This window comes from Rhinolophus sinicus, chromosome 14 (assembly GCF_057876585.1).
Source record: "Rhinolophus sinicus isolate RSI-liver-muscle chromosome 14, RSI-T2T, whole genome shotgun sequence".
Classification (NCBI taxonomy): domain Eukaryota; kingdom Metazoa; phylum Chordata; class Mammalia; order Chiroptera; family Rhinolophidae; genus Rhinolophus; species Rhinolophus sinicus.
In genome coordinates, this window is record NC_142514.1 from 6,357,419 (window position 1) to 6,627,382 (window position 269,964).

A 269,964-nucleotide genomic window follows, 5' to 3' on the forward strand; every position below is an offset into this window, starting at 1 on the left:
ATTTTTACAAATTTATTTTTCAATTACATTTTAACTATTTTTTTGTATGCATTTTTACTCTAATAAATTTCCCCACTTCCACTTGTTTCCCAAGTCATCATTAGAAATACCCCGCCAGCTACATACAACTTTTTTGAAAGTAGTATCTTTTTTAAGGTATCAACATAGCACTTGATGGCAACTTCAAAGCTTTCAACCTGTAACCAGTTCAGACTCAGCTCAAGTTGTACCAGAGGCTCTGGTTGGAAGCAGCCTTAGAGATCAGAAGACCCATTTTACAGATGAGGACTCTGAGGCACCGCCTGTCCCCATGGTAACACAGAACAGCAGTGGGGACCTCAGCATACCACTCTGGATTCCATATCGTAAACTTGGCTGCTTTTTAAATCCGTGGTTTTCGGGCTTTTATGTGCACAGGACTCCTTAGCAGTCTGAACCTTAGGTCTGGGGAGGGACGCATGGATTGCATTTGCAGCATGCCCCTGGGGGGTGTGGGGCTCTGGTCTGCTCTGAAGCCAGTGCTCGCAGCCTGTTACCGGGAAGGGGACTCTGAGCCTTTCCAGGAGGCAGCACCTGCTCCCACCCCCTTGCCCCACCCCAATCTTCCTTCTGATCCCCGGCTGGTATTTGGAACCCTCTGCCTGTAGCAGGGCTGGCTAAGATCACCCAAGCAATGCCCATGGAACTGGCCTGCCTCATTAACGCATGGCTCTAAAATTCTGAGTCCACATCACTGGTTCTCGGCCTTGGCAGGATATTGAAATCCCTCAGGAACTTGAAAAAAATATACTGGCGCTGGTTCCCATCCCCAGAGGTCCTGATGGGTCAATTCAGCTGGGGGAGGAGAAATATATGGAAATGAGAGATACAAAACAGTAGTGCTGGGCTAGAGATCCAAGCAGAGCACTTTTGGGAATCCAGAGGAAGGAGAAATAACTAAGTACAATAGTCTACATGAAGATGCCCAGCATATATATAGTAGGGGCTCAAAAAAAGTTTGATTCCTTAAACTATTAAGCTTCTCATAGGCTTAGAGACCTTTAGCACAGTCCACACTTGTCTCCCGCCATTGCGGCAGGACCAAAACCTAGACACGACTTAAATGTCCATCCACAGTGGAATGGGTGAATAAATTACAATAAATGTAGACATTTACACATGTAGTGTAGACCTCTACATGGCAATGAAATAAACAGACTTTTGCTATATCCAGCAGCACGGATGAATTCACAACATAATATGGAATGAAAGAAGCCAGACACAAATGAATGCATAAATATTTATATAAAAAGTTCAAAATCAGACAAAAATAATCTATAGGGTTAGAATCACAATAGTGGTTACTCTTTGGGGGATGGGAAGTGCTTGGAAAGGGATCTTTGGGGGGGTGCTCTGGGTGCTGGTTATGTTTTATGTCTTGATTTGAGTCCTGTTGATACAGTTTGTGAAAACTTACCAAGCTGCACACTTAGGATTTGTGTGCTTTCCTGTATGGATGACGTTATGGACCAATTTGTGTTCCCACAAAATCCGTATGCTGAAGCCCGAACCCCCATGTGATTGTATTTGGAGATGGGCCCTTTAAGGAGGTAATTAAGGTGACACGAAGTCATAAGGGTAGAATCTTAATTCAATAGGACTGATGTCCTTATAAGAAGAGAGATAGCAGGGATATGCACACACAGAGAAAAGGCCATGCGAGGGAGGACTCAGCGAGAAGGTGGCGTCTGCAACCCAAGGAGAGAGACCTCAGGAGAAATCGAACTTACCAGGACTTTCAGTCTCCAGAACTGTGAGAAAATAAATTTCTGTTTAAGCCACCCAGTTGGTGTGGTGTTCTGTTAGGGCAGCAATAGCAAACTAATACAGATGACATGTTTCAATATAGTGTTAAAATTTTTTAAATTCCCCCAGTTATTCTAATGTAGACCCAAGACTGAGAATCACTACATTAGCCCAAACACTATCAAATTGAGACCCTGCCTTTATTTATAGTCAGATGCAGAGAACATTCCTTCTCCAGAAATGGGCTGAGGAGGGTCACTGCAGGGTTGTTTATGATATTGAGAAATTGGAAGCAACCTGTATGTCCATTGTCAGGGGACTGATTAAATAAATATGGCACATCTCCATTCAGTGTCGCGTTGGGCAGCTACTGACAGGAAGGAGAGAGACCTGGAAAGCACCCATAATCTCCAGTCTATGTATCAGGTAGAACCAGGTAGAGGTTAGGTGGGCAGTCTCCAAACCAAACCACCTGTCTTCTAATCCTCCATCCGCCACTCACACTGTGGCCTTGGACAAGCCGCTGTGCCTCTCTGTGCCTCAGTTCCCTCATCTGTATAACAAGGATAATGCTAGTTTATCCTCTGTCCTGTAATACTACGTGATAGCACTGAAGATGAGATAAGTCTGCAAAGATGAGATAAGCCTGGTACCCAGTGCCGTCATGCTTCATGAATGAAAAAAGCGAGTTGCAGAATAACTTGTACGGTTGGGTTGCCTTTTTGAAAATATTTAAAGGCCTGTACATATACATACATGACTTTTTTTGTTTTAAGATTTTATTGGGGAAGGGGAACAGGACTTTATTAGGGAACAGTGTGTACTTCCAGGCCTTTTTTCCAAGTCACGTTGTTGTCCTTTCAATCTTAGTTGTGGAGGGTGCCGTTCAGCTTCAAGTTGTTGTCCTTTCAGTCTTAGTTGTGGAGGGCGCAGCTCAGCTCCAGGTCCAGTTGCCGTTGCTAGTTGCAGGGGCCACAGCCCGTCATCCCTTGCGGGAGTTGAGGAATGGAACTGGCAACCTTGTGGTTAAGAGCCCACTGGCCCATGTGGGAATCGAACCGTCAACCTTCAGAGTTAGGAGCACGGAGCTCCAACCACCTGAGCCACCGGGCCGGCCCTCATGACTGGTTTTAAGAAGCAAAGCAGGAAGCAGGGCTCCTGGGCAGCAGAACCCTTCCCCCACCCTCACCCCCTCACTCCCTTCACCCCCGGGTTCTGGAAGGCCCCATGCTCTAGTTGATCTGATGCTGGGCGGCTGTCACCATCTTGAAATTCTTAATACTTTTTGAACAAGGAGGCCCACGTTTTCATCTTACACCAGGACCCTCAGTTATGTAGCCCATCCGGCCACGAAAAAACCCATACTGGACTGTTAGCAATAATTACCCCTGGGAAATAGGACTGGGAAGGAGTGAAAGCAGCAAGGATTTCTTGTATCCTGTATACGGAATTCTACCAGTTAGTTACTGACCCACTCACCTTGGATAAATTAATCACTCTGCTGAGACTGGAAAAAACTGGAACCTGTTTTCTACCGCTTAGGGCTGCTGTCAGATGAAAGGAGTGGATGGTGTCTAGGTGCTTGGTGTGAAACACCTGTAACCTGCTTGCTGTATAGTAACTATGGGAGTGGGGGGGGGGGGGCAGAGAGCACAGACGTTGACAGCGCAAACTGATTTAAATCCCAGCTCAGCCGCTTCCCACGTAAAGTTGGACCGTTTATTTAGTCCTCCTGTGCCTCGGTTTTGTCATCTATTAACGGGACAGGATGGATTCGCAGTCCCTTACTGTCAAGGCCGAAGCCCCAGAGCTCTGAAAATAGAAAGAGTTTAGGTTTGGCACAGAGTCACTTGGCACAATCTCTGATGTGCCCTGACGAGAGGCTACAATCCCACTTGGCAAGAAAGTCACAGTTTGCTGCTCATGATTTGATTCTGGCTGTGATGTGGGGAATGAGTCTGTCAGCTTTATAAACCCTGAACGCTCCAAATTCCAAAACCCATCAGGCTGAAAGGGTTGGACTGAGGGATGGGGGATCTGTGGTCCCTCCAGGGCTGTGGCGAGGTTTAGACGTGACACTGGTCAGGTACTGGCGTAGTGCTGGGTCCACGGGATGAACCTATGAGTACAGGTGGTTGCTGTTGTAACTTGGTGTCAACACCTGAAGCTGGCCCCACCACCGAGCACCTGATCCCATCCGCTCTCCTCCTCAAGGACCTCATGGGGGGGGGGACCTCCCCGCCCTTCCTCAGCTTTCAGCCAGGCTGTTTTCCTCCCATCTTAAGATGTCTTTAGAGCCCCCCACAACTATTTCAGCTTTCTAAAACTTTTCAAAATATCAAGTTGAGGGGCTTCTTTCTCTCCCTCTCCCCCTTCCATCCTTACTCTTTCCTTCATTACCAATTCAGTCCAAAAGGCATTGTGTGTGTGGGGGGGGGGGGGACAGGCCATGTAGCAGCTGCCCTGGGTGGCTAGGTGTGGGTGTTGGATCCCCAGGAGGTGATGAGGGAATCCACGCGGGAGGGCACCTGGTGGGAGGTATCAGAGCAGGGATGGGGAGTGAGGGGGACGGGGAGGGGTCCTTGCATGGGGTCAGTAGCCCAGAGGGAGGCAAGGGAAGGGTGAGGGCAGCAGCCACCTGATATGGGGTGTGGGCCCCCCACTCTGTTTTCTTCTTCTCCTTAGCACATACTGCCATGCAAGGTATTATGAATGGAGTTGTTTGTTTCTTGTTTGTTTCTGTGTCATCTGCTCCCCTGCTCTGCCCCCCCCCCACTAGAATATACTGGGGGTAGAGACGTTGGTCACTGCTGTATCCTCAGGGCTTAGGACCGTGTCTGGTGGCATTTGACAGCATGTATTGAATGAATGAATGAAATCTGTACACACACACACACACACAAACACACCCTTGCCTGTCACATAGACAGCGAGGCTTGGCGACACCTGCTTGTGGTGGTGGAGAAAGGAGAAGTGAACCGTGAGCGGGTGTTTCAACTTGGGCCACCGGCAAGAGGACCACTTTCACTGAAGTCGGAAGTGCGGGAAAGGGCAGGATAGGAGGGACTGACGCAGGGGGCACATTCCGCTGGAGGGGACTGCCAGTGCCCAGGCGCAGGGGCCGCGGGGCTGCCGCAGGGCGCGCAGGGGAGCTGGGGGGAGAGCCAGGAGGGAGGTGCAGCCAGCGCCCGGGCGGGAGCTGAGCCCGCGAGAAGAGGGGCAGGGAAGAAGGTAAGAGCTGGTCACAGCTGCCCAGCACCAAGCTAAGCGGGGAAAGCGGCTCCGCAATAATCCGCCTTTTGCGTGCAGGATTTAAGAAAGGAATAAGAAGTCTGGGGGAACCAGCAACACTAGGGTTTACGCTCATTTCCGCATCCCTGGAGGAAGCGGGACAGGACCGAAAGTGAATTCCGTGTTCTGTACATCGCTAGTTTGGCGGAATCACCGCCCACCTTAGCCAAACAGGCAGCAGAGAGCGTTCGCATAGCATCGTGATGCGCGGCCGGGAGAGTGGCGGCGTTTACCCTCCATTGCCACCAGGTGGCGCCCCTGCTTCCCTGGAGCCCCACGAGAAGGCCCCTGAGGTTGGGGTAGAGGGAACCCGGAGGGAGGTGGTGGCTGAATGGCGGGAAGACTCCGCCCCCGGACTCCGCCTCTTTGTCCTGGTGCAGCTTCACATCCCAAGCAGTCCTGTAGGATGTGAGAGCAGCACCGGTGTGTGTGTGTGTGTGTGTGTGTGTGTGTGTGTACACACATCCAAAGCTGGCCCCAAAACCAGAGGAAATCATGCCCCGTGGCAGACAGCATAAGCTTCCAACAGATAGGTTCAAATCCCTGTTCAGCCTCTAATTTTGTATAAAGGAAGGCATGTGGCTTCACAGCTTTCCGCCTCAGTTTTCTCACCTGTAAAATGGAGTCATATTACTGACCTCACAGAGTTGTAAGCATTAAGTTAGATGATGATGATAAAAATGTATTGAGCCCCCACTATAGGTCAGGCCTTGTTCTAAGCACGTTACCGATATTAACTCATTTTTATGGTTCCCTTTCACAAGAGAGTGGCCTGGATCAGAAGCTGAGTCTCTTCCATAAAGGAAAGGAGGCCATGCCTCCTGAATAGCGTCCACCTTCCTGCTGGTCCCTGGGTGCTCAGTGCTGAGGGCAGAGGCAGGAGGGCACGACTTAGATGCTGAAGGCCAAGAGCTTCTTTTGTTTCTAGTCATGCAGCCCAGCAGCCCACTAGGAGAGAGCAGAGCAGAGCCCACCTACCACTCAGAGCAGCAGAGGAACCCGTGAGGCTGACGGGGCCTCCTGTCCTGTCCCCTCCTGGCTTCTGCTGTGGTGTGACAATCCCCAGAGGCTTCTAGGACAGCTGTCCGGTGGTGGAGGGAGGATGGTATGGTGGTGGGAGCTGAGTGAGTCAAAGCCATAGCATGACACCGTGGTTTCAACCTCAGGGACCATGTGAGCAACAATGCCTTTGCCAGGGCTGGTGCAGGTCCTGGGAGCTCGGCTGAGAGCTCTGAGGAATGTTGGAGGGATGCCCAGAGGTACCTGGAGGTAGAGGTGGTGGTCAGGAAGTAGGTATGGGTGGCAAAGGGGAGCTGAAGCACCGGGGGAGACCCTGTGCGTCAAGGCCTGAGAGAAACCTGGATGTGGGGACAGAGCCAGCAGTGCAGTTTCCAGGCTCTTGCCCTCACTTGGAAAGGCGCTGGCTCGGGTAGTAAACGGCCATCAACTGTGATTGCATGGCCATCAGCTGTGGCTAGTTGGCCGTCAGTTGTAAGCAATGAGCCATTGGTCACTAATATAACTGCCATGGCTACGCCAGCAGCAAATGGGAGTTAGCAAGGAGCTGGTGGCTGAGCTAGCAAGCGCGGATTGCAGAGAGGCGTGGATTGTGGATTGCAGTTAGCAAGTGAGGTTGTGGCAGAGAAGTGGACAGCAGGTTGCGGATCGTGTGGCTCCTGCTTCCTGTGTCTCCAACCCAGCCGCCAGCGAGACTGTAGTGGTGTGACTCCCCTATCTATGGCTCCGTGGGTGTTTTTGGCCTCACCATATCCTGCGTTCTTATGTGGGGAGCGGGACCAGAGATCCGGCTTGACACCCTGCATGACACTGGGCAATAAGGGTGACCCCCCCAACCACCCTGCCAAAAGGCCTCAGATCTCCCGGAGCCCTGGGCAGGGAAAGGCTTAGAGTGGAACTCTGTGGGGAGGGTCACCAAAAACCTCTGTTTACCTGCTGCGATGGGGTCTGGGGCAAGCAGGGTAAGCCAGGGGTGAGGGAGAGCTGGGGTCCAGGGAGTACTTGGGCCTGGGTGGGAGTGGCCTTCAGGGGTCTCATTCTGATGATGCCTCAGGCATAAAGCTATAGGATGAGGGCTCCCCAGAGTCCCAGGCCTGGGAGAGAAAAGGTTCTGGACTCACCTGAAGTTCTAAGTCCCTTGGCCTGTCAGCCAGTTGAGGTCATAAATGCCTGATTTGTACTGGGGGATCAGTGCCAGCTGGGTGAATTACCCGCCTGGTTCCCCTTGCCTCTTCTCTAACACATGGACCAGGGTACTTGGTCCTTCCAGCTCCCATTCCAGGAACCAGAACCTCCAGGGATGGGCGCTCAGCTGTGGGCCCTGATCCCTTCTCACCACCAGCTTAGATGTGCTGAGATGAAGGAGCCAGAAACAGCACACCCCATCCCACCCTCCCCCCACCCACTGTGCGCTCACAGGCCCAGAACAAAAACACACCACAAATAGAAATCAAAGTCTGAGAAAGAATCGAGGAGCCATGACCCAGCCGTGGGAAAGACTGTGTGGCCTCAGCCTAGTCACTTAACGTCTCTGAGTCTATTTGCTCATCTGTACAATGGGGTCACCGTACTCACCTTGAGGTATTGTTGTGAAAAGGTTAAGATAGAAAATGCAGGATGCAGGTGTGGTGTTTGGTCTAAAAATAAAGCCCTTCATGGCCAAAGGGTCCCATGCTGGACTCTCCCGTGACTGTCCCCCACGCCCCCGCAGCTCGGGCTGGGGCTGCCCCCTCACCACTTTCCTGTAAGGCTGCGGGTGTAGGGGCTGCCACAGTCTCCGCCTGGGCAGCACTTCTGCAGGCATGCTCTCAGGCGCCACTTCCTGTTTTTCTCCCCAACGAATTTTGCACCACGGTCTTTCATCACAGTGAGCTGGGGGGTGGTGAGGCGAAGGCAAGGCCTGCCTGGGGAGGGAACCTGGGGACCAGGGGGACCTGGGGTGGGGTGGTCATCACAAAGTTGGGGAGAGGCCTGTGCTGGACGTGCTGCCAGGCTCTGGACTCTGTGGCCTCCAGCTCAGAGCAGGCGATGCTGCGGGCAGAGGCTGGCAGGAGGCCTGACGGGAGACGTAGAGAAGAGCCTTGTTCCCATCTCAGTCTGGAAACACCGTTTTTGTCTTAGGCTTGGGGTGGGACCGAGGGTTGGACTGAGCCAGGCTGAACACACATCTCTGGTGATGTGAGGGATGGAGGGGCCGCTCTGAAAGTGAGCCCGGGCTCTCTGCTTCCCTGAGGCTGGCAGGCCTCTGAGCATCCAGCTCCAGAGTCTCTGGGTATCCGCATCCTCCTGGGAGGAAATGAAGGCGCTGTCCCCACACTGGCTGGGCCCAGGACCCCTGTCCTTCCTCTGCCTGGGCTAACCCTGACTTGTGTAGCCATGACTGCACTACTCACTTCGCTCAGTTAGTATTCCTATAGGCTCATTAACACTCTGGGTGCCGACACGCAGCTCCAGCCAGTGAGGCAGCCCAGATCCGGGCAAGATCCCTGCTCCTGCACAGCCCCACACGAGGCAGTCACAGCTGGGCAGACAGAGTGCTGCAGTGGTAATGGCACAGCCCAGAGAAAAGACCCCTCTCAGCAGGGAGCCAGGTGGGGAACATCTGTGCTGAGTAGTCAGGCAAATAAAGTGGTGTGGGGCCGAAGGGAGAGTTGGGAAGGGTATTCCCGGCAAAGAGAACAGCATGAGCGAAGGCCCAGAATCAGAGAGAGAGCCTGGGGTGTCCTGGGGCTACAGCATAGGGTGTCGCAGCTCATGGTGCAGTGGGGAGGGCAGAGTGGGGAAGGGTGGGAGGTAACCCTGGGGGCTAGCTGGGCCGGCTCCCTCGTAATCGGATGTGTACCTTGTTCTCAAGATGCAGCCTCACCCGATACCCCAGTCCAGGTCTCTGGGCCAGTGTACAAGTGGTTCTGGGGATGGGAAATCAGCCTTGCTAGCTAAAGCAAGAAGGGGGATTTCATCGCAAGGGTGCAGGGTGCACCCGTGGAACCCAGAGATGCAGCCCAGCTTTGGGGTGCTGGAACCAAACAGCCCTGGGCACTTTTTCAGCATCACTTACCTATCCACATTTGGCCCCCTGCATCACACCAGCCAGGCTGATGTATTCTGGATCCCTTCACCCAAAGAGCACTATGTCCAGGCCCATCTTCCTGGAAAGGCGTTGACTGTCTTGTGTTGGATCAGGGCCTCCCCTCAGCCCAGTCAGCTATGGCTGGTGGTCAGGTCTGTATGCTGACGGCCTGTCTCATGACCACGTGAGGGAGGGTTACCAGACCGCTCAACAGCCTACAAGGTAAGTGTCCACTGCAGTCCGTTCTGTTCGTCCCTGCCAAGGCACTGTCCCAGAGCTGCCACATCCAGATGCCACCCACCTGCTTCTGCTGACTCTCCTCTAAGGTGTCTCCTTAGGGTCCCCCTCAACTGATAGATGAAGTGATCAAGTTACCCTCTTGCCTTACTTGCTCTGTGGGAAAGGGAAGCACCATACAGAGCACACGCCATGGTCTTCTAGAATAAATTAAACAGTAGGAACACGCTATCGCATGGGCTTTGTACTGCTGGTTTCCTCCCTTGGCTCCTTTGTTGGCAGATGTGGTGCCCCCGGCTCTGCCCACTGGGAAGGACTCTCTGTCTGAAGTCTTTCAGGCCCACCCTCGGGAGGTTCTCGGGAAGGACTTTTCTGGAAGAGGATGCAGGTGGCCCTGCAGCCTGCTTCTCGTTGGTGCCAGTATGTGGGCCTAGGAGTCGCCCGGAGGGTGAGACATCACACATCCCAATTTCCAGGTTTTAGGGTTTCCTGGAGTTTCAATCCCCATAAAACCCAAGTTGGATGCCTGTTGATGTTATTTTGGGTCATGTCATTCCCCAATAACCAATTGCATGAAATCCTGTCCAGTTCAATATATAGCCTTACACTTGGCCATGGCCCCGGGCTCAGGATTTCTTCTTTCAGCCTAAGGGTGAGAAGAAGAAATCATCACCTGACTTGGGGTGGAAGGAAGTCTTTTTCTCCAGTTTCTCTTGGAATGCTACCCCCACCTGACTTCATGCCACTCAACAGGAGGCTTTAGAAAGACCAGAGGTTCAGGGTTTGCACCCCTGTGGCTCGTCCCAGACAGCCCATTCCAGTTGCGAAGCTCACAGACTTGTCTATGCAGTGTGCCAACCTTAGTGTTACAAACAGGTGAGTCAGAGAATGTACCTGCTGTTGTGTAGCAAGTGCCTGGTTACCTGACGTGTGGCAGTCACAGGCTATCGGAAAAAAGAATTTCCCGTAACAGAGTTTTTGCCCTGCTTCTTCCTTATTTGGGGCCGAATTGAACTGAAGTTTGTTTTCCAGCACTTTCTAAAGGCTCCTAGAAGTAACTCACTTACCGATATCCTGGACATTTTGCTACCAAGTTTCCTAAAACTTCAGGCTTGGCCGGCACGTTTTGAGTCCCATGAGACCACTGGAAATAGTTGAACTGATCTCTTGCCACGTAGCAAGAACTGCGGGTGTTCCATCTAAGAATAAGGAGCCCTTGTTGCCCTTCCCTCTGCCTCAAGATGTCTAACTTCAATACTTTCTTTGAAAAACAATTTCTTCCAACATCCCAGTTCTGATACCAATGTATAGATTGATTGGGATTTTTGTGTTTGTTTCAAAAAAACATAAACCGTCTCAAGAGAGGTTGTTCTGGGTTGAATATTGTCTCCCCAAAACTCATGCCCAGCCAGACTCTTAGAATGTGATCTTAATTGGAAATAGGGCCTTTGTAGCTCTCATTAGTTAAGAGGAGGTCCCACTGGATTAGGGGGTCCTTATAAGAAGAGGGAAATTTGGACAAAAATGCACACAGAGAGAATCCCGTTTGAAGATGGAGGTGGAGATCAGAGTAATGATGCATGTAGAAGTCATTAAATGCCAAGGATTGCAGGCAGCCACCAAAAGATAAAAGAGAGAGGCATGCAACTGATTTGCCCTCAGAGCCTCTGGAAGGAACCCTCCCTGCCAACGCCTTGAATTCGGAATTCTTGCCTCTGGAACTGTGAAAATAAATTTCTGTTGTTTTAAGCCAACGTGTCACAGTAGCCCTAGGAAACTGACACATATTTTAAGCAGAATACAGGAGTAAGTTACAGAGCGTGGGGGATTTTCAGAACCCTAGGACAAGGAAGCAGTGGGTCCTCAAACGATACAAGGACCAGGAAGGAGCTGAAAAGTTGCCCGAAACCTTATCTCACATCTATGACCCTGTCTTCCTCTCTGCATCTGCTTACACGTCAGCTGCCCTGCATACAGGTTACAGCGGCCAAGCTCCAGGTGCCTGAGAGTCACTATTCTCTTGGTTCTGATCCCATATTCCTGGGGAAATCACTGATTGTCTCTCCTGGGGCCAGTTGATGACTGCTGGTCCAATCAATGTGGGCAGACGCAAAGGCAAGCATGCGTGAGCAGACGGCTTGCTGGGATAGGCGCAGGGATGCACTGGGAGCATTGCTAGAGAACAAACTGGGTCCACACCCCAAGAGTCCCCAGGAGTGCTGTGCTCTCATCACCTGGCACTTCCCTGGCTGAGGCCCTGCTATTTACTGACGGGCTTTCCAATGCCACCTGTATTCCCAAAGGGGTTCTTCTCCTGGGTTCTCATCCCTGCAGAGTCACCCCTGTTACAAATGGACGAGGCAGGCATCTTGCATCTGGCTGCAGTGCACTGACTGGAGCTGTGGGGACAGAGCCAGGAGTGCAGTTTCCAGGCTCTCGGCCTCACGGGGAAAGGTGCTGGCTCGGGTAGTAAATGGCCATCAACTGAGATTGGATGGCCATCAGCTGTGGCTAGTTGGCCATCAGCTGTAACCAGTGAGCCACTGGCCACTAATATAACTGCCGTGGCTATGCTAGCAGTGGATGGTGGATGGCACGGGTGGATTGCAGAGAGGCGCGGATTGCAGTTAGCGAGTGGGGTTGGTTGGCAGAGAGAAGTGGACGGCAGAAGCGGATCATGTGGCTCCTGCTTCCTGTGTCTCCAACCCAGCCGCCAGCGAGAATATAGTGGTATGACTCCCCATCTATGGCTCTGTTGGTGTCCCTTTTTGGCCTCTCTATATCCTGCACTCTTGTGTGGGGAGTGGGAGGAGAGACCCCATATGACACCCCGTGTGACAGGAGCCCAGGCAAAGTGGGACCACTGGTCATCCCAGGGACTGCTGTGAACTACAGTATGAGAGGTTAGCATTCTCGAACTTGGGGAGAGGAAATAAAGGTTTACATTTTTGCATTTTTATTACATGTTTGGCAAAATGTGAACAGAAAGGAAAAAATGGAAAGAAAAACATCTGTAACCGTCCTCCCACACAGCTTTCACTGTTTTAACTCCTCACTGACTACGTCCATGTGCACATGTAACACACATGCAGAGGCAATTCAGCTCAGAGCCTTTTCACTGATGACATGACTATTTCCCATGATGCTACAGGTCTCCAGATTCGCCATTTTCCCTGGCTGCATCCTTTTCCATTATGTGGATGTACCATGCCTTTCTCTGGACAGTTCTGGCCCAGGGGAGAAGGGCCAGAACTGTCACCTCTGCAATGTTGAGGTGACACATTTTCTTCCTCTCATGTTTGGTGCATGAGCCAATTTACTGCTATTGTTTGTCCACTAGACCCCACAGCCCTCTTGTCACCTAACTATAGGCTCATAGGAAGGCCACCAACTAGTGGTGAAGCAGGCAACTCAGGGCTTAGGGGATGGGGCGTGGGAACCCCCTCCTGTCACTGGCTCTTTTTAATCTCACAACCTCCCTGAAGTTGGAGTAACTAATCCCATTTTATAAAGGAGGGGGGACAGGGGCCGGCCCGGTGGCTCAGGCGGTTGGAGCTCCATGCTCCTAACTCCGGTGGCTGTCGGTTCGATTCCCACATGGGCCAGTGGGCTCTCAGCCGTTAGGTTGTCAGTTCATCCCTCGAGTCCCACAAGGGATGGTGGGCAGCGCCCCCTGCAACTAAGATTGAACACGGCACCTTGAGCTGGGCTGCCTCCCGGATGGCAGCTCCTCTCAACCACAAGGTTGCTGGTTCGACTCCCACAAGGGATAGTGGGCTGCGCCCCCTGCAGCTAGTAATGGCAACTAGACCTGGAGCTGAGCTGTGCCCTCCACAACTACGACTGAAGGGGTGACAGCTTGAGGATGAATGGCATCCTCCATGGCTGGGATTGAGGGGACAACAGCTTGACTTGGAGAAAGGTCCTGGAAGTACACACTGTTCCCCAATAAAGTCCTGTTCCCCTTCCCCAATAAAAAAATCTCTAAAAATAAATAAATAAATAAATAAATAAATAAATAAATAAATAAATAAATAAATAAATAAATAAAGGAGGGGACAGACTGGATATAGAGATGGGTCTCAGGTCCCCAGAGATGAAGGCTCAAAAATACTGTCACGCCATCAGAGTCCAAGAGCAGACTCTCCAGGGCGGGAGAATCGGCCTGGCCTTCTCACTTTCTGCACCTCCCCACTCTGTGACTCTGTTCCCCCCACCACAAAAAAAAAACCCATTGTATTCCCGGCTTTTAATAGTATGGCCCTGCTTTCTGTACATCCTTCCTGGCTCTGAAATTGGCCTGGTTCTCCCTCCCTCCCCACCCCAACCATTCTAATATTTTTTTCTTTAAATAAACTTCCAATTTTAGAATAGTTTTAAATTTACAGAGAAGTTGCAAAGATAGTATAGAGCGTTCTCGTACCCCACCCCCCACCTGGTTTCTCACCCTGCCAACCTCCTAATGACTGGGGCACATTTGTCACAACTAATGAGCCAATATTGACACGTGATTATTAAGTGAAGTCCATGCCTCATTCAGATTCCCTTAGCTTTTACCTAACGTCCTTTTTCTCTCCCAGGAGCCCACCCAGGACACCACATAACACTTGGTTGTCACGTCCCCTTAGGCTCCTCTGGGCTGTGACAGTTCCTAGATGTTCCTTGTCTTTGATGACCTTGACAGTTTTGAGGCGTTCTGGTTAGGGATTTTTGAAGACCATCCCTCATTTCGGGTTTGTGGTGTGTGTGTTCTCTCATGACTGGGCTTATGGATTTATGTTTATGGGTTCTTGAGAGGAGGGCCACAGAGGCAGAACGTCATTCTCATCCCATCATGAGTTATCACTGGCGATGTTTGCCTGGCTGAGGTGGTGTTTGCCCGGTGCCTCCACTAGAAAGTTCCTTTTTGTCCCATTTCATACTGTTCTCTTTAGGAGGGAGTCACCAGGTGCCTCCCACACTTACGCAGTGGGTAGCTGAGCTCCTCTTCCTAGGGGGCAGGCAAGGTACCTACAGACTTATCTGGAATTGTTCTGCACAGGAGACTTATCTAGTCCCTCATTTATTTATTTATTTATTCTATCATTTAGATCAGTCTGGACTCAGGGATATTTATCTTATACCTTGGATTCTAATCCAATACTACTTTATTTTGTTGCTCAAGTTGTCCCAGATTTGGCCATTGGAAACTTGTTCATGTCCCCACGATGTCCGTCTTTATTTTTATTGTTGTCGTGGGGCACTTCTTGACATTCTGGCACTCTAAGATGCTCTGGGCTCATCTTCTCTATTTCCTGCCCCCATCCTAAAATCAGCCATTTCTCCAAGGAGACCTGGTTCCTTTGAGGAGAATGGGATTAGAAACCTAGAGCTAGGGGATGGCTGGTTGGCTCAGTTGGTTAGGTGCGGTGCTCATAACACCCAGGTCGTCGGTTCAATTCCCACACGGGCCAGTGAGTTGCACCCTCCACAACTAGATTGCAACAACAACAAAACAACAACAACAACAACAAGACGGGAGCTGACGGGTCCTGGAAAAACGTACTGTTCCCCAATAAAAATGAAAAACGAAAAACAAAACCCTAGGTCTAGGTGCTGGGTGTGTGCTCAGTGCTACTTGGGTGTTACTGTTTCTAGGGTTGTAGCGTTGACAGAGCAAGGAGATATATGTATGTGTGTCTGTTGTCCACTTTTTAATATGTAAATCACAGCCCAACACTTCCTCTCTCAGGTGAGAACCCTCTTTCTTCTTCTCATCACTCTTTCAGCCAAATCCCAAATCCCAGCTGCCTCGTCCCTAGAACTTCCTCCTTGCTCTTTCCACCCCACCCCACCCCGCCCTCAGCCTCCCTCCATGGTCTCTGTGCTGGGCCTCTGACATGCTGCTACTCAGCGCCTTTGCACTGGCTGTTCCCTCTGCCTGTGGTGCTCTTCCCTCAGACACGGGCAGGATTCCTCCCTCACCTCATTCAGAGCGTCACTCTGCTCAAATGTCTTGACCTCAGAGAGGCCGTCCCTTCCCCCATCTCTCTCTCCCCTTCTAACCTGCCTTCTGTTTCTTTGCTGTATTTACTATTTCATGACACTGTATCTTGTTTTCATTCTTCATAGTTTCTCTTCCCAAGGGAGTGTAAGCTCCAGGAGGGCAGGTCTTTGGTTGGTAGGATGCTGTATCCCCGAGTCCAGAACTGTAGCAGGCACAGCTTGCCAAATGAGTCAGTGTTGCGAAGCCTGGGTCATCCCTGGTGTATAGAGGCTTGAGGTTGGAACCAACCTCATGACACCAAACCCCGCTGCTCCCCCGCCCCAAGCCCCACCGCTCCCCACCATCTCTCCTCCACTATTCCCCTCCACCCTGGACCAGGAAAATCATCAGAGGATTTGTTTAAAGGTCAGCTGCTGTTTCTTGGACAGGGACTTTGTGTCCTCACAAGTCAGACTTTTCCAGTAATTTCTAACATCCATGCCACCCTTGCACTGTTACCTCCATTATCTTATCCAGGGCAGCAGCTTTCTACTTGTGTGGACTGGGACCTACAGTAAGAAACGCATTTTATGTCTGGACTTAACACACCCTCACACATACCTAGAAATAGGACAAAAACCTCAGGGAGTTATACCCACTCTTGCCACACAGAATATAATTGGATATTTTCTATTGTGTTCCATTTTTATAAACTTAACCTCCTGAATGGATTTCCAGTACACTGATGTGTTAATATGTCACAACCTGCTGTTGCTGCTATTGAAAAACACTGTTCTAGAGCAGAAGCATCCAGTCCTGCAAAGCACAAAAGACTGTTCTAGAATAATAACTGAGTAACTAACATTTTCTGGGGGTTCACTTGGTGTCAGCTACTGCTACAAGCATTTTACATGTGTTCATTAGTTTAATCCTAGAAACAATTCTACAAGTTGAGGGCCATTATTGGTGTCCCTGTTTTTCAGATGGAGAAATGGAGGCGCAGAGAGGTTAAGTCACACGCCTGAGGTCACACAGCCCCACAGTGGCAATGCCCTGCAGTTTGGCTCCAGAAAATGTACTCTTAACTGCTAAGCTTCACTACACATTTTCTGGGCAAGGCAAAAGGACAAGGGTTTGAGCTGGATAATTTTTGTCCTGCCTGGAAGGAAATGACCCGCAGCAGAGTGGGCAGGGCATGAAGGCAGGTGTCTGGCGCCCTTTGTGGAGGGGCTGAGGAAGTGGGCTCCTCACCCCTGCACCCCTGTGCCGGGTTCTCAGCTCGGCTCTGGCTGCCCTGAGATAACCCTGTTTGTGGGCCTGCGTGGGCGTCGGTGGTGAAGTCGCTCAAGGTCGAACAGAGCAGAGAGGCTTACTGCATTTGTGAGAAACTCTGGAGGCTTTTGGAAGGGGAAGTTCTGCAGGAGAGAGTGGCAGACATAGAAGGAAGTGCCTGGAGGGCTGTGCGTGCTCTTCTGAGAGGCCTGCAGCCTGCCTTCTGTCCATGGGAGCCTGTTCTCCACCAACCAACTTCCCCCTTTAATAACCGAGACCTCCTTTCCTTCCATGAAATGGGGCCAAAGGATTCCCCAGTCAGGAGCTCACGTGAGTAACACGCAGGGACTCCTGACAGCTGAGGTGCCACTTTTCTTCAAGGATTGCTGGAACTTCTTTCCACCATTACTGGTCCATTTCATTGACAGTTCAAAGGGAACTTCAAGTAGCTTCCTCCATAACACACATGACAACAGTTAAAAATAAAGTGAGAGAGAAGGCAGAGGCACATAGATGAAGGCAGAGGCACATCTATCAGGAACTTGGGGGCGCATGATGACTGTACTTGACATTACAGTTAGCCTGAATTTCCTGGTTCCCCCAGGCCAATGAGGGGGCTGTCCTCCAGTGTGGTTTCAAAAAGGAAGTGCAGCAAGTGTTCAGGAAAGTGAAACTTTCAAAGGAGCGAGGATCTGGAAGCAGAGAGACACTTACTGTGTATCCCACTCCCCAAAAGGATTCAACCTTTCTGACCTTCAGTTTTCTTATCCGTAAAGTGGGGATGATAAGATTTACCTTGTTGAGCTGCTGCCTGTTACAAAGTGTGATTTGAATGGCAGTCAGCAAATACATGCTCCATGAAGAGTTCTTTTGGATGATACAAAAGCATTTTCTTCATCTGACTGTTTCTTACAATGAACTCTGAAAACCAGGGGCTAGTGTTTAAATGGCAACCTAGCAAAACAGGGTTAGGACAGGTGTTAGGAAACCCCAGAGGAGGACGGGACTTACCCTGCTGTGAGATTTTCTCTCTGACATGTCCATTTCTCTTCTGGCTTTTACAGGATCTCCCTGGAGAGAGCTGGAGACCTCTGCGGAGGACCAGTGATCCAGGTCTGGGGTCAGGGTAAGGTTGCTAGTCTCAGATGTGCTTTGGGAAGGATGTTAGGGTACATTCCCAGTGACAGACCCAACATTCTTCCCCAAGGGACCTGTTGACTCCTCCGCAGGTGGCCAGTTGAGAGTCTAGAGCCAGCAGCCTAGATTTTAGAAACTGGGACCAGTTAGAGACCCACTCACCTTGCCCAAGTTGTCTCCCTTTCCTGGCAGAGGAGTCTCTGCTCCTCCCCTTGCTGCAGCCAGTGCAGGCCCAAGTGGGTCCTGGGAGGCCAGTTTTGGGTAGAAAGAGCCTCTCTCCAAGCTTCAGTCTCCTCATCCATCAGAGGGAACAAAACCGCAGCTTTACCTCCCAGACCTGGCTGGGGAGGGTCCGTTAAACCGTTGTTTGACTTGTGGACAAAAAAAAAAAAAAAAAAAAAAAAGTGGGGGGAGGAGTTTCTATGGAAAGTAACCTCCCGGGGCCAAACGATAATAAATTCCAAACTGGGCAGGTCTTGGTGGGTAGTCACACCCCAGGCATATAAATTATTTACTAAAAGGTTTATCTTTGTCTTAACAAGCCCTGTCCATTGTTTCTGTGTCTCTAGGTTAACACACCTTTGAAATGCCCCCTTTCAACACCCTTCCTTCTAATACCTGACCACCCTAAAGAAAGCACGAAAGCTGAACTCGCCTGCAATCCCATCCCAGGCTTGCTCTCTCTCACCTTCATGCCATCTTCCTTACGTTTCCTCCTTAATCTCAAATGCATAAAAGAAACCGCAAAATTTGTTGTCCGGAGCATTTGAGATCTTGCTCCCCAGCATATGTCTTCGGTTTGGCTCAAACTCTTATAAAATATTATGTACAGGTTTAGACGTTTCTTGCATTCTGAGTAAGCAATTGACTGGCTCATCCTCCACCATATCCTAGAGGAATTTGAAGTCACTATGGTAATCTTGGGGGGTGGCTAGCCCCCCACGCCCATGCTCTTGACTCACCAAAGCTGGGAGACCACCGCTGTCCCCCAGGGTTGAGCCTGTTGGGAATTGGAGCACTTAGCCCGCTCCCCGCTCCCGGCCTCTCTCACCCTCCCTTACACCCATTCACCCCGGGCTTTTCTCTCGCCACTGTTGACGTGTTTTTTTGGGTGTGTGACTGTGGAAGGCCTGGGGGCGTTATGGGCTCCTAGGATCTTTATTTGGTTGCTTTCCTTTGTATAAAAAGAAAACTTGTTTTGAAGAAAGGCAGGGTGCAGCATCCAGAGGCACCTGGGGCGATGCTCCTCCAGCCGCAGGCGGTGGGGGTTTGGGGAGGAGGGCGGGGGAGCGGGTGAGAGGGCTGGAGGGCCTGTTGTTTTTCCTGTCGCAAGTAAAAAGGAAACAAAGTGGGAAGTGGAGTGTGCGGGCTGTCAGCAGGCGGGGCGCGGTAGGGGCGCCCCGCCTCCCAACCTCGAGGCTCACTCGCACCCAGCGCCTTCGCTCCAGGCGCCAGCGGGGCCAGGCGAGCCCAGCCCCTGCCAGCCGCGCCAAGACCGGTAAGTGCTCGCCTCTGGCTGCGTCTGGGGAAGTGGGGGAGAGGACCAAGGCCAGGGGTTTCGGAGGGGCCTCGCGGAGCCGTGGGGCCAGCTCTCAGGGGTCTCCCAGCGCGCACCACGGGTGAGCCCTGACACTGTGCGCCTTCCCGCGTCTAGAGAGCCCGGCAAGGGGCGTCCCCGGGGCGGGCCGTCGGGACTTGATCCGAGGCTGAGCTCGGGCGCCGGGGACGCCCCCGGTGCGCCCTCCGAGAAGGGCGCGAACAGCTCCCCCGCGCCTGTACTGAGTAACCTGCGGAGCCAGATGAGGGAGCTCCTCGACCCGGTGGCGGAGCCCGGGCTGTGCTCTCAGCAGAGGGGCGGCCTCGCGTGTACCCTCAGAGGCGCTGGAGGTGGGGAGCGCTCAGCCAGCCGAGCGCGCCCTGCCGCCAGAGCAGGCGAGCGGGACGTGGGGTGCCCCGGCCGCGCGGCAGGGTGCCGGCTGCATTCCTACTACGAGCGGTGCCGCCCTGCGGGCTTCCTCTGGGCGCGGGAAGAGAGGTGCGCACGCTATCCCGGCGCCACGCCCTCCCTCACCCTGGCGAACCCGAACATGTGCTGGACAGGGGCCGGGGTCGAGGTGTGCCGGGCGCTCGCTCCCGGCGCGTGGACGAGCGACCGAGTCCCTTTCCTACCCGCCCCGCAGGGACTCGGGGCGCCGGCGCTGCTCGCCGCGTGTTTACTGACAGCCGCGCCGAGATCAGCCCCCGTATCTGCGGCGGATCCCTGGTGACCGCGGCAAAACCGCCTCCAGCTTTGCATTTCCGGACTCTTTCTTCTTTTCAATACTCTTACCCGGAATTCAGCCTGAATGAGGCCTTAAAAAAAAAAATCGAGTTTCCTGTTTTTATTTAGGCTTTCCCCTCTGCATCTCCTTCTTTGAAATCGAGGAGAGGGGACCAGGGAACCCTTTCGTGAGGACCAGGGTGGGGGTCCGTGCGTCCCGGCTGCGCTCTGCCCTAGTGGGGCGACCGAGGTCCGCGTTGCTGAGAAAGGACTGCTGGGAGGCTTTGGAAAGGCGCTCTCCTGCAGGGGAAGAGGGTGGGGACGGGATTTCCGGGGTCGAGGGTGGGTCCTGGCGCAGCACCCTAGGGATATGTCCAGCTTTCGGATGGAGAGCTCGGGAGCCTCGGATGAGTAAGCAGCATTCACTTCGTTCATGTGTCCCCTGGAAGGAGGAACCTGTGGGTCTCCAGCCCCACTATTCTCTCAAGTGGGTCTTCTTCACGTGGGCTTCTGCAGAAGCCCCACTGGGCCCCACCCTCAGAGGTCCCGCACAATCACAATCGCGCCTGTATGTGGGGCTGGTGTGTCTTTCTGGGCGCGCGCGGGGAGGGGGTGGTCCTCTCTCTGGAGTCTCTAAGGGGAAGGTTCACTGCTCACTTTCAGAAGAGCTGGACCCCGCTGGGGTGCCTGACAGTGCCTTGGGGTTCTTGTCAAGTGACTGGTGCCATAGGGACTCTCCTCTCCCAAAGAGTTGATAGCTTTTACATATGTGTTCTCAAACAACCGTAGGAGATAAATGATGTGGTCTCCAGTTTCCATTGGAGAACACTAGGGCACAGAAAAGTGAACTAATTTGTTCACCCACACAAGCAGCTCTCCAGAATCCCAGCTGGTTCAGAGGCCAAGGTGTTGATCACCTAGCAGGTCTTGTTGCCCACAGATTAAGGAGAATATTTCCTAACAGTTCTCTGTGTGGGGGCATGGGGAGCCTTGGGGTGTCCTTTCAGAGATGCAGCCTCTAATGCACCCACCTTGATGCTCCTGTGTAAACCCGTCACTACCATTAGCCCCCAGGTTTGATGGATGTGCTAAGTGAGGATAAAGATTCTTCTGATTTAGGAAGCTGGTACCAAACACAAGGAGACAGAAACAGACCTTTCTCCTCTGCCCTCTCTACAGCAGAAATTGCCAACCCCTTAGCATTTCCGATTCCTGCTGTGGTTTGATTTCTCGAGTTCAGGGTTCCATCCCCTGGCTCCGGAGAGCCCTGCCTAGAGCATCCGGAGGTTGATTCCCTTTTGGTGCTTTCATAAACTTCTCCAAGTAATGAAAGATGCTCTGGGGGCAGGGGAAGGGTACTGTGAAAACCTGGTTGGCAGTTACTTCCTTCTGAGTCCCACTCCCCCTGCCTCCTACGCCCGCATTTAGAAACAACACTGGCCACTCTGAGAATACAGATGTTTCTGGAAGTAGAGCGAGTGCCTCAGAGGTGCTCCTGGGCATGCTGATCTTCCTGGGGGACAGCTGCGTTTCTACAGTCTCGTCCATGCCCAGGACCGGCGCATATAGCATGTCTTTGCAGGACGCTGTGGGCTCCATCTTTTCTCTTGCTTTACTATGTTTAGCAAGTGTTTACTGAGACCCTGCTGGGAGCCAGGGGTTGTGCTGAAAACATGGCTGGCAGACTGGGGGTGTACCAGCCCCTGGGGGTCTTACAGGACACAGATAATCCACACATAATTAGAGACCAACCTCAGACTCGGTTAGCATCTGTGCCCACACTGTTGTGTGGAGGGAGTTTGTGGGGGTGTGAATGGGGGGTGAGGGGTCAGTTCCTGCTTTACCTTGTTTTTCTTCAATTGCACAGTTAAAGGGAGAAGTGAATGTGCAACTTATGAAGCAATTCCCCTTTGGCTGGCTTATTTTTCAAAACCATCTTTGTTTAGAGAGCAGTTGCCTCCCTCCCAGAGGCCAGCTGCTTCTGTGGGTCTGATGGTAGTGCTCGGGGCCCCACCAAATGCTTCCTTACCGTGCGTGGTTCCTTAGAAAAGCTCTCTTGGCCACTCCCCAGGGGACAAACAGGTTTCCCAGCAAGGCTGCTGGAAGGGCAGGTCCAGAGGGAAGTGCTCCTGGAGTGTGGAGAGTGCCATTCTGTTCCTGTCCCGTGATGGAGGGACTTGTGTGGTCATTGACCTCCAGCTGGAGAATGGCAGGACCCGGACTTGTTTGCGAGGGAAACATTCTCCTCTGTGTGCCAGGGCCAGGGTTTCATAAATGACAAAGATTGCGAAACTCCTCTCTTCTTGCAGTTAATGTGAAAACGTAATTTTCTTTAATTTGGTTGGTGGAAATCCCCCGCAATCATATCAGAAATGCTGCCAGTTTCAAGATGGAAAAAAATCATTTAAAACCCAGGAACCTCCCTCCTCACTCCTTGCAGACAAACACTGACTTTCTGTGGGTCGTCCTAAACTCCGGCCACTCTCCCCTCCCTGAGGTTGGGCTGTGCAAGTTCCCCCTCCAGCTGCAGTGGCTGGATGAGTATGAGAACCCCCCATTGCCTCCCCAGAAATGATAACTTCACCCCTCACGTAAGGTCAGCACTTCTCCTAGAAATGGGTGCTTTCCAAGGCTGCCTACTCTCTGAGCCCAGAGGGAGAGTGATTGGAGTAATGGGTGTGGTGTTTTTCAAGTAGTATTTCAGTCAGCTTCTGTTTCACTCACATTGGGAGAAATTGCTTTCCACTCAGATGAAATGCCAGGAGAGTGACAGTGGCAGGAGGGGGAGGCGGGGAGGGGGGAAGCTGCAGAAAGCAAGCAAGCTGCCTGAGTTGGGACTTTCTATCTTGGAGGAATGCTGTCTTCCTTTCTTGTGGCTGCTGTAACTAATTGCTACAAATTTTGTGTCTTAAAACAACAGAAATGTAATGTCATAATTCTGGAGGCCAGAAGTGCAAAATTAAGGTGTGAGCAGGGCCCTGTGCCTTCCAGCAGGTTAGGGAAGGATCCCACCTGGCCTCTTCCAGCCACTGGTGGCTCCAGGTGTCCCTTGACCTGTGGCAGTACCACCCCAGTCACACGGCCTTCCCCTCTGTGTCTGTCATCTTCTGTCTCTTGTGAGGACACTTGTCATTGGATTTAGGGTCCACCTGGACAATCCAGGATGGACTCATCTCAAGATCCTTAACTTAATTATATCTGCAAAGGCCTTTTCCCACTTGTTATTTTTCCAAACAATCCACAGGTTCTGGGGGTGAAGACACGGACATATCTTTTTGGGAGCCACCATTCAGCCCACTACAGATGGACATTTTCTTTTGGTATTTTCTGGGGAAGGTGTTTGGCACAGTTCTTTTTTCTGGGATCCAAATGTTCCCTGCCTTTGTTCCCTGTGTGCTGCTTGCCCTAGGTGACCTTAGGCAAGAATTTCAGACTCCCCGGAAGCCTTTAACCTCCCTCTCCCCTTTCTGCTTCCTGTCCCCCAAATTGGTGAACTGGCTACCACCTTAGTTAGTAGTCAGCTCCCCTCATAGCAGCTTCCCAGTGTCCCAGTAGCAGAAAGGACAATTTCTGGGCCTTGGAAGTAACCCAAGTAACTGCCCGGGGAATACATTCTTCACCTGCGGAGAACTATTCAGCCCCTCTTCTTTGTCTCTCTCCTTTCCTGACCCCTCCCTCTTTCTCTTCGAGTACCGCTTCTTCTCTGCTCAGAACCCCTCCCACCCAGGCTCCCCTGCTCTGTCTGGGGCCACCCAGCCCCTCACATTTTGGAGTTTCGTCTGTTGAGCTGTTCCTGGGAGAGGTGGAAGCAGGGTTCCGTTTTGCTGCCGAGTCCCCATGTCCTCCTCCAGGGACCATAGTTGTGGGAAGGGACTGGTGGGATGGGGCTGGTGGTGCTGGATGGGATTTGGGGTGTTCCCCCAGTTATTGGAGCTTATAGGAAGTGGAGGATGAGAATGGCGATGTGCAATGGGGGGTGCTCCATGGATACATGGAGGGGCAGGGCCACTCTCCTGCCCACTCTGTCTCCCGGGGAGGGGCATTGCTTTTTCTTTTCTTTTTTTTGTTTTGTTTTGGCTTTCCTATGAACGCTGGGAGAAGTGCTTTCTTTTCAATAGGAAAACAAGATCATAGCCCTACTATTGAAACTTTGAAAAGTCATTTATGTATAGGTCGGGCTGGGCGGGGTGGGGTACAGAATTGGAGCTGGGTGGATTGCCACATGGAAGAAAAAGTATTATCTTTGGAGTCAGCCAGACTGGGTTTGAATCTCAACTACTTTTTTATCTGCTGGGTGCCCTTTGGCAAATAAATCGCTTCACCCTTTTGAGCCTGAGAATCCTCCGCTATAACGCTGGAGTGGGAATAGCTGTCAAGTGCCAGGCACCCAGCTTTACACACAATGTCTATAAGAGAGCTGGGATGTAGTGGGTGGTCCGTAAGTAATTTATTATTATCCCACTATCCCAACATAGCCACTGCCAATTTAGGTATCTGTTCCATTTTGTAATGTTTTTATTCATTTTGAATTTACTTGTAATTAGTAGGCATGCACTTTTTTATCTTAAATTTTGTGTTTCAATTGTGGTGAAATATATATAACAAAATCAATGATTTTTAAGTATATAGTTCTGTGGCATTTATTTATTCACCTTGTGTGCAACCATCACCACCATCCATCTTTAGAACTTTTTCATTGCGCAATATTGAAACTCTTAACCCATTAAATACTAACTCTCCACTCCCCTCTCCCCGCAGCCCCTGGCAACCACCATTCTACTTTCTGAGCCTATGAATTTTACTCTCTGTACTTTATGTAAGTGGAATAGTGGAATTATACAGTAGTTGTCCTTTTGTGACTGGTTTATTTCATTTAGCTAATAATATCTTCAAGGTTCTTCCATGTTATAGCAGGTGTCAGAATTTCCTTCCTTTTTAAGGCTGAGTAATACTCCATTGTATGGATGGCCCACATTTTGTCCATTCCTCCATCAATGGACACTTGGGTGGTTTCCTCTTTTTGTCTATTGTGAATATTGCTGCTAGGAACGTGGGTGTAGAGATTATCTATTTATGTCTTTGCTTTGAGTTCTTTTGCATACATGCCCAGAAGTGGGATTGCTGAATTATATGGTAGTTCTATGTGTAATTTTTTGAAGAGCAAGTCATATGCTTTTGTAATTTGCTTTTTTTTCATTTATTTTTAAAGTATAGTTGACATACAATATTAAATTAGTTTCAGGTGTCCAACTGTGATTAGACAGTTCTATAACTTACAAAATGAACATGATAAGTCTAGAACCCATCTGGCACCATACACGGTCATTAAGGTATTATTGATGGTATTGGTCTGTTGCTGTACTTTACATCCCCGGGACTGTTTTTATAACTAGCAGTTTGTACTTCTTAGTCCCCTTCACGTAATTTGCTTTTTTTCATTTAACATTGGCTTGTTAACATTTTTCCACATTGTTTCATAACCTAGCCATCCTTTTTAGTGGCAGTATAAGTGTCCTGAAACAGGACACCATCATCTTCTTAAGCATCCTCAATGGTAGGACGTTTAATTTACACACACACACACACACACACACACACACACACACTCCACTGTAATTGACATTTTCAGGCATATGACTTTTTTCATACTCAAGAAGGATTGCATCAAAGGCATTAAACATATTTATAGCTCTTAGAGCTAAATGGTTTTCTGAGAGATTGGACCAATTCATCCCAGTGGTATATAATAGTTCACAACACCCTTGCCAACACTGACTAATATTGGGAAAAAAAAGATTTGCTAATAGGTCTAAAAGGTAATCATCTTAAGTATGTTTCTTTTATTGCTAATGAAGTTAAATTGCTTTTTTTTTTTTTTTTTGGTTGCTGTTATGGATAGCGTGAGGTTTGCTGCAGTGTAATGCAGCAGTTAAACCCTTGAACTCTGGAATTGGATGGATTCTGATTCGAACCGTAGCTTCCTCACTTCCCAGCTGTGTGACCTTGAGTTTCAGAAACCTTACCTTCTCTGATCCTCGGTTTCCTGTTCTGTAAAATGAAGCTAATGGGACCTATTCCTAGGGTAATCTTAAGAATTAAATGCGGGAAACTAGATAATGAATATCACCTAGCACATAGTTAATACTCAGTAAACATTAGCTGTTATTGCTAATATCATAATTCAGTTGAACAAAATCTCCATTCATCCCCAGGATTTATCTTGTTCCAGCAAGGAGACATGGTTTACACTTAAGCCAAAGGGATTTAGGTTAAGCACGGGGATTGAGTTTTCTGCTATAAATTAGGTAGATGATCTTAGAAAGAGCTGGCAGTACCTCTCTGATGAAATGGACCCTGTCCTTGGCTGTCTGACTGGAACTGGGTGTGAGTCTCCCTGGGACAAGCAGATGAGCCTTGTGTTGGGTGATGCTTCCTCACTGACGGATGAACAGAGGCTGAGGTGGGCTGCAGGGAATCTCGAGGTCCTGAGAGGGCTGTTTCTCCAGGACCCTGTCCCCCTGTGGTCCTGCAGCCTCTGTAGCACAGAAATGGGACTTACTAATGGTCGAGTCTGGAATTCATCTTAGTAACTATTCCACTGTTGACATGCAAATACTCCTTCATGCAGTTTGGGAAACTGAGGCAGGTGCTGGGGGGGGGGGGAGTCAGGACCCCGGGGGCTTTGGCACCAGCTTGGGTTCCTGCCCATGGAGCCTGCTTTTGCAGCCCCTTAGAGTAAAGTGGCCTCTACTTCCCTCTTAGGGAGAACCTAAGTCAAGCACACAGTGTGTTTATCTGTGCTCAGTGTATGTATTTTCCTCTTTGCTGTGTCCAAGGGAGCAGTTAATAAGAGCAGGATCTTGGTCTCAAATAAACTGCTTCACAAGAAATTTCTTTGGTGTTGCAGGGGAAACACCAAAACCTTTTCCCCTCACCCGTCCCTCTCAAAAAACTCCATTAAAAATGTTTCTTGTGTTCAGAACCAATGAAAAAATGAGCGAGACCACACCTCCTATCATGAATCTTTTCTCCCTGTTGTGTGGTGTGAGGAATATTTGAATAATACAGCCCATCTGCTGTCATTTGGAAACCAGTGATGAAGTGTGGCCTATTTTTAAATTAGGTGCAGTGGCACATCTAATATGTGGTACTTTCTTAAGATCTGCGTGGCTTCATATTTCCCAGCCGGAAGCACAGTGCAAGGCAGTGTTTCGAGAAGGAATAGACAGAAAGCCTAACGTTCATGTCAAAAGCAAGAGCTTTAGAATTAAATGGGAGCTCAGATCTTGGCTTTGACACTTAATGCATAGGTGATCGTGACCAGTTGCCTTACTTCCCCAAGCCTCCAGGTTTTCCTCTGAAAATTGGGATAATAGTACCTCTTTACTGGATTGTCATGAAGATTAGCAATAAGGAAAAGCCTGTAGTAAGTAATGGGCCTGGTACGGTAAGAGTTAGTCATTCGTTATCTTATTTGACCCTCCATGAATGATCTGTATGGAATGCGTGAAGCATGTGTCAATAAATAACCCCGTTTTACAGGTAAAGATTGGAATTGCTTTGTCCTTTGTTAACTGCCTGTTCCTGTCTGATATGTCAAAGCCAGAGGTTTAGTTTTTTGGCTTTTTGTAATCCTTCAAGCTCTGCGGGAGCTTGGGAGATAAGAGCTGAGGACTGTGGAGGTGAGATCTTTTCCAGGCTGTTTCCTTCCTTCCCCTGCTGGGAGGCAGGAGCTACCCCTGGACTAGCTCACCTGGCCTGGACTAGCAGATAAGGCAGCTCGCTAGTAAAGTTGTTGATCAAGTGATCTTGACCATGGCAGTGGATTCTGGCTTGGTTCTGTCCCCTCTGAGCTGCAGCAGTGTGACGGGGTCCCGAGTGGGTGGGCTGCTCCAGAGGCAACCACCTCAGGAGCCCTTGTGCGTGGGTTTATGGGAAAGTGGTTGGGACATGGCCGGGTGGCTGGCAGTGACCTTGACCTTCATGCACTGTGCTTCTCCAACTTTCCCACCCACTTCTCCAGCCAGAGGCTGGGATGTGCAACTCTAGCCTGCAGCAGCCCACCCCAGCCATGACCTTGCTTTGAAGTTTCAAGTTTTATTTTTAACACTAACAATAATTTTACATTCTATTCTCTGATAAATCCATGTTTATTTTACTATGAGGAATAGTTCCCCCTCACTTTTGAGTTAAATGGATGCTCTGGGAAGATGTTTATGTTTCGGTGGCTTCCGCTCCTTTTAGCACAGTGTCTCCAACCATAGTTGGAAAAACATAGATTAGGGCAAAATAGTATGAAGAATGATTCAACGAAATTCAGTGAAATTTTGGCTTAGGTAGAGAATATTAAAATGCCACACCTCGAATCTAAACATTTTATTTTAACTTAAAACGTATAAATAAATGTATATTGGTCCACTGGTCTATTGATGGAAGGCCAAGGGCTTTTGTTAGAATACACTCTTCATTCCTACGTAAGGTGCTTTGCAATTCAGAGTCCTCCTAAATTTTTATAATTCTCCCTAGTTTTTTACAGTTGCCATGCCCCATCTGATTGAACAGAAAGTTTGTTTTGGTGACTTGCCCTTGTTGAGTTTCGAAAGCATTCTGCTTCATTTTCGTGAAAACAGCTCTTTATTTTCACACCCATATTTCATCCACTTAGCCACTTACCATGTTGTGTGATTGCAAAGGTGAACACCGAGTGTGGGCCTATTTGGGAATAAGCACAGCCAGCTCTTGTTAGCCTGCAGAGCCTGGGGCCTGGCATGCTGGCACCCCAAGGAGTAGCCTGATGGCGAGTGGTCAGCATGCTGAGGCCATCGGTCAGGGTGGGCTGAAGAGGGGATGAGGGCACAATTCACCTCTCATTCGGCTGGTTAGAGGTCGGATATGATGCAGGAATCACAGAGCTTGGGCCCGAGGTGGCCTTCGACGTAGAGCTCCCACCTAAACTACAGCAGCCCCTCACTCTGAGAGGAAGCACAGCAAGCTCAAGAAGGGAGGCTCTTCACACCATCTCCTTTTTCTGCAGCTCTGGTCAGCACATTTGTACTTCCGCGCTTTGCTATCCAGCCACCTCAGAATTGCGGCCTCCGTTAACCTAGCTTGCTGTTTCTTTGTCTAAGGATGACAACAGCAAACACTTTTGTAGCATCCACTCTGTAGGAGGCAATGTTCAGGTACTTCAGAAATACAGATTTACTCAACATTTGTGATAAGTCCTATTGCGATCCCCATTTTACAGAAGGGGAAACCGAGGCACAGAAAGACTTAATAACTTACCTAGGTATGACCCAGCTAGGAAGTGGCAGAGCCTGCTCCCAACCCCTGTCCTGTGCTATCTCCAAATGTGGCCACTCCTTTCCTAGGAGGAAGTGTGTCATTGGGGCAGGGAATCTGGATCCCAGGTAGGAGGAGTGAGTCAGTCAGCTGTGCATAGGGGCTTCCCAGCCTCCTTCTCACCTGTGCCCTCTGTTCCCAGGATATCTTCCCTGTTCTTGCTGGTCCTTGGTCTCTGTTTGAATCTTCTGTGCCCCGCCTAGTCCCAGTCTGTCCAGGGTGGTGCCCACTGTCTCCCTCTGTCCAGAGGAAGTAGGGCCTGGCTTCTGAAATCTCAATTGCTTCCTTGCCCAACTCTTGAAACTTTTACGGGAAGTCGACGTAAGGGTCCTTGAGCTGGTGGGTGACATAATCAGGGCCATAGGACTGCGGTGTCTTCTTGGCCAGTGGCCCAAATCTGGTCTCTTTTCAGTGACCCAGGAGAGGCAGTGTGGTGCTGTGGTCAGAGCAGGGCTCAGGAGTCATCGGTTCAAGCCTGCCTCTCCCACTCACTGGCTGTGTGCCTGGAACCTCCGCGAGCCCCACTTTCCCCCTTGTAAACAGAAGGCCTGCCTTCGGGGTTTGTGATGATTACGTGAGAAAATGGATAGAGTCGCTTAGACAGTGCTGGCTTGTGGCAGGTGCTCAGTGATATCTGCCATTACCCCAAAGACAGGCCTGATAAATGCTACAGAGGCTCTGCTAGAACAGAGCCTCAACTTATCCCAAAGGCTCACAGGGGTAGATGCGGCCTGGAGACCTGTTTTGGGAGTGGCAGGAGGTGGCATAGGGGCACCTGCCAAGGACAGACTGACCAGTGATGGGGGACAGAATGAGTCCCCCAATGCTCACAGTTTGTCTACAGATGAGAACAGGAAAGGAAGAGGACATGTAAGCCCCTGACCCAGTGGGGAAGAGGGTCAGGGGCTGAGTGCCTGGGTGTGCGGCCAGCTGCAGAGCGGACCCCAAGAAAACGGAGTAAACTGCCAAGTAGCTAAGACCCTTTGAGGGGGACCCATCTCCATTACCACTCTGAGTGAGTGTGTGTGTGTGTGTGTGTGTGTGTGTGTGTGTGTGTGTGTGTGAGTCTTGTAGAACTGAACCCTTAACCTGTGGAACATGATGCTGTCTCTGGATAGACAGTGTCAAAATTGAACTGAATTCTTGGACACCCTGCTGGTGTCTGAGAATTGCTTGTTGGTGTGAGGGAACCTTCCCCCCATGTTGAAATTGGGCCTGGGAACCCCATTTATCCACTTACCCTAGAACCCACCGCCCAGTGGTTCCTAAGCTTTTTCAGATTTTAAGTCCTTTTGAAAAGCTGCTGAAAATCATGGCCCCTCTCCCCAAGAAAAGACTCCTGTATACAAGAACATTCTAACATAATCCCATGGGGTTCCTGGGTGTCCCCCACGTTCATCCCAGACTCTCTTAGGGTACACTGAAGGGTTGTAGGAGTCCGATCGCTGTCTTCTCTGCATTGAAATTCTAACTCCAAAACCAACCTTGAAGGCCAGAGAGGGACCCTAGATTCAGACCCCCTGAGGCCTCTGGAAGATACCTCGCCCAACGATAAAAGTCTGTTCAAAGTTTGCTTTGAAGCTGCTTCTGTGTTCAGTCTTGACCACCTCTTAAGTACCTGTGTGCAAGTTTACTCTGTGCCATTTAAATCCCTTTCTTTCTCCTAAATTCACTGAGGGGCATTCAGCAAGGACTGATTTCGTTGCATCATTTGATGCCTCTCCACTATAGGATGGCTCATTGACAAGGCCAGCTGTCCTTGGGGGCAGTTGCAGCCTGTGGTTTTGTGGCTCCCCCTTCTGTGTGAAGAGCCTCGGCTTGGGCTGCTAGGAAACCCACCTGTGCGAGCTGCTGTAAGTCATGGGTGGGTGGCGTTGTCTATGGAGGATGGGAAGTCAGGCCCGCATCCAGGCTGTACATACGTGTTGGGCTCCAGGTGGCTTTAGAGCAGGCAGGGTCTCCTGAGGGATTAGCATGCGAGCCCCCTTTTGCTGAGTGAATGGGGTTAGTGCTGAGCACCCCACACCACGGTGTTCTCTGCCCCAGGCATCCCGTCCACTTCAAGTACCACAAAGCCTTTCCCAGCCCTGCGGGTGCCAGCCTCCCAGGGTGCCACTCCCACTCAGGACCGGTGACCTTGCCTGAACTCCTGCTCCTCTTAATATAATAAGCTTTATTGAGATAGAAGTCATATACCATAAAATTCATTGAATGTGCACAATTCAGTGGGTTTTGGTCTGTTCACAGAGTTGTGTAACCATCACCATCATCGATTTTAGAACATTTCATCACCTCCAAAAGAAACCTCATACCCCTTAGCAGCCACTCTCCATTTCTCCCCAACCTCCCAGCCCCTGGCAACCACTAATCTACTTTCTGTCTCCATGAACTTGCCCATTCTGGACATTTCACATAAATGGAATCATACAGGATGTGGTCTTTGGGGGCTGGCTTCTTACACTTAGCCTGTGGTCTCTTAGGAACATATCTGTCTGACTCATACAACTACAGTGGAGGGGTGGTTTGTACTGCCATTTGTTCAATCACAATGATTAATGGAGCTTCTGCTATACTAGGCCTGGCACAGGTACTGGGCCACACAGCAGCCATGGTGGTGTATTAGCTATCGATTGCTGTGTAACAAATTACCCCAGACTTAACAGCTTCAACAACAAACACTTATCATCTTACAGTTTCTGTGGGTCAGGCATCTGGGAGCAGCTGAGGAAGCAGGGTTTTGTTGGCAGGCCTCAGTGACTCGCCTCCTGATGGCCAGGTATCTCAGAAACTTGCCATGTGGGCTTCATGGGGCAGCTTGAGTGTCCTTACAACATGGCGGCTGGCTTACCTCCAAGTGAGAGATGAGAGAGAAAAAAAGAGGCAAAGAGTGCCCAAGCCTGAAGTCCCACAGCCTTTTATAACCTAATCTTAAAGGCAACCTGCCATGGCGCCCACCATATTTTGGTCGCACAAACCCATCCTGCTGTAATGTGGCTGGGGACTGCACAAAGGTGTGAATACCCAGCAAGTGCCTGTATATCGTTTTATGTTGAGAGTATCCCTTGTGATGGCACCCAGCCGGCTCGTTCATGAGGGACCACAGTGCAGTGTCTCGGTCAGCTGTGACTTCTCTGGGTTCCATGCTCTATTTAGGCCTCTTCTATCTTTCTCCACTCTGTATTTGTAATTAGAGAATTTAGCATGTAATTACAGACAGCCTTGCACTTGGTTCCACCAGATTTATCCACTTCTGACAGAATAATTTTTACAGATGATTGCTAGCCATATGGATAGCTCTAGGACCCGGGGTCAGCTGGGAAGACTCTCAAAGGGCTGCCAATAACTTGAACATCTAGGGGCTGGAAACATCTGGAGGTGTCCTCATTCATGTCTAGTTGCCTGAGAGGCTCAGATGGGACTGTCTGGCTTCTCCTTCTGGCTGGGGCTCCTCCACAGTGTGGCAGCTTCAGGAAGTCACACTTCCTTCTCGATGCATTCCCCAAGAGCTTGGTTCCAAACCAAGGCGGAAGCTGCATGGCCTTTTATGACCTAACCTCTCAAGTCACTTAGCATCGCTCCTGCTATACTCTCTTGGTCAAGGAAGTCACAGCCTACCCAGATTGAAGGGGAGGGACGTACGTGGCACCTCTCAATGGGAGGAGCCCTAAAGAATTTGCCACAGTGTTTTAAAACTTCCACAATAAATGGAAAGCATTTAGCACGATGACTGCCATGTCATATAGGCCAGAAAATATCCGCTGCTGCTTCCTCTGCTGCTGATGTCCATACTGCTGTTAGTTTTAGTATCTCTCCAGTACTGATACTTAGCACCCGGAAACGGACTGCTGTGTATCTAACTCTGTGACCCAGGCAAGCCCCCTGCCCCCTGTCTTAACTAAATGACCTTTGAGGAGCAGCTCTGGGAGGATGTTCAGTCTAATGTTGCCAGATTCATTCTTTTTACCTTCTTCAAATGTAGACCCAACTTAAAAAAATTTCCCAGCCCTTAGTTTAATTTTCTTGCCCTGAGTGGCTTCTCCCGCACATTGAGGGGTTTCACAAGGAGATTCTAGATCAGTGTTGTGAGTCCCCAGGGGCCTTGTTCAGGAGCCTGGATGTCTGATTCATACAACGCTTGTGGCTCCAGGCTTTCTATTTCTCCCTTATGCTAATTTTCCCCCAATAAGTATTCACAATTGATTTTTTCCCACAAACAGAGGAATATCTCTTCTATAAAAGTTAAAAAGACGCCTAAGACATGGTGTCCTTCCAGGAGATTCCAATTCTAGTAAGAGACCTGACACACAGGAAGCAGTGATGAAATGCCGCGTGTAACTAGGTGCTCTGCTTGGGGGTCCCGGTGAGACGCCCCCTGCCGGTGCTGTCTGATTGCCCCTCCCCTCCACTGCCCGCGGTAGGCAGGCGCTGTGTGCTGGCATCGCTTACACAGGAAACAGTTCTGGGGTGATTAGGAACTCATCCGAGTGTAGCTCCAACGCCAGGGCTCCACCCTTCTGCTGGGCGAGCCCCTGCAACCATGGAATGCTTTGGGGTTGACGCTTGGAAGAAAGAGCATTGCAAACATGGCCATCATTTTTTTTCCTCTGCTCCCTCCCAGGTCACAAACTCTAGAAGCCTCAATTAAGGCAGACTTTGGGTCTAAGCTAGGGGAATTGGCGAAAAACAGAGGCTCCGGATTCTAATTAACTGTGCTTTTTAACTACAGATGAGCCAATTTTTGAGTTAACTGGGGGTGAGAGTCTCAAAGATTAATGAAAATATGTAAAGATGGTAAGAGAACAGGGGCCAGACACTCTTGTAATGAGGCTCCCTTATTCTTGTGCCTTGAGAATAAAAAGATCAAGGGAACAAAGGGATGGGGGCGGGGGGATTATGTGAATAACTATGGAAACTGTCTCTCCCCTTTGAGGAGGATTATTTTCCAGAATCCTTTTTTTCCCCTAAAATTACAAACATTTACTGCTCTTGTTGTTAGTTGCATCTTTTTAAAAAAAACTGTAGCTGTCCTAGTCTTGTCCCCACTCAGCGTCTTATCTGACCACATCTAAAAATGCTGTAAGGGAAAAACAATACTTTTCCCTCTACCCTCCTGGGTTCTTGGCAGAGACCCTCCTCTACAAAATCAGAATAACAGGAGAAAAACAAATTTAATCATGTACAAAATCTCCACAAACATGTGAGACTCAAAGAAGTGACCAGAGCAGGAAGCTTTTATACCTTTTGGACAAAGAAATAGTAAATGTGTGAAGGATTGGCAAGATAAAGGGGTGTGGGCTGGCGATGGTCAAATGGTGAAAAAGTAACAAGGTTTGTTTATGCAGCTTCTTGGCCCTAGATTCCCTGTCTGTGGTGATAAGGGTACCTTCTTCCCTCCTGGTACAGGGAGGTACCTTCACATGGGAGATTTCAGTGGGGCAAAGGAGGCTCAGAGCTGCCCTTGCACTAGTTTTCTCAGCTACCTTTAATTCAAAATAATATGCCGAAGTGACATATTTTGGAATGACATATTCTGACTCCTTACCATGCTGAGTGCCAAATTTGAATAGGAAGAGCCAACCAGAATTCCAGGACGGTTGGTGGTTGGGATATCGGTGGGCAGCTGGGAAAGGCTGACATTTCATCACAGTGAGGTTACCTGGAAGTGGCAGGAGAGGCAGAAAGAAGGAGCAGTGACTAGTAAAGAAAATAAACTTCCCTCTTACAGGGCTTGTTGAATGTAGCCAGGCCTCTCATGGCTGGGAGCAGCGAGCTCTGGTTTCCTGCTTCATGCTTGGGAACTTACAAAGACGATCTGCTTCTTTTGACAGTAGCAAGTGGAGGGGTGGGAATCTAAATTTTCTGTTTACTCTGATTTTCTAAAAGTGGTGAAACGCATTTATTTATCCAGTAAACTACAGTAGTTTTCCCCCCCACCCCCACTGACCTTATCCACAGTTTCACTTGCTGCGGTTTTGATTACCCACGGTCAACCTCTGTCTGAAAATATTAAATGGAAAACTTCCAGAAGTAAACAACTCCTAAGTGTTAAATTGTATGCCCTTCTGGGTAGCATGATGAAATCTCGTGCTGCCTGGGACGTGAATCATCCCTTTGCCCACGGTATCCACACTGGTTCTGGGTACTCTCCTCTTGGCATCCCTGCCACAAGCATTTTTGCTGCATTTTCGCCACATAACTTTGGCCATAAGGCAGTCTTGCCATAAAAAAGAAAAAATAAACTGGTTGACAGTTTCTTTTTTTTTTGTATTTGGTTTCATTTCTTCATTGACAAATCAATCAACCGCCGTAAAAAAGCTAAAATAAACTGATTGACAGTTTGGGTTTTTTGTTTGTTTGTTTGGTTTCATTTCTCCATTGATGAAGTTCTTGCAGTTCTTCCCCTGTCTGTATTATATGTAAATCTTAGCTAACCCTCATTATGAGCTCTGCAGTGACAAGTAGAAGTGCTGGTGGTCTTAAAATAGCATTTCTTCCAGATGATGGTGATTTGCCCCAAGAGTTGGTTTCTTATTTTGAAACACTTGACTTCATGAGGAGAAATAGAGTCTGAGGGCCTTCTTTGAAGGTGTAGTTAGTTGAACCCACATTTTCCATAGAATAAAGACAAGTGCTTAAGTGCAATCCACAAGATAAAATCAGTTACTTGCACAGTACTGCCACGAATCGACACACATTTGAAATGAAGTCTTAGTAGCCACTTAGTAGCCACCTAGGTTATTAGATCGACTGTTGCGTTATCGCAGTGCTTTGTGTTCAAGTCACCTTTATTTTGTGTAATAATGTCTCATTCACGTCACTTCATCTCATCAAGTAGGCTATTATCTCACATCATCACGAGAAGGGAGAGTCCAATACAGTAAGATATTTTGAGAGAGAGAGAAAGAGACCACATTCACATTAGTTTTATTACAATATATTGTTATAATTGTTCTATTTTATTATTTGTTATCGTTGTTAATCTCTTACTGTGGCTAATTTACAAATCAAACATTACCATAGGCACGTATGTATAGGAAAAAACATAGTATATATAGGGTTTGGTACTATCTGCAGTTTCAGGCATCCACTGGGGGTTCTTGGAACGTATGCCCGGCAGGTAAATGGGGGGAATACTGTAATTTATTCATACCTTCGCCTGTTTTTAACAGAGGACTTAATATATTCCTGAGCCTGGAATGAGGAATCAGTTGCCTGGTTTTTCTTCTATCTCTGCCACTAACTAGCTGTGTGATGTTAAGACATATGATCTCTTTGTGTCTGTTGCCCATCTGGGAGAGCAAAGACTTAACGGGGCATCTGCTCTGTGTACCAGGCACTAAAGACTTTCCATGGATCTGTATTAATTCACTTAATTCTCTCCCACACACTTTATGTGATGTGTCTTTCTGGAATTGGTCAGTGCAGTTCTATTAGTACAATTTTGTAATACCAGGATGACTTTTTATGGCTTTTGCCGTTTCAAAGAGTCTTGGCTTTTTCTCCAGGCTCCAGAGGAACCAGTACCTGAGACCCTCAATTTGAACCCCAAGCTAGATCATTGGATTCCATTGCTGATGAGGACCTTGTGTTTGAGCTTGGCTTTCATTCAGACCCACTCTGCAGAAGAAGTCTGCAGGACTGGGCCCCTGGGGAGGAAGGTACCCAGGGCTGAGATAGGGGGAGTGGAACCACCGAAGCCTGTCTGTCCCTTGGAAAATCTTTTTGGTGGCCTGGGCCTGTCAGTCATGATCCTTTTCTGGTTGGGGGTTGTTAGGGATACCAGGATGGGTGTCAGAGAACTCTCAGCTTCTGCCTGCCCATTGAAGGTCCAGCTGTGACTTCCAGCGCTTATTTCTTATCCTGGGTAACCCCCCTCCCACACACACTCCACGTGGCTAGGGTAGGCCTAGCCAGAGCCCGGAGTTGGACCTTGCCTCGGGCTGGGCTGTATCCACTCAGTGGCCCAGGCTCCGCCTTCTCCAGAGATTATCTTCCACGTGCGCATGCCTGCTCCACTGTGTGGGTGGGCGAGTGAGTTTCAGCGTGTGGATGTGCATGAGTATGTGTGTGTGTGACATTGTGCGTGTCAGTGTACATGATTGTGCTTGTATGTGAGTGAGTGTATGCGATTGTGACTGAGTGTGTCTGTGTACGACATCTGATGGGATACCGAGGGGGTATTGCTTCCTGTCGCCCAGATCAACCTTTTCTCTTGTGAGATGCCCTGGGGCGCCGGCCTTGACAGCGTGGCTGCGTGGCTGTGCTGGGGGCGGCGACACAGATAACTGAGGGTCGCGGAGACCCCCTACTACTCTGCTGCCTGGGCCTCTCCTCCCACGCTTCTGGCTGAGTTTTGCGCCTTGCCCTCCTCGCATGCTCTCAGCGACTCTGGGGTGCAGGGAGACTCTTAGGGGCTCGGAGGGGCGGGCCCTGCCTTGGGTGCCTCATTTGGAACACCTGAAGGTGGCGCAGACGGAGACGCGCGGAGCAATTGGACCACCAAGGACTGTTCCTCCAACCACTTTCCTCCTCTAATGTCTGCCCCGCCCTGTGGGACACCGCTGGGGTGATTCTAAACCTCTCCTCCCCTCCTCTTCTCACATTCTACTGTAGCAAAGGTTTAAGTCCAGGGCTGTGGACCCGAAAGCACATTCTAGGGGACATGGGACACTGCAGGGCAAGAAGCGAATGGGTCCAGTACCACACCAAAGCAGTTCCAATGCTCTGCCGCTGAGATGCGGTAGGAATGTGTGCGGCGGGCGTGTATGCGTGTGTGCGGGGGTGGGGGGCAGGGGTGCAGGCTAACTTTCTTGCCCTCTGAACCTTGGTTTTCTCATTTACAACCCAAGGGAGAATAATACCCACCTTACAGTGTGATAAAAACTGCAGCGCCTGTAAAGTACAGAGGGTGACTGCATTATTGCACCGGCGCTCGGCCAGCACACAGTTTATTGTAACGAAGAGATGCATTAGTGAAAGTCCCGGGTAAACCCATTTATTTTCTAAATCCGACTTGTAAGGGGAACCCCGATGGGAAGGAATGCCCGGAGGCTGAGGAACAGCTCGCACACTGGATTTGAGCCCAGAGCTCGGGATGGCCTGTTACTCGGGTGACCCCGGCTCGGGATCTGCGACAGGGTCCAGTGCCCCGCCCTTTCTGGTGATTCCCTGGGAACCCGGGAGCGGAAAGCGGTTTGGCAGACGACCAGCCCTCGCTTACTTTGCAAATGGCACTTTCTAGCCTTTGGTTACAAGGCAAGAAGGAAGCCAGGGCCAGCGTGCGCACGCCGCCCGGGATTCGGCAGCGGCGCGCGGGCTTGGGGATCTAACCCCGCAGGCCAGGCGGGTGCAAGCTGGGGTCGGGAAGGATTTGCCGCCGCGGCCACTCGGAGCTCGGCTACCTCTGGCGCTCCAGTGCTTCGCCTGGCTGGGGCTATGAGAATTTGGCGACAGTGCCCGCGCGGCGTCTGGCCCTGGCCCCGCCCCGGCCCCGGGGACGCCCCGCCTCTGACAGGCGCCCCGCCCAGGGCCGCGCCCCTCCGCCGATGCCCCACTCGCCGGCTCCGCGCCGCGGGCCTGCCTTCAGGCCCCCGCGGGCTCCGCGCCGCCGCTCGGAGGCTCGCACCCTCCCGCCGCTCGGGGACCAGCCTGCCGCGTCCCCTGGGCAACTATCTCCAGGGAGACCGGGCCCCGCCCCCGGCACCGACACCCGGTACGGAGCCCACCTGTGCGCTAGCCTGCGGGGTCCCAGTGCCCCCCCGCCGCACGCCCCTCCCGGCGCCGGGCTTTGTCCTCCTGGGGCGACCCGGGATCCAGGGGCATGGGGGCTGGGGGAGGTGGGAGCGTTCCCGGGCGGACCAGACTCCGCTGGGAAGGCCGAGGCAGGGGGTTGCGCTCCGGTGTGGGCTGCTTGATGCTCTCCTCTCCTGACCTCCTTGCATCCCTTTTGTGCCTCCGGGGGGCCGCGGATCCGGGTGCCCTGCTGTCGCCCTTGATGAGATGAGCGGGGGCCCTTAGCCGTACAGGACAAGCTGTTTACTTGTCAGGGACCCAGCAGTTGCTGCGCGCGTCCTCCCCTCCCCCTGCCCCCGATTCGGGACGGAGCATCCTGTGTTCGGTCCATTCCTAGCGTTGCCTCCCAAGCTTTGCCCTTGAACCCAGAGGACTAGAGGGCGGCAAACCCAGGTCCTGTGAGATCCTGGCCAGCGTTAGGGCCCGAGCAGAAGACCCACCTTTCCTCCGGGGAAGAGCCTCCTCCCTGGCCGCCCTCTTGTGAATTCTGTCCCAGCTCCATATTTCCTGACCCTAATTCCCGAGGACGAATTACTTCCTTGCCTTTTCTAATTCTTCCTTCTCTCGACTCCATCATGCTTTCTGCTTTGTCTTTCTGCGTTTTGAAAGTGCTTTCTCTACAATCATGTCTCATTTTCCTGAGGCTGAGCTGCTATTTTCTCGTGCTCGCGTTAATTCCATTGGTCATCAATGGAAGTGATTTGTTCCTTAGCTCTTGATACTGACCTCCCGTTTCTGTGGTGGCAGTGCCTTGGGAAGTCCTTGCCATCCTTCCTTGGATGCTGAATGAAAGGACCATGCAAGCCCAAGTTCAAGCAGCAGGATCCGTGGGGGTGTATATCCTTCCAGCGATTAGGCTGACAGCAGGGAGAATTCCAGCTTGATCCCTGGGAAATGTGTTCTTGGAATGGATCCCTTTTCCAACAGCTTCCTAGTACTGGACTTTCTGTCTTACGGAGAAGCCAGTGGTTTAGGTTTCCTGCTCCTCAGGAGGCCTCCCCAGCTGCACCTAGTGGATTCCAGGCAGGAGTCCACTGCAGAGGTAGCTGTGCCCAGGGTCTGGGGTTAGGTGAAGGGGTGGGTCCTACTGTCTCTCCTGGCTACATTATTTACAGGCCCACTGATGCAGTGAGTGGGCGGCCCCCTCCCCATACTCCCTTTCTTTTCGTCTCCAGGAGCTAGGATGGATCTTCCTTTATAATGCAATTTGGACCTTGAATGGGAACCTCAAGTTCACGAACCTGCTTTTTGTAGCCATTGAATGGAACTCGAAGCCAGGCTTGGCTCAGATCACTTACTTTGCTTTCAAAGACCAAACAAAACCAACCAACAACTCTAAACATGATCTGAGTCATCTGTATGTGTATCCTCGTATATTCCTGCTTCAGGCACTGGAAATGCTCCTGTGGTTTGCTTCAGTACCACCAAAAGGAGCTGGGGGTGGCATTGCCACAGATGGTGAAAAAGGCCCAGCAAGCAGAATGTGATTGGTTTGCAAAAAGGGAGCCTGGATACAACAGTCGCTTTTGAGCTAAAGTTCTGTAAGAGAATGCACAGAAGGTTTCTGAGACCCTTTTAATTTTTTCTTTTCTTTTCTTTTTTTCGGACAGAGAAGGAGCTCAGTGTCAAGCAAGGGCGGAATGACACTCAGATTCCAAAGCATCTTTAATCTGCCGGGCAGAGGGGCCTTTGCTGCTGGTCTTTCTCGGACCATTCCAGAGAGGTAGGTTGGGCAAAGGAGACAAGTGGGGCGCTGCGAGAAGAGATGTGATTTCGTAGCTAGGTTAGACTTTGAATGTAATCTTCTGCCCTCCCTGACCACACAGCCACAGGAGAACCTATCTGTAGGACTGGAGCCGAAAGGAAGAGAATGACCCATATTTGTGCTGGGAGCCGAAAAAGGGAGTGTGGGGAAGTGTGGGAGACCCTAGCCAGCTGCCCAAGAGGGAGGCTGCTGCCTGGGAAAGGAAGAAACAATTTTGCTCTGAGGAGCCCTGGAGCCAGTTATTAAGCTGCAACATTTGGTATTTGACTTGGCTCCGGTCATGGTAGAGTTGGGCTGGCCTATTTGAGGAGAGAAAAAGTAAAACGTTCTTCCAGAGGAAGTGGATTGAATTTTTATAACTCGGTATTGCTACTGAAGGAGACCTTACTGGGGACATTCTGTTTCTCCAGAGAGTTGGCAGTAACTGTATCAGTAATAGGATGCTCCTTGGAGTTTCTAGAACACTAGCTTGGAAGATGAATGCAGTCCTTTCATTGTGCAAATGAAGAAACTGAGTCGAGAGACTGACATGGTGTCCGGGGGTAGCTGGGTATGGTTAACGAGCTCCTGGGTTGGTAGGCCAGCAGCCCCCTTTGGAAGCTCTGTGGGTAGATATACTGTGAGCACACAGCACGTTTCTCCTTATCCAGACACTAGAACAGCTACTGTCATTTCAGGATGGAAAGGGGTGACGGGTTATAGCTTGGTGTCATTGTTGGAGGTCCCCCCCCACACACCTTAACCTCATTTATCTAGATCTTCACTGGTACTTTCCAACCTTCTTTGGTCGTGTAAATCGCTTTTAAGAGATCAAAATATTAAGCAGAATTTTAACCCATAACACAGGTAAAAACAGAGCCACTACTGTGGGATGTGACTGGCCCAGAACGCCTGCCACTTAGTACCTGTCTCACCCCCACCACCCTCTGGAGGCCTCAGGTGTTTCTGTGGGATCCCAGGCCTCCCTGGAACATAAGCGAAAACCATGGATCGTGTAGACCTGTGTTGTGATTAGAGTTTCTTCCGCACACCTGTTTACCCTATCTTGTTTCAGAAGATGACTTTTAATAATTTTTAACCCTCATGCTTTTTTATTTATAAAAATGCCTATTTATTAGGTTGGTGCAAAAATAATTGTGGTTTTTGCAGTTGTTTTTAACCTTTTAAACCGCAATTACCTGTGCACCAACCTAATACTATTAAAAATTTACAACATACAAAAGAAAATTTTGCAAGCATAACCCTGTTGCCCTCCTGTAATCGTCCCTGTTGCCCCAGAGAACCATTGTTTCTTTGTGGGACTGTCCTCCCCCCATCCCCTGGACTGTCTTCTGTGTGTGTACCTTTGGAAACATGATTTTTATTTATTGTTAAGTATTACTGTGTTTCCCTGAAAATAAGACCTAGCCGGACCATCAGCTCTAATGCGTCTTTTGGAGCAAAAATTAATATGACTGGGTCTTATATAAGACCTGGTACCATATTATATTATATTATATTATATTATATTATATTATATTATATTATATTATATTTATTATATTATATAAGGCCCTATATTATATTATATTATATTATATTATATTATACCCGGTATTATGTTATATTATGTTATACCCGGTCTTACATTAAAATAAGACCAGGTCTTATATTAATTTTTGCTCCAAAAGACACATTAGAGCTGATGGTCTGGCCAGGTCTTATTTTCAGGGAAACACGGTATTATGGACTTCCACATAAACGTAACTGATTGAATGTATATGTTTATTTCTGCTCTGTTTCAAAAAACCCCACTAAAATGACAGTAAAGGTATAAATCCTTAAAACAAACAAACAAACAAACAAACAGAAAAGTAGATGATAGAGCAGGAGGGATGTGAGCAAAACTTTTGAAAGATAGAAAACAGGTCGGTGAAAGAGAAGCCAAACAAAGAATTAAATGTCCCAAGCTATGGAGGAAGCTAGCTGAGGTGTCCCCAGGACCCACCCAAGGCTCAAGAACGGGGCTACAAAAGTGTTCCCGATGGCGGGGTAGGAGGTGGCTGGAAAGCAGAAAGATTGGTTGAAAGTGTGTGGTAGACCAACAGACGCCTTGCTCAGCCCCACCCCAGCACAGGATGCCCAGTTTTCTGAAGGTCAGTGTTAAACCAGAGCAGCTCAGGGCCAGCCTTGGGTGGAAGGAGGCTGTGAGGACAGCAGCTGAGGGCAGGAGGGGGCTGTGAGGAGGCACTGTATTGGGAACAGGAGGTTTCAATGAAAGTTTGCATACTGAATAGCAAGACTCTCTCTTTGTTGGCTCCCAGAATATGGCAGCCTGGCTGATATCCACTCTCAAGGCAGGGCCTTGAAGAACTTCTTTCTGAGGAAACTGACCTCACGATAAAAATGACCCTTAGATACAGACATTGTGGGGGATCCGATTGAAAAGCTACATTGCTACTTTGTCACTTCACAGTGATACCTACCAGGCAACTAGCCCTACAGGGCTAGCTGTGCACAAACAGCTTTTAGTGCTTCTCTCTTAAATATGAATGGGTAGCCATGGGTCATGTCATCTAGAACGAGGCCTCTAGCATGATAGATGAGACCCAAACTCACAGAGAAAAAGGGTTCAGAAATCATAAACATGGTTGTTTAAAACAAGGGAATAAATATAAAACAATAAGCTCTTGGATATTAAAACTCGATAGTAAAAATAAAAATTTCAATCGAATACAGCTGGAAGATTGAAAAATAAATTTCTAGAAAGTAGAGCAAAACGACTTGAGAGAAGGAAAATAGGAAAGAAAAGATAAGAAAGTCAGAGAATCAGTTTGGGAGGCCCAATATCCACCTCATTGGAGCTCAAAAAAAAGAGGGGAGAGAAATGGAGACGGGGAAGTTATTAAAGAATCTAGTTCTTCATTTAGTCTCTAAGTAGTACTCAGCACAATGAATAACACATAAAATGCTACGTAAAAGTGAGAGATGTACTATGGGACATCATCATGAACTTTCAAAACTCCAGAGATAGAGAAAAGTTACAAAAAGCCAACAAAGAGAAAAGAGGCCCCATATAGAAGATCAGAGAACAGAATGGCATGGCACTTTACAAAAGCTCCGGTACCTGGAGCTACAGGACAAAGGAGCCCCTCTTTCAAATTTCCACGAGAAATTAATTCCTGACCCAGACTTCTGTAGTTGTCATTCAAGCAAAATAATGGAATAAAGATTCTCTCCTCTCACCCCCCTTTCTTCTGAGCGACCTGGTGGCTCAGGTGGTTGGAGCACGGTGCTCCTAACTCCTAAGCCCCGTTGGATTCCCACATGGGCCAGTGAGCTGCGCCCTCTACAGCTGAGATTGTGTACAACAGCTCTTCCTGGAGCTGGGCTGCCGTGAGCAGCTGGAGGTCGGTGTGAGCTGCCCTGGGCTGCTGTGTGCCCGCTGCTGTGTGCTAACGTGGGCTGCTGTGAGCGGCCGGGGGCCACGCTGGCTGGCAGTTGGTGTGAGTGGCTGGCAGTCATCGTGAGTGGCCGGCAGTTATCGTGAGTGGCCGGCAGCCGATGAGAGCTGCTGTGAGCAGCTGACTGACGTGGGGGGTGACCAACTGCCTGGGGCGCGGAGCGGGGCCGCAAGGCTCATAATACCAGCATGGGCCAGGGAGCTGTGCCCTACAACTAGACAGAAACAATGGCTTTTAAAAAAACAAAACAGGGCCAGCCCGGTGGCTCAGGCGGTTAGAGCTCCATGCTCCTAACTCCAAAGGCTGCCGGTTCGATTCCCACATGGGCCAGTGGGCTCTCAACCACAAGGTTGCCAGTTCAATTCCTCGAGTCCCGCAAGGGATGGTGGGCTCTGCCCCCTGCAACTAAGATTGAACACAGCACCTTGAGCTGAGCTGCCTCCCCCGATGGCTCAGTTGTTGGTTGGAGCGTGTCCTCTCAACCACAAGTTTGCCGGTTCGACTCCCGCAAGGGATGGTGGGCTGTGCCCCCTGCAACTAGCAACGGCAAATGGACCTGGAGCTGAGCTGCGCCCTCCACAACTAAGACTGAAAGAACAACAACTTGAAGCTGAACAGAACCCTCCACAACTAAGATTGAAAGGACAACAACTTGACTTGGAGAAAAGTCCTGAAAGTGCACACTGTTCCCCAATAAAAAGTCCTATTCCCCTTCCCCAATAAAATATTTAAAAAAAAAAGGGGGGGTGGGAAGGGGCAAAAAAAAAATTTTTTTTTGACATGAATTTTAAAAAGCTTTACCCCCTTCTCCTTTGCATCCCTTTTTGAGGAAGATACTGGAGGATGTGCTCCACTAAAATGAGAAAGTAAACCAAGAAAGGGGAACAAGTGGTACAATGTGCAATTGTTTTTTTGCCTTCTTCCGCCTCCCCCCTCTCACTCCAGTTCAAGCCGTTGTTTCTCAGTCTAGTTGTGTAGGACACAGCTCCCTGGCCCATGGAGGTATTATGAGCCTTGTGTCCCCCGACTGCCGGTCGCCAGTCGGCCGCTCACAGCCGCAGCCTAGCTCCAGGGAGAGCTGTTGTTCACAATCATGGCTGGAGAGAGCACTGCTCACTATGTGGGAATCGAACCAGCTGCCTTCGCTTTAGGAGCACGGCTCTCCAACCGCCTGAACCACCGGGCCAGCAGGTGCAATTGTTTCTTGTTCTCGTTTGGCTCAGCTGCCAGATGGCTTTTATATTTCAGCTATTATCTCACTTTGAGTCTTGGGAGTAGGGAGAAAAAGGAAACAAAAACCTACCCCACCATGGGAACTCAAAAGTATTCACTTCGAAGCCTCCCCTGTAACCAGGACCTGTGACCTGGGCTCCATCAACGAGATGCACCATTGACACAGAAGAGGGGGATGATGCATGCACTGTACCCATGTCTAAGGTGGTGGCGGCAGTGCTGGGCTGCAAAGTTAAGTTTTTGGCACAGAAATGGCAGGGGTACAAGCTGACACCCAGTACTCTTGGCAGTAACAGCAGTTTTATCACCAACGTGCATGGCAGAGTCCAGCTAGTATACTACTACAATTATATTTCTTTTCTTGTCCAACTTTTTCCTGGAGTTGATAGTTGCCTTATCTTTTTATTTGCTTTGTTTTCAATGTACTGACCACTAGTCCTTAAACTCTCCAACAGAACTATGAAACTCCTCACAGTGCAGCAAATGTGTCCTAATCTGTCAGGTCCTTCTCTGCTTAAATCAGTGGGAGTCGGCTTCTGTACTTGCAACCAGGTACCTTTGCCTGGTGGGGATAGTGGTGAAGGGAATTCTATCTGATGGTGAAGAGAAGTCCCAGTACAACAGCTGTGTAACTGGTCTAGAGAGCAGCCAGCCCAGTTTGGAGCAGGATGGCTGAGGGCCCCAGGGGGGAATATCTCCAGGAAAAAACAAAAAAAAATGGAGCTGGTGGATTCTTTGACATATTTGTTGTGTTATGAGGAGAGTTTGGGAAGGAATTACACATTTGTACATAGGAAACATAGAAAATTAAAAATGAGGCAACTATAATATAAGTACTGAAGTTTGATTAACAAAAAATTACCCCATAGCTATATTTAGAAAATGGAGGAGTGGGTATGTGCGTGTTCATATGTGTAGGAAAACATAAAATTATCTTCAAGGTAGTTGAAAGTTGAAACTAAGAGGTTCAAAGTTGAAAATCAAAAAATATCAGCATAAACCTATTATTTAGAAATGTAGAGATAAATACTCAAAGAAACACTGAAACTGGGTTGATGTATTTGGATATGGAAGTCAGCAGACTGCTATTTCCTGTTTTTCGTTTGTTTGTTTTTTGCTGCAAGCATATTAGTTGTAAGTAATTTTAAAAATCACCTGCTTACATATCTTTCATATATATTAACATTTAAAAGTCATTATTATTACACCCGTATTAACCCATAATATAGCTGTTTTCATTTCTCTATGATTTCTGAAATGTTTTGTCCACAAACATATGCTGCCATGATAAATGTGTGTTTAATTTGGTGTCATTTAATGTGGGGAATGTTTGCAATGCTGTGAGTGTGCACAGATGTCCTAATGACTGTATTCACTCGTATTAAGTTAATATATGATAACTTACTTAGCCATTTCCATATTATTTTTGATTTAACATTTACACAAACAATACCACAATGAAAATCTTTGTGCATAGAGCTTTTTAAAAAACTTTTGAATTGCTTCTTCAGGCCAATTCCCAAATTCCCAAAGTTACCAAATCTGCGACCATGGGTTTTTCTGTTGAATTTGATTTGTAGTGTCTGGGGCTCCACTTGGGTGCAGGTCCCCGCACCCGTACCCCCTGGGTGGGCCATGAACTGAACATTATAAGAGATGGCATTTTGTGCAGGGTAGTTGGCTTACTTTTTCGGATGGCAGCGAGAGTCAGAAGTCTTTCTTTCTTTTTTTCCCCCTCCCATATAGAACAGAATTTCCAGAGACCCACACCTCTTACCTTTGATGTCTGTCTTGGTTTTCCCCATTGGGGATTTTGGTTTTTTTTACTTTTTAAATATTCAAATTAAAAGTTACTGTCCTATTGAAAATTATGGCCTCAAGGGAGACACATTTAAAATGGGAGAGAGTAAAAATTGAAAAAAGAAGAAATTTAAAAATAACCGAGGGATGCGGAAGTGGGTAGACAAGGAAACCAGAGAGTGAGGCAGTTCATGTCCTCAGTTTACCTTCCAGGCAGACACTGGGGTGCCTTCTGCATGGTTTCACAGTACTTCATTTCATCCATTCTCATCCTTCACTCCTCCGACCCCCTTTTCTCCTGTGGCAGGAGCTCGGGGTATCAGGCAACCCTCCAGACAAGCCCTTCCTTCCTAGTCCTGGGTGTGGTCTTTGGGATGTCCTACTTGCCTGGCTTGTGGAGATTTCCTTCCCATTCCTTTTTGGACACATGTTCCTCACCCACAGCTCATCACCGTTAGACAGTAGCTTTACGTTGGATGACAGCAGATGTGCTGCCTGCATTTAATTTGCAAGGCCTCTTGCTGTGGCTCACAGCTATGGTGGGGACACTCTTTCTGCCCTAAAGACTGTGGTGGTTACCAGGGAAGGAGGAAGCTGTCAGACAGGGGCCACCCAGCAACACACGACTGAGGTGCTTCCCGTGGAAAGTGCTGTATTTTGGAAGAATGGCAAATCTATCCTAAAACTATACATAACTGGGGACCCTGGACCATTCACTTTTCCTTCTGGTCTTCACTTCTTTGTCAAGAAGGTTCTTAAGGACAGAAAGCTCCAAGGTTGGGGTGCTGGAATGCCTGCTCTCCAATAAAAACAGAGGATTTGGGCATTTTGTGGGATATAGAGTCCAGCACATTCCCTGATGCTCAAATCAATTATTTGCTGAATGAATGAATGACCAGGCCCTGGGGTCTACAGACTTCTGGGACAAAGAGTGGCCCTATAGGTTCTTTTTTCCGAGGGTCACCAGGAGGATATGGCGATTGAAGGATCTCGGCTTTTCCTGGCAGCCAGAGCAGGGGCGGTTTCTAGAAAGCTCTTTTAAGGCGAACATACAGAAGCTCCATTGGGACGTGGGTGCCCTGGGTAAAGCACCTGTGATTCCACTTCTGAAGTGCCCACTTGTACTCGCTTTCCACATAAGTTGGGCAACAGGATAAGTATCCATTTCATTCTCTCTGGGAGAGTGGTTGGAAAACAAAACACTTGATTGGAAGGACTTTTTGAGGCTGAGAAGTACCTAAAAATAAACCTAGGTCAAAAGGCCCAACGCAGACTCTGTTCTGTTCAGCATGGACGGATGACCAGTCCATGTGGTCCCCTGTCCCTTGTCATGATGGTTGCTGGTCTATATCCTCCCAGCCTGGCTTGATGGCAGGTACTTGGACTATGTGTAAAACCACCTTCGAAGGCTCTTTCTCTTGGGCTTTTTGGGTTGTAACTTTCAGCTCTGAAATCTAAGCATTAGACAAATGTTTTGTCCCAGGGTTAATGAGCATGTCTCTCCACAGACAGATCCGTAGGAATGATCCGGAGTGTGGGAGCGGGGACCTTTACACTCTTGCCCTAGAGTAACTTCTGGAGGTACATGGCATGTTTTGCCCAGGGCACCCGCAGGGAGGAGGAGGTTTATCGCTTAGATAAGCAGGACACACTTCTCTTTTCCCTGCTGCCTGTCCTTTGCACAGAGTCTGCTGAGGATGACTCATGTGTTCCCTTGGGAAGCTAATCCCCAGGACATGTGACTGTAGCACCAAAAAGCCTGTCTTTACATTGACAAAGGCTGGAACATAAGCCACATGTGTGATGGCCACCGGAAAGATGTGGAAGTCTGACAGACTCAGGAGACGCCAGCTCAGAGCCCCAGTTCAGTGGAGTTTCAAAAGGAACAAAAGGGGATTCTTCAGAAGTCCTGAGCATGGGACAGGTCACCAGGCAGCAGGTCCACCAGCCGAGGGGGCTGTGAAATGGGCTGCAACCTCATTCCTAGTCTGGGGGAGCGTTTGTGGCTCTGGGATGCTACATCCTTGGCTTGCCGTCCTTCTCAGAAGTAAATTAAGGGTCCCAAAGCTGTCTGGGCTGGAGGATGGTGGCATAAGTACTTGCACTGAAATCTTTGGAGAACCTCCTCTGTTGGCTGCCCAGGACTCAGCGGTCAGACCCGGCAGACGTTCTCAGCTGGAGAAACTGTCTAACTGAGAACGCCTAAGAACAACTTGTGAGGGGATAGTGCGGTCACATGACCCACAGCTGGGATGGCTCTGCTGTCTGTCATGGCTGTTTCGGTGGATTATGCTGGCCTGAAGTGGGAAGGTGAACGGAATCCAGCTCTTTCCTGCCCAGTTTTCTTTGATATTTTATGAGTGATGCAGATGTGGACATACAGAAGACTGCCTCAAGACTCTGGATGACTCAGAGTGAAGAAGGGCTACTCATCTTTGCTTGATCTCACTCTAGTGTCTTAAGGCTGGTCCTGGCCCTTTCTTACCCCAAAGGCCATCACACCTGTCCCTATGGCTCCACATCTGTGTGTCACCTACTGACCCCAAATTATATCTCTGTGACCTCGAAGACCTCTCCTGTGAGCTACAAAGTGGGGACTTCACCCTTTGGCTGTCTTCAGTGGGACACAGTAAGCAGCTCGGATTCAGGATGTCTGAAACACAGCTCTTGCTGTTTTATTGCCCCTGAGGTGTGTTTCTCCCTTCTGCTTCCTTATCTTGGTAAATTTCCACCACCTGTCCAGTCGCCCAAGCCCAAACCTGGCTGTCTCGCTTACCTCTTCCCTCACTGTCCCCCATCTGATCCACCTGAGCTCCTAAATCTGATTTATTCTCTCTCTCCAGCTCCATCTCCTCCTCCTGGATCGAGCCACTTCATCGGTGGCACAACCCTCCCCACACTCTCCGACTTGCATGCTTTCTTCTGTCCAGCTCTGCCACACCGTAGCCCGCAGCATGGTTCAGACACAAATCAGACCCCGTGTCTCCCTTGCCTAAAACTTACTTCCATGGTTGCCCATCACTCTTAGAGTGAAACCCAGGTGCCTCCCCTATTCCAAAGGCCCTACAGGACTTGGTCCCTCCTGACCTTGTTCTCTATGCAGTTGAAATCATGAGCATGTAGTCTCTGTGCCTGACTGCTTTCACTCAGCTTTATGTTTGTGTGATTCGTTTATATTGCTGTGTGTATTTGTAGGTCATTCATTCTCATTGCCAGGTAACATTCCATTGGGAGAGGCTACCATGATTTATTTTTCCAGCCTACTGATGATGTGCATTTGGGAAGTTTCCAGCTTGAGGATCTTATGAATAGCGATGCTACAGACACTGTTGGACTCATCTTTTGCACATGAATTCACATTTCTATTGGGTGTATACCTGGGAGTGGAATCACTAGGTCATAGGACATCTGTGCGTTCAGCTTTAGTAGATACTGCCAAACAGTTTTCCGAAGTGGTTGTACCAATTTGCACTTTTCGAGCAGTTCTGAAGTCCCTGGATTAGCTAGCATCTGTGTGCCACTCACACTGCAGAGCAATGAGTCCAGGCTTCACAGCGAGTTGGGACTTGTTAGCAGCTGCACCCTAGGTCCTGGGCCCACAAAGAGGGAAAGGATTTCCGCTTTCTCCTGTGCCATCTCTGGCATTTGAGTATGTCCTGCCTACGCCATCTGGAGTCTTCCTCTTTTAGGAGTGAGTTTTTTACGTCCAAGTATTTCCCCACATCCCATATGTATGTGTGTAGTTGAAAGCTTTGTTTCCATGGTGCTGAGGGCCAAGGGAGTGTGGGGTGCATTTGTCTTGGAGCCCTGTCTGTCCCTTTGGCTAGAGTCCTGGGGAAGCTCATGCCTCATGTGCTCATCTCAGCCTCAGGGTTCAATGGCCCAAGATGCCCCTGACTTTCCCAGCTCAGCCAAAGCACATGCAGTAAGTGGATTCTCCAGGATTCCTGACTAGTCCCAATATTTTGAATCCAAAAGAAAGCCTTTGGCCTGGCCAATCTCAGAAAGAGGAACCCAGAGTAGGATGTGGTTTTAACAATCAGAGGAAATGGATCTCAGCAGTGGTAACATGGGGGTGCCGGGCGATGTACACGTCCTGTTCAAGCAGCTTCTGCTTCTGTCAATGGTGAGGCCTGGGCTCACCCGGCAGAGCCACTAGGGCGTCTCGTCTCTTCCAACTAAATGCTTCTTTTCAACTATTTTAAAAAGTCATTTAAATCTAGGAGGATGTGACTTTAGGTTAGGGAAGTATTTTTCTAAAGAATAAGAATCACAAAACATGAAGGAAAAGGGTGATAAGTTTGGCTGCATCAACATTAAAAACTTCTACTCATCATCAAAAATGTCACCACAAACAAGATGAAAAGATGACTCGGACTAGATGATATTTCCAACTCTTTTAATCAGCAAAGAAATTCAATCTAGAGTATAAAAAGAAACCCTACAAACTAAGAAAAAGACAACCCCACAGAATAATGGGCACAGTCTGTAAGCAGGCTATTTGGAGAAGATAAATGTTGCATAAGAAAAATCAGAGAAATGCAAGTTAAAAGAACAAGAGCATCGCATGCCCATCAGATTGGCAGAAGTGAGGAAGTCTGACAATACCGAGTGCTGGCGAAGATACTGAGAAGACACCAGAGATGCCATTGGTAATGGATGCCACCACTTACTTTGGTAAAGTTAATGATGTGGTTAGATCTGTCATGGGTTATACCTATGATCTGACAATTCCGCTCTCAGTCTATACCCTAAACTTGCACTATCCAGTCTGGTCGCTGCCAGCCACCTGAGCTGTGGAGAATGTGATCGAGGAATGGAATTTTTAAACAGTTTATTTAATTTTAATTCATTTAAATATACAAATTGACACTTGATTCATTTACTCGAAAACTTAAAAGTATATTTGGAACAACATGAGTCTGTGAACCACTTTTTCATCTGTCAATTGTATGAAATCTACACACAGATGAAGATTTCTGATGACAATCAAGGGTCCGAATTGCTGTGTACTCTAAGTGTAAAATACATACCAGATATCAAAGACTTAATACCAAAAAAGAATGTAAAATATCTCCTTAGTAATTTTTCCATATTGATAACATATTGAAATGACCACATTTTGGATCTATTGGGTTAAATGAACTATATTACTAAACTTAATTTTATCTGTGTCCTTTTACTTTTTTTTTTTTAAATGTGGCTATTGGTAACTTTGGCATTATACTATTGTGGTGTTGTTTGTAATAACCAAAAGGTGTAGAAGTGCTGAAACAAACCTTGAGGTTCATCAACAAGAGAAGGGATAAATTGTGTTTTATTTACATTGTGAAATACCACACAAGAGTTAAAATGAATGAGCTACAGTTACATGTATCAGCATGGATAAACCTAAAGAACATAGGCACTTGCAGAAGGCTCACTATTCACAAAGTTTTAAAGCATGCAGAAAGTTTAAGAATTGTTTGTGGGTACATATTAGTATAATAGTATAAAAACATGAGCTCCAGGATGGCTCAGTTGGTTGGATCGGGGGCTCTCAACCACAGGGTTGCTGGTTCGACTCCCTCAAGGGATGGTGGGCTGCGCCCCCTGCAACTAACAACAGCGACTGGACCTGGAGCTGAGCTGTGCCCTCCACAACTAAGACTGAAAGGACAACAACTTGACTTGGATGGAGCTGATGAATCCTGGGAAAAACACACTACTGTTCCCCAATAAAAAGTCCTGGAAATACAACACACTGTTCCTCAATAAAGTCCTGTTCCCCTCCCCCAATAGAATCTTTAAAAAAAAATAATAAAGATACAGATTATTTTTAAAAAAACTATGAAACATGCATGAAAATTATAAACAACCAGAAGCCAGGTGGTGTGGTAACCTGAAGTGGGGCAGCTACTGGGAGACCTTTAATTGTGTCTGTACCATCTTGTTGCTTACCAGGGGGTAGGGTATGACTGGGGGGTTTGGTATTACTGAGACATTTCTTTTTCTTAATTAAAGTTTATTGGGGTTTCAATTATTGGTAAAGTGACATAGATTTCAGGTGTACAGTTCTGTAATACATCATCTATATATATCACATTGTGTGTTCACCAACCAGTAAGAGCCACAAGCCACCCTCGGCAGGATGAGGCAGGGAGGGAGGCAAGCTTTGGGTGCCCGTGGGCTAGGACTCCATCCGGAACCGCCCGCCGTCAAAGGTTCTAACATCCTGTTTTCCAAAGTGTCCTTTCAAAGGACTCACCTAGCACCCCTGTAGGGGCTCATTTTGCCTTTGCTTCTTTTTCAGAACAACTGGTGTCTGAGAAGTAAAAAAAAGCAGGATGCCCCCAGGGGTGGACTGCCCCATGGAATTCTGGACTAAGGAGGAGAATCAGACCGTGGCGGTTGACTTCCTGCTGCCCACGGGGGTCTATCTGAACTTCTCTGTGTCCCGAAATGCCAACCTCAGCACCATCAAGAAGGTACGATCTTGACCTTAAAACTAGTCCTCCGAGCTTGGACTTCAGAGAGAAAGACAGATAGCTTCACACTTCACCTGCATAGTTTCTTAGATTTGAGATCTCGGATATGAACTTTAAAAGATAGTAATAATATGCAAGAATTGTTTAAAAACTTGCATTTAGAGTCCACCTACCATTCCAAATTCAGCTTCCCCCATATCAGTGCAAATCTCACACTGGATTCCAGTGAGAGCTTCGGGGTGTGGTTCCCATGTGACCTGCCATGCGTTCATGACTGTGCCCTCATGTTTTGGAATTTTACCGGTATTTCGTCTTTATAGAGCTGCGTCTTAGTAATCTTCATCTTTGAAAATAGTTTTTGGTTTTGTTGAATAATTTTCAGGGCATTTGTCGAGACTACCAACTCTGCCTTGGAGGGCAAAGGCAGCCTTAGACAATATGTAAACAAGTGGGCGTGGCTGTCTTCAGGCAACCCGCTGTTTGCGCCATCCTGGTCTATATATTAGTATGTTTATTATTGTTTTTACAAAATGGGCTTGAAGTACATGAGCTGTTGTACAGCTTAGGGTTTCCCCCACTTAATGAGGTATCTTGGAGCGCTTTGTCCACAGGTATTCCTGGTCTCTGGGTCCTGCCCTTGTGCTACCTCTTTGCGTTGTTGATGGGTCTTCATGACCCATCCCCCATTTGCGTTTTCTTTCCTTTGCGTTTTCACTGTGACTCAGCTGTGAACACTTTTGCACTAAAGCTTGACTGTTAGGTGGCTCTCCAGCGATCCCTGGGACACCTCACCCTGGGGGGTGGGGGCACACAGCCCACAGAGAGTTTTATGGCCCCGTCAGTGTGTTCAACTTTTCTGAATTGGTTGCCAACATTTACAAATCAGGGTGATGAACCCTAGAATGATTAGCGGGGGGTGCGGGAGGTCATGTCCAGCTGGCCATCTCTCAGGGGAACCTACGGGGGAGACTGTAGGGACCCACTGCTCAGTTCCAGATTTGAGGGCATACCTGGCACCCTTCACAGAACGGTGGTGACAGGGATTCCCGGTGACTCATGTGGTCAGTGCTCCAGGGGTCTGGAGAGGGTGGCAGGCTTGGGATCTTGCCATTGCCTTCTTGTCAGGGTCACGCAGGGTGGGACCCCCAGACTGAGGCTAGCTTCTACCCACCTCCCTGCTCCCTGGGACCACGCCTGCCTTGATGGGAGGGGCTGACCTGCGACTGTCCCTTGCAGGTATTGTGGCACCGAGCCCAGTATGAGCCGTTCTTCCACATGCTCAGTGACCCCGAAGCCTATGTGTTTACCTGCGTCAACCAGACCGCGGAGCAGCAGGAGCTGGAGGACGAGCAGCGAAGGCTGTGTGACATCCAGCCCTTCCTGCCGGTCCTGCGCCTGGTGGCCCGGGAGGGCGACAGGGTGAAGAAGCTCATCAACTCTCAGATCAGCCTCCTCATTGGCAAAGGTACCCCAGCCAGGGTGCGGCTCATGGTCACCTGCCCGCTGAGGGCCTGCCACCTGACCCCCCACACTGACCAGGCCCCTCCCTGCCTCTCAGGCCTTCATGAGTTTGACTCGTTGCGTGACCCGGAAGTGAATGACTTTCGAACTAAGATGCGCCAGTTCTGCGAGGAGGCGGCTGCCCGCCGGCAGCAGCTGAGCTGGGAAGCCTGGCTACAGTACAGCTTCCCTCTGCAGCTGGAGCCCTCGGCACGGAGCTGGGGGCCTGGCACCCTGCGGGTCCCCAACCGGGCCCTCCTGGTCAATGTCAAGTTCGAGGGTAGTGAGGTGAGCCATGGCTACTACTGGGGCTGCATCCAGGCCACTGTGTCCATGGGGAACGCTGCCCCTGTGAGACTCGCCAATCACCCACCAGCCCCCTAAATTCACTCTCCCTCCCAGTAGCATCAGATGCTATTTGTGGGGTATCCATGCATGCGGGGGGGGGGGGGGGGGCTTGGCCAAACATCCCAGCAGGCAAGTTCTGACAAGGCGGAATGACCAGATGGCCTTGATCATTGGCCTGTTCATTCATTCAACAAATATTTCCTGGGTGTCAGCCATGTTTCTTCATCAGACCCTGCTGAAGAGTCTGAAGGAGCTCACATTCAGGGGGTAGGAGGGGCCAATGCAGGCAAATAGACAACCCCACCCCCTACACCCCAGAAGCCCTGGGCCCTCCACAGGGCGGAGGGCTGACCGTCCCTTTCCCCCCAGGAGAGCTTCACCTTCCAGGTGTCCACTAAGGATGTGCCTCTGGCACTGATGGCCTGCGCCCTCCGGAAGAAGGCCACGGTGTTCCGGCAGCCCCTGGTGGAGCAGCCCGAGGACTACACACTGCAGGTGAACGGGAAGCACGAGTACCTGTATGGCAGCTACCCCCTCTGCCAGTTCCAGGTGAGGGCTGGGGGGTCCTGGGCTCCCGGGTTCCCCACAGCCTGGGCCCGGGCCTGGGTGGGGGTTGGGGAGCTGGTTCTTTGTCCCTTCTTGAGCCCGATGAGCCAGGCCTTTGGGGATCACAGTGAGCGTGTCCCCTCGCTGGGCTGTACCTCCCTGTGAACACAAGGAAGGCTCCATCTTTAGGTGGGCAGGGTCAGGAAGAGCCAGCAGGAGAGGCCCGGAAGGCCTGGGATAGGCAGTGGTCAGCATGGGGGAGTCCCCGGGTGGCCAGTTGTCCAGGGAATGGTTGGGACCGGCCGTTGGCCACTCACTCTGGCCCCCATCTCAGTATATCTGCAGCTGCCTGCACAGCGGGCTGACCCCACACCTGACCATGGTACATTCCTCCTCCATCCTTGCCATGCGGGACGAGCAGAGCAACCCTGCCCCCCAAGTCCAAAAACCGCGCACCAAACCGCCCCCCATTCCCATGAAGAAGGTGAGCTGGCACCTTCCATTTACCCTCTCCTCCACCCTTCCTCCCACCTGTTGTCCAACCCTAGAGCCTATTGGGCAAGGCCTCAGGCCAGCGGTGGGTCCAGGGGCCCCTCGTCGCGTGCCCCTTGGTTTGTCGATGTTGAGAGTTGGGGCTTTGAGCTTGGGCAGCCAACACCACTGACCACTGGTATGCTGGGGTGGGGGCCTGTCTGAACTTCCCAGGGCAGCCTCCAGGCCTGGCTCTCAGCTGGCCTCCTCACCCTCCTCCTGCTCTATGAACTGGAGGCAGAACTCTGTGCCCTGCAGAGCTCAGGTGCTGGAGCCCCTGGCTACCTGCATGGCAGGTTTTCTGGTAAAGGATGGAGTTGGGAGCAGGTACCTGAGCCTTGCCACAAACCTGCCACACTCTCACCCAACCCTCAAGAGCCACCGAGCCTCTGTATCGGCTCTAACAGCCCTGTTTCTCCCCCCGCCGCCCAGCCCTCCTCTATGTCTCTCTGGTCCCTGGAACAGCCCTTCTGCATCGAGCTGATCCAGGGCAGCAAAGTAAATGCCGACGAGCGGATGAAGGTAGGAGCTCCTGGGCCTGGGAAGCGGGTGTTTTTTGCACAAACAAGGTGGCTGTGGCCTGGAGGGGCAGCAGAGGAAGAAGGGAGGGTCACATGAAAGCCACCTGACCACATTACCCAGCATCCCTGCCTGGGGTGGTTATGAGCTGCTTCAAAACAGGAAGGGGGGAGGGGAGCAGGCCGGCGGCCAGAGAGGCCGATTCGTAGAAACTGGGCCCAGTGAGTTCTGGGTACTAGACTTTGGTGGAAGTTGTGGGCCAGGCCCAGCTCAGGCAGCTCAGGGATGTGGAAACCGCAGGCAGGGAGGTGACAGGTGTTGGAAGAGGAGCCGCTCCAGCTGGGCCGGGGGCTTGGGGCTCCCAGGGTTGGTGGGGGCTGGGGAGGTGGGGGCAGCACCTGCTGGACCCCCAGGGGCCCAGGCCATTTCTGGGCCAGTCAGTCACACACCCCATCTCCTCAGTCCCGTGACAGCCTGCGAGGTGCAGGTTTCACTGTCCCATTTGTAGGACGTGAAGCCCATGGAGTTTGGGACTCTTTGGGGAGCACTTTTGTTGGGGTGATTCCACAAACAGGCAGGTCTGAGTTGCCCTGGCAGAATCGCAGAGGATTGGATGGAGGCAGCTTTCTGGCTGGGCCATGAGGGCTGTCACGGCAGAGTTGGAGGAGGCATTCAGTCCTTCCCCAACCACAGGGCGCTCATAGGATTCTGACAGTGGTGGGAGCCCTATCGTGTCAGAGCTCGAAGGGCCCCTGGAGTTCCTGAGCCCCGATGGGGAAACTGAGGCCAGGGCAGGAAGCGACATGCCCTGGGGTCACATGGAGTCGGTGGGGAGCTGAGTCCTGTTGCCCATGCACAGCCCAACACACCCTTCCCTGTACCCCTGCTCCCCGCTCCCATGGCCCGCAGCCCACTCAGGCAGCCAGCCCTCCCCCTCTGTATCTCTGTCTTCCACCTGGGAAACGAGATTCAGACCCATGTGGAATGAGAACATTTCAGGAGGAGATTCTGGCCTTAAGCGGGTGGAGAACTTGGGAGGGGAGAAGGGGCCAGACCTCGGCCACCTGTCACTTGTGCCCACACCTTCCCCAGCTGGTGGTACAGGCCGGGCTTTTCCATGGCAACGAGACGCTGTGCAAGACGGTGTCCAGCTCCGAGGTGAGCGTGTGCTCAGAGCCCGTGTGGAAGCAGCGCCTGGAGTTTGACATCAATGTGTGCGACCTGCCGCGCATGGCCCGGCTCTGCTTTGCGCTGTACGCCGTGATCGAAAAGGCCAAGAAGGCTCGCTCTACCAAGAAGAAGTCCAAGAAGGCGGTGGGTGGGGCCGGCTGGGAGGCTAGGACCTGGCCCAGTCCAGTCCTGCAGACCTGTGACCACTTAGTCCTGGGAGGGCCTTCGGACCCCAGCCCCCAACCCACCCACCCTGGACACTGCCCCTATGGTGTGACAGATCTGGGTTCCCGGGTTGTGAGCAGGGTGACTCAGAATATCTGGGCCCCAGCCTTTGGTCCTTGCAGGAACCTGGAGGTAGCTGACTGGGGTGGAAGGGCAGACACACTGTCCTCACAGGGAGCAGGGTGGCCTGAGTCAGCAGCTAGCCGGGAAAGGAGTGGTGGTTGGGCACTGAGTCACGAGGCCCAGGATGTGACTGGACACTGAGCCATGCTGACTCGCCCATGGCTGAGCTGGGCCAGCTTTCTGGGGCCCATGTAATTTGTTTGGGGGTTCTTCCAGAAGCTGGGAGTGGGGATACATCTGGGAGCAGAAGGGAGCCGAGAGGTGGCGACCTTGCTGGCTTTCTCACGGGGAGTCTCGGAATGGGCAGGGAAGCTGGCCGAGAGGCTGGGCCTATCCCGCAGATGTGCAATGGGGGTCTCAGCACTGGCCCTGACCCCCACGTTCTCTACCAGGACTGCCCCATCGCCTGGGCTAACCTCACCCTGTTTGACTACAAGGACCAGCTCAAGACCGGTGAATGCCGCCTCTACATGTGGCCCTCGGTCCCAGGTTGGCCCAGGCCAAGCGGGGAGACATGTGGGCGGGCAGGGGGATGGGGGTCAGACATGGGGGCATCTGTCATGCAACTCCATTTGTCCCTGTGTCCAGATGAGAAAGGGGAGCTGCTGAACCCCACAGGAACCGTGCGTAGCAACCCCAACACCGAGAGTGCCGCCGCCCTGATCATCTGCCTCCCTGAGGTGGCCGCCTACCCTGTGTACTACCCTGCCCTGGACAAGGTCAGTGAGAGCCCCTCACCACCCTGGCCCAGGGGCCACCCTGCTCACAGGCTATGGGGCTAAAGGAGAATTTTCCTGACCCCGACTCTGGGGTTCCCCAGAGCATGGTCACTGCACCCTATGAGTTGCCCAGAGTCGGGGCTGGGTCACCACACACACTGGGGGCTTCCTCAACTCTCTGGAATCCTCTCGTGTCTTAGAGCAGTGGTTCTCAACCAGGGGCCGCTTTGCCCCCAGGGGACCTCAGGCAACGTCCAATGACATTTTTGGTTGTCACAACTAGTGGGAGAGATGCTCCTGGCTTCTAATGGGTGGAGGTCAGGGATGCCAAGCACCTACAGTGTGCGGGACTGAGTCACTGGCCTGTAAGGGCAGCAGTGCTGCCACCTGCCTGGGACCCTGCGGGCTGGCGCAGGCCCTGGGGGCGCCGCTGAGAGTAGGCCTACTCGTTTCAGATCCTGGAGCTGGGGCGGCACGGGGAGCACGGCCGCTTCACGGAGGAGGAGGTAAGCGGGGGCGTGGGTGGCAGGCAGGCGAAGAGGGAGCCGGAGGGCGTGGAGAGGACTGCAGCCCTCACAGGCCCTCACACCCGGTGCCCCTCAGCAGCTGCAGCTGCGGGAAATCCTGGAGCGGCGAGGGTCCGGGGAGCTGTACGAGCACGAAAAAGACCTGGTATGGAAGATGCGGCACGAGGTCCAAGAGCACTTCCCCGAGGCGCTGGCCCGGTTGCTGCTGGTCACCAAGTGGAACAAGCACGAGGATGTGGCCCAGGTGGGCTTCGGGGGAGGGCCCAGGGCAGGGGGCAGCCTGGAGTCAGGCCCAGCCTCCGCGTGCCCCACACCCTGACCACCAGCTCCCCCAGATGCTCTACCTGCTGTGCTCTTGGCCGGAGCTGCCAGTCCTGAGTGCCCTGGAGCTGCTGGACTCCAGCTTCCCCGACCGCCACGTGGGCTCCTTCGCCATCAAGTCCCTGAGGAAACTGACGTGAGTCACCCTGGCTCCGGCTCCTTGGGAGGTTGGCTTTGCCCCAACTGCCTGGCAGCAGGCGCCAGGTGGGGACCGAACCTTCGCTGGGGGACCTGCTCGCGAGAAGCCGTCCTCTCGCCCCAGCCCCCTCGCCCCAGCCCCCTCGCCCCGGCCCCCCTGCCCCGCCCCTCGCCCCTGCCCTCCGCCCTGCCCCGCCCCCTCGTCCTTGCCCCTGCCCCGCCCCTCGCCCCGCCCCCTCGCCTCTCGCCCCACCCCTACTTCGCCTGTCGCCAGCTGCAAACCCCTGTCCCTAACCACAGAGCTCCAGATCCCAGCTGCCTTTGTTCTCCACAGGGACGATGAGGTTTTCCAGTACCTTCTGCAGCTGGTGCAGGTGCTCAAGTACGAATCCTACCTCGACTGCGAGCTGACCAAATTCCTGCTGGACCGGGCCTTGGCTAACCGCAAGATTGGCCATTTCCTCTTCTGGCACCTCCGGTACCTGGACTCCCCTGGCCCTTGCATCTCCCTGGAAGGCCAAGGGGAGGAGAGGCGTCTTGCATGCTGGTCCCATGTTTCCCGCTGGCCTGGGTGTCCTGACGGGGCTGGGAGAGGCTGTGTGGCCCTGCCGGGCCAGGCTCAGTCCCTTCTTCCTCCTTCCAGCTCCGAGATGCACGTGCCGTCGGTGGCCCTGCGCTTCGGCCTCATCATGGAGGCCTACTGCAGGGGCAGTACCCACCACATGAAGGTGCTGATGAAGCAGGTGAGGCTCGGGGCCCGGGGCCTCCACCCTGGGCTGGGCTCCACTCCTGGGCAGGGCTAGCCTGAGGCTGGGAGCCAGCCCATCCTGGCCTTCCCACACTGCCCTCCCATTCTCCTGGCCAGGGGGAAGCTCTCAGCAAGCTGAAGGCCCTGAACGACTTTGTCAAAGTGAGCTCCCAGAAGAACCCCAAGCCCCAGACCAAGGAGATGATGCACCTGTGCATGCGCCAGGAGACCTACCTGGAGGCTCTCTCCCACCTGCAGTCCCCGCTCGACCCCAGCACCCTGCTGGCTGAAGTCTGGTGAGCCCCAGCTCGGGCCTCCTCGCACCCCCCAAAAGCCTTCGGAGGGGCCCCTGCTGACCGCCCTGTGCCCGGCAGTGTGGAGCAGTGTACCTTCATGGACTCCAAAATGAAGCCGCTGTGGGTCATGTACAACAACGAGGAGGCGGGCAGCGACGGCAGCGTGGGCATCATCTTTAAGAACGGGGATGGTGAGCGGGCTGGGCCCCGGGAGGGACCTGCTGAGGTCTTGGCCTCCCCACACCGAGCCACAGTGCCCTCAGGGGACCCTGGGGAGTGACATCTGGAGGGCGAGCCTAGCGATGGCTGGGAGCGGAGAACCCACTGGAAACTCGTGCTTTTCCTTCCGGGGGCTGGCGGCACAGACCTCCGTCAGGACATGCTCACTCTGCAGATGATCCAGCTCATGGACGTTCTATGGAAGCAGGAGGGGTTGGACCTGAGGTGAGGGGCCCTCCTGTCATCCATTTGTGCCTGCGCCAGGCCTAGGACCCTGTCCCCTTGGAAGGGTCCCCTGCCAAAGCTGATAGTACCACCCCAGGAAAAATGGCTGTTCTAGGAAGAGCGGGGACCAGTTTACAAAAGTAGGGCCAAGGCAGGTGATAGGGCCACATGATGAGGGTGGAGAAGGCCAGCCTGGGCGCTTAGCATCTGTCTCACCATGGCTTCCTTTGCCCCAAGCATCTCTGGCTTCCTGCCCCATCTTCTTCTAAACCATGTGGATTTGCAAACAAGCTCAGCTGAGGTGCTGACCTTTTTTCTCTGCACCTGGGGTGCTGGTGCCGACCTCTGCAAGGAGCCTTCCCCAGGGGTCCCAGGAGGCAAGCACTCCTTCCCAGCTGCTGGTGGTTCTCCTCCTTTTCACAAACTTGAGTAGCATCTCCTGTGCCTATTTTGGGTGTCTTGAGCTCCTCAGGGGTCGAGCAGCTCCAGGGACAGCCCTTGACCACTGCCTGCCCCTCCTCCCACCTGGCTAGGATGACCCCCTATGGCTGCCTCTCCACTGGGGACCGCACAGGCCTCATTGAGGTGGTGCTTCACTCCGACACCATTGCCAACATCCAGCTGAACAAGAGCAACATGGCAGCTACGGCCGCTTTCAACAAGGATGCCCTGCTCAACTGGCTCAAGTCTAAGAACCCTGGGTAGGTTTCAGGCCTTGGGGACAGATGCCCTTCTCCTTTCCAAGAAATGTGGTTTGGGAGTCAAAGGTGAGGGGAAGGGTCTGTGACAGTCTCCATGGCTTCTTGGCTCAGCCGGGGACCAGCCATGTCTGTGTTGGGGTGCAGGTGGGTCTCCGTTCCCCCATCTAGCAGCCACCTATTGCCGTGTAACAACCACCCTTAACTTAGGGACGTAAAACAACCACTATTTAGTATTGGCTCAGAAATGTTCAGCTTGAGCTGGCTCAGCTGGTGGTCCATCACTCATGCAATTGCTGTCATCTGGTAGCATGGCTGGGCCTGGAGGGTGGTGTGTCCAGGGCCTTGGCGCCGGCTATCAGCCACGCCTCGCTCTGTGTGGCCACTGTTTGAAGCCTCAGCTCTGGAGCTGCGAGGTGTCTAAGGCATGGTTCCCAATGGCCCCCTACCCCCACCCAGGGAGGCCTTGGATCGAGCCATCGAGGAGTTCACCCTTTCCTGCGCTGGCTACTGTGTGGCCACATACGTGCTGGGCATCGGTGATCGGCACAGCGACAACATCATGATCCGAGAGAACGGGCAGGTAGGTAGGGGCAGCGTGGGGCCACTGCGTGGGCAATGCCTGCCTTCCGGCCCCTGCCCTCGGCCTTTGTGCTCTGCACTCGGCTCAAGGCAGAGCCCCCTCCAAGCCCCTTTGGGCCCCTCGCCCTCCTTTCTGGTTCCTTTTCAGTCTTTGCCCTTCCCTTCCCTTAGCTGTTCCACATTGATTTTGGCCACTTTCTGGGGAATTTCAAGACCAAGTTTGGAATCAACCGGGAGCGAGTCCCATTCATCCTCACCTATGACTTTGTCCATGTGATTCAGCAGGGGAAGACTAATAACAGTGAGAAATTTGAAAGGTGAGGGTGCCTCAGACCCCCTAAGTACCCCTCGTGCCTGGGAGCCCCAGGCAGGGTGCAAGGAGGGGACTCAGCTCTTAGCCCACCCCTGGAGGGTCCCTGGGTCCTGCAGGAGGAGGCAGGCTGGGGGTGCAGGGTCAGCAAGAGGAAGTGGGGCTTTGCTTACAAGACAGTTTCCTGGCTCAGGGTGGGAGTGGTTGGGAGGACCCAGCGCCTGCCTCCCCTGCAGGTTCCGCGGCTACTGTGAAAGAGCCTACACCATCCTGCGCCGCCATGGGCTGCTGTTCCTCCACCTCTTTGCCCTGATGCGGGCAGCAGGCCTGCCTGAGCTCAGCTGCTCCAAGGACATCCAGTATCTCAAGGTAAAGGCCAGGGCGGGGTCCCAGCAGCCAGGGGACCGTGGAGCCCCCGACTTCCCAAGGCCTGTCTCCTGGTAGTATGACCTCGGCTGGGGTGGGGGTGGGGCACTCCTGACTCACGTGTTCCTTACGCCAGCCGAGGGTCTGGTGGAAGCGGCCAGAGGTAGCCCCAGTTCTGTTAAAAGTGGGATCGTATTTTGAGGGTACATCAGGGGGCCTGTCTTAGTTTGGGATCAGAATAATGAGCTCTTCCCAAGGGAGATGTTGGTGGCTGTCTCCTCACTTGCACACAATTCTTCTAGGAGGGAACTTAACATTCCCAGAGAGACGTACAGGGAGGCAGGTGGGGTTACCATACGGGGCAGGGACCAGGCCCCCCTCACTGCTCCTGTGATTCTGCCTCAGGACTCTCTGGCGTTGGGGAAAACGGAGGAGGAGGCGCTAAAGCACTTCCGAGTGAAGTTTAATGAAGCCCTCCGGGAGAGCTGGAAAACCAAAGTGAACTGGCTGGCCCACAACGTGTCCAAAGATAACAGGCAGTAGCAGCTCGTCCCAGCAGACACTGACCCCACCGAGGCAAACCATCAGTCTTGGCCATCCTCGGGGCCTAAAAGCCTGAATGGTGCCCAATGGGGAAGAACCTACTCAACTGCCTTTTGTTTACACTGGTTATTTATTTATGACTTGAAATGTTTAAGGAACTCAACAGCCATAAACTGAAATGCGTCCTTTGTGCAGCGGCGGGGCGCTGTCCTCAGCCTCCCCAGCCGGAGCCCTGGGCTTTGATCAGGAGACACTGAGTTGGGCACCTGAAGGCAGCCTCATGTGGGGGATTGTAACCCCAAGTCTTCCAGCCTGTGGATCTGGGCAGCAGAAACTTCTTCCCACCAGGGAGCCTGCCTTCATCCCAGGCTCCCACCGGACTGCACAGGTCCTGGTGCCTGGCAGGCAGTTACCTCGTGCCTGCTGTCCAGACAGGCGCCCACACCTCTGTTCAGCCCTCCACCTTCATGGTCTCTGTTGACTGAGTTCTGGGCAGCTCCCAGAGGAAGCCTGGTACCCTCTATATTCAGGGATGCTTGCTGTCCACTTTTAAAGTGACTCTTGGGTACGGGAATTCTCTCATCTCTCTGCTGTAAAGCGATTTCATTTGCGGGTAAGAGAAAAAGAGCCAAACTATTTACTGAACCTCCATGGCTCAGGGGAATGGCCTCAGTTCCCATAAAGTATAATATATGCTGGTCCTCAAGACATATTAAAAAGATTTGAGCTTCATTTAGCTCATTGTGGTCTTGGATCAAGGTGAAAGCAGGTCAGAGAACTTTGTGCAATTATCTGTAAGCTGCCTATTCAGCAGGTTTTAAAGAAGGACCGAGAATGCTCACCTTTGAGAACCTGCTGTGAGCAGTCAGGTACCAGAGGTGCGAGTCGGGGGTGTGGTGGGAACTCTCTCTGACAGTACTTAGTTTGACAAGATTCAAGCTTAGCCTTGGGCAGATCTGGGGAGCTCTAGAAATGCAGGTTCCTGGGCCTCTCCTAGCCTTCTGACACCAGCTCTGGAGACGGGGCCAGGAACCTGGGACTTTAGAAGCCCACAGGCATCCTGGTGTGTTAGCAGCCAACTTGGGACCCCCCAGGCTACACTGCTACCTGCCAAAGGCCTTCAGGGCTCAGCAGAGCCAGCGGTGGTGCCCTCTCAAAGCCCTGTGTTGGTGAACAGCAGCCGTAAGCAGTCAGCATCACTCACGGGGCACCCCGACACACTCGCTCCCAAGCGCTGAAGTCCTTAGACCCACCTTGCCCGTTTGGAAATAGGAAAGGCCGAGTGTGTGCCCACCTGTTATTTATTTAAGCTAGTCTGTGCTCCCTGGCGTGTGGCACGCTTTGCACACATACACAGCAAATTCCGAGTTGAGTGCACGGCCTGTGTGGTGAGAAGAAGATTATTATTATTTCTTTTTTAAATCATTTAATGTTTCTGTATGGGGCAGGTGAGTTCAACATAACTGATGTAGGCTGAAGACCAGCACCCTGTGAAACCTTGAAATGAGGGGTGAAAGTAGATTAAAATGAAATAAAAGCCTTTTTATGTTATGTTCTTGGCTCCTAAAAGCAACTGGGATTAAAAACAAGACAAAAACTCCCAGTGGAGTTAGAACCAGAACTTTATTGTAGTGGAGACACTTTCTGACCTGTCATCAATATACACAATGGAAAGGTGGGACCACGGCGGCTACAGACAGTGCGAGAACGTCTGGTCTGCGCATTAGCTAACACATCTACCTGCAGCTACGGCGACAATACACGGGGGGGGGGATGACCACACACAACACAGAGACAGCGGGCAGTGTCCTCGAAACTAGCAGTTATGATCACAGAACAGTATTCAAAATTATTTCCCCCCCGTTTTAGAAATCTAAAATTTTACATGTAAATTAAAAACAAAGTGCTTTAGGGGTTTTAGCTCATGACTCCTCTCCACCAAGCACAGCCAGCCGCAGGTGCCTACCTCACCCCCAGGGAGTGGCTTTTACCCCGGGGATGGGGGGGGGCACAGGAGAGCTCAGGTGTTTGGGGGAAATCTAGCTCTTTGCCTTGGGCCCCTGGGTGTCCCTTCAGGGAATCTGTTCCCAGACCTGAGTATGGGGTCACTCAGGTGTTCTGCCTCCAAATGGTTTGCACCACTGTCCGTATCATCTATATGTCCTTTCACCAGCAAGGAAATGTACATCTAAGTGTGGCCCCCCAAGACTGCGGACAAGGAGTCCGGGTGCCTGCACAAGGAGCTGTGTGCCCAAGAGGCCAGGGACCCCAGCCCCCCACCCCTCGACCACAGGAGAAACGAGCAGAGTCCCAAAGACAAGACCTGGCTGTGGCCAGCCTCCTGAGAGGGTCCCGGATACAGTCCCCTCCCACGAAGCAGCGCATAAACCCTGCCCTTCGACTGCTGGGGCCACACGCCAGAGGACGCCGGAGGCTGAGCGTCCAGGCTGAGTGGCGGTGTGCGAGTGGGGCAGGCCCCTTTCTCCTTGTCAGGGAGGGGACAGGAGGGGACAGGGCAGCAGGAGCCCGCGGGCCCCCCTGCGCTCCGTGTTTCGCATTTCACTTTGCATTCCAGTCCTGCATTACGCTAGTACAAAGGACACAAGGAATCCCAATTTATTTACAAAATATTAAAAAGTCAGTTCATCTACATATTAAGCCCCATTCTGCATTTTATACATGCACTAGTTCGGAAAAAATAAAAACTTAAAAAAAAAAGAAAGAAAGCAAGAAAGAAAGGGATTACCAGGTAGGAACGAGCAACTTGAACCTTTTGTCGACGAGTCCAGTCACTGCGGCTTTTCTGGAGGCGCGAGGGGGCCACGCAGAGCAAGGTGACGAGAGAGCAAGAGTCCGCTCCTCACATAACTTAAGAGATCCAGGCGGGGAGGGCGGGAGCCTAGGGCCCTACACCAAGCAGACGGTGGGCAGGGGGCGGGTCTGCAGACCTACTGGCCAGAATGACTTTGTACATCGAGGACCCTTGGGGCTGGGGCAACGGGCGGGCGACAGCAGAGTCTTCTGAAGCAGAACGGGAGGAGGGAGCGCCGCGGCTCAGTAGCTGAGGGTGGAGTCGTCCCACTCCAGCTGCTGCTGCTGCCTGTTCGCGGTCTGCGGGTCCCCGTGCTCCCCACCCTCCTCCTCGCTGCTCTCCGACTCGGCACTGGTGATGTCGTCCTCCTCTCCGTCCTCACTCTCTTCCTCCTCCTCTTCTTCCTCCTCCTCGCTGCTGTGTTGGTCCTCATACGTCTGACAAAGGGATGGCCACGTGAGTCCAGCCCCTGCCCCAGCTCTCCACCCCATCACCTAATGCTGGCTCACTTCCCGAGGGCCCCCCAGGAAGGGACGCCCCGTGTCACACTCCACAGCAAGGGGGTTGGACGGCGTTGGAAGTGGCCTCATCAAAGACTAAAGGGAAAACAAAGCTCTGTCACCACCCATAGGGTCAGTGGCACGACCTCATATCTAGGTCTCGCTGGGTCTCTGTTTACTCCCCTGAAACACGGGGACACCTGCACCTCCCGGAGGCGTCACACGATCACACGACACAAAGCCTGTGAAGGGTAAGGGGCAGGTGCCGTGGCCGCGTCGCCCCTCTGAGGCGAGCCTAGTTTTGCCCCGGCCTGCGCAGTTCTCGGGTGTGGGGGTCGCCGTCTGCGCCTACCTCCATGGGGTTCACAGTGATGGTCAGGGCCGAGTCGTCCCAATCCATCTCATTCTCCTTGCCGGTGTCCTGGTCCCGCACGGCCCGCTGATGGGCAGCCCGGATCCGGAACACCCCCAGGATAATCATGAAAACCAAGAAGCTGACACACACCACAATCACCACGGTGGCCGTGCTGGGGACAACTGCAACGAGATTGAGACACACGGGGTGGTGACAACAGACTCTAAGCCAGAGGGCCATCGTGCCCCCGACACACGTTGAAAGTGGCATCTAAGCCCTGGAGGACAGGAGGAAACCAGAAAAGCTCAGCTCAGGCTTCAGATCTGGGTCCGGCCACTTACTGCCCTGCGGCTATGGGTGCCTCTGCCGCCGGTGCTTTAATTTCCTTGTGTGATGCTGACTGGCAGAGCCCAACTGGCTGCTGGCTGCTCTGAGCAGGGGCCGCTCTCTCGGCAGGAAGGGGTGAGAGGCGTCCACCCATCCCTCCTTGAGGCCGGGGCTTCGCCCCACAGTCCTACCTGCGAACGGGTGAGGGTTGGCCAGGTTGTGACCCGAGAGATCAACGAAGGCGCGATGCTCGGGGTGAACGAACTGGGGCTGGGCGGCCATGTGGCTGGCGTGTTCCATGGGGTTGGCTGTGTGGATCACATTCACCTGCAGCAGAGACAGAAAGGCAGCCTGAGTGTGCCTGAGACAGACGCGCGGTACAGGGCCAGACGTGACCAGCGCCACCCAAGGCGCTCCCTGGACCGGAGCTGCTGAGCCGACGAGAAAAGGGCAGGGAAAAACCAATGGTAATAAGCACTTGGAGACTGCTGTAACGGTCTGACATGGTCACACGTGCAAGAAACATTGCTGCTCTAATAATTCATTTTTATTGTATTTCATAAAAGGACCCACCCACCAGAGACTGGGAAAAACCCAAATAACACCACTGGTCCTTCACCACAGTTCGTCTGAGAAGCACCGATATAGACCATTTATTTCCCCTCTTTTCCCCAAAACCACCGCCATATGAAAGAGAGCACAATTCTAACCAATTATTTCCTTTCAAATTGTTACCCTTCGGCTCAAACAAAACACTCATTGGTTTTTTCACTCTCTGAGTTTAACCTCCTGTTGCCAGAAGGTCACAGTGGGGACGAGGTTGATTGCTGAGAGTAACTGGGTCCATTTGTCCAGGCCACAGATGCCCTGAGTGATAAAGGAGCTGCTGTGGAGCCCCTTGTAGATCTCAGAGAAGGCTGGGTGCCCTCTGGCCACCATGGCCTGGGCCACCACTGGCAGGCGGGCCGGACGGCAGGCCTGCCCGGAGTGGGGCCTGCGCCAGCGTCCCTCCCCTGGGCCAAGGATTTGTTCACAGCAGGGCTGGCCGTCCACACCTACCAAGAACCACAGAGTCCCTGGGTGCCGCTCCTTCCGAAGCAGTGTCCAACCTCGGCACACGCCCTTGTCCCCACCCCAAGGCAGTAACTGCCACTTGCTCTTGACCACCTCCCTCCAAAGGCCCCTCAGGTTCTCGGATGGAGGCAGCCTGTGAAAGGGGAGCCCCACACTGAACCCCAGCTCGCCCCACGTATCACCTGCCTCCCCAAACCTGCGCAGATCTAACCTGCAGCAGCCACCAGGCTGGAAAGGGCTCCACCCTGGGACAGAGCCAACTAGGTGCCACCACAAATGCTCTAAAAATCAGTGTTTGCAAATCTGAGGGCCACGCAGGGGGCTCTCCTCCATGGAAGCCCTGCACTCACCTCCACCTGAAATTCGTTGCTGACATAGCGTCCATTCAGTTCAGAGCAGATGAGCTTGAACTTCCGGTCAAGCAAGGACCTGGAGTGCCAGTTTCGATAGCGCAGGAGGTGCAAAACCTCCTCATAGCTGGCCATGGTGTCCACGCCTGTGGGGGAGAAGGTGACAGGATTGCAGGTGGCTGAAGCTGGGCACATGGGCAGGGCCCGGGTCACAGGCAGACAGGCACCTGGGTCGGCTGAGCCAGCCCGTTACACATGTGGCTTTCTATCTGCAGAAGCAAATGCAAAGTGTGCGAGGACATCTGCCCTCTTGAAGGGACGTGTCACCGTGCGCCTGACTTCTACCCCCTTGGAAGGACACGACGTCAGGCACTGCCTGCACATCTGTGTCCTGCGTCCTGCCTGGGGGAACGTGCGTAGCCACCGTGACGTCACCCCGGTGAGCACGCCCCTTTCCCACCTCCTCCAGGACGCTAAGTGCCGAGATGGCAGGGGGCGGGGCTGACGCACTCCAGCCGCTCACCTGTGAAGATCACGCCCAGGTCGGAGCTGCTCACTTCAATGCCCCTGTGCTGCAGGCGGGCCAGGTCCACCTCCAAACCCTCCTGCTCCGGGTTCAGCTCGTCTCCCTCCACCGTGACCTCGCAGGTATCCAGGTCGTGCACGATCTCCTCAGACACCAGGGACTCTTGAACTGCAAGAATGGCCCAACCAGAAATAGCAGAGGCTGTGGGGCCCAGGGAGGCTGCTCACACCTGATGGCCTGCCGGCTCATGCTCAAACTCAGAGTCCTTTTAAGGACCCGTGGCAGAGGTACAAGAGAGTCCCTTTCAAGACAGTGGGGTACTTTAGGTACCCAGGAGGACTGGCCCCTGGGAAGGCGCAAGCATGGGGGACCCTATCCTCCTGGGAGCTGACCAGCCAGCAGGGGCACAGCTCCAGGCTCAGGACAGTGACAGCGTCCCCTGCAACAGTGTCAGTCCTCACAAGCTCCTCCGTGTCCAGTTTGGATTCTGACGTGAAGCCAGAAAAATGAAAGGACCCTCCAGGTGCGTCCCCGAAGAGCAGAACGAGCTCTGTCGCTGGGTCAGATTCCAGAAGCAGACCCAAGAACAGCATCAAAATGCCCAAACCTCCCAACGTCCCAGAGAAAAGGGCCCAGCAAGTCAGCAGTGGGGGCTCAGCCACCCAGTGTCAAGCCGAGGGCGACCGTCCCCGGCAGAGGCGCTGTTTGTTACCTGTGGGGTCCTCGTCCCTTTCCCCGTCGGGCTCCACTTCTCTCGTGATGGTGCTGATGATCCGAAGCTCCGGGAAAAGGAAAACCCCCTCCGAGCTTTCAAATTCCGAAGCCGCGCGAGCAAAATGGTGGACGCCACTGAGGCTGATCTTGGGCTCCTCCGGCTGCAGAACCATCACGTAGCCATCTACCGGGGGCACTGAGATGCAGGCGGCCTCGTTCAAACACCTGCCAGCAGGGAAGGGAGGGAAGGGAAGGTCAGGGCTTTGGGGGGCACGCGGAGGCGGTACCCACGGGCTGCCACAAATGCAGACGACAGCGGCCACTCCCGGAATGTGCTTCCAAACATTATCAACAAGCATCACTCGAACTTTCTGGTAACGAGTGACGGCTCACATTTCCTTACAGAAGGGAGGCTAGGTTGTCTTAAAAACCCAAGGACAACATATTTTCTTCTCAAGGGTCAGTGAGCAAAGACAGGTTTACGGTTAGGTCAGCGCGTACTTGACTGTGCTGCTGAGTTTGAGCCTCCGGATCCCAGGCGTGGGGAACTGCCGGGAGTTCAGGTAGGCGACGTGCTGCAGGGCCTTCTCCAGCACCCCCACATCCTCTCCCTCCAAGGTCAACATCGACTGGCTGGGGTTGGCTTCGATCTGAAATTGTGCCAAACAGAGAGAGGAGAAGCATAAGGTTCTGATTGCAAGAAGCTAGTCGGGACCGCTTTGGCTAAGAGGATTAGCCGAGGATTGATTTGCGCTGGTGACCTAGAGAAGAAAAGCTCATGTAACCCTGACCGAGACCCTCTTCTATGATGGTAACTATCTAAGGTGCAAACTATCTAAGGTGCAAACGTACATTTGCTCTTTGTCCCTGGTTTCTGGCACAGAGCTCCTAAAATCCCAGGAATGTCCTTAGTGACAGGAGTCTTTCATAATCTGTAAGCCCCTTCCAACCACCCCGGAGTTTGCATTAATGAAGTGACCCTTGGCAATTTCAGGATGGGGATTGGTTGCCAGAGAAACCAACCATGTGATGAGCAGGTTGGGAATTTCACACCACCCCCTGAACTATAGGGACAGGAGAGGGGCTGGAGACTGAGTCAGTCACCACTGGCCAATGACTTCATCACTCGTGCCATGTGCTGGGACCTCCACAAACACCCTGCACAACAGGGTCTGGGGGCTTGGTGAACACAGGCGGTTCTGGAAGGGTGCCGCTCCTGGAGCGGGCGTGGAAGCTCCAGTCACCGCCCTCATTACTTGCCCGTCCATCTCGTCTGTTTCATTGTTTGAGTTACATCCTTGATCATAAGCTGGTAATAGTAAGTACAGTGTTTTCTGAATAGTTCCAGCAAATGGCTGAACCTAACAAGGGGGAAAGGCATGGAGACAGAGTGGGGTGCCACTCTGTAGCCAAGTTGAAGAGAAGTGAAGGTAGCCTCAGGGCCCGATTCTTGCAACTGGAACCTGAAAGGGGGGGCGGGGGGAGGAGCAGTCCTGTGGAACTGAGCCCTCGACCTGGGGGGTCTGATGCTAAATCCGGGTAGTGTCAGAACAGAATTAAATTGTAGAACACCCGGAGAGTTGGGAATTGGTTGGTGTGAAGAAGAAAACCCGCCCGTTTTGTGTCAGAGGTGCTATGAGTAGAACAGCTCAGGGTCAGTCACACATCAATCCTTATGCCAACAGCCTCCACTCCTGTGGTCTGGAAGTCTGGCAATGACGCACGGGGGGAGGGATGCCAGTGTTACCACCTTCACGCCTCTGCCGTTTTCTTCAGGGATTTGCAGGTCCAGCCCCTCTTTGCAGGTATACAGGCAGTCGATCACCTTCTTGTCTGCCAGCTTCCCAGAGCGGATCGTCAGGCCAGCCAGATCCCCGCGGAAAAACTGGGTCATGTGCAGGTCTCCACCTTTGGAACACGGGGGAAAAGGCAGGCAGTTACGCGTGCAGCCCAGAGCCTCCGGCTTCGTTTCTCAAGGTGGTGTTACCGGTGGTGGCAGCTCGATGGATGGACATGCGGGTTAGTTCAGACCCAATCCTGTTAGCCTTGCCATCTACATGGAAGCGCAATGAAGAAATTAAGTCGTTTATGATCATGCATGTGGCCTGGGGAAAAGAGGAGTTGGGGGTCTCTCACCCGAAGCCAGGAAGCCAAGCAGTCCCTTGAGTCCCTACACCTCTGGTCACTCGCTGGTAAGGGGGGCCTAGCCCACACCTGTCGCCATGGTGCACAAGTGACATTTCCTACTAGCGCCAGCCTCTTCAACCACTGTCTTGAAAACCAGCTGGTTCATGCTCTGGGATGCTTTTTCTAACTGAGCTTTTCCTAACTCGGGGACACACACACACTTGGGGGTGACCCTACACAGAGAAAGATAAGGGGGAGGTTTAAATCCCACCCTGCATCTAGGAACCTCATATCCAGCCTTGTCAGATGGCTACTTCGGTTGCGGCCCATCATGCTTCTCTCCGACTCCTGAGGAAAACTGGGAAGTGAAGACGTCACAGGGAAAACAAAACCCCAGAAAAGGGTCCTTGACAGACGGAACGAAGAGCCCAGTGCAGCTGAAACTAAAGCTCGTTCTTACACTGAACAAGGGAGATGAGACCAACTGTCAGTTCTCTCTCATTCCTGATAAGGGCACTAGACACTGGACATCACTGCTGGGACCGAGATTTCTAAGAAGCATGTAGTTAAAATTTAGTATCGGGACAGGATATCTAGAAACGGATCTTTGTCTGTCTCGTGGTTAAGCCACATGAGAAACAGGAGGTGCCCCCCCAAACCTGGCCTGAGATTTCAGCAGGGAGTCTTGTGCAGTGGGCTCAGGGTAAAAGCTGATGGGAAAAATAAAATCCCATCAGGGCATTGCTTTCATGAGTCATTTGCCTTCACTTCAACTGGGATCAGAATGGGCACAAAAGGGAACTCCCATGAAGCAATGGGGTGGGGTGGGGGGGTGCACAACGCAAACCAGCATCTCAAATGGTATCTGGGACCAAAATGCAATTCAGGCACTTCATGCAAAATGTGGAATGAATGAATGTTTCGTGTTTAAATGAAACATAATCGTGAACCGTAGGGAGGAAAATCCAGCAACCTGCAGAGGCCACAGGCACAGGCTCAGTTTCATTGTCATTTTCAACTCCTGAATACTCTGTAGAAAAGCAAGACAAAGACAACAGAAAAGGACCGCAAGGTTAGGCTCTTCAAACTGGACCTTGAAAGTCAGTTTTGAAAAGCTAGCAAATACAAAACACAGAGAAAAAACCCTCCTCCTCGTGTTCCCCTTGGGGGCACACCCCGCCTGGAAGCAAGCCGGTCCTTGATCACCTTTTCCCAGAAGCAGTATTTACCACCCACACTCTCCTTCATGTTCTTCTTTCATTCCACCTTCCCTCATCGTCCTTGCCAAAGTGTAGGTCAGATTCGAAATAAGACGAATGAAAGCACGTAACTGAATTCACTCATCTCCTCAACCCGTGCTGCTTGGTGGGGGGACATCACGAGGCGTTACACCGACTGAAGTACCACACTCAGGTAACACCAAGCGCCGGACCCACAGCACTTTCCTTCCTAACAGGGCAGACGTTTGTGCAGACAAAATGGGATAGCACGTGGCAGCGTCCAAAGGCTTGTGTGTGGTGAACTCGTAAAAGTATGTCTTTTTGGAAAGCTCAAAACAAGTTCACGTTGGTCCAGACTTGAACCTCCAAGTGACGGAGAAAAGAAGGCATTTCCAACCACTTTTTCTGAACAGGAAGGGAGAGTCAGAGGTTAAGGAACTCACCCAAAGAAACAGATAATCACCAGGGGTGGGGCTCTGACCATCCACGGTGCCTGGAGGTTTCCATCCAGTGTTCTGAGTACAATGGCAGGCTGGAGAGGACGCCCAGGCACTGAGCGTAGAATTTCCATGTTCCAGGTCATGTTGTGGGAGCACTACTTCTGTTCTCACAGCCCCCAGCACAGGCTCTACACCTTTTGTGTTGCAGCATGGGGACACACTGGGGGCAAGGCCAGGTGGGGGCAGGTGAGCCCTGGAGCACACACGGACCCTATAGCCCCTCTGTAACACACAATCAGCCCGGGGTCTCCACAGTGAATTTGTCAGGAAAGTGGTTTCAGATCCACAGAAAGGAAGAATGGAGCTCTTCCTCCCCGTTAACTGCATTTTTAAAAGTTGGTGTTTGGTTTGGGAATTTTGGCAGATTTTTCTGGCTGAGGATCCTGAAAGGGCTGAGGGAGAAAGAGGTGAAACAAGGTGAGGAGTAACTGCCATTCAATGGCAGAGAACAGAAACCAAGGAAGGCGGGGCAGGACGTGGAGCTTTATTGTAACCCAAACGACAAAGCTCCCAGAATATAAAATAACATTTAGGGCTGCATGTGTATTTTTACTCTTATTTTTAAAATAATTACTCAGAAATTGTTGTTGAATTTGGGAAGCAACTTTGAATTGAAATTTTAAGAGCAGCAGCTAAAAAATTCCTATATTCCTAATAATTTATTCTTCATTCTTTGGTCTCATGTTCCACTTCCTCATGGGTGAACGGTCACTAAAATTAAATCCAGGAATTTGCTGAAGAGGTTCACTCTAAAATACTGTCTTACTCCTTTTCACTTGAAAGGATCTGCAAGAAAATTATGAAATTCAAATTCTCCCACAAAAAGCAAAGCTCTCCTGGGAATTAGGCTCTTTCACAAATTTCTAACCTAATTCACGGTACAATGTTTTTCCAGAGGGATAAAAGGTCTATTTAGCAGGACGTGTAGTGATGGTGACACCTTTAAGTGACACACACAGGTGCAAGGGCTAATGTGGGGCCTATGAAGCTTGAGTGCATACTGAGGGGGGTCCCTGAACTTGGATGGGAAAAATTACATGCTTATTTTCACTAACTTCTGATATCCGGTTTTTCCTTTGGTTATAAAGAGTCAGCCACAAGCCACAGTATAATAGCAGAAACTGCGACTCTCACCAATAGAAATTGCTGGTATTTCCCTATCATGTCACATCACTGCAGCTATCACAGAATAGTCACAAAGCTGCTTGTTACACTGAAATTATGACAGTTATTGGACCTACTGCTAACGCCTGCTCTTCGTTTGGTAATAATGTAACCCAGGTATTACTAATCGACAAACTTAGTCTGTTAGTACTTGGATAAATGTATTTCAATTTATCTGATTACTTTTGAAATCTATTTATTTTATTTTATAGCTTATTAAGTTGGTGCAAAAGTAATTGTGGTTTTTGCCATTGTTTTTAACCTTTTAAACCACAATTAATTTTGCACCAACCCAATAACAAGAAATTATCCTGAGGAGGGATCCATAGGCTTCACTAGACCACCAAAGGGCTCCACGGCACAGAAAAGGTTAAAACCCCTGGTCCCCTGGGCCCTGGAGCTTCTGGGTTCAAATCCTAGTGCCAGGATCAGCCAGCTGGGTAACACGGGCTCGCTATTTCTCTGAGCCTGAGTTTCCCCAGCTACAAAATAGAGCTACAAAGAGCATCTACCCCACAGACTTATTATAAGAGAATTATGTAAAGAAACTGGCACACAGCCTGCCACTGAGAAAGCACAAAGCAGCAGCACTATTGGCCCGGTGGCCGTCATCACAGGCCGTCCCTGGTGTTGCAGCAGAGACGTCCACGAATCCTCTCAGACATAGTACTTCTGAAAGCTGTTCCCACCAGGGTATCAAGAGCTAAACGCTCTGGAAGAGTCCTGGGGGCTGAAGCACATTTACATTTCTGTGACTGACTGTTGCTTCCTTGTTTTCATAAACTTCTCAACAAACAGATTAATTGGTAAAATAGTTCCTCAATTACACTCTCCCTTCATGCAACGCTCTCTCCCAGGTTCCCAGGAAAGGTGTCAGTGCATTTCAGTCCGTTAACACAACTTTAGTGAGTGCCCATCAACACAGCTACCCTAGAGGGTGGCCTCAGCCATGTCCCCCGAGAGACTCTGCTTGGGCAAAGGAATGAAAAGGAGAAGGGAAGGAGGGTAAAGTGCTGAGAAGAGCCTGTCTACACCAACAGAGCAGAGATATTCTTTAATTCCAGAGACCTGCGGGGAAAGGTGCCAACGACCGTTACCTTGCCAGCAAGCACCGACCACGAGCTGAGTCTCAATCCTGGATGGATGAAGCGGGTAATCTTCAGTCACGGAGAAGGGCTCGTGAGAAATACCGTCCACATAGAGAGTCGCCCTTGGGATTTCCACGTTGAGGACGTAGTGGTGCCATTCCTCATCGCAGACCTACGAGAGGCCAGGGGAAGGGCCAGAGCGTGACTCGCCATGTGCCCTGTCATCTAAAGACATAGCAATGGCAGCAGAACCACCTGATATGGAGAGCAAGCCACCCATAAGGAACACCTATTTTCCCAGAAGGAAAAGATTTGGATTTAAAATACATAACAACAACATACATTTCACCCAAATACATGTCACCCAAAAGGGCCAGGGCAATGCTGTCGTCTCCAGGACATTTCAGACCAGGGGGCACGGCTCACTTTTCACATAACCGGGCCCCCAAATAGGGAGCTGCCCAACTCTCTTCTGCCAAGAGCGTGACACCAAGAGAGTCTTGTATCGGCAGGACGCACCCACTGAGCTGGCAGAGCCTGCCAACTGGCCATTCCTTTTCCGGATCAAGATGAAAAGGCCCTCCAATCTCAGAACAAGGCACACTGCAGTATATGAGCTTTCTTTTCCAACTCAAAGTCGACGATCTACATAAATCTGAATGTCCAGCTCAGATGGCAGGCCAAATGAAATTGAGTTTCTTTCCCATCATGAATGCGCATCTCCTGGGCATCTATCTCACCAGCTGTCATGTAAGGGTGCTTGGTCTGCAGGCTCCACGGCCCTGACCTTTCAGGCCTGGCATTCCCTGAAGAGATGCTGAGATGAAATTTGAAAAAATGTATTTCTAAAAACCTTGCCCAATGTACACTGAAATTCTATGAAACTGAACCAATGAGAAATCGAGGGCTAAAGCAGACCAGAAATGTCAAAATAAGTGAAGTTACCAAAGAATACCAAAGAAAAGCAGCTGCTCCTGATAAATTAGAGAAAAAATTCAAACCTCTAAATTGCATATATGTTTATTACATATACACACTATATAAGTACATACGTATGTATATTACATGAAATATTTCTAAATAAAGGAATTGCACAGTAATTCATCTCTGAGACAGATACAATCTTACTTTTTGTTTAAGTCTCTATCTAAACAAGTTTGGTAATTAATAAGCTCCTTCAGAAAGCAACTTGTATTACACCCCCAGTTTTTAAAGTATTGCAGGTTTCTAGGGGATTAGAATAATATTGCATTTAAATATTGGTAATATTTGGTCAAAATCCATGAACGTATTCTGAGAAGATAGTAACATTAGTATAATTTTCTAATTTCCCTGAAAACAGGGTGAGTACGACAGGAAAACCCAAAGCTGCAGACAGTGTCCACAACAATTCTCGGTGACAAGGTGACCACAAGAACGGACAAGAGAGTAGGTGGAGAAAGGCCACAGGGCTTCTGATCCGGAGATGTCAGAGGGTGTGAGGACGGGCATTTTTAACGCTATGATAACAACAGAAGGGGAGGTAGACCCCTAATGCCAGAAAAATAGTCATGCTGACCAATGCTGCCTTTTGAAAGTATTGGAAAACTAATTTCATGTAAAAATGAGATGGGGAAAGGATCACAACTCAATCCCATACAAAGTTTTTAAAGGAAAAAAAAGAGAATTAAGGGGAATAACATCTCTTCAGACAACGAAAGCATACCTGGAAGGTATGCCTACCAAGGAGATGAAACAATCTAGTCAAAGTACGCGGAAAGACATTAGGAAAATGGCACAAAATATAAAGGAATGTAGTTCATAATTAAAGAAACTCAGAAATGAGGTGACAGAACACAAGAATAAATTAAAGAGAAAATGACAGGTACAGAAAACAGATAAAGAATATCACCAAGAGGTAAGAAAAAACCCAAAGCGATGGAAGACAATAATGGTGACAACAACAATCACAAAAATTCTCCCGAAATACCAGTACATTTCAAATTATAAAAAAGCATACCACATATCTGGGAAAACAGACCCAAAACAACTAAGATACAGTCATACAATTAACTGACTTGAAAAGAAAAGGAAAACAGCCTTTGGTCATCAAAACAAAAAGACCGAGTGTTTTATGAGGGAAAGAAAAGCAGGCTGCCATTAGATTTTAATAGCAACATTTCATGTCAGAAGACAATGGAGAGATAAATTTTCTATTCTTGGAAATCTTAAATACGAGTCAGAGATTTCATATTCAGCCAAACAACATGGAAGAACTCAGGAATTATTGCTCCCATGAGCATTTCCTGGGAACAGACGTCCTACAACCCAAATGACCAGAGAGAGTGCCACAAAGCTGGTGGCACTGAGCATCAATGGCACTTAAATTACAGAAAAGGAAACAACCAGACACAGAGCTTAAACGGATCAGGAACATATAAACCCGAATCTGATCAAGCCGTTAGATCCGTCACCTTACAGGATATCAAGATAGAGAAGCAAATTAAATGACACCCCAGGGATGCAATCAGCCAAATCGAAACTATTGGAAACTATGGGACAAAAAGCCTGATTTTGTCACCAAATAAATTCCAAGAGAGAAAAGAAAAACCGTCTATAAATTAAAATAAACTCAAAGGTTTATTAACCAATCACTGTGCACGGCCCTTTATTTGAATCCTGATTCAAACAAACTGTAAAACAGAATACCACTTACACGATAATTTTGAATTTGCCCACTAACTCCACGAGGCAAATACAATTAAGCTGAGGCCAAAGGTTTCCTTCTTGTCCCAACCTCAAATCAAGAGAAGAAATGATCTACTGTGATTTAAATAAAAAGGCTTTCTCAGTTTACAGCACCCCCATTTCCTGTAACAAATCAATTTTTTTTCACATGATACTTGCTTTTTATCAAGGCAACTGTTAGGAAAGCTGCTTTGCAAAGACATGACATTGTCAAAAGGAATGTAATGTGATCTAACCTCAAAACTGCAAATTCCCTCAAGCTAAGTAGTTCATGCGATATCTGCAAGATGTCATGATTGCGGGTTCCTTGAAAATTTTAAATATCCTGTGGTGGTCTGAATTTGGAAAGTTCAATGGACTTAATTTGCTATATCCTATTATCCACAGCTACAGAAATCATAAAATCGTCACTACACACTCCCCAGAAACAGCCTGTCCTGTGCGAGGCTGCCATTCCTCGTTAATCTCTGAAAAGATCACAATCGGTGTGTTCCTGTCACTCACCTGATTCAACTTCCAGTGGAATTCGGCGGGTTTGTATTTCTTCTCTCCTGAAGGATCCTGACGGAGGAGGAAAATCAACCGACAGCCGTGCACAAAGAGTGAATAATGGTGCCGGTTCATATCTGCAGAGAGAATGACGACTGGTAAATTGCCAACTTAAGACCCAAAGGAGAAATAAAAGCTATGTCTTTAATGGATTTTTGAAGACAGTTTTATCAGCATCAATGAACTCTCCAGTTGGGCCAAGACAGGGTTCGGAAACAAATACATGTGGGTTTTGACTGAGAAGCGTGGTCCAATCCACTGAATACAACTAACAGACGCCCAAACACCAGGGCGGTACGTTGAGGACGCAGCACCCCAGTGCTAAACACAGAACAATGTATGTAAACCAACCAACCTATGGGGAGCTTTTGGGGGACGAATAAGGTGCCGCCTCCAGTGGCCACTGCAGCGGACACTGAAGCACGACACCTTCCCAGCAACGCCAACCTACCTGTTTTGTCTGAACTGCAAAGAATCGTCTCCTTCTTCCTGCCGAAGGGCCCATGCCTCATCCATACAGAGATCGTAAAAGGCTCTTTTGGATTGACAGAAACGACGCCATCGGGGATCCTGACTGCTTGAGTGCCATTGAACTCGAAGACCTGGTCGCTGTCATGGCCGTTGTCGGTGGGGAGGCCGACGGTCCAGTTCAAGGAGCTGCTTGGGGAAGGGAGCAGCTCGGCAGTGCCAGACACAGCACCTGGGGCATACATACGATGACACTCAGTGAACTTTATGTGAAGGACTTAAAAGACACAGTGTCCCAGAATGATGCGGATGTACTGTCCTTCTCTTATGGTTATACCAGGGGCTACTTCCAGATGGCTTCTTCTCAAAAATAAGGCTTTTTGTTACGAGGAAAATCCATAAATAATAACCATGGATTTTTTTTAAAAAAAGATAGGAAGAAAAGAAGAAGCACTATCTATAATCTCACGCAAATATATCCACAATTAACATTTGTATGTGGGCACTTCCAGGCCTTCCTTTATGAATATACACATATTATAAAAACAGTGTAATATGGATGAATATATATGCATTATAAAAATGGAGTCCTATGTACATAATATATATATATATATATATATATATATATATAGCGCCATTCATACTCTTCTATAGCATAATTTAAAATGTCTGAATAGCATTTCATCGCACTGATATATCATAATCTATTTAACTGTTCTCCTTGGTGGACTGAGATTGTCCCCAAACTTTTTCTATGATAAATTGTGCCTTGATGAGGACCTTTGTGTTGTCACACAGCAGCCTAGCTGACAGTCCCCCCGTGTCTTTCCTTGAGGAAAGAAAAGTCTGTGAGACTGTGCCTTTTTGGGACTTTGCTTATCTCAATGTTTTACACCTTATGTCTCTCTGTCTGGTCCCCAAAAGATGGTTTGCAGCCAAAGACGGGTAAGATATCTCACGTGAGATACAACCTAAGCCAGGCGGAACCGAGTGGGGACCCCCAATGAGCTGCCTTAGAAAATCCGGGAAGGAGCCTTGCCTCCTCTTCCCCCCTGCCTGGGAAAAGCCATTGCTGACTCTGGGTTTCCGCTCTCACCTGCTTGTGAGAGAAGTCATGAGGGCAATAAAGGTCAGCTCTCTCCACTTATCTCAATGGAACTGTTCCAACATGAGAGACTTGTCCCCCAGGGAGGTGCATACCTCACCTAAGTCATCACAAGACTTTCCGCTCTGGCTGCTTGAGGACAAAGATAATTGGTTTGATTCACTTTTGTGATATGATGGATGAGTCTCAGACCGTGTAAAAAACAATGCCACTTCCTTGCATGATTATCAATAAAAGCCACCAGTCGGCCCGATTCGGGGCTCCAGTCTGTGGTGACTGCGAGACCCCCTGGCCTTCTGAGCTCTAACTGCATTAAGTCTCTGTTTCTTTCTTTCTTAGAACCTACCCCAACGCCGCCCCTTCTCGCACCCTCACTGCCCGTGTTGCGCTGGACGCGACACCTTTGTATGTCTCTGTGGTTATTTCCTTAGAATAAATTCCTAGAAATAGAACTACTAAGCCAAAAAACATGAAACATTTTTACAACTGTTGTTAAGTATTGCTAAGTTCAATTTTTTAAAAACATTTGTCTCCAGAAGAAGACTTTGTAAGCTCTGCCTGTCGCTTGGTCCTTGAATCCTCTCGTCCTAGGAACAGCATGACTTGGCAGGAACAGCCTGGCCTCTCAAGTGACGTACGACCTCAGTCCAAATCCCAGCTCTGCCATTTCCTACAAGTGTGACTTTGGGCAACAGACTTATCCTCGCTCAGTCTCAATTAATTCCTCTGTAAAAAACGAGGCCAATACCGTCTCCTCTCCTGTCCCATCATCTAATCTGATGGGGAGATTAAATCAAACAACACATGGGGAAGCACCTAGCATAGAGTAAGCACTCATACACGACATTCTTTCTATTCCTCCTACCTTTAAACTGTTCAGCTGAGGAAATGTTCATTTAATACCATAAAAAATGGCATTACGAGACAGTAAGCTTCATGCATTACACTACATATATATACATACACTTACGTGTATCACTTAAAACAGAGCATCCCTGATCGCTTACATCACACAGATTTAGGTGCATGATTATGACTATTTGGACTGAGAATCACAAAGCACCTGAGCATCTTCACCCCCGGGATGAGCCAGCAGAGAACCTACTTCTCCTCTCTTGCTCATGCGCATAGAACAATCACCGGTTATGTCAGAAAACCTAAATGTGCCTGAATCTAACCGTCATTATCAGGCTCGTGAAAAGACAGATGGGTATCAGACAAGCTCCTCGCAAAGCTGACACTGAGCAGCCCTTGAAACACAAAAGACCTTCTGATTATAAAGAGGCCATTGAAGTCGCTGGCACCTTATCACTGACCAAGGGAAACATTCTTCCTCAATAGTTGCCACTAGAGGCATCCATACCTCACCTTTCACGTCATTTAGATAAACCAGAAAAATTTCCACTGACAGTGAAGACAGAGAACTAGCCTTCTGGTCAGATTTGCCGTCCTGCGATCCATTAGATGTGGGCATCTTTAGTTTTCATTTTCTGTATCTCGTTTGCCAAAAACTATTGCGTTACTTATAGTTTTTTCTTCAGTCCTAAAATGTGTCTAAAACTCACTCCACGTATATAATCCTTATTTTGGTGATTCTCAATGTATGTCAGAGAAATACTTTCTTCACATCAGTGGTTCTTAAAATGCACATACCCGTAACATTTTGAACAGACTTTTAGGGGGTTATGTACTCCCCGAAGCCCAGCCAGTGTGAAAACTGGCCAGTAAAGGCAGCCAACAGCCATGTCAGAAGTTAGACTCTGTGTCAGTCCATGACCATGAACACACACACACACACACACACACACACACACACACACGCAGCTCCATGCAGAAGGGACTCTGTCCCTTCATTGAAGACCACCAGGCCTCCTTACCACAGAGCCGGTGAAGGGACTTCTCGGAGTAGGTGTCACGGTCACAGCCTTTCCCTATGTGGCTGGTCTCCAGCTCCACCGTCGCCCGCACCGATGCCACGGACTCATCACACGTCTCCAGGTGGACGTTTGGGAAGAGGGCCAAGGCGCCCGTACCAGGCTCATACTCCACCCTATTCTTGTTCCATCCTGTGTTGGCCCACAGGGAGGGGGTGGGGGACAGGGAGGGGAGGAAAACCCACACGTTAGGTTTCTGCGGCACACGGATTTTAAGAACAGGTGTGAGAGCAGACACGAGAACGGAGCTCACCTTGCCACCCAGGGGTGCAGGTGGGCTTAATGCTGACCTTGACCAAAACATCTTCTGTGGCTCTTTTCTTCCCGCAGTCGTAGGCCGTGACGGTCAGTTTATACTGGTGCTCCTTCCCGTAGTTCAGCTTCTCCGTGTTTTTGATATAACCTTCCAGAGGAAGAAAACGACAGTGAGGACCTGAACCCGTGCTGGTTTTTTACTTCCAGTGTCCTCTGCTGAAACACAAAACGCACGCACACGCTTTCGGCCCTGTAAATACTGACAGGGAGGTAACTTACGCTTGAGATAATTAACATTCACCCTGGCTTTCCTGAGCTTAATCACACACTAATTCCATCTCTAAGCGTTGTTGAAGCAGGAGGAAGGAGTCCACACAATTCAACTCCATTTATTCCTACAGGCTTCCTTCCTTCCTTCCTTCCTTCCTTCCTTCCTTCCTTCCTTCCTTCCTTCCTTCCTTCCCTCCCTCCCTCCCTCCCTCCCTCCCTCCCTCCCTCCCTCCCTCCCTCCCTCCCTTTCCTTTTTTTTCATTTAAGATTTAATAGTTGGCATATAAGAAAGTAAAAAAGACAAAATAATTCAAATACTTCAAATATTAAATACAAGATCAAGCTGCATTAAATACTTCTTGCTAAAAGGTTTACTTTAGTAGCGAGAAAGAGAGAGAGAGAGAGAGAGAGAGAGAGAGAGAGTTTCCTACCCCCACCCACTAGAGCAAAAGCCTGATTTGAACCTGAGTACAGATGTCTGCAAACTGTTTGCAATGTCCATAATTGCACCGAAGATTCTGGACTGTGCAGTAACAACAGAGACACTATGTCATCATCAAGAAGCCATAATCTAATGAAGAGGATGGGCTCTAGAACGAGCTAATTCTGTTCAATTACCAAGGACAGAGGGGTCTGGCAGTAAGGCATAAGCCGTCGTGTGCAAGATGAGGCAGAAGAGTCAAACCTACTGGAGAACAGAAGACAGGACTAACGACAGGTCAGTCCTGCTCAGATGCACGCTGACTGAACGGTGACAAGATAAAAAATAAAAACACGTTCAGCAGGGGGTTTTATTAGACTTTGGTGAGAAAGCACAAAGAAGCACGTCCCCCAGGAGAACACAAGACTTTCAGGGGACAGAAAAGAGGCTTTCGGGGCACAGAGTGAGAAAACATGAAACAGACATGCCATGGTAGGTCTCTGCTGTGGACTGAGCGTCCCTGTGCTCCGAGTTCACGAGCTGAGGTCCTAACCCTCAGTGTGACATTAGGAGGCGGGGCCTTTGGGAAGAGCCCAGGTTTAGGTGAGGTCATGAGGGTGGAGCCCCATACTGGGACTGGTGCCCTTATAAGAAGAGGAAGAGACCAAAGTGCTCTGTCTGTCCCACCACGGAGGACACAGCGAGAAGCAGGCCATCTGTCAGCCAGGAAGGAGCCCCTCATGGGACCCTGAATGGGCCGGCTCCTTGCCCCTGGACTTCCCAGCCTCCAGAACTGAGACATAAATGTCTGTTGTTTAAGCCGCCCGGCCTCTGGCATTTTGTCACAGCAGCCCGAATGGACTAAGACAGTCTCTGATCTGTGAGTTTCACTGAAGGGCCAAGTTTGGGTTTGAAACTGACTGGCTTAGCATGGCTAGCCTGCTCAGACTGTCCCCTTGGTAGGGAAAGCCCGCTCCTCTGTTCTCACCATCTTTGTCGACTGTGAATGGAACATCTGGAGTGACGATTTCATAGCTGCAAATCTGGCTGAACTGAGGGGAGCAGTCTGCATCCACAGCCTGCACCCTCACGATGCTGTCGTACTGTTTCCCCTCGACGACCGTCGCTTTGTACGACTTCTCCTTGAATACAGGTGCATATTCATTCACATCGTTCACCTGAATGTGGACAGTTGCTCTGGAAGAAGAGGAAAAAAAGCTGTGTGCTTTGTTTGGCTTTTTACCCCCCACCCCAAATTCTGCCCGACTTTTAAATTTCCTTTTTCTGACATCTTGTTTTATTAAATTTTCTGCTGAAGATAAAAATCAAACTATTCATTGTTTTTAATTTAGTACGGAGACAACAGCAAGTTAAAAAGGGAAATTTGGGTGGGTTCTTCCAGGTCCTAGGAATAAGGCAGCTGGTGAGAAGGCAGTGACATAAAATAAAAAGACTTGGGATTTTCTTGACAATATGGGACGGGCCTGCAGAAGGGAGATAAACTACATTAGATTATCTGTCAGCTCTCTAACACAAAATCAAAAATATTTTGCTGCAAAAATCAGAAAAAAATACAGCCAAAGGAAGAAGGAAGAAGAAACAGGGAAGATGGGAAATTACGAGCATTGAAACAAGTTCTGCTCTGCTTCTAAGGCACAGGGACCATTGTAACCCATGGCTGGGGCGCGACCCATTGCTGATCCAACAAATGAGGGACCTCAGTGTGACCTCAGAGTTGCCCTTCCTGGGAACCCCCTGCTGCCACACTCCATCTCCCCAGCTCGGAGATGAGAAAATGAAAACATCGTCAGGCCAGGTTACGAAGAGAGGAAACTGTTGGTCTCCAGGGCTATTGACTAGGGCATGTTTCTGAATCGGACATGGTCTCTGATTGAAATAAGATCTCTTTCAAGGAAAACAGTAATATCTCACTGTGTAAAAGGACCAGGAGTGATTCATGGGCACTCAGCACCCCCACTGTTGACCAAGACATTCCACACCCCAGCACCAATCTTCCTTCCTTTCTCCCTGCCTTCCTCCCTTCCTTCCCACTCTCCATCTACCCATTCATGCACGCTACCCACCATCCATCCACACATCATTGATCCACCAACCATCGATCCATCTGTCTGTGCATCCGTCCGTCTGTCCGTCCATCCATCCATCCATCCATCCTCTACTGTCCATTCACTATCATTCATCTGTCCATCCATAATCCATTTATCCATCCATCCATCATCTGTTGTCCATTCACCACATGTCATTCATCTGTCCACAAATCATCCGTCCACCTTGACCCTCACGATGGTTACGTGGCATCATCTCACCCACATACTCCTCTTAGTCCACGTATGAGTAAGTAGAAACTGAGACTTAACAAAATTAAATATGCCTAATGACGAAAGGCTCGGAAGTAGCTGTGGAGGAAAGACTAGAATCCTGAGTCCGTCCTGTCCAGAGCCTTCTCCATTACACCAGTGGTTCCCGACTGGCAGGAAGGACGTGAACACACCCAGGACGGGGCACAGAAGTCGGCTTTCTTCTACCAGCTCAAATGAATTTCATGCCCTTAAAATTTACAGACAAAAGATAATCATAACTACAAAATACCCTCTAAGGGAAAAAGCAGGCTTTCCGTATTTTCAATATAGGTCCTTGGTTTCCTTACTAGAGTATTTGGTGGGATAAAATTACTCATTTGTTTATTCGACACCTACTATGTGCCAGGCTCTTGCTGGGAGCCGCATACAAGGGTCTCTGAGCAAACTGCTTACAACTTCACTGTGGACAATTGAGAACTGCCTTGCGCCTTATATTTTAAAACCATGCGAAGTCTTGGGAACAGGGCATGATGGTCACTACTATTTTTCTTGAGCGCACGCGCGCGCGCACACACACACACACACACACACACACAATGTCTGAGCACTTACTTATGAGACTTCTTCACGTTGGCCCCGTCGGGCCCCTTCCCACAGTCGTAGGCCTGGATGGTGAATGTGTAGTCTTTCTGCAGTTCACAGTCCAGTTTCTCTTTGGAGCGAATGATTCCCTCGCCAGTGGATTTATCCACCACCACTGCCTCAAAGGGGACATTCTGCCCGTGAATTTTAAATCCACAGATCTCACCTGGGGAGTCAAAGCAGCACAGGTGAGAATTTCTGCCACACACACCGCCAGCACAGTCCCCTCCTCCCCAAAGAAAACGAACGGCAACAATTCCGCAGCCAGGGGTTTTAGAGGGTCTGTGGACAAAGCAGGGGCGCTGTGCTTTGACAGGGTAAGTTCTGGGACTTTAGTAAAAAGAAGCATATTCTGGCTTTCCAAGCAACTTGTTTAACTTTGCATCCATTCATGCAGGAATACAAAAGAGAGAAAGAGAAAATATAGACAGGCATTTCACAGGAGTACTTAGGATAGCTCCAGGGTAAAGTGGTCTCATTAGCCATCAGCCAAGGCCTGATAACACCGAGAAACTGCCCCCGCCACTGGGGAGAGCCAGGCAGCTATTTTGATTTGGACCAGAGGGAAGGCTTAACCACACAGTTAAGTGTTGAGAGAGGAAGAAGCGTGAGGTATAGGTTCAGCACCGTAATTACAGAAAGTCTGTCAAAAAAAAAAAAAAAATCAGAAGAAACAAGTCTTCCTGTGCAATGAGCCTGGCTAAAATTAGGGAATCAAAACAAACTACTGAACGAGAAAGGTAGAAATACCAACTTTTCAGGCATCCATTTCAACAGCTAGTGTCACTATTAAGATGCAGTGTCCACTGTGGGGGAGATTTGCTAGACTTTTCCTTTGTTTTGGTCTTTATCCTATCAGACCTAAAAGGGAATCCTGCCTGAGAACTTAAGTACATCTAAGTCGGCTTACAAGCTTAATTAGGGGTCAAAATCTAGGTTTCTAGTCTTGCCCACCGGAGAACAAATGTAAATGTTTTGAAGCATATATAAAACTTCACAAAAAGTGTTTCATGTAAAAATAAGATTGAACTCTTCCAAAATTACAACAAATAGAAAAGGATTACAAAGTGAATCTCTTAAGTTCAATGAAGAAAAACAACATACAGTATTATCCAAATAGTTCAAATGGATGTCTGATTTCCAGATATTTCTAACCAAGGGTTTGGTTACATACAATTTCCATCAATGTATTTAAAAATAGAAACAAAGTAGGAGAATAAATAGGGGTAAAAGAGCATGACAGCTTCTTCTGTTTAAGGGCTGATTCCCAATTTTATAAACAAAGTTAGTGGGTTAATATTCATAAGAGAGATAGAAAGAACCCTTTATCACCTTCTTTGGTGACTGTCACCTCAAAACTCTCTAAAGGGAGAAAAGATAAACCCATGTCAGTAATACAGGAAAGAATGAAGATGGAACAATAAGGAAAAAAAGTCAAAGATGCACATATTACATAGAAAAAAAGCTTGACATAATTTAACAAAAAGCTCAGTAGCCACTTGTTAGAATTGCTGTAGCAAAACTGGACCTTCGGTAACAAAATGTCTCTTTGAATCCTACTTACCATGAACCACTGTGTAATTTTAAAATTACACTAACTATGGAGGAAGTGCTGCTATAAAGTTTCATAACTCTCAGGTATGTTAGGACTTATCTTTTAATGAACACTTTGATGATAATAGTTTAGATATAAACCTATTTGTTCTTTTACAGTTTTCAGATTGCCATTTTCAAACCAAGTTCTTGCAATTAGAGTCTGGTAACACTCAGCTCATCATTAGATTTAATGGAACAAACAGTTGGAACAATGGGTTTTACTTTAACCCTTAGCTCTTAAGCTGAATAAATAACAATGATTTCTAATCTACTCTTGGTTCTAATCCACCAAGGTAACAAATATAAAAACCTCTTCAAATGGGAACATCTGCTTAAAAGTGAAGTAAAATGAGACTCAGTACTAACTGCAGTGATGGATGCTACAATGGTCATCCTTCTTATTACATGAAAACACTAGTCGACGAAGCCAAGATGTGAGCCCTGCCGACCTGGCCCCAGGTAAGCACACAAAGAGGTCAGGAGCCCCACTGCCTCCCCCACTCAGTGTGGCCTCGCTGGGGGCACCTTTTCTCCCCCAAAGGAACACAGCCTGAATTCCCTTGCCCTTTCTTTTTTTTTTTTTTAAGTGGTTTTACCATATACTTGTATATCCCCGAATAGCGTTGTTGCGTTTTGCTTGTTTGCAGGTTTGAAAATGGTATCGTACACTATAGAATTTTTGTGTCTTGCCTTTTTACTCAACTTTGTGTGTCTAAGATCCATTCGTCCTTGACAACACACGCAGCTACAGTGCAATCATTTCCACTACTACATACAGTGAGCATGCAATGAGGGAAAACAGGTCAAGTGCTGACAACACTGCTTGGCATAAAGAAAAGCACTCAACAGACGTTCGCTGTTAGTATGACAATCATTTTTCTTCGTGTGACTGACTCTACCACCATGGCCACTTTTTGCTGTTTATGAATAATGCGTATTTCTGTCCATGCTTCTGGCTGTACGTACACACACAACGTCTCTAGGTCTGTGCTGGCCAGTGAGGTAGCCGCTAGCCACAAGGGGCTGTTTCAATTAGAATTCACGTTAAATAACATTAAATAACAGTGAAAACTCAGTTCCCCAGTGGTGCTGGCCGCATTTCAAGTGCTCAGTAGCCTCACGTGCCCAGGAACTACTGAACGGAGGACGCAGGCGCCGAACATTCACTTTATCACATCAGGGTCTACCGGACAGCACTGGCCTGGAGCCCGGGCCGGCCACCCCTGGCCTGCGGACCTAATCCACTCTGAACAACCTGAGTGCTAAAAACAGTTTTTATCTTCTGAAATATTGTTTGGTGGTACAAGAAAATTACATGAAATTCACGTTTCAGCGTCCATAAGTAAAGTTTCACTGGAGCACAGAAATGCTCCTTCGTTTATGTATCGTCAATGGCGGCTTTCCCACTACGGTGGCAAAGGAAGGTCATTGCAAGAGAGACCCTCTGGGCTGCAAAGCCCGAAGCATTTACCATCTGGTCCGCTACAGAAAAAGTTTGCTCATCACTGCTCTAGAGACACACCTGTGAGCACAACTGTTGGGCACGGATACCTCAAACTGTTTTCCAGAACATGCTCATTCACTATATTATGTTTATATTTTGGGAGTGTCTTTTAGATTGCATGATACATTTTAAAATAAGTCAAGCTGCCCAACTTTAATTCAGAGAAAACTTCTCAGTTTTGACTCGGCGTTTACTGTTCTAAAGAGAAAACGGTGAGGCCGTTCACATTATCTGGGTGGACAGAGCCGATGGGGCTGCATGTGCTTTCTGGAAAAGGCCTCTGCGTGGGATGTACACGCTGAAGACTCTGGGTTAAGTATGTGAGCGGGGCAAGGCGTCTACATGGCACCTTGTTAGGGGGTTAACAACACTCATCATTCCAGCAATGCCCTTGAGATGGTTTCCGGAAGGAGAGGAACTGTTTGCCAATAGATTCAATGCCCTAAATCTCTCCTTTGGGATTTCATGTTGGGAGGAGGGGGAGGGAAAATGGAGAGTGTGGGAGGCACTGGAGTGTTTCCGTTTTAAACGTCAGATGTGGGGGAAGGCTTCACTAATAAGATACCGTCTGAGTAGAAACCAGAAGAAAGGGAAGAACTTCAGATAGAGGGAACAGCAAGTGCAAAGGCCCTGAGGCAGACCGGGGTGGCCTAGCTCAGAACAAGGAGGCCTGCGCTGCTGCAGGAGTTGAGCAAAGGGGAGGATAGTAGATGACGTCTGACAAAGACAGGCAACCGGAGCTACACTGGCTACTGTCCTCGAAGTGAGAAGGAAATGACTGGAGAGTCTTGAGCAGAGAAATAAAGGTATTTCTTACGTTCTGAAAGATGCCATCTGGCTGCTGTGCTGAAAATAAGCCCAAAAGAGTACAAAGATGGTAACGGGGGGTGATCCAAGCATGAGATGCTGAAGGCCAGAACCAGGGGGCCGATGGGTGGTGCGAAGTGGTCAGATTCGCGGTGAGTTCTGAAAGCGAGGCCGAAGCTGTGGGGTTATGAGTGAGAAACCGAAGAAGGGAGGTTAGGAGGGAGGGACGGGAACTTGCGCTGGAGCTTTGGACACGCATCTGTGTTACACTTTTTGAAGGAACAGCATCTCAAAGATGTGATTATTAAATATGAGGATACAAATTACTTTGAAACTCATTATGTGTTTCCGGGCTGTTCTCTAAAAGACTGGACATAATGAGAACAGCAGAAAGGTACAGTGTATCTTTTCCATGTCCCCACCGATTATATTTAAGTCGGCTACTTGAATCGGCTGCACCAACAGACTGGGACCTCCAGTCCACGGTACTTACTAAATTGCTGGTCAGCCTGGGCGCTTCTGCCTACAATGATGTAACAGCCATCTCGCCAGGAGCAGCGTGGGCTTCACACTCTGATAGACCTGGGTTTGCTGGACCAGCTGGGTGACCCTACGTGTCACTGCGGAGGCTGCAGACAGGGGGTGCACCCACTTCAAGGGTCCGTCGACTCTTTCCAGCTAGGACCACATTTGAATGAGGAAGATGGATCCAGTGCAGCAAGGTGAGGGGCAAGTGGACAAGACAAGATCTGACGAGGGCCAAACTGAGGCAGTTTCCGTAGGAAAGACTTACGGAGTTTTAGGAGGATAAGACTTCATGACCAAGTAGATGGGGAGACTGAAAGAGTCTGGAGTAAGTCCCTGGTTTTTGGCTGCCGGTGCCATAAAGGGAACGGAGGCACAGAGAAAGAGAAAGGGTTGGGAGAAAGGTGATTTGTTCCTGTTTCATTCATCCCGGCCAACTTCTTGCTTCTGGAGTATTTTAAAGCCAGACATTAAACTGTTCCATCCATAAAAAATTCACTAGATATCTCTGGCAGATAAAGACGTTTTCTTTAACAGAACCACTACATCACAGAGCCAACAAAATTAACAATAATTCCTTAGATCTTTTCACAGTGACATCCGACCTCTCAAACTACACTCAATTTACGATCTCCCTCCCCCAAAGCAGGGACCAATTGGTCAGTAGCATCCAATTCGCCTAGGAGCGGGCTTTTTAAACTTTAAGGTTGTCATTGACTCATTCTTTTTCTCTGTCCTCCATCCATGTATGTGCAGTTCTGTTAGGTACACGCAGGACAATTACATACATGTAGTGACACAGTAGTTCTAGGCACTACATGGAGTCACATCATGGTGACAACAGGTAAAGGTGCATCTCTACCTTTTTGCATTCTCAGTCTGCTGTCCTACGTGCAACCTTCTCTCCATCTTTGCCAGGAAGGACCTCTCGTATTCTCTTTTCTTTCTGCCCAGCCCCTTCCAACCCAATTCAACCGTGTGCCACTGCTCTGCTAGGTAAAAACCTACAACCCTGCTCTTGTCGTGTTTCCCAGGTGACCTCTCTAGCTATGCTAGCCTCGGAATGGACCACACCTTTCCCTCTCTCTCTCCCCCTTCTTTCCCCTTAGATCACCTAAAATAGCCAAAAGGAACTTTATTAAGGCATTTTTTTTAAAGCAAAACATAAAAATATAACAATGGGTGAGCCCAACATGGTATAGATGTGACTTCTATCCAAAGTCATGTCCACATTCCTCGGCAGACAGCGGTTAGCTCTCACTTTCCTCCCGGTCCCTCTGAGAGACCTCAGCTTCCGGCAGGCCCTGCATTCTTTCTAAGTCTTCTTCCAAATCTGAGCATGGCCTCAAACGGCACTGCTCTCCCCAAAGGAGAGGGGCGTCTCAAAGGCCTACCCGGTCGTCTCCCCCACTCTCAGGCCGTCCTGCCGTTACAGGGCACTCCTCATGGAGGGAGGTCATTCGTGCTGGCTCCAGCAGTTTGGTTCTCCAGTTGAAAGCAACAGAAATGCATTCTAGCTAACTCAGGCAAAAAGGACTCCATTGAAAAGCCATGGAGTTCACTGCAGGCCCGAGAAAGGGACTTGGAAACCACGGTCACTCGAGAGACCAGAAGCTAGGAGCCACAAGAGTCCCCGAGCGAACAGGCCCAGACAGATAGAGGCAACCCCACGGGTGCCAGCTCCTCTGCCCCTCTACCCAGAACCCACATCGCCAAGAGAGAGCGTCTGGCCAGCCCAACGTGGGTTGTTGGTGCATTCGTCTGGGAAGGCGGGGTCACGGTTATAGACCCACCAAACTGGACCCAGTGGGAAAGAGACTGGGAAGAAGGGAAAATGGACACCTGCTGAGCAGCAAGCGTCCACTACGAAGTCGCCACTAATCCAACTCTCGTTCCTGACCCACTTCTCTCTACTCGGCCCGGCATCCACCAGGCAGGCTGGCGCTGATCTTTGGTGACTGGTCCAGGCTGGTGTCTGAGACAAGCTCATGGGTGTCTCTCATCAGTACAGTTTCTCAAGCTCCCTTAAACACACAGTAACAAAAACCACACACCCAAGGGTCATGCCCTCACAGCCCCAGCATAACCACCCCAGGGCTACGCCCTCCACTTTCAGTGTGCCCAGAACTGCCAGGGGAGCCTGTTAGAAACGGTGTGCCAAGCCCCATCGGGCCCAGCAATTCCAACTCAGCGCTCTCGGGAGCCCAGTAACCTGTGTTAACCAGGGCCGCCAGCGGGCTCGGTGCATCCAGGCTGCAATGTGTGCTTGGAGAAACTGGCCCATGAGTGGTTTCCAAACCTCGCTGGCTGGGCACAGATTCCTTAGGCTCCACCCTGAGGTACAGGCTCAGGCCGCTGAGAATGGAGCAGGAATCTGTTCTCCACGTTCGGCCGCGGAGGTCTGGATGCCGTTACATGTGTGCAGCCACACCCCAGCGGATGCCCCATGGCCCAAGCTGACTCCCCACCTCTGCTCCTATCCCCGGCACCCCCTTCACTGCCAACGTCACTTCCACCGTGCCTTCTGTAAGCCCGCCTCACCTGGCCGTTTACGGCCTGCAGTGCTGCCTCTCTCACTTGGCACCGAATCATAAGCCTCCCGGTATCCAGGGCCAACTCTTAATGCTGGCTTTGCCCTCCCGCCCGGCTGATCGGTGCCTGGAGAACAGGGGCCAGCTTTTCTGCTTCTTCGTATCCTCCGGAAGACCTAGCATCGTCACCTAATGTCTCATGATTACGGATCCCAAACCTTTCCTGGAGGCGACTGTATTCAAAATGAGTTCACGCGAGTCGCTCACTGTTAGTGTGTAGTTTCATCCCAACGTCCAGATCCTTACTTAAAACTGCCTTCCATTAATTAGGTGAACCACATGGAATTTCCAACATCCCATTTTTTTCATATATTTTGATAGTCTTAACATGCAAAAACGGCAATTTCCTGCGGCTTAACCTAACACATCCAACTCACTGCCAAAAACTCAATGTTTTGATTTCCTAAAGTACTTGACAAATACCCGTTGCATATGCTAAAAAGGCAAAATTGGGGGGTAATGTACAGCAGTTAACCCCACTGGCCATCCTGGGAGCTGCGTCATTTTAATTTCCCAAAGTACCTAACAAATACCAAGACTTCATTCTCTTAGTTTCACCCCAAGAAAGAAACCTGGGCTGGACCCTGTGTGTTCAACTCCAACGTCTGATTAGGGACAATTTACAACGGACTTGGGTGACTGAGCCCCCAACATCACGTGAGGACTTACTTTGGAACTTTGACAAGTCAATCTCCGGTGTTACCCACACACATTCCTGTGATGGGGTAAGACTGCGAACCAGAATGTTTACAATGTTTTAAGATAACGTCATGAGAGCCGACACGGCGCACCTATGAATCAGCCGGGGTCAGGCCACCTGGCACGAACACAGCTCCATCACTCGCGGGCTGCGTGATCCTGGGCAAACTCATTCGTTCCCTCTGCAACAGTGATGGAGCGTCAACTAGTCCCGGGTGCTGGTCGAGGCACAGACCACAGGACCGTATACCGCTGACACTTCCCGGGGTAAAGAGAAGCTTGAGGGAGTAAACACAGAACTCCTGACTGCAATCACTTCTTAAAATGCAGGAAATGTCAGAAATGTTCACATCCACTCAAAAACATGAGCTAGGTAATCCAATGGAAGTTATTTACGCAGCACGGACCATCACTGTATATAATAACTACATATGGAAGGCATGGGATGTGTGGTATGTAAGTATACATACACACACTCAAAAATCTGGTTAGTTACAGAGGAAACCAATATGTAATGCTAGGAATGATTTTAAATTGGGGAGGGGGGAGGGGGAAACAAAGAAACAAAAATCATCTCTGCTACTAGACAAATACTATGTGTGTATTCATAGCATAGAATGCTTCCTCTGTCCATTTAATTGGGTTCCTCTCTAAAAACCAATAAACAAGTAAAACTACTGAAAGCTCTGTCTCCACCGCGGATTCAAATGGCACGCGCTGATTCTCAGGTTACTTTCCTGAAAACAGGAGGTGGCATTGAAGAGAATGAAAAACAAATTCATTTTTTAAAGAGCTCTTCAGAAACACGTTCACTTCCCTCCATTTACACGTAGTAAAGTTAAGGCATGACATGCTCTATACGAGTTAACTGAATTGTTCTCTGTCCCGAGGCAAACAGCACACACTAATATTAGGAATTTTGTCCTAGAAAAATATCATGCAACAACTACCCTCTAAAAATTAACTTCGCAGTGTTGGTTTTGTGATGAAAGGGTGAAGTAGCACATTGCTCCACAAGCTGAGGAAGTTACTATGGACATGATGCAAAGCAAGGAGAACTGTTCCGATGTGGAAAGTGCTAGTAAATGTCAGCCAAGGAGCAGGTCTCCAAAGCGATCCCAGATTTGTCTCTGTACACAGGCCCCGATCTTAGGAAATACCTCAACTTTAAAAATGTATTCCAAGTAAAATCTAACGCAAAGGATTTCTCTATGAAGACTGCTCGATGTTTTCCAGTAAGTCTTTTCAGGTAACGGCAACCGAATTAGTACAAGGAGAACCTTGAGCTGGAATGAGCCTCTCGGGGACGGGACCTGCACCACGTGGGAGTAGGTCAGAGGGGCAGAGTCTCAGGTCCCCCCCAGACCCTCTGTGCACTGCAGTGTGAGACACACTCACCTGGATGTTACCTATCTGGTTACATCAAGACAAGGAATATAACGATGCGATTCAATAGTTTGCTTTTCGACCACAAGTACAGGCTTGTCGTCAGGTGCCCCAACTATTATAAGTAAAAGGAAAAAAAACGTGGTGCACAGAGCCGAAAACAACCCTTCGCTAAGGAGACACTTGCAGAAAAGGTGAGAAACAACCTGGATGGATGCGTCACACACGTCCTGTGCGCACCAGTGTGGAGGGTAAACAAAACCACCTCCTACCTGCGAAGCGCAGAGGGGCGTCTTTGTCCAGGGCAATCAGCGGGGGATCCAGCAGCACTGTGTTGTCGTTCTCGGTCACGAGGCCGTGATAGGTGGGCTCAAGCCACGGCTTGTGCTTGTTAGCTGTGTTTCCAAAAGAGAAAGGGAAAAGGGCAGGTGACCGTGATTATTTTAAACTCAACTGCTTTTGAAGACATAACATGGATCATTAAAATAACCAAACTCTCATTAGTCTGGAAGGCAACACTTGTATTTTTTTGTTGCAAAGCTTGGTATCAAGACCCCAATGGGGGGGTGGGGAGGAGGCCAGTTGACTCAGTTGGTTAGAGCAGGTGCTCTTAACAAGGTTGCCGGTTCAATCCCCACATGGGCCACTGTGAGCTGTGCCCCACAGCTACAACCACATTGTAACAACTACATTGAAACAACTACTTGACTTGGAGTTGATGGGTCCTGGAAAAACACAAATAAATAAACGGTAAAAAAAGAAAGAAAGAAAGAAAAGAATCCACTTTGGAGTCAGGCCAACCTGGGGTCAGAGTCCAGCTCCCCTGTTATTAACTGTGTGACCTTGAGCACATAACTGACCTCTTAATCTCAATTTCCTCACTTGTAAGCCAAGGGCACCCCACCCTCCCCACAGGACTGGGGACATAAGTGAGAAATGTTCTTCCTTCTAGACCAGACTATAACGGCTACTTTTGTTTTAAAGGTAAGAACTGCGCTGTCTGGCAGGTGCTTACCTGGTGCAATCAATTTTCAGTTGCTACCCCTTCTGCACTGCCTGGGCCTGGCTCCCAGGGATCTATGCCCAGACTTCCTAGCGCTCACGGCCACAGCCCCTCCCTGAGCTCCTGTCTCCACCAGCACATTCTAGGCTCCATGTCACAGCTGCAACGTTTTCATTTTCTTTTTCCTTTTCATCTGAAGGGTGTGCCCAGCTCATGTTATACAACTCAGGATGGATGTTAACCATAGACCATCTCAATAAGCTGATCTGATTAAAAGGAATGGGAGGTGAAGCCTCTTTGTTGAATGAACCACAGAGATTCTTCCCTGTAAGTGCAAGTCAATCCAGAAGTATCTGAAACTCCCTACGTTTAAATGTTTAACTGTCTCTAATACATCACCATGATGTGACACTACTTTTTGCTGTTAGGTGACGACCATTATGAAATGACAGGAGACCATGAGAATGAGAAGTTCTTGGGCCTCACCTGCATTCACTCCAACCTGGTGCCCTGCTGTGCCCACAGGGCCTACATTCGAAGGGCACAAAGCTACCAGCTCTCTAACGACGCACCCACCAGCCATTTATGCACGCCGCATCGGAACCAACAGCAAATCCTTCGCCTTCACTTCCAAATTAAATCCAGACCCTCGGGACTTATTTAATGGGTATAGAGTTTCAGTTGTGCAAGATGAAAAGCGTTCTTGGGGATTGGCATTACTGAACTGTACACTTAAAAATGGTTACGACAGGAAATTTTTTATATACACAGTTTATCACACTTTTTAAAAAATCTGCACACACGCCAGGTAAATCCAGACACAGCCATTTCTCATCTCTGCTGCTCACCTAGTCTATTTATTACAAGAGCCGAGCGACCAACCTCAGTCTCGCCCTCCTGCATGTCTTCACACAGCCAGACAGAATCTAGTCTGAAACAACGGTTCTCAAACGTTGTGCTCTCAGAATGGTTTAAACCAAAGTTACTGAGGACCCAAACAGCTTTTGTTCATGTGGGATTGATTGATCGATCAATCTATCAATATTGATCTATCTATCTATCTATCTATCTATCTTCTATCTATATTTCTCCTCCACACAGACAAGTACAAAAACAGATTCAGGGAGGGCGTGACCTTTTGTCCTCTGCTAACTAGTGTCTCATCGCTCAGGAACGATCTGGCCAATGAATGAGTGTGTAAGGAACCTCACTTGTAATACAAATAAAACCAGCGTCCTGGTAAATTCTCTCATAGAGAAGTGAGTTTTGGTGCTGAGAATTGAACAACAGGTATGATTTGGTGTCTTAGACACTGGGAAGGTGTTTTTTTCTTTTTGTTTCTGGCAAGGGGATGTTCCAAGCAAAGGAGACAGAGAATCTAGAGGTACCGCATGCAGCAAAATGCTGGAGCTCTGTCCGGAAAGGTTATCCAGGGTTAGATTACGGAAGGACCTACCTACTACGAAACCAAGCCCAGATCATAAAGGCCAAAAACGTAAAGCGCCTTTAGAAAACATCTCCCCTCACAACAGTTGCTCCTGGGGCAAGAGGTTTGGGAAAGAGAATTCAGCAAGGTATGGTACACCTGCCCTTCTCCTTCAGAAACACTCCCCAGGCTGGTGGAGGGCTGTGCGGCAGCTTTCGGTCACAAGCGTGCTCTGCAGTCAGGCTGAATGTGGTGCCTAATGGCTGAAACGCCCCATCTTCTCCAGATCCCTCGGGAAAGCATGCTGTGACGCAGGCTGGTCCACTGCCTGCGGTTACACATACAGATAAACAGGCCATTTTAAAGAAAGCTCTCCACCCCCTCCACTGTTTGTCACTAAGCTCTCGTTTTAAAACAACACAGAAGCTATGAATTCAATTTACTATTAATCATGTACCAGGAATAGCAAGAGTTGCTTCCAATTTGTTTTCATATTTAAGGGTTTATTAATAAAGTTATAAGCATAGCAAGTAAAACTGAAGATTATTCCAATATGAGTCCATAAAACTCCTTAGACTTTAATTAAATGAATTGATCTAACCCAGTAGCGAGTTAATAATACGAGGCAAAGTGCAGAAAACCTAAAACTGCAGAAAATATAAAAAGCAGTAGCATAAAATATGTAATTCTGCTGCCTCCTGATGCTCTTGTCTCCTCTGCTTACTCATAAAGGCCTCTGCAGCTGAAAATGACTAATGGCCCAAGGCAAAAAATAACTTGATAGTGATAGTCCCAGTTCCCTTATTTGTTCCCCCAGTATTCCAATTTCATAATTCAAAATTTCTAAATTGCCCCTTGAAGCTGGCAGTAGGATGAAGGAAGCTAGCCAATTCCAAAGACTGAACTTTTAAATATTTAGTACGTGATATTTTTAATATTTCATCACGTTCAATTGGCATTATAAAATATTTATAGAAACAAGTGACTGATGTTTCTGTAATCATCCAAAAAGAAAAAAAATCACAAATAAAGACAAGAGACGACCGGCGATCAGTGTAGGAACCGGTCAGCCATGCTGAAAGTCTTTTCCCGATTTATTTTATCACATTCTAGACAATAAAAAAGCCAACTGAATTTGGAATGGCATAGGCTCAAAACCCTGGGACGAAAGGCTGGCGATCAGCCCTTCTGTAAGTGTAGGCTAGCTCTGGGGTGCACGCCTATTATTCTAGGACGAGGCTAGTTTCTGTGGTTGTGGTAGATTTTAATCATTAGAAATTCCTGCTGATTTATAAACCGAAGTGAAAAGAATACAACAGTTAACTTCTGGGTTAATTTTAAATATAAAAACGTGTACCTTCCTAGTACATCCCAATGCTGTGGGCAAAAGAGAGGCTGGCCCCTGTCCAGGTCACACAGGTCACCGACCCTGAGGAGGTGGCTCCAAAGCCTGCGTGTGATGGCCCCGACATCAACCCCGCCACCATAAAGAATTCCCTTCTGATGGATTTTGTTTACAAAGAGAAATCCAGTGTTTCTAAAAAATTTTTGATGTGTCCCTTCTCATTCCACAACACTTAGGTTGGCCCAATAATGATATCTAATAAGAAGTAACAACAGCGAAATGCTTTGAGAGACCATAAGCGTTTCACTGGTAAATCCTAGGTGACACTGAATGTTTTGTTTGCAGATTCAACAGTTAACCTTGGTCCATCAAAAGAATCTGCAACTAAGAAACACTGCCACTAGGGGGCGACAGTGCCTTTGCTTGCATGCTGCAAATGGCCAGGCTTTGATTTAAAAATCCAGCTCTTGACATACAAAGGAGCTAACACACAGTAGCCTGTGTTAGCAGACCCCTTGTTAAAGGTAATATGCATAGAAAAGTTTCTCAAGGGATATAAACATAAAACCTCCAGCTGATTTTTTTCTCGAAAAACATCTAGGAAAAGTAAAATATTCATCTAGTTCCAAAATTTAAAAAGGCATACATTCTTGTGGCCTCTCTAAGTACCGTTCCTAGTTGTATGGTCATATTTAGACCAGACCATCCCTGATCAGCTTAATGTCAAAGGTCCTTTTGGCTTCACATCACCACTGACTTTGAGTCTGTTCCAAGAAGCCTTTCCTGAATATCATCTCTGCATAAGCAGGGTGCTGGGCTCTTGGGGAGGCGAGTCGCGATCTGTTGGAGAACACAAATGTATATCCATGACCAGCTACCTTCTAAAGCGATGTGGCTCTAACCACAGGGTTACGACATGAAGTAAAAAACTGGGGAAGGGAACGAGGAACTCACTCAGGATTGGGAATATTATCAGTCAGCAGAGACCAGTATGACCGTGGAGCCATCTCAAATGTGGCCATGTCCCTTGCCAGAGGGAAAGCGTGAGCTCTCTGGAGGGCCTCCCAGAGGGAGCTGAACCTTCCACCCAGAGAGGACACAAGCCACTTTTGCTCCCAAATCATAGGCCAGAACTAGTCACATGGCCCCACCCAAATTCACCAGGGTGGGGAAGCGCAATTCTATTGCGTGTCTGGAAGAGAGAGCGGAAATATCAGAGATCAACTCCAGGGGCCACCAGAGCACCAATGGAGAGTTCTCAAGGACATCCTTAGGAGGGTCACCCCTTTGACGGAGTATTTTAAATACAATAAAAATACACAGAAGGTGCAAAGGTAGAAATGTCTACGGCTCATTCTGCGACTAGCAAGACTGTGGTAAATGTGTGGCTCTGAGAGTAAACGAGGTGCAGCCGGAGAGGGGCTTGAGCTGTCACTTAGGGTAACGGGGAGCATCCATCCCTCTTCTCTGCTGTACCCGTGAGCTCCCTCAGTTCTTCAGACAGCAAGAAGCTGTCACAAGTTTTAGACAGTGCAGTCTGGTAGAAAAAGCAGGAACTCTGGGATCAGCTGGAACTTCATTCATAAATGAATTCTGTTTCTGACTCACTCTGTAACTAGGGGGGCATTATTTAACCACTTTGTGCCTATTTCTGCATCGTAAGTCGGGAATGGGACCGTCTTCCCAACCTTGCTTGAGGACTATGAACAACATGAGTGAGGAGCCCATTTGATGTCTGCCACACGGGCAATCAACAAGTATTTGTTGATAAATTAATCTTATGCAAGAGCCATGTGTTAGAAAAAACGAGGGCAGAGACTAGAGCTAAGGAGACTCAGGAGGCATCCCTATGACAATGTCCCTACATCCTCTTCCCAAATGCAACCGACAGCTACAGGAAATCCCTACAATCTCAGAACCTGTAGAGGCCTAATTTCATCCCAATATTCAGCAGAAGAGTCGTATTATACAGTGAGACTATTAAGTATAAAACAAAAAGCAAACAAAGAAAAACACCTGGCACTTTTTTTTAACAAAAAAGAAAACTTTTAACCAACCAGAGTTGGTAAGTGGGTATTTGTCCTTTTGACTGGCTTATGTCACTTTGCATGATGACCTCAAGGTTCATTCACGCTATAGCAGTGTCATAATTCCCTTCCTTTCTGAGACTGAATAACAGTCCACTGTGTGTATATACTGCATTTTATTTATGCTTTTCATCCATCGGTGGCACTTGGATTGGCTGCCTTTTGGTTATTGTGAATAATGCTGCTATGGACACACGGGTGTAGAAATATGTTTGAGTCTGCTAGCAATTCTTTTGGGTCTATACCTAGCGTAGAAGTTGGATTGCTGTGTCACATAGTAGTTCTATTTTCAATTCTCTGAGGAACTGCCAATGTTGTTCCCCACAGTGGCTGCACCATTTTACCTTGTCACCAACAGTGCACAAGGGTTCCCATTTCTCCACATCCTCACCAACACTTGTTATTCTCTGGTTGTTGACAGTAGCCGTCCAGCGGGTGGGACCAAACAAATTTTATACCAAGCAATTTTATCTTTTTATATCACATAAGATACAATAGACAGGGGGTCGGCCTGGTGGCTCAGGCGGTTAGAGCTCTATGCTCCTAACTCCGAAGGCTGCCGGTTCGATTCCCACATGGGCGAGTGGGCTCTCAACCACAAGGTTGCCAGTTCAATTAAAAAAAAAAAAAAAAAAAAGATACAATAGACAGAATAATGAACCCCCTGTACCCAGGACTCAACCACTAGTTACCAACATAGGATCAATCTCGTTTGACTTACACATGCCCATTCCTACTACCAGTTTCAATTATTTTGAAACAAATCCTATACATCACATAACTTCACCCTCAATACGTCAACATACAACTCTAAGATAATGACTCTCTAAAACTAACCATAATGGCCATATCACCTAAAAAATTCAGTATCATCATCAAACATCCAATCAGAAGCCATACTTCTCTGATGGTTTTGGTAGATCAAATACTGTAACTCAATACGTCTCTCTGTGTGTGCGACTCCACCCTGAATGCTACTGCTATGAAAGAAAAACTTTAAACGATGAATCACGCTTCAAGAACAATGCTTAGTGGTTTCCACAACTTTCCCTTTTTTCACGTTACGAATGTCTATCACGCAGGTTTTCTTGTAATTGTTCTTTATCAAGTCGAAAGAGTTCCCACCTATTCCTAACTTGCTGAGAGTTTTTATCATGAATGGGCGTTGGATTCTGTCAAATGCTATTTCTGCATTAATCGATACGATTATGTGATTTTTCTTTAAATTGCTGATATGGTTTATGGTGGATTATTGATTTTTGAATGTTGTAGAAGCCTTGTGCACGTGGAATAAATCCCATTTGGTCACGGTGTATAATTCCTTTTGTACACTGTAGGACTTGACTTGCTAATATTTTACTGAGGATTCTTTATTTAATGGCTTTAGTGAGATTATCATTTAAGGTTTTCTGGTCAATATATTTCAATTGTTTTGAACTGAAAATGCAACTGCCTTGAATAGATCCAGTTCTGTATATTCAACATCAAATGCCACATGTGTTTACTGAGCACTGACTACTAGCCAGGCATTGCAGTTACTCGATTTTGTTTACGAGTAAGACTGATTTTCTAAAAGATTTAGCTACACGATTAGGCAAGAGACAATCACAATGCTATTTTTGAGAAATCAGGGTGTTATGATCTCAAATGTGCTTTTAAAAATTAGGATTAGGGCCGGCCCGGTGACTCAAGTGGTTGGAGCGCTGGGCTCCTAACGACGAGGTCAATGATTCGATTCCCACACGGGCCAGTGAGCTGCGCCCTCTGCAGCTAAGATTGTGAACAATGGCTCTCCCTGGAGCTGGGCTGCCATGAGCAACCAGAGGTTGGTGTGAGCTGCCGCGGGCTGCTGTGTGCTGACATGGGCTACTGTGTGCTGACATGAGCCGCTGGTGGCCAGGGTGGGTGGCTGGTAGCCATTGTGAGCAGCCGGCAGCTGCCGTGAGCTGCCGTGACCAGCGACTGACTGCCTTGGGCGGGGGAGTGAGGGGAGACTCATAACACCAGCATGGGCCAGGGAGCTGTGTCCTACAACTAGACGGAGAAACAACGGCTTCAACCGGCGTGGTGAGTGGGGGGCCAGAAGAAGGGGGGGGGAAATTAGGATTAAAAAAACACAAGTGAAATGAATGTTTCTGATCTTAAATTTGGCTTAAGTATATAATATCCCCAAAACTGAAAGACTAATAACCAGAGGTCTGTTACTGAAATTGAGCAAGACCTTGTAAAGCAAAGTCCATACATAACCTTTACATGGACTCTTCTGAGAACCTAATGAGAGCCATGCATCTGCTTCCAAGGAAAAAAAATGCAAAAACATATAAAATACTTGGCAGGAAGTTTAAGGGGCTTCAGGCACCTGCTGAAACCAGTCCAGGTATAAGAACCACTATTTCAAATGGTGAAATCTGTCAGCTGATGCTCAGAAATCTGGTGTCTTCATCTAGCACCTCAATGTAAAACTAGGTTTCTTTTACACTTGTGGTGCTCAAATTTTACTTGAATTTCATGGTATTTGGCAGCAATATCTTAACAGTTCACTGAGACTTTCCCACGCTAACAGCCCCCTCCCTGCTAACAGCCCACCCCACTTGGGGAAACAGACCAGGGAGGAAACACAAATAAGGGTGCAACATTGTTACTGCATCTTTAGAGGTTGTAAAGCTTAGTGACCCAGAAATCTTCAAAGTAACAAAGAAGTTAATTTGAAGCCGAGATGATAAGCGCATGCTTTGAATAATGGGGAGATGTGCAAGTGATAAAAGACAGAAACATGAAGCTTTCACAGAAGATAATAATAACATAGCAACTCCCAATAAGTTTGCTTCCCATCTGGTTCCCCTAATTAATTTTATAGATGGGCATCTTCGTTACACTGTTCAGGAGGTTACATAATTAAACATTCTTACTTCACTGTTATGAAAGGTGATGAAAAGGAAACTACATACAAGGTGTGATCAAACAATACGATGAATATTTAAATTTAAAAAATTATTACAGTAAAAGACACATGGCCATTAATCCCCCTTAAAATGTTCCTCCTCACTTCGAACACACTTATCCATCGTTCTTGCCACTTTCTGAAGCAGTTCTGGAAGTCCTCTTCCGTGAGTGTCTTTAGTTGCGCTGTCATGGCTGCCTCGATGTCCTGAATCAATTCAAAATGTTTACCTTTCATGGTCATTTTGAAGAGCCAGGAAGTCGCACGATGCCAGATCCGGTGAATAAGGTGGATGAGGATACACCGTCACTTTTTTGACAGAAACTACAGTACCAGAAGCGATGTGTGACACGGAGACTTTCTGTTGTGATCACAAAATACGGTGACTGCTGCTGCCAAGTGCCATCCAACGGAAAGGCAGGGATCAATATGGGAAGTGGTGCGTGGAACCTTAGTAACAGTGTGTGACAAGTTTGAACTTGTTCAGTGCAGTCAGTCAGGTATGAGCTACGGTTGAGAGAAGGTGTGTTTAAAGTGCGCTGTATATCATTGTCCATCACGACAATGCTCCGTTGTCACACATCGCTTCTGGTACAGCAAGTTCTGTCAAATAAAAACATTACGGTGTGTTCTCACCCACCTTATTCACCGGATCTGGCACCGTGTGACTTCTGGCTCTTCCCCAAAGTCAAAATGATTCAGAACATGGAGACAGCTATGACAGCGCAACTAAAGACACTCACGGAAACGGACTTCCAGAACTGCTTCAGAAAGTGGCAAGAACAATGGGATAAGTGTGTTTGAAGTGAGGAGGATTAATGGCAATGTGTCTTTTACTATAATAAATTTTTTTAAATTTAAACACTCACTGTATTTTTTTATCACACCTCGTAGATGGGTGGGTAGATAGATGGACGGACAAGTTTAAAGACTCCCTTCTTTAAACAAGTTCCAGGTATAGTCTACAGAGGGGTCTGTGAACACCTACTCCTGAACAGAGTCTGTCGACAGCACAGTATCATAACTGATCCTAAGCCATCCAGGATGGTTAGAGGATTTTATTCATTATTATCAGGGAAAATGCGAAAATTTTAAAGAAGTCTCCAACCAATGTTTTCTTAAATGTTTACGTTTAACGAGGCTACCCTTCAGTGACCCATGACCTCATTTTTCTACCACTCAGATTTTCACAAAATGTTATAAAGCAACTAAACATCATAATCACAAACTTCCCTAGTCAGCAAATGAAACCTTTCCACTAGCGTGACGTGCAGAAGTCAATTACTTTTCTAATCAAATTCTGTTTTACTCAATATTAAGATTTATATCATAAAATTAACCAGCCAGGCACCAACCCAAAACATCACCAGCGAGTCTAGCTGGACCGTCTGTGTTCCTTATTTGTCTCCTGAGCTGCATGAACAACCCTCCCGTATCCACTGAGGGCCTCGCTTTAATGTCACAGATGTCAGTGACAGTCACTCTCGCATGGGCGCCTCATGTTCAGCTACCAGATTCCCGATGGCAAAAGCTCTTGCAAGACTGACTCGTCCAGAAGTTCCAGAAGGTGACAGGCAAGCCGCACAGCGAAGACAGTCCTTAAACTCGGGAAGGAAATAGGGGCCTCCCTGGGGAGGTGTCCAGGTGAAGTGCTACAGGGGTCACAGGATTTCTCTCAGGTCCCAGTAATGAATACTCTGCAGGCAGCCTTGCTCCCAGGCCAGGGACACACAATCTAGCTCCGGGGCCTGGGGCCCTGCCCTTAGCTACAGTATCCCCGGGAACAGAGGACGCACTGGCCTGACTCCCACAGTGCCCCAGAGGTGGCACATGAAGATGGTGTTTGCAGGCCAACGTCCCCAGGGAACTTGGGGATCTTGTTGGACGGACGTGGATGGGCACTGGGGTTAGGCCCTGAGTTATTCGCAAGCTCTGTCCCCTCTGTGGGTGGCTGTTCACAAATGACTACTGAGGAGTCGTATTTCAGAACTCAGTTTTATGACGAGCGAAAAGGGGGAAGGGGGGAGAGGGGAGAGGAAGGGATGAATTGGAAAATGTGTCTTCCTCATTCAAATATTTATTTCTGCAGTAAGGAGAGGTGGGAAACGGGAGAAAGTTCCCTTATTAAAATTAGCATCCAGACAGGAGAGACCAAACCACAGAGGGCAAAGAACACACCTCAATTCGTCAACCATGCAGTACTTTTTAACGGGGTGCACGGCAGAATATTCTAGACATCTTCCCTCAACGGAGTCTGAGTTGGTCAGACTGACCTGGGGCGGGGCAGGTTGGAACAGAACATTCTCTAGGCGATTCTGATGCACTTGCCAACAGTGAACAAACAATGTCGCGGAAGGCTCCTGAATAGAGGCATTTGGAGAGTTGTTCTGTAAGAGAAACTGGGAGATTTTTCACTCTTGCGCTCTTAGATGCTTTCTTGCCTTCTGTGCAGTCCCCCAAGCCCCTCCAGCACCCCAGCTCCACCTTGCAGCGCTATTTCAGTAGGGGCCTGTCTTTGGTTTCACTCTTCTAGCATCCTGACTCACGCACAACTGGTACAGCTACGGCCGCTGGCTCCTTGCTTTTGTCTTAGCACAAGAGCCCCCCCACCCCAAGCAAAATTATCTCCTGTATGACTATTAATTCTCTGAAATGTAACATCGAGAATTTCTCACAGGCAAAGCAATGCAAAATTGCAAACTTTATCTTCAATGGCATGCCATCGCCTCCTGTACGTGCTGCTACCGGGTTCCTGGAACTAACCTGGCAGGTGAGTTTCCAATGTGTACAAATGCCTCCCCCCATCAGTATACGCCTCCAGATTTTCCCAACCTCTTCACCTGCACTAAATCAAAACCTACCTGCCCCCACTTGCCGTTTCCTCACAATCCCGCTAAGACTGGCCAGCTAGTCTGAGAAACTAACTTGAGTTGGGTGCTCGTGAATTATGACTTAAGGTACCCACACTTGCATTTTGCAAAGAACTTCAAGGGTTTAATATAAAAGTAGAAACCAAGACAAGAAATGCAAGCGCCGTGCAAGCTGTTGGAGGAAAGTATTTTTGGAACAGAGCCCTTTAACGCCTCCCAGTTCGTATCTTATATGCATGGAAATTATTCAGAGCACATGTATTTTTATGCAGTTTTCTACAGAATTCAATAATAGCATGACAGGAACAAACCCAGTGGCAAACCACTATTAGGACATTTCAAGCTGTTGATCTATACACGTCCATTTATCAAGTAACTTAAGATGCAGGTCAATCAGAAATCTAGTTATGCAAAAAAGTACATGTCATGCTTTCCTTAAATTTCCTATTTTGCAATGTTATCAGACAATACAGACTGGGTCTGCCCTTTTCTTTTTTCTTTATCATTATCACATTTGTCTTGAATTAAAATAGGACAGGGCGCTGTCCTGAATTGTAACATAATAGTCCAGTGGTAATTTCCAAGTTCTGTGTTTTTTTATCTCCTGACCTTCATATACAATGGAAAACTTTATCATATATAGTTCAGGAAAGGCCACACAGTTTTCAAGACCTGCTGACATTCCCTATCAATGCAAGGTTGTTAACAGCTGTTCCCCAAAGTACTGTCATGAGTTGACCAGAATTGCCTAATAAATCCATGATAGCGAGTCAGAAAAATCAAGATTCTATTCTTGCTCCCTTATTTTTTTGTTCCTTTATTACATCCTTACAATATTAATGATAGCAAGATAAATGCTTTTACATGGAGCTCTTAAATTATTGATAAAATAAATTAACATTTTTATAACAAACACAGAAAATGAAACAGCTCAATCTTACTTTGCCACTGACTCTCTCAAGAAACACGTTTTTATTAGAAAGAGCAGAATCCAAATGATGATGAGGGAGCTAAGGTCCAAGACTGGAAAGACAAGAAGGAAGAAGAAAACATTTCCCCTAAGTTATTCTGCGTGTTTTGAACCCCAGGACACTGGGAAAACTTACAGATAACCCACACTATGGCTGATCTTTAAGGAATCTGCAGACCATGTAATACGTGGTTCTAAATTGGAAGAAGATGGATGGTTTCAATTACATTTCCATGAGTTTGACATTGATCATGGATAAAATTCAAGATTGGTTTCTGTGCCTTAGAGAAGGCCAAGAAATCACAAAGATCTGGTACCATGACTCACAAGAACCAGGTAGCTAAACATTTTCTAGTAAGAGGGTTATTAGCAAAGTCATGCGAAAGCTGGAAGAATAACGTCAGCAACAATTCATAAAGTGCCCAGCACCTCGATTAAAGCTTGACTTAGCACAGCTCGTGTGCAACTCTAGAAATAGTGCACTCAACTGCAGTGAGCCATTGACAAGGCCAAGCATCATTTCCTTGTGACTGAGAACAAGATGGTGAAATGGAAACTGGATGAAAATAAAGACGGGTGGACTTAAATAGGTTTAATGACCACCCCCAAAGGTCACTGAATAATAAACCCAGAAATAATGAATCCAGGAAACCTGGCACAGTCTCTTGTAACCTTTCAAAGGCTCCTTCTTGGCTGGCTCTCTTCAACCTTTCCATCAAATTTGAGGATGACGTGAAGCTAGAATGAATGGATGGAATGTGGGGTCAGGATTCAAAATTACTTGATAGAATGGAGTGGCGAGTCACGCACAGCAAGATGGAGTGTACCGCAGATGAATGCACTAGAACAAAGCATCAAGTTAGATGGAAGACGAGACCCATGGTTCAACACCATCGCGGCAGGAGGGCTTGGGGGTCCAGGTTGAATAATGTCAGTGTGAGGGGGCGGCCGGGAAGCTCAAACAAGGGGTGGCTAGCCCCACGCCACTCCAACTCTGCTCCTCTGTGTGGAACTCTATTAAACCCTCTGCCCATCTGAAAGGTGGTATCTACACCGTGAAGCACCCAAGGAAAAAGAAACCTGTCAGGCTGGCAAATTTTGGAAATAAACAGAGCCGAAAGACCCAGAATAGCCAACTCAGTATTGAAGGACAAAAACAGAGCTTTATATAAAGCTATAGTAATCAAGACCGTGAGGTATTGGTGAACGAATAGACAACTAGATCAATGGAACAGAACAGAGAGCCCAGAAACAGACCCACAAATACAGTCAACTGATCTTTGATGACGGTGCAAAGGCAACACAATGGAATCTCTTCAACAAATGGGGCTGGAACAACTGGACACCCACAGGCAAAACAATGAATCTAGACACAGACCTTACATCCTTCACCAAAATCAACTCAAAATAAATCATACACCTAAATGTAAAATGCAAAACTATAAAACTCCTAGAAGATAACATAGGAGAAAATCTAGATGACCTTGGGAACGGTGATGAATTTTTAGACACAACACCAAAGACACAATCCATGAACCAAATAATTGATAAGTTGGACCATATTAAAATTAAAAACTTCTGCTCTACAAAAGATAATGTCAAGAAAATGAGAAGACAAGCCACAAACTGGGAGGAAATATTTTCAAAAGATGGATCTGATAAAAGACCGGCATCCAAAGAACTCAACAATAAGAAAACCAACACAATGTAAAAAAAAATCATACGCCTCATCAAAAAAGATATACAAATAGAAGGAAAGTAAGCATATGAAAAGATGTTCAACATCCTATGTCATTAGGGAATCACAAATTAAAATAATGCCACTACACACCTATTAAAATGGTCAAGATCCAAAACACTGACAACACCGAATGCTGATAAGAACGTGACTAACAGGAATTCCCATTCATTGCAGTGGAAATGCAAACTGGGACAGCCATTTTGGAAGACAGTTTGGCAGTTTCTTCCAAAACTATTACCATACGATCCAGCAATCACGCTCCCTGGCATTTTACCCATAAGGGGAAAACTTATGTCCACACAAAACCCTGCACATGGACGTTTATAGCAGCTTTATTCATAAGTGTCAAAACTTGGGAGAAACCAAGATGTCCCTGCATAGGTGATGGAGAAATAAACTATGGTACCTCCAGACAATGGAATGCTTTTTAGGGCTAATAAAATGCAATGAGCTATCAAGTCATGAAATGACATGAAGGAATCTTAAATGCATGTTACTAAGTGAAAGAAGCCAATCTGAAAAGGTTACATACTGTGATTCCAACTATATGACATTTTCTTGAAAAAGCAAAACTATGGAGACAGTAAAAGGATCAGGGATGCCAGGAGTTCAAGGGGAGAAAGGGATGAATAGACGGAGCACAGAGGATTTGGGGGGCAGTGAAACTTATTTTTTGTTTTTTTAAGGAGGGCACAGCTCACAGTGGCCCATGCAGGGATCGAACCGGCAACCTTGGTGTTATTCACACCACGCTCTAACCAACTGAGCTAATGGGCCACCCTGAAACTATTTTATATGCTACTATAATGGCAGGTACATGTCATTACACATTTGTCCAGACCCATAGAATGTCCAACACCAAGAGTGAACCCTAATGTACACTATGGACTTTGGCTGCTAATGACACGTCCATGTAGGTTCCTCCACTGCGATAAACACACTCCTGTGGTGAGATGCCAATAGTGGGGGGCCAGGGTATATGGAGACTCTCCTTTCCACTCACTTTCACTATGAACCTAAAACTGCTCTACAAAATGAAGTTTACTGATTTTGTAAAAAGCTCTGTTCATTTTATGTAATGTGAATTTCACCTCACTTTAAAAAGGGGGCCGTTATATGGAATCGAGTTCATAAAATAGCAAACATGTACTGTTTACTACAGTGCTCTGAACACTTACAAAATCTGTTTAATCCTAACAAGCCCATGAGAGAGTACTACGGTCCCCCTCTAAAGAGGAAGAAACTGAGGCACACAGAGATTCAATAACCTGTTCAAAGGCACACAGCAAGTGAACAGCAGAACTGGGATTTGAACCCCAATCGTTTAGCTCGAGTCCATGTTCTTAACCATTCCACCACACACCCAGAGTGCCCGCTTTCACTGCCTGGAGACCCAGAGGTAGACCGAGGACCAAGGACATCGTGACAGCAGAGGCTGCCCTCAGTTAAGAATTTGCAGGGTTAGATGCGGTCCAGCAGAGGGAGAGAAATGACACATCCAGAGCTGCCCATGACCGGGTCTACAGCTCGCGTCCGCTCCAAAATGGGCGAGCACAGTGTGCGAATTTCTGAACCATTAGGTAAAAAAGTGCTACAAGATTAAAAAGAATTAAACTTTGTTAATACCCTTTCTCCAGAACTTTTAAAACTCTCCAATTTTATAATCTTTCCTGACTGAACAGCACATGAAAGGTTCGCAATGAGTCCTCTAAATGTATGCTTTCTGAATATTATTACAGAAAGAATCAGGGTTAAAAACATTCTAGTCTCTACTATATTTGTAGTTTTCATACGCTGAGCTATAAAAATATCATACTGACAATAACAACTTCAATTGTTTCCTCTTTGGTAAATGGGCTTATTGAGCTAAATGGTGTATAGAATCCCTTTCATTTCTAGAATTCTAGCACTATCATTCAGAAGCTGATTTCTTTAAAGATAGATTAGCAGACTTTTATAGTTTAGGGGCTTAAAAGTATTTAATGTTCTAATGCAGCGATACACAAGTCACCAAGAGATTATTTAAGTGGGAAGACAAATTGCCAGATTTTAAAAGCAAAGGAAGAACTTTATCTTAAAAGGGGAGAAAGGATTAGATGACCGCCCCTGGGGAAGCCGGGCTGGTGGAATGTAGTCTTGCCAAGAACTAGATCACACGTAATCAAGAGGAACAACAAACAAACAAGCCAAGGATCAATCCCCACCCGCACACACAGCACAGCCACAAGCCCAGGAAGAACTTATTCCAGATTCTGAGAAAACACCCAATAACTTTTCAGGAAAATAAAGCAAACAGTAGTACAGGGCTCTTTTATCATAGTAGTTATTAAAAAGCGGCCATTTAAAAGTCTCCAGGGGTGGCCGGATGGCTCAGTTGGTTAGAGAACAGGCTCTGAACAACAGGGTTGCTGGCTCGATCCCCACATGGGCCAGTGAGCTGTGCCCTCCACAACTAGATTGAAGACAACGAGCTGCTGCTGAGCGCCCAGTGGGGCAGCCGGATGGCTCAGCTGGTTAGAGTGCGAGGTCTCAACAACAAGGTTGCCGGTTCAATTCCCACATGGATTGATGGGCTGCCCTCCCTGCAACTAAAGATTGAAAATGGCAACTGGACTTGGAGCTGAGCTGCACCCTCCACAACTAGATTGAAGGACAACGACTGGGAGCTGATGGGCCCTGGAGAAACACACTGTACCCCAATATTCCCCTAATAAAAAATTTTAAAAAAGGATTGGAAAAAAAAAGTCTCCAAAGGGTCATCTTGTGAGAGAAAACAAAGATGGTAACCTTTTTTTAAGGTTCTGAACTTTAAAAACAAAACAAAAAGTTTGATTTTTTTTCTAGCTCTCATTCTACAGAAAATACTAATAAAGGAAGTGTATACTACCAAAAAATAAACCCGAATAAACCTGTTTTTAACGTCTACTGATACTATGCCACCTATTCTTGCCTTCTTTCTCGTTAAGAATATGTCCTTTAATAAAATAAAAAAGAACACCTGGGGCGGCCAGATGGCTCAGTAGGTTAGAGCACAAGCTCTCGACAACAAGGTTGCTGGTTCAATTCCCACATGGGATGGTGGGCTGTGCCCCCTGCAATTAAAAGATTGAAAATGGCGACTGGACTTGGAGTTGATGGGCCCTGGAGAAACACACTGTTCCCAAATATTCCCCAATAAAATTAAAAAAAAAAAGAACACCAAAAGTAATCACCCACAAACACACATGATGGGTACTGCCCGCCCACTGCAAGGGTCCCTCACTCAGCTTATAGGCAAACCCAGGTCTGGAATGAGAGCTGTAACCCCACTCCTGTCTTCTATACTCAAGAAAGCAAGTGTCAATGTAAATAAGAGATGTGATTATAGGAAGAAGCTGAATTAACTCTAATTTCTTCTTTTAAATAAGTCATCTGCAAGCTTTGTTTTGCTACTTCAACTATTATTTAGAAGCAAATTACCGGTGCTATATGCCCCAGTTATAGTATTTTGATATCAAACACTGCCGGACAGCAACAGTTATCAGAACGTGGTCTGCGGACTCCTGGGGGTCCCCAAGACCCTTTCAGGGGCTCCACAAAGCTCTCACTTTCCAGCTAGGTATTTGTGCGAGGACAAATTTTCTTTACCTACCTCAACCAAGCAACAGATAGCAATGGGTTGAATGCACAATCCCCATCTTCTCTTAAACCCATATTAAAGAGATTAGCTGAAATGTGAAACAATGCCAGTCTTCTTACGAAATTGTTTTGGAAAATATAGTTATTTTTAATTAAAAATACATTGTTACCATCTATTGGGTTTGTTATTGCTATTGTAAATAAATTAATAATTAAATATTTTAGTAGGGTCTCAGTTTAATTTCTAATAGAATACTCTGCTTTCCCCTTGGAGCGCATAAATCTTTCGCCTTTGACTAACAGAGTAAATATTGATAGATAAAACCCACATAAACACAAGCTCTTTAAGGTCCTCAATAATTTTTGAGAGCACAGGGGTCCTGATTCCATAGTCTGGGAACCCTCCAGGCCTAGATAAACAGATCCTATCACTTCCCGCTATGATTACACGCGCCACATCCGGGACAAATGCTTGTTCGTGAATGACGTTAGGAAAGTGATAAAACACCCTGTGTAAAACGAACTCATTTTGTTTAAAACTGTGACGATGTAGATACATTTTTTACAAGGGAAAAGATCTAGATACATACACACACATGTTTAAGACGAATGATCTCACAGAGGCAATATTTTAGGTCATCTTAACTTATTCTTTTTTGCACTAAATTGTATTTTTCTTCATCTACATACAGTAAGGAGGCGGGGGCGACAGCTGGAGCAGCATTTCCCAAAGTGTGTTCTATGGAACACTGGTGCCACAAAATGCTCTGGGAAGAGTCCACAGTCAAGTTCGTTGGGTAAATGCTGATTATAGCCCTCACTCACAATTCTCCAACACACCTGAGTACACTAAAGGTTCTGTGAAGTCCTACAGTAATGAAACCTGTTTAGAAGCATTTCGCAAACTTAGGTGTAAGTGACCAAGAGACCCCTTTACCCAAATAATTCCTACCATGTAACACACTTAGGGAAACACTGCCTTACAGACCAACTGATATCCTACACTGTAACAATGTGAAGCGGGCCTGCAAAAGTCACGACCTTTGGAAGTCACTCGGTCACCATTACTTAGAATGGATGACTTCTAGTAAACGATACATACCAATCCAATCAGAACTATTTGGGGGTTGTGTAAAATACGTTTCTTACGTTTGCTTTCGTTAAATACCGCTATACAAAGGAGTACATTTGATATATTAGGTTGGTGCAAAAGTAATGGCGGTTTTTGCAATTATTTTTAACCTTTTAAACTGCCATTACTTTTACACCAACCTAATAAATTTAGGAACTTGAAAAATGCAAGAAACAGTTTTAAACAGCAATTCTAAAGTAAAATTTTCTTTGATGAAAAACATTCAGCACATATGACCATGTTTCATTCCTATTCTGCAAGTATTCTCTGAAAGGATGTCCCCCGCAGAGGGCCAAGTTTGCAGCAGGCCCCCTGCAGCCACCCTGCCTCCCCTCCACCTGGGCACCAGGGGGCTTGCTGGCCCATGTCAAGGTCCTTCTGCTTCCTTTCTTTTCAAGGTCACATTCCCTCCTCCTCTCGCAGGCTGGGTCACTCAGAAATCAAGTCACTGGGCGCCTCTCTCCTTTCCAACCTCTCTTACTGCCTCTTCATGCGAGGTGCGGGCCAAGGAGTGCCTGGTCATGGCTGATGCCCCCAACTCTCTGAAAGCCTCTTCTGAAAGGCCCACTTACCACAAAATCTTAACAGGCACTTCACTGTCCGTTTATATCATTATTAATACCATGATGGTGTGTGTGCTGCTTTACGGCAAATTTGCCCGATTTTCATTTGTTATGCGTTAAACAGCTTTCTGACAATCACTTTGGGAGCTTAAACTATTTATAACAATGTTGCCAGGGGAAATACAATTTGAGTTCCAAGTTGAATTCCAAATCGATCGATATGAATTACTTTTTCAGGTCCCCCGGGAATCAGAAATGAGTCCCAGGAAACAAAACATCAAGACAGAGCTAGGATACGGCAGCTGACAGTCACGAGAAGACAACAGGAGCTGAGGTGGTCAAGAAGTCCCAGCCAGGGGTGAGTTTGCTTCACCCAGGCAATCGAATCTGGGAAGGGACAAATAAAATGTGCCTGAGCATTTCAGAAGAAAAGATCTCAATCGGACCAGAACTAGACACGGACTAACTTTTGTTAGCCACCACTGGGGATTTCTCAGGTGTCAGGGTTCCATCACTGCCCACTGTACAGCTTGCCTCAGTTTACCTGTCTCTACTTGGGTTTCCAAAAGATGAGAAGCTACAGTCAGGGCTGCTCTTTTCGAAGACAAGGCTTTTGCCCCAAATCCCTATCTGCTCTCTTACAACATTCAGCTGAGTTTCTAGATAAAACAGAAACTTCAGGAAGCCCTCTTAGTCTTCTCCCTTCAGGCCTAACCAACCAAAGCCTGGCCTAAATGGCCCATATTTGCTTTCTCACCAACCCTGGCTTCACTCTGTCCATCAGCACTGAAAACTTAGTAAGAAAAAAATTCAGAGAAGACCAACTTTCATTATGCATTACTTTCTTAAAGTAGTGGTAAAAATCTTAAACCTTTCAAGAATAGTCAAAGAGTAATGCTAGGGGGGAAAATGGGGTTAAACTTTATCAACTGAATAAGCAAAATGTATTCCTCACTGCCATTTATGACCTAAAACATTTCATCAAATATGAATGCTGCAGTTATTAATACAAGTGACCATTAGGGGGAAAAGCGGAGGCTTTGTTACGAAATTATCCCACTAGTGCTTGTTCCTCCAGTTAGTAAAGGTTTAAAAACGTCAGATTTCATATAGAAAACGATTTCAGTTATTTTTCTATTCTAGGCTTTGAATGTTTAGAAGATGCTTATTAGTTGCTTCTTTTAATTAAGCAATAAAAGGCTCTATACACCTGGGAATGGACTTTTTAAACTGTTGCCAAATGAAAATGCTTTCTTCAGGAATCATGGGCCAATACTAATGGGTATTCACAAACAAGTCAGAGGCAAGCTCAGAAACAGTGCCAATTCAGGGCTTTATAATCCAGGCTGAGGGTGATCAGGGTACCCCACCATTAACACAGCACCAGTAACTTAGGTGCTCAAATACTGAGCATGGCTGCTGACTACCTTTTAGCCCTCCCCCCCCCCCCCCCCCCGCCCCACCACCATTCCTTCAACAATTGCAGCCCAGAGTGGGGCCTTGGGAGAAAATGAAATTCAAGTCAGTGCATTTTACTACTGACTAGCTCCTCTGATAAACACTTGAAATGTATGGGGGGGAAAAATAGGGATTAGCCAAGAATTTTAATTATTTCTGTTATTCTTGTTACGAATTCCATAAGTAATGGGAAACTGGCATGCATTAGTCAAGGCATTTTAAAGGTAAACAGAATCTGCTTGATGTGAAGGCTTTAATCCCCCCAGTCAAAAGCAAACCTGTTCCACAATTGGCTACTGTAATATTGGAACTTAGTGTAGTCTGTCCTTTGCTAGGTGCTGGGGGACAGAGAAGAGTGCAGCCTCCACGCTGAGGCCACCAGAGAATAAGTCTCCTTTCTGATGAGGGACAGGGGGCCTGGGGGGGGGGTGGGGTGGCGGCGGGGATGCCTCCAGGAGGGCAGCTGTGCATCAGCTGGCTCATCTAAAAGGGTACCCAGAGGGCCAAGGGCTCCAGCTAAAGTCTCAGAGCCAGGCCCACATTCTGACTAATTATAAACTAGTCTGCTGCACAGTCTATCAATACTCAGGCCCCACGCTTCTTAATGCTGTTGTCATCTTGAAATTCTTAATTTTTGAACAAAGGGACCCTGCACTGTGATTCTGCACTTCACCCCATGAGCTACCACCGTATTTCCCCGAAAATAAGACCTAGCCAGACAATCAGCTCTAATGCGTCTTTTGGAGCAAAAATTAATATAAGACCCGGTATTATATTATATTACATTACATAACATTACATTATATTAATTATATTACACCTGGTCTTATAGTAAACTGAGACCGGGTCTTATATTAATTTTTGCTCCAAAAGATGCATTAGAGCTGACTGTCCGGCTAGGTCTTATTTTCGGGGAAACGGTATACAGGTGGGCCTGGCAAAATTCATCAACTGCACGTGAAATATGCAAAATTAAAGGTGACAGGATTCTGCATTTCAGCTAGAATAAATTACGTTCTTGAAAAGCCACTTAAGAGACAATCTCACACCAATCATTCTCTAGTTTCACATAATTTGAGTTATGGTACTCAATTTTATTTTTCTCAGTGGTCCTTAAAATGAAAGTGCTGTATTATATAAGAAAAAAAAATTAAGTATTAGGAAGAGCTCAGAATAAATATGTCTTTGTTAGACTGTAGGTAGGTATTCAACAAAGATGACATTCATTTTTAATGAGTTTTAAAATTCACTTGAATTTCAATTGAATCTAAAGACATGTTTCTAAGTGTCTTATTCCATGATTAAAGATTGGGTAAATAGCAAAGAGTAAATTAAAGAATAAAAAGCAAAGGACCGGACAAAATAATATATTTACACAAAGCACATTTTTCAGCCAATTAGCATAACAAGAATTTAATGAAGAAATGTCATTTTCTAAACGAGTTGTAGCTTAAGAATTCTAATGATTTTTCCAGTCCTTTTCATAAAGGTAAACCTTGCACCTGAATCTGGCTGTTTACACTGCTTGTGACTAGGCTGGAATCCCCAAGTCACTGGGCCGGCAGCACTGGACCAGCTCATTCCTCAGATCAGTCAGAAATCAGGGCCTGGGGATGGACGGGTGCTGGACCGCAAACCCTCTCAGCCTTCCCTAAAGTGACAGGTGGTAAAAACAAGGAGCTGCATGACTGGCTGCTGGGAAAGACTGGAAGGACTGATAAGATTTAGTCCTAAGGAAAAGCCCACTAAAGTCTCAAACAATGTTTTGAAGAAAAGGGTTGCTTTGCGTGCTACTAGCAAGTGCCTAGGCTGATAGATCAACTGCCGGGAGACGTGTGAAGATACAGATAAGTCTGTTTTACAGGGAAGCTGCTTAAGCGTAGAGGACAGACCTTTCAAAGTTCCTTTCAACTCTTAAGTCTAAGGTCCTGGGTATAAATATGATGGAAGACAATGGCGAAGGAACGGCTTGGCTGAATGAAATGTCAGTTTATTCCCAGGGCAGGAAACAAATCAGCAACTTAGAACTCTAACAAGAAAACGCTTTGACAACTGTGAAATACCTGTCTGATTAGAAAGATGTTGCTGGAGTGATTATGAGATCAAGAGTGAACCTCAGATGGTGCAGCCACTTGGGGAAAGAGTTTAGCAGTTCCTCAAAAAGTTAAACATCGAGTTATCATAAGACCTAGCAATTTCACTCCTAGGTATGTCCCCAAGAGCACTGAAAATATATGTCTACACAAGAACTTGTCCATGAATGTTCCCAGCAGCATTAGTCACCGTAGTCACAAAGTGGAAAACAACCCAAATGTCCCTCAACTGATGAATGGAAAAACAAATGTGGTCTAGCCACACAATGGGATAGTCTTAGTCTGCGTGGGCAGCTATAGTAAAACAGCACAGACTGGGTGGCTTACATACAACAGAAGTTTATTTCTCACATTCTGGATGCTGGGAAGTCCAGGATCAAGGTGCCAGCAGATTCAGTGTCGGGTGAGAACCCACTTCCTGGCTCTTGGACAGCCATCCTCTCACTGTGTCCTCACTTGGTGGAGGGGACAAGCGAGTTCTCAGAGGTCTCTTCCATAAAGGGCACTAATCCCATTCAGGAGGGCTCCACCCCTGTGACCCACTCACCCCCCAAAAGCCCTACTTCCAAATTTTGGAGGGACACAAACCCATAGCAAATATTTCTCAGCCATAAAAAAGAATAAAATTCGGACAGAGGCTACAACATGGGTGAACTCTGAAAACATTATTCTAAGTGAAAGAAACTAGTCACAAAGGCCCAGATATTGTATGACCCCATTGCTGTGAAATGTCCAGAATAGGCAAATCTATAAAGACAGAAAGTAGATGCGTGGTTGCCAGGGGTCGGAGGAAGTGGGACTAGGGAGTGAACCTAACGGGTATGGGATTTCTTTTTGGGGCGATGAAAATGTTCTGGAGTTTGCGAGTGATGATGGTTATACAACTTTGTGAATATACTAAAATCACTGAACTGCGTACTTTTAAAAGGGCAAATTGTATGGTGTGTGAATTATATTTCAATAAAGCTGTTTATAAAAATTTAAAAAATACATGTAGGAAAAGAAAATCTTCTTTTGTCCTAAACAAGTTTAAGATTTTACAGATCAAGGTAGACTTAAGTTCTTTTCACAAGAGAATCCGCCTGGTCCAAAACAAACGACTGAAAGATATCATATTCATGTCTGACTAAAGGTTAAAATAACAAAACAAAACATGATTCTTCCTTTACTATGTTACCTACCACTTAGTTCTTATTGGGGTTTTGGAAGGGAAGGAAATTAACTCTCAGATGTGTTTTTTGGATTTTAAGATGTTCTAAATTAATTTACTTTGAAATAACTGAATCTTCACCTAGGACTTTAAAAAAAAAAAAGCCTTAGCACCAGATCTAGCGAAAACTTTTAATTTAATAATACCAACCTACCGCTAAATGAACAAAAATATGCCTAAACAGGGGAAAGAGGGCCTATCAAATCGGGGACGAATGAATGCCAGACTCCAATTCATAGGTAGTGGTGTCTCTTTGGAAAAGATGGGTATCCTGTGTCAGCCGGACCTCAGGGCAAGGAACTGTCACAGTCTGAAGGTTCCCATCTCTGGCCTTTGCACAGTCTCTTCTTGTGTCAAAATATGCCTTTTGAGGGTTGCTTTTGGAACAACGTAAGACCACGACCCTGCACAAACTATTCCCATGATTCCTAAACCCTATCACCGAAGCTCTGTATTTTATAACAAATCAGTATCTTAAATCTCATTTATAAAAGACACAGCTCTTTAAGTACCTCTGCTCTTACCAAATCAAGACCATAGACAAAGCAATGTCTATTCTAAAGAGCATAATGATCTAAAAACCTCAGTTAACCAGAATATGTGAGCAACAAACTCTGGTGATTTTCAGGATAATCAGATCTCCTAGTTCGTTTCCATTCTCAAAAATGAAAACCATATCCCAAAAATTACTTTCCTGTCTTAGGAAGCACTAATAAAAAATAATTCAATCCATTCTTTTTCACGTCTTAAAATTTTAACATCCCTCGTTCCTCATTTTGAACATGAAAAGTGGTTTAATAAACTTAACCAAGTCCCAGAAGCCGTATCATGGGAATTACAGCATTTTCTAATTTCAATGCAAAAATAATTTTATTATATTTCATTAAAATTTCATATATTGGTCATATTCTTCATATCTTAAACTAAAATATTCATTTTTTGCTCAAAAATCAAATAGTACTGACACAGATAACGTACGGTATGAACTCCTAAAACCTCCTTTTGACAAAGAATTCCTATGAAGCTGCTTGGTTTTATGCTTTTGCTCCTAAAAGTAGTTTGTAGCCAAAATGTGGACTCAATTCAACTGAAGAGTCCAGTTAACCAGTTACAACTCTTAAATCGGGATACATTCAGAATTATTAATATTTTATTATTTCTTTGGCAGTTATAGGTCTCCTATGTGAAATAAATGATATTTACTGTAGCAATAAAAAGGTAAGATAAGTACAATATTGAAGTCTATACTCAAATGACTTTTTCCTTAAAGTTCTTTCTGAAAAACAAGGTATCGAATTAAGAAGCCATTTTGTAAAAAAGCTGGGAACTACAGCACTTAAAAATGGACTCAAAAGTGGTAGCCACAAAGCTACAGCCTTCAAAAGCTGCTACAGATTTCTGATCAAATATCCCCAACACTGCAATCAACAGAAGGATCCTTGAAGAATTACCTAGGAATGAATTCTTACATCCATGTTGCAGAATTTAAGTTGTTTTATACTCTGTATCTGTCATGGTTTTTTTCAGTATATAACATTTATCTGTCAGGTGAAAACAGGATACATATGTCAACAAAACAAACCAAAACACCCTTCCATCTTGGGGCATATGTTCTAGCGAGACAGACAACAAACAAAATAAGTAAATAACAAAGGGTGTTAGAATTCTTCGGAAAAAAAGAAAAAGTGACGTGGGAAGGAAGGATTCGGGGTTCAGAGAGAGATGAAATTTCAAATAGGCTGGGGAGAGGCCTCAATGAGAAGTTTGCAAACAAACAAGAACTAACAGTGAATACTATTTGGCTTTGACATGTATTATATGATTGCATTGTTCAAGTATATTCGTACAGCTTTCAATTTTCTCTATTTCAATTTTGTGTTTCCTGATCACTATCTGACTGGAGAGAAGGAAGGCAGCCAAGTAAACCTTGTATTTTGGTTTACTTGATGTTTTTTTGAGAACTACAGCTACAATTAAAGTGAAATTTAGGGTTTCCATAAAACAACTAATTAATAGTCAAAATGCAATTTAGATGACAGAACCTAACATTCTCTCCACCAATTTATATATGACCTTTATCCCATTAATATTTATTAAAGGTAGCTAGAGTATGAACAGCAGTTGATAATGTCATGTCAGACTGCAATGTCAGCAGTAAAAAATTCATATATTAGTTGAAATTATCATCTTTTAAAATAAGCCCACAGAATGTGTCTCCACAAATTACATATTTACATATAACATTCATTTGTAAGATTTCAAAATGAAATTGTTTTATTAGCATTTCATGTAATATTCACAGACATCCCCTAATTTGCAAGCTAAAAAAAAAAAATGCAACAGAATAACTGATGTTTAAATGTGTTTTTATTTTGAAGACTAAGAATTCTTAAAGACTATAAACACACCAAGAAAAACTTAAGAGAAAGCTAGCAAATTACAAGGCACTCAAGACTTCCTTCACATAAGATTTCAGTTAGTGTACTATAAGGTAGATACTTGATATTGAAATTTACACTGTTTAAGTATCCCAGTAGTGCTAATAGGCTAATTAGCCTATTTGCTAACTCAATAATGACTAGCAAAAGTAGATGAGTGGCCAAAAAAATACAAAAATGCAGATTTTAACAAGCAATGTTATTACTGACTAAACTAAATACACTTGAACTCTTCTCAAATTCCCCAACCCAAGCACTTGTTTTTAAAATGTGTTTTTCCCAAGGGAAGCAAAACGTTGACTTTTTTTTTTTTTGATGCATTAGACTTGCAGACCTCCATCCCACATCTGTAACAAACATCTCAAACTTAGCTTGATGCAACTTTTTCTTTTAGAATTTTTCTAAGTTTATTTGAACCAAACTGATAATGACTGGGAAGCAAGATCTCAAATGCCTTTTCAGCTTGATGTAACTTTTGAAAATCAAATTGAGAGCAATCCGAGATTTGGTGACGAAGATCTGAATTTGACAGTCAACAGAATGTTAGAAATGAAAGAATCCTTCCAAGTTTATCATCCTGCATGTAAGCAAGGGAACATGGAACAAAAGATGCATTTGCCTCTTCTGCCCTTTAATTTGCTAACACCCTACTTCTCTCCATATGTCATGCCAAGGAAGAGAAAATGAGAATTTGTTTTAAAAGCTTGCTAAATCGAAATATTTCATCTATACTTGCATCAACCCTCCCCTCCAAAAAATAATTTTTAATTAAAAAAACCCCAGAAGAATAGATCCAAGTACGCTATAGACTACACCTGGATTACTTTGCTCCAAGGCCAAGGAAAATGGTTACGATTCCAAGATCCATTCGGAAGCATATATCTGCAATGCGTAAGCTTTTCGTTGGCAAGATCAGTCAATATCAGAAAGCATGTAACGTTTAAAAGGTTAAGTGGATGAAGGTTGAAACAAAATAGTAGCATGTAACGTTTAAAAGGTTAAGTGGATGAAGGTTGAAACAAAATAGTCAATTCACTAAGAAATGTTTTTTGCCAAGTAACCATAAAATAATTTCGGCCTTCAAAAATCAAAGAAGGCTTTCTTGTTTCTGGTGAAGCCACCGAAACCCTTGCACGACCTAAAGTACCGTCAGGAAAACCGCACCAAGGCGTCGGGGGTAGAGGAGACGAAGATTTTCTAATACAGGGTGAGACCGCGGTCTTAAACATCATCACAACCTCACCTTTGGGTGAAAAGGTGGGAGGGGAGCAAGAAGTTTCAGCGTTTGCTTAAAGGACCCTGGGAGGACGCGGAAAGGGGCGAAGATGCGGTGTCCGCGGTGCAGCGCAGAGACTCGGGATCTTGGAAAAGGATGCGGAGGAGTGGGTTCTTATGTAAGCACACACCAAAAACTGTGCGTGCACCCTCAGCCCGATGCACATCCGAGCACACGTACACGCAGGCTTCTCCCTCGGGGGTGCAGCCCCAGCCTGCAAGCGCTGCCGACCAAGGTGGACCGACCCTTCGGCCCGTCTGCAAGTCCCCCAAAAGCGCGCTGCCACCACCCGGGGCTGCAATGGGGACGTCCAGGGCCCTGGTGACCCCCCGGGACCCAGGCCGGCTTCCCTGGCCGCCTGCAGCGCGCGCCCACGGCCTCCTGCGCCCCGACCCCGCGCCGCGCGCCCGGCCCCGAACCCCGCGTCCCGACCCGGCTCCCGGCGTTCGGCCCCGCGTCCCGACCAGGCTTCCCCGCGCCCCGACCCGGGCCCGACGCTTACCTCGCGCGGCCCAGACCCCGCCGCCGCACAGCAGCCCGGCCAGCAGCAGCCAGGCGGCCGGGGCCAGCGCGGGCGCAGGGCGGCGCAGCATCGCTCGGGCTCCCGGCGCCGCGGCCGGCCCGAGGCGGGAGCGGCAGGGAGGCGCGCGGGGCGCCGAGCAGGGCTCTAGCGGCCCGGGGCCGGCTGCTTCTCGCCGCGGCGAGTACCAGGGTCCGCGGAGGAGCCGCCGCCGTGACGCTGGGCCGCGCACTGGGGCCGCGGGCGCCCTCCCCTCCGCGGAGGCAGCGCTTCGCTGGAGGCGGCCGCAGCAACTAAGATGGCGGCGGCGCTCTCTCTCGGGTCCGGTCAGGGTACCCGGCCGGGGGCGGGGTGGCGGCGAGAGGGGAGGGGAGGAGAGGGGAGGGGAGGGACGGAGAGCGCGCGCGCGGCGGGCCCGGGGAGCGCGCGGGGCGGGGGAGGGGCGCGCGCCTCGGAACCCTCCCGTGGAGCCGGAGCGCGCGCCCACAGGGACGCGCCCGAGTGTGGTTCCCGAGAGACTGGGAGGGGCCGGGGAACTGCACCCCCCCGCCCCCGCGACAGCCGAGAGCACCAGCTCCTCACCCCCACGCGCGCCCCCGGGCACCGGAGCCGAGCGAGGGGTACCCCCGGACCCGTGCCTCCCTTTCTGCCCTGCCCACCTCCCACCCCGAAGGAGTGCAGACCCTGCTGGAAGGTGCAGCCTAGGGCCCCTGAGCGCCAACACCCTGTGCCACTTCGGGCAGGTCACGTCGCCTCCCAGAACCTCGGTGTCCTCCTCTGGCAAGTGGAGGTGATGGGAGGGAGCTCGCGATGTCGTGAAAGGTGTTCCAGGCGAGGTCAGCGAACCACGCTCAGTAAACAGGGAAGGGATGCGCAGAGCGTGCTGCAGGGGTTCTAGCCCTCCGGTGGGGGATGGGCGGCAGGGAGGCGGAGGGGCGTTTACCTGTCCCGGGAAGTTCGTCCTGAATTTACAACTCAAGATTCCTTCATTTGCTGAAGAAATCCGTTGTGTGGCTTTTTAAAGGTGGCTTGTGGACGCGCCCTTTCTAGAAGATCTTAGTGTGATGCTAACGGTCCCTTAGAAATGCCGAGGTCCAAATGGATTAAAAATAATCCCTCCGGTGGATTCTTACAGGGGTCCCAGGTCCTCCCCTTTCCCTCCTGTCCTGGGATACCCACCTTCCTCCACTCCTGGGACCACCCCACGCTAGAGGAAAGGACAGTCATGGAGGGCTCTTGTGTGCCAGGCACTGTGCCCTGTGAGAGGACATTATTGGCTCCATTTTGCAGATGAGAAAACTAAGACAGGCAAAGTGACTTTCCCAGTTGACATAACTACTGTAAAAAGGAAAATCAATTGGCCCAACAGAATAGGGCCGTGGCATTAGGGAGACACTAACAGCAAAAGTTAAATGACAATAAAATGTTAATTATTCCAGACTGTGCAGGAAGAGCTCTCAAAGGTGATTTATTGCCCAAGGACTGCCATGGCCACGTTTGCAAAGAGGGTCTTTCTGGCCGGTGGGCTTGTGGAGACCGGCTTGGGGTGGGGTGGAGGAGGGTGGGCAGCCCTGGAGGCTGGGAGGAGAGTGAGTCACTTGGTTTGTGGTGAGCAGAAGACTTGCGTAGGAGACAGTGGATAGTGGGTGAGGCGCCCAAAAGGGTAGCTTGAAGCCAGATTGTGAGGTGCCTTAAATGACAGGATGAGGGATTTGGACTCAATCCTACAGGCCACAGGAAAGCCTTGAACATCACTGAGCAGAGGTGTGATGTCACCTGAGGAGAGTTTCGAAGCAATCCGGAATAGAATATGCTCTTCCTCATCCTTCGTCCCTCGAAGGCATCCTCCATCAAAGCCTAAAGAATCCATCTCTGCCACCCCTTCCTGTATATCCAGGGGGACTAGATTCCCCTTGAGTGGACCCCTCCCAAGGCACCTGCTTGGCCTGTGCCGCCTCTGGGCCACGCCCCTCTACTCTTTCCAGCCAGCACTGCAGTCATCCTCTCCAGGCATTGCTGTTGTTTCTGTCCCTCCCTGACTCCCAGTGACTGGAGCCCTGCTGCCACCTCATCAGGTCCAGACACTTCTGCTGGGCTTCCCACCCCTCAGCTCCAGGCCCCACCCAGCTCTCCTCAGGACCAGCTATCTCACCACTAAATGACTTCAGTCCATTCCGTCCCAGGGCCAGCATCACAATACTCACCCTCCTCCACGTCTGCCCTGAGTTTCAGGTCCTTACAGTGTACTTCTGGGCTGCCTCCTCCAGGAAGGCCTCCTGACTATCAGGCCCTCCCTCCCCTCCCCTCACCTGCACTTAACCAGCTGAGGCTTGATAATCTGCTATTTGTGTCCTTTTCTCCTCCCCACTATTCTAGTGGGAAGGATCCAGATGGTACAATCAGACAGCCCTGAATGGGAATTCTTACTCCTACTGCTATGAATGACCTTGGGCAACTTACAGAACATTCTGAGTCTCTTTCCTCACCTATGAAATGGGATCATGATACCCATTGCCTAGAGTTGTGAGAATTAAATGAGATGATGCAATTAAAATGCCTCACAGAGCCTAATATACACAGTCGGTCTAGACATATGGCAGTTTCTTTTTCCCTCAGGAGCCTTCCGAGCCCCAACTATACTGCTGATCACACAGTAGATACTCGATACAAATCCAGTGATGAACTAAATGAATCATTGTGTTTGTTGGTTTTATTATTATTATTATGGAGATCCCACCTCAGAGGGTGAAAGATGTCCCCTTGTAGGTTTCCAGGGATCTTTGAGATTTACAAAACAGAATCAGAAAAGTATAATCTCAGAACTGTTATTTTGAGTCAATAGGCTGATGCCAAGAGGGAGAATGTAATGTATTCCGTTTTATTAGAAACGCAAACAAAAGCTCTTTGGGGTCCGGAATCCTGATCCCTTTATCTCCTCACCCTTACTGTCCCTTAAAGAAACAAAGAGAGAGATCAAAAAAGCCCAGTGGCAGGTGGGCAGACAGACAGCCAGTAAGCTCAGTGCACCTGCACACGCTGAGATTCTGCCCACAGGAGAGTTAGTCCAGCTGCAAGGCTCAGCTTGAATGTCTTAGAAGCCACGGAAGCCGGTGAACTCCATTTCTAGTCGCCCTGACAATAGCCTCAGCCATCCTGGCACTTCTCAGAGGTCTCCACGTGATGGATTAGTTAATCCTCAAAATGGCCCTACAATGGGGATAGATGCACACTTGTGCTATGGTTACCAGACAGGGGCCTTGCCAGGGGCCCTAGAGCAGCGGGAAGTGAGGCACCACCCAGGCCTGTCCTTTGCAGGTTCTTAGACAGGAAGATAAGGAGGTGGCTTTGTCAGCCAGCCAAGGAAGACTTGAACTTTTGAATGTATTGTCAACCTGTTTGCACAGGTAGGTAGGTAGGACACACAATTTCCAGGGTGCTGCATCTTTTGTTGAAGTGACTCCTGCTAATAACAACAGCCTCTATACTAAGCTCTTCCTGTAAGTGACATATCATTTGTGCCTCCAGCAAACCTTTCCAGAAGGTAGTTTTATTTTTCCAGATGAGAAAAACGTAACATTTGCTCAAGAGCCCATTGCTAGAAAGAAGGATTCCTGGGATTCAATTTCATGTCTGAGCCCCAAACAGTGCCTTAGCCCCTACATGAAATTCCACGTCACATACCAAAAATAAATAAAAGCCCTGCACAGAACCCCCCCACTTGGAGCCCACCTGCTCCATGGCAGTTGGAGGTGGGGCTTCACCTCCCAGTGGGGCCAGGAGAAGCAGTCTTCATCCAGCCTCAGCTTCCTCACGGGAAGACCATTCCCAGGTCCAGAGTTGCCGTGAAGATGAAATGAGGTCACGTGCAGGAAAGCCCTTTGCCAGGAAGCATAGCCATTCTCAGGCAGGTGTGGTGCTACTGTTAGCACGGCGAGTGGTTTGTGGAACCGAGCTGGAGCTGGAGGCAGGTAAGCAGTCATGGCAGCTACTCTTCCAACCAACGTGCGTGCTTGGGAGCAAGACCTACTCCAGGGCTGCTGGGGAGAAGCTTGTGAGAATCTGGGTGAGAGCCGCTGAGTACAAACTCCCAAAGGTACTAAAACCACAGCCGCCAGCACAACCAGCAGGGCTCCCCTGAGCTCGCACAAGGTGAATAGTCTGGCTTATCCTCCCATTATGGTTTTTTTTAAAAATACAAGAGAATATGTGAATATATTTCTCTCCCCTTTCTCAAATAAAAAGCAGAATATCACACCTGCTGTTCTGCATCGTGCTTTTTTCACTTAAAAATACCCTGGGGGGAAAAATACCCTGGAGATGGTTTCATCTCAGTATATGAATGTGTGTATACACATGCACGGGCACACACAAGACATATGGGCAAACGTGGTCCCTCTGAGGGCACACAAGCCAAATTCGATGTGCTCTGTCTGCACATAACACCCCGATGTAAAGAACTGGACTGGGTTCCGGGGGGAAGGAAAAGGTGAAGGCAGAAAAGGCACAGCCTCCCCAGCATGAAAGGGGACACAGCCACTGTTTGGGGCATGGTGGAGACAGCATCAAACTTGGGGTCTCTCCGGAGCTCCATCCTATTTCCTGGAACTGGGGAGAGGTAGTCGGATAAAATGTTTAACAAAACAGGAGGAATGTCTCACATGGTCTTGCTTCAGACAGACCTGGGTTCCAGTTATTAGCAGGAAAGACCAGACAGCCTAATTATTCTGAGCTTCAGTTTCCTCATCTGTAAAATGGGTATAATAATAATACCTCCTTTAGATTATTGTGAGGATTAAAGGAAAGGATGCAGATAAGGGGTTCAGCTCAGTCTGTGACACATAGAAGATGCTCAATTAATGGCAGCTGCTCTCACGATGATGATGATGGTGATATATTTGAATGTACTTTGGGAAGTCAAAGGACATGATAATGGTTATCCTAACTACTTTCACACAACACTTTCAAGTTTGTATGTGTTGAGCATGCTCCCTTTCTCAAGGGCATCTGTATGCATTGGGACGCACAACAATCTCCCAGGTAGGGGTTTATTCATCCCTGTTTAACCGATGGGAAGCAGGAGTTCAGAGAGGTAGAGGTACTTGGCAAGACTGTTCAGCCCTCAGATGAGGGTCCTCTGGACTTTTGTGTTTTTCCTCGGCTCTGACACTCCCTGGGCCAGCAAACTCCAATATAAACCCAGAGCCAGAATCTCTGGCCCTTTCAAGCCTCCAGCTCATTTAGTTGCTCGGGCACCTCTTCTTTCTCCTTCCTCATCTGTATAGCAGGATTAATCACCCCCCAGAGATCAAGAAATAATGAGCATGCCTGACATAGCACACATTTGCTGTGGGCTGGCCCTGCACAAAGCGTTCAGCTCGCATTATCTGATTTCACGCTAGTGGCAATCACATGCAAAGAATACAATGATTAGCTTGCTTTTACAGAGGAGGATGGTGGGGCTGAGAGAGGTTAAGGAATTTGTCCAAGGTCACACAGCAAAGTGTCAGAGCCAGGATTCAAAGCCAGATCTTCCTGGCCCCAAAGCCAAAGCTCTTACTCAGGACATTACTACCTCCCAGAAACTGCTCTGATGGTGAAAGTGTCTGCAAAGCCATGAAACGTTAGAGGAACTCCAAGAAGGGAGAACTGCTTGGCTGACCTCCGACCTTTCCAGTAGCCTCCTCCAGCTCCCGGAGCTCATGGTCCGGCTGGTGGTCGGGTGAGTGAGCCAAGTCGCTGGGGTGCAGCAGGTGTCCCGACCAAGAACCAGGCTCCCCACCCCACCCAAAGGACAGCCTGGAAGTCCCCTCTGTGTAAGGACAGGCCTGTCCTGATCACCCAGGCCAGCTCCCACCCTCACACACATGCAGACATGTCCTTGTCACCTGTATATAGCCCTTTCAGGTTACCAAGCCCTTCTTGAGCCTTCTCTCATTTAACCCAAATCTGCCACTTCCTAGCTCTGTGGCCTCTCTCTTCTCTGTTTTATCACCTGTAAAACTGGATCCTAATGACACACGCTTCACAGGGATGTTGTGCGGATTAAACATGACAACACACGGGAAGTGCTTAATACATGGTAGTGATCCTTGCATCTGGGTCCCTCTCAGTCAGCCCATGATCCAGGGAGTGGACAGGCAGGGAATGACCCTCCCTCCTCTCCCTGCCTGCCCGGATCCCTTCAGAGCCCTGAGGCCCCGTCCTTGCATGCCGGACTAGGCGGCTGAGCCAGGGGCCTTCCTCCCAGAGCCTCGCAGTGACTTTCAAAGCTGGAACATCACAGCAAGCCTTCCTGCCAGCAGCCTGGCGCTGTCCTCTTCTCTGTCCAGCCTGCAGGCAGAGCCAGGGGAAGGGAACACTTACCTCGGGAGGGACTTCTGCTCCTGGCCCTTGCTGCCCTCCCAAAGGCCTCCTGTCTCCAGCTCCCCCTGGGCTTCCAGGGGCAGCAGGAAGGGGGTGACCCCTGCCTCCTCTCGCCTCCTCCTCCTCTGCTCACTCCAGGTCCTTGAAGTTGCCGTGCTGGGCTTCCATCATCTGAGCGCATTGATTTAGGGGAAGCAAATGAGGAGGCTGCCGTTGGAGGAAGACAGATTTCTCCCCCAACCAACCTCACATGGGGTCCCGGGAATCCATAATGAGCCATGTGTGGCTGGCTTCGCCGGATCCGGGCGGGAAGCTCAGCAGAGTCTGGGAAAGGCAGGGAGGCTAATTGTAGGAAAGCACTGGAGTGAGAAGGAACTCTCTTGTCCTCCACGCAGGCCCTGGGAGGCTGGGGAGGGCAGGGGGCAACCTCGTGGCCTGCAGGGGTGCAGAGGGGCCCAGCAGAGCTGTCTGTTAACCCCACTCCCACCCTGAGCCCCTGGCTGCACAGGCCCAGCTAGGAGCCGTGATAGATAGCATGTGAAAACCCCGTGTGAGCTGCAAGGTCAGGGAGCTGGAGAGACGGGAAAGAGGCAGATGGGTCGACCCAGGGCGAGGAGCCCAGGCATGTGCTGAGGGGCAGGAGAGCCTCTGCCTGGCACCAGCTGGGCAGGGGATGCTGCCTCTTAGGACTAAAGATCGTGCCAGCCACCTCCAGGCCTGGAAGGGTGCCTTCTAGCTGAAGGAGGCAAACACGGGCAGGGCAGACGCCAGACAGCCTGTCTGCAGGACCACAGAGACACAGGCCACATGTGCAGAGAGGGCTGAAGGCAGAGGGAACAAGAGCACTTGTTATCTGCCCCTCGGGGGGACTGCTCTCTCTTTGAGGGGGGTCTACCATCTACCACTGGACTTGACCACCACTCTGGGAGTGGAGAAGACATTGCAGCCCTGAGCCTCAAGTCTCCAAACCTGCCCAGGGCCCCAGACAGTCTCCATCCTCAATGAGGCACTCCACAGAGAACAAAGTCCCCTGTCCCAGACACGCTGGGTGGGGTGTCTGCCCAGCCCCCAGGCAGGTTTCCGCCAGGCCAGCGCATTGCTCCAAAGGTCAGGCCTGGGTGCCTGGCTCTGGGCAGGATCCAACCAGGCTGACCGTCCAAGCAGCCCTCTTCCTAAGGTTCCCCCTACAGGGTGAAGGGGAAATGGATGTTTATTTGCATCTTTGCTAATTCGAAAAGGAGCATAAACAGTGGCGCTCAGTGGCACAGCTCTGCTGAGGGTGTAGTTTAAGCCGAATTATGTGCGATTAGTGCCTTTGCTCTTTGTTCCCATGGCATATTAATTGCAGATCTGGTATTGTAGCAATTAGCACAATTATGGGCCCTCTCAGTCTTCCGGCAGGCCACCGTCTCCATGCTTTCAGCCAAGGAGGTAGGCTGGCGAGACGGAGAGAGATGCCCCCTGGGAAGAATGCCTGTCTCCCCGAAGTTAAGATGAGGTCGTTGGGGTGGGCCCTGATCCAATATGACTGCTGTCCTTATAAAAAGGGGAAATTTGGCCATGTAGAAGGAAGATGGCATGAAAAGACAGGGGAGAAGACGGCCGTCTACACGTTGCCAAGGAGAGAGGCCTGGAGGAGATTCCTCCCTCACAGTCCTCAGAGGGAACAATCCTGCCCACACCTTGACTTTGGACTTCTCGCCTCCAGAACTGAGGCAATACATTTCTGTTGTTTAAGTCACCTGTGGTGTTTTGTTAAGGTGGCCCAAGTGTACTGAAAGACCCACCTTTGTCCCAGGCAGAGTCCCCTGGGTGGGACGAGGAAGGCTAGGGGAAGGGGGCACCAGTGTAGCGGTCTGTTCAGAAGTCTCGAGAAGGGACCCACAGTGATAGCACCTCCCTCCCACCAGGCACCTCTTCCCCAGGGCTTGCCATCAACGTCACCTCTGTTCTCCTGTCTTCTGTCCATAGCACTGCACCCATCTCTAGTCACCTGGCTCAGCCCTTCCTGAATGCATCACTTCCTTTCCCTTTGTCATCCCCTAATCTTGATGACAGAGGGTGACCTACCTGATACGGTAAGCAGAGTACATATTATTTCCAGGTTAACCAGTTATAATGGTCAGGTATCTGCAAAGTGCTTTACAGCTTACAAAATACTTATCAAAGACCTGTTCTCATTCCACACTTACAACAAACTTAGGTGCAGTTAGCATTATCACCCATTTCACAGATGGGGAAACTGAGGCTTGGATAAGTCACAGAGAACTTCTAAGTAGCAGGGCTCAGACTTGAGCTCTGGTTTTGCATCTTGTGCTCTCTCTCCACAGCAGCAATTCTCATGGGATGTTCCACAGAATATTTAAAAAAACTTAAGAGTTCTGTGGTCAAATAGACGAAGAAAAGCTAAATGAAAATAGACGTCTTTACTGCAGGACTTCTCAGAACCTTTAACATATTGTGGCTCTCTTAAAAAATGCATGCAGCATGCAGCATTCATTTTTCAGCCTTCTTCTACCTTTGTGGGACACCTGCCATTCCAGGGCTGCATGACACCACAGTGCCATTCTAGGATGGCAAAACCAGGTCTACATGGGGAAGCAGAAAACTGATCTTAATGTCAATGGGCAGGTCCCGTTCCTACCCTGCCCCACCCCCAGCTCTTCCCCTGTGCCCGTGGCAGGCTGGCTGAGCACCCATGGTTGGTGTCACTGTAGGATTTCTCACCCTCTGGGGTTCAGCCAGCATCAGAGCCTCGTGGTGACAGCTTGTCCCTGATCACATTGTAGGCACAACTGTTTCCACTGCATATGGCTCTCGGGGTGATCACACTCTCAGCCTGCCACACCCTCGCCACAGGAAGGGGATATGACTAAATCCTTAGCAACTGCGAATGGTCCAACACGTGGCACAGTACCCAAGCAGAGCCAATCAGAGACTGCCCTGGGACTGTTGGGGAACCGAGAGAAAGAACTTTCCTTTCACTGAAGCTGCCAGGAGCCATATTCTGCTGTAGGAGAAGGTCAGTCTGAAAGGAGATGATGAGACCAAAAGGCAAAGTCAGGCTGAAACAAGAAAAGGACCTAGAAGGAGAGAATGTTCCAGAATCATCAAGTCCCCAGTTCTAGACCCTGAGGACCTGGTTCCTGCTGCAACTGATTTAATCCTATGAACTACCCCCCACCCCAAGCCTCCCCAGCAACACAAGTCAGTTGGAACTGGGTTTCTGTCACATGCAAACCAAAAAATTCTGACCAATAAAAAAGTCCCCGAGCCCTTTCAGTAGCCCGGAGTTGATTTACCAGCCAAGACAGGCCCAACAGAATCGTGGGTGTGGGGTACCACACAGATGCCAGGGCCCAGCCCCCCTCAAACATGCCCTGAGGCCTCAGCCAGTGAGACAGAGATGATGGCCTCCTCTCTGTAGGGCCCAGATTCCTTGTTTCTGAACACAATTTCAGTTCAGAAAATAGGGTCACTGTATCTATAGGTCACAGAGGGCTCAGCAGAAAAACCAATTCAAGGTCAAGGTTATTCATTCATTTAACAAACCTTTCCTGAGGGCCCACAATATGTCAGGTACTAAGGATACAGCAGTGAAAAAATTGGTGAGGTCCCTGATCTCCCGAGCTTACCTTTAGGAGAAGTGAGAGATAAACGAGCAAGGGAAGAAATTCATAAATAGGGCTATTTCATATAAAGAAAATGAACAGGAAAATGGGAAGGAGATTGTCAGAAAGCGGAACGCAAAATAGGGTGGTCAGTGAAGACCCTCTGAAAGGGTCCTATGGTCTGAATGTCCCCCCCAAAATTCATATGTTGAAATCCTAACGCCCAATGTGATGCTCTTAGGGGCCTTTGGGAGGCAATTAAGTTATGAAGGTGGAGCCCCTGTGAATGGGTTAGTGCTCCTATGAATGAGACCCCACAGAGCTCCCTAATCCCTTCTGCCACTTGAGGACATGGCAGGAAATCAGCTGTGTGCAACCTGGAAAAGGGCTGTCACCAGAACCTGACCTTGCTGACACCCTCATCTAGGACTTCCAGCTTCCAGAACTGTGAAAAACAAATTTGTGTTGTTTATAAGCCACCCAGTCTGTGATGTTTTGGTAGAACAGCCTGAACAGAGTAAGATGGGGTGACATTTGAGCTGACATTGGAGAATTGAGGATCCAGCCATGCGGAAGAGCACTGCAGGCAGAGGAAATAGCAGAGGCATAAGCCCTGAGGTGGGCGCAGGGTAGGGGGCGTGGGGGGTGTGGTAGGAGATGAGGTCAGAGATTAGCAGGAACCAGGTCACCAAGGCCTGGGGCTGCCCAGGAGAGGGAGGGGAGATTTTTATCCTGACTGCAAAAGGCAGCCACTGCCTTGCAGGGTCCCGGGTAGGAAACTTGGCGACCTTACTTGGTCCCAGGAAAGTAAGCAGCTCCCAGACACAACATTTCAGGGAAGGCGTGGGCTGGGAGCCATCAGAGTATTTATTCTCTGATATAGCAAGAGTAAGAATGCCGCGAGGGCCCAAAGATTCAAGGTCACTGATGCCATCTAAAGGTCAGGAGAGGCCAAGTGATGCTGCAGAAACACACAGCCCCAAGACCCTCAGGTCACAAGACAACACACTTCCTTCTTTACTCCTGGACTGGCAGGGGCTCTGCCAGGACCCAGACAGATGGGGCAGCCTCCTCTGGAACATTACCAAGTGGATCTTAAAGCTTCCATCTGAAATGGCCCATCACTTCTGCCCACATTTCATTGGCCAAAGCAAGTCAGGGCCACACTTAACCAGAAAGAGGGGGAAGGGGGACACAATCCTTCCAGATGCCTGGAAGGTAGAGCGATGGGACTATTTGGGGCAGCACTAATGACTTCCGCACTTCCTGTTTTACAGATGGGAAACTGAGGCTCCGCCACATGGAATGGAGTCGCCCAAGGTTAGTAGCAAAGTGGTTACAGCACCCAGACCCTGATCCAGTCCAGCGCTCTCTGCAATGCTCCACCCCCTCCCCACCCTGCCCCAGGCTCCTCTTCTGCCTAATGACCTTTAAGAGCTTAATCTCATAAGCTTCTTGTGCCCTCTACACACAAGCATGAGCTTGTCCTCCCAGCATCTTGGAGAAGGGACAAAGTACTAGGACACCCCGTCTCACCCTCCCCCACACACAAATGTTTGGGTCCCTGAATAGATCACACGGCCCAGGGAGGGGGTGGCAAGCGCAGGCCTAATGCTGGCTGCTGCCCACCAAACACCAGCAGAAACCCACCAGGCCGGGTGGGTAATGGTGGGCTGCTAGCTCTCCCGCAACCGCCAGGCTGTAGCCTGAACTCCTGGGCTTGTACTGACACATCAGCCCCAAACGTTTTTTCTCCTTTGGGAGCAGTTTCCTGGGAAAAACTGCAAGCAGTTTCCGGCTGCTGTTTCTTGGTCTGACTGCTGGGGAGGAGCCAGTGACCTCGGCCGGTTAACCCACAGGCGTCTGCCACTGCCCTGCCCTGCCCCTCACATGAACCATGCAACATGGCAGGGACCAGGGCAGCCCCACAGGCAGGTGCAGGTGCTCTGAGGACCCTCCTGGCTGCGTCAGTGCCCCACAGGCAAGCTGGGTCTGTCAGCGCCCACTCTGCCTCATCCATGACAAGGGTTTTCCTTTCCCGCCAGACACTACACTGTTGTTGCCTATTTCCACGTCAGTCTGCTTCAGCAGCCTACGCGACCACAGGGCATGTCTGTGTCCCTGCCATTGCGGCCTTTCCAGCTCACACACAGTAGGTCCGCAGTCAGTGTTTTCGGATGGGCTGAATGCCTGGCAGGGGCCCAGTGGTTTGCCAGGGCTGAGTTGACTCTCTGGAAGTCTGGAGAAGTCCTGGGGGCCAGCCAGATGGCTCAGGGCTCACCTCTGAAGCAGGCCACGTGAGCTGGGAGGAACTGTGAGAGCTATGAAGGAAGGTTCCAGAGAGAAACCTTGAGGGGCCAGAGTCCAGGCTGTCCCTTTCAGGGTATGGCCTCTGTGGCCTCAGCAACTCTGGATAAGGTGTGTATGTGGGGTGAGTCAGCCAGAGAAAACTCCACAGTCCCCTCCCCTGGGATGCTGGACCATCCCCAAGACAAATCCCCAAAGGGGCAAGCTGGCAGGAACAGTTTGGCTGAGAAGGGGCAGCCAGCCCCCGCTGGGCCTGCCACAGGCCTCTTCTGGGCTGGGGGCTGGGGGCTGGGGGCAGAGTGATTCTGACGGAGTCCAGGGGCAGTTGCACAATAGGTCTGGCCAGGAGTGGCCAACTCAGGCCAGTGAGGCTCAGACAGGCTGCCTTGGGCACTCAGGGGGATGGGAGGATTTGTGGAAACAGCGCAGGGTGAGACTGGCCCCACCTCACAGATGTCTCCCCCTCAGCCAGGCCCCTTCCCAACTCACACCTCAGCTCCCTCCACCATGCCTGGGGCTGGTCTCACTGTTTTGGGCTCCCTAAGGTGGCTGGTTTTCTTCTTTCACACAGGACACATGAGGATGTGCGGTCTGTGGAAAACAAAGGGCTATTTTTATGGCCTCATTGTTTCCTTTCTCAGCGTCCTAGGTCCCCAGCCAAGGCACACCTCAGCCCTCCCTCCTCGCCTGCCCACGCCACAGGCTCTACTCTGCCAGGTGCCAGCAGCGCGGCCACCTGCTGTCCCTCAGGGGTGTCCTTGGAACAGACCAGGGCTGCAGCATGAGCAGGCTGTAAGGCTGGGAAGGGGGGCACCAGAGCCAGGCCTGGGAGACCCACTGCTGAGGTGGGCATCTCAGCCCCCTCCCACACCCACAGCCCACCTAGATCTGAGATCTGTTCAGAAGAGGCCCCTGGAGCAGAGGTAGGGCCGGGCTTTGGCCAGAGGGGAGGTCAAAGGTTGGGGGTAGCCTCAGGGTTAGAGTGGCTGGTGCAAGGAGACAAAAAAAGAGGGTCCAGATCTTGAGTCAGTTGTATTGTTTTGCAATTCTCACCAGCCAAATACATCCCCTATTGCCTGGCCCCAGGCTGGCAAGCCACTGCTGGTGCTTACACATTGAATCCCAGACAACACGCCCTGAGGCAGGTGCCATTATGACTCCCCTGCTCCGGATTGGGAAACGGAGGCTTGGAAATGTAGAGTGACTCGTCTGGTCACGCAGCTCTTAACTGGCAGTTTGGATTTGAACCCAGGTCTGTGTAGCTCTGAGCCCAGAATGCAGGAGGGCCTCCCTCCACTGCAGGCAGGCACCACCCTGAGAGGCATTTAGGGGTTTTGTCCCAGCTCTGCTGGACTCTGGGAGAGACGGAGGTGGGTGGGCGGGAAGTGGGGGAACGACCCTCGGCCCTGGGGAGGTTGGGCTCTGTGATCGTGGCTCAGGGCCAGCTCCCCCTCGTGTTTTCTCTGAAGCAGAGGCAGCTGCAGTGGGAAGGAGCCTTTGACTGATGGTTTTTTTTAACCATTTGATTATGATCAAGGTTTTAATTTTAGCCCCTTCCTTGATTCTATTTGGAGCTGAAGCACAAGCAGGTCCCTGGAACACAGGACTCCCACCCCCAGGCTCTGCGAGGCCCCTCCCTGCCTGTCCAGCCATGACAAGGTCGTCTGGGGGATGCCCTTCAGCTCTGCAGGTTTGGGGAGCTGAGGAACTCCTGCCCTTCCCCCACAAAAAGCTGCTTAGCAGAGGGATAGGTGGGGCGGGGCAGGGAGCCTCAGCTTCTATCAGGGGATCCTCTCAGCTCTTTCATCCTCATCAAAAAAGTGTTTAACAAGCCCCTGATTGGACCTGAGGCTGCTTCTGCTTGTCAGGAGCAGCAGACAGGGACTTGCTCTGAATGACTTACAAGCAGAGGGGGTGGGGGTGGGGGTGGGGGACACCCTCATGGTGACTTAATGATGACCATATGTGCTGACCACCCACTGTGGGGAGGTTGCTCAGCTAAGCTTGTCATATCCGTGATCTCATTAATTCTCAGCAACAGCCCGATAGACACATAGATGCTCTTGTTTTTGCCTTTTTTCCAATAATTAGGTCATTTGCCCCAAGTCACACAGCTGCCAAGTGGCAGGTCCAGACTTCAAACCCACCAGCTGGCCTCTGGAGTTCTTGCTCTGAGTCGGACTGTCTCCCCAGCTCCAACTACGGAAAGACACAAAGATTTATACTGTCGGAGTGAACAGTATAAACCGAGGTCAGGAGAGAATAATATTTCACCAGCGCTTTACTGGGTTTAAAACATTTTTGGGTAGAGTTTGTCAAAAGTACAATTGGGTTTATTATTATTCCCATTTGACAGATGAGAAAATTAAGGCTGAGACCTGCCTAAGGGTACAGAGGTCACAGTAGGGAGGCGGGCCTCCAAACCTGGCTGTGGTCCCCCAATTCAGAGCTCTTTTGCTGACCTCACTTGGGGACAAGTGTGCTTCCAGGCTAGACTGCCAGATGCTGGCTGTGAACAGGAAGAGTCCGTACAAAGTGGAAGAGCAACTTATTCTAGAAAAACCAGCTTAGCCTGGAGAAGAACTAACTGCCAGGTCCCCATGGGGAAGCACGAAGGGGGTGAAAGGTGAGGGGCGGGGGCTGCTGGGGCTGTGAGTGAGCTGGTGGGAGAACAGCTTCACATCCAATCTGAGAAGGCAGCAGCTGCATGGGGTTGAGGGCTGGCATGAGCACCCAGCAGGGGGCTAACCCACATGACAAATGTACTCTAACAACCTATTACAACCGGACATGATGGGGCTTGAAGAACACAGGCAAATACCATACTGGTCCTGGGGTCACAGAGCTGGCCTGGGGAGAGGCTCCTGGGCAACCCGGTGACGCAGGATTTACTCCCCACCCCACCTCACCTCCTCCTGTCAAAGCCAGAAGTGGTTACAAACACGGAATTTGGGGTCAGACGACCTGGGTTCAAGTTCTGGCTGTACCACACTGACCTTAAGGAAACTATGTAATCCCTATTTCCTCACCTATAAAACCACATACTTACCTCACACACGACTGAAGATGGTGTATATAAAATGCTATGCACCTGCCCGTAGGTAGCACCAGTGTTAGGACTGGGACACAGAGAGCCCCACAGAAAAGATGTTTGTGAAAAGCCACCTCTTTCCATGGCCAAGGCTAAGGGCCAGGAGGCAGAAACTCTCTGGTTCTGGGTCTGTGCAGGTGGGGTGGGGCTCCCACAGGTGTGCAAACAGGGCCGCCACCTGTTGCACACTCTGCTCCTTCCCTGGGGAAGAGACCCAGGAAGGGTGGGGCTCAGGTCAACAGCTCTCCTGACCTCCAATTGAGGAAACCAACTGAGAGGTGAGGGGGAGGTTCCAATGTCAAGGAGAAAAGTGAAGGCCAGGCACCTGCTGATATTCAGAAAGCATTTCACTGCCTTTGTCCTTTGAGGAGGTCTTTCTTTCAATTAGGACAACAGCAAGCCCTCCAAATCTCCTTAACACCCAGCTGTTGCCCCAGAAGAGAAAGTTCCTTCGTTGGACAGAGAAGTGTTTTCTAAACATGGCCTCAGGTTAGTCTGGGCCTATTTCATCCTCCAGGAAAGGGAAAGGGGCAGCTGGCCATAAGCAACACAGAGAGAGGTTGGGGATGGGGGAGAGAAGAGAGAGGACCCTTCCAGGAAGGCAGGACAGGTGGCTGGTGGCGAAGTCCCCTAGGGCCCACAGAGCTCCAGCCCCCGGAAGGTTGCTCCCACCCCCACCATTGAACCAGGTGCCAGGGAGGGATCGTTTTTCGCTGCTACAAAGGGTCCTTCCAGTTCAAAGGCTAAAGCAGCCTGGATTCTCACAGCTGCTATTCACCTGCCTGGACAGGGAGATGAAGCACTTATTCATTCTCCACCACCCTCCCCCCAGGGCGGGGAAGCACCAACAAAAGGCAGGGTGCCCTGGCTCCCTTCTCAGCCCATCCCAGCCTCCCCCAACTCAGCCTGGCTCTAAGCCGTCTCTGGCCTCTGTAGTCCCAATCTTACCTGTTGGCGTCACTACTGGCTGCAGGCACCTGTACCTAGAAACGTGGACCCAGAAGGTTGCCTGCTGAGGGACTCGGAAAGACCCAGCACTGCCCCCCAGCATTTTCCCTTTGCCGGATGAAGTAGCCCCACTCATCTTTCCTGTGTGGCCTGATTCCCAGTGGAGACCTGGGGAGTCTCTGGGAGCACCCCTCCCTCCCAGCTCCAGTTCCAGGCTCTGTGCTGGGGGCTGGGCAGGTGGGACCAGGGCCAGCCAGCCCCTCCTTCTGCTCAATGGTCCACCTTAGATGTGTTGATTCACTGCAAGGTTAAGGACTAACAATGCCACTCAGAAACTGGGTGGGTGTGGGGGATTCTACACGTAATGTGAGCCCTGGGTATGTGTCCCTATGTAGTTTTTGGTTAACATAGCTGTCTTATTTTATCTTTCTCTCAATGCTGTAAACTCTTGGAAAAGGACGTTAGAGACAGTCCAACTCAGTATACGGATGAATGGAAGGTACTTGAAGATACGATGCACCAGCTTGTGAGGTAGTGAGTCCCCTGGTCCTCAAGGGTTTTCAAGCAAAGGTGGGACAAGCTCTTTTCCGAGATGTTTCAGAGGGGGCTTACACATCTGGCCACTGCACGGGCTGCTGGACAACCTCCGTCATCTCTCCCAACACTAAGGTTGAATGCTGTTGATTGCGCCTTACTTCAACACGTTCTAAAAGCCCATAGCATTTAGCACCCAAGGAAACTCTTTGTAAAGGAAAAAGAAGCGAGTTCATGTAAATTGCAAAAAAAAAAAGGCCTAAAATGGAATGTTGAAGGGTAGAAATGAAGAGTTCTAGAAAATGCTTCCAAAGCAAAAATTCCTAAAGCATACATGAGTTCAAACTTGAATTACACCTGAATACCAAGAAATCTTCCATTTCTGGGATGATGCAAGAGATGGATATTTTGTCTGGACTTTTTCTTTTTTTAAAGATTTTATTGGGGAAGGGGAACAGGACTTTATTGGGGAACAGTGTGTACTTCCAGGCCTTTTTTCCAAGTTAAGTTGTTGTCCTTTCAATCTTAGTTGTGGAGGGTGACATTCAGCTTCAAGTTGTCCTTTCAGTCTTAGTTGTGGAGGGCGCAGCTCAGCTCCAGGTCCAGTTGCCGTTTTCTAGTTGCAGGGGGTGCAGCCTACCATCCCTTGTGGGAGTCGAGTAATCGAACTGGCAACCTTGTGGTTGAGAGCCCACTGGCCCATGTGGGAATCGAACCGGCAGCCTTCGGAGTTAGGAGCATGGAGCTCTAACCGCTTGAGCCACTGGGCCGGCCGTCTGTCTGGACTTTTGTTACAAGCATTCTCAGAACCACTGCCATCACACAGGATGTTACGGTGTCTAGGATGGAAGGGTCCCCATAGCCTTAAGGGGTGCTCAGTGTCTGCTCCAGAGACTGGAGGATGAGGTGACCTCTAGAGATTACTGACCCCAGACCAATCTAGGACGATATTTGGGATCTCCAGGTCAAAAAGGGGGCTCAACCTTCCTACAGACCTGTCAGTCAGGCTGGGTAGACCTGGAAATTCTTCCAAACCCTGAGCTCTACTCCAGGTCACAGACAATTCAACAAACAAGCTCTTTTGTCCCTGCTTGGCGCCTCCTTGGGGAAGGAGGGCCCCACCAGCACGGCCCATATGATGCGGGAATTCAGTGAATACACCCAACTCCGAGGGAGATAACTGAGCTCACGTACCAAGCTATTAAAAATCTTTATTGTTAATTTTTCTCTCCAACATATATATTTTTAGTTGAAATAAGAAGCCACGGCAACACTTTCACTTTTCTTCAGAAGATGAGACAGATCAGGGCTGTCACTGTTACAAGAGGAAGGCCCATGACCTTGACAAGGACAGGCTGGGGCAGAAAACACACCAAGGGCCAGGACACAGACCCTTTGTGGGAGCTACAGGTACAAGGAGAGGGGGCAGCCAGCAACACTGGCATTGACACCTGGTAACAGATATTACAACCTGGGCGGGAAGAGGGACTGAAAACACTCACCTTTCCCCAGGGGCTCAGCTGGCGCTGCAGGCCACTGAGCTGAGTGTGCACGTGAGTATTTGTGTGTGTGCTCACTCATGCACGTGCACACATGCACTGCCCCCCGGAGGAAGATGTTCTCGGGCCCCTGCTGGGGTCCCCACAGTCCTCGTCTCCTGGGGACCAACGGCCTTTGCAGTTAATGGTCAACTGACTAGGGCCAGGGGCCGTGTGTGGAGGATGCGGTGTCCAGGCCATGACACGCGAGTCCTCCTTCTGGGGCAAGCCGAGCACCGGGGAGCGCCCACCAGCCGTCGGGCTCTCTAGTGTGTCTCAGGCCTGGGACACACTGGCGTTTAGCTCCTGCGCTCCACGACAGCCCCAAGCCCTGAGAAGCGGGTATTTGGCTCTGAGAGTCTTCTCCTGGCTCTGGGTACGCAGGCAAGAAGGGGGCCTGAGCCATCTATCTCAGGGGGAGGGTGGTGGCGTCCCCTCCCCAGGCCTGCTTCTTCCTCCATCTCCCCACCTAGAATCCACTCCTGTGAGAGATGCAAGGAGAGGGCAGGCCGCCTGCAGGGGAAGGCGGAAGGCAAGTGGGAAGACTTGGGGTGCCTGCAGCCATTCAAAGACCGCTGCTCTGGGTTTCAGGGGTCAGGGTTGAGGACCAGCCTGGTGGGCCTTGCCCAGTGAAGCACTTCATAAATAAACAATGACGCTGTTCCTTCCAGGCTGACATAGAGAGTGACCCTTCAGAAGGCCCAGCAGTGAGGGGCACTGGCCTCAGATAAGGGAACTCCAGCTGGCCAGGACCTACTGTCCCTGCAGCAGACACCTCGGGAGCCTGGCTGGGGGAGGTCAGGGGTGGGTGTTTGGAGCCAAAGACTCCCGGGCTTTGCGAGCCAAGCTGGGGCTGTTGTGTGGGTTCTGGACTCCGGGGCCAAAGCCTGTGCTACACTGTGGGGTCTCACAGCTAGGAGCAGCTCCTGTCCTTTACAGGAGAAACTCCCAGGTGAGGCCTCAGGAAGAGGGATACGGAGGGAATGGCGAAAGGCAGAGCCGCCCGCCCAGTGCAGTGCCTCTGCTCAGCACGAGCAGGCCGGAGAGGCCCGGACGGTCAAGCAATTCCATTCTCGCCTAAGGAAGCTGGCTGGCTGCCAATTCCTGGAAGTGCTGCACATACATCCTGGCTAATGGTCACCTCTAAGCTCTGGGCTGCTCCTTCACGACAACACAAACCTCCCTGGGAACCGCGTTTTCCAGCTGTGGACCCTGCTTGGGGTCCTCAAGGTCCCCGTGCTGGTGGAGCCAGGTGTGGTCATTAAAGCAAATGCACTTTCCAGGTGGACCCTGGGCTGCAGAGGGACCGTGCACAGCAGAGTGGTGGTGAGGCCATGGCAACGGGTGTCAGGGGTGAGCCAATGGGAAACAAAACACACGTATGGAAAGCCAATCAAATGCAAACACAAACAGAGCATGTGAAAGCAGCAGCAAGCTCTTTGTGTAATAAATATTGCAAAGCGCACTTGGTTTCTTTTTTTTCCCAAGTCAAATATAACAACCAATGTCCCAAACCCTGTTTTCAGCATTCAAAAGAGAGAAGCTGTTGCTCCCAGCAGAACACCTGCAGCCAATCAAAGAAAAAAAAAGTTTCCCATTAGCCAGCCAATCAAAATCCATTTCCAGTTTGAGCAGCCAATCCAACCTCTTCACATTCCTAAAACATGACCTAAATAAAGCACCAGAGCTCGGAGAGCTTCCTGAGAAGCCATATACCGAGGCGCAAATTTAAAAAAAAATAAAGAGTCAGAAATAAAAATAAAAGGTTTCCATTGGTCAAGATTTAAAAATAAAAAGGTTTCTTCCTGCAGCCAATCATGAGTCCGTCCCTTTAAGCCAATCGTAACTGCATCACTGGTGTCTCCCTCGACGCCAGCCCCGCTGAGTGGCCATGGGGTGGGGTGGGGTGGAGTGGGGCAGGGGTGGGGAAGGTGACCAGCTGCCACTCAGCCGGCCGAGGTCCACACAGATCTCTTGGCCTCCGCCAGCTTCCAGCATGTTCCAAGGGGTTCACAGCTACTGCCTCCGGTCTTCCGTCTCCGATCTGGAAAACGCCATCACCACATCCTCTGCACCTGCAGACCAGGGGAAGAGAATTGCTGGGTGGACCTCTGGCAATGGGCTGCAACCTGGGACCAGGCAAGGAGGCCGCAGCCCTTAGGTGCAGCATCAGTCCACCCAGAGAGGGGACTTCCAAGGAAGCCTACCTCCCCTCTGGGTCCTCCCAGCAGCCTGGCTGCAGGGCTGCAGGGCTGAGGCTGAGGCCTGCTCAAGGCTAAGAGGTGAGCGTGAGGAAAACCCACGGCTGCTGCTCCTGGAGCAGGGACCCGCTCACATCCCTTGCTTCAAGGTCAGCAAAGCCCAGGGCCCTTGGGAACCTCCCTCTTTCTTCTTGAGACTCATTTTGATCCCTTTGGAGGACCTTCTTCATTATGATTTCTAATAGCCATTCCTCTTTGTCCAAACCCAACACCTGCTCCAAGGAGCATCGCCAGGCCCATTTCCAGCTTGCAGCCAGTCTGGCTCCTACAGAGACAGATAATAGCCATAATCTTTATTATTGTTTTTAATCGTGGATTTGAGATTCTGGTGAAATCACTTCCTTTGTTTTGTTTTTCCATAAGACAGGCTCTGAAATGCAGCCAGAAAAGGCAGGAGGGAGGAGGGAAATTGCTTGAAATACTGACCTGTCCCCCCCCCGCCCCCCACGCAAAGCTGCTGGGGAAGGAAGGAGCTGCCTGAGCCACAGACTCTGCGGGGCAGGTGAGGTGACGGGCAGGTCCCACAAAGCCTCCTGGGCCCTGGGCCCGGACCTCCCTGAGTCCTGCCACTTTCTCCCCTTTCTCTGGGTTGTGCCCAGAACAGTAACAGCATGTTGCCCGTGGCCTTTCTGACATACTTCTCTTCTGTCCTAACTGGGAATTCTCCTGGGAGGGGAGGATGGGCGGAGCAGACACAGAAAGGCCACCGAGGGGTGAGCCGGTGTGGGTAGTGGCAGTGAGGCTTCTGGCCTATGAAATGGAGCCGGGGAGAGGGCAGGATTCCGTACCCCACCCCCCAGCCATGGTGTTGGCCGTCTTTGTCCACACACAGGGCTGTTGCTCTCTCACACTAGCAGCTTTCTACTGACCTCCTTCCTGACTGTCCTGCCTCATGGAGGTGCGGAGGTTGCACCCCACCACGGACGCTGCAACAGGAGGACCCGTCCACCAGATGGAACATCACAGACGTGCCTTCTGTGTGGCACCAGAGCACAAGGTGCTGTAACCCTGCCCCGCACACCCCACCCTGCCTGACACCAGCACAACTTCTATTCCTGAGAAGAAGAATAAGCTTCTAGAAAGGAGCTCAGATTGTCTGACTCTTTGGGATGGGGCTCCTTTCCTTGGAAAGCCCTACAAATCCTTCCCCTCTCTTCTCGGGAACACTCTGTTCTCACCTCAGTCCTGGGACCACGCAGTATCAGCAGGCAGAATTTTCCTAGCAACCACAGAATCCAGGATTACATCATACCCTGCATGGCAGCTGAGCTAGTTACCTAACAGATGCCGGCTTTTCCCGAGTGCCGCCTCCCCAGCTCAATAATCAGTGGGGGGCTAGAGGGTGACTGTGAAAGTGGAGTTGTCAGCACAGGATGCCTCGGCAGCAACGGGCAGTGGCAGCCCACTCACTTCTTTCCTTGCCTGCCTTGGGGCTTTCTCCCAGGGACCTTAGACCTCTGTACTGAGCTGCAGGCACTGCAGTTGTCCCAGGTGGAAATGGAGGGTCAGCAGAGGGAATGGCCACTGACTCCTTGGAGGAGACCAGACCCAGAGGCCGGGCTCCCAACACCGCAGCTGCCCGGTGTGTGTACCTGGGCTATCCTCTGAGACTTGGGAAAGAAAGTAACCTCCTCAAGGTCACACAGGGACTCTGATGAGACACCTGAGGCAGAGGATTTGCCCGAGTCCCACCCGTGCCACACTGCCAGCTGGTCACCCCAGCCCTGGCAATGGTGTGAAAGGCTGGGAATCCATGGCTCTCATTTATAGGGCCACCTGCTCTGCTGCTGGAGCCAGGTGTGGAAAGGGCCCGCAGAGCTGCTGCCCATCCCAGGCCCTGTTCTGTTCCTAGAGGACCGTGCTATTGTCCAGGCCTCACCACAGGGCTCTACTTTCCCTCGGACCCCAAGAGGGGGCAGGCTCTTGCAGAGCGTTTTCTGACCCGTCCTTACCACCAGCTGGCCAGGCACTCATCGTTCAACAAGGGCCTGATCATGAACACGGCAGGCCTCTAGGCAAGGACGCACCTTTTCCCTCTCCTTTTCTCCATGACAGTTGGGCCAGTTACCTAACAGGGAGAGTGAGCTGCTCAGTCAGTTATCATGACTCAAGCTGTTAGAGCTTTAGAGCCAGGAGGGCCCTCAGAGGTTGATCACCACGGTCCTCCCTTCTTCTCTAAAGGCGAGTATGTGATGTCTCCCTTGGGAGCTATCACTGTCCTGGAATCACAGAGCTCAGAACAGAAAGATGCTGCAAAGAAGCCAGCAGGCCCAGCCCACCACCTCCAGGCAGTTGGCAAGGATTCCTATCTCATTTTACAGATGGGGCTGTGTCTACCCCATTGGTACCTCTGCTGACACTGTCTGGACTCAGCAGAGCTTCTGCCTGTCCCTTCCCACCAGATGTGGGTGATTACAGGAGGGGAGAAGCTGATCAGTCTCTCCTGTTCCATACTCTCTAATCCATTAAAAGATAAAAATAGCCCAAACCAGACGAAGACATTACAGACCAGTATTTCCTATTACTATACATATTCATAATACCTATGACATGCAAAAATACTAGCAAACTGAATACAGTAACACATAAAAATTATTACCTACTCTGACTAAGTGAGATTTAGCCCAGGAATGCAATGTTGGTTTAACATCTGAAAATCAATCAATGTAATATGTCAGATCAATAGAGAAAAGGACAAACACCATATAATCATCTGATTAGACACAGAAAACACATCTGACAAAATTAAACACCACTTCATGTGAAAAACACATAGCACACTAGGAATAGAAGGGAATTTTCTCAATCTGATAAAGGGCATTTACCAAACACCCGCAGCTATTATCATATTTAATGATGAAAGACTGAAAGCACTCTCCCTTCAAGGTCAGGGACAAGAAAAGGGTGTCTCCTCTTACCCTTTCTGTTAAATATTGTGTTGAAGGTTCTAGCCAGGGCAATTAGGCAAGAAGAAGAAAAATCTCCAAATTGGAAAGGAAGAAGTAAAACTATTTGTAGGTGACATGGATCTCGTCGGATATAGAAAATCCTAAAGAATCCCCTAAAAAATGATTAGAACTAATAAACAAGTTAAAATTACAGGAGACAAGATCAAAATACAAAATCATTTGTATTTCTATACCCTAGCACTGAACAATCTGAAAAGGAAATTAAGAAAACAATTTCATCTACAATAGCATCTAAAACAATAAAATAATTAAGAATACATTTAACAAATGAAGTGTAAAATTTGTACTCTAAAAAGTACAAAACATCACTGAAAGAAATTCAACACAATCCCTATTAAAATCCCAGCTGCCTTTTTGGGCAGACATTGACCAGCTGCTCCTAAAATTCATATGAAAACGTGAAGGGTCCAAAATTGCCAAAATAATCTTGAGAAAGAAGAACAAAGTTGGACTCACACTTTCGGATTTCAAAACTTACTCCAAAGCTACAGTGAACAAGACCAGGTGCAACTGGCATAGGATAAGCATGTAGATCAATGGGATAGAATTGAGAGTTCAGAAATACACCGTGACATTTATGGTCAATTGAGTTTTGACAAGGGTGCCAAGGCAACTCAATGGGAAAGGATTGAACAAATGGTATTGAGACAACTGGATATTCACATATGAAAGATGAAGCTGGACCCTTACCACACACCATACACAAAAAATAACTCAAAATGGACCAACGACCTAAATATAGGAGCTAACGTTATAAAACCCTTAGAAAAAAACATTAAGAGTAAATCGTCATGACTTCAGGTTAGGAAATGGTTTCTTAGCTATGGCACCCAAAGCACAAGTAACAAAAGAAAAAAATAGATAATTTGGGCTCTATCAAAGTTAAAAACAGTTATGCTTCAAAGAATACTATAAAAACAGTATTAATAGGTGCGGCTGGTTAGCTCAGTTGGTTAGAGCTCGGTGCTCTTAACAAGGTTGCCGGTTCGATCCCCACATGGGCCTCTGTGAGCTGCGCCCTCCACAGCTAGATTGAAACAACTACTTGACTTGGAGCTGATGGGTCCTGGAAAAACATACTTAAAATAAATTTTTAAAAAGTTTAAAAGCAAAGTATTAATAAAAATGAGAAGATACTTGCAATGCATATATCTGGTAAAGGATTGGTATCTGGGACATAGGTATAAATAACTCAATAAAAAGTCAAACAACCCAATTTTGAAAATGGGCCAAGAACTTAAATAGACATGTCTCCAAAGAAAATACACCAATGGTCAACAAGCACATGAAAAGATGCTCAATATCGTCAGTCATTATGGAAATGCAAATCAAAACCACAATGAGATACCACTTCACACCCACTAGGATGGCTGGAACCAAAAAGAGACAACAACCAGCGTGAGCAAGGACGTGCAGAAAAGGAACCCACACACACTGCTGGTGGGATGTGAAATGGTGCGGCTGCCAAGCCTGCGCCACCCGCAGCCTTCCTCACCTCAGCGGATGGCTCCTCCATCCTTTAGTTGCTGGTCAAAACCCTGGGGTCTTCCTTATTCCTCCTCCCCTCACCCCCCCACCTCGCACACAACACATCAACAAATCCCATTGACTCTACTTTTAAAATATATCCTGAATACATTACCATTCTTCCTACCACCACCCTGGTCCAGACCACCTCTACCCCGCACTAGCCTCTTGTACCCCTTTTCCTGGATCTCCCTACTCTGGCCCCTGATGGTCCATTTTCCACACAGCAGTCAGAAGGAAGTTCTTAAAAACACAGCCACTCCTTTGCTCAAACTCTCCAAAGCCTTTTTATTGCAGCATGTCTCATCACAGAGTAAATTCTAAACTCCATACGATGGCCTGTGAGACCCATCACGACCTGGCCTCTGACTGCCTCTTCACCTCCTCCTTTTACATCCGCCCTCCCCTCACTGGGCTCCAGCCGCTGGGCTGTCTTCCAGGCACGAGTAACTTGCACCTCAGGACCTTTGCACTTGCCGTTTCCTTGGCCTCAGTGCTTCTCCCCGAGTCCATCTCAGCTTTCGTACTTCAGGCCGGTCTCTGTGCAAAATCACCTCCCCAGGCCCTCCCTGACCACAGCTTCTAAATGTGTCTGCGTCACCAGGCGGCTGTAGTCTGCTTCAGTACCTCAGCTCAATCCGTGGAGTTACATACTGGTGTGATTTTTGTGTCCCCACTGGAAAGCACGTTCCATATGATCAGGGACTTTGTCTTGTTCACTCACATATTCACAGCACCTGGGAAAGTTCCTGGGCTACAGGACGAATCGTTATTTTATAGATGAGGAACCTGAAAGCTCAGAGAGAGAAGCAACTCAGTGAATCAGAGGCAGAGGGAGGACCAGACTCGGACTCCGACTCCGAACTCCACGCCTTCACAGCCACTACACACTTTGCTGTTTGCTCTCAGGAGAAGGCAATGCCTGCCCTCTCCACTCACCCAGAGCAATGTAGCTGTTCACGTTCCAGCAGGGACTGGAGCAATCCATCCATCCCGATCGGAATGGAACAAAGACACAGGATTTAAAACACACCACCACAGCAGCCCTGAGGTGCCTTGGAGAAAATTCAGCACGAACCCAGAATGCCAACCTGGGAGTAGTCCTGAATCTGGGCCCCTGTCCCAAACCCCACGCCCTGCCCTGGCCTGCTGCTCTGCCAGACGCACCCCTAGTCCCATGGCTCACCTGCTATGGAAAGCAGGGCCAAGGTGCTGGCGAGGGCACAGCTCCCTGAACCAGGGCAGGGCACCCAGCAGGCCATCCCATCCCACGCCCAATGCCAGCTGTGCCCCTGTAACAGAGTCCAGTCAAGTTACTGGGGAGAGAAAAATGACAAATATGTGAGAGCTTATAAAAGGGAAGCTGGCCACTGGCCGGGGGCGGGAGACAGACAATGGGGTCACTGGTCTGTTTGCAAGCTCAGGATGAATTCACAACAGCAGAATCCAAGGCCCAGAACAGGCTCCACACGCCAGCACCACCCTCGGCCCATGCCCCGCTGACTGAAGGGAAGCTGCATGCTGCCATCAGGAAGCCCTGCTCACGACAGGGTGTTGCGGTGCAGGGGGCAGGGGCAGTGTGCTTTGGAGAAAGCCCTCAGGGTACTCAGACACAGCCCCCAATGTCTGGAGAATCACTCTTGGTATTTGAGGCTCTAAGTTAAAGTCTTGCAAAGGTCTTTTCATCAATACACTAGGCACCGCAATCTATTTCCTAAATTGCCAGAACGTACTCCTTGCGGCTACATGTTCACAGCTGGTTCAGTGATAGTGGATGAACCCGGACATGGCTGCAGCCCTGAGGCTGATGGGTAGGTAGGGGTACTCACAGCTTCTATTACTTAGACCTGGTAGGGAAGTCCTAGTGGAGCCCCTCATGCTTTTCCAGGACCTCAGAGCTCAGTCCTAGAAAAGCACGGCGCTGGAGCTCACACAGAGCTGGGCTCAGGCCCCAGGGCGATGACAGCTCCCAACACCAACCTCCCTCTCCAGGAGGGACCCGGCAGCCTTCCGGCGGCTACGATATGCGGAGTGTACAGGCTGCAGGGGACACGCCGACTCAGAGCTCGTTCAGCTCCAGCTCCTGCAAAGTCCAGCTCAGAGCTGGTGCTCAAAGGTGGCTGGGGAGAGAGAAAACAGCCCTGAGGGCAAACCCTAGCCTAGAAATTGACACAAGGTCCACAAGGCCTGGTCCAGCTCCCACAGGCTGCTGGCCCGGGCCCGAGTCCAGGACACAGCCCTGTGCAGGTGTCACCAGAAAACAGGGGGATTCCCAGAGTGGCGTTAGCCACGGGTGGAGGCACCCACATTACCCGACTTGGAGCCATGGGCTCTTTCAAGCCCAGCCCCCCATGGCCACGTGCTCGGGGGACAGGAGCCTCTCTGAAACCCCCACACCTCTCGCGGGCCAGGGCTTCTCAGGACTACTCCAGGGTCAGACGTTCGCAGGGCAGGGACCTCATGACTCATGGTCTCCCCAGGGGCCTAACAGCTTCTTAATGAGTGAAAACCTCTGCGGCCTGAAAAACTCAGAAATACAACCCTGAAACCCCATCTCCAAATTCCCATGGCTGCTGGAAGCAGGAGACAGCGAAGAGCAGGAACTCTGGCTAAGTGCTTCAAAGCCATCCAGGGAACCCGACCTGCCGGGCCCAGGCCATGCCCCATGCTCACAGCCAGGGGCTGGAGAGGAAACATGATGTCTGTCCCCTTCTCTGGCCACAGTTTTTGGTTGTGGAATCTCTTCACCCTGTGGGCTCGTTATCTTGCTGTCAGTACCAACCAGCTTCTGCTACCTGGCACCTCAACACTACAGCGGCTCAGCTACCGGCTCTGGGGAGATGAGCAAGGAGGCAAGGCTCCTGGGAAAACAGGTCCCAGACACTCCTCTAAGGGGGAAACTTTCCACGGGGATGAGGCTCAGGTACCACCCCGGACTGGGTTCCTCCCACAGACCCAGACCGCTGGGTGGCACATGCTGTTTTTAGCAGCTGCAGCCTAGCAGCCCTGGGCTTCTATATGTATCAGCTCTGATGCCCAAAGTTCCCAGGAGATGGCTTTTACCCAGAGACAGCAAGACACTGGTTGCCATGGGGACAGCAGCCCTGATACACCAAGGTCTCAGCAGCCAAGCAGGCTCCAGGCTTAGTGGCACCTACTGAGTTCCTGGCTGACAACCTTATCACCAGACACCCAGGCTGCTGGAAGAGGGCATGTGGGCCAAGACGTGGACCTGGCTCCTGGGAGGGGCGCTGGGCCCCTGACCAGCCATCGAGGGCCCTCCTGAGCTTGGGCTACCTTGGGGGACTCTGGTACCCCAGGACCCCGGCCTGGGTCTGACCCTGCCTCCTGTGCAGTGCAGGGCGAGTCCCTGCACACCCACCGCGGTTTCCTCAGTTGTGAAATATATGAATCGCACCTGTCTCAGCCATCTGACCAACCAGGATAACGTCGCAGCATCAAGTATCACAAACAGCATCTTGTGGGGTCATAACTCGGGTTTTACCTGCTCTGCTCTAGTCCCAGCCCCATCCCCCAACCCCCCTGCTCTAGTCCCAGCCCCGCTCACCAACCCCCCTCTAGTCCCAGCTCCGCCCCCCAAGCCCCCCTGCTCCAGTCCCAGCCCCGCCCCCCAAACCTCCCTGCTCTACTCCCAGCCCTGCCCTCCAACCCCCCTGCTCTAGTCCCAGCCCCCCCTCTAGTCCCAGCCCCGCCCCCCCAAGCCCCCCTGCTCTACTCCCAGCCCTGCCCTCCAACCCCCTGCTCTAGTCCCAGCCTGGCTCCCCAAAACCCATATCACCCCCACCACACCCCTGCTGAGGCTAACGCACCGCCCATCTTTGGTCTTTGCCTCCCCAGGTGAGGTACCCATTCTCTGCTCTAACTCTGGTCTCCCCGAACGTGAACGCTCCTAGACCAGACAGCTTGGCTGCAGGGAAGGGACAGCATCTGGGAGGAGTGTGTGGCTCCCTTCAGGGGTCAGGAATGACCCTCTTCAAGTCCTGTCATGGTCCCAAGTTCTAGTGGGGGCCTAGTCACCTTTGGGGTTGTTTCAAATGCAGATTCTAATTCCTAGGACTGGGGCAGGGCCCAGGAGTCTGGACTTCAATGACTACCCTTGGCGATTCAGGGTGGGGGCCCATGGCCACACTGGGAGAACTCAATGCTCCACGGTCCCCTGACCTCCACTACCCCCGCCCCCAGCTGTGGTCCCTCTCGGCCAACATTCTCAAAGAGACCTGTCCTCTTGCTTCCATTGCCTCACTTCCCATTTCCTCCCCAGCACGCCAATCTGGCCTCCAGTGGGCGGAGGGGGGGTCTCCCCGCTCCCCTTCTCCCAGAGCTCCCGCCCCCCTCCCGTCCTCACCAGGTCAACTCCTGCCCTCACTCACTCACACCCAGTCCTCCATCTACTCCCACCTTGACCTGAGCTGACTGTGCTCCGGTCCCCTCCTGGACCCCACAGGCACCTCCCACTCGGAGTTCCCCTCCCTGCCTCTCCACTGCAGCCACTGCAGCTGCCCATCCACTCGGCCCTCGGTCTCAGACCCCATCCCCACCTCTTCTCCCAGCCTGCAGGTTCTCAGTCCTAAACGGCCAGCTTCTGAAATGCACTTGCATCACGTACCTGACATCACAGTGACCTTCTGGCTGTCTTCCTGCCTTACCCTCTGCCCCGTGAGCTCTCCCCAGCGCTCACCCTAAGAGGACAATCGACCTGGCTATCCCTCCCCTTCAGGCCTGTGGTGACCCCTGAAATCTTCAGAATAAATTCCGTCCTGAGCCCACTGGCCTTTCCAGCCACTTACCACCGAATCGGCAACCACCACACCAGTCTCTCGGGGGGACACGAAGACCCCCACCACACGCCCAGGCTGGGCCGGCTCCAGGGGCTCCCTCAGCCTGTGACGTCCTCCTCCCCGTCGGCCCCCACACATTCCCACGCATCCTTTAAGACCCATGCAAACAGCACCTCTTCTCTGTGGCTTTCCCCTCCCTCAGGGTTAGTCATACTGTGATCTGTGTGCCCCAAGGTCTTTACACATTTGTTCTTCTGCCTGCCATGCTGGGCCAGCAGCTCGAGGGCGGGAACCGTCACCTGGTTACCTGGCAGCACGCCCGCCTGGCACACAGACCCATGGGCTCATGTGAGCGAGTATCCCACAGCTGGAAGAGCGGCCCCTTGAGGCTCTTCTCCTGGCAGAGGTCAGCCTCTTACAGGGTGTCTGGAGGTTAATTAGAGTAGCATAAGGGCTTGGAGGCCTTTGTTCTCAGTTCCAAACAATAGAACCCATTAGCTGGTGAAGGAAGGGTCAAAGCAGCCAGCCCTTCCCTGGCCAGAACCAGATGCTGAATTGAGCAAATGGCCCTGCCTTTCAGCACATTCCTTACCCCTTTATGGGTTTTGTTTTGTTTTTCCTTTTTCTTTGACACAAGTTATCACATACCACATCCTTCTGGTTGATTTTTCTGTTGGATTCAATGTATGTGTGATTTTTTTTTTTTGGTCCAACTTGATTACTGTTAGGTTACAGGTAATTCTCATGTAAGAGTTGATTACAGTTAAAAAAAGATTAGCTTCCCATCCATAGACTGGAATTCTCCCAGGACCTGACTGTAATTTCAGTCCAGAGTTTATCACCTGGAGCATCTGGGAGAAGAAGCCTCAGAGCCGCGCATGGGGAAAGGGGTCCCAGGATCCCCAGCAGGTGGTCCACACAGAGGAGTCTCTCACGGGACTCGCCTCCGAGGCTCGGTCCACAAGGATCCAGCAAACCCTGTTCTGTGCCAGAAGCTGGGCTACAGGCTGAACACAGCACAGACCCGGCCCCACAGGGCTCCTGACATAATACGATCATGGATACACAGAAGGAGAGATCCACAGGCAATTCAGGAGATGGCGAGCAGTGACCGGCCCGGGAAGGGGCCAGAGAGGGCTGCACAGAGGAAGTGAAAAGAGCAGAAGCTAGAAGGGTGTGGGCCGGGGTTCCAGGAAGAACGCTGGCTATAAAACGGAGAAGATGGTGCCAGCACCCCCACACACGGGCCGCTGAGAGGGTCAAGTGGGGTGATCGACAGTGAAGCGCTGTGCAGGGGGTGGGCGACTCCCTTGGAGATGCTGGCTGCCTGCTGCTTTGTCCGTGAGCACAGCTCCTTTACGAAGGTTCCAGTGTAACCCTGAGGCCAAACGACCTATTTTAGGCTCGCTGGCAGCATCCTGGGCCGGCAGCCTTGGCTTCCGAGGGGGAGAGCCAGCAGAGCCCTGAGAGAGCCCAGCTGGCTCCAGGCTGGGGACCTTCCCTGGAAAGTCTCTTAGAGAAAGAATGTGATTGGACGGAGGCTGCAACAGGCCTGAGGAGCCACCATGCCAGCAACACAGCTCGCAGGGCCAAGAAAAGGCAAGAGAATGGACAAGGGCTTCCTTAACAAAATGGACCACGTCTAGACGGGGCCCTCACAGCCCCCAGACACCCTGACAAAGGCCTATAGGATGCACCACACAAGGGTGACAGTTCTGCAGGTGACTGCAAAGTGCATTGGGGCCTGGATGGGCACTCGCTGGGCGTCCTGTACCCTGAGCAGTGCCAGGGCAGGAAGACACTGGAGCTGTCAGAGAACCGGCATGTTCAAAGGCATTGCGGGATCCAGAATAACAAGGCAATAGAAAACTTCCAAATTTTGCCTGTGCCCTCCTGAAACACCATGTTCACTGCCTGAATCACACCTGTTCCTCAGGCAAAACACTGTCCTGCTCAAAAATGCATATGGCCTGTAAGTCACTTCTAGAATTTATCTTAAAATCAATGAAGATTTATGCTCAAGGATGTGCAGTGTCTGACTGACGTCTCTATGACCTTGAGCTTATTACTTAATGTTTCCGGGCCTGTAGTCTCTTCTTGAAAGAGGGGCCCGTGATAGCACCTGCCTCACAGGCTATTGTGAGGATTCACTGGGATATCCCTTGTATACTGCTTGATAAGGAACCCAGTTCATAGGAGGAGCTCAACAATTGTTTGCTGTTATTGTAATTAATAACAAAACTAGGAAACAAATGTCCAACAGTGAAAGACTGGCCAAAAATGATGATACAGTCATATGGCTGCATATTATACAATTGCCAAAATGTTTTCCTAAAAATTGTTTAAGAACATTGTAAAATTATCATTAAGTAAAGAATAGGTATTAAAATGGATATTAAAATGTTTATATGATATGGTTCTAACTGTATGATGAAAAATAAATACATATTTTTAAAAGGCTGACGGAAGATTTAACAAAAGGTAATAGCAATTATAGCTCTGTAGAAGGATTCAATCCTTAAAGCTTTGCAGCTGTTTCTACCTTTCCCTGGTTTTCTACAATGACTATGCATTATTTTATAGCCAGGAAAAACAATTGATATATGTTATGGAGAGAGAAGCTGGTAATAAGAAAGGAATGAACTCAGCATTTGCCGAGCCTGCTCTGGAAGCTACAGCTGGGCCTTCTCAGCAAGACGACCTTCCCACAGAGTATTGATTTCCTTTGGTTCAAAGTCAGTCCTGCCTGGCTGTCAGGTCCAATCGGCCACTCTCAGGGAGCAGGAGACAGTGCTCAGAGAACTGGCTCCACTTTCCTGCCTTTCTGGGGCACCGTGGGCTCCTAACCCCACAAATACAAAGAGGTAAGCCACAGTCCCAAGCTCAAGCTGCTCAGAGTTTGTCAAGAGATAACCAGGAGACGGTGTGGGGAGTAGCACAGCAGAGGCGCACGTGTGTGAAGAAAATCACTGGAGAGCCAGAACTGGCCTGAGGAAGCTAGGGGTCAAGGGTCAGGGGTCAGGGGTCAGGGCTGGGCTCCTGGCAGCCAAGGGGCAAATGCAGAGGTAGAAAGGCACCAACACACACTACGATTTTATCCTCAAGGTAGTAGGGAGCCACAGAAAGATCTTAAGTAAGGGAGAGACCTGCCGATGTAACCTTCAGCAGTCCCTCTGGCTATGAGGTATTAATAGACAGTGCACTGCAGGGGGCAAGATGAGAAGTCAAGATGCAGTCAGGAGCCATTTACAGCAATCGAGACAAGAATGAATACGGGTTCAGACCAAAATGGGGGTTCAGAGGAAGCCGATCTGAGGGGCATTAAGGCGGGAGAATCACTAGATACTTGGGGAAGATAGGAGCGATTGGTGGGTCCCCAGGACACTGGGTATGTGGGCGAACATTCGTCAGGACAGAGAACACGGGTGGGAGGCTAGTGTGGGGCGGGGAGAGGTTATGAACCCGGACCTGCTGAGTGTGGGACGTCTGTGGCCGGCTGGTCCGTAGAGACCAGCGCAGAGTTCTGGGGTCAGGGGAGGGGTCTGGGCTGAGGGCGCCAGCCAGAGCTCTCTGAAGTCACAGGAGTGGATAAGAGCTCCCAAGGGACCGTATGACACTGAGAGGCGAGAGGATATGATGAAGGGAAAGGAGGTGCTCACAGGGGGAATAAGCAGAGAGGTAGAAAATGGGGTGGGGTGCAGAGTAGAGAGACAGAGAGAGGGAGAGGGAGAGAGAGAAGTATCATGGAAGACAGGGGAGGAAAAGGAGGGCTCCTACAAGGAGGTTGCCATGGGTGGTCTTGGACCAGCAGAGGCCAGGCAGGTCCACTGTTCAGTTCAGTACCGGGGGCCACTGGTGCTCTCTGCTGGGACCATTTAGTGAGCCCCAAGGGGCAGGCCATGCTCCAGCACTTGCCTGGACCCAGCAGATATTGGACACAAGTTCACCAAGGGAAGAATGGGATGAGGGGAGGCTGGGAGGCCTGGGTGCAGGGCTAGGGGCCAGACTGCAGTGGGGGAGGGATGCCCAGTCCACTCTCCTCGGTGGGTCTGGGGAGGGGAAGCAGCGCCCCTGGTACCAGACCCCTCCAGCCCAAGAAGGGAAGCGTGTGCAGGTCTATAGTTGGTGGGCAGGACCCCAGGACCAATGCCATCCGCTGTTCCATTGGTTGGGCAGCCTTAGGCCCCCTACTGAGGGGAGCTGGAACAGCAATAAATCACAGCTGCCAGCACCCAGGGGAGCTCAGGGCATTTGCTGAGAGACAGCGCCACCTAGTGGCAGGAGGCACTCACACCAGGCTTCGGCAGAACTGGCAAGCCCATCACCTGGAGTGCTCCTGGGCCTTTGGGGTCCTTTCATGCTGGGGTTCCGTGCACTGAAGCAATGATCCAGAGCTTTTGCCACCTGGGCAGCACCGGAGCCTCTGATAAAAGCATGCCTGTGGCATCAGCTGAGGTCGGGTCTACCAGCAGAGAAGGGAGACAGACTAGAATTTTAGCTGAGACCCATTTGGCCCCACTGCGAGGGCAGAAATGTAAGGTCCTGCTCTCAGGTATGTACTTCCAAAATGGGAGAGACTGGACTGGTTGCTGTTTTGTTGTTGTTATCGTGAGTCTCTTTGGGGTGTCTTTAGGCCCCCAAGGAAAATAACAGTGTATTTGTGAAGCTCTTCCAGGCACAGCCCCCTCCCATCTCCAACGCCGAAAGGTTGGGGCTTTCTGCAGTGCATGTCTTCCCGTAAGGTTCAGGTCAGAGGCAACTGTGGAAGTGAGGGGCAGTCTGAAGGGCACCCCAGCAGCAGAGAGCCACTCCTGCCACCAGCCCCCACATGACCCCCACCCCCACCCCAGCTCCTGGTTTAGCTCCAGAGACATGTCTGTGGCTGGCCTGGGTGTCCTGTGAAAGCCCCACCATCAGGAGGGCCTGGATTCTGGGGCCCACATGGTCACACCCACAGGCCTATGACTCACTCCTGACTGCTCAGCGGTTTCAGGCCAGGTGAGGTCACCGTAACCTCCTTAAACAACTGACAGAGCTCATTTTTATTCTCAATTGTTGGTTTAGCTAATCGAGATAAAAAGTTCTTGTAATGATACTTTTTAAACTACCTTTTATTACAAATGTGTGTACAATGTTAAAAAAGTTAGTTCTACAAAAATGTGTGACTTGGAAAGTGAAAGTCCCTTATATAGTTCTACCTTCTATCAAAATTTTCTATTTGACAGCCTGGTATATATTTGACAGAATATATTCTTTCAGTTTTCTTTTTCTATACACGTCCACGCCTGAGTGTGTGCGTGTGTGGGGAGGTGTATAAGTGTTGTTTTGTTGTTTTCTATACTGACATACAATTCTACAGCTTATTTTTACTTTTTCCATGAAGAGCATTCTACTAGAGGCCTTCTTACCACCCCAGCTCAAATTCAGGTTAACTTAGTCACCCACGACTGGGGTGGGAGGAAGGGAAACGTCCCAGGGACTCAGAAACCTGAGGGTTTCAAGAAGATATGGTTCAGCAAGCAGGGGAGAGGAGCCCATGTTAGAAACCCAGATCAACCTGGAAGAGAAAACAGCTCTCCCAGAAAGAATACGCCATGTGGTGGGGGGGGGGAGCAGCGGCAGACTCCACCCCCCTCAACTCCATCGCAGCTCTGCCCACCGTGCAGTCAGTGCAGCACAGATGGCCACAGGAGTGTGGCCCTGGCAGGCCGCTGTCCCTGAGAGCCGCCCGAGGCACCGGCACATCCTGTACGTTTCTGCTGAGTTGGGTGCACAGGCCGGGTCACACCCAGCGTCAGAGCTCAGGAACTGGGCCCTGTGCCAGGGCAGAGCCCTGTGACATCCAGGAGAAAAAGGGCAGCTTCAAGACAAGCAGTCCTGTGTGCCAGACCTGCTCTCCTCTTTGGCCTCACGGATGGACAAACAAGCCGCTCAGCACGCTACTTAGGGGAGCCCCTTACATGGGACATGCAACAGGCGCCAGTATTTTAGGACCAATAATCGAACTCAGTGTACTAAGAACAAAAGGAAAGGACTAGATGGAGATGCCGGTCAGGATCTGGGCCCCAGGGCCAGGCTAAGTCTTCCAGAAAGGGAGCCCCGTATGTGCCCTGCAGCCTCCTGCTGCCCCAGGACAGACAGTGACAGACCCAGAACCCAGCTCCCGAGCTGGGCTGCAGGTCTGCATCCTGGGGCCCCTGGTAACTGGCTGCACGACCAAGGGCAGCCAATAACTTGTTGCTTCTGAGCCCGTCTCCTTGCCAGTTAACTGAAAATAACATAAACAGTAGCTAACTCCAATTAAATGAAACGAAGCGTATCAAGCATTTGGCACACGCCTGCTAGACAATATACTCAAATGTCACCCGCCACTCTTATTATGATTGGTTGAGGGCACCTCCAAAAAGAAGTAACTCCCTAGGGCACACAGCCTTCCAGGGCCTGTGGGGCCTCCCCTTTGAGCACAGTTAGGAACAGGAATACCCCAGCCACCACGCAGCCTGCGCCCAGGCCAGGTCCTAGCACATAAGGGCAGTTTTGCTGTCCCTAGACAGGGCACTGGGTGGGCAGGGGTCAGGCCAAAGGCTGAGGAAGGCAACAAGCAGAACCTCTGCAGTGATGGGTCCCCAGGCACCTCCATTTCTCACCTCCTGCAGGATTAGACTAGGCAGGAGCTGCGGCCCCTCCCTGTCTGCCTGTGTCCGTCTCCTGGACCGCCCATGGAGGACGGCTGGGCTATGCTTCTACAGGAAGCACCAGCGGGTGGCCCCAGGAGGCTTTGGCCAGAGCCCTGGCCCTCGACTCACCCTGGTCGATGGAGTGCTGCGGCAGCTGGCTGAGCTGGCTGCTGACCACCCCCGCGTAGGTGCGCAGGAACTCTTCCTCGTTGGCCGTCAGCTGCAAGGGCGAGAGCTGCAGGTGAAGGGTGGGCCCACGGCTCCCGAAGGTACCTGCCCAGGCCTGCGTGATCCTTCTTTGACCCCTCAGTTCCAGAGCGAGCATCCCTCTCCCGTCCCCGACACTTGGTCCCTGGGTCCCACAGGCCTTGCTACACACAGCGGCCCTGAGACGACCTAGTGCAGTGCAGCGCCTGTAGGAAGACGCAGGCCCTACTTGGAGAAACGTCCCTGCACATACACGTGCTGCCCTCTGGGTGCCCGTCCTGCCCAGTGCCCCTTGGATGCCTCTCTGGGAGAGAAGACTCTCAGCAGGTGGGAGACGGGAGGAAAGGAAGGTTGGGACCATTAGAACTCTCACCCTCCTGGCCCAAAGCTGGCATAAGGTTGGGAAGACTGCCCCAGCAGTGTCCCCGGAACTGGACCTGCTGGGCTCTGTGCCATATGAATTAGCCACAGATCCAAACCACAGGCTTGGCAAGCCCCCTCCTGGACCACGGGGGCTACAGGAGGTGGCCACAGCCTCTGTTCTGCCCGTCAGGCACCCTCCCTGGGGGCTGTGGTGCGACATCCCACCGGCACTCACGTTTGACCCCATCTTTCTCAGCATGAGCAGCACGCGGACCTTCTGCTGAATGTACATCTCCTCCGGACTCTTCCCGGGGGCCCCCTCGCGGTTCATCCCCTGGCCAGCTCTGGAGACTCCTGTAGAGCGAGAAGCATAGTGATGGGGGGGTGTCAGGACGAGATACTCCCAGAGACACGGTGCTTGGCAGCCCACTATGCTGCAGGCTCTCGTTTCTGAGCCCAGACCAGGTGGTGAGCTGCCTGTTCCTCCCTTGCCCCCACAAGCCCCGCCAGACTGAGCAGCTATAACCTAGAGCAGGCATGGTGGCCCCTCTGTGCACAGAGCTGTCGGGCCCAAGGGGCTGAGCTGACCCAGACTACCAGCCAGCCCGACCTTCCAGCCACCCGCCAGCAAGGCTCTGGCTACGAGCCACAAGAGATGTGCTACATGACCCCAAAGTAGCCCAGGTTTTCAAAACAAGCAACTTCCACAAGGAGCAAAAGTGATATGTTCAGAAGCAGCTGGCTTGGGCCTTTGTGGGAGAAACTGTGACGTCAATACCCAGCCCCCAAACACCAAGACAGCTCCCTCAGCGAAAGCCCCTGATGAGTTCAAGAGGCCAGCTACTGGGTTGGGCTCCAAGGAGTCCCTCGACGGGGACAGTTGGGCCTGGGGCTGTAGGGCACAGGCACCCACCCAGGCTCACTGCCACCGCCCTCACAGGCCCACCCCACCTGTCGGAGGGCAGCTCCTGCAGGCAGCAGGGGCCCGACCTGCAGAAACGTCCCAGGAGAGAAGTCCCAGGGTTTCCCCTCCGGGAGCTGGTGGAGAGGGAGCCGGGTGTGGAGGAGTTTAGGTTACATATTTGTAACTCCTGGATGAGTCAGAAATAACGCAGCAGCTGGTGGGGGTGGAGCCTTAGCAGCCCTGGTGCCAAGGAGCTGTGCTCGGAGGACCAAGGCAAGGAACGGGGCCGGCGGGCCCAGGACACTCCCCACACCATCCATCCGTCAGGGCCAGCGAGCTCGGGAGCAGCAGGCTCTCCCAGGCAGGGGGCTCTCCTAGGGACGGGGTCTCCATGGAAAGGGTGGACTCAGAAATGTGCCCGAGCCCTGAACAGCAGCTTCCCTGGAGAGCCCGTCAACTGCTCAGTCCCCATAAGCAAAGAGGGGCCCGGGTGCTAAACGCCCACACAATAGGCCAAAGAGCCGGCAAGTTGGGGCCGAAGTAGCAGCTGTAGGCCTGATGTGACAGGGTCCCGTTCAGGGCTTCCCTTTCCACCACGAAAGCCGCAGGCTCCCTCATCTACTGTCTGCCCCTTTCACCTCCTCCGGGTTCAGAAAAGGGCCTAACTGGTATCGGGGAAAGAGTGGGAATCCGCCTCAAGGACGATCTCTAACGAGCGGCAGCCCCCGCCGTCCAGGGCCTCATGCACAGAGGCTGCGGACAACCCCACCGTCCTAACAGCTGAGCGGGAAAGCTCCGTTCTGGGGTTGCACTTCTCACGCTGACCTCCTCACTGCCTTGCACCCCACCAGCCCACCAGAGTGATCTTTTTAAAACAAGAGCCAGAACAGATGACATCACTCCCGGCTTCACCCTACCTCAGAAAACACTCACAATCCTTGTCAGGACCCCATGAGGCCCCCCCACAAGGCCCCGCACAGGATGGGGGTGGGGCTGCTTCCTGCTCCTTCCTCCTCCCCTTGCCGCTCTGCCTTCCTGGCCCCAGTCTGTTTCTAGAACGTGCCAAGAAGCTCTTCTCCTCCCCCCCACCCCCCGCCCCGGCAGCCTTTGCACTGAGTGTCCCCTGGGCCTGGAACTGAATTCTTTTCATCCTTCGTCTCACTCAAAGACGCCTTTCCAGGGAGCCTTTCCTGACAGCAAAGCCAGAGCCGGTTCTGTGTATCCTCCCTCTCCCTCCCCACCCCTCCCTGCCCCAGCCCTTCCAGTCACGTAGCCCTGTCTTGTCCCAGTTTTCTGAAAGCACCCTGTTGGAATACTTGCTTTTGTCTCTCCCCAGCCTGACCAGAAGGCCAGGGCCATGGCTGCTTCAGTCACCCCGTCCTCCTGCAGCCCAGCACCGCGCCTGGCAGATGCTTACTAAACAGCCCAGGTGGTGGCTAAGCTGGCCCCTGCCATCCACATCATCCACATCAATTTAGGGCCAAATGTCATCGTGTTGAAAGAGACCAAAGCACCTAATCCAGGTTCCAGAGCCAGACTGAGCTTTTCCAAAGGACTCTCATTCCTGAGTAGTTTGTGTGCCGTGGGCTATCGTGTCCAAAGGACATCTGAAACGCTCCATGAAGCCTTCAGACAGAGAGAGGGCTTCCAGGAGTAGAATCTTCCAACTCTGTCCTGTCAAGACAGCGTGGAAGACGAGGCACTGGCCACTAGGTGTCGCCACACACAAAAGAACCCGAGTTCCACTGCCAGACATCCCCCCCCAACCCAATAGGCCCGTCTGGCCCAGGCCCTTACTCTGATCCTCCTGTCACAAACCACACCCCAGTCCCAGGTCCCAGAGCAGGATCTATTCACTCACTCACTCACTCACTCACTCACTCACTCACTCACTCATTAACTCATTCATTCTGGGGGCCAGCTCTACCCAGACAAGGGTATGTATCTGGGTTTGCTGTACATCCCAGGAGGAGGGGTCCTGGCTGCATGGTGAATGGGAACCTCTTCCTCACTGGCCTTTCCTGACCAGCCAAGCTTCCTCCAACAGACACAAGCTCAGAACCAACAGGAGTGCATATGTGTGTGAGTGTGTGACTGTGTGTGTGTGTGTGTGTGTACACACTGTGAATCGTTTACATGAGGTCTATTTTACAGAATTTTGCTCTGAACAACAATTCCACCCCCGGCACCCTATACAGTTTGTTGTCGTTCCATCATCTTCCACCATCACAGCCTCCCTGTCGCCGGACACCTCCCACTCTCGTGTTGTGATTACCAGGTGGGTGGCTTACAGGGTCACAGGTGCCTGAATGTGCCCTTGGGGCCAGGTCACTCCCCCCTCAGCACAGTTCCCTGGCAGAGACTGATACTGAAACTGTTTCTTCTTGCTTCGGGGAAGGTTCTTGTCATTTCTGAAAACGGTGGTCTTCTAGGCTGCTTCCGTCTGAGTTGACCCCGCCCCGCCTCCCGACAGAGGGAGCAGCCAGGGCTGGATCGGGCCCGAATGTGCCAACGGGCACACAGTCCCACCTTCGTGCTCCCATCCAAAAGGATTAGACCTTCGTGACCTGTTCACACCATTCCATCCTAAACAAAATCTGCATCAAGGGTATTGGTGTGAAGAAAATTAATAACGGATGAGAAGAAATCATAATAACCCAAACGACACAGACATTTCAGTCGCTGGTATGCTATAAGGATAGTGAAGTGGGTTCGGGTTGGGTGCCTAGCTAAGCAAACATGCTATTACATTCTTATCACAATTCTGACAAGCATCAGATTAAGTTCATTTGAGAATTCTTATTCTCCCCTGTAGGGACCCAGAACCGGTCTCCATTAAAATGTGCTTAAATTGCGTAAGTCCAAAGTGAAACTAATTTAGACACACCAATTATTCAGTCCTCAGCCATGAGAGCCAAAAGTAATGATGCTTCTCGATTATGGCCTCCAGGCAACCCCACAAACGTCCCCTCGCCTACCAGGGTGGCACTTCCATTCTTAATCCTAAGAAAATCTCTGTGTTAACTGCCCAAGTCAGAGATAGACCTGCTCCCTCTCTTAAGATACAACATTCTGGAAGCTAACCAGGGAAAGGCATGGATGAGCTAAAGAATGGAAAATAGAAAGAAACAGACAGCTGTCAACTATCCACATGAACAGGACAAGAGAAGTCTGTGACTACCTATCAGGCCACAGTTATCCATGTGTTATGCAAAAAGTGGGAGTGATTCCAGAAAACTACATATGATTGGGACAGATGCAATGAGGAGGTACATACGTTCGCTGCAGACACACAGAAACATCCCCCAACCCTGACACACAAACACTCCTGTTGGCCCTAAGCCCACATCTCTGTGAAGGAAGGTTGGCTGGTAATGGACAGTGAGGAAGGGGCTTCTAGCCACTGGTAAGGATCCCAAGTGACAAAGGGAACCCATGGCCTGAGAGGCCACACTGCGTCCTCTGGGAGACATTCTGCCCAGTCTCTACAGGGACCTTGTCTCCTCTAGCACATGAGTCGTGCTCTGAAGCCGCTGATCTCACTTTAGAAGAATCAGGAGGCAACAGAGGAGGGACCTGGAGAGCAGACCCATTCTGACCAAGAGCTCTGAAAGCTGGCCTCCCTTTGACAGGCATGAGAAGCCCTGAATACACACATAGCCACTGCACTCGTTTTTACTTACAAACATGAAGCCAACGCTGTGTGAACACCCACATTTATATAGAAAGGAATATACATTTATACCGGTGATCTGGTCCTTGATTGGAAAATACTGAGCAACCTCAGGCTGGGCCAGACAGCAGGGGTGCTTTAAATACATAAGGCCCCTCTGCCCCATGGGTCCCAACACTTGTCTTTTGTTTCGTCCATTAAAAAAAAAAGTGACCTATTTTAAATGCTCACATTTAAAAATGTACGTTTACATTTGTACAATGTTTACATTGCACAAAAGCACAACGCCATATAACTGCTATTCACAGAGCTTCTGTAAAATATGAATTCAGAGACTGCACACATCTTAACAGCCTAAAAGAAACCAGCAGTACCACAACATTCACCGTAAGAACCCACACGCCTGAAGAAGAAATGAGCATTATTTGGCAATGACCTGTGCTAACTTCATGGCCCGCCTTTGGAGCCTGTACCCAAAGTCCCCTCCCCCACACTGCTCTGCGGCCCCATCATGGGTCGTCCTTCCCCTGGAGTCCTTACCTGCTTCTGGAAATTAACTTCAGGCAAACAGGTGCTCAACTGGGATGGGCGGGCTGTGGCCGGGGAGAAATAGGAAGGTGCGGCCCTGTGGAAACACAGAACACAAGTCATGGGAGGAGCCAGCAGGGCCCTATGGCTGCCAGAGCTGCACCTGGAGCAGCCGCCCATGCTGACAGGACCACAGGGAAGCTCATGGCAACAGGCTCTGCCACAGTCCAGAAATACCTGTGTGTCTGGCCAGCCCAGGGAATCTGCACCAACACCTCTGGGAGAAGGTGCTGACTGCGGCTGTGCTCGCCTGTCATTTCCGGCAGAAGCAGGTCACCCTCCTCCCCTGGGGTTAGTCACCAAGTCCAATTGAGATCTGTGCTGGGAGATGTTGCAGAGCAGCGTGAATCACTCAGGACAGCTGATGGGCAAGTCCCACACCTGCAGGAGCAGGCGCACCCACACACCTCACAGGAGGCACCAGCACAGGTACCCGGGCGCTGCGCCTCCTCTGAGCTCTGCGCACGCGGTGCCTGTGCACTTGGCACATGGAAAGAAACTGACGCATACACAGCACAGTTGCAGATAACTTACAACCTCCTAGCCTGGTCACATGTCTGTCCACCTCTCCCCAACACCTCTTCCAGGCATCAAAGAACACTTGTCTTGTCTTCGCTTCCCACACACAACCTCACCATTCAGGTCCTTTGCAGGTTAATCTGACAAATGCATGGCTCAAACGAATAGGCGGGGACACCGGGGAGGCAGGGGAGGGGGGCACCCAGGTCTGGCCTGCCTGCTGCTGCCAGGTCACCTCCTCCGCAGGGGGACACAGCCCTAGAAGCACCAGGGTTAAAGGCAGCCTTGCCACTCCCAGTGGGACGGAGGTCTGAGGAAAATCCGCTGAGAAACATGCTGAGGGAGGGGCAGACGAAGGAGCTTTGAAACTCTCTGTCTTCAGCGATTTTTGCAAAGAAAGCTGCTCGCTCACCCAAGGGGCCAAGGAAAACGTGTTTCCCATAGAAAGTGAGATTTCAAAAGCCTTCCCTAGGCACCGTTCTAAGCTCTGGGTCTCTGTCCAGTGTATCGTTTTGACGAGGGATGGCCCTGGGATGGAAGAGCCATCGCCCGGCATGGCCACCCCGCCACCCCTCCGAGGACAGATAGTGACAGTGACTAATTGCTTTTCTTTCCCCTAGATAGCAAAGCACCCAAATACCACGGACTCCCAGGGAACTTTCCACCCAAGTCTCCACATTCCTTCAAAAAGAGATGAAAAGAGACAACCTCCTCCCACTGCTGAGGGGGCTTTAATTTCTCCACCCCCCACCACCGCCAATTAGCCGCCTGCTGTCCCCAGGGCTCGGCCCTTCCAAGGAGCAGAGAGGAACTTTGTCTGCACGACTTGAAGGCATCACAGGGATGCTGTGGCGTTCCTGCCAGGACTGTCCAGGGAGTCACGGCCAGCTGTGCTTTTTGTCATTTTCTGACCAGATCAATGTCCCCAATTCATAGAGGAAGAAACCGAGGCTCAACGTCCATGGGCCCCAGAGCCAGCGTAGGACGGGGCACATGACCCAACAGCCAGACACTGCTTCCAGTTCTGTTCTGTCGCTGATGAGCTATGCAGCCTGAGGTCGGCCACTGCCCTTCTGGGGCCTGCAGATTGCCATTTGTGAAAAGGAAACCATGACCTCCACCCCACGTCTTCCCGGAGGAGACACGAGGTCAGGATGGCTTCGCGAGCATGAGGCCTGGGCGCTTAGAAGAGCCTCATTCGGGTTTAAAGCTCTGCTGTCACTGTCCCAAAATTCTTAATAAGTTTTGAACAAGGGACCCAAAAAGGATACCAGGGTGCTCTCAAACTGCCACGGGCCCTGTAACCTTAAGCAGACATGACGTGGATGCAAGAAGGATTCACCAAAACCTTTCTAGTCGTCAGCTCAGGGAGTGGAAGATACAAAAATGGGGCTGTGCCACTGAGCCCGCCTCCCAGGAGGTGACCAAACGGCTGAGGAAAGCACACTGCACAAGGCAAACAAAGCACAGCACAAACAATACGCAATAACGCGACCAAAAGGTATGTCACGTTAGGATACAAACTCTCCCAGAATGCCGGCACCTCCCCCTGAGCAGCTCAGAGCCAGGAGGAAAAGACCCTTGACCCAGGGTAGGAAGCGGCAGAGTAAGAGGATGTGCAAAGCTCTGCAAGAACATGGAGAAGGAGGGAGTAGCTGCCGAGGGCTCCGGGCAGAAGACACTGGAACTGGGTTTTGAAGGATGAATAGGAGTTTGCTGGTAGAGAAGGGAAGGGCATTACAGGCTCAGGGAACAGACATTCCTGAACAATTACTGAGCATCTATTTATTATATGTCAGGCCCTGTGCTGGGCATTGAGAATACACAGGCGAGCAAAAGAGCATGGGCCACTGTGCTGAGTGGCCCCCAGTGAGTGGGGAATACAGACCCAGTCATACCCAGGCAAATGCCTCCACAGACACTCTGATAAATGACACAAACTTCTGAGCTGTTCCTTGAAGGATGAGGAGCTGGGTTGGGGGGCCACTCCTGTGCTCAGGGGCACACACGTAAAAGCCCCGAAGCAGGAAGAGACTGGACCTTCGGAGAAACTGGAGGAAGAAGGTGCGGCTGAGGCCTCGGGAGCCAGCGCCAGACCAGGTGGGTCCCTAAGAGAGGTGAGAAGAGGCGTTCGGTAGTGGGGAGTCAGGGAGACGCTGAGCTTTACGAGACCAGTGAGGCTGCAATGTGGAGAGCTGGAGGGGAGGCCCCGCTGGCCCAGGTGAGAGCTGGGGCTTGGGCTGGGGGGTGACGCAGAAGGGACAGTGAGGATGGGAGGCTTTGGGACACCTTCGCAAGTGGAACTGACGGATGGGAATAGGGTAAGAGCCCGGAATGCCACGTGGCTGCAGGAAGTGGGGGCCAGAGGCCTGACCTGAGCCCTGCCCTGCTGGGTCTGCAGCGAAGGCCTGACCTGAGCCCTGCCCTGCTGGGTCTGCAGCGAAGGCTCTGAGATCAGGCTGAACGGTTAGGACTGGACTCCGTGGGCCACAGAGAAGCCGTGGGGTATGGAAAGCATGGATTCGTTCTTCAGATAGTTAGTACCACCATGAGTATCTGCCAAGCGTTCTGGAGACTGAGTCAAAACATGGTGACCGACCAGACCTGGGAAACACCTAGGGCACTTCTGGGAGACACCGTGCTCTGGATGGGGTGGTGGGGGACAGTTTGGGGGGGAGACACTTTGGGAAGAAGGAGAGAAGGTGAAGAATTGGCATCCTGGCCACGCCACTTACCAGCCCGCCATGTGGCCGTGGAGAATGCACTCATTCAGCAAATTTATTGAGCACCTGCTACTAGTATGTATTGGGCTACGTCAGTGAAAAAACAGTCAAAAATCCCTATATACATTGTAGTGAAGAGCGAGGACAAAACTGAATAACCAAATCAGAGGGTAAATAATATAGTACGGGAGGAAGTGACAGGTGCTATGACAAAAACCCAGCCGGAACCAGAGTGTGGGGTTGTCGGGTGGGCCTTCCTGAGCAGGGACGTGAGGGAGGTGAGGGGGCGAGCTGTGGGACGCCCTGGGGTGGGGGCACGTGGGGGGTGCTGGGGGAACAGGAAGAAAGCCTGTGAGTGCCACAAGAAGGACGTGAGCCAGGGAGGGCAACGGGAGGCCACGGAGGCCTCTGTGACAAGCCCGCCTTGACCTATAAGAAAGGGCAGCCACGTGGCCTGGTCTGACTTGGGTTTTAGCAGGGCCACCTGACTCGGAGACGGAGAAGCGGGGAGACCAGCGAGGAGGCCGTGGCAGGAATCCACGCAAAAGGGCCGCAGTGGCAGTGGGGTCTGGAGTGGGCAGGACATCAGGGGGGCTGGCAGGCGTGGTGTGAAGGGTGAGAAGAGGGGCGCATGAGAGTGATTGCCAGGCTTTAGGCTGAGACACTGAAGGCGGGAGCTCCTAGCAACTGAGATGGGGGAAGACACACGTGGAGAACTTTTGCGGAAAGACCAGGAGTTGAATATTAGACAGCTTAGCTCCTTCCCATCTGAGCCTCAGTCTCCTTATCTGTAGATGGGGGTGACAGTGGTACCTGCCCCAAGTGCTGGCTGTGAAAATTAAATGAGATAATATATAAAGAAAGCACTAGGCATAGTGCCTGGTACACAGCAAGCACTCGGTAACTTAGTTACTATTATTAGTGGTAAGATCAGAAGGCTACACAGACAATGTCAGTGAGTGATCGTTTCGTTATAGGATGGGGGTAAAACGAAACAAACAGTAAGAATTCAAAGGTTTAAAATACCCCCAGCTTCCTTTTCCTCCCTTCATCCCTCCCAGTTCACCCCACAGCCCCCAACCTACTCAAAGGAATGACAAGGGGTAAAGAGCGACGGGGGCGGGGGAACAGGACCTCACTTGCATGTTTTCTACATGCTGCCCCAAATCTCTGGTTTCTCAGCCTTTGGCATTACTGACCTTTTGGGCCGGATAATTCTCTGTCGTGTAGAATATTTAGCAGCATCCCGGGACCCTACCTACCATAGTCAAGTTTCAGTCAACGATGGATCCATATACAACAGTGATTCCATAAGACGACAATGGAATTGGAAAATTCCTATCACGAGGTGACGTTGTAGCCCTTGTAATTACACAAATGCCATTGCGTTACAGATGCCTGCAGTATGCAGTGCAGTAACATACTGTACAAGTTTGTAGCCTAGGAGCTGTACGGGGAGAGTTTGTCACCCCCAAATACGTCTATTTGGCATAAGGATTATTTTAGGCTGGTTAATTTTAAGAAACAGAAGACATGAGAGAAGCTATGCAAACCAAAGTTACCCTTTGTAAAGTATATTTACGTGAGTAAGGGATCTCCATTTGTACCAGGAAGAAGGGATGACCTTTTCTCTAGAAACTCTTATCAGTGCAGAAGACTTAAATCTGCATAGCAACCTTACTCTTGTTTCCTGTGCTTCTGCTGGTTACTCCCATAACTGACTCCCCCAACATCTCCGACCCCCAACACCTTTTGTCTTCAGCTGAAGATGGTATTGAAGGTGGTGACTGCTACCCTCTTGGTGAGTTACTCAGCTTCCCTGGGTATCTCCCATGTGTACAGGAAGTACACATGTTATTACACGTGTTTTTCTTCTGTTAATCTGTCTTGTATTGCAGAGAGGTCTCAGCCAAGAACCCAGAAGGGTGGAGGGAAAATGACTTTTCCTCCCCTACAGAGCAATAGGCTACACCTTACAGCCTAGGTGTGCAGTAGGCTGGACCTTCTAGGTTTCTGTTAGTGCACTCTGCGATGTGCGCACAACCACAAAATCACCTAACGACACATTTCTCAGAATGTGTCCCCACTGTTAAGCAGTACATGACTGTAGATGCCGGTAGGACCACCCCCTTGGTTGTGACAACTGTGGCTGACAAAGAGTTCTGTGGAAAATAACCTCACAGGGTGATCTGATCATAAATTCCTAACCGGGCAGGTCACAGTAGGAAGACACGCCCCAGACATACAACTTCTTTAGTAAAAGGTTTATCTTTGCTTTAAGCAAGCCCTGACCATTGTTTCTGTGCATCTAGGTAAAACCACCCTCAAGTCTTGTTAACGCTCCTGTAGGCCCATCCCCATCTTGCTTTCTCCCATCTTCAGGTAATCTTCCTTGTTCCTTCCCTCATTCCAAATGCATAAAAGAAGCTGCACACTGTCATTCTCGGAAGCATTTTCCTCATTCTGTAGAGCTCTTGCTTCTGGGTGTGTCCTCTGTTTGGCTCAAATACACTTTTATAAAAATTCTCTCCAGGTTTGGATGTTCTTACGTGGATACAACCAAGAATGTCTCCAGATGTTGTCATGTGTCTCCTGGGGGTTGAGAAAGTCACCCCCGGTTGAGAACACTGCTTTAAAGAAATAGCTGACACATTGTCTAGCTTACAATTGGCCAGGCCTTGTTCTTAACGCTTCACTTACGTGACTTGTTCAGTCTTCACAACCAACGTCCCTACAAGGTTTCACAAATGAGGACAGAGATGCCGAGTCGTTTGCCTGTACTCACCCATTCCCCAGATTGCCTGAGCTCTTACCCCTTTGCTAGCCTGCTCTCCAGTATACAAGCAAATGGATAAAAACGAGCTCAGACCCAGGGAGAGGGAGGCAAGGCTGAGGCCTGATCTGCCGCTGTGTCTGCACGTCGCACGCTGGGCGGCACCTCAGGTCCTCTAGTGACATCAAAACTGGGGCACCAGAGGTAATTTCCACGAGTTCTACTCTCAGTAATTAAACTGCAACCTCCCAGACTCTAGGGCCTCATGAGCAACTTCCTTAATTAATAAATTCCACATTTCAGCCTCCTCCATCCAGAGCTAGGCTCAGCATTCTCGAACCACGCTCCACCAGCATGAGCAAAACAGGTCTAATGATGGCCCTGAGAGTCAGGGAGTTAGCAGGAGGCAGCACCATTCTTAGGTGATGAGGAATGTGTCCCAAGATCGCCAACCCAAATTCAAAGCTGATCCAAAGCTCCTTCCAGCTCTCTGAAGCGGGGCAAGGTTGCAGAACAATGACAATTACTGCTGTTTTCTAAGGACCAGGCAATGTCAGTCACATTTCAGCACACTGTCTCATTTAATGTGAGTCCACAACAAGTCTGCAAGGTAAGAATATTCCCATTTTAAAGACAAGACAACTGAGGCTCAGAAGGTAAGTAAGCGCTCAAGGCCATAGAGCTAATAAGTGAAGAGCCTGGATTTGAATTCATGTTTTTTCTCCAGCCTATCAGCCTCTTCTGGCTCAGAAATTGATTGAAGCATTAGTCATTTTAATTGAAATTAAAATGAAAATCTACTATAGAAAAAAAGAAAGCTAGAGCCCCAAATTACTGCCAATCAGAAAATAAAGCAGCAAAACAACTAAATACACTAAATGGTCCTTGATGGGATCCAGGGAGGGGGAGGAGGAGGAGTCATGACTGGGCAATTGGAGAGCATTTAACAGGGAGTATTTATCAGCTAACAGTATTGTACGATGTTATATGTGTTGTGTGTGATGGTTATGCTGTGGTCATATTGGAAAATATCCTGGTTCTTAAGAGATACAGGCTGCAGCCCATAAGGGTGAAATGCCTCAATGCTTGCAACTTAATTTCAAATGGTTCAAGAAAAAAAGTGTGTGTGTGTGTGTGTGTGTGTGCAAATATGGCAAAACGTTAACAATGATGAACTAGGTAAGAAGCAGACAGTGGTTTTACTGCACTAGTTTAACTTTTCTGTAGATTTGAAATCAAAATTGAAAATCGGGAAAATCTTAAAAAGCCACTAGGAAATGGGGAGTGGGGTGTGGCCATGGGAAGAGGAATGCCGTTGCTCTCTGAAGACCCCTGGATATGTGTGGAGTTCCGTAACCCATCAGACGGCCCCCGTCAGCCAGAGGCGGCCCTCCTATAGTGGGGAGCAGCTATGGAGCCCAAGTGTAGATGGGCCATTCTCCTCTCTGGCTGCTGGTCTGCTGGCCCTGGAGTGATTTCTGAACTCATGACTACTACCCTCCAACACCTCCTGCTTCCGAGCTGCGACCTGCCCCTTCACGCACTGCATTCTGTTCCAGGGGTGAACCACCCTGCTGAAGGCCCTTTGGGGGAGATTCTCGCAGCATTAAAATCAGATCCACCTGACTTGATTCCAAACGGCCCAGTAACAACCAGAGCGTGGCCGCCCTGCCCAGCTGTCCTGATGACCACAGGAAAGGTATCAACACAGAAAACCACAGTTAAGCTGGAAGGTGGTGCCTGGAAGCACCGTTGGGGTTTGGGGGTGCTTCTTCCTTTCTGTGGCGTGACTCCCCCTCAGAGCAAGCCCCACAGGCCCGCAGGCACATCATACATACAAAGAGCTCCAGGACAGGCACAAACCTGCCCAGGCGCCAATTCCCCCAGGACCTGCACCCTGGACAGGAAGTGAGAGAAAAGGGCTCCCTCCATTGTGCCCTCGTGCAGGGGCAGGTGGTCAGATTCCAGATGCTCACGGGTTCCCTGCACGGCAGTGGGACTCAGTCACGGGCATCTGGCAAAGTCTGGACACATTTCTGGCTGTTATAATTTGGAGGATGCTACTGGGTAGGGGGCAGGGATGTCACTAAACATCCTACAATGACAGGAGAAGTCCCCACAAGGAGTGGTCTGGCCCCCATGTCCATAGCACCGAGGGTGAGAAACTCTGTGTGGTGGTCACCTCAGAGTGACCAGTTGCCCCAGGCTCCTTTAACCCCTCCGTGCCTTAGAACACCCTTCCCTACTGAGTGTTCACGGTTCTAGCAGAAAAGGTTACAATTCTCATGTAATTCCTAAGAGCAGAGGGCACTGATCCTTTTTCTCCCACGTCGTCAGTATTTTTGTGGACCCTTGAAAAGCCTGTAGGTCTTTGTGCTGAAGGATCTGGACGGATGAACTAGTGCTGCCAGTGACATGGGGCGCGCCATTCGTGCTGACGGATGAATAGATTTGAGGAGCCTGTTCCGTTGACTTGGGGACCGCGAAGTAAGCCCCCTGGTCTCGGAATGTCCCCTCCACAGAGAATCTAAGACATGGAGGAACTGAAGGAGCCTGTCTGTACCCAGTATATAATGCTGATGTAACTGGACTGGTATAAGGCACCTCTTTAGAACTTCTAGTTTTAAAAAATTTATCCTGGGGCGGCCGTTTGGCTCAATTGGTTAGAGCACAAGCTCTTAACAACAAGGTTGCCAGTTCAATTCCCACATGGGCCAGTGAGCCACGCCCTCCACAACTAGATTGAAGGACAACGACTTGACTTGGAGCTGAGGATCCTGGAGAAACACACTGTCCTCCCAAATTCCCCAATAAAAATTGGAAAAAAAAATTTATCCTATGATTTTGGCCTGATTGGTTAAAAAAAAAAGTTACCCAGCTCTCACTGTCACTCGAGTCCTGAATTGGGTGAAACCCACCTTTTTACAGCTAAGAAAAAGTACCTGGCAGGCCTGCTTGCCAGCCTGAGAACAATGCAAACAGGAAGGGAACGTGGAGTGGGAGGAAGTTTCCGCGCTGCAGCAGGACACTCCGGATCCTGGGCCAAGTCGGTCGGCTCTGCCGCTCTGACTGGTGGGGCTTTTCTCTCCGCACAGTAGGGGAAACAAGGACAGAAGGAAAGAAAGGCATCTTTTGACCTAATTTAAAAGCAGATTTTTTTTCTTCCCAGAGAACAGCTGGAGCCCTGACACCCGGTGGAGCAGGAGCCTGAGACCTGCAGGCAGGAGCCAGGGCGCCTACAAAATCCGGCTCCGGATCTTCCTTTGATTCAGCCTGATTCCTGACCTTCGGCCTCTGGCAGGTTCCAGGGGGGTGGGTAAAGCAGACTGCAGAGCCCTTGTCCATTTATAAGTGAAGGTAAGGGCTGGAACCCTCAGCTCTAGGGTGCAAGTGCCCCCCACCCCCACTTCTGGGCAGGCGGTCTCCCAGGCCGGACCACCTTCACTACGGCTGAACACCTGCAGTGCCAAGAAGCTCAGCCACGCAAGCTGGTGGCAGACAGACCCTTTTTCTCTCCTGTGACCTGGGTCAGCCCGAGACGCCCCCAGCATGCTGACAACACTGCTGCCCCTCACCAAGGGAAAACTCCATTTGCACTGCTGGTCAGTCGTCCTAGGGAGGAAGCTGAAGTCAACCTTAGGCTGGAAGGTCCAGTTCCAAGCCTAATAATCCCGGGGAAGGAGCCTGGCCAGGAGGCGTCCCAGATCTTGGGTCACCTCCAGGGAAGGATGCCAGAATGTTAATTTCAACCCGTAGAAGTACCATCAACCCTGCTGCCCACAGTTATGCCAACTCTTACAGGGTCACCATTTAAATTGTTAACTCAATTGGGAAATTTTAAAGTTTGGGTGTTTTGTTTTATTTTTAAAAGGAAAGGGGAAATCTGACACAGTGCCGTGTATTTTTCAGGAGCTGCGTGAGGTCCCTTCACTCAGAGCCATCCGGACACCTTCACGCCACTCTCATTCACACCGGGACAAGCCTTGTTCTCAGAGGCAGGCCCAGACATGGCCTGCCCGGCCCTCTCGGTGCCCAACAGCAGGCTGGCCTGCTCCAAAATCACCACCCAGCCCTTCTCCCTGGCCCCCACTCTCCCTCCAGGAAAGCCTCCTAGAATTAGGTCAAATAAAGAAGCTTCTGAACCTGGTTCACTGCAGCCCCTCATAATCCCAGGGTCAAGAAAGCCTCCAACTTCCTGTTGCAAGAATTAGGTCATTAAATCAACTAGGTCGCTCGGGCCCGAGTTGTGCCCCCAAAGTGGGCAGGCTGGCAGCCTCATGGCCTCCAGAGCCAGTCCTCTGCTCACTGCCCAGCTCTGGGGGTGGCTGTCCTCAGGACCCAGCTGAGAGGCTCTAGGAGTGGTCTCCTGGGTGAACCTTCTATAAACTCTTAAGAAAACTCTTAAGAAAATAGGTTTTAGAGTTCCTGCCTCCACTATTCTATAGGCTTTCAGCGTACAAGTATGGCTAATTTGCATTAAAATGCAGGTATGTTTGTTTACCTTGAAAACATACCCACATCATTGCTACAAATTGCAAGGATTCATTACACCTAGACGTCACACAAGCCACATGACTTGTTTGGATAACTGTTCTGCCCTATTACACAGGCAGTGGCCTTCCCTCTCCTTCCCCTCCCCAGTTCCCTCCAAACAAAAAATAATCCAAGGAAGGAGGAAATCTCCCCCTCAGAGGCTGCTGAAGACTTGGTTTCCTTCCTCCCTAAATGTTGAACAAGCTGATAATCAAAATCAAAAATAGTTTAAACAAAGAAACTGCAGAATCTACATGCGTTTATTCCATTAGCTTGTGGGGGAAGCAGCATGAGGATGAGCACGTCGGAGGGGTTACAAACCTCGTCCAGTCTGAAAGCGAGGGTGGTGATGGCAGGAGGGGAGGGCACGGATGACCAGAACGCTGCTCTGAGGACCCAGGAAAACACAGCACTGAATACAGCAGGGACCCACCCACAGCACCTGGAGGGTTTGCTCAGGGCCATGGCCACCACGCAAAAAGCTCAAGCTGGATAGAAATGGAGTGGAGGCCGCAGGGCCCCGTGTGAGGGCTCTAAGAAACTGTCCCCATTCCCAATGGGTGTAGGCATAATCACCCAGGCCAGGCACACCCAGATAACCCAGTTCAGGAGCCAAATCCCCAACATCCATTTGTAATGACATCCCCGTTCCCAAAGCCACGAAACCCTTAGTCATCAAGCCACAGAAAGGGAGAAGCTCCTGGCAAACTGGCCTGTTGGTGCTCCCCTGGCTGAAAGCCTCCTGGTTTTACAGGCCGGCTACTCACCCAAGACTGTGACATTTCATAAAATGAAACCCAGGAGCCTTTTACAAGCCCATATCCACAGAATGCGAGCAGAACCTGACCTCTTGCAAAAACTCTTAGCTGAGAGGAAAATCTTATTATCAAGGTTCACTGAGAGTGGGTTAATGACACTGCACATCCGTTTGGTGGTATCCTGAGCATGAAGACTTTAAGTCTCTCAGAGAACTAAACTTCCTTCCAATGTACTTGGAGCACGTAACATAATGTTAAAACAAAACAAAACAAATACAGGCACCAATGTACACTAGTTCTTACCTGCTGCTAGAAAAGGCATGTAAGTCTGACAGAAAGATACTCAATCATAAAAACTTCCAAGCCCGAAAAAGAATAGCTCACCCAAAACAGAAATTCCTAAGAGAAAGGGAAACAGACAACTGCGCATGCTGTAAAAAGAGGGGAGCCATTGTTTAAGCTTTGCTTTGGTCCTCTTTATTTAGTTTGCATGAAGTTGAAAATTAAGGCATTTTTAAAAATTCTACTTCATGCCCATTTTGTGGCTGGGAAGGGGGTGGAGAGGCAAATTCGATTTGAACATATACTTGTAAATTCTAATACAAAATTATACAAGTTTTCCTGTAAACAATACCAATTTTTAATTAGGCAGCATTTTCTTTCTAGCCTGTATTTCAGTCTAGAAGAAAAGATAATGAGTAAAACAAATTGCATTGTTGAAAGGACTAGAGTGCTGCATTGTCTGAAGTTAGCACCTCGTGGACCGAATCGCCCAGACCACATGTACTACGAGTCTGTATGGCAAGTTTGCAGCGAGATCATGTGCGTATCATCCCATTGTAAGGAGACTTCAAAAAATATGGGAACAGTTAGTTATTTTTACACAGTTCTTTTGTTTGTGTGTGTGTGTTGTCGCTTGTCGACAGCAGCTTTTTGTTTTCCTCAATGAGGAGTGTTGCTCATTTGAGAGCCTTCATTAACTCGAAGTAAAATGGTTAAAAATATTTATCCTGTTAGAATAGGCTGCATCTTTTTAACAACTCAATAAAAAACAAACAAAACACAAAAAAAAGAGGGGAAAGAAACCAGAAATCCGGGACAATAATCCAGGAGAGCCAGGCAACGCCAAGGGAACTGAAACCAAAATAAATTCCAGATGGAACAAAGTTGATTTTCTCCTCACCTTTTTATTTTGAAAAATTTCAAAGCCACCAAGAAGCTGAAAGAATAGTACAAGGAACATCCCAATACCTGCCCAGAGTCAGCAGTTGTTAACATTTTGCCACATTTGTCTCATGCCTCTCCCTGTTGTGGGTAGATGGGGTATGTCTGCTTATTTTCCTGAGCCATGTGCAAGTAGGTCGCAGATATCACGATACTCTGCTAAGTGTATTATTATGTATTTCCCAGGGCCCTTCTCCTACATGACCAGAATAGCGTTTTTACCCCCAAGGAATTTACTACTGGCCCACTAATATTCTCTGATGCACAGCCCATATCCACATTTCCCCGGCCCCACTCCCCTCACGTTGGCCTTTACTGTATTTCAACCCAGGACCCAATCAAGAATCTCATTGCATTTGGTTCCCGTACTTGCACCTCCTTTAGCCTAGAATGGTTCAGCAGCTTTTCTTTGTTTATCAGGATATTAGCATTTTTTAGAGACCAGGACCACTGTCCTTAGGATGTCCCACAACCTGGATTTGTCCGATTGTTCCTTACAATTAGAGTAAGGTTAAACATCATGGCAAGAAACTGTCATAGCTGACGGTGTCAGTGTCCCACTGGAGACACACAATGCCCATTCGCCCCATTTCTGATGATGCCAGGTTTGATCCCTTGGTAATAGAGCAAAGTTTTAACTGGACAGAATAGAGAGTAAGCATATTAGAAGCAAACACAGGAAAGAAAACAGTGGGAGGAGAAAATAATAGGAAATGAAACCAGAAGTCATAAAAGATATTAAAATCTGATTATAGAAAAATCAAACTCTCTGCATGGAAAACATAATCATATCATCAGAAACATAATCAAAAGAACAATGACTAATTATGGAAATACATGTAACATGTATCACAGCTATAGGACAAACTTCCTCAATGTATAAAGAATACCTGTAGATCAATAGGAAAAAGATTGCCAACCCAAGAAAGAAATGGGTAAATAATGTAACAGATTGTTCATAAATGGCTCTTAAAATAAGAAATGACACTTTATTTCCTCATAAGGAAAATGCAAATTAGAAATATAATGATATACCACGTCTCATCTATTAGCAACAATCAAAGAGTTTAACAGCTTCTGCCAAGGTATGGGGGAAATATAAAATGTTAATATCTCCACGGAGGGCAATTTGGCAACACTAAAAATTTAAACAGATATACCTTTTGTTCTAATAATTCAGCCTGTAGGAATTTACCCTATAGATCCACTTACACAAATGCACAAAGATATATGTTGAAGAATACTCCTTGTTAATTCTAACTAACAAAAGACAGAAAACCTAAATCCTCACCAACAGGGGACTGGTTTTAAAATATAACCAATCCAAGGAATGCCCTGGAACCATTAAAATGAGTGCTGCAGTTCTACATGACCTAGACAAGTGACTTAACCTCTCTGTGCCTCAGTTTACTCATCTGCAAATGGTCGACAATACCAGTCCTTAGGTCAGAGGGTTGCTGGGAGGAGTGAAAGAGATCATATAAGGAATGCACTTTTAACAACACCCAGCACACAGGAAACGCTCACGAGGCATTAGCCGAATGACGGCGACCGTGGTGCTGGTGCTGGTGCTGGTGGTGGTGGTGGTTTGCACAGCTCTATAGTAGCATTTACTGTGAAGTGAAGAAGTTAGGTGCAGAGCACTGCGCATTACAGTGTCAAAGGAATAGTGCGTGTCAGGCCTGCGTGAGGTCAGCCACGTGCACGGTACACTTGTACACGTGCAGAACGTCTGGTGAAGAGTCCCAAGACTCTGGCTACCAGCGGTCTCTTTCAGGGCTGGGAATCCAGGGAGGAAAACTGTTTTTACCATACGGCCTTTTGAATTCTGTACTATGTACATATTACCCACTCCAAAAACAAGGAATGATTTTGGTTTTTGAAAGGAAGTGGAACGGGGTCAGAAGATGAGAGGAAAAGGCAGCTCCCCCTCTGGGAGGTCCGGCCAGTCCAGGGCAGTGCTTGCTGCTGAGCATTCAGGGACGCTCGCAGGACGGCCTAGGAAACCCTCTCCTCCCGGAGACAGTGGGAGAGGGTGGGCAGCCACCACCTGGAGCAAACGGAGGGTGATGGGCACGTGCGGCCTGTCAGGTGGTAGCAGCACTTTCAGCCCAGGTGGGAGAAGACACTGGCTCCGGCCAGCCGACTCCGCTCCACCGTGTCCCACCTAAGCTCCGGAAGGCTGCTCCGTGCAGAGCACAGCCAGCACCCCGGAGAGACGCCCCCACAACCAGCTAGCTGGCCTAGGAGCCCCACCATGTCCTCCTAACAAATCACTGGCACCCCATCTTCCTGCAACTTCAGCAAGCGGCCGGAGGAACGCTATGTGCCCTGAAAGGCCACCGGGCAGTGCCACCAGCGGGGACAGACAGAGGGTTGCGGGGAACGGGTCACCCTGTGCCGCGGTGGGGAAGCCGAGTGTGCAGCACACGGAGGTCACAGGGCTGAGATCACAGCCTCGCCGGAGCTCACCTTGGCAGTATCCCCACCCCACCTTTGGCCCCCCTTTTGTAAATAAAATTGGATCATTATTCAGGGCTCAGAACTACTACCCAGCTTCAAATCCCCAAATCATCTTGGCAGTACTCACAGGCTCATGTATTTTAATCAGGCTCCCTCCGCCTCACAGAACATAAAATGACAAGTGGAAAATCATTCAAATGTCCTCTACCTGCAGAGAACAGAAGAGACCTTGAGGGTCCGAAACACGTTTCAGTTCATATTCCTGCAGCAGAAGACTATTCTGCGAAGACAAGTGTCAGGATGGGGCAGGGGCAGGGGTCTGTGAGGTCCTGGCCTAGGCAGGGGGGTCAAGGCTAACCCATCTCCCTGGAAACTGGGTCCCCGGTTTGCCTAGTGATTTAGCAGGAGAAGCAAGGGTGGGGCTCGCTTTGTGAGAGGTGCTTGAATCACAAGGGACCCTGATCCCCACAGGACTGAGGAATGACAAGGCGGTAACTTCATTGTCTCAGGTCTTTATTCAGTTCAGGGACGTGGACCGTGGACAGCAGGATTCCACAGCAGGAAACAGGGGGATTGAATACTCAGGAGATGCTCAGGCCTGAAAAAACCTCCATTGGAGCTGGTCTCCAAAAGCCTGCCCCCTAGTTCTCCACGTGGGAGAGGGTATGAAAGTGGGTCACATTCCCCCTGCTGAACTTGTGTCCCTGTGGGCTCCAACCACACTTGAAGAAGTCCAGGGACACTGAGTGACCTGGTCTCCTCGCCAGGCCAGCCATTTCCTCCTGATCAGATGTGGACTGATTCTGGGGCCCCCCAGACTGAGGGGGCAGCTGACCAGCACCAGGAAGGCAGTGGCATGCCAGGGGCTGGGTGAAAGGACCATCACTCAGGAGTGTACCACACTGTCCTGGCACTTTTCCTCTCACTCCGACTGTGGGCAGCTGCCTCTGCCAGCCCTTTGCCCTCTCCACCCGTCCTGGCTGCAGAGAGAGAGCAAGAACACTGCTTTCTCACGAATTGCTGGGCCTCCCTGACCTGGCTCTTTGAAGGGATCCCAAGGCCTGGTGCTGGGCAGACTCGGGGAAGAAAGAAACTTTCTTCACCCCACTCTGCATGGATTGACCCCAAACAGGGGCTCAAGGACACGGGTGTCCACAGGCATTAGTTCTTTTAGGAACCCGTGGGCAAACGGGAGAGCACAGGGCAGCTAGCCCCCAGTCTGCCTGCAGCCATGTGACTGCTTTCCAAATTTGGCAGAGGCAGACCTGTCAGGCATGGACAGAATTCTGGAGAGACAAGGTCTGGCGGTCATTTCATGACAGGAACCGATTCACTGGTGCACTGGTGCATGGTAATTTCAAAAATCTGTGGAAAGAGACCACTGCCTTAATGCCCTCCCAGGGCAGGTACCCATGGGGACCAATGTGCCCATCTGGAAATTATATCCTGACTCTCCCCCCTGAGAGTTCAAAACCCTCACCAACACGTCCATCCTTTGTTCACACGCCTCCAACTAGATAATAAGCCTCTTGGCCCTGGACTGTAAGGGAAGAATTATTTTTATCCGGCTCACCACAGAATTCCCAGTGGCCCAGATCGTAATAAAAGCCCAGTAAATATTTATTAATTGAATTAATGAATCATTAGAAGGGAGGGAAGGAAGGAAGGATGAATGGAAGACAGCCATCACTTCTTGGCATCTCCGTGTTCTTGGCTTCTATTATAAAGACATCAGAGCCAGGATTAGCACCCACGCCCTTTAACCCTTTCTCTGCCCCGCTATCATCCGTGGTCCTCAATCGTGGTATGATGCACAGTACACGCACCTGTTTACAGGAGCTTATACAGTACGTGACCACGAAGAACGGAGAAACATTCCTGACCCTCAATCCGGAAGACACTTCAGAAGGAGAAAGCAATGTTTTGGTCCAGCTGTGCCCATCACGGAAGCACACCTTTCCCACTGTGGACTGTTGGTTTCCCTTTTAACAAGGCTTCGGGGAGGATCAGGGCGTAATAGGTCTTTAATAACCGAGTATAACAGCAGTTGGTGCTCGGCGCCCTTTCATAAAAGGAGTTCAAAAGCACTTTGGCTCAAACACATAATGCCCCTGCGAGCTATGAAGGTACAGGTATCATTATCCCCATTTACAGTTGGGGAAAGTAAGGCAAAGGAGGTTAATTAGCTTGCCCAAGGTCAAAAGAGACAGGGAAAGGGCGGAGGATTCAAACTCTTTGCAGCAGCCAGTGAGCTGATTCTGGCCACCCTAACAAATCCACCCACGCTGGGCTCACCGGCGATCTTTTTTCTTCTCTATTATTTCTGCTGAGAAGCTAATACTGTGCTTAGAACTCACGCTCATGAGACTTTCTTCTGGGTTTGAATCCAATTCTGTTCTCAACTAGCTTGACATCAAACAAATTACTTAATCCTTCCAGGCCTCAGTTTCTGAATATATATGATCTGGGCCACTGGTAATTACAGTGTGTATCTCAGAAACTAGTGAGGATTCAATGAGACAACGTATGTAAAATACCAGTATCATTCATTTTCTCCTTTTCTAAATGAGCACACACAACTCATAATGAAAAAAAAAACACCAGTTAGATGAGAAAAAGGTTGCACTCACTCTGGGTTTAGTTTTTATAAGGCTACAGATGACATATGACTAACAGGCGTTTCGGATGCTGCCAATGAAATGCCCCAGGACCCCGAAAGTGACTCGCAACACAGAAGTCCTGTTTGATTCCCACTTATTCCTGCTGGCCTCTCAGATGAAGAGCAAGTCGCATCGTGGACACTGACAAGAGGATGCCTGGGTGAGGACTTGCAAAGCTGGTCAATGCACCCAGTTTCCAGAGGCAAATTCTGGATTCCTGGCGAGCTGAAGCCCTGGGTGTGAAATGCCATTTCTCTGAGTGTTCTACTGAGCTACCCAACTCCGTTCAGACCAGACCAAAGACAGCCAATGCTTTCTGGGTACCACCGTGTTCCTGATCAAGTGACCCAACAGGAGTTGTTCAGAGGTGACAGTGTAGCTCAACCCTCTACAGGGGACCCGGTGATACTCAGCGGGAGACCGGAAGAGAAGTAGGGGTGGTGGAGGAAAGCTGCCCAGTCGATCCCGGTATACCCCCAACTAAGACACTGTCACATATTTGTGTGTGGGTGTCCTTCGTGCACATATGAAGAACAGCAGCAAAACGCCAAAGTTCCTTCAGAGTCACTGCCAAGATGTGAAGCTTTCAGTCATGCAGAGGCGAGCAGAATACACAGGACATGCCACTGTTATAGGACAAGATGCTAAGAGCTGGCAGTGCTCATCCATTCAACTCAAGAAATGTTCACTGATTACCTACATACTCGGGGGAAAAGAAGGCTCAGTGGAAATGCCAGGGCACACAGACACACACCTGGACCGCCACTAACCCAGCCCACATCTCCTGGGTGCTGAGGCCAGAAAAATGAGGAACCTGATAGAAATAAACTCGACACTGCTTGCTGGCCTCCAAAAGCCTTCCCAGGACACGGAAAGCCCACTCACTGCTCGTCCTAGCATCCTGCTCTTTCTCCGAGGATGGACCACCAGAACAAGTTCCCATGCAGTGCCTTCCCACTGTTCAGAATTAAACATTCGGGTCTCCATTCAAAGTCACCACCTCAGAGCTGGCTAAAGTGATGATTCTCACCTCGTCCCAGTCTCTCTCCATCTCACTGCCCTGCTTTATTCTCCCTGTATCTCTTTTCACCATTCTAGGTTATTTTGTTCACTTGTTCACTTGTTTACTGTCTGTCTTGCCCACTAGAAGATAAACTTCATTAGACTATGTATCTTGGCTATATCCCCAGCACCCACAACAGTGCCTGGCACATAGTAGGTGCTCGTTAAATCATTCAGTTCAACAAATATTTACTAAGTGCCTACAAACTTTAGGCACTGAACTATAACAGTAGATCAAAAAAAAACACCACACACACAAAAAAACCCACACAATCTCTGCCTTCAAAGAGCTTCAATTCTTTGGGAGATAAGATAAATAAATAATGGTGAAATAATATCTGCTACCTCAACCACGCAGGTACTCAGTGCTCCGCGCTGTTCTAAGCATCTGCTAGCGAGGTATTACTTAATTTAATCCTTCCAACAACCCCATGAAGGAAGTATTATTAATTTATAAGCGGGGACAGTGAGGCACAGGGAGGTTAAGTAACTTGCTGTAAGTCACAGAGCTCATGACAGGCAGAACCAAGACCCAAACCCAGATAGTCTTGGTACAAAGTCCACGCTCTGATTACGAGCTACACTTCATATTTGCTGCACGTTGAATAACTCCTTGGTCAGCACTCTCAGCAGCTGCCCCCTGTAGACAGGGCTGGAGAGAGAGCAGACCCATCAGGGCAGGGCTGCCCTGTTCTCCGAGCTCAGTGAGATGGACACTGCCGGGTCTACCACTGTGTCACACATCTGAAATGAAGCATGAGGAGGCATCCGAAAGGAAGCATGGTCTGACGAAAAAACAGGGACTGAGTCAGGATTCCTGGGTTCTAGTTTTCGGTGCTGTGAAACACCCAGGCACATCAACCAACACGTGATGAGTTTACTTTTTGTAAATGCTGTGAGGGATGCAAAGATGAATCCAATAGAGATCCTGCTGAAATAGAGGAAGAGAGTGGCAGATACCATAAGGAAATGTACAAACTGCTATGGGATTTCAAGAGTTATTCAGCCTCCAGGGGCCACAGGTACCCAACCATAAAAGAGGGGTTGGCCTACATAATCCCCACAGTCCTCTAGTTCTGACATGTTCTGATAGCACAGCCTTGGAGCAGCATGGAGATCAAGTTTTATTCTGGTTCGTGGTTCAAGTTCATGGCCACTGAGTTGTTGTTCTCCTACCTATCAGGAGAACAGTCCCAATTTCTTTGGGCAACATCTTCAAGCAGCAGAAGGGCAGCCAGGTGTGGGAACGCAGCCCAATGTGCTCTGCCCTCCTCCACCTCTCACTGGCTTTTAAATCCACAAACCCTCTTCCATCAAGGAGGTGCCCTTTCTGTGAGCATGTTACATTATAACATGGAGACTACTCCTTAGGTACCTTGTTCATGTCTATATCCCTAGAGTCTAGCACAGCACCTGGCTCACGATGGGCAGCGAGTAAGGTTTGCTGAGCTAAACCTGAGCATGGTGAAGTCTCGAGACTCTCTGCTAGACCTATCAATCTCAGTCAGCATTGCCTGAAGTTTTGCTGTACAGCTCTCAGCCTCTCCCAGGGGGAGCAGACAAGTTGCTTGCTTTTCAAGACACTTCTTCACTTCTACTGTTACCACCCTGGTCCTCCAAGCCACCCTCATCTCTTCCCTGGCAGCTGCAATAGTCTTGTCTCTCAACTGGTACCCCTGCTTCTGTTTGCATCTTACAATCCAGACCCAGTATAGAGGCCAGAACTATCTTTGAAAACTTAAACCAGATCATATCACTTCTCTGCTTAAAATCCTCCAATGGCTTCTAACTGCACTTGGAATCAAATCCAAACTGGTTCTTCCCACCTTCATAGCACTTATTGTTATAGAAAGTATTTTGTCTGCTTATTCGTTGACCCCCTCCTCTTTAGAATGTCCTGCTACAGGAGGGCAGGGGCTGCCTCTATCTTCGCCACTGTGGCCCCAGTGCTTGGAATGGTGCCTGCCACATAGTAAGCACTCACTATTGAAGGGATGACTCTCTATCCCACTGAGACAACTTGTACTTACAAGGACCACAAATTCCACCAGGAAACCATGAATGACACACTGGCATTTACCAGCTGGCACCTTTATTTACGATTCAAAGTCCTGCTTTAAATCAGAGGAAACTTGGTATCTTTGGACAGTTTAATGGCCTAAGAGATCAGTATCACTTAGGCTCTAAAGCCAGGAACGAGAGCCCAACAGTTGTAACAGGGAGCTCAGAGCCAAGGCGTTTGGAAACAGAACTTCAGAACAAACTCTGACTTGCCTCCGGGTCCTTTACCGACACCCCCTGTGCCTCAATTTACCCAGCAGTCAGCCAGGCACACTTCCCTAAGTTCTGTGAGTGGCTGGAGACAAAATAATTAATAGCTATAGCGTACTTAGATCCTCAGATAAGAGGTGCTGCAAGCCACACATCTCATTATTCATAAAACTCTTGATTTGCTGCCAACACAGGCCTCCTCGGCCTTCCGAGGGGCTAACCTGACAGCAGGCACTGCTCAGACAAGTTCAGCACACAAGAGAGGGGGGCATGTGGGGCCTAACAGGCTGGGTGTCCAGACCCATGTGGCTTGGTTACCAGGTTCAAGAAAAAGGAACCTGGTTGGGGTGGGGGTGATGAAAAGAAGGTGAGATGTGCGGTGTGGGGCTCCAAGTGGTTAATTTTGCAGGCTCACATATACCGCTGGCCATAGCGGAGAGACATATGCCTACAAAGCGTGCCGTGCAGGACCGCTCACCAGGAGAGGTGGAATGGGGAGTGGGCAGTTCAGTCCAAGTGTGGACAGGAAGAGCAGCCCGGTGGCCACACCTTGGCAGCATTTAGTTTGGGGAAATACGAGGAGCTCCATACCCAGGGTCAGGATGCTGACAGTGGGGCTCAGGTGAGGAAAGAGACAAGAGGTCGCGGGACCTGGAGTGCTGACACACGGTGACAACCAACCCGACGCGGTGAGATGAGCGACGCGAGTGGGTGGCTCAGACACCTGTGGAAGCGACCCCCGGGAGAAGGTGAGGACGCCTGGAGGGTGATTTGGGGAGCGGGCGGCGAGCGGCAGGAGGCAGGGGCGGCCCAGCCGGGCGAGGAGGCCTGGTCCCAACCAGGGCGCCGCGCCGGGGGCCCAGCCGGTGGGTCCGAGCCGGGTCGGGGGCGCCCTCCGCGGCCCCTCCCCAGGAGACAAAGGGCCGGCGGCTCCCCGGAGCCCGAGCGCGGCGCGGGCCTGGGCGCTACAAGCGCGAGCTGGCGTCGGCGCTTACCTGGGCCGCCCGACCCGGCCTGGCCGGCGGGGGCTGCGGGTCCGTGCGCAGCGCGCGGCGGCCTGTTCCGGGGCGCGCTCAGCCTGAGCAACCGCGACGGCGTCGGCGTCGGCGGCGGCGGCGGCAGCAGCAACGGCGGCGGCGGTGGTAGCAGCAGCAGCAGAACCAGCAGCAGCAGCGGGAGCGGCCGCTTCAGCCTCCGCCTCCCGCTCCGTGAGTCACCGCGGCGGGGAAGGAGGGAGGCGCCAGGCGGCCGGAGGAGGGACCGGCGAAGGGGGCGGCATCTGGCTCCGCGCGGGTGGCGAAGGCGCGGCCAAGGCAACGCCCCGGGGGTGCAGGGGCCGCCGAGGGCCGGGCGCCGGGGGCGGGGTCTGCGGTGGGGCGGGGCTCGGGGCAGGGGGCGTTCATTGGCTACATCGGTCAGTGGGGCGGGGTTTCTTGGTGCGGGACGGGAGCTGCGGGGCGCTAGGGGACGCTTATTAGGCAACTCGTCAAGGGGCGGGGCCATGGGCTCGGGGCGGAGCCACGAAAAGGGCTAGTGGAACAGGGTCGCGGGTAGCGGCGGAGCCGCACTTGGAGCAAAGGGGAGGAGCGGGGGCCGGAGGTGGGCTGGGGAGCAGGGGCGGGGGCTCGGGGAAGGAGGTGGCCTGAGGGCGGAGCCCCAGTTAAGGATGGAGCTGGCGCTGAGGTAAGGCGACTTTGCCTGTCCCTCGCTGCTGCAGGAGCACAGTGATCCCGTGGAAAGAATGGCCTCTCCCACACACGGGTCTGTGTTTAAAAATGGGAGCTGCTAGACCCGGCGGAGTCCTTGGTGAGTCCGTCTTACCCAGGGCCCCTAAAAAGTGTGAAATGGATGAGGTTGCTGGACATTTGGAGGCGTGGTCTTCCTGAGTCTTGGAGTTGGGAACATTGCTACCTTTTGAAGCAGTTAGGCCCGCTCTTGAATTGGGGGCCTGTCTAACCTGTGTCCACGGAGCCCAGAGAGCCCATAGATGGGCCTCCGTGGGACCGTTAAACTTAGAATATCGTGTGCATTGGTAGTGAGTGCATTTTGTTGGGGAAAAGCGGCCCATGATTAAAATGTTTCTATAAAAAGTCTGATTCTATCTGCTACCTGGTCTCTGGAGAGAGTACAGGGAGAAACAGCCCTTTATAGGAAAAATGCGAGTTGCTTCGAACACCCACCATCCCTTTTAAAGGGACTTTAAGTGTGGTCTTATTTTCAACATTTTAACAGATACATAGTGTGACACTAACCGCATTTTAGAAGCACTCCTGCCCGGCTTTCCCCAACCTTTCTTTTCACCCCTTTTCTGTCTCATCCTCTTCCACTCCCCCGACATCATTTCTTCCCCTTCCCTATGCAAGAAAGATACGAGATACTTTACTTAATGTTTATTTTCTTTTTTTAAAAAAATTATTTATTTATTTATTTAAGTCAAGTTGTTGTCCTTTCAATCTTAGTTGTGGAGGGTGCTGTTCAGCTTCAAGTTGTTGTCCTTTCAGTCTTAGTTGTGGAGGGCGCAGCTCAGCTCCAGGTCCAGTTGCTGTTGCTAGTTGCAGGGGGCACAGCCCACCATCCCTTGCGGGACTCGAGGAATTGAACTGGCAACCTTGTGGTTGAGAGCCCACTGGCCCATGTGGGAATCGAACCGGCAGCCTTCGGAGTTAGGAGCATGGAGCTCTAACCACCTGAGCCACCGGGCCGGCCCTACTGTTTATTTTCTGTAATGTCCATATTACTCTGACTTAACACTGTATTATAGTTACAATTGAGGAATATTTTAATTTTATCAACTTTTGAGAGGCCAGAAATAGATCTTAATTATGTCTGTAGCCCCAACAGTGTCTAGACTACTACACCCATACCAAGAGCTCAACCGATATTTGCCAATACAATGTACCAGTTGATCCTTCAAGTCTCCCAAAGCACACCAATGCAACAACTTACACATTCAAATTATTTTTATGTAAATATTGATGTTTAAACAAATGAATTAAAATTTAACAAGATGCTTGCTATTCGAGACACAATGTATAAATTACATATTTTTTAAAAGCTATATGCTTAATTAAGGATGAAGGTGGGAAAGAATGCATAAAATGAAAATGTGTCAGTGTGAAATGGATTGTCCTTTTTTCTAAGCTTTCATAAATATATTTTTATAGTTCAAAATTACAATAAGTTCATCAACACAGCCAGTATCTCAACTACCCCGTCAGCACAGAGGTGGAAAATTCTGCATTTCTACATTGCAGTGTTACTTCAGGAATAACTCAGGCTCCATCCATCTGTAGGGTCTTAGAAGAAAACAGTGAAGGCTTAGGAGATAGGGAACATGTTAGTACTGACAGCTCAGCACCATCTCTTCTCCTTGGGGATCAGCTTCTCTCTACCCTCTACCCCACTGAGGTGCCAATGAGGCTATCAATTACAGTATCTACCCTCTCCCCTGCACCAAACAAACAAACAAACCGAAAACAAGGAAGACATGGGACCCTACCTGGACCAATGCAAGTGCTGCATTCTCTTGACTATTGGCCTAAGAAGTAGGATGTGACTGGAGCTGGGCCAATCAGAGTTCTTCCCTGAAATTTATTTTTTTTAAATAAATTTTATTGGGAAATATTGGGGAACAGTGTGTTTCTCTAGGGCCCATCAGCTCCAAGTCGTTGTCCTTCAATCTAGTTGTGGAGGGCGCAGCTCAGCTCCGAGTCCAGTTGCCATTTTCAGTCTTTAGTTGCAGGGGGTGCAACCCACCATCCCATGCGGGAATTGAACCGGCAACCTGTTGCTGAGAGCTCGCACTCTAACCAACTGAGCCATCTGGCCTCCCCTCCGGAAGCTCAGTGACGGCTCGTTGTCTTCAATCTAGTTGTAGAGGGCACAGCTCACCGGCCCATGTGGGGATCGAACTGTCAGCCCTGTTGTTCAGAGCTCATGCTCTAACCAACTGAGCCATCCAGCCGCCCCATTAAATTTCTGAATTGGAAATTAAGGGAAGGTCTCTCTTTCCTATTGAATCAAGAACTATAAGGATGTGACCTCAAAAATGTTAGCATCATCCTCACCTGCCACATGGAAAATTCTGAAAGAATGAGGCAATGTTCCTGGACAGAAACAAGATTTGGAGGGAGGGAAAAGGAAAGGGAGAGAAAAGGAGAGAGACCCCTAACAGCGTGTTCCAGTTTCAGATCTTGCACCAGCTTTGCTCACACTATCTCACACTTAGTAGGTCCTCAAAGCTGCCTCTCCTCTGGTGCTCCCCCCTTCAGTAACTGGCACCACTCCACCCAATTGCTTACACCAGAAATGAGTCTCCTTGACACCAGTCTCCTTTACCCCTTTATCCCTTATACCCAGTCTGTGTTGCTTCCACTCCAAAACCGTATCTTGAATCTCTCCACTTCCCACCATCTCCACATCTCTGACCCAGTTTAACCCATCATCAGCTCTCACTTTGACACCAGCAGTAGCTTCCGAGTGCTCTCTCATGCAGGTTTTCTCTACCACCCCCAACTCCTTAACCTCACAGCAACGAGAGGAATTTTCTTAAAGTGTACTGACGTCGTCACACCTCTACTATTTAATGATTTCTCTTCGTTTTCGTGATGAAGTTCAAAATCCTTAGCATGGCTACAAGGTCCTGCATGATCTGGCGCTAGCCTGATCTTGAAGTACTTTTCCCACCTGGGCTACACATAGGCCTTCTCCCTGCTCCTTGATCACAGATACTTCTTTGTGCTTTGGGACTTTGGAGTGTGCTGTTCTCTTGGCCTCAGTGGCTCTTCCCCACTTCTCCCCCCTTCACCTGACTGAATATTTGGTCTTCTTCAAGGAGACTTTTCTTAACCTGTGCTAGATCCAGTCCCAGTATGGCCATAAACTCCAGGAGGGCAAGGAGGCCCTCCTTGGGAACCACTCCCACCTGGCACAGTACCTGGCACGTGCAGATGCCCGACAGGTATTATTGCATGAATAAATGTTTAAATACCCCACCTGGAACGTTCCCTCCCATTAGCCAGCCACTTCTACTTCCCCAACTCCAATGCTATCAACCCTCTCCTCACTCTTCACTCTTCAAATTTTGATTCTCTGTTTCATCCTTTCAGCTCTGGGGAGGGGTCTCTGTACTCCCAGACATACTCGTATATATAGCTTTAGTTACTTTCTGGAGGAAAAAAAAAAATCTCTATCCTCTATACCAAAGGGATTAGTTATAAGAGCAAAATCTTCAGGTCAAGTATGAAACAAACAGCTGTGGAGCCACAGCCCACTGCAGGGGAACTATTTTGACACAGTTATAGCAACAGTGGTCCTCAAACTTTACCCCGTAAGACGGCCTTCCTGCCTATGAGTTGAATGGGTGCAAAGTGAGAATGGGAGAGAAAGGAAGACTGTGTACCGAATAAAATGAGATTATTTTAGTAAAGAAAAAGTGAGAACCAATTCTTTTTGTTCTGAGAACCAAATTTTAAACATGAATTAATAATTCCCAGTAATGTAGAAAAAAAAATTGTCTTTTGCTTTGGTTGCTGTTTGTCATCCGGTTGACATTTGGTACAGTTCTAACTTCTCTGAGGACAGTGATAAGGAAGCTAGGCGCACAAGAGACAAAGAATGCCACAGTCATGCGTCATTCTCCTGTGTTTTGCTTTTGCAAATAACTTGTCATCTAATTTTACTTTGGAGATAATAAGGAATTATTAAACACAATGATGAAAGCATTTTGTAGATCAGTGAATATGCGTATTTTGTGTCATGAGTGGGGTATGTGCAGCTGTGAACATCTGGCTCTCTGCCAACCTGTCCCCAGAGTGTTGATTTCTGCAGCATCTGATGGGTAGATCGTCCCTACATCACAGAAGCTGCTTGTATTGTGCTTGGGGACAGTATTAAGAAATAATTATTCATTTCTTTGGCTGAGTGTTTTGATTGACCAACATGTCTTGTACTTTGTGCGGCCTCCAACATTCTAGTCACTTAGCAAAGACAAAGCAACATAGGACCTCAATTTGAATCCCAATACTCAGACTATTAGCCTTTAAGCATAGTAGTCTGTTTATCACTTTTTTCCCTGCCAACTATCATCCATTAAATATAAAAAATTACCATCTCCTGTACTCTCTGAGAATAAATGATAAAACAGCTGTCTTTGCCCCCAGCACTTATCAGTGCATTGCATATCAGATGTTGCAATGTTATCAGTGCATTCAGGTGAGACTGAAAAGGCCTTTCCTGATAAACAAGTCCTTCCTCCCCTACCCAGTACAGACTGTCCAGTAGTTTATGGTTGTAAATTAGTGGGGCCTGTTACCATTAAATGCTTATGGCTTTGCTACTACCCTGTTTCCCCGAAAATAAGACCTAGCCGGACAATCAGCTCTAATGCGTCTTTTGGAGCAAAAATTAAGACCCGGTCTTATTTCACCATAATATAAGACCCGGTCTTATTTTACTATAATATAAGACCCGGTCTTATGTTAGATAAGAATGTTAGATAAGACCGGGTCTTATATTAATTTTTGCTCCAAAAGATGCATTAGAGCTGATGGTCCAGCTAGGTCTAGTTTTTGGGGAAACACGGTATCCTTCACCATTGTTAAGAGTAGAAAATTCAATCCTACCTGAGATGATAAACCCTTGTTTCACATTCAAATGTTTAGCTAGGGGTTTTCTTCTATCCTTTGCTATTTGTAAGACTGAGGTCTGGCTTTACAGTAATGTGACACTTAGATTTTGCATTTTGGTCCAGCAGAGATTGCTCAATCTAAATGAACTTTGTGGTTTGGTCTTCTCCCCACCGCTTCCCCTCACTTTCTTCATTACTGTTCTTCCGGGAAGTTACTTCCCATCAGCTGTATTGCCCCCAGCTGGTGAATCAGATTGAGGATTTTTTCTTTTTTAATAGTTAATAAACTCTAAAGGCTGAGGCTGGAAAATCTACACCCTGGTGCTAGCTAATGAAGAGCGTCACATGAAAGCTTATGGAAAGCTTATGCAAAGGGGAGAGGCATGGTGCAAACGTCCTGGGAGCCAAGATTACTCACTCTTCTCCCACACACTGAATAACAGATAGTAATGATTATAAATTATTTAAGCAAAGAACATGAGAGCCGACACAGGCGGAAAAAAAAAAGGGGAAGCTGCACATGAAGAGCCTCTGTTGAAATCATTTTAATTAGCACAAGCTATAGAGCCAGGGGAAATAGAGCAAGATACTTAACAGCTAAACATTTTTGAAAAATTCTCTACCACTTTTTTACCTTAAAAAAGACAACCTAGGTTATATTTGTATACATCACTGACAACCCGGAATATGAAAATGAAATGGTTTCCACAGGTTCCCTTCTGTGCTGGCGTGTGAAGGGACAGAGGTGTGACATGAGAAGGCTCAGTCAGGTCTTCACAGGTTCCAGTGAACCCTGAGGCTGTGAGTCCCAAGTCTCCCCTTGAGATGCGTCTTAATCATTCTCACACAGTAAGGACATTGAAACTAGAGTTGCAACTCCATCCATCCCGATTTTCTTTGTACTTTGGACTGAAACCTTCATGAGATTTTTCACTTCAAATTTCAAACATCGTCATTCATGGTAGGTTTTACTTTTTCTCTGTATCGATCACGATACCTAGATTGGTTTCTCCCTACTAGATAAGCTATAACACTCTTTAAAAAGTTAAGAACCCCCAAAGGCATAGTTTTGACCTTATTTTCAAATTCTTGGACTATCTTCACTTGTTTGAAACTTACTGGTAGTCGTCCGCCCGCCCAACCTTCCCACGTTGCCAGGCCCCCTCCTCTTATAATCATAGTTTTCGTTTCTAATTCAGCACCATTTAGAAATCTAACTCATTATTATTATAACTAACCTGGCTCTGTGACGCACAAGAGACCGTGTTTCCTTTGCAGGCGTCTTTTTCTGAGTATTCCAATATTCATTCTACCTTCCACCAGCTTCTTACAGGACCTTTCAACTGAACTAATTCAGCTCTTCATCAACATCATATGTCACTTAGTATGTATCCTGGGACTTCTGTTCCAGCAGTCTCTTTAGTCAATCACTCATTCAAAAAGTATTTATTGAGTACTTCCCGGGTTCATGTCACCGTGCTAGGCAAGGGGTAAAAGCAGCAAATCAGTCACATGTGGTCCTTGTCCTCATGGTAGGTAAGACAGACACCAAGGAGTTACAGAACTGAATAATTCATGGCACTGGAGTTACATGCTAAAAGCTGAAATACAACAGGCAGTAAGAACATATCATTGGGAATCTAACCTTGCATTAGAGTCAAGGAGCGAGCGCTTCCTTGGGAAAGTAACATTTAGGCTTACACTTGAGGTGTAAGTGCTGTTTTCTCCTGAAAATAAGACCTAGCTGGACAATCAGTTCTATACGTCTTTTGGAGCAACAATTAATGTAAGACCCAGTCTTATGCATTACAGCTGATTGTCCGGCTAGGTCTTATTTTCGGGGAAACACAGTAGGAGTTAACCAGCAAAGTGTGGGAGAAGAGGCCAGTACACAGTGGCTCCATAAAAAGGCCACGAGGGGGCCGACCAGGTAGCTCAGGCGGTTGGAGCTCCTTGCTCCTAACACCGAAGGCTGCCGGTTCGCTTACCACATGGGCCAGTGAGTGGGCTCTCAACCACAAGTTTGCCGGTTCGACTCCCGCAAGGGATGGTGGGCTGCGCCCCCTGCAACTAACAATGGCAACTAGACCTGGAGCTGAGCTGCGCCCTCCACAACTAAGACTGAAAGGACAACAACTTGACTTGGATAAAGTCCTGGAAGTACACAGTTGTCCCCTTCCCCAATAAAATCTTAAAAAAAAAAAGAAAAGAAAAAAAATTACAAAAGAAAATATTTTAAAAAAGGCCACGAGGAGGAATGAGAGCAAGAGATCACAAAACTGAGCGAGAAGGCCAGAGGGCTAGAGTGTAGGGCTGGGGAAGGAGCCCCAGTGAGGCTGGCAGAGGCCAGGCCCAGATCATACAGGGCTTCACAGATCATGCTAAACATGTGGTCTTTATTCCACAAGTGATGAGAACTATTGAAAGATTCAATCAAGGATGTGACATGGTTGGCTCTGTATTTAAACATACGAGTATATGGCTTTAGCATAGAGAACCAAGTACAATGGAACAAGAGTGGTATATTAGTCAGCTATTGCTGCATGACAAACCACCTCAAAACTCGGTGGCTTACACAGCATTCGTTTTTTGCTCAGGGGTCTGCAAATCGCCTTTGGGCCGTGAGTTGACTCTGACTATGCCGGGTTGGGCTGGGATCAGCAGACAGTAGCTAAAGATTGGGATTGGACATGTGCCTGCTCCACGTCTCCTCATTCTCCTTGGACCAGAGGCCACACAAGGAATATTCTCCTTATGATGAACAGCAGAAGAGCAAGAGCCACAAGCCAACTGCAGAAGCACACTGAAGACCTCTCCAAGAGTCACCCATTGACCAAATCCAGTCTCATGGCCAGGCCCTAAACGGTGGCGTAAGGAAGTATATTCCATCTGAAGGGAGGGAGGTATGAATCAGTTTTTGTTAACACTCGAGTATATCAAAGCAGCTATGACCCAGGTATTTTCCATTCTGATGGAAACTAAATAAATGGTAGAGTCTAGCCTCATCCTAAGCCACCTTGCTTTAGTTCCCAAACTGCTTTAATTTTCCCAAAGCCTGTAACGGATAGGGTATAAAGCTTAGAACTACTTTGATCATTTATGGAACAGTTTTGGGTCCTTGACCTCAAGTTTTTCACTGAGTCTATGGATGCAGTATATGTATGATTTATAGGTAGTCAGAAGCATATGCTGTAATGATGAATGGTTTTACAAGTTTTCAGAAACAAATTGATCCCTTTTTGTACTTATTTCTATGTAAACATGAAGTGAGTTTCTTCCTGCCAGGGCTGGCTCCAGCTTGCCCAGAAATGCTCACTCTTCTGCCAGTTGCTCCAAGGCTACCAATTCTACGATGGATTCCAAATGGGAAGGAGGGAAAGGCACAGTAGGTACTCAATTTATGTGGATGGGTGTGGCACATTGCTATGTACTCGCATCTGTTTTTCGACGTAATTTGTTATTATCTTTTGCATTTTTTTCTTTTTTAAAAATAATTTATTTGAGGGGAAGAAGAAATCTGTTTTTCCCCAAAGTCCTGATTTCTTATCTCACATTTTCGGGCTCAGCTTTAACTGGGGTTCATCCTTTTCTCACATTCTTGCAGTCAGGCATACATTCACAGCAATAGTCCTGGGTCTTTAAGAAGAAGCTGGTCTTGCTGTGGACACTGGTATTTTTGATATATATGTGTGTGTGTGTGTGTGTGTGTGTGTGTGTGTGTGTGTGTGTACATATATATACACATATACGTGTATATATTCTTTTAATTACATTTTTATTGGGGAATATTGGGGAGCAGTGTGTTTTTACAGGATCCATCAGCTCCAAGTTAAGTCGTTTTCAATCTAATTGTGGAGAGCGCAGCTCACTGGCCCATGTGGGAATCGAACCCACAACCTAGGTATTTTGAGCACTGTGATCTAACCAACTGAGCCAACCGGCCACCCCCACATTGGCATTTTTGGTGAGGGGTGAAGCTGAGGGGAGAGCTCAGGTAACTTGGGAGCAGCCCTGGCGAGTGAAAGTGAACTATTTTTAGCTGAATTCAAGTGGAAGCAATTCACTTCAAGAATCCAAAGGCTCTACCAATACACAATTTCAGGCCAACTTTAATGAGTGGACTGAAATAGCTCCGGGCTCCAGGGGGAGACCAACCCATTGAGAACCTCTCCTGGAAGATAAAAAGGCGCTTCTGTAGCTTGGATCATGAAGTCGCGTCAGCTTCTTCCGTGCCCTTAGCACAGGGCTCAGCATGGGAGCATTTCTGCTCATCTTACTAATTGGTGGCTAAGTACAGACAGGAAAGAAAGGGACATTTATTTCACCAATAAGTAGAACAGCTCTTTTAGGAAAGAGCAGAAGACAGGCTCACAGAGAAGAGGGAGTCCTCAAGAAAGCACACAGGTGTCTTTTTAACTTTTTAAAACAACGTTGAGCAGGCAATTTCCACTTAATTTCTTTTCAGAGTAGGAGACACATAGAAACAGCATGCTAAAGGGGCTCCAGTGTCTGGAAAGGATAAAGGAACTAGTTTTAATTTGCCTTCCCTTTCTGCTGCTAAAGACACCCTGCTGAGATAGACTATAATATTAATGCACAAATCTCCACAAACCAAGTGACATTTTTTTCATTGGGATGTTTTGGGTTATTATAAGATCGGTTTAGCACAACTTACATCATTAAAAGAAAAATACAACAAAAATTAATTCATCTCACCTCGAAGAAAGGAAAAGAAAGACAGGAGTAACAGGATTGTGGTCTTTTTCCCACATTAATTTTATTTTATGATCTTAATTTCCTATTACTGCAAGTACCTCGAATATGAATACATATAAGCTGCCTTTAGTCAAACCAGACACAATGCGTCCACTTAGTATTCTTGAAATGTTGATTTTAATATTTTAAATAATTTTAACGAAAGTAGTATTATTTAGCTTTTATACAGTTCCTTATACTGTAGTTTCAAAGCAATTTATACCGTTAATAACCATTCTTAACAAAATATCTACATGAATATTTGGAAGGCGACTTGACAAATGGGATAAAAATTAAGTGTAAGACTGGCAGAAGTAGAACTACAAATGAAATGACAGGGTTCAGGACATTCTACCCCAAAATAGGGCACCTTGGCACATTGAATATTTTAAGCTGAAGGAATTTGAGAAATGGCAGGTGCAGGAAGGACTCTCTGACCTTCCCCTGAAGCAGGTCATAAAACCCTCATGAGAGGTGCCCTCCCTAAACCTCAGGGAAAGGAGTAGCCTTATCTCCCTCCCAAAGATGAGGGACATGGAGAAGAATTTGAACACACAGATCTTGCTAAGTTTCCCTCAGTTTACTACCCTTAGCTTGCCTTTGTCCTATCACATCTTTCCATGACTTTCCACTCTTCATCAAACCTAGCATAAAAACACTCAGGTTTAATTGTTTCTCTGGGTTTTCATTTCCTTACGAAGGCTTCCATGTCACGTAAAACTTATATTAAATAAATTTGTACGCTTTTCTCTTGTTAATCTGTCTCTTATTACAGGGGTCCCAGTTAAGAACATAAAAGGGTAGAGGAAAAATATTTTTCCTCCCCTAAAGGAGTACTGCAACTTCTTCTCCATTTAATATTCTCCAAAACAACTTAATAACACAAGTATTTTAATGAGATATGCATTTACAAGATTGGTTAAAAGATGAGATTACAAATTATAGATGAAAGAGATCACTTAGATCAAATTGTATAGATCAGGATTATTTCCAAAGGTAATATTCTTTATAATAGAGCCACGTGATATGTCTGGCATATATCGCCACTCATGAAAGAATAGGTGCCATAACCAGAAGTGGTAGAAGATAGACACTTCCCTTGCTCCCACACAGTCATTAAGATTTTTCCAAAACATGTTTTCTTCTCTTCAATTTCAAGACATAATCCCCACCAAGGAAAAGCACATTTTAAGTTTTTCAAACCAAAAGGGCCTAGTGTATACAATCTGTCCAGTGCTTTGATTATAACAAAATTAACCTGGCACAAGCAACCTCCCATCCTGGCAGGAGCAGCTCTGTGGGAGGTCATAATTGCCTTGTGGGAGCCGCGTAAGTGCTACTGGTCCAGTCAGAAGACGCCTGCATGAATGAGTACAAGCTCACAAGTTAAAGACACAGCCCACATTTTCCTTTCTAAGACTGCAAGGTGGATTTAGGTATGTCTTATATATACTCCTTTACAGGGAGTCTTGCTCATGATATGTTCTTGCAGAGGAAAAAAACCACTCATACTTCTGGAAGACAGGATGAAAAGAAATGCTACAAGGCTAAGGGCAAGGGACTGAGATTTCCTCTGTTTGCTCCAAAAGTACAAATGCTCCTTTCCTGAGTGAAGATGAAACAAAATATTTAAATAAATGAGGATAAGCTCAGAGCTTTATAAACCAAATCTAAGGTATAATTTACTAAGACCTGGAATAAAATTGATGTAAAATTTGAGATGCTAACAAAGTTATTTTTTTAATTAAAAAAGATGAAGTAGTAAAAGCACCACGTTTTTTAAGATAATGGTCAAATCAGGGTTAAGGCAATCAGTTATAATCTGATCCAGGCCAAATATATGCTTTTGCCTAAATTACCCATCTCTGATTATTACTGGGGTAAGTGCTTAGGTTTTCAACTTGCCTGCTTTATGAGTGCCGGAGGAATAATACCAGGCGCAAAGGAACCAGGTTTACACACAAGCCAAAAAATCCCAACCCCCAAAACCATTAATCTCCTCAAAAAACTGCCCCATGTAATATGACAACTGAGTAGTAACAAAAAAAGTACTTGATCTACTAAGACATTTTAGTATAAACAGACATGATTAAGATAACTTAATCTCTTAAACCATGTATTGAAATTATGACTATAACACAAAATCAGAGGTTCTTGTGGGAAGGCCTCAAGAATTCATGGTCACAGCTGCCAGAAGCTGGGGGTAGAGGATGTGTGACTGATGCATCATCTTAGAAAGAACCCTTACCAGCATTATCTTCCTCTTTTCTAACTCAAAACAAAAGTGGTGGCTCTCCTTGACTTCCCTTATAGGACATTTTTTAGTTATTTTTCATTACAGTCCATCGTCTGAGGCCGTAAGGAATGTGATCATCCCCGAGTAAGACAAGCATCAGGAAGCGTCCAACTGACAGCCTCAAACCTCTTCCCCTTCCTGGTCCTCCGCTTGCAACAGCATGGATTGTCCATTGTGAACCCTCGAGAATGCTGCTGACCCACCCCTTGTGTTGGAGGCCGTTTCAGCACTAGAGTCTTTCCACTTGGCTGTTAGCGTGAACAGGGAGAGGGATTTCAAAAAGAAATGAGTTAGGATGTCCAAAGGCCGTATTCTAGTGGAATATACAGAAAAGCCTTTTTTTTCCAACTTGATGAAAATATTAAATACTAGTTAATACAGTTTCTAAATCGTTTTAATCCCAGGGCCAGACAGACTGGAAGCAATTACGGCTTGTTCCGGGGTCTGTGGGAATGCTGACAGTTTTAATTTACATATTAATGCTGGAAAACAATTTGAGAGGCAAAGAAGAGCATTCTTTGGCCTTAATAATGAATAGGATAAGAAAAAAATGGACTGGAAAGTGGTTGAAAAGCTCTAGGCAAAATGGTCTGGTTTATTTTTTCTGTAATAATTTCAAATTATCCACTGTAATAAGATACCATTCCAGTGGTGGATTTGCAGTCTTTTATTTTGCCTAAGATGACCATTCTTTGGCTGACTGTCTTCAATAAAAGGCTTCACAATCCAAGTTAACAATCCATCTGTCCCAACTCCAACTCTTTCCTGTGTACAACTCATTCTATTTCTCGGTGTCTTCCTCCACCACCCACCTAGAATACTTACCTTACCACTCACAGGATAAAACAAAACAGAACATTGAAACATAGGCATTGTTTTAAATTAGTAGACTTCATTATGCAGGCCAGTTGGACATTTGCTTATTGGAATTTACTTCTGCTTCAACCAGTTCTTTGAAAAAAAGCAGGAATCCTTTTCATTAAAATATTAGCTTGACCCAAGGATGTAAAAAAGTTAGCTGCTTCAGCATTAGTTATTGCGGTCTGAGACCTCCCAAGAAGTCTAAAAAACCCCAGAAGATTAAATATAGCAAAATATGAACAGGGAACATAGTTTGCAAGTCATTTAATAACTATAGCTGTATAGAATTTTCAGATTATCAACTTTTTAGTTTTCTGAATTAAATACCAAATTTGTGAAACAAAATATGTCCTATGGCTCTTGAAAGAACTGTTAAATGGTGGATTAGCTCCAATGCAAAACTTCCTTCTGTATAAGGAAGAAAGGGAAAAGCATAATAATCCTAGGTGGTAGGTGGGTCCTATTATCCCCACTGAACAGAAGAGGAAGAGGAGGCTCAAAAAGATTAAGTAACCTACCAAAGGTCACAGGGCCATGATTGGCAGTTTCTCACGAGGCACTGCAAATGTGACCACTTATAAAGGAAGATTAATTTTAAACCAAGCACTAGTCATTACTTACAAAATGAGTACATTAATGTGGTTAATGACAACATATTTCACTGACGTTGAGCTCATAGAAGGTTCAAGGGAAACCAAAATTAAGGACTCCAGATTCATCTAGGCCCCTTTCATATACAAAATATACCTAATGTTCCTCATCCTACTACTGGAGGGGAAGGGGGAAGCTTGCTATGGTTTAAAAAAACAAAACACAGCAATTCCATTCCTAGGTATACAGCCAAAAGAATTAAAACCAGTTATTTAAACAAAGACTTATACACAAATGTCCACAGCAGCATTATTCGCAATAGCCAAAAAGGAAATAAACAAACCCAAATGTTCAAGAGATAAATGGAAAAACACAATACGGCATCCAAGCAAGGGACTATTTTCATCCATGCAAAGGATGAAGTACTGATACCACAATGTGGATTAGCCTCTAAAATGTGACGCTGAGCGAAAGGGGCCGGACATGGAAGGTCACATACTGTATGATTCCATTTATATGAAATAACCAGAATGGGTAACTCTGTAGAGACAGAAAGTAAATTAGGGCTGGAAGAGGGTACCAGGAGTGACTGCTTAATAGACACGGGGTCTCCTTTGGGGGTGATGAAAATGTTTTGGAACTAGATTGAGGCAGTGGTTGCACAACACTGTGAATGTACTAAATGCCACTGAATTGTCCACTTTAAAATGGTGTAGTTTGTGTTATGGGAATCTCACCTTGATTAAAAAAACAAGAATAATGAAATAATGATGATTGACCATAAAGCCCTAGAAGAATAGCAGGTAAGTTGCTTTTTCTTGCTTTTTTTTTTTCCACAATTTCAGTGAGTTTTTGACTATCATAAACCAATATGTAAAAAATTACCCAATAAAAATTCCAAATAAGGCATTAATGTAGCTGAGGTCCCCTAATTTGCCCAGTTGGCAGAGCACCTATTTGAGTTTACAGTATATGTGAAGCTTTAAAAATGTCTTTAATTTGTATAAAGTGCAAAGAAAAAGAATACTGAGAAATACATTAAAGAATATAAAGTAGCCAGAGCCTAGAAAGAAGCTAACATACATGCATATGGGGAAATCTATATTTTTGAGCATCCAGAGAGATGTAAACACTTAGGAGAGAAACTTGATTTTCCTCATAACTTATTTTGTGTTTCTCCAAAAACTGAAGAGTAAATAGTAATTTACAGTCACCACCCTCCAGGTTGCAGCAAAGAGGTCACACACAGGGAGGGCCTCTAGCTGCCACTTCCAATTGCTTCCCTGGTGAAACAACACAGGAGGTTAAGTTACTTCAGGAGACTCTCAACAGGGCTCCCATTGTTCCTAGCTCAAAACTCAGCGACACAATGGGCCCCATTCATTCGGACAGCTTACAGGCTGGAGAATGGTCCCTTAGTGACAACTTTTTGTTGGTACATGGAATTTTTATAAACATGGGCTTGCACAAATATGTGTTAATTATTTTTAAAGAACAGCACAGAGTAAAAAAAAACAAAATTCAATGGACACTAAACCGAGAGTCTGGACACCCAAGCCTTATCCCCAACACTGTCTCTGATGTGACTTTAAGCAAGTCACTTGCTCTTTCTGACCCTCAGTTTCCTTGTCTGTAAAATGGAAATGATTTCTAAGATTACTTAGAACTCTAAAATTTTATGAACACATATGAGGTCTATTAATGTTGCTACACTATTCACTCCAATAAGTGGGCATAAATTATGAGCAGAAAAGAACCATGACTTCACATCTTTTCATTTACTATCAGCACTTGAAAACAAGGAGCCTTAATAAAAAGTCAGAGAAACTTTTTTGATCTCTCTCTTACACAGACAAACAGTTACTGAATCAGGTTCAGTGAGTCCCTCCATCCCAACAAGGCCAGGATCACTCAAGCAGATAGACCATCACACAAAGCACAATGATGAATGGCATAAAGAGAAGCCACAAGTATGTTTTTCATTAATAACCTTTTCTTAGGTGATTAGTGCACTTCAAGAATCTCTCAATTTCTTTGCAATGACTCAAAATTCCCAGCAGAAAGACGCCATTTACAAGAATCTGATCACTGTCCCAAGCTTCCACACCATGTCATTTCTTTGTTTTTTCAACCTCAAAACTTGCCAAAGCAAGAACTTTGTCTCCAGAGCCTAAGGAGAAAGACACATAGTAAAAGAAAAGGTCATTTCAAACGCATTTGCAGTTCCAGGTAAAGAGGGGAAAACCTATCATATAGATATTGAAATAGAAAATAAAATCAGCTTCTATTACCAGCGTATTACCCCAAACTTTCCCAATGCCATCCCCATTTCCTTCCTTCTGCACAAACAACTCAGCTACATAGGCTCATTTATTGGTTACAAATGTTTACTCTAGTTGTATGAAATAAAATACATAAAAATTTAGTGTATGTTCATATTCACATTTAGCTGACAAATATTTTTAAAACACTAGGATATATGACTTTTTAAAATTAAAAAGTACTGGAAAACAAACCCAAGAACAGGATTTATAAAGAATACAGTTCCGATTTTACCTCTAAACTCAAGAAAAGGCCATCCTGTTATCTCACCACGCTACCCGTCAATCGGGAGCAGTAACTCATAGCCAACTTTCAGAAATATGAGGATACTCACCAAGGTCTGTGGAGACTTTCTCAAACTGGCTAAGGATAGCACCTGCGTTTGCTGACAGGAAGGCCTCATCATCTGCAGTCAGCTAAACAAAACAAAGTCCAGTGGAGTAGGTTCAAATCATGACAAGTAGTTCCAGGAACCACTGTCAGGAATGTCTCAGGGCCACAAACCAAGAAGTTCTGTACCAAATACTTCACACTTTTTTAATACTATATTATATTATATTATATATGGGTACCTTCTCTCCAAGTTTCCTGAGAGCTGTTAGTATCTCCACTTTCTGTTGCGTGTACAGGTCTCTTTCCAGCTTTCCTACCATGAGATCTCTATCCATCTACAATGGATGAACACAAAGCACATGGTATTTAAGTTAAAAACTCTGCATATAAAATCCAGCTTCTTAGATTTACTTCTTTAAAATAAGATCCTCTAGCTGATGATTATAAAGAACTGCAGAAACAATTCAAGGCAAACCTGACAGAAAAGCTGTTACACAGTTCTAATAAATCTTAAAGCTATCATAACCACTGCCTGAGTTATAAACTCTACCGAGGAATTAGTAGATAAATAGAGAGGAGCCATCCTCTAAGAACTCATTTCATTACATTGAAGTGTGGTCTATAGGCTTGAATGAGATAACTGGTATCAGATCTCCTGGAACTTTGGTTAAATACGTACTACCTTTAACAGCAGAAGCACTGATTGTATACACTAGGCATTGGTACTATTCTATGTGTTTTACATATGTTACATATTACACATAATATGTGCTCTACTTACTTCATTTACTCCTCGTCACAACGATAAGAGGTAGAACTATCATTGTCACCTTTTTGCAGGTAGGGAAACTGAGGCACAAAGAGGTTGAATAACATAACTTCCCCAAGATCACGTATCTACCTCCATATGGAGCAGGGATACAAATTCAGCCAGTCTGACCCAAGTCCATGCTCTTAACCACTATGCTATTGAATTACCAGGGGTTGCAAAGAACTACAAATGCCTTAATTACATTCAAGTCTATATACAGACTTCCTGAAGTATCAGGTTTATAAAAATGTTGAAATTCTTAGATGAGAAAAGCCACACATGCATAAAGCAATGCTGCTAAATGAATTCTAGATGGGATTTCAACTCAGGGATTCGAAAATAAATGGTAAAAACCTTAAAGCTGGAGCCCCAGTAGAAGCAGTCAGTAGCAATTTAAACTGTTTAAATTTCTACATTTGTTATCAACAATAATTGCTCAAAGGGCTAATTTTGACCAATTTTTAATGAACAGATTATTTTTTTTAGAGCAGTTTTAGATTCACAGTAAATTCAGCAAAAGGTGTAAGAGATTTCCCACTCCTTACGCCTTGCCCCCACTCACGCATGGCCTCGCCATTATAAACATGCCCCACCAGATGGTACATTTGTTACAGCTGGTGAACCGAAACTGACACATCATTATCACCCAAAGTCCATAGTTTACATCAGGGTTTACTCTTGGTGTTGGACATTCTCAGCTGACCAATTTTTAAACTTCAGAATAACATAATGAGCAAATTCTTGGGCTGAGAAAAAAAATACACACAGCAACTGGATCAATTTAAAGAAACTTTACCTCTGCTAACCTTGTCCGCAGCTGACCTGGCTGTTTCTTTGCAAACAATCTGATGACCTCGGGGGTTTTAAAGGCCTGGCTGATAGCTGCCTGGATAGCCTAGAAATAGAAGAAGGTGAAAACTAACCGAAATATTCCAATGAATCAGATATTGCAATAGCTGATTGATGGATCTTCAATTACTGATAGGTCTCTATTCATCATGGTTACAATTCTAGTTTCCATTTGCTATTTCTGTGCATGTCACTGGACTCAAACATATAACTAAATAAAGATCTGGAAGCATATGCTGTTTCATCCACAAGTAGACACTCATCTAGTAGTTAAATGCAAAAAAAGTGTACATTTTCTAGCTTAAGCTTACCAAAAATAAATAAATAAATACAAATAACCTGTCACCAATGTAAGTAAATTATGCTTACCAGCTGCATTCCACTTAGTTCATCTACCAAAGTCATATTTCCAGACATTATTTTCTTCAGTGAATCATTAAATTCACTTAGTTGCTCCAGAGTCTCCTTTTTGGTTTCTTCATATTCATCTGTATCAAGTTCCTCTCTGAAGTACAGTGAACATAATGTAGAAAAATATAGCGTTCCAAGTGAAAAAAACAAGCTTAGTATTTGTACGCTAAGACTTCTGATACACTTATTTACAAAAAATATCTTGGATGTGTTCAGATGGTAGCAATACAGGCATTTTTCTGCATTGTGGTTACTCTGATACTTCAACATTTTTATTTCACCAAAATGGGGCACACTTAACAGACTACATAATAACTTCCTTCTAAGCAGTCTGTGAATCAATGGTATAACCTTGGGCAGGATGCTTAACGTAGCCAAGCCTCAGTTTCATGTATAAACTGTAGATGATAGTACCTATCCTATAGGGTTGCTATGAGCATTACATGAAATGTGGAAAGTGCTTGGCATATAATAGATACTTGATGAATAGCTGTTATTATTATATCATTCATTAAAGGTAGGTAAAATTTTGTGCACCTTGAAATACAACAGCAATGCAGTACTTGTCATCTGAGTTAGAGGCTATTTTTATTCACCCATCAAACAGGCCATTTATTAAAAATTTACTACAAATGACTACAGTTACCATTTATCGAGCACTTACTCTGGGCCAAGCATTGCGTTGACCCCTTCATTTGTAATATGTACCAAGGTTGTTTAAAAAAAAAAAAGGCAATGAACAGTGTTGGTCCTTTGAGCAGGAAAGGCTGAAAACACACCAGAAGTTCTAGCAGTACCTTCTCAGCTTGATACAAGGCAGGGTTATTTTAAATACTGAAGACAAGGTAGGTGTTATAATTTCCACTTCACATGTGAGGGGGTTAATTATTTCGCCCAAGTTCACACTCACTTAGTAGTTAAATCCCAGCCTTTCTGACTCCAAAGCCTGCACTGAGTTTATTTCTCCGACAAAGCACTGTGAAGAATGCTACAGTGGAAACCAGAATCACACAGGGGCCTGCACCCATGGAGTTTATAATCTAGCTGCAGAAAAAAAGCCATTTTACAGCCTAGCAGCATACAATTGTAGTATTACCTGCATTCCTCCAGATCTTGTAATTGCTGCATTAGTCTATCCAACTGTTCTTCTAAATTCTGCTTTAATTTGCTTGTCTCTGTCTTTCCTCTGGAAGCCATTTTAATCTCTAAGTAGAACAACAAACTCACATAACAGTATATATTTGGTTATTTGAAATGATTCAACATACCAGTAAAATTTAAAATAGGCTATACTCTTTCTGAGCTACAGGTGTGGGAAAGATAGTTGTGCAAAGAAAATCTCAATTTACATGTAAAAGTTTAAACTCATATAGTAATAACCCTCCACAAAAATGCCTGGCAGTCTTCTTAATTGACTTGAAAAATTAATTAGAAGTCTTCACTATTGGTCTACCTTACTTTAAACAAATTTGGTACACGAAAATACAGATTCATAAAGAAACAGATCAGGTGTGACTTTGCTTTACACAGATTTGTTATAACATTCTTTTTCATTCTTAGTAAGTATGCTCCAGGACTCTTGCTAGTCTTATGTGCATTGAACTAATGCCTCGTGGGCATGAACAACTTTTGATACGAATTTCTTCTTTGGAAATGTGCTCATTTTTCTACTGCATTATCTCCCCCTTACTGATTTATATAACATGGAAATGACGACTTTGTAATTATGCTGTAAATACTATCTCGTCTCCTGACTTTAAGTTCTATTTATGGTGTTTTTTGTCATGATAAATTATTATTTTTATTAGCCAATTCTATTTGTCATCTCCTTTAAGTATTCTTCGTTTTGTGCCCCATTAAGGCAGGCCTGAACCATCTCAAGACTTAAAATACTATTTTGTATTTGAAAACTTTAAGCCACTGCAACTATTTTTTGTTGACGCTGTGAAGTAGGGGACTTTTCTTTCAAATTGCTAGTCAATTGCCCCAACACTATTTACTAGTCAGTAATTATTTATGCCACCTTTAACGTATTCAATACAAACAGACTGAAGTCTGTTTCATTGATAATATTTTGGTCCTAAGGCTTTACCTCACTATTTTAATTGTTATAGCTTTAGAGCTGGTATATACTGATAACTGATAAGAAGTTGTTTTTATTACTGTGGGTCCCCCCCCCCCCAATAATTCTTGGTTATTCTTATGCATTTTTCTCCTCTAGATGAATTTAAGCATCAGTCTGTCAAGTTTCCTTTAAAATGCAATTGAAATTTTGACAGGGATTACATTAAAATTAGAGACTAATACGGAAAAAAATCTGTATCCTTGAAATTAAATCTTCCTATCAAGCAATAATATCTCTCCATTTATGAGTTTTCTTTTATGGTTTTTAAAAGGAAAAGTATTCTGTTTTTCACAAAGGCCTTGAACACTGGCTATTCTTAGCTATTTTTATTTTTATATTGGGGATAGTGTTTTTGTTATTACAATTTCTGATTACTGCTGGTGTAGAGAAAAACTGACTTTGGTTATTGATATTATATGTATTTACCTTAACATAGCATTTAAAACAAATGTTTTTCCACTTAATATTAGACTTACATTTCCTTTCAGGAAACACATTTTGATTAATTTTTATAAGTGGAAAAACCATTCATCAAAATCTAAATCCTAGGGTAACTTATTAAAGCATTTAAAATTTTCCTACACATTATCATTACCAGATGATTTGATATGAAAATGTCAATGAATAGGATTTCTTACATTCTGGTCAAAATAGAATACAATCAATGAAAATCTATTCTTCTTACCGTATCTTTTAAAATTGGCTTTAATCGTCTATAATCCTTAATGATATGTAAACATAAGCGAATTACATTATTGCCAAAGGTGTAACTTACTATAGCTATATTTCAGGTATAATAGGTTCATGTATAATAGTTTAGTCAGAAATGTAATTTATGATAGTTATGTTTCTTGTATAATTTCTCCTGGAAATACATATTTAAATTTCATTTTAAATCTGTTGAATTTTCCAGTAAAAGTTAAAGCAAACCCAAGATAAAACTGAAAGTGTCTTTTCAGGATTAATCCCTAAAGTCTAACTGCTGAACTACTTGCTGTTCCAAAACCTGCCATGCACTTCTCATTTTTCTCTACCTATCAAGCCCAAGTCACTCATTCTGCAGAGTCTATCTCAAGTTTCACCTTCTCCATGATTCCCTTGGTTCACCATCATCACTAGATTGTAAATTGAGAGAAGGGCTTTCTCCTTCTTTCTATACACAGTACCAGCAGCTAGCACAATGCTGGGCACAGAAAGTATTGGATAAATAATTGGTAAATGCATAATGAAAACTGATTGCTTCTTCCACTGCATTGCACATCTTAATCTTTATTTAGCATTTATTTCTGCATTGAATTATACGTGAGTTCATTACAGCACGTTGTTTGTCTTCCTCTCTAGACTGTAAACACTGTGAAAGCAGGAAATGAATCGGATTACCCTCAGCTCCCTCAGCACTTAACACTGAATAGATATTCCATCATTGGATGAAGTATATAAAGGCACAACATATTTTATGGAGGTAAAGCTTTCCTAAATAAAATTTCAGGGATGATGGAGGCACTTGAAAAGCCTTCACCTGATGCTACACTGAGATTCATCCCTGAAAGATTAACTCGCTGGCACCACCTAGTATTCAATAAAGGTGGTGCATCTTTTACCGAAACAGCACACATGGTTCTTAAAAACTGTAACCTGCAGTGCAAGGTGCTCATTCATGCTCACCTGTCTCTTAGTAGTACTCTGAACTCTGCACAGTGTTGACCAGTCTCAAATTGCATAAACCCCCAATTCTTGAAATCCCAAGTGTCATAAACTTTGCCAAGTGAGGAAAGCGAAACTGTTCATCAGAACTACAGGAACCTCAAAGTTCAAACCACCTGGGCGTGGAGTTGGCTGGAAAAAGAAAACCCATTAACAAGCAGTTGTATTGACTATATATAATCTTGGCTTAAAGCGGTCCGGATAACTTCCACTCGAGCAGCGTACAATTGAAACACACCCCTTTCTTTCTAGGAAGACATCCAGAGGGCAGGCGGGGAAGGAGGGAGAGAAACCCGTTTTCTTTTTCGACTGCGCCTCTGGCAGCCTTTCTGACATTTTTCTTACGAGGGCGGAAGTGTAACTGAGGGAAACCCCGCAGCTGTACACGCCGCGAGGGAAGTTATCAGCATCCAGAAGCACAGAAAAGACAAGGGCGGAGAGCACACCGTTCCCCGTCTGGAAGTGAGCAGCGTTTGGACCTCAACCATCAGGAAGCCGTCACGGAGCAGCTCCGGCCACCGCCCCAAACCCCATCTCCACGGGAGAAATTTGAAGCTCCCGCACTAGGGTCTTGAAGCGGCCGGGCTCGACTAGGCCCCGGGTGCCACCAAAGGTCGCCGTGAACCCGCCGCCCCCCAAACTTTTCCTGGTCCTCCCGGACCAGGACCTAGACAACTTCCTCAGAATCTCGGGGTTCCCTCTCAGCCTCTGTCCACCAGTCCCCAGAGTTCGGAGCCAGGGGCCCCGCCTACCTGAGGGTCCAGAGCTGGCGGACGCAATAATGTGGTGCATTTCCGCCTAACAGGCACTTCCGGCCTCCGGGAGCCAATGAGGGTGAGGCTGCGGGTGTTCCCCTCGCTGGCTTTCCGGCTGCGTATAGTCTTCCCATCCAGTTGACCCTGAGGACGCGGTAAGTCTCCCTACCCCGACTCCCCGAGTCTCTAGGGGAGTCAGTCTAGCACCGCTTTTGGTCGCAAGCATAGGGGAGGCCGAGATGATGGGTCTTTGAAAGTCAAATACAGCGGCCCCCGAGTCAAGGTCATATTCGAGTTTGGGGCGAGAAGTCTTGCCCCTTTATTCTTTTCGATGTCTTCGCGGACCCCCCTCGGTAATTTTGCCTCCGGGCTTCGGAAGAGGTGACTTTAGTTTAAAAAAAAATGTTTCCCCTCTAGAACAGGCTTCTTGAGCTTGGCAGAGCTGGTGGGAGGCGGAAGAGGAAGTCCTGCATTCTGAACTTTTTCCTCCGAAATTACTCTTTCCAAATCTATAAAATACTAAACCCAGCTGCTTGGAAGCGGTTTGACACGCACACCCTTTGAGAAGGAGACTACTAGCCGTCGGGCAGCGCTTTTTAAAAAGTTACTCTGAAATTGGGTGGCAACCATTTTCTGGTGTTCCCAGCCCCTTTTCTTGAAGAGTCAGTAGTCCACAAGACGACGTTAGGGTTTATAACAAAATTGTTCGAAGTGTTTTCTTTAAAACTATTTTTCAAGGGCCCAGAACAAACTTCGAACTAAGATTACTGTAGAACTCTGCCAGAATGAATTATTTCTGTCAGTTCTGTATAATTGTAAAATTACTTATTTATGACCACAAATTGTTTTTCAGAGTCACAATTTGGATGTGAAGCCACTGTTCTAGCCCCATGTAGAAAAGACTGTTGACATACAGGTTGGAATAGTTCCAGGAGCCTACACTGCGAAACACTTCAGAGTCACAGGATGCCCTTTGTAAAAGTAAGTGACGGTTATGTTAATGTGATTATCTCTAATTTTGATATGTGAATATGTGTGGAAGTGTCACCATTTTTAGTAACATGGAACTCTCAGTGACAGATAGTTGGGGTCAGTGCCAAACAAAACAAAACTGGGAAATACACTTTCTTCTTTCACATTTGAAGAACTTGATGAATAAACATTTGCTCACTGTGCACTTCCCTTAATTTTGATGATGATAATACAGTGTTCTATTCAGGCATTTGTTGGTTTTAGTGTGGGCAGCCTTGAAGCTGTGGAGGAAAGGCCTCACCGTACATGCATTATATATCCCTGCTCTTCTTCCTCAGTGGCTTAATGTGAACTGACAGTCCTGTGCTGAGGGTGTTGTTGTTTTTTGAAACTTTTACTTATTTAAGTGTGTTTTTCCAGGACCCATCAGCTCCAAGTCAAGTAGTTGTTTCAATCCAGTTGTGGAGGGCGCAGCTCACAGTGGCCCATGTGGGGATCAAACCGGCAACCTTGTCGTTAAGAGCACCGCGCTCTAACCAACTGAGCTAATGGCTGCCCCGCTGAGGGTATTTTTATATACTTGTGGGTTCTCGTTTAGAGTTAATGGATAATGAACAAGTATCCTTAGTGCGTAAGTAAGAGAAATTGGTTTGAGTTCCAGTTCTCAAGCAAATAGAGACTCCAAACCTTGGGGTGGGGAAGGGAGAAAAGAGGGAAAGGAGAAAAGAGAAGAATTTGGAAAAAAGAATGATGTGTAAGGTAGGTAGTCCCGGGAGAGAGCATTGGGGAAAATAACCTCGGAGCTGGGCATCATAACTGAGAAACCAGATACAGGAATACTTTGGAAATACCATAGAGATGAACCTTGAGTGGCGGACAAGAAGTACCATGAGCTACAAGGTCTCTGAACAGGTGGATCCCTTGTAAATGTCTACGAGAAGATAGCATTGTAAGTCTTGAGTGATGGCTAAGCAGGAACTTTTAGAGTCAAGGTTGTTCCACGAGCTGTGAGAGCTTGAACAAGTTAATCAACCTCTTTCAGCTTCAGTTTCCTCATCTATTAAAAAAAGGGATAATAGTAGTACCTACTTCATTGGAGTGTTGTAAGGATTACATGAGTGTTGAGCACATCGCTTGGCAGAATTCAGTGAATATTACTGTTATCGTCATCATTATAGTTAAATAGGCATAATTGGATATATGTGTACATATTTATAGGGAACAGGCCCATCCAAAGAGAATGAGTGAATATACGTATTGCCATTCAGTTAGAAACACATGAAATAAAACGAGGATTCCATAAGTGGGAACTCGGAAGCTTTCTGCCCCTCTGCTGTCAATTTCCCAACCCTAGGCAACCGCTGATGAGCTTTCTGTCATTATAGATTGAATTATCTGTTCTAGAATTTCTTACAACTGGAATGGTACAGTGTGTACTTTTCTGTATTTTGCTCCTTTCACTCAAAATAATGTCTGAGATTCGTTCATGTTATTTGTATCAGTAGTTTGTTCCTTTTTATTGCTCAGTGATATTCCAGACATGGCTATTTGAACTTTGCTTATTCATTCATTCATCTCCTGATTAACATTTGAGTTGTTTCCAGTTTCTGGCTACTATGTATAAAGTCAAACCATGCAATTCTTTATGTGGACATATGTTTTCATATCCCCATTATTTTTAAGTTATCCTCTTAATTTGTACCTAGAATCCTTTCTTCATGGCTTCCTTAAGGACTTTCCTCCATCAATTATTCACATTCTTGCAGCTTCTGCAGCTTCCTAATGGTGCTTTCCTCTCAACCTACCAACATTCTAATTGTTCTTCAAAAAAAAATCAAATCAAATAAATAACCTTCACTTACCTATGATATCCCATTGAAGCCCGTGTTCAGTATCTCTGGGGTTTACTGTCATGTTCTAGTCTATTGTTTGCCTACTAGATCTCTCTACTTAAATATCCTGTGTGTACCTTAAATTCAACACGTGTAAAACAGTAGTCTGTCTCTTTATGCCTTGCCTCCCACCTCCCAACCTGTGCTTCCCGGTGCTGGCTTTGTTGGCGCACCATTTACCCAGTCACTCAAGTCCGAAATGTCCTCCCCGCTCCTCCTCCTCCCCTCCGCCATTCAGTCACTTGATCCCTGGGCATCATTCCTCCTGTTATTACCCTTTATTATCTCTCACCTGGACTGATAGAATGCTCCAGAGTAGTGCTCTGCAAACTTGAAGGTGCATGCAGATCACCTGGGGATCTTAAGATGCGGATTTTGATTTGGTGGGTGTAGGGTAAGGCCTGCGATTCTGCATTTCTAACCAGCTCCCACATGATGCGCCTACTACTGGTCTATTCTGTCTTCTCTCTCTCTCTCTCTCTCTCTCTCTCTCAGTAATGTCTGGTCCATTCTGTCTTCACTCTCTGTAACGTCCTTTCTATTCTGTCTTCACTCTCTCTCGCTAATGTCATCCAGTCTCATGACTTTACATACCATGTGTATCAGATGACCCCAAATCTAGTAAATCTCTAGTCTGGACCTCTTCTTTGACATTGGCTCTGTTCTTCATTTGTCTAGTTGATATCACCTTTTGGATTTCTAATAGACATCCCAGATTTAACTTCTTTATGAACAACTACTGATCTTCTTCCCTAAACCTACTTCATGGCCGTCTTTCTCTTCTCAATTAAAGGTAGCTATTGGTTGCTTAGGCCAAAAAATCTGGAGTCATCCTTAACTCCTCTTTCCCTCACAGCCGATGTCCTATCCATCAGTAAGTCACATTGGCTCTACCTTTATCCTATATCTGGGATCTAATGATTTCTCGCTACTTCCACTACCATCCTGGCCCAAGTCAGCAACAACTCTCGCCTGGATTATTGGAGTAGCTTCCTACCTGGTCTCTTTGTTTCCGACCCTATTTCCTCCTACATTCTGTCTTCAATTTCATCAGCCAGATAAATCCTTTAAAATATGTCAGATCATGTCACTCCTCTGCTCAAAACCCTGCAGTGGCTCCCTATTACTTGTCTGACTCTGTATGTTACTACTCCTTCCTTCTGTCAACTCTGCCGCAGCCATCCTGGTCTCTGCTCCTGGAACGTGACAGGCGCGCTCTGTCTCAGGGATTTTGCATTGTCATCCTTGCTTCGAACATTCTTCGGATACCTGCATGACTCGTTCCCTTGCTTCCTTTAATTCTTTGCTCAAATTTTACTCCGGCCTTTCCTGACCACCGCCTCTAGAATTCCAACAGTCCTTATTCTCTTGCCCTGCTTTGTTTTTCTCGTAGCCCCATTATTTAATATACCACATATGTATGCATTTATTTTGATTATTGTCAGTTTCCCATCACTAGACTGTAAGTTCCACGGGCATAGGGAATTTTGACAGTTTTGTTGACTGCTTTATTCCCAGCACGTACAGCATGGTAATTGCTCAGGAAATATTTGCTGAGCCATGATGAATGAATGAGAATTCATTCTAAAGTGTACTGGTTCATCGCTCCTCGTACATCCCCACTCCCTATAAGATAAAATCCAAACTTTCTATATCTTATCTGAGGGTGGGGAGACCCTAAAAACTATCTTTCAGTCATTCCATGTTAACTTTTTTAAAAAAATTCTAATAAAGTAGAAAAAGTCTTTGTGGAATTTTTTGACCTTTCCCCCAATATGAAATGTTTTCACTATCACATGTGTCTAATTAGCAATTCCATCATTACATATCTTTATTTTTAATGTAAGTAGACAATATATAGTGAAGACTAATATTTAATATTGGCTGTATTGTATACAGCCAAGCTTTCAGATTAAGGTGAGCATTTAGAAATTCAATATTCAATTAAGTTAATAATTAGAAGTTTTTCACTTCTAGGGTTTAGCAACTGTGGAAAAAGTAATGTGAAGACTAATTTTAAATTTCAGCTTTTAAAAATTTTAGATACAAAGCAGTGGATGTCAACCATCAAGTATTATTTTCTTACTGTAAATTTAATGAGTTTAATGTTTGACATTTTCAGTTTCTCAAACTTTCCTTGACGTTCTCTCAGAAAGCTGCTCATGTGTACATGTACCCAACATTTTGCTTATAACTTAAGGGATGTTATAACCCTAAAGCCCAGGCCCCAGATTAAAAACCCCTAAAACAAAGCATTCTCTACCAATAATTGCTCATCAGAAGTTCCTTCCTCTCTGAGTAAACAAGGGTCATAACAGAGATTTTTGTTAGTCTATGAGGAAGCATTGCTGATTGTGGCTATCTAAATTATGAGGGACCTAAAAAAGAGCACAGTTTTAGGATTTTATAATTTTAGAAATTTATAATTTTCACACAAAAAAAGCACTCTATCTGAAAGAGCATAATTTATATATTGTAAGGTGTCAGTAGCATAAAATAAATGTTTCTTAGTGAAATTAATTCTGGTGAAACCAGATTTGGTTTTGGGGAAAATGATAAAACCATAAAAGAAAATGAAAATTCAGTTTTATAGGTTAGGGATAAAAGTGCTGGTTCAAATTATGCTTTCAAGTTAAGCTTATCAGTTAAACGTTTTCATTTGCTGAAGATATGTTAAGAATGTTGCATAATTTCAAGATACAGCCTTGGTCTTAGAAGCAGCCTCTTGCATTTAGAAACTATTTAAGATTTCCAAATAGTGAGAAATGGTTCGATTCTGGATATATTTTTGAAGGTGGAGCCATTGGGAATTCCTGATGGGGTGTGGCACAAAAAGAGAGGCAGTAAGGATGATTTGAGGTGCTTGGCCTCAGCCCCTGGAAGGATGCGGTGCCATCAGCTGAGATGGCCAAGTAGATTAGGTTTGGGTGGGTGGGGGGCAAGATAGAGCGTTCAGGAAAAAAGTAACTTTGGATAAAAATGCTATCTTGAGATCAGTTGACATTTATCTAACATGTTAATATTTGGTTAGTGAGGTCTAGAGATAGTAAAAGGCTATATTTTTAAATCATTCCTGTTAATCATAGTAATAGAACTATTTCAGGGGATTTCATTGTTAATGGACGAGTTACTAGGGTTTCTAATTTCTGAGTTGTAGCACTGTGTCTGGGATGTGGAAGGTGCTGGCAAGTGCCGCTGTGGTAGATGGGTAGTATGTTTGGTAGGTTACTTCCCCTCCAGCAGGCAGCACCTGCGCAACGAAACAGGTGGAAACAGTCATTTCCACTGTGAATGTCTGTGCCTGTCATCGATGTGTTGGGAGACGTTTATATTGAATTTGTTCCTCCCGCCAATGGAGACTTCTTTTCCTCCAAAAATGGAGTTGTCTCCTTCATAGAGACGTTGAGAGCATCTATGAGTAAGGTCCTACTTAAGATACTTTAGAATCTGTGAAAACGCAGACAAAGTAAGAAGACAAAATATCATGTGGGTCAGTTGGCTATTTGCTAGATAACAACTGTCACGATGCAAAAGATTGTCGGCACGCACATGGAGGAGATTGTGACAACTTCTGGTCTACAATTTCCCACTGCCCTTTTAAAGAAGCAATAAATTGACCGTGTTCGGATATACAGTCTGAATCACTGTTCTTTTGAAACGGAAACCTTTGTTCATTACTAAGATTTATATTTTCCGTCTTCCTTTTCAGTAGTTATTTCTATAGCACCCATGCAGCGGATGCTACTGACTTCATTGAAAGAAAAAAGGCGTTTCAGAACGTCAAAGTAATGATTTTGAAAGTAGTCACTTTAATAGGAGATCTTTATTTGGCTGGAATTGGGTTGTGATGTCAGTCCTTTGATTTTGGTGGAACCATTTCTTTTTATCCATTGTCTGTGCTCGTTAACTTAGAGACGGCGTTCTTCCAAATGACTGGTTTGGGTGTGTGCGCGTCCTGTTACAGCTGTGTTCAGGTGACCACTTCATCTAGGAATAGCAAGGTAGGAGGTGGTCAGGTGCTTGCTGGCTGTGCCAGGTGGCAGTGGTGCTGGGACAGGCTGGGACACAGGAGACCAGCAGGGCTCACGTGCCAGCTTCAGACTGTTGGTTTAGCGTCTGGCCTTGGACAGGTCACACTGGCCAGCCAAATCAGCCCCAGGCCTGAGAAAAGCGCTGTAGGATGAAGAATGGGGTCTAATTAAATGGAGTGGAAAAAACGCGGGAAGGATGGCTTTTTATATTCCATTCTAACCCTCTCCGCTTGTTCTCTTGCTTTTTCTGCTCACTCGTTACTTGTTCTAAGAAGGGCCTGGGCTTCCCCCTTGCAATGTAACAGTCCTAGCTGAGCGGTCACTTACCGACTGGTAAGCCTTTGACTAAGACGGGTTACGCGGGGAGTTTGGGGTTTACCTGTAGAAACCAAGCTGCCCACTGCCAGCACCACAGACAAGTAGTAAAGTTCAGGAGTCGCGTCTTCCTACATTTGGGAGGGAAAAGCCCTGTGAGGTGTACTTGGCTTTGAATCGGGACACGTATTTAAAATGCTTTTACCGCAAGGATTTATACAAAGGCACCGACTTAGCACGAGATGGGAGGCTTGTTGCTTATTCTGCCAGACCCAGTGCAGCAGTTCCGCGGTTGACTAATATCCTCACTTCTTTTTAATTCTCGCACAGTGGAAGTCACCCGCAAAAAGAAAACTCTCATGGAATTTTTTTAACTTTTCCTGGTGAAATGTTTTAACTGTGACGTGTCTAATTAGGAATTCTGTCTACACATCTCTAGTTTTAGTGTAAGTAGAAAATAAATATCAAAGACTAGTGGTGTATTGTATACAGCCAAGCTTTCTGAGGAAGGTGAGCCTTTAGAAATTCAGTGTTTAAAAACCTACACAGTCAGTTGCCAAAACTGTCAACACTACGGTACAGACTCCTTGACCGAAGGATCCCACGCCAAATACAGAAAACATCCTCTTGAGAGCTTGTGGGACCGGGTCCATCTGAGGAAGCAGCACAGTAAAACCTGAAAGGACGGCAGGACAGCAGCAGGTTACTCCCTGTGTTTCATCATCTCAAAAACACATTCTCGACTGCAAACCTAAATATAAATAGAACGTGTCTCCTCACTTTCCAATGATGACACAAAAATGCCCCAAACCTAGCCAGCTGATGTTTTCCTTTGATGGGTCGTGTTCTTCTGATTGGCGATGTTGGTGATAATTACTGAGGAGTTCTTGGAATAACGTCTCCATTTTCTCATTTAAACCTTCCAGCAACACTGTGAGGCAGGTATTTTTTGTCTCCATTTTATAAATGAGGAGAGAGAAGCTCAGACAGGCTGAGTAACTCCTGTTGTGTGGAGCGGATGTTTGAACTGGCCTCCCCCCCGGCACTGCAGCCAGTGCTCTTCACCAGTAATAGGCCGCCTTTGGTGGAGTCATGATTTTGTGCGAGACTCTTTCTAGAACAGTGACCAAGGCACACAGTAATTAGATTTTCATTTTCAAGCACCTCCACATTTCAGAGCCTACCTCCTCTGTATCCCTTTTTGGACTTCCAGTTGTCAGGGGTCCCTGTTTTTCTACCTACGCTATGTCCTGCTCAGTAACTATTGAATGAGTGATTATATCTGCTACTTTTAGATTATAACTATAAAGGATTTTATAACCCCAACACAAAATATATGTATTTAACTTACTTTGGTTTCATATTCAAATTGTAGAACTAAAGGGTAACTAAGGAAGTTATAAAAATTTCCTTCACCTGATTTTTAAATGTGACGTCAGTTTCAGTCTGTGAGCTCCTGAAAACAGGAAGCCCTGTTCTGACCTGTGTTTGTTCTAGCAGTGTCTGGCACGTAGTAGACAGACACTTAAAAAGTGCTTGACAGAAAGACTGCACACTTACCAATTGTGAAGAAAGTAAAGATGATATTACCAACCAAGTTGGTAAGGAGAGGTTGACTGCAGTATCGAGAAGATCTGGGCCTAAAAATCAATACACTGGCTCATACATTAATTAATTACTTATTAGAAGAAATGCACACGCTACGCATAATACCAGAAGGCACTGCAACCCTTGCATTCTAATCCTAGTTCTGGTACTGCGTGTATTTGGCTCCAGGCAACTCACTTCCCTTAAGAACCTTGGTTCCTTTACCATGACTATAAATTAATACTGTCTATAGAGAGACGTTCGCAAGTTTGAATTAGACTAATTACAACGAGCGTCGCAGTTTCCATTCCTTCTCTGTCACTTAAGTGGATTCTCAGTTCTCAGGTTCTTTTTAGAACATCAGTGTTCTGAGAAGTGCAATTTCTTATTTTGACTGGATCAAATTGCATTTGCTTCATTTGCCCTAGGAGGGAGTTATTACCTGACTGGCTTTTTCTGCTAGACTAATTTCCAACATAGCATCTGAAATAACCTGTCAAGTCATAATCTGGTTGGGTGAGCCTTTGCCCTCAGACATCAGCTAATGCTGCGTTGTTGGGACTGGCCTCTAGGGGACACTGAAATTGAAGCATTGGTGCCTCATATCGCTTTTAATGGCTTCTTACACTAAAAGAAACAAGTATTGATTAAAAGTTAAACTCGATCTGCCCCAATCCAGCTATTCTCGCTGTATCGAGATTTTTGACTTCTCAAAGAGGTGAAGCAGGTGCCTGCCATTGATAATAGGGGCAAACACAATGGGGCAGGCTGCGGTTAGACACGGAACAGGAAGCAGGGAGCACAGAGAACACTCGAACCATCTCCGCAGGGAAGACGCAGGCATGCCGAGCTGCCAGGTGAGGGCTGGGCTGGTGAGAGCACTTACCTGAGCAGAACATAGAACTGGAGAGCCAGGATGGTGATCCCAAACAAGAACGCTGTCACTTGGCTGCATGGGACACAGTGAGTTACATTTTACATGACTGCTTAGTGATAAAATGGCTTCACGAAACCAAATTTAGGTTCTCTTTCTGGATAATGTTACATCAAACCACAGAGAACTTTTAAACATAGCAAAGATGAATTGAGGTCCTATTAGGGCAAAATTATGTTTAACAACACTTCAGTAAGGATATTAATAAGAGCTACCATTTAATGAGCTCCTACTATGTCGCAGGCACTGTTTGATACTGGTCTCTAAGGCATATTTAGAACCTTGGTTCTTTTATCATGACTGTATATTAATGCCATAAGGCCATCCATAAGTAATAGTATGAGTTACGAATCTATAATTAGTAGACAAATGTGTCAAACATTTTATACGCCTTTTTCTCAGTTAATAGGCACAAATCCTATGAGGTAGGGACTGTGGTTCCCTATTTTATAAATGAGGAAACAGACTCCAATTGAGTGTCTTGTCCAAGGACAAACACCTAGGAGTAAATGTAGAACTAGAATCTGAACCAGGTCTGAGAGTCTGAACACACCCTTAGGCTGTGCTAGCCCTGGGCTAGCATCTGGGTGGAGATCCAGACGGTTCTCACTGAGTGTAACAAATAAACTGAGGGGTAAACTACCCAACCAAGTGAAGTCCGCTGTCACTGCTCAAACGCTTTTGAGATTACATGTATATAGTTTTCATGCATATAAGAAAATCTTCCTCATTAGCTAACAGTTCTATATCTTCGCCATAAACTCTGTTAGTCACCTTGATTATTTTATTCATTGGGTTTAGCACTGAGTGACTTTTGGGTGTTTAGAGAAATCAAATTGACCCTCCAAAAACAAAGATTTATCTGCAGTGAAGGTAGTCAAAAAAATAGGCAATTTCGAAATACCCCCTAGACTATTTAAAGCATTGGCAGGTTGTAAGAACTAGAGTATAGTTACCTGCTTAAAGTTATTGTTTGGAAAGGAATAGCGTCTTTTTAGAGGTATAAATTCCACAGATTGTCAAGTCAATCACATTATTTAAGTCGGCCAAGATAGCATCCTGAAATGTGATGACAACAGCCAAACAATTACTATTCTTTTTGAAAAAGCGAATGTTTTAAAGACTCGCTTAATGTTTCATTCATGTTTACACATCAATGTTTTCAAAACCTAAGAGGGTCAGTGATTTTAAATTGAAAGTAAATATCAATTAAACTTCAAGATCGCCTCAGGAAGAAATGAACTTTTGTCACGGTGGGCTGGGGAGGGACACTTACAGCCTGAGCTGATGGGATCGCGGCAGCCAGCAGTGCAAGTGGTAGGCTGTGTGGGCCAGACAGAAGTGGATCATGGCGGCCCTGGTGCCTGAGCGCCCGCAGCAAGGGGAGTCCTGTGAGAGCTTCCAACCCTCTCCAGCCATTCGTCACCTGCCTGTCCCCGTCCCTGCATGCATATCCTGCAGGGATGCAGTACTTGCTTGTGGACAGAGACAGATCCTTGTTTTTTTTAAAGCCACCCTGGGCTATGGTAGGCGTGCACTGAAACTTAATTCTTCTGTGGTTTTGAGGGTCGAAAGTCTAGTCTGAGCTCGGGTTGGTTGTGTTCACAGTGAATTAATAGAACTGAGCTAGATATTTGAGACAGGTCATGAATGTGACAAGGGAGAAAGCTTTCTTTAGGCTGAGAGATCAGCTTCCCCCAGCCCCTTCCCCAACCCTTCCCCTGGGGAGGACCTGGAAACCTGAGCTCATCCCCAAGGTCAGGGAGGGGCTCCGAGCTCTTTGTTCCATCCTTCCCTGTACAGCAAGCGGGTCCCTTGGGAATCACTACCTCCTGTTATCTCAGCCTCTCTGTCCTTCCAGCTCACAACTCAGTCTCCCTTGGGGAATGGTACCTGCAGCTTGAGTAGGGTGGGGATGGAACTGACACTTGGCTCCGGTGGACCCCAGCCCATCACCCTAGTCCTTGTGACCATGCTCAGTAGCTGGCGGGATACCCTAATTTCCCGGTGTGCCCAGAGTACTGTGGGGCTGTTGCAGTCACTCCCACCCCATAGTTCTACAGGTGCTTTGGGAATTTGGGGGGTAGGGATGGGATGGGTGAAGAAGCCCTAAGTGAACCCTGGGAAGATCCTCGGGATCATAATTGAAAGGTAGGACATCTACATCATTCTTACCGATGAACTCATTTTTTTAATGCCACGTGGAGCATTTCTGACCCTTCTCCTTTAGTTCCTGGCAACAGTTGGCAGTATCCCTGTGATCCCTCCCACTGTGCTTTGTTTGGAGGCCTCAAATATTTACCGAATAAATGTTTCTTATTTCCATTGCCACTTAAACGGAGGCAGTCTGATTTTAGAGCACAGTTTCTTAACTATTATGCCATTCATGCAGGAGATTGGATGATACGTTTCTGTGGAACCTCCCGAATCCAGGGTAACACCTACCATACTGGCAGCCAGCGTACTGTACAATGAAGCCCACTGTGCAAAGCCCTGCCTACCCACTCAGAACTTCCAATCAGCTCCTTTTAAAAAGATTTTTATTAAACTATAGCTGACATACAATATTATATTAGTTTCAGGTGTACACCATAGTTATTCAACATTTATATACCTAAAGAAGTGATCACCATGATAAGTCCAGCAACCATCTGATACCGTCCCAGCTATCACAATATTATTGACTGTATTCCCCATGTTGTACGTTGTATCCCCATGACTTACTTGTTTTACACCTGGATATTTGTACCTCTTATTCCCCTTCCTCTTCCCCTTTTAAATTTGTCAATTACAGTTGCCATTCAGTATTAGTTTATATTAATTTCAGGGGTACAGCATAGTGGTTAGACATTTATATAATTTACAAAGTGATCCCCCTATTACCTGGCACTATACACAGCTATTACCATATTATTGGCTATATTCACTATCCTTTATTTTACATCTCTGTGACTGTTTTACATCTCTGTGATTTCTAAATCTATATACATGAATACGTTTAATAAAAGTTTTAGGTCTGATGCCTTACATTACTTCATTAGGTTTATGGAAAGTCAGATGGAATAATTTATATGAAAAAGGTTTATAAATTGTAAACTATTATTCAGTGGAAAGTGATAATATGATCCTATCCTGTTGATGTAGAGGCAGAATACTGTTTTGAAGGGTAGGTTGCTGGGGAGTTACATTTGGTAGCTGTTACTGTCGTTGTATCAGGTAACTGTTGTCACAAGAGTACAGTCACGTAGCTTCAGCGGTCATCTTTGCTCAGGAGTCGAGGGTCAGCTGTGGGTGTGCTGATCTGAGCAGGCTCAGCTCATCTCTCCTGGGCTTGCCCTTGTGTCTGAGCAAGCAGTGCCTTGGCTGGTTGAGGGTACCCTCAGCCACATAGCTCGTGGTTGGCTGGCTGTCGGGAGCACCGGCTCTCCTCCACGTGTTCTGTCACCCTCCAGCTGGCTCGCCTGGGCCTGCTTTTATCCAAAGGAAAGCGGAAATGTACAAAGCCTCAAAGGCCTTGGCTCACGACTGGCAGTCACACCTGCCACATTCTTTGGGCCAGGAAAGTCACAAAGAGTGGGAAGAAGATTGCCCTCCTGAGGGTCAGCGCTGCTAATGCACATTGAAAAGGACAGTAGTGAAATGGGGCCAGTTTTGCAATTCATGGAGCATAACCATGGAAGGCAAATAGTTTGTTTTTTTGTCTGTATTTCAAATAACACAGAAGGATATTGAAAGATCTATAGCTGAACTCATTTTCTTTTTCTTTTCGTAGACAACAAGGGAGGTGTCAGATCAACAACCTCAAATTGTTAACATGGAAAATTCAGAGAAGACAGACGTGGTCCTCCTTGCTTGTGGTTCCTTTAATCCTGTTACCAACATGCACCTCAGGTTGTTTGAGCTGGCCAAGGACTATCTGAACGGAACCGGTAGGAACAGTAACCGGAAGCAAGGATGGAGTTCAGAACACACTGTCCCCAAATAAGGGCACCTTGGCATATTGGATATTTTAAGCTGAAGGAGTTGCAGGAAATGGCAGAATCAGGAGGTCACTCTACCCTCCTCCCTACCCTTCTCCCCTGAAGCAGGTCATAAAACTCGTAAGTGAGAGGTGCCCCCCTATATCCGGAGGAAAGAAGCACCCTAATATCTGAAGACAAAGAGTGCCAAGAAGAACCTGAACCAATGGGTCTTGCTAAGTTCCCCCTAATTTACTACACTGACCGTAGGGCCTTTGCCCCATCGTGTTTCTCCACTACTGTCCACTCTTCACCAAACCTAGCGCTACAATACTCAGGTTTTACTGTCTCCTGGGGTCTTTATGTCCTTATAAAAGGCTCCTGTGTTCTATAAACCTTACATTAAAATAAATGTGTACGCTTTTCTCCTATTAACCTGTCTTAGTTTAATTTTCACACCCAGTCAGGGACTCCAAGAAGGTCGAAGAAAACTTTTTCCTTCCTATATTCACAAGACTTATTTTGTCTTGTTACGTAAATGATCATGCTGTACGCTGATAGACAGACAGATGGGTGCTCAAACTCACTGATAATCTTAATAATCAGGGAACTAAAACTAAAAATGAGATATATTTTGTCTATCACATGGACAAAAAGTTTTAAACTTAATAGTGTTCAGTACCAGAGGTTGGGCAGAAATGAGCTCTTATTTATACCATAGATGGACAATACAAATTGATTAAGGCTTTGTACAAGGCAGTTCGGCAACATTAATCAATTTACACTATGTAGGGGGATGGGGGGGTTCAGTGTTTAATGGGGACAGAGTTTCCATTGGGGAAGATGAAAAAGTCCTGGAGATGGATGGTGGTGATGGCTGCACAACAAAGTGTGTGTACTTAATGCCACTAAACTGTACTCTTCAAATGATCAATTTTATATTATGTCTTATTTACCACAACGATGAATGAATGAACCTGAATCCCTGTTTTCAAAAAAGGGGGATCTTTGATTATAAAATCATACTGATGATGATATTTCCTGTGAATAAAATCTAGTTTGTTACACCTCATGTCAACTCTAACTCTTTATCTAGGAAAATACAGAGTCATCAAAGGCATAATCTCTCCTGTCGGTGATGCATATAAGAAGAAAGGACTCATCTCTGCCCATCACCGAGTTATCATGGCAGAACTTGCCACCAAGAACTCCGAATGGGTGGAAGTGGACACCTGGGAAAGCCTTCAGAAGGACTGGGTAGAGACGGCAGAGGTGCTGAGGTATTTACGGTGAAATCAGCGTTGTCCGCTCTCTGGAAAGGGGTTGGGGGCTTCCCTGGCTCTTTGCCGTGTTTCAGTGCTGCCTGTATCTGTGAACGTACAGATTCACAAAACTGTCCTAGGGCTGGAAAGGCTTAGGCTGCGCCATCCTTGTGTAAGGTTATGACACGGTTGTGGAGCCCAGCAACGGGGGCCGGGGCTCCTTAGCCTTTACGTCGTTCCTTGTGTTGTGAGGTGTTCGCATGCTTGTTACCATGGGTATCTCTGATAGAGAATATACATAGAGAGGTCTGCCCGGGCTGTCTGGCCCAGGTGAGAAAGGCAAATTTGTGTGATGATGTCATTGTCATCCATCTTTGACATAAAAGAGGGGCAGGCAGTTTAAGGGAGAGAGGCTCTAAAGCTTGATGAGGGACCGACCTATTTTTGTGTGCTGCTTCCATGGTAACGTTTGGGCGTTGTCACAAATCTCTCGTGTTCATGCCTTTGAGAGAGGTCCAAGGGTTCAGAAACCGGAGTGAGTAACATCGAGTTTTGACTTAATATCGTCTTGAGTATAAAATAAAAGGGCTTTGGGTGGCTGGTTAGCTCAGTTGGTTAGAGTGTGGTGCTCATAACACCAAGGTTGCCGGTTCGATCCCTGCATGGGCCACTGTGAGCTGCGCCTTCCTTAAAAAGTAAATAAATAAATAAATGGGCTTTCTGATATCCATTCTTAAGAGTTCTGAACCTTCCAATTCTGACCCTATCAGTTAGGGTTCAAATAGGAAACAGAAACCACTGTGAGTGTTTTAGGTGGAAAGGGACTCAGGTCTTATGCAAATGTGTTAAAAGGGCTGGAGGGATGGGAGCCCGGGCTTATTCAAGGTCATGCCTCCTCAGCGGCAGTCGGAGTCCAGGATTGTTCCTGCCTCCGCTACCATCACTGCTGCCATTGAGCTGTTCCAATCCCCTGAAGTTGGTGACTGGGCAATGGAATGTAGTGTGGCCACCATGCTCATGCTGTCCAGTTACGTGTCAGGCCTCACAGCTGCAGAAAGATGGCCTCTGCCTCCCTTCTTCCTTCCAAATCTCTCACTAGTGAATCTCATCAGCTGAATCTCACTTGCATCCAGGACCTGTTCCGAGGACCTCTGGGGAATGTGTTTAGGGTTAAATTGGACAGTGCGCCAGCAGACGATGTCTAGCACAGAGACTTATCAAGAGGCCTTAAATTTTCAGGCTTGACAGGAAGGAGAGTCTCCTATGAGACACCAGACTCCTACGTCCTCACCTTACCCAACCCTCTCTGGCTTCATAGTCATCTACTGTCCATTTCATTTTCAACTCAGCAGTGCAAGAGGGAAGGGATTTAGAGACACGAAGGACCCAGAGTCGGCTCCCACGAGGGTAGCGCATGTTACCTGATTGACTTGGCAGTTACAAAGCAGTGGGCATCCTGCTACCAGCCCAGAATAAAGCCATACCAGCTCCTATGTGTGGTGCCTCCCTTTAGGCCTCAGGCTCGCCCCTCTAGGACCTCATCCCTGGCATTGTGGATCTGCAGGACTAGCTCTAGCCACGCTCTTCAGTGGTCAAGAGTGTGGGCTCTAGAACCAGACTGCCGAGGTGCAAATCCTGGTGGTTTCTGTTCTTTTTTTAAAGATTTTGTTGGGGAAGAGGAACAGGACTTTATTGGGGAACAGTGTGTTTTTTCCCAGGACCCATCATGCCCCAAGTCAAGTTGTTGTCCTTTCAATCTTAGTTGCAGAGGGTGTAGCTCAGCTCCAAGTCTAGTTGTTGTTTTCAATCTAGTTATGGGGGGCGCAGCCCACCATCCCATGCAGGAGTCTAACCGGCAACCTTGTTGTTGAGAGTTCGTGCTCCAATCAACTGAGCCATCCAGCCACCCGGGAGCTCAGCAGCAGCTCAGCGGCAGCTCATTGTCTTCAATCTAGTTGTGGAGGGTGCAGCTCACTGGCCCATGTGGGGATCGAACCGGCAACCCTGTTGTTCAGAGCTCACGCTCTAACCAACTGAGCTATCCAGCCGCCCCCCCTTGCTATTTCTTATAAGCTAAATGACCTTGGGAAAATTAGCCAGTGTCCTCTTTCAATGGGGATAATAAACAGTTCTGAGGGAATGGTGGCGATAATGTAGTTGCTTTATAATACCCAAAATATTCACAAAATCAGATTGTTAGTGAATGCCTCCCAGGTCCCAGGGACTCTGCTAGGAGCTGGAGTTGGCACTCTAAGCCTTCCTTTCTATTATGGGGATAATAATAATAATAGTAATAATGATAATATTTATGACATGGGATATTGAGAACATTTAATCATATAAATGCAAAGGGTTTAATGTAGTGCCTGGTACATAATAAATAATTAACGTTAACTCTTGTTGTTACGACAGACATATGAAGCTTAGAATAGTAATAGCTGCCATCTGTTGTGCTCCCGGGATTTTCCTTGCTTTCCATTCCCATTATCCAGGACCCTGGACTACAGGGTACTGGCCAGCATCCATTCTGACCTGGCAGTACTGTGTACTGTCAGCATCCATCCCTCCTGGTTGGGTATCGCATGTACCTGTGGTTAAATGTTTTCACTATCACCCCACCTTTAACATTGGCTCAAAGGCTTTTAGGCATCTATAGAGGGACTATTTTGTAGTTGAGCATTGTGAGAAAGAAGAATATTCTATTGCTTTGTTGTTTGATAGATACCATCAAAAAAAACTGGAGGCTGGTAGTTGTCACCAGCACGACTCACCTGTGCGGGAAAAGCCTGGACGGAAGAGGAAGTGGGCTGAACAAAGTCAACAATTTAATCAGAAAAAATCCCTAGAGCCAAACATAAAAGGTCTGTATGTTTTACCAGGACTCACTGACCAGAATTGCTAAGATTCTAGAGCTGAGCAAGCCCCCTTTGTGTTTTCCTTTTCTGTTCCATACATGTGGGTGCCTGGGAAATGCCCCTCGCAAGTTTTATGATGGAGGGAAGGAGAGTAAACGGCATCCTGACCTTGTTTTTCCTGCAGTAGTCTTTAACTTTTGAGGTGTCCTAGGTCTCTTTTAAGAATCTGAATCTGATAAGAACGATAAATCTTCTTTCTGGAAAAACATATCCACACATTCATTTTGATGCAGGGAGTTACTAGAAAGGCAGACCTTGAAGTTTCCTTTTCCTTCCCAGATGTGCCACAGGTAAAGTTGCTGTGTGGGACAGATATATTGGAGTCCTTCGGCGTCCCCCATCTGTGGAAGAGTGAGGACATCACCAAAATCGTGGGCGACTATGGGCTCATATGTGTTACGCGGGCCGGAAATGATGCTCAGAAATTCATCTACGAATCCGACGTGCTGTGGAAACACCAGAACAACATCCACCTGGTGAACGAGTGGATCACCAATGACATCTCGTCCACAAAAATCCGGCGAGCCCTCAGAAGGGGCCAGAGCATCCGCTACTTGGTCCCAGAGCTTGTCCGGGAATACATTGAAAAGCATAATTTGTATAACTCGGAGAGCGAGGAGAGGAATGCTGGGGTTAGCCTGGCTCCTCTGCAGAGAAACATCGCGGACGCTAAGCTGTGAGTTCTCCGGCATGAAATTTTGCACTTCCCTTTGGGGAATTCGCACCAGTCTGGGTGTTAGTATCTGGGGAAAGGCATTGTGATCCTGTTTCATAAACTAAAGCTTAAATGTTGGGTAAAAATCAGTAGTGAGTGAAAATCAGGTTTATTTTTCTCTTTTGTTTTCTTTTACAGCTGTATCCTTAGAGGTATTTTTTTTTTCTTTTTACCAGAAGTTGCTAATGTGAATGTTTTCAGTATTGTGGTTTTTGCTGGGGTTTTTTTAGAGTGTACAAATCCCTTTATTTTTAAAACAAGAGATTAATAGCACTAAAACCAGAAGAATATTCAATCAAACTGACTACAAATAAGAAATCAAAAAGGACACCTTAGCTTTACCACATAAAAGTGTGAAAAGCCAGAGTCCATTTAAAATCCTAACTTTAGTTATGAAGGGAACTAACATTTGACACATGCCTATTTCTGGGCAGTCTCCACCCAGGGTGACCAAAGAAGTCATTCTTACAATGGTGACCTAGCAGAGCACACCTCTGATCAGTCGTCTCCAGCTATGCCAAATGCAGGTGTGACTGCCTGGCAGGAGCTGTAGGCCAGTAGTCCGTCCTCCCTGGCACACATCAGAATGGCCGAGTAAGCTCTGCCAAGACACACCTGCCCAGAGCTCCACCTTTGGAGCTGGAGAGGGGGACCAAGTCCGCGAATGTTCAGAATGGTGCACAGGGGTTTGCGATGCCCACCAGAGGTCGAGAGCCTCTGCTGTACACGGCTTACACGTTCTCTTAGCACAGCCCACTGTGGCTCATGCTCTAGACCTGGCCATCCACCATCTTTCTACCTCAGGGACAACTTCAGAGATGACATCATGCTCCCCGGAACAGAGAACCACAGAGAATGAGAGGGGTCTTATTCAAGACTTTGACTGTCAGTGCTCTGAGCCTTTATTGATAGCTCAGTAATCAAAAGGTGAATGGAGACCCCAAGAACATGAGAAATGCCCCACTGGGTCAGCCCAGCAGTTCCAGCTCAGAATTCGGGGCACTGATGAGTGGCTTGTGGAAGCCACAACCTCAGTCTAACGGTCTGGAGTTTCTGAAGAGCCGCTGTTTTGTTCCAGCCCACAGTGAATCTGTGAATTTGTGAATTTAAGCAGAAAAAGGGTCTGTTTTCTTACACTTTTTCTCTTCTTGTCCTTTTGTATGGACTTTAACCAGAGTAGAACTGGCAAATAATGAAGTCATAGCTTTATTTTAAAACTACAAGCTTGTTAATATGATTTGATACTGATTAAAATCGTGTGGAAGTTATATCAATTGGTAAGGGGGAAAGACTAGCAATAGTTTTTTAAAGAATAATTCTATGGTTCGTGAAAATCATTCTGTGATAGAAACAGCACTAAACTTGACTTTTCAATAAAAATAGAATGTACCTTTTTGCAATTTACATTTCATCCCTATACCGCTTCTAGATGAAGGATTTATAACTGCAGAAGAAAAAAATATTTATAACTGCAATTGTAGAGTCAGATCTGAATCCACAGTTTGCAAAGAAAAGGTAAATAAAGGAAAAATGTTCAATAAAGTCGGCAGATGTGAGTTCTACAGCTCCTGACATTATTACTGAAGCCAACAGGCCAACTTCTTGAAGACAGGAATGGCTGCAAAGCCTGGCACCCAGTAGTTTTTTCTCTTATCTGCTGAATGAATGAAAACTTCGAATCTCAGACGATAGAGGAAGGATCATTCTTTTCCCTCCTTAGCTTTGTGGAGTTTAAGCGTTGGAGCAGTACTGAAAAGGAATGATCTAGAAGCGGATGACACTATCAGAATTTAACTTTGATTTCTTCTTCTGGAAAACTACACTTAGTTCATCTGAAGTGTTCTATGAACTGTGGAAATGTTCCAGTTCTAGGAACTTCTATTGTGGTGCCTTCCTACCTAGAAGTACCCGTACCCTGCTCAGCTGTGAGTATATCGACCTCAGGACCCACTGGGTAAAGCATGTGGGGAGCCTCCCGGGAGACCCAGTACTGGTACAAACGTCCTTTGTTCTATTTATGGATCAACTACTTTGTACCTTGAACAAGCTGCATGGCTTTTTGTCCCAGTACCAAGGATGCTGCTAACACCACAGTATAACAGCATAGTCCTGGGTCCCCTCAAGGACAGAGCTTCCTGTGGATCATGGAAATCAGAACAATGAAGTTTGCGGGGGACACATATTAATAACTTGTGACTTCCGTTGAGGAAGAACAAAATATGCCATTGTTCATTCCGTACCATGCCTTTCTCATAATTTGCTTTGTAAACGTGAATTTAGAGTTTGGGATGGTAAACCTGGTGTTTTGTTTGATGCTGGTTGTTTTTAATGTTGGGTGAAAATCCTTACCCCTTGCATAGTTTAATCGCATAATTTGAGTGCAGCATGCAAACTTGCCGTGAAAGTCCTTCACTGGCAGCATCGTTCAGTTGAACACCCGGCACGTGGAGAGACTTTTTGCCTTCATTTACCTGTTTCGTGGACAACTGGGAACAGCACACCTTTTAGATGAGAGGAGTGGGTTCTCCTTGGTGATCAAAGTATAGCAATTGAACCAAAGGGATGATTATGGCTCATCTTACATCAAAGGCTGCGAGTTGTTTTTCTGCCGTTTGAGCATCTCACCACGGATGGAAGGATCGTCCCCCAAGGTCAGCCTACACCGGAGTTTGAGGGCTGCTCTCTTCCTACCCCAACCTCGGGCCACCTCTCTCAGAGACCAGAAGTCACTATCTTAGGAAGTGGGCTCCTTTAACACGTGTTTCTGGAATGCCACTGGCCATCCATCCCTCTGCGGTTCTCACAGTGGTTCCCAAAGGCCCCGATGTAAAATGTGGCCCGCGTGTGCTAGTACCATAAGGCCAGCCTGCCGCACTGCTGCCTGCAAGACAGCAGAAGCTTCTGCCTGGGAGGCGGGTTTCTTGTGCCAGGCGTGTCAGCTGATTGGGGGAGTCATGTGACACCCTGAGTCCCTGCAAAATAATGCCATCATCTCTGAGGCCCCTTCCAGCTCTGAAATGTTACCGACCTGACAGAGAGTTGGCACTCACACTGGCCTCTCACCACTCTGATCTGCCACCTCTCCCTTCCGCGTGACCAGGAGGTATTTCTTAAAACACTAACATGTGTGCCAAACACTATCACCAGTTGCCTACAGTTAGATGGAGAAAAAGCTGCATTTTGAGCAGGGGACTCTCCAGAATGCCTCCTGAAGGCTTCCTGAAAATGAGCGCCCTCGGGCTCTGCAGGACAGGAAGCCAGGACGGAGAGGTCCCAGGCGGAGCTCCCCACACTACACAGCATTGGTAGTTTTCTGAAAGTTCGAGTAGTCCTGTTTCTGTTTTGATTTTGTGCAAACTTCAGCAACCTTAGAGGGAAGAACAACCTAAGAGGAGGCAAGGAGAAGAGCAGACATGCCACCATGGGCTACCACAAGGACACCAACCCGACAGGCTGTGTGGGATGAGATGTGGGGGCACACGAGGCAGGAAGCTTGGAAGGGCCCAGGTAAGGATTTTTTTGGGGGGTGGGGAGTATTGGGGAACTTTTTCTAGGACCCATCAGTTCCAAGTCAAGTAGTTGTTTCAATCTAGTTGTGGAGGGCGCAGCTCACTGGCCCGTGTGGGAATCGAACCGGCGACCTTGGTGTCAGGAGCGTGATGCTCCAACCAACTAAGCCAACCAGCCGCCCCCAGTAAGGATTTTGACCTGTTTCTAATAGTGATGATGAAGCACGGTTACACTGGTGCCTGGAAAATGGTGGAGATGCCCATTCTCTGGATGACTCGTCGTGGAAGAGCTCCCTCCTCTTGCTGATGAAATTGTCACCTCAATTTCAGCTCTGGAGTTCAGATCCGTTTCTGCCTCGAGTGTCTTACCACGTCTGCATGACTACAGCGTGCAGTGTTTCCTAAATCAAGTTGAGCTGTCAGATGAGTTTTTCCAAACCAAGGGGTAACGACAAAAATTTACATTTTAAAACATTAACGAAAATATCGAACACAGACAAAATTAGTAATAATATTAAAAGGAACCCATACGTAACCATCACCCAGCTTCAGTCATAACATTCTGCCAATCTTATTTCATCTACACCCTCCATTGTTTTTGTTTTGTGGGAGTCTTTTAAAGCAAATCCCAGATGTGTAATTTCATCCATAAATACTTCCGTGTGAGGAAAGCTTGAACTAATTTGTTCGCCAAAACAATTGTACTAAAGAGACTAACAGGAGGGTCTGAGACACAGGATAGTCAGGGAAGAAAGATTTTTAAAATTTTGTTTTTTTCAGGGGTTTGATTTTTTGAGGTATAGTTGGCATACAACATTATATTAGTTTCAGGTGTACAACATAATGATTTGTTATTTGTATATTGCATAATGGTCGCCACAATAAGTCTAGTAAACATCCATCACCATACATAGTTACGAAATATGTGTGTGTGTGTGAGAGAGAGAGAGAGAGAGAGGAGAAAAAGGATGTGTTTTTTAAAAAAATTCCTATTCAAGTTGCCTCAGGGTCTCAAGAAAAAGAGCTTCGTGGGAAATCAGTGAGAATGAGTAAGAAAGATCCTCAGATTTTGGTGGCCTCGCTGGCATTTTTCTCTTTGCAGTGCAGTACATAAGAGCCAGGTTGAGGGGCCCAGAGTCTTCATTTGCCCCAGCTCATGGAAGCACCATCTTAGTTTCTCTTTAAAATAGTGCAGCTCAAAGCACCAGTGTCACCAAAGCAGAAAACCTGAGTTTCCAGCCACACTATTCTTGTTGAAAGAATAGTACTCATGGTGTATGAAGTATTTTATTTACCATTTAAGTATCCTCAGCAAATTAAGCATGCTCAGAACCAAACCACAATTAGCTTGTCTTGTGCCCTCCATTAGGTTAAAAAAGGCAAATAAGTTGCTTAAGGGGACAAGAGTAGTTGGATTTTATTGTCTACGTGAGGATGTTTTCCACCGCAAGTGGCAGGAAGCTCAACTCCAAGTGGTTTAAACAATAAGGATGTTTATACTCAGAAGTACAGACAGAGGGCAGGCAGGTTTCAGGGTTCATGAGTGCAGTGAATCAACAGTGTCATCCAGGACCCAGGTCCCTTCCATCCCTCTGCTCTCCCGGTCACAGTGTCCTAAATCTGGTGCCCTGTGAGTTGTAGGATGGCCACTAGGAGCAAGGCTCCCTTGTTCATTCATGTTCAGAAGTGGAGAAAGGCCAGCTCCCCAAGGCTCTTTGTTAAAATCAAGCATCTTCCCCACAGCCCTATCAGACTTCTCTTATCTCACAGGGCTGGTTCAAGTTCATTTACACCTGCTTGTCCCTAAAACCAATCACTGGCAAAGGAGGTAGGATTTCTGTGATTGGCTTAGCCTTAGACTTATCCAGGTCAAGCGCCTTGGTGGCACTGTTTCCTTGCGTTAGAGAGGAGAGGTATGGGTGGTGTGAAGTTCACTGCCATGTCCACACCATTCTCGCTGGGCAGGACCCGACTCCATCAAGTGACAGGAGAGAGGTTCTACTACAAGTGCCCCTCATCGATGCCCATCTGTTATTGTCTAGGAGGGGCAGTGTTTGTACACACGTTTCAGACCTCCTCTTGGCTATAATTTTATGGTTTACTTTGCTAATATCAAATGGAAGGAAAGAAAGGGCCCAAATTTGGCCAAATGTCTCCCCTCTTTCCTTTCCAGAGATAACTTTTGGTCCTGGTCTAGAAGAAAGATCGCAGAATTGTGGAGGAGGAAATTACTCCTTATCTCAAGGGCAAGTCCAATCTATGTTCACTTCAACTGAAATCCAACCCTGTCCCTCCTAGATGGCCCTTGCCCAAGCTGGCCAAAAGCCATATCAGCCGGCACAAATGCTCACATTAGTTATTTTTGTGACTTCATTTTCAGGCCAACATTTAGAACAATAAGATTTTAAGGAGAAGAAGTAAGTATGGTTTCTCCATATCCTCTCCCCTTAGTCATCTGGAATTTATACAGGCTTCATGCTCCAGAAATCTGGTGAGAGTTCATAGTTCTGTGCCCATTAAGTGACAAGGTAGAGCTCATTCCAGGATTTGAAAGCAGCCTGTCATACTCCAGCAACGGAATCAGTGTCTTCTAGTTACGACGAGAATCAGCAGCCTCGTCCGGACAAGGCAACGACACTCTGGTTGCTCAATAAAAATGGCATTCCTCCTTTAGACAAGGTTCTAGCCATCCATTCAACAAACACTTACTGAGCACCTGCCAAGCACTGTGCTGGCTCTCGGGATGCTGTAGAGGTGAGTGAGATGAGCGTGGTCTCTGCCCTTGAAATGTTTATGAAAAAGGTAGTCAACATACAAACCAAAAAGAAGATAATTGTGTACGGATCACGGTCATTATGAAGGTAGGAAGCAGAGATGGGATGCAGAGTAAACGTATGTTGGAAGTACGTGCAAGGCTATCCTGAAAAGGCAGCTCTCTGAGACATTTGGCTTTTATAAGATCTCCCATCTCACTTGCTCTCTTTACAATGTGACACTGAGTGATGAGGTCCATGTTCTCTCCCTCTGAATCTGGGCAGGCCTGTGACTGGTGGAAGTGATGTCCTATGTCTTCTGAGACTAGATCGTACAAGATAGTATAGCATCTTCCTGCTTCTCTTGGGACACTCCCTCTTAGAACCCAGCCACCCGTGCCGTGAGGGAAGGCAAGCAGCAGGTAGAGAAGCCCACGTGGAAAGGAACCGGCCACCAGCCCACAGGCCTGGCTGGGCTCCTAGCTAACAGACAGCCAGTACCAATTTGCCAGGCATGAGATTGAGTCATTTGGGAAATGACTTCCTTCCAGCCCTCCAAACTGGAATCAAGTTACCCGTCTGTAGCCACACAGAGTCCAAAAGAGCCCTCCCCTGTGAGCCCTGCCTAAATTGCAGATTTGTGAGCAAATTTATTTTTTTATATTTAACCATTACATTGGGAGGGGGCAATAATAACTTATGCATTAATTCCCCCAGTCTAAACTTTGGAACAGCCTACCGGAGGGAAAGTTCGGTCTGTAAAACAGACATACTCTCAAGTCCATGTTAAAAGGGGAGAAGAAAAAAATTGAATTACCCTGTGTTTAGAATTTTTGTTAGATCCACTCTGCCTACTTGATAAAAATGGTTCGATGGCAAGCAACTCACTCAAGTTTTCCTGGAACTTTTCCAGTTTTCACAGTGAATGCTGCATGTCCTGGGTACTCCTTCAGTCTTAGGGAAAACAGGATCAGTGGTCACCCTGGTTGCCCTCAACCAGGTAACTCATCCCCCTTCCATGAGGAGCAAGTGAGTTTGGAAAGAGGCCAGAGTGTTTACAGAAAATTCCTCTCCGTGGAAAGAATGATTCGAAAAGACTGTACCCCTAATGACAACTTTTGAACCAGAAGCCAAAGGAGCTTACCATGCAAAAACCAGGAGAAAAACATCCCAGGAAGAGGGAACATCATATACAAAGATTCTGAAGAAGGAAAGGGTTTGACCTCTGGCACAGAACCACCACCACAGCAAAGCTGCTGTGACTGGAGTTCTTGAGTCAAAATGTAGTGCTGTTGAAAAAGTATCCAGAAGCCAAGTCAGGAATGGCTTTATGAGCCATGGCAGAGAGACTGCAAATTTCCATTTAAGAAAAATAGGACAACACTGAAGGGTTTTAAGCAGGGGAGTGATAAGATCTGAATTACGTTTCTCAAAAGCTTGCCCTGGCTGTAGTGTGGAGAATGGTTTGATGGGATCCGAGTAGAAGCAGCAAGTCCAGGGAGGAGGCAAGACATGACAGCGGCTTGGGCTAGGATGGTAGAACCAGCAGGAATTGCTAATGGGTTGGAAACAGGTGAGCAGAGACGGGAGCAATCCACAGTATATACTGGGTTTTTGGCTTGAGGAAGCAGCTGACTAGTGGTGTGATTTACAGAGATGAGGAAATCTGGAGAATACTTTTACGTTTTCTGTCTTGGATGTGTGAAGTTTGAGATGCCTTTATGACATCCAAATAGGCAGTAAGAGGGGGCACATGAGCTCGGGAGTCACTCTGCCTGGGTTTGAATCCAAACTCTTCCACCAACTGTACTCGTGTGAACTTGGGCAAGTTATTTACCTTCTCTTTGTCTCAGTTTTTGTCTCGTCACTTGGAGATAACAAAGTAACTATTGGAGAAGTAGGATTTTGTGACAGATGCTAATATATGCAATGGTCACTCAATAAATGTTGGCTATTAATATATTTGAGTCTAGAGCCATGGGAGGGGTCGGAAATGGACATGTAAATCTCAGGGCCCGCCTATAGAGAAGGTGTGTATGTTGCAGGGCAGCCTACATTCCCACCCTACTTCTCCTTTCCCTTTCTCTACTGTTAAGGCTGAATGTGGACCCTAGATTCTCCAGGCTCCCTTGCAGTTAGAAGTGGCATGTGACACAGTTTTGGACAATGAGTGGAAAACTGATGAAGTGATAACGGCAGGTGGTGCTTTCCCTTCTCTCCCACCTTGAATGCCCTGGCTGCAAACCCAGCAGCCAACTCTTTTTTATTAAGTGTGTTTTTCCAGGACCCATCAGCTCCAAGTCAAATAGTTGTTTCAATCTAGTTGTGGAGGGCGCAGCTCACAGTGGCCCGTGTGGGGGATCCAACCGGCAACCTTGTTAAGAGCACGGAGCTCTAACCAACTGAGCTAACTGAGCTGACCCAAGGCCCGGTCAGCCAACTCTTGACAGTGAGGTGAGGAGCAGCAGTAAGAGGCCAGGAAAATCATAGAGTCCACTTCCGCGTTATGGCGTTGCCACATGATGGCCAGCAGCCACTTATCCCAGGACTGCTTGATAAGTAAGAAAAACAAACCTCTATCGAGACCACCAGAGTTGGGTTTTTTGAAACATTATTTGCAGCTGACAGAGTAATTCATCGTGAGTTTGGAGGCAATCCCTTGGTCATTAACGTAGAGAAAAACGTGTGGCCTGGAACACACTCCTTTGGAGTTAAAAGGAGGGGAGGAGGAAGCCCCAAGGAAAACTGAAGAGTTTCCAAGGGCGGCAGCACAAAAGCGGGAGCTCGCGGCGAAGGAAGCCAGGAGGGCTTCTAGGAGCAAGTGTGTGGGACGCTCCCCGCGCTCCGCCTCGCGGTCCCGCCCAGGTCCCGCCTCCCCGGCTCCGCACTTAGGGCCGAGCGCGCGCAGCCGCCCGTCTGCTGCCGGTGTCTCCCGAAGCCTCGCCATGCCCGTCGACTTCAGTGGTACCTGGAACCTGCACAGCAGCGACAACTTCGAGGGCTACATGCTGGCCCTAGGTAGGCAGAGGGGCCCACGCCGCGGAGGGGCCGTGGGGGGCGGTGCGCGCGTCTCGGGGTCGGGGCCAGGGTGACCCGGCCTGTCCGTCGGTTTTCCGGTGCAGACTGCCCCGTCTGCGCTTTATGTCCTCCGACCCCCAGCGCATCTCCTCGTCCAACCTCCATCACCCCGTCCTTCCGTCTCCCGTCAGTCTGTCAGGCCGTCGGTCCGGTTCCCGCGTCTCCGGTGCTTCTGTCTCCGCCGCCTGCCGTTCGTCGTTCCTCCCCGTCCGCTGTCCCTCGGTGCGCCTGCCCCTGTCCCGGTCCGTCTCCACCCGCCCCTCGGCCAGGGCTCCCCCCGCGGACTGCTAAGAAGGCTCCGGCCACCTCGCAGTGGCGCTCGGGGACCACAGCCCGGAGGGGCGACCCTAGTCCGGCAGCCATCCCCGCGATTCCCGGAGCCCGGGGGCGCCCCCAGGGCCCCCGACCCGCAGCCTCAGCGTCTCCTGGGGCTTGTCCTGGAGGCGGCCAGGCACACGTGCGCCCCACCCCGCGATGTTTCTGGTGCCCGCTAGATTCGGGAACCACCTTTGAATTCTTTAGTTTTCTGACTTCCCCTTCTTCCCTCGAGGACTTGAGGGGGACAAGAAACCCAGGCCCCTTAGAGGCCGCTTCCCTCACTCCCCGCCTGCGGGACTTAACTGCAGCCCGGAGGAAGGTCAGTGGTGCCTGGAGAGGGTCGCGTCCGTCGCCGGTTCTGCGAGGCGCGGAGCAGGGGACGCGGCGGGCGCCAGCGTCGTGTTGGGGGCGGGGGGCGTCTGACCAATGCCCTTGCTTCCCAGAGGGGCTCGAGAGTTTGTTTCCTGCCCTGAGGGTAGAAGGCCTCCCTTCCTTACCGATCCCCAATTTGCCCTGCCCTTAGTCTCATTGTTCAGATTTGGTGGATCTGAGCACCTACTATGTGCCAAGCACTTTTGCCTAAATGACACTTTTGACAGATGGGCCAGAGCTGTTAACAGGATGGGAGTGTGGGAGCTGCTCTGGCTCTGCATCCTTTTATTTGACAGTGGACCTCAGTTTTCCCACCTGTAAATTGGGGGGGTTCCAATTTGTTGTGGTAAATATACACGTAACATAAAATTGGCCGTTTTTAAGGTCTGTGGCCCCAGTGTGCATTTAAGATCTCTGAGCCTGTGGTAGTATTCACCCCTCCCTTTCTCACACTAAGTAGGGAAGCCTGGGACATCTCAAGCTAAATCTGATTCAGACTGACAGAAAACCTTGTAGGGAAGGAAAAATTTTTTTCTTCTACCCATCTTCGTTTCATTGGCTGGGACCCTGTCACTTAGACTAACAAAAGACAGATTAACACGAGAAAAACAAATTTAACATATGCGTTGTCAATACACAGAGGAGCACTCAGTGACGAGTATCTCAAAGGAGATAACGAGCTTATATAGCATCTTAGCAAAGAGTAATCATTTTGTAGAGAAGTGACAAGAGGACTTTGAGTTTTAAAGGGTGGCAAATCCTGGGAAAGTAACTAAAATATATGGGGGAACTAAGGGAAAATAAGGGCTAGTTAGTAAAGTTTATTATGTAGAATCTTCGGGTGCCAACTCCAGGCTTATAAGAGTCTAGTGTCATCTCCCTAACTTCTGTCTGTGGGTACAGAGGCGAGGGTGGCATGGAGTGTGGAGAGACTGTTCCACGGGTGTGATGGCTGTCAGTCCCACAAGCTGGCCCCAGACGGTCTGATCATAATTGATGTTCATTGTGACAAAAACCAGCACCCCTGCCCTGCCTCCCACTGCGGGCTGGTTCCTGGAACAGGCTGTTGTCCTGACCTGATTAGGTATATGATTTCCGCACTTGGTAATAGTCACGGATTACTACCCGTGACTATCCCCCCTTTACCTTGAATAATTCTTGGGTGTCTGCCATGGCTTTTGGGGATGCTTTTTGTCTTGCAGCTGCCCAAGACATGCCTCGTTTGTAACTTTCCCTTAATAAACTCTATTAGTTATCAGGTTATCAGCCCCTTTCTTTGGTTTCTCTTCTCCTCCCTTTACGAAGATAGACTTCGAGTCTCTGGGCTTTTCCCTGGGTTTGAGTGTACGAACGGGGACACCTTTACAAATGTATGTCATGTTTTTAGGCAAATGGGAACGGCAGAGAGCTTTTCTTCTAGCTGCTTCTTCCCAGGTGTCTTCAATTCAAAATAACCTATATGCCCAACTCACTTATTTTGGGGTGGCATATTCTACTACCCCTCAATCTCATTTCCTCTGTTTCTGATTCATAAGATGAAATTAATGCTTAATTTTCCCAAAGGCAGTAAGTCCTGATATTTTACTTATCTCCCCTCCCCAAATTAGTGGTAACATGGGACCATTTCTTCCCTGGTTTCTCTGGCTAGTGTCTGCCTCCTTGTGTGGAGGAGAAAGGGTTAAATATGAGGTGATGGCTTTGAATTCCTTTTTTAGCAATTTCCATGGCTTTGAGAGCAGACCTCTGTAGAGAAGAAAACAGGGAGTGAAGACAGTCAATAGTTCAAGTGTGAGGAAACATCTTTTGCTACGTCTTTCATATTGCAAAGCAGCCTTCTGAGTGTTTAATTAGTGTTTTTCAAATGTGTCTTAGAATCCTTCACCTGTCCCCAATACTGTCTTGCTTTTCTGTACACTCCACCTGGATGTCTTGTTTGACACTTCCCCCCCATGATTCCAATAGCGACTTATCAATTACCTGCCACTGTATTACGTCCTGGAGGCTATTTATTTATTTACATTACTTTATTATCCAACTCATTTCACAAAGGATTAAGCCATATAGTGTTGAGCCAATATCCTGCCTCACAATTCCTTTTCTTACTTTTGGTCCAGGTTCCAGAAAGATACTGAATCCAGACAACACTTACTTGGGATCTGTTTTCCAAAAGAAATACAAATATACTGAGGATTTCTGGAATAGAAGCTACTTAGTATAACAGAGCACCAAACTGGAAACCCAGATAGCTAGCACAAGATTGGTGGCAATAGAATCAAAGCCACGTAACCTCTGAGTTCCTTTAGTTTCCCCACTTGTTAAGGGAGGTGATGGGATCAGATCTGATATTCTAAGAGCATCTAAATTACAAACCCAGGGGTCTCTTAGCATTTTATACAGTAGCTGAAATCAGCCTTAAAACCTATTGCCAGTTGCCAACAAGCTGGGAAGAAAAATCACTTGGCACACATTGCTGTTTGTGTGGCAACCACTCTCTTCTGTCTTCATGGATAAAGAACACACTGCAGAGTCACCCATTTTCCCCTGGGCAAATAAGGGGCTTGGGACCAGGTGACTCTAGGATCGTGTTACTCAAGGACCAGCAGGAGCTTCTTAGAATGGGACACTTGTGTCTCACCCCAGATTCCGGATCTGTGGGATCAGAATCTACATAACCAGATTTCTCAGGTGATTTGGCTGCAAATTAAAATTTAAGAAGTGCTGCTCTTTGATATATCAAGTCATCAATGAGACACCTTGCAGGATATAAATACTATAAAACGTATCGTTCTTAGTCATGTATGTTCGAATGCCAATTTACACAGAAATATTCAGACCCTTCATGAGGACTTCCGCTTCTGGTAATGGCAAACTATTTGTACTAACTCTTTCCTTGAAGACAGCTAAATTAAACTAGCCCAAATATATATATATATATATATATATATATATATATATATATATATATATATATATATATTTAAAAAAACTTCTTAGGGAAGGGAGAGAGCTACCAAACTAATAAAGAACCATCAGGCTGAAGTCTGGGAGAGAAAATGACTCCAGGGAGATGAACCCAGCACTTCGGGTGGCTCTTACCTTCAGGGTGTTTGTGAGGCTAAGCTACAATTGTGGGAGCTTCACGGAATTAGGGGGCCGAAGGTTGGAACCCTGAGTCAGTCAAGGGTAGAGACCGTGCAAACACCTACTTTGGGTTTGGACTCTGAAAAGCTGCCCCTGAAAATAAGACCGGGTCTTATATTAATTTTTGTTCCAAAATACGCATTAGAGCTTATTTTATATTAGAAGCATCCTGAAAAATCATGCCACGACCTATTTTCCGGTTAGGTCTTATTTTCGGGGAAACATGGTATATAGTATGTACAGTTTTTGTTTATTAAGTATACCCCAATAAAGTTGTTAAGAAATAAAAAAAGACGCCAATAGTAAGAATCAATAGAAATAAAGAACAGAAACAGGGTCTCCAGATACTGGGATTATCAGAACTAGATTATAAAGCAGTTTTACTGAGCTTCATTTTGGCAGGGAACAGGAGTCTATAAAAAGTAACATTGGCAGAGTTGAAAAAGAAACACATGGAAATTCTAGAACTGAAAAATAACAAGCAAACTTAAAACTCCGCAAGATCTGCTTGGATTCCTCTCTGCGTCCCTCATTTTCAGGGGCAAGGATGATCCTTTCTTGTTATAGGGAGGGCATCTCTCATAAGGGTCCCATGACCTTCAGGGGAAGGTCAGAGAGACCTTCCTGCACTCGCCATTTCTCAAACTTCTTCAGCTTAAAATAGTCAGTATACCAAGGTGCCCTATTTTGGGGTGGTGTGTCCTGAACCCCATCAGGTACAGAATTTCTGTTTGGGATGATTAAAAATATTTTGGAAATGGATAATGGTGATGGCTGCACAACACTGAAGGTACTTAATGTCACTGAATTGCATGCTTAAAAATGGGTAAAATGGTAAAATTTGTTAGGTATATTTTACCACAATAAAAAAATTACCAAAAAAATTGAAGTATAAGGAGACAATAGTACAAAACCTACAATCAATAGTATATTTCATTAAAAAATTAACGCTTCGCATAAATTCAGTTGTTTGAATTAAGTACGTTTTGTGAGTTAGCATTCTTTCCTATCTTAGCCATGGCTTATGACTTACACAGTGAACTAAAACGCGTTTTTTAAACATATTTCAGGTGGATAAAGATGGTTCCTGTAATAAAAACTAGAAAGTTCCTATCTTTTTTATTGGCTGGAAGGGAACTACAACCAGGAAATCTTTCCCTGTTAGCTGAAAACAGAGCCTGACGTCTTTGTCCCAGTTGAGGATTTAAGTTAACCAAGTGCTTATTCAGTGTCTTACATTTAGATTCTTTTTTTAAATCAGCACATGGCACATAGGAGAGATTTAGGGCACAGAACTTGAATAAATAAAGCGCTTTTTAGGTTCAAGAAAATTGTTTTCAGTTTTCCTTTGATTGGAGCAGATTCTCTTCCTAAGGGGAGATTTAGATCACTCTGTTTTCACCTTCCTTCTTGGTTATAAGTTCCTGAAGGACAGCGACAGCATACTTACAACGTTGATTTCTCTACCCCTCTCCAGTGAAAGGTATTTAAATTAATTTCATTTGCCGGGAGAGAGGTAGTGCCACAGCTATTAGAAAGTGTGTCTTTCCTTAAATTTACTGTTCAACAGGCTCCACGAATCTTCTGCAGCTTAAATCCATTTACAAATACCCTTTAGGCACTTCCGGTGTGTTAGGGGCTTTGGGGAAGGGAAAAAAGCACAGAAAGTGCCTGCGGTCTGGGATTTCCCCTTCCAGTCAGAGGTGGGTAGCCTTCCCTGCCCTAGGGCTTTGCACACACTACACGTTTAATAAATTTAACTTCAAGTAGGAAAAAGTAAATGATGGAAGACATCATACAAGAGTAGGATGTGATTGAATAAGTTCAGGGAGAAAAGGCTATTCTTTGCATAAAGATAGAAAGTGGGAAACTTTAATTCTAGGTATTAAGTGGTCACCAACTTAAACTACCAGCATGTAATAAGGAGGTAGGACAGTATGACGCCCTACGGGCACACCTCATTTTATTGCCCTTTGAAGCTTTATTGTGTTACCCAGATGTTGTGTTTTTTACAAATTGAAGACAAGATCCTCCAGTGGCAAAAGGATACGACTCGCTTTATTGGGGTGATGTGAACTGAACCCACAATACCTCCGAGGTATGCCTGGAAATATATTTCTTGAGCACAAAAAGCAGGGCTTGTAAGTTAAAAAGGCAGTTACAGGATTTGTAGGGTCAAATTATCTGAATAATCAGGAAGTCTGCAAATTCTTTGCCTGTTTGGAGGCACTGTTATAACATTGACCTAAATAATAAGGGAGCCATGGAGTTTTAGAATTATTCAGAATTTAGGGTTAACTTTGCGTCCTTTTCTTTTGCACAGACTAGAACCTGGGAGACCAGTTTAATTCAAAATAATGTTCTGAAAACCCAGTAACTCTGTTGAAACCTTAGATCTAGTTTGTTTAAGTGCTAAGTACTTAAGTCTTACGGTTAGCACTAGAATGGCTATTTACCTAATACTATAAATATTAAATTTTATCTTAAGAATTAAGCGAACGATCTTGCATATCACTAATTTACTTGAATATACAATTTATTTTAAATTTTTATGCTTTTTGTCTACATAGAAGGAAAATACAATCAATTAAAAAATCAGGGACTACATCCACGACTTAGAGCTTTAAGCTGTATTGGTTAGGAAAAATAAACGGTGGCCTCTTTTTTTAAAAGTAGAAATGAGGTGAATGCCTGTTAGCAGTGATAAGATTCGAATCAGTAATCAGAGAACGCACCTCGTGATGCACCCCAGCCAGCATCTCTTTTGAGGGGAATTACTCCTTTTTGATTAGAACTGATCCTACATCTCCCCAAACATGGCTCTGACATCGCTCTCTCCTGGCTTCTGCCAAACTGCAAGGAGAAGAAAGGCAACTTGTCCTTGGGATAAAGAAGAAAGTTTGCTTGGGGTTTAAAGTTTGGAGGAGCTAGCCTGGGATTTGGGAGTCCCTGCTGGACCCCACAGCAAAGCTCTAGGCAGGAAGGACCCCCTTACTGATCCTACAAGGTGTGAACCATCTTGTCTGGTTGGTCACTTTAATCCCATTGCGAACATGAGAAGGTAGTCTGTCCTTCACAGCTAACAGCAACGAGGTGTGTAAGTCTCTCAAATGAGGATTTCTGGAACTTTATTTAATGAGAGGACAGCCCTAAATGGGAGAACCATGCCCTGTGGCTCATAGATTTGTCCACGGCTGCCTGACAATTAGATCACGTCCTTTGCTGTAAACATTCCAGTGGCCCCCATCTGACTGCTTCTTTCTCTGAGTTAAAGCCCGCTGGTCCTTATGGTTTCCCCACATCTCACCTCTAGCTCCTTTCCTTCCTCCTCTTTCTCCCTCATTCTGCTCCAGCCACCCCAGGCTCCTGGCACACCCTTCCTTGGAGTCTTTGGGCTCCCTGTGGCCTCTGCCTTACAGTTTTTTCCCCAGAAGTCTGCATGGTCCACTCCTTTACCTCCTTCAGCTCCTGGCTGAAATGTCACCTGCTGACTTTAAAATAGCAACCCTTACCTCTAGCTCTAAGCTACTAAATGGGAACTGGGATTCAAATCCACTGTCCCTACCAAAACCCTGATCTCCTCAGCATCCCTTGTTTCCGTGTCTGACTCTTTTCTAAAGCTTATTCAAGGTTTCTAAATGGATAGTATTATATGCATGTCAGTAATTTTTTTAGGGCTTTTATGCCCATAGTTTTTGTTCAGAAACTGTTCAAATGCTGTCTTAATTCGAAGTGTAAATACATAAAACAGAAAAAGACAGAGCTGCTGTGACTGAGGTTGGGTTGGGGGCTTGAACCCTGTCCCCTCGGCTTCCTGGTCCTCTTGTCAACCTCTGGGGGCATCCCCAGAACTGCTTCTGCCATGCCCGGCTTCCAGTCCATTACCTAAGGCACACACAGCCTGAATCTTCTCTGAAAGCTGCTCAAGCTTTTTAATCAGCCTCTGTGTGGAGGTTTGCCAGGAAAGCTTTCCCTATCGATGCAATTTCAGCAGCAAATGACATTGAAGTTGTAAAAGAAACACCTGCAATCAAATGCAATGCTTCTGAGGACAGCTGCCAAATTCTTAGCTTTTGCGTCTCAAGTGAATGTTGAGATTTCTTTTCTTTTTTACAAATTATTTTTAAGGTATTGACTTTGCCACTCGTAAGATAGCCAACTTGCTGAAGCCACAGAAAGTGATTGAGCAAGACGGGGATTCTTTTACCATCCACACGTACAGCAGCCTAAGGAACTACCTTGTTAAATTTAAAGTTGGAGAAGAATTTGATGAAGATAACAAAGGCCTGGATAACAGAAAATGCAAGGTAAAAATTAAAATAATAGCATAGGCTCTAATTATGCAAAGTGATTGGCATTCTACTTCGTAGTAACTGAGGATCCTGCCAGAACAAACCAACATTTTCTCTCCTCTCGTTTATGCAGAGCGTGGTCACCTGGGACAATGACAGACTCACCTGTGTCCAGAATGGGGAAAAGAAGAACAGAGGCTGGACCCACTGGATTGAAGGGGATGAACTCCACCTGGTACTTGCCACATTTTGTTCTTGATTTTTTGATGAGAAGACGTGGTATTGAAGAACATGTTAAACAGGGACCCCTCACCAGACAAGACAAAACAGTCTTGTCTTTTCACTTAACATAAAAACATATCCCAGGTCCCTAAATAATTTTCCTGTTGAAGTCATCATGTATTAACTGAATAGTATAACAAGTAGCAAACTGGCTGCATAATATTCCATCAGGTTAATAACTCTCCTTTTAGTAAAACATTTTCTTAACCCTTTGGCCGCGATGGTTGGCTGTATCCAAATGAATGTTTCCATCCGCGGATAGAAACTTCCAGAAAGGAAGTTTAGGAAAGCAGATGTACATTTTTCTATATTTTTGTGTCTTTCAAGAATGAATAACAACAGGAAATTTTTATACATAAAAATAATGTCATTTATATACAAAGCAGCTCAAATTGTTATTAAATGCATAAAATAGTCAAATATCAACTTTTTGGTTTTTGTGGATTTCTGACACATTTCAAAAAAACCTAGAAATTAATTAATACAGTGAAAGAGTTAAACGCATCTAGGAGTATTGTTTCAGGGTGTTTTCTGCTATTGCTTAAATTCTCATGCATGGAGCTTTTTGCATCCATGGATTTATTCCCTTGGGAAGAATTCGCAGAGGGGATCAATGCGGTGCAGGGACACACACCATTGCCTCTGCTACTTTGTTGCCTTACTTCCAAAAGGGCCTATCAGTTTCCCATGCCACCAGCACTTCATGAACATACAAATTATGGCTCAACCTAATCAATAATTTCTAAATATAATCTTGAAGGTATAAAATTGTACCTCAAGGCTTCATCATGGCTTTTTTAAATGACAATTCCTTCCTGCCACATATGTTCTGATGGCTTACATCTTTCAAGTGATGATTTTATGTCCAATTATTGTGCTAAAGAAATCCTTTGAGTGCATTATCTCACTCAGTCTTCAAAACAATCCTATAAAAGGGACACTATTTTTCCCATTTACAAATGAAGGAATTGAGATTTTGAAATTCCCCAAGGCTGAAGAGAGGAGAATCAAATCTAGGTTGACAAGAATGTGTGCTTTCAACTTGATGCCTTTTTTTTTTTTTGCCTCAACGTATATGGTAAAATCTAGGTGAGATCCATGAACAAAATTAGAGCATTTATCCTAAAGTTGGGAATGGTGGAATATGAGGGTCTGAGGAGTCTTTGAGTAGAGGTATTGTGGGGACAGAGTCCCAGAGAGCAGTTTCCAGGCTCTCGGCCTCATGTGGAAAGGTGCTGGCTCGGGTAGTAGATGGCCATCAGCTGTGACTCGCTGGCCATCAGCTGTAACCAGTTAGCTATTGGCAACTGGTATAACTGCTGTGGCTAAGCTAGCAAGCGCGGATTGCAGTTAGCGGGTGGGGTTGGTTGACAGAGAAGTGGACGGCAGGCTGCGGATCATGTAGCTCCAACCCAGCCACCAGCGAGAATATGACTCCCCTATCTATGGCTCCGTGAGTGTTCCTTTTTGGTCTCACCATATCCTGTGTTCTTATGCGGGGAGCGGGACCAGAGACCCCTCATGACACCCCGCGTGACAGGCATTAAAAATGTTTTGATTCTAGATTGACAAATCTCACCCTCTTCTGACAATAAAAACAAAGTTAAGAAACTGGTCATCACAAAAACGTAATAGGGAACTGCAAAGAAAATACAAATATGTTTGAGGATTTAGATTAGTTGGCTGTGAGAAGTCATGTTCAAATTGCATTTATCCTCTTTTGACATATCCGGGAACTCTTCCCAAGCAGAGCGTGGAAGGACCCTTGCTCTGACGATACTCGCGGGATAATCCTTACAGGCTGTGACATAATAAAAAAATAAATATTTGGTCTTTGTATCTGGTTCCTAAAACCCTTGGCATCTCCAGCATGATAAGAGGGTCTTCTGTACGCTAATGAGGTGAAAGATGACTGGGGTCCCCCAGATAGCTTCAGGATGGGGACCGATCCCCAGAAAAATCAGAGGGTTGGAACTTTTAGCTTGGCCCCCAACCTCTGGGGAGAGGAGAGAGACTGGAGATTGAGTTAATCACCAACAGCCAGTGGTTTAATCAATCATGCCTATGTAATGAGACCTCCATAAACACTGCTAAGTGACAGAGTTCAGAGAGCGTCTGGGTGGGTAAAAATGTTGAAGTGCTGGGAGGGTGGCCTTTCTGGGGAGGACACGGAAGCTCCCCACAGCCCTGCCCCAGGACCTCTCCTATGCATCTGTTCCTGGCTTGTAGCCTTTATAAAAACCTGTTGTGGGGACAGAGTCCCAGAGAGCAGTTTCCAGGCTCTCGGCCTCACGTGGAAGGGTGCTGGCTCGGGTAGTACATGGTCACCAGCTATAACCAGTTAGCCAATTAGCCACTGATATAACTGCCGTGGCTACGTTGGTTGGTTGGTTGGCAGCCAGAGAACCGGATGGCAGATTGCGGATCGTGTGGATCCTACTTCATGTGTCTTGCCCGGGTTGCCAGCGAGACTGGGGTGCAGGAAGACCCCCTTGTTGGGGTATTGGTGAATGTTTGCTTTTGTATCTCCAACCCAGCTGCCAGCAAGAATATAGTGGTATGACTCCCCTATTATGGCTCCATTGGTGTTCCTTTTTGGCTTCACCATATCCTGCGTTCTTATGTGGGGAGCGGGAGCTCAGACCCCGTATGACACCTATACATGTAAGTGAAGAGTGTTCCTGAGTTCTGTGAGCCATTGTAGCAAATTATTGAACCTGAGCAGGGGGGTCACAGAAACCCCCAATTTATAGTTGGTTGGTCAGAAGTGTAGGTGGCCTGGGACTTACAATGGACATCGGCAGTGGGGGCAGTGAGCCCTTAACCTTGGGGTCGGCGCTAACTCTGGTTGTTTGTGTCAGAATTAAGTTGACTTGCTGGACACCCAGCTGGTATCAGAGTTATAGAAGTGAGGTTCGAAAAGATGGTATATATTTGGTGCCAGGAGTTAAAACCCCACACAATTGGTGTCAGAAGTGTCTAATAATAAACCACATGCCAAGTCATCTTCTTTCTCCTTCCCTTCCTCCTGATCCCTAGGAAATGTTCTGTGAAGGCCAAGTGTGCAAGCAGACGTTCCGGAGAGCCTGATCCATAGCCAGCAACAGAGCCACGTGTGGCTGCATCTCAATGCTGAATTACATTCCAGAATGAACAGATGTCAATCTGTCCTGATTTGGTGATAGGCCTTGTGGTCAGAGAGATGTCACACAGCCTGTATGCAAAAGCATTGCATTGTGGGAAAATGGCTCCGCCTCAATAAACCTGTCCAACAACTCTGACTTTTTCCTTCTAAAATTTAGCATATCCCATTATTTTAAGAAATGTTTGGTATATGCTGGCCATACCAATGAATAAGATGTAATTCCTGCCTTCAAGGGCTGGTGGGGAAAATGGATGAAACAAGCAGTCTGAACAGCGGTGATAAGTACACGGAGCTGTGAGAGCGCGGGAGGGGCAAGCCTGACTTTGGGGGATGGGCAAGTGGTGGCCGAGGTGTGGGTAGTGGACGTGATCTGTAAGCTGAGACATGAAACACAGGTAAGCAGGAAGCATCAGGAAGCATTCTAGGTGCACGGCTGGGGGTGTGTTGGAGGGATGTGTGAGGAACTGAAAAGATTGCTTTAGCTGGAGCATGAGTGTAGATGGGTGGAGTGGAGAAAGATGACAGACGAGACTGGAATGACAGGCAGGGGCGCTGTCATGAAGAATCTTGAATGCCAGGTTGAAGAGGTAAGATTTTTGTCTCCAAAGTAATAGGAAGATGGTGACCGGTATTAAGCAGAAGCTCTGACTCATAGAAAGGAACTCCAACTGCAGAGGGAAGAAAGGATGGCAGGTGGGGGATGCGATTCGGGAGGCAATTGAGAAAGGCCTGCTAGAGAGCACACTGTCAGGTGAGGTTGAACTCCGGGAGCCCAGGTCTCCAATACAGGGAACGGACTCTTGGGACTGGAGAGAAATGGCCAATGATTTTGGAGGCAGAATCCATAGTCCGAGGTGACCGATGAGAGGTAAGGATGATGGGAGGGAGAAGAATCAAGGAAGATGGCCTGTTGTGGGTTCAGGCAGCTGTAGGAAGGTTGGAGCCGATCAGAAAGAAGGGTAACAGGCAGAAGAGGCAAGTGGAGTTGGAACCCTCGATTTTGAGGGGCCTGTGCCTTGTGGGGGCCCGGCTGTCAGGAGGCAGAGTACAGATGGGCGTGGAGACAGGTACAAGTTGTCAAACATATAAACTGCATATGAGTAAGTCTGTCCAGGACACTGTGTATAAAGTGCGAAGAGAGAAACCGTTCTTTACAAATCCTGCAAAGAAAGGATGACCAGAAGGGCTGGGGAAACAGATTGGCATCAGGGGGAGCCAAGAAGAAAATGTTTCTGGGTCGAGGGAGTGTTCAGTACTTGCTGAGATGCCCGAGTACCGATAGGGCATAGTGTAATTTCTTGATGGTGGTAAGAGCTACAAAAAAAAAAAAGGTGAGGGGAACAGGATGTTGGTGGTGCCCTTTTAAGTAAGATGGTTAAGAAAGGCTCAGGAGGATGTGACATTGAGGCACAGTCTTAAGGCGAGGGAACAAGTGCAAAGGCCCTGGGGTGGGCGGGTGTGTTATGTGCGGGTGGTGACTGGCGGTGAAGTCAGGAGGCAGATAGAGCAAGGCCAAGAGCAAGAGGAGATGAAGTTGGCCTTTGGCAGAGCCAGGGGACTTTGAGCATTTCTGCTAGCCTGTAGCTTTGCAGCTCCCAGAAGTACCAACTGCAGTTTAGGGTACAGAAGCAGTTGATTGTTTTTTCAGTCCTTCAAAGTGTCAAGGGACTTTGAAAACTCAGGTCACAGTCAGTAAGTGTCTCTTTTAGCAAAGCTGTGTTCCTTCCACCTCCATTTGCAGGCTAAACAGCTCTAGTCTGGCCCCCTCGCATCCACCCTTCTCATCTAGGACTTGACTGAAAGTAGCAACAAGCACCAGCACCAGTTATCTCTGCCTTTCTTGTGTAAACCAGAGTTCAAATAGTTAAGGAAGGCGAGTTCTTATTTATAGAAGAGTGCCAACTAATAGACACGAAAAGAGCAATAGATTCAGAAGATCAACACTTTTCAACCCTTAATGAAAGCCTGGACCTGGGCAATGACCCTCAGTGGCTGCTAAAAGCATTAGATGAAGGGTTAGTAGGTTCTTTACAATGCACAAGTCGGGGTCGTGCCACCCAAATGAACCAAGCGATCGATCTTATCACTCAAAGGGGGAACAGGAACTGTGTGTGGTGCAATGAGAGGTACAACAGTCACACCTGTGACTCCTTTGCAAAAAAGAAAAGATACAGCATCTAAATCAACCTGTATGACTATTAGTTTATAAGGACTACGGGGAGATAGAAGGACACATCACTCGACACCATCAGTCAAATCTGGAATGTGCAGAATTCAATTCTGGAAGGTAAATAAGTGTTTGTTTACTTCACGCAATAACAGCATGATAAAAATGGGGATAAGGAGAAGTGTCCTAAATTAAAAGAAGTAAAGAGGTAGGAGTCATATCAATCAAATGCAAAATGTGGACCTTGTTTATTTTATATCCTGATTCAAATAAGCCAACCATAGAAAGATGTCTTTTAGATCATTAGGGAAATCTGGACATGGAGTGGATAAAAAAATGATCAATTTTCTCCGTGAGTTAATGGTATTGTGTGTGTATTTTAACTTGTCTCTAAAGACATCCTGACATATTTACAAGTAAAATTATACGTTTAAAATTTGCCCTGAACCATTCTAGCAAAAAACAAAAAAGCAAAAACAAAACATTAGGTGTATAGATGAAAGAGGGATGCAATTTTTTTTTATAATTTAGTGGAGCTGGGTATATGTGGGTGCTATGGAGAGAATGGTGTCTCCCCACCCCAAATTCATACGTTGAAGCCCTAACCAAAAATGTGACTGTATTTGGAAATAGGACCTACAGGGAGAAAATTAAGGTTAAATGAGGTCATAAGGGTGGGGCCCTGATCCAACAGAATTAGTGTCCTTATAAGAAGTGACTCCAGAGCGCTCTCTCCCTCTCTCTCTCTCTCTCCCCCTAAGCTCAGGGGGAAGGACCTGTGAGTACCAGGCACTGTGTACAAGCCAGGAAGAGAGCGTCACCAGAAGCCAAGTCCTCCGTCATCTTGATCTGGACTTCCGGCCTCCAGAACTGTGAGAAACAAATTTCTGTCGTTTAAGCCGCCCAGTCTGTGGTGTTCTGTTGTGTCAACTCAAGCTAGGAAAGATTTGGGCACCAAGTAGTGGGGTGCTACTGTAACAAATACCAAAAATGTGGAAGTGGCTCTCGAACTGGGGAATGGGTAGAGGCTGGAAGAGCTTTGAGGTGCATGCTAGAAAATCCTGGATCACTGTGAGCGGATTGTTGGTAGAAACATGGACGTTCAAGGTCATTCTGATGAAGTCTCAGACAGAAACGAGAACCGTGTTGTTAGAGACTGGAGAAAGCTGTATGGGAAATGTGTGTAGCATCAGCTCATAGAAAACGTGACAAACAATAGCTTAAATTGTTTTGTTGTTGTTATTTGTCTTTTAAAAGCTCATATAACAAGTTGAGAGAGGCCGTCCAGCTCTGGGGATGCTGCTTGAGGATAAAGGAAGGATCCAGGAAACTTCTCTTACTTTTGAGAAGGAACGGGCATAGGCTGGGGGAGCTTTAATTTCTTTTTAAGTGGAAGAGATGTTGAAGTTGATATCTCTCCTAACAGTCAAACTGAAACGTTTCCCGTTTTCCCTTCTCTACAGCAAGAAAGCCTCACAGCGAGATCATGCACAGTGGGAATGAGGAAGGGGGGATTCTGGGAAAGGACGAGGAAGCTAGAGGCTGGGCGCTGCAGACCAAGGCAGCCCCACACCCTCCCTGTCAGGCAGCCCTGGACGCTATGACTTTTTCCAGCTTAACAATGTGCAGTCCAGCACATGTGCCAAGTAGAAAGGCCTGTCCACGGGCTGGTCCCCAACTCTTCGGGGAATAGTGAAGGGACCAAAAACCAATCAGGAAAAGGTGAACAATGTTGCAAGTGGAGAAGAGAAGCCAAAGATTCTATGCCCCAAAGAGTTGAAGACAGGGATTCAAACAAATCCTTGTATACAAATGTTCATGGCAGCACTATTCACAATACCAGAAAATGGAACTAACCCAAGTGTCCACTGACAGATGACTGGATAAACCCCAAATGGTATATTCGTGCAACGGAATATTATTCAGCCGTAAAAGGGACTGAAATTCTGACACATGCTACCATGTGGCTAAACCTTGAAAACATTATGCTACATGAAGGAAGCCAGTCACAAAAGACCACATATGAAGGTCTGACAATTAAGTTCGCGAACTCATCCTAGAAAAAGTGCTACATACCTCATTGCAGAATATCACTAAGGTCACCTTCGAAATACTCCCCTTGGGAAGCTATGCACTGATGCCAGCACCTAGTTGACCCTTCAAAGCAATTTTGGAACTCTTTTTCTGGAATGGCCATCGGAGCTGTCATATTACCCTTGATGTCCTAAATGTCATCAAAATGTCTTCCTTTCAATATTTCCTTTATCTTTAGGAAAAGAAAGAAGCCATTGGGGGCCAGATCAGGTGAGTAGGGAGGGTGTTCCAATACGGTTATTTGTTTACTGGCTAAAAACTCCCTCACAGACAGTAAGTACCGTGTAAGCTGGTGCATTGCCGTGATGCAAGAACCATGAATGGTTGGCGAAAAGTTCAGGTCGTCTAACTTTTTCACGCAGCCTTTTCAGCACTTCCAAATAGTAAACTTGGTTAACTGTCCAGTTGGTACAAATTCATAATGAATATCCCTCTGATATCAAAAAAGGTTAGCAACATTGTTCCAACAAGTTCGTGAACTTAATTGTCAGACCTCATATTACATGAATCTGTTTATATAAAATGTCCAGAATCGGCAAATCCACAGAGAGAGAAAATAGGTTACAGTTTACCGGGGGCTGGAGAATAGTCATTGCGTAATGGGTGCAGAGTTTCTGTTTGGGGTAATGAAAGTGTTTTGAAATGTTGTGCAATATTGTGAATGGATGAAAGGCCACTGAATTTTACATTTTAAGATGGTTAATTTTGTTGTATGAATTAAATCTAAAAAAAACCCAAAAACTAACAACAAGGTGGAGGGCCCACTCATATCGGAGCAGCAGTTCTCAGACTTTCCAAGAGGCTGAGTTAATAGTTTAGACGCAGGGCCCTTGAATCTGTCATTTTAATAAGCAGCCCAGGAGATTTTGACAGGCTGTCAAGGACCACACTATGGAAACCCCTGGGCCAGAGTGTGGGATAGAACATCCAACAGAATAATTTGCTTGTCTTGATTAGAGAGATGGTGATTCCAGGTGCCAACGTCATCGGTAAATGAAGGGGTTGAACAGAGTGTCTGTAGAAATAAGTAACATGAACATTAAAGGGAATGAGGGTTATAGAATAATGGGGTACCAATGATAATGGGGTGGCAGTGGTGATTGGAGAGAAAGCTGACCCACATTGGGGGAGAAAAAGGCAGCCATCAGCCATCAGCAGCTCTAGGTGGAATGAAGACGAAGAGCATGTTCCCTGATGTATTTGTGTGCTGTGGCTGCCATACCAAGACACCTCATACTGGACGGCTAAACAACAGAAACTTACTTTCTCCCAGTTCCGGAGGCTGGAAGTCCAAGATCAAGGTGCCAGCAGGGTTGGCTTCTGGTTGGTTTGCAGACAGCCACCTTCTCGCAGTGTCCACCCGGCGCCTTTCCCGACTGTGCACACGCACCCCTGATGTTTCTTCCTCTTCTTACAAGGACACCAGCCCTCTTGGATTAGGGTCTACCCTTACGACCTCATGTAACCTTAAAGGGCCCATCCCCAAATACAGTCACATTGAGGGTTCCGGCTTCAATACATGAATATGAGGAGAACACAGTTTAGTTCATAACACCTGAAAATGTGGAGGAATTCGTCAGCCATAGGACAGGGGACTAGGGGGCAAAATGGAAAGAAGAGGTCATTGGGCCCAAGTGTCTTAGGACTAAACTACACAATTTACCTGTGGAAATAGCCAAGTACTTCCAGGAGCCAAAGAAAGAAAATGGGTTGACATAAAAATGGTTTCATAGCTTTCACAGTCTGGGCAACTTCCTTCCCTCCCTTCCTTCTTTCCTTCCTTCTTTCCTTCCTTCCTTCCTTCCTTCCTTCCTTCCTTCCTTCCTTCCTTCCTTCCTTGTTTTCTTTTTCTTCCTCCTTCATCTTCCTTCTTCCTCCTTCTTCCTTTAACCTTAAGACTAGAAAATGTCTCTTTTAAAAAAAAATTCCCAGTTTAAGCAGTCCACAAAAATCAAGGTGGGAAATAGTTTTACCTTCATCCTTTCACACCTGCAGACAGCTATTTCTTCAGGCATTTTAAGAAAAGTTTTAAGTGTAGAAGTTAACAGAAAATCAAATGAGAAATGAAACAGAAAAACAGGGCTTCCGAAGGCGACTCTTAACTCTTCGCGCTCCAAGGCAGATGGGCATACTGTTTCCTAGAGGGCTTGTTTTGGCTCCAGTTGGGGAAGGGGTCAGGAAATGTGCCTCCAAGAGGAAGGTTTTTGTTTCAATCAGGAGAGGTCCTCTGGTGGAGAGCTGCACCAATTTTTCTGGACGGCTCTGGGAGCAGCTGTTACACGGCCCATGGAGGAAGGGTCTACGCAGAGCGCCTAACCTGAGCGCCTCACGTGTGGGAGGGTGACTGCGCTTGGGTTGTTTATTTCCCAAAGTTATTCCGGCCGTCGGGTGCCCTGCTTGGCGAGGAGCTGGCCGCCTGGGAAAGCAGCAGTGAAATCTCCTGAATAGAATAAAATCGAGGTCTTCTCCGATGGGGGGGCTCTGCCCGCTTCTGGAAGGACAGACGCTTTCCAGGGACTGGCGTGCGCTGCCGAGCGGGCACCGTCTGTGTGACCCCAATCATGGGAAGGGGCCTCCCAGAAGTTTTGCAGCGAAGGGTGACCCGTCGTGCTGCTGCCCTCGCTCGGGTGGAGCAGGGAGGACCCGATGCGCCCCCTTGTGGACCAGCCGCACATTCTCGCTCCCTGGGCCCTCCGGAGAGGGAAAGAGGGCCCTTCCCTGCTTTTCGTTTTTTAGATTTGGGGTATTTTTCTTAATTGTGGTAAAATATGCATAACAAGAAATTTATCATTTTAATGATATTTAAGAATACAGTTCATTTACATGAAATGCATTCACATTGCCGTACAACCATCTGCAGACCTTTTCACCTTCCCAAACTGAAACTCTCCAACTCCCCATTACCTCCTTCCCCCAGCCCCTGGCAACCACCATTCTGCTTTATTTCTCTATGAATCCAACTACTGATCTGAGTGGAATCATCTAGTATTTGTCAGCCTAGCTTTTTTGTGTCTGGCTTATTTCACATAGTTTAAATCTTCAAGGTTCATCCACACTGTACCATGTGTCAGGATTTCTTTCCTTTTAAAGATTGAAGAACGTCCCACTGTATTGCATGGATATACCACTTTCTGTGTTTCCATCCCTCCCTTGATGGACATTTGGGTGGTTTTCACCTTTTGGTGATTGGGGATCCATGCTCTCGTGAACATGGCGTACAAATAATCTGTTTGCATCCCTGCTTTCATTCTTTCGGGTCTATACCCCAAAGTGGGGAAGAGTATGGTGTGCTCAGAAAGACGGAAAATGCTAGTTCACTAAAAGGGAAGTTGAAAAAATAGGTGCTAATAAACCACTTACATAATGTTTACTATGGGTCAATTACTGTTCTAAGGACTTTACATAGATTAATTCATTTCATTTTTACAATATATGAAATAGTCTTCTTATTCCCATTTAATAGATAAGGCAGTTTAAACAAAATTTTCTTACATTAAGTAACTTGCCCAAGGTCACAGAGTTAGTAAACTGGGGGAACCCTTGTTCCTCCTGTATGTTTCTCCCCTCATGTCTGCTATTTTGGCCACTAGAACACTTTCTTTCTGAGCTATCTTGTTGCCTTGGTTATTCATGGCGATTACTGGTTTACTATTTCTCTTCCTAGACATCTACAGGAGTGACTTCTGCAACAGGTTGATAGAAAGCGGTCTTTCTTTTGTTTGCCAGTACTTGTTGGTAGAATGTTTTATTATTTCTCCAACTGCAACTTATTTTTCTTCTCCCACACAGTAGTGCTATGTTTTCTCTGCACTATTCCAACTTCTCACGCAATGGGGGGATTCCCTGGGAGACGGGCTTCTCCTCTGTTAATAGTTCGTCTAGGTCACAGGGCGCAGTGTCCCGGTGGGTATGCGGAGAGCTTTTGATGTTCGAAAGCTCTTCCAGCTGCTGATTCAGAGTCCGTATATTTCAGCAGTTCTGTTTACTCCTGCAGGGATCCGCCCAGATAGGTGGGGTCAGGGGCGGGGTGAGTTGTGAGAGGTGGCCCAGAGCAATGGCGGCGACCACCACCACAGCCGGTCCTGCTTCTACTGCTCTCTCCCCTTTGCTGGAACTAGTTGGGCTGTGAATTTGTGTTTGCGGTCCACAGATCTCAAAACAGCAAATTTTCTGTTGTTTTGATCTGACACTGCTACTGTTTCGCTTCTAGCACCGGGCAGGTGGGGGCGGGGCGAGCTCTGGGAGGGGAGGGAGGGGGCGGCTAGTCTCAGTGCCTAAGGCTCCGTTCTCTGCTCAGCAGTGCGGGCTTAAACCACCGTTTTCAGCCTTTTTCCCTCAGTCTTTTCTCCGAGGTCTCTGCCGTGAGCGTTGGGTTCAGCCGTGTTATATGCTGTCCCCTCAGCCCTGTGGAGCCCTGGCGGAGCCCTAGCAGTCCGATCTCCCGCAGCTGCGGTAGTTCCGGGAAGCAGCGAGGTCGGCGCACTGAGCTAGGTCTGCGTCCTGCGCCCACGCGGTTCCGTCTCCGCGCGCTTCTCCCTTTCCTCCTCCCTCCACTCGCGCGAATCTCCCACCTGTAGGTGATTTCAGTTGGTAGTGGGCCTCTTCGTGTTGCTTGTCTGCTGTGCAGGGAGTCCTTTGTGGAGTTTTTGTTGTTCGATTCTTTGTAAATTCCAGGGGAGCTTTACAGAGGCTCACCTCACGCCGCCATTTTTCCGGAAGTCCTCGGCCACTAGAACACCAGGAGACTGTTTCCATGAAGACAACTTTCCATTATTTGTTTATTCATTCCTTCAGTACATGCTGTGTGCTTACTGTGTGCTTGTATGTGCTGGTGGCTTGGAACCCAGAGACACTTAAGTTTTTGTTAAGTTACACTTTGCATATCCCAAGCCTCCATACACACGGCAGTTTCATCCTTTGGTCCGGGTCACTGATCCCAAATTCAGATGTGTTCACTTCTGATTGTAGAAGAAAAGTGAGGAAAGAACTTGACAACAAGTAAGCTGACAACACATCTCCATCTTTTGATGCTGTGAGTTACATGCTCATTCTCAAGGCTTCACGTGGCAGTTTTGCCCATCATCGCCTAAGCTAAGGACATGATTCCAGGTCAAGATGTGCCAGATTCTGGATTTGACCTGACAACCAGGTAGGTCGAATCAATAATACGATTAAAGCTCCTAATATCTCTCAGTTGGACCTCAATAAAGCTGAAATTGAAAAAAAAAAAAATCACCCCAGTTCAGAAAGGTACAAGCCCAGTGCTGGGAAGACTTATCCTTAGCAAAGGAATACCTTCTAAAAAGCATCTCCATTATCTACACATTCTGTGTGCACTTAAAAGGGGGGGGGGAAGGAAGGAAGAGGTAAAAGATGGGTAGGAGGAGGAGAGACACATTTCAATTTTGCTTGAAATAAAAACATCATTTCTTGGAATATGACTCTTAGTGTTTTTTTCTTAATTTTTTACCACCCAACCCCTTTTTTCTTAATTTTAGCAGCTTTATTAAGTTATAATTTATGTGCCATAAAATTCACCCATTATAAGTGTACAGTTCCATAATTTTTTTTCCACCCAAAGAAAATGGTTTATTCGGGAAAGCGAAAAAAAGAAACAGAACCACCAAGGAGTGTGAGCACACTGACCGGCTGGTCTCCCGTCCGGTTGCCCAATTCTATAATTTTTAGTAAATTTATAGTTGTGCAACCATCCCTACAATCCAGTTTCAGAGTATATCCATTACTCCAGAAAGGTCTCTCAAGCCCATTTGGTGACTATTATTTTATAACCTCTTTGTTTGGAGTCTCAGACAATGAACTCAGAATACTTAGAATGAATATTTTTTACACTTGCTTTTGTTTTTGTCCAGGGCAAGAATCTCTATTTCCTGAGATCTTTTGTAGGATAGTATTTTCCCTAATTTTCTTGCCCTCCCTTCATTTGAAAGGTCTTCAATTCTCCACAGATGACAGATTTGCTTTTGATATTTACTCAATGTGTTCATTAGCATTTGATTATGTCTTCTGGGTACAATATTTTCGGCCCTTTGCAAAACAGTCTTCAAATCAGTAACAATAAACAAGCTTTTGGTTTAAGTTGAAAATAACAGGTATATTCCTAATCGTATTCTCTCAGTGAAAATGGTTTCTGCAGATATAAAAATCACCAGTCATAAAGATTACACGATAACTGTTTGTTTGTTTTTTCATGAGGAGGTATAGATTTATCTCATCACTTTGAAAAGTGTTTATTTTAGTATGAAGAATGACACACAGGTCAGATTATGGTGCTGGCAGACTCTAGAACAATTAGAACTGACAGACAGTCAGTCAATAGACTCAGCCCTGTGTTCTTGTTATTCAGAAATCTGGTGGAGGGGACATTGTGGTTGCCTCTCTACAATCCATGTTATCCTTTCCCTATTTTGTCCCAGCCATATGCTTAGAATGGCCATACCCCTAGTTCTGTGAGTGAGCCCAGATTGGTTTAATCATGGTTGCCATTTCCCACGTCCATCGTGATTGGCTCAGGACCAGTTAATGAGAGCACAGTTGGTCCAATTACAGTGAAGAATTTTTATTTATTGATGGTAGTAAGGAATTTCATTCTCCCTCTATTCCCTGTTCCCCACCTTCCACTTTTTCAAGCCAGGTGGGTCAATAAAGTCCTTTAGTGTCTAAAACAGTTGGAGTTGGATTTTGTTACTTGCGTTGTAAGGAGTCCTTATGGACGTGCTTTACAATAACACTGTAAGGTAAGTATTATTATCCAAATATTATACGATAAAAAAACTGAAGATTGGAGAAACTAAACAATTGGCTTAAAATCTACGTGATCCTAGAGCCCATGTCATTTACCGTTGTGCTATACCAGGTCTCCCACGCTGTGTAAGTGTTCCTGTTTTCTTGCACATTGAATGACCCTGGAGACCATCACTAGATTGAACAAACAAAACATTTATTCCAACTATTAAATATACAACTTGAGCTTTCTCTTCAGATACATGATGGTAGGTAAACCAAGAAAAACATTGAAAATTTTCAGGAAAAGAAAGCAGTAATTCCACTATAATGAAGAGACTATATTATTTTCAAGTCAAAGAAAAAAGGGATGCATGTGCTCAGGTGTGCCAGGATACAAAAAAAAAAAAAGTTCATAACAGCATTGTTTATAACTGCCCAAATCTGGAAAAATATGCTCATCGAGAATGAAAAAGCTCTTTTCCTGCCTGGCTGCATAAGGATAGACTGCCGTCATGAATCAAACAGTCACTACCCAGACCAGGCAGTTCAAGACCAAACGACTACTTCACTGGAAACAAATGGTCATCGATGTCTTTCACGCTGGGAAGGCAACAGTACCTAAGACAGAAATCTGGGGAAAACTAGCCAAAATGTACAAGACCACACTATAAGTAGAGTTTGAACCCATTTTGGTGGGTGGCCAGACGACTGGCTTCAACATGATTTACTTGGATTTCTTGGACTATGCAAAGGAAAATGAACCTGACCTTGACTTGCGAGACATGGCCTGTATGAGGTGACTGTGTAGTTTTTTTTTCCTTGGGAAGATTAATAAACTGAAAATAAAATGGATGAACAAACTGTGGTGTATTCATACAACAGAATATTTTACAGCAATGAAGGTGAATGAACTATGTAAGCTAAATACAATAAAAGGATAAATCACATAGCTTTTGGCGGCCGTGAAGCTTGAGAGATCCCAGCTGACCGAAGACTTAGGATCTCATCGTCCTCCCAGCCCTTCGACCCTCCCCCGAAGGGTCTCAATAAAATGGATTGATTCCCCCCCCCCAAAAAAAAGATGAATCATGTAATGTTGAACAAAAAAGTCAGATACAAAAACACACTATAGTGTAATCTCATTTATGAACAATGAAAAAGTAGGCAAAACAAACTATATTGTTTTGGGATGCCCATATACATGGCAAGTAGGAAGAAAAGCAAGGAAATGATCAATGTGAAAACCAGGAAACACTGACCCCCTCCAGACATAAGTGACAAGATGGTGATCAGGAAGGTCTGGGGGAAGAGGGGACGTGACTAAGGTCTGGCAATGCCAGATTCCTTGACCAAGGTGGTGAATACACAGGTTTTACTTTATAATCACTTTTATGCCCATTTCTGTATGTGTGTTACATTTATTTCCCAATGAAACTTTTTCTGAAAGAGCGAAAAGGCTATCCCTAGAGAAACGGAAATGAGTTGAAAATATTCCTTTGATTGTTTGCTCTACTATGTTACTGTGGGTGCAGTTTTTCAGAAACAAAGGCACAGTCTCTCTGATTACGTCCAGTTGCAGAGAAATGTACTAGAACATCATTTAGAAACTTGTTTCTCAGAATTGTGCAAACCAGAGCTGCTTTCTGGAACCTCATTTGAAATGTATGTTAGCTAGAGATATAAAACAGGAACTATATATACCAATGGAAATAAATGTTCAAGTCAAATAGGTTTATTTATAAGCATTTTTATATCTCTTAATACATAGACAACTTGTGATGTTTATGTGGTTGCATAAAAATAGAAACGTGCCTTGTGTTTTCCAATTTACATGGTTGATTTACCTTCCTTGTAACAGTTCTATTACCTAGCCAATAGTTCTTACACACACACACACACACACACACACACACACACACACTGCTGGAAAGTTGGAGGAGGCGGGAATATACTCTCTTTATCCTTCCCTCACGTCAAACTTACAACCTTATAAAACAAAACAAATTACATATTTTTAAATGTTTTTCTAAATTCAGTGTACTACTTCTTCCTGTGTCTCTTGGGTCTGCTGTGATGTCAGCCAAATCACATCTGAGGCTGCTGGAAATATTAGGAGAGAAGAGGGAGGGGAAAGGGAACAATTAGTATTTTTTAGTTTGGGATATTACGTATCTTGCCTTTCTCCCCAAACCTCTCGAGTCTGATGTGACTTATTTACTCCCATGTGAAGTGGTTACCTTCCACCATGTCCCTTTCTAGCTGACACACTTATCAATTCTTGTCTAAGAGTAAAGAGAAAGGAAGGTAGGTGACTTACGATGAAAACAGAGCCAACAGGTAGTGTTTCCTCCAGTTAATACTTCTTTTCACTTAATGAGGAAGTACAGATAGTGAGTTGGTGAGTGGTTCACCTGATTAAAAACAATTAAATCTTTTTTTTATTAAAACACAACAATTCATTCGCTTTTAAAAATCAAACAAAACTTCTAATATTAAATTTTAAGTATAATATTAATGGAAAAAATGATCAACAAAAGATAACGTCCATCCATTTGGCTATAAAATGAAAGTGGGGTCAGAATGTTCCTGCTTTTCAGGGGATTATAACAATGAATTATCATGTTTTAAAATGCAGCGAAATAATGATATAAGTTGACAGCAATGTAAGGCTGTTAGAAGATTTCCTTCAGAATATCTTCTGCTATCGTGAGTCAGGGCTATGTCCTCCAAACCAGAAGTAATAAGTTCTTTTTCCTTTGGACTCCTCTAGTACTTTCCTTGAATTTTTTTTTTATGGCATTTAGCAATTTCCACCACGTATTACACAGTTCTCTATGTATTTTATCTGGCTCCTTGACTGCAAGTATCTTGCAGGTAGGGTACAACCTAGTATGTCCTATTTCACCAGTTTTTGTATCTTGCGTGATGCTTTGCCCATTATAGGCTTTCAATAAGTGGTCACCAAATGCAAGAAGAGATGACAGGCTGAGTCAGCAGCTCTGGTTTGTTTCCTCACTTTGGCAACCACCTCTGCTGAGTTCATCAAACAATCCCGGACTTTAGGTATAACTACATTGCCCCATGGAAAGCAAATCCTGTGCCAAGCGAGAGGGATTCTGGATTCTAAACTCAAGTAAGAGTCAGAACAGACAAATTTCAAATAGTTAACTTGTAGCGATGTTAAGTCAATCACAGCCATTACCTCTGATTATAGCCAGAAATGACACATACGTAGTTATCAATAAGGCCTCATAAAGCAGTATTCCTCTGCAGGCAGGCTACATCATTTTGTGAGCAAAGAAGGTTAAAAATGTAGAAAATTGCTAACATCAAGTCAACAGCAATAGCAAACATGATCTAGTCCTTAGATGCTTTATGTAAGAAAAAAATTGCTACTATTTTCCTGTCAAGAGGAAATAATCCTTTTCCATTTTATATGATAAGGATATACTTCTTAGAAGGTAAAGAATTAAAAGGAGACACCAATAGTATACACAGTCTAACAGTGCTGTTATTAATTCTCTCTACTTTTTTCTAAATCTTCAAATTTTTCCCTGTCTACTAATAATTCCCATTGATATGCAAGATATGATATTATTGCTCCCAATCTTTTTTTTCTTTTTTACAGATTTTATTGGGGAAGGGGAACAGGACTTTTTTGGGGAACAGTGTGTAATTCCAGGATTTTTTCCAAGTCAAGTTGTTGTCCTTTTAATCTTAGTTGTGGAGGGCGCAGCTCAGCTCCAGGTCCAGTTGCCAAGTTGTTAGTTGCAGGGGGCGCAGCCCACCATCCCTTGCGGGACTCAGGAGTTGAACCGGCAACCTTGTGGTTGAGAGCCCACTGGCCCATGTGGCAATCGAACCGGCAGCCTTCAGAGTTAGCAGCACGGAGCTCCAACCGCCTGAGCCACCGGGCCGCCATCCCCCTATTGCTCCCAATCTTAAAACACAAAACACTTTTACCCATTTATCCCTCCACTTACTGTCCCACTTCTCTGCTTTCTTTTGCCACAAAACTTCCTGAGTGAGTTGTCTACACTTTCGTTCTTTCTTAAACACGCTCTGATCAGGTCCCTGCCCCATCGTGCTGCAGAACTGCTCTTAAAGCCACAAAGAAACTGCTTGTTTCTAAATTTAATAGACAATCTCAGTCCTCATCTGACATGATCCATCAACAGCATGTGAAACAGTTGGTCATTCCATCTTTTTTTAAACACTATTCAATTGACTTAACAGATACAACACTCTACTAATTTTCCTCCAAGTCCAAGGCCAGTCGCGGTCAGTCTCCTTTGCTGGTTCCTTTACCACCCCTTGCTTCTTAATGTCGGAGGCCCCAGGGCTCAGTCTGGAGACCTTGTCTCTTGCTGTGACCACTCCTTTGGTGATCTCATCCCATCTCATGATTTAAAATTTTATTTATACACTAAAGATGCTCAATTAATCTCTCTAGTCCGAGCCCTTCTCCTAAACTCCAGATCTATATATCCATCAGTCTAGTTGACATCTTTACTTCAAGGTCTGGTAGAAATCTTAGACTTAATGTGTCCTGAGCTAAACTCCTTATTTTTTCCTCAAAGTCTCTCCTCTCAATGAACGGCAGCTTCATCGTCCTACTAATCATGGGAGTCATCCTTGACTTCTTTTTTTTTGTCATTCTCACACTCTACTCCCAAATTCTGTTGGCTCTTTCTTAAAAAAAAAAAAAAAAAAAAAAAAAAAAAAAAAAAAAAAAAAAAAAAAAAATTATATATATATATATATCTGGAATCCAACCACTTCTCCCTACCTGCATTGCTGCCACCTTCGTTTGAGCCCCCAGCACCTCTCACCTACCTGATCTCTGTGTTTCTCCCCTTCCTCCTCTACAGTCTATTTTCCACATAGCAGCCAGAGAGATCCTTTTAAAACATAAGGGCAATCAGGTCACTCATCTGTTCAAAACCCTCCAATAGCTCCCATCTTAGAGTAAAGAGCCACAGACACCACCTTAATTCCTGACACTCGTTCTGCACTGGCCATTCTGGCCACCTCCCAGGCCTACACCTGATTCAGGGCCTTCTGTTTCCTCTACTCCCAATGTTTTAATACAGATATCTCCTTGGCTTACTTCTTTAGTCCCTTCCAATGTTACTTGCTCAGTTAGGTCTTCTCTGTACACCGTATTTAAAATGGAAACACCCGTCTTCAGCATTATTCCCCTTGGATTTATTTTAATCTACAGCACTTATGGCCTTCTACTGTACTATATAACTTATTTAGTTATTTGACTGATTGTCTGCCTCCCAGGTGGAGGTAAGCTCCATGAGGGCCGAGAGTTTGTTTTTGTTTTTCTCTCCTCCTACACCTCTGTACCTAATCAGTGCTCAATAAACATTTGTTGAATAGTCATGTACTTTTCTACGTCCTGGGGCTTTGGCAATAAACAAGACAGACTAGGTCTCTGACCTCAAAGAGTTTACGTTCTCTTGGCAGCGGTGAGGGAGGCAATAAGCAAGGAAATGAAATGCCAGATTTGACAAGTGCCATGAAAGAACGAAATAAGAGGTGTGATAAAAGAGTGATGGAGAAGGGTGGGTGACTTTAGAGAGAGTGGTCAAGGAGGGCTAACTCATCATTAGCATGAAAATTAGCATGCTATTCCATGAGCATACGGACCTGTTTCATCTTATTCATGGCTGTGATGGGACTTACCAGGGCGGGGATAGAGGTTCTCAATTTGGAACCTGTTGAGAAATAGGACCTAGGAGACAGAAGAATGGAAATTTAAAAAAAAAAAAAATCTTGTTACTAATAAATGAGCTGAGGGGCCGGCCCGGTGGCTCAGGCGGTTAGAGCTCCGTGCTCCTAACTCCGAAGGCTGCCGGTTCGATTCCCACATGGCGCAATGGGCTCTCAACCACAAGGTTGCCAGTTCAA

General features: G+C 47.7%; 7 protein-coding genes, 1 long non-coding RNA gene and 1 other non-coding gene across 20 annotated transcripts; 5 read left to right on the top strand and 4 right to left on the bottom strand.

Moving 5' to 3' along the window:
• Positions 1–19,134: 19,134 nt before the first annotated feature.
• On the top strand, positions 19,135–66,081 carry PIK3CD (phosphatidylinositol-4,5-bisphosphate 3-kinase catalytic subunit delta). 6 transcript variants are annotated; one of them, XM_019746713.3, is made up of 24 exons: positions 19,135–19,272; positions 40,779–40,891; positions 53,702–53,876; positions 55,113–55,341; positions 55,435–55,664; positions 56,094–56,273; positions 56,605–56,754; positions 57,234–57,323; positions 58,413–58,634; positions 59,231–59,327; positions 59,427–59,557; positions 60,013–60,063; positions 60,161–60,328; positions 60,420–60,541; positions 60,878–61,021; positions 61,187–61,286; positions 61,409–61,587; positions 61,666–61,778; positions 61,953–62,031; positions 62,565–62,732; positions 63,189–63,312; positions 63,483–63,628; positions 63,858–63,990; positions 64,393–66,081. In XM_019746713.3, exons 3-24 carry the CDS (start codon positions 53,736–53,738, stop codon positions 64,528–64,530), a joined length of 3,135 nt encoding a protein of 1,044 aa, XP_019602272.2. In that variant the 5' UTR covers positions 19,135–19,272; positions 40,779–40,891; positions 53,702–53,735; the 3' UTR covers positions 64,531–66,081. The 6 variants fall into 6 exon arrangements, with proteins under 6 accessions (XP_019602272.2, XP_019602274.2, XP_019602275.2 ...); XM_019746715.3 differs by having other exon boundaries at positions 60,164–60,328; XM_019746716.3 differs by having other exon boundaries at positions 56,094–56,219.
• Positions 66,082–66,134: 53 nt separating this feature from the next.
• CLSTN1 (calsyntenin 1) lies at positions 66,135–126,798 on the bottom strand. The gene is made up of 19 exons (XM_074334086.2): positions 125,764–126,798; positions 97,363–97,485; positions 89,315–89,344; positions 87,953–88,148; positions 86,008–86,216; positions 84,327–84,476; positions 84,017–84,205; positions 81,015–81,263; positions 80,519–80,640; positions 77,297–77,459; positions 74,289–74,345; positions 72,939–73,096; positions 71,690–71,838; positions 71,187–71,413; positions 70,472–70,642; positions 69,949–70,094; positions 68,716–68,851; positions 68,195–68,379; positions 66,135–67,779 (listed from the first exon to the last, which is right to left on the bottom strand). Exons 1-19 carry the CDS (start codon positions 125,852–125,854, stop codon positions 67,585–67,587), a joined length of 2,946 nt encoding a protein of 981 aa, XP_074190187.1. The 5' UTR covers positions 125,855–126,798; the 3' UTR covers positions 66,135–67,584.
• Positions 126,799–131,391: 4,593 nt separating this feature from the next.
• LOC141572050 (uncharacterized) lies at positions 131,392–137,077 on the top strand. The gene is made up of 3 exons (XR_012497073.2): positions 131,392–131,500; positions 134,116–134,222; positions 137,033–137,077. It is a non-coding gene; the product is annotated as an uncharacterized LOC141572050 (long non-coding RNA).
• Positions 137,078–143,826: 6,749 nt separating this feature from the next.
• Positions 143,827–190,572, bottom strand: CTNNBIP1 (catenin beta interacting protein 1). 2 transcript variants are annotated; one of them, XM_074334082.2, is made up of 5 exons: positions 190,123–190,572; positions 168,094–168,178; positions 163,212–163,330; positions 162,536–162,626; positions 143,827–146,248 (listed from the first exon to the last, which is right to left on the bottom strand). In XM_074334082.2, exons 3-5 carry the CDS (start codon positions 163,305–163,307, stop codon positions 146,190–146,192), a joined length of 246 nt encoding a protein of 81 aa, XP_074190183.1. In that variant the 5' UTR covers positions 163,308–163,330; positions 168,094–168,178; positions 190,123–190,572; the 3' UTR covers positions 143,827–146,189. The 2 variants fall into 2 exon arrangements, with proteins under 2 accessions (XP_074190183.1, XP_074190185.1); XM_074334084.2 differs by lacking the exon at positions 168,094–168,178 and having other exon boundaries at positions 190,123–190,476.
• Positions 190,573–205,233: 14,661 nt separating this feature from the next.
• Positions 205,234–213,598, bottom strand: LZIC (leucine zipper and CTNNBIP1 domain containing). Of its 4 annotated transcripts, none has more exons than XM_019746731.3 (8): positions 213,566–213,598; positions 212,775–212,945; positions 210,081–210,189; positions 208,943–209,078; positions 208,521–208,619; positions 207,153–207,248; positions 206,915–206,996; positions 205,234–206,428 (listed from the first exon to the last, which is right to left on the bottom strand). In XM_019746731.3, the coding sequence occupies exons 3-8, from the start codon at positions 210,179–210,181 to the stop codon at positions 206,370–206,372; spliced, it is 573 nt and encodes a 190-aa protein (XP_019602290.3). In that variant the 5' UTR covers positions 210,182–210,189; positions 212,775–212,945; positions 213,566–213,598; the 3' UTR covers positions 205,234–206,369. The 4 variants fall into 4 exon arrangements, with proteins under 4 accessions (XP_019602290.3, XP_088646230.1, XP_088646228.1 ...); XM_088790104.1 differs by lacking the exon at positions 213,566–213,598 and adding an exon at positions 213,039–213,556; XM_088790102.1 differs by lacking the exon at positions 213,566–213,598 and having other exon boundaries at positions 210,081–210,206; positions 212,775–212,913.
• On the top strand, positions 213,546–233,550 carry NMNAT1 (nicotinamide nucleotide adenylyltransferase 1). 3 transcript variants are annotated; one of them, XM_019746730.3, is made up of 6 exons: positions 213,546–213,723; positions 214,422–214,549; positions 227,072–227,228; positions 228,355–228,538; positions 231,242–231,381; positions 231,715–233,550. In XM_019746730.3, exons 2-6 carry the CDS (start codon positions 214,535–214,537, stop codon positions 232,113–232,115), a joined length of 897 nt encoding a protein of 298 aa, XP_019602289.3. In that variant the 5' UTR covers positions 213,546–213,723; positions 214,422–214,534; the 3' UTR covers positions 232,116–233,550. The 3 variants fall into 3 exon arrangements, with proteins under 3 accessions (XP_019602289.3, XP_074190181.2, XP_074190182.2); XM_074334080.2 differs by having other exon boundaries at positions 213,715–213,949; XM_074334081.2 differs by lacking the exon at positions 213,546–213,723 and adding an exon at positions 213,770–213,921.
• Positions 220,237–224,937, bottom strand: LOC148755314 (uncharacterized). The gene is made up of 6 exons (XM_088790106.1): positions 224,576–224,937; positions 223,252–223,314; positions 222,339–222,418; positions 221,324–221,454; positions 220,843–220,909; positions 220,237–220,605 (listed from the first exon to the last, which is right to left on the bottom strand). The coding sequence occupies exons 1-6, from the start codon at positions 224,716–224,718 to the stop codon at positions 220,529–220,531; spliced, it is 561 nt and encodes a 186-aa protein (XP_088646232.1). The 5' UTR covers positions 224,719–224,937; the 3' UTR covers positions 220,237–220,528.
• TRNAM-CAU (transfer RNA methionine (anticodon CAU)) lies at positions 229,117–229,190 on the top strand. Its single transcript has one exon. It is a non-coding gene; the product is annotated as a tRNA-Met (tRNA).
• A 7,532-nt stretch (positions 233,551–241,082) lies between the features above and the next one.
• Positions 241,083–253,176, top strand: RBP7 (retinol binding protein 7). The gene is made up of 4 exons (XM_019746676.3): positions 241,083–241,430; positions 249,450–249,628; positions 249,747–249,848; positions 252,935–253,176. Exons 1-4 carry the CDS (start codon positions 241,358–241,360, stop codon positions 252,983–252,985), a joined length of 405 nt encoding a protein of 134 aa, XP_019602235.1. The 5' UTR covers positions 241,083–241,357; the 3' UTR covers positions 252,986–253,176.
• The last annotated feature ends 16,788 nt before the right edge of the window (positions 253,177–269,964 follow it).

What these genes read in the sequence shown, in the direction of transcription:
- CTNNBIP1 (XM_074334082.2), bottom strand. Translation starts at nt 163,307, where the DNA reads ATGAACCGCGAGGGGGCCCCCGGGAAGAGTCCGGAGGAGATGTACATT. An exon ending in TGAGAAAGATGGGGTCAAAC is followed by an intron (nt 162,627 to 163,211) that starts GTGAGTGCCGGT and finishes TCGCCCTTGCAG; the next exon opens with CTGACGGCCAACGAGGAAGA. An exon ending in GCAGCACTCCATCGACCAGG is followed by an intron (nt 146,249 to 162,535) that starts GTGAGTCGAGGG and finishes CCTGGTCTGCAG; the next exon opens with GTGCAGAGGATGTGGTGATG.
- LZIC (XM_088790102.1), bottom strand. Translation starts at nt 212,830, where the DNA reads ATGCAATTTGAGACTGGTCAACACTGTGCAGAGTTCAGAGTACTACTA. An exon ending in TGCGGACAAGGTTAGCAGAG is followed by an intron (nt 207,249 to 208,520) that starts GTAAAGTTTCTT and finishes CATCCATTGTAG; the next exon opens with ATGGATAGAGATCTCATGGT. An exon ending in GAAAGTCTCCACAGACCTTG is followed by an intron (nt 206,429 to 206,914) that starts GTGAGTATCCTC and finishes CTTTCTCCTTAG; the next exon opens with GCTCTGGAGACAAAGTTCTT.
- PIK3CD (XM_019746713.3), top strand. Translation starts at nt 53,736, where the DNA reads ATGCCCCCAGGGGTGGACTGCCCCATGGAATTCTGGACTAAGGAGGAG. An exon ending in AGAAGAAGTCCAAGAAGGCG is followed by an intron (nt 58,635 to 59,230) that starts GTGGGTGGGGCC and finishes GTTCTCTACCAG; the next exon opens with GACTGCCCCATCGCCTGGGC. An exon ending in ACTACCCTGCCCTGGACAAG is followed by an intron (nt 59,558 to 60,012) that starts GTCAGTGAGAGC and finishes TACTCGTTTCAG; the next exon opens with ATCCTGGAGCTGGGGCGGCA.
- RBP7 (XM_019746676.3), top strand. Translation starts at nt 241,358, where the DNA reads ATGCCCGTCGACTTCAGTGGTACCTGGAACCTGCACAGCAGCGACAAC. An exon ending in GGGCTACATGCTGGCCCTAG is followed by an intron (nt 241,431 to 249,449) that starts GTAGGCAGAGGG and finishes ATTATTTTTAAG; the next exon opens with GTATTGACTTTGCCACTCGT. An exon ending in TGGATAACAGAAAATGCAAG is followed by an intron (nt 249,629 to 249,746) that starts GTAAAAATTAAA and finishes TCGTTTATGCAG; the next exon opens with AGCGTGGTCACCTGGGACAA.
- NMNAT1 (XM_019746730.3), top strand. An exon ending in GGACTATCTGAACGGAACCG is followed by an intron (nt 227,229 to 228,354) that starts GTAGGAACAGTA and finishes CTCTTTATCTAG; the next exon opens with GAAAATACAGAGTCATCAAA. An exon ending in GAGACGGCAGAGGTGCTGAG is followed by an intron (nt 228,539 to 231,241) that starts GTATTTACGGTG and finishes GTTGTTTGATAG; the next exon opens with ATACCATCAAAAAAAACTGG.
- CLSTN1 (XM_074334086.2), bottom strand. Translation starts at nt 125,854, where the DNA reads ATGCTGCGCCGCCCTGCGCCCGCGCTGGCCCCGGCCGCCTGGCTGCTG. An exon ending in CGCCCCTCTGCGCTTCGCAG is followed by an intron (nt 89,345 to 97,362) that starts GTAGGAGGTGGT and finishes TTCTCCCTTTAG; the next exon opens with AGAGTTTTGAGGTGACAGTC. An exon ending in TCCACTGGAAGTTGAATCAG is followed by an intron (nt 77,460 to 80,518) that starts GTGAGTGACAGG and finishes GGCCTCTCGTAG; the next exon opens with GTCTGCGATGAGGAATGGCA.
- LOC148755314 (XM_088790106.1), bottom strand. Translation starts at nt 224,718, where the DNA reads ATGGCTGGAGAGGGTTGGAAGCTCTCACAGGACTCCCCTTGCTGCGGG. An exon ending in CGATCCCATCAGCTCAGGCT is followed by an intron (nt 223,315 to 224,575) that starts GTAAGTGTCCCT and finishes TGTCCCATGCAG; the next exon opens with CCAAGTGACAGCGTTCTTGT. An exon ending in GGGCAGCTTGGTTTCTACAG is followed by an intron (nt 220,606 to 220,842) that starts GTAAACCCCAAA and finishes TTCATCCTACAG; the next exon opens with CGCTTTTCTCAGGCCTGGGG.